Source organism: Eublepharis macularius, chromosome 2 (genome assembly GCF_028583425.1).
Source record: "Eublepharis macularius isolate TG4126 chromosome 2, MPM_Emac_v1.0, whole genome shotgun sequence".
NCBI lineage: Eukaryota > Metazoa > Chordata > Lepidosauria > Squamata > Eublepharidae > Eublepharis > Eublepharis macularius.
Genome location: NC_072791.1, coordinates 184385726 through 184674083, shown reverse-complemented (window position 1 = coordinate 184674083; position 288358 = coordinate 184385726). Strand labels below are relative to the sequence as shown.

The following is a 288358-nucleotide window of genomic DNA, read 5'->3' as shown; positions in this document are numbered from 1 at the left end:
CTTATAAGCTTTGGATGAATATAGTGAAGTGTATGCCACATAGTAATGCAGTGTACTAAATACAACCATGTGGGAAACTGTTCATCTGCATTACTCCTCCTTGTTCTGAGGAGAATTTTACCAAATACCTTCTATTGATATTTTACTTGAAAAATAAACATACAATGTATTTCTTTAAACTGGTGTGTGGTAAAATTCTCACAACACAACTGGATCCTGTAGAAAAGCAGTTGCCCATGTGATTGTATATGATAAATTTCTACTTGATAAACTGTGGTCTAAGTTATCTTTGAAAAACAAACTTGATCAACCAAACCACTCTCCCTTTCTACAAAACCTTGGCCTCTATGATGTTCAAGAATATCCATTACAGTGTAGAGGAGGTTGGTCCACTGGGGTGCACCAACAGAGCCTTTTTTATTGGATCCAATCAGCTTTAATACTGCTAAACATAAACATGATTCTAGGTTGTTGTATGTGGATTCCAAGCTTCTGCTTTTCTACTTACTTCAACATACAGGAAAGTTTTGCACACATAGTATCACTTTGCATTTATATATCAGTCCTGTCTGTTTATATTTCTGAGAAAACTCTTACAAGCAAGCAAAAACGTGTATTTTAGCTCCAATTCCAGAAAACAACCAGCAGATTGAAGTAAAAATATGCTAGATAAAAAAATGATGATTTATCATTTCTAACTGATTTTATTTTAATCTCTCATTTTCTGGGAATGACACAGAACAAATTTCTATATAGCAAACATATGTGTTATCTGGCCAGAGAATGACATACATCCTCAGCACCTTGTAAAACTTTGCCTTGGCTGCTCCATAGCCTTAATGTGTTTGCAGGCTGAAGTCTCGTTAAAGAATAAGAGCTTATATCAGGAATCTTTTAAAAATGTTCTCGTGTACCTTTTGATTCTTCCCGTAACTTCAAAACTAATATGCACCATCGCTTTTTTCAATATAAACAAGACACTGTTGAGTGCATTTCCTACATATTCACATGGTATAAGCTATTCTTCAGTGTATTTGCTGATAATATTCTGTGCAACTTTGATGCTATGTGTATTACATCTAAGCCCCATATTTGGCTGACACCCATGTTTGTGTATGAGAACTTTTACAATAACCTGCACAAAGAAATAGAACAACAACAAAAAAGAACAAGAGATCTGTTCTACAAGATCCAGAAAATCAAAGGGAAATTCAAACAGCAGCTAAGGATGCTGAAAGATCAACATGGAAATACATTTTCCAATCAAGACAAAATAAATAAAAGATGGAAACTATACACTGTAGAACTATATAGAAGAGATGGAAGAGTGACAGATTCCATCAAAGATGGGATCTCAATAGAGCTAGTCAAGCTACAGAAACTGAGTCCATCAAAATTTTAAGAAAAATATGCCAACAAATATGAAAAACAAAACAATGGCCCACAGATTGGAAAAGCTCAATCCACATTCCAATTCCAAATAAAGAAAACATCAAAGACCGTAACAACTATTGGAACATCTCATTAATTTCCTATGCAAGCAATGTGATACTCAAATTTTTACATCGAAGAATCATACCATATATGGTATAAGAAATGCCAGATGTGCAAACTGGATTCAGAAAAGCAAGATACACTTCAGAAAAGGAAGATATTGCAAATTTATGTTGGCTAATGGAGTACACCAGAGAATTTTAGAAGAAAATCCATTTGTGTTTTATAGTTTACAGCAAAGTCTTCAATGTGTGGATCATGAAAAGCTAAGAACAGATTTAAAAGATAAAAGTGTGCCACAACATCTGATTGTTTTGATTCCCTACCAGTACTCTGGACAAAAGGTTACTGTTAGAATGGAATATGGGGAAACAGAATGGTTTCCAGCTAACAAAGGTGTCAGAGAAGGATGTATATCATCTCCCTATCTATTCAAACTTTATGCAGAATGTATCATAAGGAAAACTGGATCAGGTTTAGATAACAGTGGAGTGAAAACCAAAATAGCACAGAACACAGTGCTCCTTCTAAACCATTTATCTATCAAGTTTTCCTCAGTTACACTACACACACAACAATGGACCATGAAGAAGGCAAGTGTTGGTGGTTATACACTATGGCAGAGTGGTACTGGCATTAAAAATAATCCTGCTTTATTTTCATTTTTTTCTTTTTCTATAGTGCCAATAAATTATTACCTTTGCATCATGCTATTGCCTATTGATGCCATGTTTTCTTGTGCTTTGCAGTTTCGTTCCCACTACCAGGGGTGTTCTCTCATTAACTGCCACCAATATCCATCACTGAAGTATAGGCAGGCAGCATGATTGTCTACCTAAAAAGACCTGTATTTTCCCCTAAGTTTTATTTTTGTTGTGAGCAGGCATGATTGTTTTTGAAAGAATAGAGTAGTCAAATAGCTCACAGGATGGGAAGGTCTACTCATATGTTTTATGAAGTTTGACTGATTGAACAGACCATTTGCACACACATCCCAGCAGCACTTTGCCTCCCAGCAACCAGCCACCCAAGTAACCTGATAGAGGTTAAAGAGACAGACCAGTACCAGGGAGCACTGCAAAACAAACTAAGATGTTAATTCCCCCAACAGATCTACTCAGATGTAAGTCTCATGTTATTCAATAGTACTTAATCCCAGGGAAGATGCTGCTGCCACTGAGAGAGAGGAACAGAAATGAAGCAAACACACAATCTTTTTGGTGGGAGGGTGTTATTATAATTTGGTTTCCTGGATTTGGTTCACTGTCCTGGAAGCTGCTTTAATGAAATGAAACAGTGATTTCCAGGTGTACTTCTGGCTTGTTTATTTTGTTTTGCACATCCCTAATTGTATTCCCCATTACTATGTGTGAATATGAAAGTTGGACAATGAAGAAAGTTGAAAGGAAGAATGTTGATTCATTTGAAATGTGGTGTTGGAGGACAGTATTATAGATACCATGGACCGCCAAAAAGACAGGTTGTAGATCAAATCCCTAGAAGCTAAAATGATGAAACTGAGGCTATTGTACTTTGGTCACATCGTGAGAAAGCAAGACTCACTAGAAAAGACAATAATTCTAGAAAAAGTTGAAAAAGTAGGAAAAGAGAAAGAACCAGCTTGAGTCAATAAAGGAAGCTACAGCCTTTGGCTTACAAGACCTCAGCAAGCTTGCTGATGATAGGATGTTTTGGAGGGCATTCATTCATAGGGTCGCCATAAGTCACAAGTGACTTGATAGCACATAGCGCGCACATGTTTATGTGCATCCTTAGAGGAACCCTCCTCCTATTGCCACTCTGTTCTGATCACTAATCTCAGTATGGGAAAGGTATTCCAGTTCCTTTATCATCTGTCAGAGTTAGCTGGGACCAAGTCCAATGAGACCAGCTTGGCTAGAGACAGGCAGCAGCACCATGGGCAAATGGTAGGACCGGTAGTTGGAAAGATGAAGGTCTGACAAACACCCAATACAGGGTTAAGCCTTTTCATGCTTTTCATGTAGTCTCTCTACACGTTATGTTACCTAGGGACACTCAAATGAACCTCATTTCACGTGTTCCCCCTTCCAACTTTCCATGCACTCACTCGCACAGTCACACTTCAATTTGCTCTGGGTGAATACATTCACACGTTCTATATCGGTTCCTCCTCAACTGCTAAAAGTATCCCAGTTTCCCCCACATCCATTCATTGAAAAGTAGATCTTGACACTTTCTCACATCTTAAAGAAATGCAAACTCTCAGAGGCAGAGCTTAGCCCTAATTGGCTCTCTCAATCACTTGTCTCTGTCCCACCCCACCAAATGCTCTCTCTAATGTTCCTTTCCCTCTCTGTTGTTTTAAACCTGTACCAGGTTATGAGGTCAGCCGCTGAGATTGTTCAGTAACATTCATAGTAGTGAAGTCTGGCTAGACAATAAATTTACCTGCTGCTCTTCTTGTGCTCTTATGTTATATACTTAGACCAGTTTCGTACAAACATCCTATGTGGAAGTCACTTCTGTACAAAAAGTTGCATGAATTCCACATGTATAAACTGCCCTATGTATGGGGGTGTTGCGTCCATGTTCAAAATCACTGCTAATGTCTTGAATTATTACCTGCATGGAAATGACTTTTGGGTCCGAATTTTGCAATGTCTGAAGCAATGCTAAGCGTGCAACTTCTCAAGGAAAGTGAGCTCTTCTGACCTTCATCTTCCATCAACCAATAACAAAGGACCTTGTAAAAATCTTAATTCATCGCTGAATTTCAAAGGCAGTCATGCTAGAACAAGTCCACATTAAATGCCACTATTATCCTCTCTTCTGGTGTGCCAAATGTAAGCTTCTTTATTGCATTCGCTATTTTTACAACATTTTCAAATTTTCTCAAAGACAGGGTTGGATTAATTTCATGTGAAATGGGACACACTCTCACTGCATGCTGATGGAGGAAAGAAAGTTCTGGAGACTCTCTTCTGTTAGATAAAGGGGGGAACTCTTCATTCAGTTTGAAATTTTAATGAAATGCCCTTTGTAAATCCCTCGAGACTATTGTGATTAAATGAAAAATAGTTTCAAACAACTTATGCAACAGCTGAAAAAGAAGGATGCCCCAGTAATAACATAAAAAAACTGGGGTGTTGCATTGGACCCCTCCCCCCACAAATTATTTCCCCTTTGTGCTGTATAGGGAAATATCAGCTTCCATTAAATCCTCTGTGGCTCATTTTCCACTTAGCCATATGCACTATGGTTAACCATTCAAAAGTTCTCTTGATGTTTCTTATTATTTCAACCTTCACCTTTCATGCTTTGTCCATCTCATTTGTTACTAACTCATCTTCCTTGACTTCCTCCTCTTCATGAATATTCACTTTTATAATTCAAAAATATGCAGAGTGCCTATGAAAGCAATTTGGCAGGGCACGGTTCATGCCAACTATTTTTTTGTGTGTGTATCCTTTGGCTCGTGACTCAAGGCATTTGATTTTTCACAATCCCATTGAACACCGTCTGTCGATGGGAATCCTTCAGGTCATTGTGAGCTTTTATGTGTACACCAAATAGTGGGAAACTGCTGAACAATCTGTGGTCAAAGCATCATTAGTTCAAAGATGGGTTTTTTCAATGTATTCTCCCAAACAGTGTTGTTAAGCTTGTCTGTTCCCAAGGCATGTTGCAACACGTACAATTCGAAATTTGTTTTCTTAGCATTAATGCTTAGCAGCTTCCATAGGATGATCTCAAATCCTAACATTGAAAGCAGGCAGCTGTGGGTAACTGGCTACTGTACCTTCACCGGCCCCAGCAGATAGTGATGGCAGCTAGGAGCAGCAGATTCTACCATCTAGCGCAAATAGCAGATATACCCAGTAGCAGATATGCCCAGAGGGGTGAATGAAAATCAATGGCCACTAAGCGCTACAACTACCTTCACTTATCTGTCCTAGGTGAGAGAGGCATCTTACTTGCCCTTGTTTCTATAAACTAAAAAGCCCCAGAGATTTTATCCTTTCCCTTATAGGGAAGAAGCTCCTTCCCCTTGGTCATTTTAGTTTTCTTTTTGTGTTCCAAGGTATCTTTAGTTTTAATAACACGTTGCTTAATATACTGACTTTTATTGGCTTAAAAACACCTGGCATACAAACTCTGGCTTGAGATGTAGATAAAGCATCCATCTATCCATCCATTCAGTCAGCCCATCTCCCACTTCCATTCAAAAGCGCTCCCTGGGTAGGCAGCCTATCTGAAGTAGATGTTCTGCAGGAAGAAAGCATACTTCTGGATCAGCTACAAATGCATTCTCTCCTTGAAAGAAAGGATTTAAAAGATTAATCGTGCAGCTCTGTACAGAATTGCTCCATTCAAAACCCATTGAAACTGATGGACGTAGACTGGAGTAACTCTACATAGGACTGGGCTATTAGTGATTCTCATGGTTGGTTTTGCAGTGGGGTTTACATTTTATCTAGCTGCAGCAAAGACCAAAGCAAAACAATTACTGGCTACAAAAAAAACCCTTGGTGGCCTGCTCTTAATGGCGAATCTCTTTATTTACCAGCATGAAAACTAATAGGACAACTAATGAGAAATTTGGTTTGCAGCACTGTGGACTTTTATTACAGTCTCCTGGAAAAGTTAGACTTGAACCTAACAGCTATGTGTGTCTCCAAATTCAAACACATTCACGTTATCATAACTTTCAAAAAGAACGCTCCCTTTAACAAGTTGGATCCTGGTGATCTAAGGCTTCGTTGCATCATTTGGGCCTAATACTGTGCTTCCCACAGGCCTGGCATTACACCTCGATTCTCAACTCATTTAGCTGGAAGGAAGTTCAGTTGATTGTGTTTAGAATGTCCAAGGGAGAACTATGTGTTCAGTGGTGCAATAAAGAAGCTGCACAGAGACTGGCATTTCCTGCATTTGCAAGGAGATGATAAAACTTCCCCCACCCCCTACATTTCCCTCAGAACCCTTCTTCTATCGCCAAGTTGGCTCCCAGATTCAAAAAGTGCGTGTCTGGGGGGGGAAACGCCAAAGGAAAAAGTCACAGGGAATGAAATAGCAGGTGGGAGAAAAGATTGACACACAAACTCACACCCCTCTTTACTTCTTCTCTCAAAATCACCCTTCCACCATGTACTTCACTGCTGTTTGAAGGTGTATTTGAAGATCACAGTGCTCTGTGCAGTTCTGCATTTGAGTAGTTTTGTGTCAACACAGCATTTGGCACACAGCCACAATTAAGTCATTTGCTTAGGTTATGTATATTCTAGGACAGGGTTCCCCAACATGGAACCGCGGGGACACCATGACACTCGCCAGTACTTCCCTTAGTGCCTGCTGAACTTTCCGAAAGTGGGTGGGGCCATTGTAAGGTAGGGCTTGTTTTTTGGCTGCCCTCATTCAATTGAAAGGGGTTTCCATGGCTGCAAAAGCAGCCAGAGAGACTGGAGGATCAGGAGGACTGGTAAGCACCTGGGCTTGTGGTCTCCTTTCCCACTCAAACTTTCGTTCTTTCAGTCTCCCTTCTCTTTCTCCCTTCCTCTTCCTGGCTTTTTCTTTGTGTCTTTTTATTCATTGTTTTTTTCCTCCCAAGATCCTTCCCCTTGAGCCTTCCTTCATTTCTTTTTACTCTCTTTTTGTGATTTCTTTTTTTTGCGCAGCAAAGAAGGCGGTCTGCCTGTTTGGGTCTTCCTTCTCAGGCAGCCATTTGGGTTTTGCTCCATTTTGGAAGCCATTTTTGGTTTTGCTCCATCTCCTGTGGGCATAAGGTTGACAGGGGTCAGGAAGGGGGTGCATGGCATTGGTGGGCAGTGGGATACTTACCTCCCACATGCATGCGATTTCCCCATCACACCAGAAAACGATGTCATTTTCCAGTGCAATGTGGGAGCTACAGGTCACACTGAAACCCAGTTCATTAAAAATTGCCTCAGAATGGGCAATTTTTAATGAACTGGGTTTCAGGGCAACCTGCAGTTCCCCCATAATATTTTCTGGCTTGACAGGGGAGAGCAGGAACACACACATGCTTCCCCCGATACCTTTCCCCTCTCGCTGAGTGGGGCTGGGGGGCAGCAAGTGGAGGCAGAGGAGTAACAAGCCTATGTGGACACCATTTTGGGGTTGCACTCACTACCCCTTCTCAAAATTCCAGAGGTGCCCACAGGTTCAAAAAAGTTGAGGACCCCCTGGGTCATCACAGATGGGGTATGCATTGTATACAATATGCTATATTTTCAGTGCAGTCCAAAGTAGAGTTACACACCCATCATAGCCTACTGACTTCAGTGGGTCTGCACCATAAGAGTTTTGTGTGTTCCTTTTGCAACTATGCAGTTAATGGCATTTTTATGATGGCACCAGCCCAGAGTTCACTGGCTTAAACTACAGTTCCCAGGTGATGGCACGAATGGGGGGGGAAAACCCGAACAGGCTGTTCAGTGTTCGTTCCTGATGACGAACACGAACAGCCGACCAGACCCGAACATGTCCTGTTCCCAAACATGTTCATGTTCGGTGTTTGTCGGTGCCAGGGCAGCCCCCTTAGCACTTAGAGAGCCCATATTCACAGGGAATGTGCAACAGGCTCTCCTCCAGCCATCACCCAAGTTTGGTCAAGATTACAGTATGGATCTCGGAGTTATACATTCCCAAATTTGACACCCCCCGGAAACTCCCATTCAATACAAACCACCCTCCCCAGTCCACTTTGGCCCCACGCAGTGGACCTGAAGGTGGAACCAGAGGGAGGGGATAGAGCCCTAGCCCAACACTCCCAGAGACCTGGCCAGATCAGGCAGTGATAATAATGTGAGCCCTCAGCCGAGGTGCCCACTGAGCTTGGTCCCAGGGCCTGGCAGCAGCCCTGGAACCAGAGGGGATAGCTCCCTATCCCACCCACCACACACAGAAAAAAGCCCAGCTCCAATGCACTCTCCCACTTTCTCCTCCCAAAGGCTATTAAGAGCTCTGTCCCACTCCACTGCTTGCTGAAAGTGAAACCAGAACTGGGAGCACAGTGCCCTTTTATAAGCTGAGGACTCATGAAGAAATGCAGGAGGCCTGTGGTTGGCAGTCAGAACTGCCTAACAGGGTTTGCAGGGATAAGACTGGAGTTCCCATGGCCACAGAACAACCCCCTCCCTCCCCACTGGTGTCTGCTCCCACATTACCAATTGCTACTGATTTGCAGCTCCACACTTGGAAGGAAGACCTGCCCATCAAGATAAGGTGGGCTTTGAGTAGGGTGTCTGTGGTGACAGAGGAAGTACAGACAGAGTTCAGGCACTCCCCCTCTCCGTTGCTGAGGCAATTGATTGAAGGCGCCTGAGTATCTAGCTTCCCGAACAGCAGCCAAGCAGAACGAACAAGGGCTTGCAGTGATCGCCTGTTCGGCTGGAGTGGCGCATCCTGAACAGCCCGTTCACAACTAGCCAAGCAGCCTGTTCGTGGGTTTTTTTCGTTCATAATGCTGTTCGTGCCCATGTCTACTCACAAATAGCTTGTTTGAAAACAGCAGATTAGGCTGTTCGTGGGTTTTTTCTGTTCGTAATGCTGTTTGTACCCATGTCTAGTTATGACTTGGTGTTGCTAGAGCTAGGACAGAAGGACCATACTGTGAAATGAAAATATTATCATTCCATTATCCCAATCTACAGCTACCCTGATAATTTTCAATCATCGTATAGATACGTTAGTTGACTGTAAGCTGACAACTGCAAACTCTGTGTTGATTCCCCCAGTCCATCATTGTGCAGGCTTTCATCATTGCCTCACCAGAGCAACACATGATGAGCAGCATTCTAAAGAATCAGTATAACAACATGAGATAAGCAGTGAAACAATGGAATCTGTACTTTTCTGTGGGTTTCGTTGGAAACGCCATGAGCAATCTAAGGGGGATTTTTTTCTGCTTCTTCATAAGAATGTAAGAAGACTCCTGCTGGATCAGACCAAGAAAACATAAAACCGGGAGAACATAAGAAGAGTCCTGCTGGATCAATCAACCAACATGGCACAGAGGCCGTTTACTGTCTCTGTTTGTGAAGTTCCATTTACTCACCATAGCTAGTAGCCATCAATGGACTTATCATCCATGAAACTATCTGTTTACTCCTTTTTAAAGCTGTCTCTTCTAGTTGCCATTAGTGTATCCACTGACAGTGAATTCTACAACTTAATTAAGGTAGTTCTTTTTTACTGTTGTGAATCTACTGCCCATCAACTTCATTGGGTGCCCCAAGATTCTAGTATTTAGAGGGAAGAACAGATTCTGTACATCCAGTTTCTCAATCCCATGCATACTTTTGTAAACCAACAGGGGATTCTGAGTTACACCTATGCTGATCTCTGAATGGCCATGCATCACCCGTGTAATGAAATTACCTGTGCCCAGATCCAGTGGATCTGACATAGCTACTCCTTGCTTTAGGATGTAAAAGTTGAGAGTATGGTGCTGGCAAATATATTATTTATCTTAATTTATTTAAGACATCTGGATAATCTGGCTTTCTCCTGACACAATCAAGAACCAAAGTGTGTGACGATCAACAAAATATAAAAATATTAATAGTAAATTAATTAAAGCATACCATTAAATCAGGTAATTAAAAAAACCTAAAACATAATTAAAACAGTTACTTCAGAACCTATTCAAGTTGCCCTCTTTTAAATCGTTCAGCCTTACAGCTTTGCTGCAATGCCCCAAGGGAAAGTGCCTGCTTCTATCAATGGTATCTTTTATCTTATGATAAAAGAAAATTTTGAATGCGATGATACTCCTTTTAAAAGACAAAATAGCTTGCATTAAGAAACAGAGAAATGAAAGAGAACAAAAGTCCCTTTAATGTTTCCAAAATTCTGTTTGGTTCCACCCTTGTTTATTTTAAAAAGATATTTGCTTGATTTGTGGATTCTTTTGAAAATCTGCACAAAACTGGTTAGTTTCATTTAGGAATAAATACCCCCATTGACTGTAGTAAGCAGGAAAAAAGTTGCTTTGAAAACATGCTAGAAAACACAGAGACAATGTAAAATATTTTAAAGTGAGGATTCCTACAGACTTTGGGAGGAAAGCTTCTCACAGACCTGGATTCTGTGATTGGTGCAAATTAACGAGATGCTTTGGAACGGCTGTAAAGATCTCATTAGGAGATGATGTCAGTCCAGGATTACATCTTTGTTTTCTTCATTTTGCTTTTAAATCAAAAGACAGAAAGGGATGGGCAGCGGTGAATCATATTTTACAGCTGAATAGTTTAGACATCGGTCATTCATTATGCTAATTTAAGTAAAGAAAAATAGAAAATGCCTTCTGTTCTTTATGGAACACCTACAAGCAACACACCAGAAAAAAAGCAGTTTCATCTTTCTGCCACTTAAGCCTCCCTTACACTGACTGGGTTGGAAACAACACTTCTGAAACTAATTGAAAATAACATCTGGTGCAGTACGTTTGGCATATTTCTCATGCATATGAATAGCTATCGAACAGTTTTTGGGGTTGTACAGTTCCATCCTAAGCAGAGTTACGGAGTCAATGGGCTCCGAAGAGTAAAACCCTGCTTCAGAAAAAAACTGTTGGAAAAGCTGTTATTGTGCCAAAGTATCTGGCAATGTGCTTTGATAAACAATTGACAACTGTCGTTGGGTAGTTATTAGTTTACACCAGATATGTTAAAATTACTGCTCATTTTTTTTGGCACGTGATTGTTCATGCACAACCCATTATATTGTTCCTGATTCTCACATGCATGGCTGAAAACATTTTAATAAAAAGGCCCTTGAAGCGCTTGAGAAGTTCTGTTTCCTTCAAAACCTGAGCGCATGCCTATCATTTTCAGAATGTGGCAAAGACCGTACAGCTATGTTCTTAGTTAAACTCATTATTAATACTAACAGAGCTGGATCACAGACCAGGCAAAAGCTTGGATCCAGAAAGGAATTTCCACAGGCTCAAGGATTCCTACCTGCGGAACATGACTTTCTTGCATCCCCCCCTCCTACAGAGGCCTGAAATGCCACCACAAATCTGGGTCCTGGGCAGTCCCCAAGGTGGGCGGGGGGGAGGGCTGCTGGGGAAGGAAGGAAGATGGTGCTCCATGGGCAAAAATTCTTGTGCTAATGAAAATGCTGCTCCAGATCCAGCATACACTCATTTGATGTTACAAAACACACTTGGTCACTCATTTAGTTATATGTCTCCATATAACATGCCATTAGGCTCTCAATAGTGGTCGGTAAAAATGCAAATATGACTGGCCCCTCAAAATAGTTGATGGTTGCAGCTTTCCTGAAAATAGCTGAGAGTCAAATTCTTTGTTAGCAGTTCCTAGCATAAAACTACAAGGGTTCTCTGGGACGAGGCAAAACCGACACCAGTAAAACAGTTTAGATTTATGGGTGGGTGATAGGAGGGGGCCTCTCTGGCATGCCTTGAACCAACTCATACGTTTCCCATGTAATTATCTACTATTGTTTGGATTTCTAATCGTCATCCCAGATAATGGGTTGTGTACATTTTATGAGAACTGACTTTGAAAGATGGGTGGTATTCGTGCAATCATGATAAGGCTTGTCAAGTGGTAGTTTGGAACAGGGACTATTCATACTATAAAGTATACTATATATTCAGATCAGATGGGACTAGCAAAATTTGACCAAGAAAGGGACGGGGGAGAAGTGTGACAAAGCGGGGAGTAGGGGAATAGAAATGCCTTAACATTTTTGACATACTTTATGTGGGGTACCCCAAAGGACCAAGCATAACAAACTGGAGAATATTCAAGGTCACATGAAAATTAGCCACTGCCAGTGGAAGTGCAATTGTTGTTACATTTAGAGAGCAATCCTAAGCAGGTTTACTTGGAAGTAAATCCTAAATCATTTAAGGGGCTTACTTCCAGGAAAGCGTTCTTGACCATGATGATTACTTTTAATTATTTTAAAAGATATGTATACACATTTCCTCCTAAGTGCATAGGGCAATTAACAATAATTATCATAAGCAAGTGTCTTGGCTAATTCAGGGGCTGCTCCACGCCTCTTCAACAGACTCCCAGAAGTAGTCGTGGGGCTCCTACCCTCCTGGCTTTCTTGCAAGGCTGCAAAACAGAATTATTTGGGAGAGGTTTCAGGGAATCCTGCACAAATGGAGAATTCCCTGTTGGTGTGGACATACCATTTTTATTGGGTTTTAATGTTTTTATATTTGTTGTGTAAACAATTATTTTATCCAATTGTTTTTATGTTGTTGTCCTGAGATGCTCAGGAGAAAGGCAATCATATAGATATTGTAAATAAATTAATAAATATAAGCCAATAATCTTTTTTCCACTGCCATAATGGACGAATAGCCTGTGTACAAACTAAAACTTATGAAACAGCTGCAAGGGGACCAACCGGGCAATCCTAACTAGTTACTCCCTTCCAAACACATCAAATTCAGTGGACTTAGAAGGACTTTGGACTGCTTAGGACAAATCTGCTAGTCTGTGCACAACTTTTCCTATGATCTGCTTTCATATCCTAGAATGAATTATGTTATCCTGAGAGTGAAGCATAATTGTGATTAATATGTTTCAGCTTTCAGTAATTTGGGAAGAAAGCACATCTATTACCTTTATACTCATCTCCTCTTTTTAAATGTTTGAAAAAAATCATCTTAGAGCAAAAGAAAAAACAAGCATTGGGCTGAATCAAGCCACCAGCTTTCCCGCTGGTAAAAAAAGAGAGGAGCCCCCCCCCCCCTTGAACCACCAACATGTCTACACTTGGGGTCATGAGAGACATTGCATCACTTGGGGTCACATGGGAGACATTGCATCACCTTTCTACCTTTTCATATAGATGAACGTTTTTAGGTTAAAGTGCCATTCTATCTTTACTGCAGATTGTTGTGACACACCCTTACACATTGGAAACCCAGCCTCAGGTTAGTTTGTGATTGGATTTTGAGAACCTGGGGGGATAATTAAGTTTGTTATGGAATAATTACCAAATTTGGTAAATTTTTTCTATAGAGTGCAACAATAAATGAAGAGCATTGTGTGAATGCAGTCTTGAGTCTACTGCAATATTTGCATTTTATCACACAATACTAGAGGTAAATTGGTGCTACACCTCTGAAGATGCCAGCCACAGCTGCTGGCGAAACGTCAGGAACTACAATGCCAAGACTACGGCAATACAGCCCGGAAAACCCACAACAACCATCAGACTATATTATATTAAAAACATTTTTTTCTCCTCCCCCCTTCTTCTTTTGTTACAGCTCTAGATAAAACACCGGGAGCATTTCATGTTTGGTTTCTATATGTGTGGGTGTGTTTGATTATAAATTGTTTACAATTGACCGCTGAAGAAGGCCTTAGGGCCAAAACGCATCTGGTCGGTTTTTTTACTGTACCTTGGTCTATTTGTGTTGGTCATTGCAATGTACCATCATCTGTACTTTGAGAAGTTTTAGCAAGTTTTAGCATATACATGTAGCCTGCCATTCAGGCCTTATGTTTTAAACTTGTTTTTAGTCTACACTTGTGCCCATCTATAATAAATAATGTCTCTATATATATTTTAGGTTGTTACTTGACCCCTCTATTCTGTTCCCCAGCTTGTTTGGGTTGAGTTTGTGGGGACCTTCCCTCACACCTCCTTTTTTCTTCTTTGCTGTACCCACATGACGAAAGCCATGTGTAACATGGACTGTAATAAGGAGGAGAATTAGATGAGATTGAATGAAGTTGGCTGGCCCTCACCCATTCCTTCTTGTTTCTTCTGTATCATACTGTTTGTGTATTTTATATTCTTCATTTCAAACACTGCAATACTTGCATTCAATTAAGAATATAATGTCATCAGATACCACCTACAAACAATGCCTGCCCCTCCTCAACATAACATAGGCAAGAACAGATTGGTGTTCATTTTATTTTCAGCCCTTTTAGTAGGCAAAAAATTCCATGCAATTTTTTTAAAACTCTCAACACAATGTAATTAAAGACCTGATCCTATATTTAATGGTAAGGTGAACTGACAGTACTTGAGTTGAGGCTAACTTATCTCCTGCTCTTAAAAGCAATTTAAGCACATTACAATGCAACCTAGATGAGCTAGGCTGTGCCTCTGTTTAGCCAACTAACTCACATCACACACACACACACCAATGCAACAGCAGTCTCTCCTGATTCTACATTGATTCGGTCTATTCATGTGCTTAAATGTAGCCAGATGAGTGAGTTTTTTTCTGGAATGAGGCCCAAATCACTTGTCTGGCAGTGGACACGGCCTCATTAACTGCTTTTGTGTGGCTTGGAAATGAGCGGGACACAACATTTACATGGAGATAATATGGTTCACACATGGAATGCTGGATGACAGCCATCTGTTTGGGATGTGTCTTTGAAAGGTCAGAAGGTATGGAATATTCACAGCATCAAGAAAGCATTGTGTGAACTCTATTGACTATAAACTTGGGAAATTGGCAGTGGTATGTGAATCTCATTTGATATACCGAGTCATACAATTAAGACTCCTCGTTATTTTTTTAAAAATCTGTTAATTCTTTTGCATAGAGCAAGTGTGCACAATAGCATTTGGCTTTCCCCTCCTGATTGAGATGGCTACAGGATGCAGAGAGATATGCCTGTCTGGAGAGGACAATCTGCAGAAACGTATTTGCAGTGCAATCCTATGCCCAGGTACTCCAGTCTAACCACATCCTAAGCATACTTCCTCAGAAGTAATTTGTGACATTTACCAATTGGTCTTTCTCCCTCTTTGCCTTCCACTATCTAATTAGACATTAGTATTGCAGCTGGGATGGGAAAAGAGAAGACAGAGTGGAGTACCCATCAACTCCATTCCCTTCCCCCCCCCATTCATTGCCATTTATGCTGCACCAAGAAGCATTTTAAGGCCTTGTATACATTTTAAGGCCATGCGTACATAGGGATTCTGTTGCATAAACTAATACTTTAAGTCTTCAATCCTAAGAACACTTTCCTGCAGTAAGTACTATTGAATAAAATGGAACATACTTCTGAGTAGACCTGTTTAGACTAGCTCCCTAAATTTTCCTGACAAAGCAGCATTGAAATTGACACACCTGTCTTCCTGCATCATCATTTTCACCCAAGAACAGACAGTAAATGTGAAGGTAATGGTGGTGGGTCAAACAGTTGACAGAAAGGTTCAGAGTTCCACACAATCACCATCCACCCCTAAAGCCAGGCTTCTAAACCAGGAAAGACTAGTCAGTTCTCGTCCCAAAGCTTGTTAGAAGCTGTACAAATTTCTGCAAACCACCACTTTAAAACAAATGGGAAGTAACAACTAGGAAAACCGGAGAATGAACTTGTTTTTGGAGGAATACCCTCTGGACTAAAGGGGTGGGGAAATGGTGTCCATTGTAGAGATTTTGATTTTGGATTTAAAAAAAATTAACCTGGCTCTCTGAGTTGATTAACTTGGATGCAACTAGTGACATGTAATGGCAAGAATGGTGACATTACTCTTTACTGGCAGTTGTGGCTTCTAATGTGCTGCTATGGGTCTCAGAGGTGCATGCATGTTTTTCAAGGATGTAAGAGACAACTCTCCCCTTACGATAAGTATAGTGGTTAAGTGGTTGGGCTGCGAATCAGCCATTCTTCTCAGCCCCAACTCCCCAGCTATATGGTGGCAGCAACAATAAAAGTGACCTAGTTTACCACTCTGAGCGGGAGACTAATCTCTCTAGAAGGGTGGTATACAAGTGCAGTTGTTATTTATTTATTTTTACTACTGCTATTATTATTACTACTGTTAAGAAGTGCAGGGAGTATGGAAGAGTGGGTGCAAGATGCACCAGCACATCTGCTCCTGCTTTTCTCAGGAGTGTTTGTCTGGCAGAAGCAATAGCATACTGCCAGATGCTCTTGAAGAAGTAAGGATGGAGCTCTCTCCTTGGAGTGAATATGGTGTACACACCTGGAAGAATAAAGGCTGCCTGACAGGGGAGAGGAGATCTATATTGCTCCTTGGGGGCTCCTAGAGGGCAGCTCTGCTTGCTTCTGTGGGGCAGAATTACTCTTCCCAGTCATGCTTTCATGATAAAAAAGGCCATCATTGTGTCTCACAGAACAAGATGGACTTTTTATTTACTTTGTTACAAAGACTAATTTGTAATCTATAATTTCATATACTCTTACATCTCTTATAGTAATTTTAGGAATAAATCGGTCCATAATTTTTAAAATTACATTTTTGTTTTCCTGCCAAGATGCACAGTAATTTCATTTCTCCAGGACTGTCCTTTTTTCTTTTTAAAGGTAGTCTTGCATTTACATTATCTTCCTGCATTTACCAGCAATAATGTAACAATGGGAATATTGAAGACATCCAAAGGCAGAACACAGAGCTATTGAGCTGTCTGGTGTATCACAGATTGTATCGACTTCAATGTCTAATGCAACCTTCTTCACTTTCACTTCAAAGGCTACCGGCAGAGCCAAGCAAATTTCATATAATTGCAAAGCACTTAAAGATTCCAGAAGAAGAATCTACATTTCAGGGTGCTTATCGTACAAAGCATTAAAACAAGCATTCAGCAAGCCCTCCATTAGCTGTCCTCTAGCTAGATCTCAGCCCACTCATTATTTGGCTTCTTGTAAAAATGACCCGAAAAAATAAACATGTGCATTGAATTTACACGTGCCCCGTGCTGAAGCGACCCGGCTTTCTACATAGCAGCAGCTGTACCATATTTTCCAAGGGAAGTGGGGAGGGCATCAGAACTTCTGATTTGTCTCTGAGCAGTTTTCATTCCTGGATTATATTCAATTTATGATTGTAGTTAGATCATGTTAATTTCCCTTAATAAAAAAGTAATATCTTAAACACAAAATTAAGAGGAACCACAAGCTAGCAGTGAAACAACAGACTCTATACTTTTATCCATATTTTACTGGAAACTCTGTGAGGAGGATAGGTCTTTTGATGCTTATTCATGCTGGATCAGACCAGCGGTTCATCTAGTTCCACATCCAGTTTCACACAGTGGCCAACCAGTGATACTGGAAGGCCAACAAATTAGAAAGTGCGTGCTAAAAATTGCCCCTTAAGTCATCAGGGCTAGAAGCCATTGATGGACATATTCTCCATGAATGTGTCCAGTTCCGTTTCAACACCCTCTAAGTTAGTGGCTATCACATTCAAGTAAGCTTTGGTGTCTGGTGCCTTTAGTGTGCAGAACACTCAACGCCACCTCTTTACACAATAACATGAGAAGCTGCTTCATACCAATTCAGACCACTATTTCATCATGCTTATCATATTATCTATTCAGACTGGTTGAGGTTCTCCAGGATCTTGGCCAGAGAATGATCTTTCTCAATACCTTAGAGCTTGGAATTGAAGAAGCCAGGGTTAAGCCTGGAATCTCTACCACAGAGCTACAATCCCTCTCCACAGGGGAAACAGCCCGCCATTGTGGTATATAGCCAGCAAGGAGAGCAAGGAATGTGAGTTTTTCCAGCTGGTTAAAGGAGGAAACATGGAAAATATCAAGAATATACTGCAGCAGTTGCGGCGCTGATGCTGCTTTACAGAGAACGTTGTCCCCAGGCTCAGATTGTATATTTATAAATAAGTAGTTAACAAGTTTCAAGCAAATTGAATAAAGGGGGTCTATTTTACAGACCCTCCCCAGTAGGTCTCTCTCTGCAGAGCCACACAAAGTTCTCTCTACTAATTCCTAAAATGGCTGTCAAGTAGCAGTCAGTTTGAGAGCTTCAGCCAGCTGCTCGTGTTTAAAAAAAAACAAAGCCCTATCTGCATTCAGTTCATTTCCTTACTCTTACAGTGAATAACAACTTTTTAAAAACCTTTCCACTGAAAACTCTGCATTTGCCACCCTTCCTTGTTGTGGTTTGTTGTTTGTTTCCTTTCAGAAAATGGTCTCCCATTATTCCCTATGGGAAACTTGGGAGGGAGGGGGCTGCAGTCACTGTTTTTCAGTCAAATGACACCAAAATTGCAGCACAGCTTCTTCTGCCTGCCTATCAAAGAACCCCCAAGTTTCAAGCAATTGGACAATGGTGGTCAATTTTCAGAGGTTCCTCTCTGTACAACTGCACTAAGAGTGTGACTACAAGTGACTTTCTTCACATGGAGAACACTAGATTTTTCTCGCAAGGTTACCTGGGAAGTGAAGTCCAAGTTGTCCTTCCCCTCTGTTAGAATCGCTGCCTGAAAAGCCACAAGAGGGCTTCATTTGGGCGGGCAGCTGCTACTTTCTCCCAGGGCATCCTGCAGGCTGCCTGCTCCCGGGGAGCTGCTCTGGAAGCAGCCATGTTGGTGAAGCTTCAGCCACAGCGACAGTGGAAGAATCTGCTGCAGATCCTTCCACTGTCGCTGCGGCTGAAGCTTCACCAATGCAGCCGCTTTCTCCAGAGCAGTTCCCCGGGAGCAGGCAGCCTGCAGGACACCCTGGGAGAAAGTAGCAGCTGCCCGCCCCCAAACAAAGCCCTCTTGTGGCTTTTCAGGCAGCGATTCTAACAGAGGGGAAGGACCACTTGGACTTCACTTCCCAGGTAACCTTGCGAGAAAAACCTAGTGTTCTCCACGTGAAGAAAGTCACTTGTAGCTTTGCTCTTAGTCTTCTCTACTGGTTCTTATAAAGGCTGTCAAGCAGCAGCCCATAGGAGAGCTCCAGGCAGCCATTAATATTAAAAAAAAAAACCTGTTGCGTTCATTTCATTTCCCTACTTTTACAGTGACTGATTGACAATATTTTTTTTAACTTTTTTGCAGAAAACTCTGCATTTGCCATTCTTTCTTGTTGTGGTCTTCCATTTGTTTTCTTTCACACATTGGGGGAGGATTTCTTTGCAGACCCCACCCCATCAGTTTGCCATTATTCTCTATGGGGACTATTGGAAGGGAGCTGGAGTTGTTTTTCAACCAAATGTCATCAAAATTTCAGTAGAGCTTCTTCTGCCTGTCCAGCAAAGAACTCCCAAGTTTCAAGCAAATTAGCCAAAGAGTTTAAATTCTACTTACCTCAGAACAAGATCCCCCCAAGCCATTGTATTCTCATATCCATTATTCCATATGGGGACTTTTTCCAGGGAGGTGTTGCTTTTCAACCAAATGTCACCAGAATTGTTGGGGAGCTTCTTCCATCTGTCCATCAAAGAACCACCAAGTTTCAAGCAAATTAAGAAAAGCATTTGAATTCTAAAGGACTTGAACATGCCCAGGTTTTCTACTGGGGCCCCCAGTAGACTGTCTCTCCACCTCACAAAGGACAGGGGAATGAGAATGGCAGCTCTCTGCAGCTTGGAATTGGCTGGAAGTGCTGTGTGCTCCTCTCTTGCAAGGGTCTGATTGGAAGGGAGAAACGCCATTGTCCAAAAAATCATTAGAATCAATGAAATACATGTGCTCAACACTGCATGGCTGGTAAGCATCGGAAGATATTTTCAGGGAGAGTGTTTTGTTATTTCCAAGCATCTTGGAGTTGTGTTACTGTTCTAGAGAATAAATGTAATGATTGAAACAATGATTTCTATGTATATGTTCAGCTCGAGAATTTTGTTATGCACTCCCCCAGTTCCCTCTGGAACGTCTTGCCACCTTGGCTACTCAATGGTTCAAAACAATATGTCAAGGGGAACTCCAAACAAAGGCATGCATGTCATTGCTAGGAAGCCAGATCTATTGTACTACTACAGCTGGAACAGAGGTCTGTTCTTGGCAACTGATATACTTTTGAATTTGCCAGTACGAATGCCAGATGAGACAAGTACAAAATTCGCATTGGAACATTATAGCTCTGATGGGCCAGAAATTGGCTGGGTTGGGGGAGACAAGAGGAGACAACCTGGATTTAAACAGATACACTTGAAATCGCAGACTACTGCCGCATTTCTACAATTAATGGCTATATTCATGAGAAATTTAAAGCCTCTGTTCACAGACAATCTGTAATTTAACTATTTTGGGTTCCCTTCCAAATGATCTGTGTGTATTACGTTCTAACAGAAAAAGTATATGCAGACCTAGAATGGCAGGCCAGGGTCAGAGGTCAATTAAGGGAGTGCAGAGATCTCTTGCCTAAGGCCAGGAAAATTCCAAAGATGCTTTGCTAGACTAGGCATAATGATGGGTCTAAATATATTGGTGACAGACAGAAACATAAAGAAGTTGAAGTTACTGTGTCAGGGAAGTTCCTTTTTTAAAATTTGTAGTGAGAATACAAAATCATAAACTTCAGTCCTAAACACATCCATTGGAAGCCCATTGAACTTAAACTTGATGAGGCTCAGAACGTCAAAAAAAAATCAAATGTGCAATCCAATGTACATTCACTCAGAAGCAAATGCTATTGTATTAACTGATGCTTACTCCTAAATGCAGCTAGGATTGCAGCCTAGAAGTGCAGAGTTACTCAGATCTAATCCAATTGGGATTAAACTGGAGCAACTGTACATGGGATTACACTGTAACAGTACAATCCTAAGAATATTTTCCTGGAGTAGGACCCATTGAATAGATCTGAGTAGGGTTCTAAGTAGACCTTAGGGTCTCCGTCATTTCTAGGACTGCGGAACAAAATTGCACTAGTCCTTCATTTCAATAAAAAATTGTGACCAAGACTAAAAAATAAATAAATCTGTCTTAGTCTCCAGTCTACCCCCACCCACCCTTGACTGCCCAACTCTCATTTTTGGGAAAGGGGGAGTTTTAAAAGTGTTTGATTTGCTGCTGAACCAGAAGCCCAAGCCTCACTTGTGTGCATGGAAATAATTACCCTGTTCTTTGGATCCTGGCCTAGATAACCTATTTTCCTTTGTACCTTCATGCACGTTATTGGGCACCATCATTATACTCAAGTTCGGATTCTACCGTGAAGTTTCTCATCTTACTTAAAAACAGATGTCAGATTTCATTTCAAATTGCCTCCTGCCTGCTGCAATCTAAAACTGCAGGAGATCTGATCCTATGGTGCTCAAATACTGTTAACCATTCCTTATACTTCTAAAGCTATAATTATCTTGTCATTGTTGTCAGTTCAGCGCTCACCTCTCCAAAATTCTTTTGCTCCAATAATACTTGTTAGTGATTCTACGTCTGTTTCTTGATCTCTGGTCTCCTAAAGTTCCACACAATTATCTAGCCACTATTCCTTCATATGGGCCACCAGTCAGAAAGATTAAACTGTGTGTTCCTGTGAATCTTTGTTTTTTAACTAACAATTTAGATGATATGTACTTACCTTTCCATAGTGCCAAAAAGCAAAAAATAAGGGTCTGATTACATGAGATGTTAAACATGAGGTTAGATTGGGGTGGGCGGGGGTCTGCTTAGGATGGCATTGTTAGATACTCCTAGTCCTATGCAGGGATTTTTTTCAGGGGGAACGTGGGGGAACGGAGTTCTGGAACCTCTTGAAAATGGTCACATGGCTGGTGGCCCCGCCCCCTGATCTCCAGACAGAGGGGAGTTTAGATTGCCCTCCGCACCGCTCCTCTGTCTGGAGATCAGGGGGCGGGGCCACCAGCCATGTGACCATTTTCTCCGAGGGCAACCCACTGAGTTCCACCACCTCTTTTCCCAGAAAAAAAGCCCTGGTCCTATGGAATCTGTTCATGGCTAAGTCATTCCCATGTATTCAAAGGGCACCTAACTTATAACTGGATGTATGAAGTAATGCCACTGAAACACATGGCATTGGAAGCCATGTAAAAATATAGGAAAGCTTTCCCTCTGTTCATCAGAATGGGTAAAATAAGTGGCTACCAGTACCTAAGCAATCTCTGTGGTGGTGGCCCTGTCTGATGAAGTCAGGAAGGCTCCCACATTAGTATCATTCCATAGAATGTGTGAAACCAAGCTCAGCATCCATCTTTCCTTCCATGCAGCTGCCAACTGTTGGCACTTTGGATGAACTTTCCTGGCCATAGCTTTGCCTCCTTTTAGCATCTGGTGAGGAAAAAAAAGTTTTGCTATTGGTCTTTCTCTTGGTAGACATCCTTGGGGATGACTCACACTGTGTGATCTGCCTAGAGTATCAATGAGACAGGTGGACTATCAACAGCATACATAAATTAAATAAAATGGAATTTTTTCAGAGGCATTTCTATGAAGCCAATAGATTATAAGTTGTTTTTTTAAAAAACGTTTGTCAAAAGTTTACTGGGGGCTTTTACTGTATTTATTGTTAGTTTTTTCTTGTTTTGTAATACACCATGTATGTTTGTGAAAAGACAAACTATAACTGAAGTAACCTACAAAATATAAGCATATTTTTCATCCTGCTTTCCATAAAGAAAGTGGGCCATAATAGAATTTATTGAGGATCACCAATTCTATGTTAATCGGTGTTTAGGAGCAATATATTTTACTGCAGCTGTCTAGAAGAGGCTTCCTGGTAGAAACGGGGGCGACCAGACTTACCTGGCGCCCGGTTGCTGCCGGCGGGCCGGGAGGGAGACGGGGAGCTGCAACGGCTGGGTGCCGGCTCGCCTGGGACGCCCGGGCGGGCCGGCGCCCAATCAGATTCAAACCTCGGGCTGGCCAATCCCGGCCGCCGGGGCCGGTCCAGGGAGGGGCGGGGATTGGCCGCGGACCTCGGGGCCGCAGTTTTCACCCAGGTCCGGCAGCTGGGTATTTACCCAGCGGCCGTCCCCGCCCTCCTCACTTCGGCTCGGTCGGCGATCGGAGCAGCAGCGAGCGACGGAGGAGGCAACGAACGGCGGCGATCGGCGGCGATCGGGCGGCTCGGAGACGGCGGCAGCGGAGCGAGGAGGAGCAGCTGGAAGAGCATGCGAGGGCGAGGTTTAGCTGAGCCTCAGCCCCCGTGCCTCGCAGGAGCAGAGGAGCCGCGGACATCGAGGGAAGCAGCCGGGGGAGATCGAGAGCACGTGGGGAGGTCGAGCTGAGCCTCGCCCCCCCCCCCGCACCTTAAGGAAGCGGCGGAGCAGCCCGGCAGGGACCGGGGGCGACTCTTGCACTCCTCCTTCACTCCCTCATTCGGAGGGGCGGGAGTTCTGTGGGGGGGGATTTTGTTTAGCTCCTTTGCTGTCCCGGCTTTCCCCTCTCACTCCTTTTCAAGGGAACTGCTCCCCTTTTTCTTCCTCTCTCTTCCCTGGTTTAGGCACAGGGTGCCTCTGGCGTACATGGCCCCAGCAAGGAAGAAGGCTGGCGGGATTAAGTGCTCCCGGGGGGGCAACACGGTCACAAAAGGGGGGCGGGCGCCCCAACTTACACCCCCCGCAGCAGCCTCCAAGGGCAGCAGGGCGGGCGGTGCAAAGGCCACTCGGGGTCGGGCAGCTGGCAGCGATCCTGCTCCGCTTCATGCCACCAGGGGAGCAAGGGGGCAGCCTGCGGCGCACCCCAGCCATGGTCCCAGGAACAGGCAAGGGGCCAGAGCATCCAGTGGGTCTGCCCCTTCAGCAACCAGGCAGCGCAGACAGGGCAGAGGGGGGAGTGAGAGCAGGGCCCCACAAGGGGGCTCAGAGTGGGACTCCAACCCCTCCGCATTGCATAGCATCAGCCGGGCACTGGAGGCTCTGACAGCCAGGGTGGAGAACCTGGGGAACTCCGGGCTTGCGGCAGCTTCCGCTGCCACGCAGCCTGTTGAGGTCCCCCAGCGGGAGCGGAGAAGCAAGTCAAAGAGAGGTGTGACTCGAACCAGGCAGCACGACTCGCGTTCCCCTTCGTCCAGCCCTGAGCGCGCAGCTGGCAGACGACGCAAGCAGTCAGCCAAGAGGAGGTGGACGGACCGCGGGAAGGGTGGCCGGCGGCGGCGGCAGGAAGAGTCAGACAGCGACTGGACCACAGGTGAGTCCTCGTCCTCGGACGAGGGGGATCAGGATGGTAGCTATTGGGAGGTGGCCTCGGGCGTTCCCGGTCTCCCTGAGTGGGCCCAGCGTCGGCGGGCCAGAGGCCCTCGCGGTGAGGGAGACCCCCGGGAGGTTTGGGGCCCCAACAACTCCCCCCCTCCCACTTCGTTCGTTATGGACAACGAGGACCCCCCCGGTATTCACCTCCCCCGCAAGGTTCGGGAGCGCATATTGGACGGCTTTTACATAGACGTCCTTTCCCTGCTAAGGCCGGAAGCGGAGGACGGCAGGTCTGCCCCCTCGTCAAAGCGGGAGAAAAAAGTGGCAAAGAAAGAGGTGGCGGAACGCACCTTTTCCAACTGGCTGGAGGGTTTTACAGTTTATCTAGGTGTGGTCCAGGCTGCTTACCCTGACAGGGGCTGGCACCTCACCAATCATTTGGGGAACGTTCTCAGGGCTCGGGCTCTGGCGGGGGACATGGCGGCTCTGGATTATGATGAGGCCTTTAGGAAGCGGGCCTCCCATAACCCCCGGACGCGGTGGGACCTCATCAATCAGAAGTTATGGCTCTGGTTGGTGGGTCCCCACATGAAGGGAAAAGGGGAGGGATCCCGCCCCGGCCGCTGGCCCCTTCGGAGGGACCGGGGCAGGGGCCTATGCTGGGAATATAACCAGGGGAGATGCCAGAGGCCTAGGTGCCGTTTCGAGCACAACTGTGATTCCTGCGGGGGCGCCCATTCGCGCCCTGCCTGCCCCCGCGGGTCCACAGCATCCCAGCCCTTTCGAGGTGGCCGGCCCTCCAGCAACAACGCTCGCAAGGATGGAGGGTCCGGCACCTCTGCTTCCCAATCTGCCGGGGGCGGAAACTAGCCCCTCTTGCGGGCTTCTTGGCCTTGCCCGCACGCCCATCAGGCTGTGGGCCATTCTCCCCCTCCTGGCACGGTACCCCAATAGGCAGGCCGCCAGTTTCCTGAGGGAGGGTTTTTCGCTTGGGTTCCGCATCCCCTTCACGGGCCCCCGGGTGGCCACCTCGGCGGGCAACCTGAAATCCGCCAGGGAGCTGCCCCAGGTGGTGGCAGCAAAGATCGCCAAGGAGGTCTCCGCGGGCCGAGTGGCGGGTCCTTTCCCCACCCCTCCTTTGCACAACCTCAGGGTTTCCCCACTGGGGGTTGTTCCCAAGAAAACCCCAGGCGAGTACCGCCTCATACACCACCTCTCCTACCCGCGGGGCTCCTCGGTCAATGAGGCCATCCCGCCAGAGCTTTGCTCGGTTAGGTATGCGTCGTTTGACCACGCGGTCAGGTTAATCAGAGCTTGCGGGCAGGGTGCCCTTATGGCAAAATGTGATGTCCAGTCGGCTTTCCGTTTGCTGCCTGTTCACCCCGGGGACCAGTGCCTGCTGGGGTTCAAATTCCGGGGTATGTGGTACGTGGACAAGGCCATGCCGATGGGCTGTTCTGTGGCCTGCTCAGCCTTCGAGGCTTTCAGCACGTTCCTGGAATGGGCTGCCAAGGAGCGCATGGGGGCCCCCTTTATCACGCATTATCTCGATGACTTTATGATCATGGCGCCATCTGACAGCTCGGCATGCGCCGATCGCCTGCGTATCTTTCAGGCGCTCGCCGCGGAGCTGGGGGTCCCCCTGGCCCCGGAAAAAACGGAGGGCCCGGCATCTCGCCTTACCTACCTGGGCATTGAGCTGGATTCAGTGGCTGGGCTGTCCCGGCTTCCGCTGGACAAGCTTCGGCGCCTTCAGGACCTAATCGCAGGGACACTGGCCCGGGAGAAATGTACCCTTAGGGAGCTACAGTCCGTTATTGGCCACCTCAATTTTGCCTGCAGGGTCGTTTCCCCGGGGCGTGCCTTCTGTGCGCGGCTCGCCTGGGCTTGCCGGGGGGTGGTCGCCCCCCACCACCACATCCGCCTCACCAAAGGGATCAAAGCGGATCTTGAGGTCTGGCTTCGATTCCTGTCCACCTTCAATGGGGTTTCCCTTTGGCAGGACCCCCTAGACTTGGGATCCGAGCTCCAGGTCCATTCTGACGCAGCCGGCAGCCTGGGTTTTGGGGTTTACTTCAAGGGGCGTTGGTGCGCCCAGCGCTGGCCACCCTCTTGGGAAGGGTCGGGGGTCCTTCGGGACCTCACATTCCTCGAGTTTTTCCCCATCCTGGTGGCGGTCTCCATTTGGGGGGAGGCCCTGCGGGACAGGCGGGTGGTGTTCTGGTGCGACAACCAGGCCACTGTCCGAGTCATCAATAAGCAGTCCTCTCGCTCTGAGCGGGTCATGCGGCTGGTTCGCCGTTTCGTTTTGGTCTGTCTGGCAGCTAACGTTTCCTTCTCGGCCCGTCATGTAGCAGGGGTGGACAATGGCCTTGCAGACGCATTGTCTCGATTCCAGATGGAGAGGTTCTTTGCACTGGCTCCAGAGGCCCAACGCACCCCCGACCCATTCCCGGAGGAGCTATGGCTGGCTGGAGAGACGTCGTGATGCAGGGAGTACTTGGTTCGGTGGCCCCGACCACACTCAAGTCCTACTCGGCCGCGGTTCAGCGCTTCGGGGCTTTCACTTGGGGGGCCGGGGATGGGGCCTTTCAGCCCCCCTCTCAGGAGGAGGTGCTCCGGTACCTGGCTCATCTGCGGGCCCTGGGGCGGGCTCCCCGCACCATGCGGCATGACTTAGCAGCAGTCTCCTTCTTTTGTAAAGCACTAGGTTTCCCTGACCCATGCTGCGGCTTCATCCCTCGCAGGGCCATAGAGGGCTGGGCTAGGCTGGTCCCTCCCCCTCCGGACAAGAGGCGGCCCATTTCCCTATCCATTCTGCGTTGCATTTTAAGGGTGCTACCTGACCTTTGCTGGTCCTCCTTTGAGGTGCAGCTGTTTCACACGGCCTTTTCCCTGGCCTTTTTCGGGGCCCTTCGAGCGGGCGAGCTGGTGGCAGGTTCCCGGGCCGACACAAGCGGCAGGGCTCTGTCATTCACGGACGTGTCCTGGTCCCCCCGGCAGGTGCTCATTTCTATCCGGCGCTCCAAGACGGATCAGCGCGGCAAGGGGGCAGCCGTTTGCCTATGGGCCTCCCGGCGGGGGCCTGTGTGCCCAGTGCGGGCAGTGGGGGCCTATTTGCAGGTCCGCCCCCCCAGCAGGGCCCCTTTCTCATCCACAGGGATCTCTCGCCCCTCACCCGCTATCAGTTCGCGTCCCTCCTTCGGGCATGCCTGGAGATGGCCGGACTCCCCCCCTCCCAGTTTGGCACGCATTCCTTTCGCATCGGAGCTGCCACAGAGGCTGCCGGCCTCGGGCTGCCGGACAGGGCCATCATGGCCATCGGGCGCTGGCGGTCGCGGGCCTTCCAGTCTTACATCCGCCCACACTGGAAGAGCGGGCACTGACGGAGTGGTTGTTTGGTTTGTTCCTCTTACAGGGCTCAGGAAGACGGTCTGGATTTGCGGGCATAGCATAGTCCATTGGGCTGGGAAGTATGCGGCATCGTCTGGCTGGGGCTGCCACCTGGGCTTGGAAAATCGCCTGCGGATCCACTGGATGGGCGTGCGGGGCATGCTCTGGGAATCCCTCCTCCCGATGCTGGTTCGTCAGGCCCGGCGGCTGGGCCCTCCTGATGCGTTGGTCATCCAACTCGGTGAGAACGATTTGGGCAAGCGCGAGGGGCCGGATCTGCAGCGGGCCATGCGCGCCGACCTGGACCATCTACGAGGACTCTTCCCCCAGACGGCCTTGATTTGGTCGGACTTACTTCAGAGGCGGGTCTGGCGGGGGGCACGGTGCCCTAAGAAAGTTGACGGCATCAGGCAGAGGGTTGCTCGGGCCATGCGCCGCCACGTCGAGGAAGTCGGCGGTCATTTCATCAATCACTGGGACATTTCTTACCGCATCGGCCCACTTTTCTCCCCTGACGGCGTCCACCTATCCAGTTGGGGGCAGGACATTTGGCTCCAGGACCTTCGGGACGGCCTGTTGAGTTGGTGCCAGCGGTAGGAGTGTTGGCGGGAGCCACAGGTGGCTCTGGTGGCGGTGGGCATTGGGTCAGATCCCTTTTGGGGGGGAGCTGGGGGCCTCCGGGCCCCAGGCTCCTCGGTAAGGAGATTCCCATATGGAGTCTTGGGAGTGAGGCATGGGGATGCATGCCCAGCTCGGGGGCTGCCACGGCATCCTCACTCCCAGGTGGCAGGGGAATCACCCAGGGGTGTACACCCAGGTGATCTCCCCCTTAAAATGTCACTCCTTGGGTTCCCTCCCCCAGCCTGAGTCTGGGGGGGGTTGAGGTTCATCGGCTGTCAGGCGGGTCAGCCGATGTTTTGCGGATCTGACCCACATGCTGCGCCAATACTCCTTGTCTGTGTCTGTCAATAAAGTTGTGGCCATGTTTTATCCAAATCTGTGTGTGGTCTCGGTTTGTTGCGGGTCCCCCTTGCTCCCTCCACTCGGCCTAGGCAGCAAACGGGGGCGACCAGACTTACCTGGCGCCCGGTTGCTGCCGGCGGGCCGGGAGGGAGACGGGGAGCTGCAACGGCTGGGTGCCGGCTCGCCTGGGACGCCCGGGCGGGCCGGCGCCCAATCAGATTCAAACCTCGGGCTGGCCAATCCCGGCCGCCGGGGCCGGTCCAGGGAGGGGCGGGGATTGGCCGCGGACCTCGGGGCCGCAGTTTTCACCCAGGTCCGGCAGCTGGGTATTTACCCAGCGGCCGTCCCCGCCCTCCTCACTTCGGCTCGGTCGGCGATCTCCCACCCACCTCTCCCTCTTCATCTGGTTCTTCATTCTGTCACAACTTGGGCGGTGGGCATTGGGTCAGATCCCTTTTGGGGGGGAGCTGGGGGCCTCCGGGCCCCAGGCTCCTCGGTAAGGAGATTCCCATATGGAGTCTTGGGAGTGAGGCATGGGGATGCATGCCCAGCTCGGGGGCTGCCACGGCATCCTCACTCCCAGGTGGCAGGGGAATCACCCAGGGGTGTACACCCAGGTGATCTCCCCCTTAAAATGTCACTCCTTGGGTTCCCTCCCCCAGCCTGGGTCTGGGGGGGGTTGAGGTTCATCGGCTGTCAGGCGGGTCAGCCGATGTTTTGCGGATCTGACCCACATGCTGCGCCAATACTCCTTGTCTGTGTCTGTCAATAAAGTTGTGGCCATGTTTTATCCAAATCTGTGTGTGGTCTCGGTTTGTTGCGGGTCCCCCTTGCTCCCTCCACTCGGCCTAGGCAGCAAAAGACAGTTTAATAAGCAGTGTTTACTGTCTGTTTTACCCATACAGGATGCCTAGCTATAGAAATTTAATCTTATTTCAATTTTGTACTTTTTCTGAAGAAATTTCAAAACAGGGTCCAATACCTGATTCTGGTCACACATTGTTCGCATGTTTTACAATACATCCAGCGCTGTATACCGTTCTTTGATATATACTCTGTTGTGCTCTGGGTTTGTAAAGAATCTGTGTGCATCACATTTTACAACATGTTACAACATCATAAAATGACTAAAACAAAGTTTAAACACACACATATGTATGAGGCTCTTTATAATAGTGGTTCTCATTAGCGTTTTGGATTTTGTGTTATCACACATTGTGTTCCTCCTTATTGTTATCTACATTCTGGATCTGAGACAGCAAGGGACAAATTATTGCAAGTTATTCTGCAGGATCTGTCTTAGAACAAACTGGAAGGAGTGTGACAAATAAAACTTTCTGTGCATGTTGTAAATGGAGTTAGGCACTAAATAAAGTTGTACATGGAGACTCATTAAAAAACCATCATCAGATCTTTGCTTGATGGACTCTAAGGGTCAAACTACACAATACATTTTGGCAAGTTGAGTCCAGATTCCCTAGCTGTGGGGATGTCATTTTAAAAATCAGTAGGAGCCCAATTTGCCTCCCTTCACGCCACTTTCCTGAGCCAAAACTGCCCTGGCAGGGAATTATTTGCATAACTTCAAGGGGGCCAGTTCAGCTCAGAAAAGTAGCCCAGCTGTGGATATTCCCCACAGCTGCTGTTTAGCTCCAGAGAAAGTGAGATGGGTCCAGGGAACCCAAACCCAACTTGCCAAAAAATTGTATTGTTTTGTTTGGCCATAACTAGCCATATTAGTGGAGCGGCCTGCATTCAGGCAAATGTACAAACCAGAGTTTAATTAACTGAACTGAGCTAGACTGAGGAGGGCGGACAGTGGTATATGAAGTAAATATGGTTATAGAGAAATAAAATGGCATGGGATATAATCTGTTAAAATAAAGTTTGGTTGCATTGTGGCACTTGTAAAACAAAGCGCAGCACATAATGAGAGCTATAAGTCTGAATTCCCTGTGCAGAGCAGCAGAATCAGTAGAAAGAAAAGTTCTGGTAATATGTTTAACAGATTTAAGATACTTTAAAGTATAACATTGTTTTGTTTGCCCTTCACATACTGCAAACTGACAAGCTGCAGATTTTTATGCCCAATCAGGGGAGGACAATTTGAGCAATATGAAAGGAACACGGCATGAGCCAGATGGCTGGAGATCATTTGCATTTTTACTGATGCACAGACAGCATGATGTGCATCATACCTGCAAGGAATTATTGGTTACTAGACCGGAGTCTCAGTAGAAGCATTGTGCTTTTAACAGTGTGCAACTGAAGGCTTTCTGTCATAAAACAGGAAAAACAAACTAATTTCACTTCTGACATATGCTGAAATTATGCCACATTGATTTTTCAGGACACTACTTGAAATACTCATTCTTTACTTCCTTTTAAATGCCATGTCTACTGTTTTGGTTGCAGGAAATTATGTGCACCCTGGAAATGAACTCATACTGGGGAAGGTGGTGATTGGCAGACAGAATAAAGAATGAAAGAGAATGCATAATGATACGCATCTATTCACTGGTACTGGATGATACTGAAAGTTTTTCATTAAATTAGGTACCCACTTTACTAAGGACTATAATTCAAACTAAAAAGGATGTTTCTGTATTCTTTCCCCACTATCTGTTTTAAAGCCTCCGTATTCAAGTTATTGATGTTCCTTACAATGGAAGCACTATCGTTTGTCCTGCATGCAGTCACATTTGACAGAGAGCCAATGTGGTGCAGTGGTTGGACTAGGATCTGGGACACCCAGGTACAGATCCCCATTCTGCAATGGAAGCTTGCTGGGTGATCTTGGTCTTGTCTGCCTGCCTCTCTCTCTCTCTCTCTCTCTCTCTCTCTCTCTCTCTCTCTCTCTCTCTCTCTCTCTCTCTCTCTCACACACACACACACACACACACACACACACACACTTAGCAAAACCAACTTCACAGGATTGTTGTGAGAGGAGGAGGATATAAGCCTCTTCGGGTCCCCTCTGAAGAGAAAGGCAGGGTATAAATGATGTAAATATTTCACATGCACATGTTGCATGACAGAGGCACTGGACTCTACATGGGCTGAAATTGGGAACCTGATGTACAAGTAGATGATGCATGCCATAATGGAAACTAACAGATCTTCCCAGTAGATAGGAGAAGCATGATACTATTTGTTATAATGTACAGAACACTTTATAAAGCCAGTTTGGTGCAGTGGTTAAGAGCACGGGATTCTAATCTGGAGAACCAGGTTTGATTCCCCACTCCTCCATTTGAAGCCAGCTGGGTGACCTTGGGTCAGTCACAGCTTCTAGGAGCTCTCTCAGCCCCACCCACCTCACAGGGTGATTGTCATGAAAATAATAATGACATACTTTGTAAACTGCTGTGAGTGGGCATTAAGTTGTCCTGAAGGGCGGTATATAAATCAAATGTTGTTGTTGTTATAAAAAGTAAGCTCCTCTGAGCCAGAGTCATTCTACATTTGCTTGCTAATTTTGTCATATGTAAAGAAATGTCATATTATCTAAAGCAGCCCATAGATGAGAAGTTTGCATGACTCTATCTGCTTGGGATGCAGGTTGCAACTTTGCATTCTGCATTTACTCAACAACAACAACAAAATTACTGCCAAAGGCATCAATTAGTTTTATCTCAAGCTCAATAATGATGATCTATTTTCCCAAATCCATTGTTCCCTGTGGTTGTGAAACCGAACCTGATAGAATCCTTTCTTGGTGGTGGGAGTTATTTAAATAGGCCTCGTCAGGACTGGGACATAGACCTTCCTTTGGTTAACTGTGCCAACATGTCTTCACTCATGGGCCTTTGCTCGGGCCATAGCAAGCGCTCTGTACATGTTCAGAGGCTCACCAGCTCCCCCCAACAGCTTGTAAAAGCCTGGCACGCTACAGGAGAAATCTGCAATTGAGACGGGAAGGGAACCCCCTCCTGATCACAACAGGCCTAGTTTTAAAAAATCCTGGTTAGGCCACAGCAAGTTGACAAGAATAGTGAGGTCTGCTCATGATAGGTAGGGTTAACCGGCAAACATCCAGAGGCTTCACAGTGGTGGGAGGCATGTCTGGAACAGGCCATCACAGACTGTGTGGCTGTGTGGCACTGCAAACGAGCGCCCTTGGTGCTGAGCATGTTCTCTCAAACCTGGTAGGTGTCTTGCGCCCATCAAAGGAGGTGAGTGATGCTGGGCATCTCTTGGCACAGGACAGCTGTGCAGGCTGCGCTGAACAAGGCTGGCAAAACCTCACGCCAAGTTTGGAGATAGGGTAGACTTGCCTGGAGGGCACCCAAGGAGGTTGCCTTGTGCAGCCCACCCTCAAAATAGTCAGCCCATGTTTAAATAAGCCATGACATAGCTCAACCATTTAAATAATCAAATATGTGAATAAATAAACAAACATCATAATCATAATTGTGTCTGGTATTTGTTCTGTTGTGTCACCTCTAGTGTGCTAGGGCAATTCTAGCAAAACATTGGACTGAAACCAGCAACTCATGGGGTGCCATGAGACTTTTGACCATTTGTTGCACAATTAAAAACACTTCTTAATTGCATCTAGATTCTCTTTACAACGTAACTTCAATTATGTTGTTCTGACTTTTGATCTGAAGGATTCATGCTGGATCACCCCGCTTTCCATGAACTTACAGTAACTGCACATTGTCTTTTTTCTTGTCAAAAAAGATATCAACAAAAGAACAAAATGCGATATAAATGGAACCCAGGCACGCCTGTGTCTAACAGCATTGCAATAGGAGGCTGAGATTTCAGACTCTTGGAAACATTGGAGACAAGACCATGAAGGAAGAAAGAAATGATGAATGCTCTAAATGACAGCTACTTGAATGGAGTGGATAGAGGGCCTCCCGGTAATGAGACATCAATAACAGTTGGTTGTTGTGGGTTTTCCGGGCTGTATTGCCGTGGTCTTGGCATTGTAGTTCCTGACGTTTCGCCAGCAGCTGTGGCTGGCATCTTCAGAGGTGTAGCACACAGAGATCTCCGTCTTTTGGTGCTACACCTCTGAAGATGCCAGCCACAGCTGCTGGCGAAACGTCAGGAACTACAATGCCAAGAGCACGGCAATACAGCCCGGAAAACCCACAACAACCATCATTCTCCGGCCGTGAAAGCCTTCGACAATACATCAATAACAGTAATCTCTTCGAGAAGAAGAAATATGCGGCATAGTCCTACAGAATCTGACCCAAGGATAAAAGGTAAACTAATGAAACTATTTGTATACTGAACCCAGTGCAAAAACAAAATTGATAGAATTGTCCATGGATGAAGATATCTCAGAGCAACATAACAGTTCAACTGCTGATGTTCAAACAGAAGTGACTGGGGATTCTTCACTCCCCAAATGTTGTCGTTTATTCTTATTTTGGACATGTTCATGCTTGGTAATTTGGGTATGATCCACAAACTGAGAGAACCATGATACTTAGATTGGGCTGATTATATTTTGTTGAAATTAAACAGTTGCATAAGCTTATTTAGAGGCTTGTAAGGTGAACAGGACCCTACATATGAGTGTAGAAGACAACCGATGAACCTAAGGAGCCCCATGACCACCTCAGGTCTGATTTAAGCATGATTTTGGTGAAGCAAAAGAATGTTCACATCTGACTTTGCATGGGTCCAGAATCTCATTAAACTGTCCTGTGCAGAGAAGCTATGTTTGTTTATTTTACTTTATTTATAGTGTGACTGTTTCGCTGAGAGTCAATGGTTTGCCAGTGCCACACAAATGGTGTGTCACCAGATTTCCGAGCATATTGGAAAAAACTCCTGTCTGAAGCTGCTGTGGTCATAAAATGTAGTGCAGGAGGTGTTGTTGATTTAATGGAGATTACATAGTTTGGGGTACAAATGAGGTTTCAGGATCTATCAGGACAGAGAAGCAAAACTGGCCATGCCATTTTTAAGAATCATCCAGCCAGATGGAGAGTTCCCGGGAACTCAAAAAGCTTGCATACCATTGTGATATTCTGACTGACGCGTTAAAAAAAGGTATTATACTTTCTCCTCCCAATTGGCTACAATCAGGCATCTGATGAAGAGAGCTATGGCTCTCGAAAGCTTATGCTACAATAAAGTTGGTTAGTCTTAAAGGTGCTACTAGACTCTTTACTAATTGGCGGCAATGTTAGTACACTGGCTGGATGCATTTATTGGCTGGCTTTGGTGGACTAGTCATGTTCAATTACTTAGTTTGGCTCATGTCCTGTTATAGGCAGGAAGTATTCAAGGGAATTTGGATGTATCCAATTTGCATTATTAACTTTCTCATCCACAAAAATCCATTTTTATGTAATCCATCCATTCATTCATAGTCTGCCTTTCTCACTGAAACTCAAGGTGGATTACACAGTGAATGTCAATACGATCAACAGCTGGGAAATTCAATAAACAATGCAATAGTGTATGGAAATGCAAATTTTCAGAGCTTTGAAAACAAGCAGAAATATGATACAGAGTGGAAACAATGCTGAAATAATAAATAAGCAATTAAATATGACATATTAAATAACACAGTAATGACCCAGTAGGATCATACAGCAGAGAGTACAAAGTATAGTCTACAGTTCTATGCCTTTAGTAATGCATTTCTTTGAACTGTTTCCTTACAGTACAGCCTTTCAATCAATGTAAAAAAGCCCTCCTTGAGTTGAAACTTACTATTTAGGTTTGACTGCATGTCTTTGGTATCTGCTCATGAATCCAGCTAATCTTGATGTAAGGTGTTTGTTTGTTGTCTAACCAGCCTTGGACCTTTGTTACTGCTCCTCGTTACATTACCTTAAACTTTTACTTCAGAAGGGCCCTGTTCATAACCAATGCTCCTTTTATTTCAGGTGTTCTCTACCCAGACTTTTTACCTCAAATCTGCCTTTGGGGGTATGAATCCCACCACTAACACCACCTGTATTCCAAAAAGGTTTTCACTGCCACCAAAGGCTTTCATCTTAGGTCGCTTCTATTTATCCTGTATTATTGGAAGTCTTAGTTATAGATGGTAGTATGACAGAACAGTCAGCATGTGTGGGTAGCCGTGAAGTATAAAGGGATCATTTATTTCACATGAATCAGGCATTTTGCTTAACAAGAAGTAGAATTTATTTGTAAGTTAATGGTTGCAGAGTATTGATAAGCATATTGGTTTCAGGACAGGTTCATAACCTTGGTGGTTTCAAAAATAGTTATATATTCTTAATGGTATATTTACAGATACAGTCACAAAGATTAATTTTCCACATAGTTCTTCACTTATAGAATAATTCTTTCATCCACACAAACACAGACTTTCTCAAGGTCCGCACAGATTGCCTGACCTAGACAGAATCACTGAGCTAGAAAGAAGAATCTTTCTCTGAGATATGCACAGACTGACTCAGGCTTTCACACATTTTCCCTGATTTAGGATGAATAATTTCCTTCAGCATTCAGACTGAAATGGTTGTTCACTCCACTCTCCAAGGTACAGCTACCATTCAATCACAGCGTGTTCCACTCATTAATCTAGCCCCCTCCTTCTTATTTCAGAGGCTAGCACTTCAAACCACAGTAAATACACATTCAGAACCCCACAGTTATATATAGAAATAAAACAAACTTATCTATATGCAAAACATTAAATTTGTCATCAGTTCTTGCGATCACTTCTCAGGTGCTGCTGACTTCTCAGGCACAAAAACCAGGCAATCTGTTCTATCTGATGTCCGTCATTTAAGATGCATCTGACTGCACAGGAATGAAGGGGGGGTGTTGTATCATGAACACCAGGACACATCAGTTTTATGTACAACAAACTGGTTTTTATTCAGCTTGTTGTTTACATCCAGTTCACAAGTAGGGTCCACCTTAGGAATTTTTGTTCCAGTCGTATTGTAAATGCTACAGGCTACATCCTCAGCCACACTTACAGGACATTCAAATTCTACTGCATGCCTCCTCTGAGTTAAGGATTGATGTTTCCCATTGCTTTGTGTCATAGCTCTGCAGAGTGCAGACTCTTCTAATGTGGCCAATGAGACCACAATTGTAACATTTTGTATTTTTAAATCTACAGGCTGTGGCGGCATGAAACCAGCACTATGATAACAGCTGTCCCAACCATTCTTTCTCTTTTCTGGTTTTTTGACAACTTTCAAAACACATTCAGGCATCCCCATCATGGGATCCTTGTCCTCCTGGTATATGGGTGGTGGCTGCAAGTCCTGTACATTTTTAGTCATAAATTCCATAGCCAGAGCCTACATCAATGGGGATTAAGACAGTCGTAGCCTCTGGATTTTCTAATCATTTACTCCATAGACTGATCCCTTAACATCTGTCTCAGTGTGGCACCATAATTGCACTTTTGAGAGCGCTTCCTCAGTTCAGCCATGAACTCTCCTATGGACTCCCCAGACTTTCTGGATCATGAATTAAATTTAAAATGCTCTTCTATCTCACTAGGAGCAGGATTAAAGTGGTTCTTCAACAAATTTACTAACTCTCCAAATGTTTTACCACTCGTTCTTTCAGGCAGTGACAGATTTCTCATTAAACTATAAATGGAAGGCCCCACACTACTGAGGAGACTCTCTTGCTTCTTATCCTCATCTGTTACATCATTTGCAGTGAAAAAATGTGTGATAATTTCACAGTATTCCTCCCAAGTTTGTTGCCACTGATCAAATTGTGACACAGTCCCCTCAGTGGCAGCCATTTACTCCTATCTTGAGGAATTACTTACAACATCAACCAAAAGATAGAGAAACAAAACCTTCTGAGGCCACTTGCTTGCCAAGATGGGGCTTCAGTTTATCTTCGCCATATGTTGTATCTTGAACACCAGGACACACCAGATTTATATACAATACACAGGTTTTTGTTCAGCTCTCACTATGGCTCAGGCTGCATTTTAGTCAGCTTCTCAATCCAGCCTCAGCAACCACCAATTTGCTACAGGATCCCTGAAGGGCCAAGACTGAAGAAGACACAAAGCAGAATGCTGATTTGTACACATTACAAGGGGATGAACTAGGGTTGCCAGGTCTCCTTGCTCTGCTGGTGGGAAGGGGGACTCATCATGCTGTCCAGGAAGTGACATCAATGTGCAGGTGTAGGGTCCCACTGTGAAGCATAGGAGAGCTCTTGGGGTGGCCCGATGATGTCACTCCTGGGAAGTGACATCATTGTGCCACCCAGGAGTGTGCCTGGGAGGCCCATTCCTGAACCCCCCTGCTGGCCAGGTAAGTGGTGGCACGGGTGGAGGGTGGAAGTGGGGGATCCCCCGCCCCCACTGAGGGAAAAGTATCTCTAGGATGAACTGCAAGATACACTATGCTTTACAATGCAAGCCAGTTGTGATGGCCAAGACCAGTACCAGCTCCACCTCTCTTGGGGAATAGCCATTAATAGCTAACAGAAAGCTGGGGCTAACAGTTGAAATCTGTTAGGGCAGTTAGTGTGGGGAAGAAGGCTTTTAGGCTGCTGAAGAGATGAAGTGAAGGTGGCTGGCTGTGTTGACACGTTATGTTATATTGTAACCATATCCACAGTTATAAGAGTTATAAATGTATGAAGGGTTATAAATTCATCTCTTAACAACAATGTATCCAGGTGTTTTGAATAATTCAATTCTGTGTTATAAATCTTGTAAATAAAAGCTATTCTTTCTTCTTTTTTCAACCCTGACTGGAAGTTGTTGGCTGAGGGGAAATAATACAGACATGAATGTCAAGCATTCTAGTCACAATCAATGGGCCTAATTAACTAAATGGTGACCGCGTATATGGGAGGTGCCTTACTCAATATCCCTGGGCAGTAGCTGGTCGAGGGGTAGTGAATATATGGAACTGGTTGCCAGTATGGCGAAGTCCTTGGGAAGAGAAGAGAACCTGTCTGGATTTGGATCAGGGCTCTCTGCCTGATCCTTAGGGAATATTGTGGCAAATGGTGACTACCCTGAACTGCCTGTGAAGCTCCAGATCTGTGCAGGGAGGTTTATGGCAGATGGCAGTGTGAAAGGGGTTACAACAGTCAATTCAAGAAATTGCTTCTTCTCTAATTAGGGTTGCTAGTCCCAGGAGTGACATCATCAGGCAGGCCCCAAATCAGCCTAGAGCAAAGCCCGGGAGCACTTCTGGGGCTTGCCCAATAACGATACTTCCAGAAGTGATATCATCTCACCGCATGGGAGCGTGCACACATGAAGACTTTCAAAAAGTGACTGCCACCTGGAGGGTAAGGGGACGTGGCAACTCTGTCTCTAATAAATGAGATTATTCAGTTCTTGGACTTGGAAAAATAGCTGGAAACTACAATAACAGGGCCTCTGTTAAAAACCATTACTGCAACTGTGCAGAGCAATGTGTGGTGCTATGCTCAAGATTAACCTCACAGGAAACATTGAGGGGAGTTTGGCAAGGTAAGTTCACCTAGGGATCATCTTCTTGTCAAAGCTCTCTACAAATTTAGGACTTGTCCTCTGTGCCTAACTCCTAATCTAGTTCCTTCTTGGCTGCATCTAAACATTGTTGCATATTTTGCAATTCTTGTTTCTTTTGTTTACCTAGAGATTGCCACAAAATAAGTCAGAAAGCCTTCCTACTTCACATTTAAGCTTGGCCTTTGCCAGTGACCCTCATCCTGAAAAAAACTTGCACAAACTTTTAATATGCATCATCTTGTAAACAATACATGCCAGCCTTTTTAGAGGAGCTTAATAGCATTAGCTTTGAGCTGTATAAAAGTGTAGCTCTACTTTTCAGCATGAAGGAAACAATCCATTCTGTGTAAGAGACGGAAGATTTAGATCAATTCATGAAACTGCACTCCAGTTTTAAAATCTTCTCAATAAATCATATAAACGTCTTTTCCTCCCTCTTTGTAACTGTACTGTTCCAGCAGCAAGCTAAATATATTAATCAATATGTACTAGACTAGAATGTATGCCTATAGTTTTAAGAGAAGTGCATCTTGGGAGCTGTAGTGCCTTACCCTACAGGTTCAGTTCCTGGGGCATTCAAAGCCCGCCAAAATGTGTTAAGGCCATTTCCTCCTTTGTTCATTCACTCCTCAGCAGGGAGAGGAGCAAGTCATCTCTCTTTTTTCACCACATTCACTGGGTCTTCAAAGTTCCACCAAGCGCCTTTATGCATGAAAGATGCTCTCTCTCCTTTAGTTATTTAGTAAGAACTGTGAGTAGAGATGCCTTGAATGTATGAAGAAGTTGAATAAAAACCATTTAAGTTTGTAACCCGTGTGTGTGCATTGACACTTGACGACAAAGGGTTAGGGTTCCCTCCTTGCGTCAGAATAGTAACATTTCATTTAGTTTTAACTGCCATGAATTCCAGAATTTGCTGTTTAGAGTTTCATTGGGCATAAAGCGGGGTCATTGAGGAAGGTGATGGGGATAGCTGTGAATTTCCTGCGTTGTGCTGGGGGTGCAACTAGATGATCCGTGGGATCCCTTCCAGCTCTATGTTTCTATGCAGATAGGGAAGTGCCACATCAATATCTATTGTTCCTTCATTTGATTATTACAGGCTACATCTTCTCATCTTTCCCTCTCGCTTTCAGTCTAATTTTTCTCAAGTGGTTTCCAGTTTTAATTTAACACTGTTTAGTTAAAGAAGTTAACAATTTATTTATTTATAAAGTCTTTTTTCTCTGCCTTCTGAAAGATCCCTCATTTTCCTGGTTCTCATCTGATTTTGTGGGTTCTAACAATATCATATGTAAAACAGATCTGGCAGTTTTTCCATCTTCACATTAAATACAAGCAACAATAATCACCTCAGATGGAACATAAGCCCCACAAGAGGTCATGTGAATTGGCCCAGAGAAGAATCTTGAAACTTTCTTTATAAAACTAAAGAGTTCTGAAATTTCCAAGAGCTGTTTGGTTAATCACAAAGATGGAGTCAATTTTCAAAAGAACAAATTCCTCCATACTGGATACCAACCAAAATGTCATGAGGAATAATATAGATACCTTCATTGGTGAACTCTTTCCATTTATTGACTGAGGCACACTTGTGAGTAGACTAGAAATACAAGCACTGATGTGGTTACTTTACATATGGATAAAACAAAGGGGTTTCCCTCCAAAGCTGTCTAGACAACACAATGCATCAACCATAAATTCTCAAAGAACTTGGTTACTTCGGAATATAATTGCACGCTTCCAGTTTGACATGTCTTTCATTAGTTCATGATTCTTGTCTGGGAATCTTTTGCCCTAATATGAAGACGTCTGTGGGCTTGTCAGATGGTGAAGACAGAAAGCTGGCTCATACAGTGTGCATGATGAAATCATTTGTCCGGTACAAGACAAGAACTGATGACCCTCTCGAGGCACGGACCTGGGCCTCCTATGGATAGGCAGTGCTAAAAGAGCATCAGTGACTTTTCAAGATAGCAGGGGGGACTGTGACTGCTGTAGGACAGAAGTGAAAAAAGAACCCTGAAGACTTCAAAAACAAAACACCACAGTATGTAACTTAAAAATTGCAGTTCAGTTTATATTTCTTCCAAAAGGCTGTTTTCTTCCTAGGTTATTTATTATTTAGATATTTATACCCTACTGTTTTCCCAGATGCAGACTACTCAAAGCAGCTGATGTCGTCTTCATCAGGGGACTGAAGGAGGCATACATGGAGTTTGCAGGAAGTCTCTAGTCCAGGCACCAACCAGACCCAGACCAGACCTGCTTAAGTTTCAGTAAGGCTGCTTTATCATGTTCCCACCAACCAGACCCTAGAATGCAATTGTGACATGGCTTATATATATTAAACTGCCGTATATGGAACATCCCCTATGAACTAGCAGGACTGTATGGCTTTGTGGTGGCAATTGGAACAAGTGTGTTACTACTGGTGCAAAGTACAGCCAAAACTGTGTGGTCCCTCATGTATCTTCATATCAGGGCCAAAATAAAATTATATCCCAGTGCTTTGTCTTTTAACTGGAACCTGATTTGAATGTTGGGAGATCCAACATCTTTCACACACTGGAATGACAAAACACGTACCTTTTTATTCAACACCCTGAAGAAAACATTATGCAACGAGTTTCAGGTTAAGTTAGAGCTTGCATTAACTTCTTGCTTTTAAGAGCAATATAAATATTTTTGTGGACAAAAGGATTTTTTTTAGGGACTCAAGATAATTAGAGGGTCTAAATCTCAAAGCAGCTTTGTTAAGTATGGTCCTGTCTCCTGCCCTGAACAAAAATGTATACAATTTAAATGAAGTCAGACCTAAATAGCAGTCTGTATTTTAAAATCCTCTGGTCCATATTTGGCATGTAAAATCCACACTGCATCCCATGGATGGAACATTATGCCCCTATTAGATTCCTGGCAGATTGTTATGAGTGGCAGGGGTTACTCCACCACATCATGCTGGAAGAGAGTTTAGCACAATTGCTATAAAATCAGAGATGATCTGTTGATAATTAGAAAGACTGCCCGGATACCTCCGTTTCCCATTTCAACTTCTTTACTTCCCCCTTGCTTACACTGCAAAAGATGTGATAGCAATCTATAGCACCATGCCTTTATTTATAGTTGGAAGATGGAAGGGGCGATTGTAACAGACCAAACATCATCACAGTTCTTGTAGAATGAAATAATTTGGATTGTGAGGCATGGACTTGAAGGGTGTTAACTTTGCACTGTAAATGACTCAGCTTATAACTAACCACTTACAGAGCTCAATTATGTTTTGGGAGAGTTGTTACTATTCCAGAGTATCGTACCTGTCTCAGCCAGTACTTTTGAAAAGAGATGATACAGTTGCATGCTTGTCAGCTTGTGTGTGTTTTATATGTGTTGCTTTCTCAGCATTCAGAATGTGGCTGCACACTTTAAAACTCAAGCCAACTCCTTAACACCTGCCTGATCTTTAGCCTTAACTAAAAGAAATTGCTTAAATGCAATTCAGATAACTCATCTCCCATGATTTTTTTTAAAAAGTAGAGATAATCATAACATGGACATTAAGCAAAACTAGAGCAATGACAGAATAACAGGGCAATCCTATGCTGAGTTTCTCCAGCCTAAACCCATGGATTTCAAGCACTTTAGACTAGAGTAACTCTTCATGAAAACTATCCTGATGTTTTAAAATGTTTTTTAAATGTTTTAAAAATAAGATAAAGAAGCAGTTGGCCATCTTTCCAAAGTACAAGAAAGCTGCTCTATATTCTTACATATTATAGAGACACTGAAAAAGAGAAGGGTGGCATTGCCTGCTCTGGCTGGCTGGCTGCAGCTCTCCAGGGTCTCAGGGCAAGGCCTTCTTGATCCTGTTTTCATGGGAGATGCCAAGGATTGGAGCTAGGACCTCGTGCATGCAAAGAAGATGCTCCACCACTGAGCCAAGTCCCCTCCCAAGTGTCCACTTAACAGAGGTGTTAATTTTTTGAGGGAGATTTCTTCATTTAACTTGTTCTTTGCCTTTCTTTTTTCAGCAGTAAACCTCTAATCTTTGGCCAGACCTGTAGGTTGGTTTGTTTTTGTCTCAAGTTCTTGGAATATTATATTATTTACAAATGGTATACTTTCTCATGGCAGAAACCAGCCTGTGACTATCCCAAACAGCACTAGATGAAAAGGAATATTCCATAAAGATGCAAATGTAAGATAGTTTGGTAGGAAAGAGCAGTTGAGCAGGGCACTATTTCAGGTATCAATAAGGAAAGGGAGCAAATAAACTTGGAAGGGGCCATGGCTCAATAACAGCACCTGCTTTGCACACAGAAGGTCCCCAGTTCAGTATCCATCCTCTCCATTTAAACAGAGCAGATGTGGTGTGGTGTGAAAGACCTCTACCTAAGACCCCGAAGAGCTGCTGCTGGTAGGAATAGAATACTGGCCTTGATAGACCAATGATCTAGTTTGGTATGGGGCAGCTTGATGTGTACAACTTTTGTTGGGAGGGAAGATCCACCATAAGATTCCCAACCAGCACAGATTAAGGGTTAGACTTCATTACTAGACCATTGAAAGGTCCTGTCGATGCAGATGGTTGACAAAGTTTCATAGACTATATTTTTTTCCCACACAATAGAAACTGTCCTGGGAGAAAATGCTCATTAGTAGAATAAAGAAGCAGTAGAATATGAGAAATTTGTTTATGAACTTGAGATTCTGCCAGAATGAACTCATTAACCAACGACCCTCCTAAATCCGCTTTCTTATGCCAAATTATAGAAGCACAGCCAAATTTAATTATTAGGGTAAACATTCTGCTTTCAAGTGTTTAGAAATGACCTTTGGTAAACATCTCTAGGGGAAAAAATCTCTTCTCCTACAGCGGATCAAGACAGCACAGGGCAGCCTTCCTGTTTAGGAGTAGTCCGCAGGCATTCTAGAGCATTAAAACCACAGAGAGTTTTGAATCTATTTTCTCCAATGTTGAATGTAGCACTGTGTACTTATTTAATATAAATTGCATATGTATGAACATGCCTCCGCATCAAAATTAGTATTGAGGCACTGGGAATATTAATAATTCAATTAAAAAGACAGTTATTACCATGATCATCACAGAAGTGGCAAATTAAAGGGTCTGAATCTGGAATCAGTTTTAGAATTCCAGAACTAAGGGGTGTACTTGCCTGTACATGGGGGCATTTTAGGACTCCCCCATTCCTGGTACAGCCCTTTAAATTACCCAAAAGCAGCTCCGAGTCTGAAAGGTAAGGGGAGCATTATTCAGTATTCAACACAAGAGACCACAGCTGGAAGGGGAAACTGGCAATTTCCTCTCCCTCTCCTGCTGTGTGCTTGCAGAAGTCTACACATAGTTCTTGGGATCCTGACCTACATGATCCAAAAAAATCACAAACATTTACTCCATAGTATCATATATATTAGTGATGCTCAATTATAAAGCATAAAGGGGTCTTTACATTATAGTATTATAGTTAGAGTTTAAGGGTCTTCAGAAGAATTGGAAGCCAACTCGAAGCCAATTTTTACTAATAATGACCTTTTTAATTTTCTTGGAATGAATTTTGGAAATTTTAGAACACACCTAGAGTTTGCCTTTTCCTGGTGTAGTCTTCTTATGGGACAGAATGGTGCAAACTAACTTTGTATGGTATAAATAAGAGTTGATGCAAAATTTCTTCAGCCACACCACAAAATTCGGGAAATCTTTTTCCATTAACCTTTTTGGTTGTATTCGTAAGAATAAGGAAAATATTTTGCTTTCAGGGGATGTTAGGCTTCCTCTTACAGCAGGGCCATTATCTCTTACTGTAGATGAAGCCCAGGATACTTTTCACTATCATGAGGTCTTTTTTTCATCTATAGAACACAACAGGACCAGATGATGCAACGTGCTCTTTATTATTCACAGCACGCCTTATACACCACACCACTGAGCAAAGTTTATTTCTTAAAATGCCCTGCCTTTCCCTTTGGTTCAGTCATGAAGCCTTCTGCCAATCTAAGGGGACTTCTTCCAAATTAAGTGGATTTTTCTTTGGAGAAAGAGCAACGTAAGTTGGAGGAAGGCTCCTTAGGCTAAAGGAATGCTACTTGCAGGATGGTTGGAAAGTATATCTAGTCCTGAACAAATATTACCCAGATAACCCAACATTATTACAATTAACCTAACCAGTCAGGTCTATTGACTTTTAAACTGGTTGGCCATGCCAAAATAGAGACCTCTTGGTCATTCAAGCTGGTGTAAGACCCTTAACACATACCACTCTATCAGTCTGACAGAGCTAGGTCCAGGATTCCCTGTCTTCAAGCAAACAAACGAATAAATGTATACATTCTGTGCTGGATCGAGGTGGTGCCATCTCTTCACTGGTCATGTCTGTCGCCTGAGTTATGGTTCCAGATCACATTGGTAATAAGCTATATAGCTTGTTTGTTCCTTAGCTTCCATTTCATTACGAACCTTGCACTGGTGCGCATCACTCACATATTCAACACGTTGTAATTAAATGACAGGCACATCTTGTCACAATGATCATAATAACACAGTTTAGAATATTCATCATCACCCCAGGATCTGATGTGTTGTTTTAGCAATATGTAATTACAGTATTTCACATATAATAGATCAGGGGCTTCCTATATTGATCTTGGGTTTTCTATGCTGGTATGGTTATTAGTTAACATTCTTATCCCCCAATTCGCTCAATCCTTCCATGATGTCTGGCATTTTGGTTATTTTGTCCTTCTGGTGTGCATTATTTGGTTAAGGGTTTTTGAGAAAGGATAACATAGCATTGGTGGAGTGGATTGTTGTGCCTTACCAGCAGTATGGGTCATTTTTTTAGAAATCTGTCTTATTGGACTTGTGCACGCATTAAAAATGCTTCCTCAATGCACCAAAATTTTTGTGTCTATATACCAGTGACCAATTTCACAATCAAAAGGCACAGGAAAAGCTGACAAGAAAGTGATGTTATAATTTCTGGCACTTAATTTAGCTTAATAAAAAAATAGCCTGAACAAAATATATTAGTGGAAGAGTCTAAGTGGATGATAGTGATGATGATAATGATAGACCGGTAGAAATGACAATGACATCCATTTGCTGCCAAACGAGCCTCATGCATAATTCTTCTTGAACATTTTATAGTACAGGAAACGGCAGCCTCACATGGTCAGAATTTCCATAGAAGCTAATAGGGGTAAAGCAGACAGATGCCTGGAGGGGAGAAACAGACAGCTAAAGAACTGATACACCCTTTATGCAAAGTAGTGCTAGATTTGCCATCTCTTTCGCATGCAAATGAAAAGTGGCTTAGTAAGGGGAAAGAATCATCACTGATTGGTAGAGCAGATGCCTTGCATGCAGAAAGTTCCAAGTTCAATCCCAGGCTTTATCACTCCCAAAGAACTCCAGGAACAGGGCTGGGAGAATGCCTGGCTTCTCTGCAAGGCCTCTGCCAGTTACAGCGGACAATTCTAAACAGGATGGATCAAGAGTCTGATTCAGTTTAAGGTGGCTTCATAGGCTTTGCCTTGCAGTGACATCGAAACATTCAAAATCTTAAATTACTATCATATATTGAGAAAAATGTAACAGAGTAGTTTTCAAATGCAATTATAAAAGGCTTGGAAAGCACAGAGCTTTGTCCTGCTCTGCTATCACAGTAAAGAATCCTGCTAGGATGAAAGAATCTTCCCCAGACTACCTAAACTAAGAGACTTCTGCATGGTTGGGGAAAGAAATGTTAACAGAGAGGGTGTCCCTGAAGTCACAATCAGGCCATAATCGTAGTATTAATGCTATCCCGTTCATTAACAATGGTGGCTTAAAGGTTTCCTGTATTGGTGTTAACATCTCAGTGGTCTCTGTACTTTTAGACTGAAACCACACATGAAATGTAAAGCACAGAAAGGTTGGGATAAGACAAATGAAACCTTCCTATATGGTTGTCAATCAATTCTGAAATCTGGTTTAATTTAGAACTGCTTTCCTGTTTTTCATACATGCACACTTGAGAGCAGGAGATGTGTTGAAAAGCATTTTATGTGGCTTGTATGAATTCAGCCACAAGGTGCATCAATGTTACAGATTTAACCTGGTTTAGTAATCCTCCCTCCTTCTGTAGCTCTGGAAAGTCTAGGTTCTGGGCAAGGAGACAGTTTAGGAATTTCTCTCACAGTTAAACTGATGGAAACCTATATAATTTGATGGTATATCTATGTTCTTGCATGTTTAATAAGAATGGGTCTAACATTCTAAGTTGAGGCCAAGATGGCCAAGATGGCAGCCATCAACAATGCAATCCCAACCGATGGGAATTTTTTCTGTAAACCAATTAAAGAAGTGAATTAGGACTGATGATTGGATAACATTTTCAGTTTGGTTTGTGATTTTTTTCTTTAATTTTCAACTACAACTATTTTTGGGGGGGGTGGGGGGGAGATCATCTAGTTTTAGCATCTCCTTCTAGGATTGCAGGAAACCATTGTAGAATAACAGCGGCAATGCTAGCATCAGCGTCTCTCTCTGGATTTTTTAAATTATGTACAATGACCACACCATGCCATGTAGTATAATGTGAACATAATTTTTTCAAAGTAACTAAAAACCAGAAACCTAATTTAAGTCCTTTCCCTGCTAGATCTTCTCCACCTTCAGATGCAGACTGAGACCAAGCTAGGATTTTGCTTCGCTCCCTATAAATCATGCATGTTTGACTCTGATGTGCATTAACACAATGCAACAGCCCATAAATTTTCATTCAGAGAACTCCTGCACAGCATGATGTCATCTCAAATGACCTTTGAAGCAACCTCCAGCTGATAGCAAGTCGCAGAAGATCAAACCTCGCTGAAAACATTTGTGAAGCCCAAACACTTGTAAAAGCTAATCGCTTATTCCTTGTCATGGAGAAATTGCCTTCCTATGTCTTTCAACTGTCCCAGTTTGTTTACATTGCGCCATCCTATCTCCCTAAGCTTCCTTAAACACTCTTAACTCCTGGGCATGTTCAGCAGCTGCACATATAAAAGAATAAATCACAAAACAAAGTGCTCTTGTCGTCCATATTCCTCTCTGTGTAACCGAAGAGATGGACAGGGATTACAACCAAACATAGGTTTGGAGATGGTTTAATTGATTTTAAATGCCTGTTGGGTGGTATGAGAGAGAAAGAAGGACTCTAGAGATTAAAAAGTCTTGATGTTCATCAGGTTCAGTCTAAAGAGCAGCACACTCAACACTCTTCCAATTTCCCTGCAATATTGCATCTCTCTACACTAGACATCTTACATGGGGACACTCAAGTGAAAGATTTTCCACTTGTTCTCCCACTGTGGATACACAAGCACTGCTAGGGAGACACTTGAATATAAGACCACACAGAAAGTAAGTTACTTGAGCATCCTTGTTTAAGATGTATCGTGTGGAGAGACTGAGTAGACTGAGAAATCGGGGTACGCTGAAGACGTGGTTCATCTCTACGAACTTTAGTAGATGAATATGTGACTGAGGGAGAGGAAAGTGGTTCATATGGCATTCCAGTAAGATAGGAACCAGGCCTAAAAGGTGTTTAAACTCATCTCTACAAGGGGGTTCCATAATTGTGGGGTAGCCCTAAGAACTCCTTGGATGTGTGCCTACCTTTCCCTCAGGCAACTTAAACCCTGATCCATATATTCCCTTGGGGGCCAGCTCTGTCCCATGGAGATAATCTCCTTTGTGAGCCAGAAACTCCTTGCAAATGCCCAGTGGAGCTGATTATGTTTTGTGCAATTTCTACCAACAGAGCCACCTATACCTTTCCATTTATATGGAGGCCTTGGATGACCATTCATTTATACTAAGTTGGATACAACTAGCTTTTCCACTAGTGAGAAATAGAGGTGGGAATCTCCTTTCATTACCATCATGGGTTCATGAGACCTGCATGGACAAAAACAAAGCATGTGGAAGAGCGGCTGTACTAAGGAAGGGAATTGGGTGAGTTTATGTGAAAAAGCTGATGGGATCCAACCATCTATTTACATCTAGGTCACATTCTCAACTCAAAGTTTCTGAGGTGACATACAAAATTAGTTCAACACACAGTTTACAAATACCAACATTTAAAATATGAAAGACCAATAAACAGCAATACAGCAGCTGCAAAAAGCATGAGACAGCACAAGCGATTAGTATAAACATTAACATAAACAGCAGCAAGCTAAAAGCAATAAAACAACAAAAAAGTAGAAAATAAATGACATTAAGATGAGACACAGCAAGTGAAAAATGTAATATAATGTAAACTGCAAAAAGATCTTTTTTTAAAAAAATAACTTTTTTAAAAAAGTCACAGGAGACAAAAATAGTGCTAAAATGCAGACCAGAAAATTCTGCAAAGTTCTAGCCAAAAGCTTGGACCAAATGACCCAAAAAGTCACAAGGAACATTATCTATTTGCTGGGGAGAAACTTATGCTGCCCTCCCACTATGCGGTTGCAATCAAACTGCAGCTGGTCCCCAATAAGCATGAGGTGTGTTTTAGCTCATCTGAGAAACTTTCCATCATTATCTCTAAGGGATCAAGAGATTATAAGAAGAGCAGAGGAAACAGTGGCTTTCAGTCCCCAAGAACAGCTTTTGTGGCATTCTTGCTGTTTCAACGTTAATGTTTGCTTATTTGTTCTTTGTTACAGCCATGAGATTTAATGGAATCTTGTAGCTGTACCAAGAACTGTCCCACTTTCCACAACCACCCTGAACTCTCCCAAAGTACACTCATTTTCAAACTGGATCACCCTCTTATCTCTTGTCATTCATAATGGAAACTAAACTGAAGGGCGATGAGCTGAAATACCAGCGATAAGCACAAAATGAACACTGCAAAGAGAAACAAAGGAACCCTGCATCCTGACCTTTGAAACCCTATCCAGCAATAATACAGATTGTATCCATTGCACAAATATATCCTAACATTCAAAACATTTTCTCCCCCTTTTGTTAGTATTTGGAGATTTTAAAAAAACCTTTCTGCTGACACTTAAGTTTGAGATAACTGTGCCAGTTCAATGTGAAAATTTAGTATACTGAACTACAACAGTTGACAGAGAGCAGACCACAATCTATTGGTGGACCATTGCCAGTTTTGGGTGGAGCAATCCTGCTGGGTTTCTCAGGATTCTTGACTAGTTGCATCTTGATCTGACCAAGTGAGAAAACAATGGCGTATTTAGGAAAGAGGGCACTACAAGCCTATCTCAGAATACTTACCTGCATTGCAATTGTATGACATTTGCCATTACACTAACTTTCTACAAATCAATCATTTCAAACAACTGACTAAAGTGAAATTTTAAATAAACACAGATTATATTGTTTATTCTTCAGAACTGTGCATTGGAACACGCTGCTGGAAATCAAGAGAAGTAGACAAATTACTTGGCCCAACTTTATGCAGTGCATCTTCAAAAACATATTAAGACTTGGGAAAATCTATTAAATAAGGAGCTATTTTGTTACAATACAGAGGCCATAACACAGACCAACCTGGAGAGTTAGGATTAGATTACAAATATATTATTACTTAATATATCATGAGATTTCTCACCTTTCCCTCCCCACACTGTTAACGACCCCATAGGCAGATTTTCAATTTTACATTTCATCTGAGAAAAATGAGTGGGGGGGAGCTTTCTCTCATTTCCCCCCCAGAAGTTTACTGCACTTATAATTGGAGTTACTCTTGTCTTAATTATTAGCACTTGTTATTTTTATATTTAATTATATCCTTTCATTAACTTTCCACTTCATTACTCTTTCTACCTTCAAGTGCTGCCTTGAGCTAAAATGGGTAGTGTCCTACACAAAGGCTTTAACTAATCTGTTATATCAATCATATCACACTTAACTTGGCTTCAGGGTATTAAAACTCCCTCCCTAACTCCAATGAATATCATCCAAATCTTTGTACTGTTAATCTCCTTAAGGGTTCAATTATGCTGCTCCCTGCAATATAGGGATGACAAAGGCAAGGAGTGGCACAGGTGGGATCAGAGGGAATTGAGGCCACGTCTTTCAAAAGCCTAATCCTTTCAAAGATGCTGGAGGAGCACGATGGAAGGCACATGACTGACAGGCACACCAAGCGTTCCTCAAAAGATTATGCATATAAAATACATGGGTGCACTGTGTTCATAGCACCACCTAGGTCCACGACACAGAAGGCCCGTAATTAATTAAGCAATTCGGGACTCTCCCTACCAGGATATGCAAGTCTTTGAGGAATCTAAAGGATGAGAGGCAGAATTCGCTACATGACAGCGTGCACAGGCCAAAGTCTTTCTCCAGTTGCTGTTTGGTTTTCATTGCTTAAGGATTTTGTTCAGGTGGCTTTACATGAAGAAAAGAGATGCTGCACATGTGGGAAGCAGCATCTGCATTTACAGCAAGTGTAGCCTCAACCTTTCTTACTTTTATTGCACATATATGAGAGCTGCTGGAGCAGAGTGGTTAAGTAGTTGCGCTATGAATCAGCACAAATCCCATGACTGCCATGAGCTCAGCAGGTGGCCTTGAGCAAGTCACTTCTCTCGGAGCCAAGCTACAAGTGATGCCCGACACAGGTTGGACACTTGTCAGCTTCCCTCAAGTTTTGATGGGAAATGTAGGCATCCTGGCCTTACAGCTTGGCTCTCCATTTAATTGAAGTTTATAGAACCCCCCCCCCCACACACACACAGTGGAGGGGAAGGGGGGCACCCAGCGAGAGCCCAATGCCTGCACTCCCCTCCCAACTGCATGTTCTCCCTCTCATAGACTACCGCTCTGTAAACTTCAATTAAATGGAGAGCCAAGCAGCAAGACCAGACTGCCTACATTTCCCATCAAAACTTGACGGAAGCTGACAAGTGTCCAACCTGTGTCAGGCGTCACTTGTAGCTTAACTCTCAGCCTCAACTCCCCAGCTATATTGTGGGGATAATAACACTGACTTTGTTCACAGCTCTGAGTGTGGCACTAATCTGTCCAGAAGGGTGGTATATAAGCACACAGCTATTATTATGAAGAAGAACTATATTGCAACAACATCCTGATAGAAGATATGTCTCAGCATGGTATAATGCCATAGAATCCACCCTCCAAAGCAGACATTTTCTCCAAGAGAACTGATCTCTGTCATCTGGAAATCATTTATAATTCCAGGAGATCTCCAGGCACAATCTGGAAGTTGGAAGCTCTATCTAAACCAAGCTATGTTTTCATTTAAAGAATAAGAGTTGTTAAAATGTATTTAGGAGCACAGTACTTGCGAGGTACTGAACAACCAAAAGGGAATAGAAGCCTGCTGACATTATGGCTGGCTAACACTGCACAGGCAGAGGGCTAACTATAGAGGGACATCAGACAAATGGGGAAAAAATAGTGCTATAGGTTGTTCATGACCTGTTGACCTATTTTTTAAAAAGTTAACTTCTGCAGAAGTCTTGCCATAATTCCATATTGTACAGAGATCCCTATTATAAGAACAATCTTAAACTTTGCAATATTAATTACAATAAATCCTTTAATGCCAGAAATCATCTTATTAAAAAAGAATGTCAATAATTGCAAATAACTGCAATAAAAATTAGAATTTATGTGAAAAGGACCACAAAGAATGCTCACAAGGTTGATCTTCTCTCTCACACATGATTTAAATTACAGTTGAATAAAATTCGCCCTTGGGCAGAGGCCAAGAATGGATAATCATGGTTGAAAAGCACAATTTTTTAAGACAGCCGTGACCCTAGTGGAATAACAAAGCAAGAAAGAAAATGAGTTCAGCATTTTTTTTTAACACAGATGTTACTATATGTGCAAGCACCATTGCCCACTGCTTTGAAAACCCCCAGGACTATGTAGTCTAAACAATAGTTTTATCTAGACATAATCTTTCCTGATTGGAATATTTTGTTATTATTTAAAATACAGTTCATTCACGAACTCTTTCATGAACCAGCCCTTCCCTTGTGCATGTGCATGGATGAGTGCAAAGAAGTATGGGAATCCTCTTGCATGTTCACAGGGGAATGATCTGGACAAATACTGAATCCCATTCTAGCGGTTTTCTTTTCTCATCCTTACAACAGCCATGCAAGTTAGATCACTGTTAATTCCATTTTAAGAGAGAAAGGAGCCTAAGACTGCAGTTTGCTTTAGTTTCATGACTAAGCAGGGATTTGAGCCCAGGCTTCCAAAGTTCCAAGTTTTAACCTTCTAAACCAGTTCTGGGCATGTGGATATTGGACAGGCATTTTAAAAAAATGAAAATCTACAGGATTACTGAATAATTTTGTTTCTGTCCAACGAGTAAGAAACAATAGCAAAAAAATGAAGAATGGCAAGGTATAAAATCTGCACCAGGAACAATTGTACAGTAATAATGAATGACCCACATGCCCCTGAGTTTCTCTTTTGTTCACACTCTATAATATTCCCAATAATTTACTCGGATATGAGGTCATGGTGAATAAGATCTAGACAAGTTAAACACATGGGAAACAATTGACAAAGAATAGCATAATATACTTTTCCTGAGTTATAACCACCCCATGCATTAAACTGCTTTCATGGATTGCCTGGAAATGTTATGAATAAATTACTGTGGCTTGAGGCCAATGGACCTCAAGTGCTTCTGTGCACACACAAAGGTTTCCTTTTTTTCTCCTCCCTGCATATAGCTCCCTATGCTGAGTCCGTGGCTGCTCCTAACGTATTTAGGGTGATTTCAGGGGTTGACTGGGATGTTAACATGGTGCACAAGTGAGACAGATGGAGTAGTCCCTATGGCACTGCAAGCAACTCAGTTCAGAACAGGCCAACAGACCAAAAATGGATAGCTCACTCATTGGCCATTTTCACACATCTTAACTGTTGCACAAAGTCGCACAAAACTCACGTAACGACAGCATCTTCATGGCACAATATCCCATCATGACTCCGTTTCGAGGTGGAATGATGTCAGAAATCATGCCACAAAATGGAATCATGATGGGAAATTGTGTCACGAAGACGCTGTCATTCCGTGAGTTTTGTGCGATTTTGCATGACGGTTAAGACGTGAAAACGGCTAACTTTACTACTCCTGCAGTAAAATTAGCCCACATTCATTGTCAGTGCCATGGGCCAGATCTAAACTGAGTGTTCCCTGCAGAGCAGGCAGGGCTAGTGGGGCTTGGCTCTGCTTATTCCTGGTTGCCAGCAGCCCTATAGGGCAGTGGCCAACTAGGCACTTCCCCTAAATTTAAATGGCCAGTCTGTTCCTGGATGACTTGTTAAGTTGTGCAGAAGAAAGGACCCTAAAGTTCCTTGAGTGTGAGCCATTATTAGAATACCTTCTTTTTACACACTACGGTCGATTAAGAAATGGAAATCCATGATTGAGAAATCTTAACAATGATATTCTCACTGACTAACCATGATTTATACACTATCTTAAGGTTTGAACTGACAAACTGGCTCCACCTCTGAAGACACCGAGAGATGAGGCCAAGCTGGCAGGCAGAAAACAGTGGTGGTTGTTGTGGGTTTTCCGGGCTGTATTGCCGTGGTCTTGGCATTGTAGTTCCTGACGTTTCGCCAGCAGCTGTGGCTGGCATCTTCAGAGGTGTAACACCAAAAGACAAAGATCTCTCAGTGTCTTTTGGTGCTACACCTCTGAAGATGCCAGCCACAGCTGCTGGCGAAACGTCAGGAACTACAATGCCAAGACCACGGCAATACAGCCCGGAAAACCCATAACAACCATCGTTCTCCGGCCGTGAAAGCCTTCGACAATACATAGAAAACAGTGGCTTGCAAAAGTAGTTCTATATAGTGGTTTAGCTGTATGGTTCGACCTGATTTTTAAACAAAGCCAGGATGCTGTGAAAACAATTACTTTACAGGAGGGAAAATATGGATTGGGGATTTTGAGTTAGCTTGGCATATAATTTTGTCTCTTTTTAAACAAACCTCTGTATTGCTATTGCTGTACATGTGACAGCAATAATACTTTGGAAAAACTGACAATAGCTGAAAAGAGAAGAGCTAAACAAAGTCATGTGGGACAACAACTGTAATAAGAAGGGGCACTGGGTGAGATTGAGTAAAAAAGCTGGCTGGATCCATCCTCTAAATGGAATAATAGATGTTGTAAAAGAGAAATGCTGTTGAATGAAACAAATACCATGCTTATACAGGCTTGACCTGTACCGCTTAGTTAGCTCTTGCCGTGCTTTATCTTTATGGTCATTTAATAAACGGCCCTTTAATTCCAAGCCTGTGTCTGTCTCTTCCTTCCGGCTGGGGTTGCAAATGTGTAAATCTCTAATAATGTTTACAGCTGTCAGATTCCTTTACTTGTGACAAACAGATTTGTCCAAGAGAAATAATAATGTAATTAACATTTTTAGTGATTGCAGTAGTCCCAATAAAGATGACATGTTGATAATACACCATCCCGTTCCATCTCTTTTACAGAGATTCATCAGACTGGCTGTTCACTCGTAACACCAAGATTAGGAGGAATCGTAACAGCAGAATGGAAGAAGATAAGGAGGACGTGACTTCTCTCTGCGTCTCAGAAGAAACCGTAAATGGGAACCATTGGTTTAATACTTAAGAATTTTCTAGTGAAAGAGTCTGTGCATTTTGCACAGTGTAGTAACATTCACCAGCTGGAGAATTCTGATGAATGGGCCCCATCAATAAAAACATTTAGCCAAAGCTTTTGAACATTTTCCACAACCATTTGCAAGCATCTTCACTAAAGGGGTAGCAGTCTTTAAAACACAGCACCATTACACGATCCTCCCCACCCACACATACAAATATGGGAGGGAGTCTCTTCTTTCTCACTATCTCAGCCAGTCTTCATACATCTTCCCTGCAGCTGATCCAAAAAGGCTGATCACAACAGGTAGGTTGTGATGACTGAGAACGACAACAGCATACTAACAGCCCTTCTGCTGCTGCCACCAGATGTCCTCCGCGCATGCACAACTGCAAACACAGCATTAGTGTGGTTTGTTGGCAGGTCTACATTGCAGATCATTCCTTCGCAGCAGGAGATGCATTCCTGTCAATTTTAAAAGGCCGTGTTATTACATGGAAGTTCGTCTGTCACTTAGTTTGAAAAAACATAGCGACTAAATCAGATCAGTTTTACTTGGTTTAAATCGTTTAAAACTGTTTAAGTTCCAAAGAGAAAAAGCACCCTCTCCTGATTTCTGATTTTTATGTGGTCGCACACATCTCAAAGCAGACATGGCCAGTTTATGTAGAGTACACAGGCTGCGACCAGAGTCCCTAACTTGCTGCCATTCAGATCTGGATTGCAGCATGCATGGAGAAGGGGCTTCAGCCTCCACCCTGGCACTGTCTTTCCAACACAAAGTGGGCCCAGGGGATCCCTATTTAGCCCACTGGGGAAATCCACATATATTCCAAGGTTCATATAGGTTTCCCCCATGAAGCCAATAGCACCTCCCATGTCAGGTCAGAAAAATGGCATGAGAGGGAACGGAAGCCCCTGCTCCATGCGTGCTGTAGTACAGATGTGAATCAGACATCCTGCACAAGAGCATTGTGGAGAACCTGCAACTTCTAATTGTTATGCAGCAGGGGAGGGATGGCAGACGAAACCTGCATACTCTGGAACATAAAGAGACGTTTGCTCTATTGCAAGAGAGAAGAGGGAGTGCCTCCGAAAGAGTGCCTGCCACATACTTTATGTATAAAGAGTATTGAGCTAAATAGTTGCTTCCAGATTTATTAAGGACATTCCTTTAATAAAATAGGTTTTACAGTGCTATCATAAGCAGAGCTGTGTGTGTGTTATGTGCTATCAAGTTGCTTCCAACTTGTGGCGACCTTATGAATTAACAACCTCAAAACATCCTATCATTCACAGCCTTGCTCAGATCTTGCAAACTAGAGGCTGTGGCTTTCTTTATTGAGTTGAGCCATCTTATTTGGAGTCTTCCTCTTTATTGCTGCTTTCCACCTTTCTTAGCATTATTGCCTTTTCCAGTGATTCTTGGCTTCTCAGGGTTAAACCTTTCTAAGCATATTGGCTCAGAAGGACGTAACTCTGCTCCAGAAGGTACTGTTAATTAATTAATATAAATCATTGATCAATTACAGGTATCTTGGCAGCAACTTCAATGCTAGCATTAGTTACAAGGATGACATGTTTATTTTTATTGGGGCTTTTAAAAAAGGACATTTCATCTGGAGGTATGTGATTGTAATTTGAATTCAAACAGAGCACTGCCAGAACACACCTGTATGCATACACAGAGTCCCATTCCATAAAATTTAGAAGCCTAGAGACAGGGGAAAAAATCTTAAGAACTGGGAATTTGACAGCACCAATGCAAAAGATCTGAAATTTTTAAACTGCACAAATGTTCTTTTTGAACTGCACCACCCTCTGGAACTGCTGTGGTTAAATGTGGTTAAATTACAGCATATTGTGGTTGCTATTTATAAAAGCCCTGATTTAAATAGAACTCTTAAATTATTAACAAGGGACAATTTTGTTGTATACATTTTTTAAAACTGCTTGATCTTTTATACAACTCTTTTAATACTACATGCACTTCCCAATTCTTAGGCATAGTCCAGAGGTCAGTACACACATTGCCAGCAACAGAATAATAACATCCTATGAATTCAGGGAGAACTCTCATTTATGTGCAGAATCCACAACTATTCTGGCTGTCGACTGGATTATAAAACTTATCATTTCATCTCCAAATAAGTGTCATATAAAATGACTAATATTACAGCTCTGGGACTGAAAGTAGGCATGAGTGACCTGCCTACAATGAACTTAAGACTGTAACTCTGCTTAGGATTCATCTTTAAGGCACCTAGTGAGTTTCATAACTGAGTGGATATTTAGACCAATGCTCACAACATTCTCTCTACTAGACCACACTGATTCCCAGCACAGCAGGTGGCTACACACACCTGGCAACCTTTCTCAGCAATTCAGCTCTCTATAAATACATGTTGTTTTGACTTCAAGGTATTTATAATACATAGGCCAAAATATGTTGATCCACATATTAATTTTAAACGTCCCTTCTGGATTGGAGATACAGCAACTTCTGTTGGGAAAATGTGATTGCCTAGCCTATGGCAAGCATTTTGAACTTGAGGGGAGTAAGGAGAGTTTCACCCTTCTAAGTCAATTGATTTCAGTGGATCTAGAAGGGTGTAATTCTGTTCAGGATATCACTGCCTGCTGGTAAAATTATCTGAGCCTTTGCTTAATAGTTGGACTCTTTGGTGAGGAGGGTTAAAAAAGCCAGTCTTTTGCCTTTCTAAATTTGAAACAGCATGACCTGATAGAAGCTGTGAACAGTTACAATGCAAAATGGTGCAAACAGTGAAAGTTATCATTTTTTTCTATAATCTATATTGTTTATTGCATCTTGATTACTATGTAAAAATTGTTTATTCTGCAAGCTTTTAAAGGAGGGATTGTTTTAAATTCAGGGTCAACTGACTTTATGTATAATCTCTTTTGGGAGGGTCATCTTCCTTTTTAGTAAATATAGTAACCTATAGATAGTAAGGACTAGAAACTTCCTTTTTTAAAATAGAAAGAAAGCTGGGATCCTCCGGATGCTTAACTGTGCGCCCAAACACTTGCCGACAATTAGGGAATATACACAGTTTTGCTTGTAGCTCAAGTTGCATTTGAGACTGCAGAAAATCTAGGCTGCCTATGTCTAATGCCAGGCACATCAAACTGTATGTTTGCTCAGTCACTGAGTTGCCTTTGGCCCATCATCATATTTGACACATGACCCAGTAGATATCTTAAACTTGTCAAGAAAATCATAGTGGAAGGCTGTTTCAATTCACAGTGCAATTCTATGTGTTAAATTCAGAGCACTTAGCCTGGAGTAACTCTATGTAGGAATGCACTATTAGTGTCTTGATGGTAGTCCTAGTGGCCTATATCTTCCTTACTCCACTTCCTTCCTCCAGGATAACAAGACTTCCAAATTTCAGTAGCTCTCTTAGGAAACCAGACTTTTATACATATACACACGACTACTCCTGCCATGCTATTAAGCACAATGTAGGCAAAGAAAAATCTCAGCCATATCACCACTATTTAGACAGATCACTGTTGCCTTTTTAAAGGTACTGCCTCTGTTTCCTATTGGGAGAAAGGCCAAAATGATTTCCCATACAGCAAAGATTTACACTCACCATATGACCAGTTTCCCTGTGATGGCGACAACCAACAAAACGGCATTCTTCCTTGGCAGCACATTTTTTGGTGACAGAGGAGCTTCTTCCATGGCTGTTGAAGTGATGGACTGTCAAACAATACTGTGTGTCTAAGGAAGAAAACAACACAAAAATCAAAATCAGGGTTGCTTCAGTGAAATATCAGGCTTGTGATCTAAAAGTACAGACTGAACTGGAATTTTTAAAATATCCATTCTTCTACAGGTACAAGAGCCCTCAAAGTCACCTTCTTGGTTTGAAAAAGTAAAGACGAAGAGCTATATTTTTGTGTGCGTGGCAGACTTTGATACCCACCCTTTCTTATTTGAATGCTCAGTAGCCAAAAAAAGTTACTGCGCACATTCATGACCAATATCCAGTCTGAAGATAACCACAGAAGACAAAAGATTTAGGGTCAAACTAGATGTGTAGGATTTTAAAGAGTTGGGTCCAGGTTCCCCAGACTCAACTCAGATTCCTTGCAGCCACACAGCAACTTTGGAGAATGGCTCTTAAAAAGTAAAAGGAAAGCCCAAACAGCCTCAGAACCCCACTGCTGGGGAAAGAAGAACTCCTGCCTTTGTATTGTCGAAGGCTTTCACGGCCGGAGAACGATGGTTGTTGGGGGTTTTCCGGGCTGTATTGCCGTGGTCTTGGCATTGTAGTTCCTGACGTTTCGCCAGCAGCTGTGGCTGGCATCTTCAGAGGTGTAGCACCAAAAGACAGAGATCTCTCAGTGTCACAGTGTGGAAAAGATGTAGGTCATTTGTATCTACTCAGGAGGGGTGGGGTTGAGCTGAGTCATTCTGTAAGAGTTTCCCAGGGTGTGGAATGCTAATGGCGGGAGGCTTCACTGTATCCTGAGGAGGTTCTTTTGCATATGGATTGGTGCTTGACACAATCCATATGCAAAAGAACCTCCTCAGGATACAGTGAAGCCTCCCGCCATTAGCATTCCACACCCTGGGAAACTCTTACAGAATGACTCAGCTCAACCCCACCCCTCCTGAGTAGATACAAATGACCTACATCTTTTCCACACTGTGACACTGAGAGATCTCTGTCTTTTGGTGCTACACCTCTGAAGATGCCAGCCACAGCTGCTGGCGAAACGTCAGGAACTACAATGCCAAGACCACGGCAATACAGCCCGGAAAACCCCCAACAACCATCCAACTCCTGCCTTTCCTTCCCCAAGCTGTTTCCTGTGTCAAAATAGCACAGGGGGAGGGTATTTCCCTGTTTTTCTCTGTGTCCTTAGAATACACATCGAGCAGCAAAAACAGAGACCCCTCCCCTGCTTGCTATTTTGGAAAATGGCTTGAGGGGGGAGGCAGGAACCCTTTCTCCCCCCTGTGCATTATAAGGCCGTCTGGGAACTCCTTTATTTTTGAGGGGGGGGGGTCTATTTTTTAACAGCCATTCCCCACGGTTGCTGTGGGGCTGCGGGAACCCAAATTTGGTCTGGGGAACCCAGGCCCAACTCTTTAAAAATCTGCATGCCTAGTTTGACCTTCTGAAAGCATCATGCCTGTTTCTGCTTCCATTTTCCGCTATCCCCTGTGCTCACCCATACTGGCATCAGATTTAAACAATTTAAACCAAGTAAAACTAATTCCCAGTCATGCCTGGATCTGGAGCTATGCATAAATAATGTATTCGCCTCTCCTGCCCCACAATCAGAGTTTCAGCTTGGACAAACACCTAAAAAGGCCTTAAACCAAGGTCAGACTTTTGAGTTTTGACCAGTACTCGGCCTGGCAGTGGTTCTCCAGGGTCTCAGGTAGAAGTCTTTCTCATCGCCTACTATCCAATTCTTTTAACTGGAGATGTAGAGAAGCAAACTAGGGACCATCTGCATGCAAAGCAGATGTTTGACCACCAATCCAACGACCCTCAGGGGTCTCCAGGATGATCTTTGCCATTTTCTGTGCAGTTCCAGGGAGGAAAAGTGAGAGCAGAAACAGACAAGATGCTGGACAAATGGAAAACATGCATCAGTTTCCCACAAGGGTCCACGGGAAGTGTTGTTAGAAAGAACTTCTGCCAGAGAGAAGACAGAGAGCTCCCTCTCACTGCCGCCAGCTCCCCTTTCTCCCCTGAAAGGAGCAGCCGAGCCCTTCCAGCACAGCCTCAGTTGCTCAAGGCGGAGAAAGGGAAGCAGCAATGGCTGTAGCTCAGCTAGATGGACTAGACAAGATACCTAGAGAAAGAACTTCTGCCATGGGGAAAAGGGATTCTCCCTGGCAAAGGCTCTTTCTCACTACACTTCCCAAGGAACCCTGCAGGAAACCGACGCATGTCCTCCATGCGTCAGGCATCTTGTCTGTTCCAGATCTACGATGTACATTTCTTCATCCTGTTTTTCCCTACCTGTCAGCCTATTAACATACTCCTCCTTATCCCATTCAGTGCAGTTTTTCTCAATATGATATAGTTCCATGCCACCATGGTTTTAGACGGCACCTTGCCCATGCAGAAAAGACACATGGAAAAGTCTACCTCTCAATGCCATGAGCAGGGAACATCAGTAGTTGGGAAGAACAAGAGTCCACAGTGAACTTTAATACCTTCCTATTACCCATCATTACTTTTAATTTATTTATTTAGTACATTTTATCCCACTTTTCCTCCATGGAAGGAAGTGCCCTTTGCATACGATAGTGATCTGTGGCTTCAGTTTCACATAAAGAGGGCAAGCCATGTGGGCCCTTCCTACACAATCATTGCCCTGCTGAGATTGAGTGACAGTCATGTAGGAAGGTCCCTGGCTATTAAGCTCAAGCCATGTAGAGCAGGGCCTCCAAATGTGGCAGAAACCTGACACAGGTTTGGAATGACTGATCAGCGGTTTCTTCACTACTGCTCTAACATACAAAGGATGCTAGAGCCAGCTCTAGGAGTCAATTATGCTCAACACTGCAATGTGTGGTGTTTTTTTTTTTGAAAATGCATCAAAGCTGCTGCTTCTAACATTCATCTCATATTCAATACTTTTCTAAAATAATTCCAGGAAAACAGCTGCACACCCTAAACTTATCGGTGCATTGGAATGTTAATGGTATTATGAGATCTACAATACGGTGGCGTTAGTAGGAAAGGCCAAGCCAAATACTTTTCATTATTTTCCTGTTCCCCATACACTTACTCTGAGGACACCATTTATCTTCAGCCCATCTGTTACAATTGTAATTGTCCACAACGTTCTCACAAGTAAAACACTTGAAGCTGCTTGGGAATGGAGTAGCTTTAAAATTTAAACAAAAAAAATGGAGAAAAGGTTAAATTGTTTCTGTCTCTCACTTGCCTATTTATTATAACATTAAGTCCCCTCCTCCTCCCATTCCATTAGGCCCTATGCTATAGGGGGGAAAACTGTGGAACCTTCATTAAGTGCCAAATTAATCCTCTTGGTCTAATTTTTGACCACTAACAATGGGGAAACTAGCCTGAATGTTTTGACCTCAGACAGCAGGCAGCCTATCAGATTCAACCAAATGTAAACATCATTTGAATATGGTGCAGCAAATAAGGGCAGGCATTTGGCAGATGCCCATCCTCCTATCTTGTTTGCAGCATTGGAAGGTGATGCGGGAAGCTTTCCTCTCATTAACCAGCACAATTTTCAGAACATTAACACTACGCTAATGTTACCAATGTCAATTAAGCAGGGCAGCTTAAAATGTCTGATCAGCACCAACCTACAGTTCAGCAGTGCAGCTATGTCATGAGTGCAAAGTACATTTATCCCTTGCGTCTCAGGGCTTCACACCCAAACAGCACGGTGACAACTAAAAAATTGCAGTGTTCAGTTACTGATGTAAAACTTCCACTTAATGCTTGCACAACAAAAGTGCTTGAAAACACAAATGGAGTGCAATAAGATGATGTGATAACTTAATCAGATGAACATGCAGGTGCGCCTTTTAGACCATTAATCAAGTGTTCCACCTAATAATTAACCACCCTTGAAGACAGTCAAATTAATGTTTTGCTATTCAGTATATTATAGTTCCTTTTTTAAAAAGACTTAAAATAGAAAGGTGCTGCAGGACTTCAAAACTCATTTTACCGGCATTATACAAGCACGTTGTATGACTGTACATGAAATTTTGACTGTATGATTTCAGGATATTTATAGTGTAATATGGATTTTTATAATAGTAGTAGCAGAAGTAGTAATACTTTTTTTACTGATACAGCTAATAAAACTGTAATTGGCTACTTACGATCTACTGGAAGTCTCACATTATAGAAGTTTATGTTCTTGGCCAGGATCCAGTGGCCTGAGACAATGAAGATCTGAACCAAAGCTACAGCCAACATGTGACAGAGTAAAGGCATGCTGTTACTGCACATCAAAGCTTAATGCTCTTACACCTGAAGATGATACAAGAAGCACAGAGAACTGGAAAGGTGATTGTGCATGGCATAAACTTCACAATACATTTACTCGTTACTGGTACAGTTGGTGATGGCGATAATGGTATGCAGATTAACCAAGACACCAGCTCTAGAAAGCTAAGCAGCTACTGCCTTCTACTGGCCTAGTCATGACGTGCCGTATGGCATGGTTACTGCATATTACAGCGAAAACCTGTCTACAAGAATGAAAATCAGGACAGGTCAGAGGGAGTGAGAAGGAACATGAATACCAAGACTAAGAGCTCCAGGGTAAAACTAAACCATTTGGAAAGAAAGTGATACAATTTTTTTGTCATTTTCAGTGGGCCAATATCTATAGTTAAATTTATTATCAATATGATCTTAAACAGGGTGACACCCTTCTAAGCCCACTGGATTTATTTACTTACTTACAAAATTTAAATCTTGCCTATCTGCCCAAGACAGCTATTTGCATTACCAGGCTGGGACGGCTGTTTATAAGTCTGAGGCAGCTATTTAGAGGGATGCTTTGGATCGCACGGCATTCTTGTAAAGTTGGCATTGTAGTGGACTCTTAAATTCCATACACAAGTGCATCTTTTTTATCTTGAATTAATCTTTTTTATCTTGAATTAATGTAGTTTGACTGCAATATTCTGTTTTCCTGCTCAGAATCAGTAAAGTAAACCAAATCACTACCCCACACATAGGCAATTTAATAAGTGAATAAAAACTACCTTCTACAGGCCTGACTGTCACTACAAAAAGGAGGTAAATGTGACCTGGCATATGCATCCATAGCAGAGTGCAGATTTATACAATTTGTATACCAGATTCCAAGCACTTTTTAAATAAAGCTGAACGGTATGAGACTTTATAAACACATATAACTGGCAAATTAGTTTACTATTGGGTGTTGCCGTCTCAGTGCTAATCCATTTTTCTCCATTATCATGAGTCTTGGTCCTGTTCTTTGCAATGAGAGATTCCAGGCTCTTTGGGGCAGCTGTTCCAGCATTTAATGGGACCAGAATTGCACAGAACACAGTCCTCCCTCTAAATCATCGCTCCACCAAGTTTTTCCTCAGTTATACTACACTACACACACAACAACAGACCCTGAAGAAGGTGAGTGTCAGCAAGTGCACACTGTGGCAGGAAACTGGCTGGTAAAGGGGTAGTGCGGTGGTGGCAGCATTAAAAACAATCCTGCTTTATGTTCATTATCTTCTTTTTCTGTAGTGCTAATGAATGCATCTTGCTGTTGCCTGCTGGTGCCATGTTTCCTTGTGCTCTGAAGTTTTGTTCCCTCAATGAGGGGGTGTTCTCATATTAATTGCCATTAAACTCCATCACACTGTCTGAACTCCCCCCACAGCTGAAACAGAGCTGTGTTTTTTCCACAAGTTTCCCTTTTGAATGGGCAGGCAGGATTGTTTTTGAAAAGCAGAGTAGGCGAATGGACCAAAAGATTGCAGGGGAGCCATCTTAAACAGGTCTATTCAGATGCAAGTCCCATGTTATTCAATAATGTTTATTCCCTTGGAAATGTCTTTATAATGGCAGCCTATGATTGAAGTCTGCACGTTTACCTTTCCAAACATTTCCAAAGCTGATAAGCAGAGAGAGGTTTCCCCTTGCAAAGACACAACTGGCAAGGAGTCAATGCCACTGCCTGGACAGTAATGAGAAAAACAAGATGCTTGTTCCCCCTTTCCACCAACAGAGTTAATTAATAACATAAAGGCTGTCTCCCCTGAGATCCAATTGGTGAATTACATTAAGGAAAACAAGATGCTGCTGAGTGGGCCTAGTGCCTGCTTGCTGCCACCACCACTGCAAAGCAAGAACCGAAACAAAGCAAAGCATACAAACTTTTTTGGTGAACGTGTCATTATAATTTGTTTTCCCGGATTTGTTCTCCATTCCAGATGCTGCTTTAATGAAACAACAATTTCCAGGTGTATGTCCAGCTTGTTCATTTTGTTTTGCACACCCCTATTAGGCAACTGATCCAACCAACTGTGGATTACATGAACCATATATTCATAGTGTTACCCTACATTGGATTCAGCAGCGGTGTTGAACTATACCGCACCATTTGTTTTCAGATGTACGTCTTCCCTTATACAGCCTTCTCAAGTTTTAAGTTCCATTGAAGAATTTTTAGCAAAAGATACCAACACATGGGACACAATAACAAAGCTTTTGTTAATCCAAGCTACCCCCTGTCTACTCCCTACAGAGCTATACTTATTTAAGGGGAACATGTGACATCTTATATAGAAAGAGTACTTCCCTATTTGCATAACATTTAATGGCAAATTCAGACTTAATTATGGGCCAAACAAGATGCTACTGCATCATCTAGTTTGCCATAGGGCTGTGGCACCATTTAGATCTGATTTTTTTATATTTAAAAATGGTGCAGGGGCCGGATTCTGCTAGGGACTATGGCATGGGGGGAATCAAGGGCTGCATTCCCCCTCCCCCCACAATTTTCTTGAAACAGCTACACAGCCCTTTGGGCTTTTGAAAATGGCACAGGGAGGAGACAGGAAACTCATCTCCCAATGCCACGGTCCACAGATTGACTGGGGCCCTGTGGCATTTTTAAAAGTTAAAAAAGGGATCTAATCCTGAAACTTATAGGGCTTGGATTCACCAGAGCATTTCCATCAATGGGAGGGTTTTCACCCATGAAGTGTGACGTAATTACCTCCTACCAACCTGCTGAAGTCCAAATTATGTTCCCCCAAATGCAGCTCCAGGGGTCCCCGTTACACAACTTCCATCCCATGGAAACTCTCCAGTTGATTCTAATTATAGCATTTTGCCCAGCAGGAGAATCTAAGAAAGTTAAGATTCCTAGTTCTTTTTATTCTGCATCCAACAATGCTATGCATTTGATGTATCACCTAAGGTAGCTGCTCCAATGAAAATTTATCTACTTACCTAGTTTGCATCGCTTATCACAGCCAACACCACCACCGCAATGAATCCCTTTACCCGCCTTGAAGATACTGGAAATCCACATACAGATCTTCAAGTGCTGGTGGAGAGAAATAAAAATCCTTGAGCACAGGTGCTATTTCTCTCTAAAAAAATCAAGAGCCCCCATGACTCAAAGCAACCATCTCTAAGGATGAGTATGAAAGAGTTTTTGTTGAGATTCACTGACCAAGATGAGGAGTGGGATTTAAGGGAGCTGGAAACAAGGATAAAGTCAGCTATATCATGGGTATAGTCACCACTGCTTGGAATGGTGGGTAAGCTTAATCCACAGAGATATCCACCCACAGGTTTGGTGAAAACAAGCAAATATTATAGTAAAGCAGTTTGCTAGTTAGTAATACACCATTCAGATAATTCCTACCTGTGCTTCTTTCTTCAAGTAAGCAGCACTATAATTTAAAAGTGATAAGGTGTGCACAAACTGACACACACAAACTCTGCTAAAATTGTATGCAAGAATACCATTGGCATTACTGGAACTTGTGCCAACGCAAAGTTAAGTGCCAGATATTGAACAGAATGCATAGGATCACTTTTCAGAGTCACCACTAGATGGCATGGCATTAGATCAGCAGGTCCCAAATCTCTCCCTCAAAATTAGTTTTACTCTGGTTGGGGATCAGCCACCTTTTTGCTTAACAGTCTTGCAAAAAACTCACAGTGTTTCAGAATATGCTAATGTATAAATACTCAGTGATGAGACTACGTATATTAATAGCAGCATACATGACCACAGAAACTTTCCCGCTTATGCCTAACTTGTTAGGGAAGATACTGTTATTCAGCTAGAACAGTGCTAACTGCAAACAAACATCTCAAACCAACAGAAGAGAGTGAGAGGACTGGAAGCAGAGGAGTGGATCTGCTCAGCTACACAATCAACCTCAGCCTGTTCATGCTGTTGGTGTTCTTTGTCACGTATAGGGTTGCAAACTCTGGGTTGGGAAATTCTTAGAGATATGGGGGTGGGGCTTGGGGAGGGAGGGGTTTGGGAAGGACCTCAGCAGGGCATAATGCCACAGAGTGTACCTTCCAAACCAGTCATTTCCCTCCAGGACAACTGATCTCTGCAGTCTGATCTGATTCGAGGAGCTCACCAGGCCCCTCCTGGAGGTTGGCAACCCTACACTGGATAAATTAGCCTCGGATGAAGGGACAGCATATTTTTTTCTCCTGGCAGCTAGTAACCCAACTAAGGTAGCACCTCATCTCCCTATCTAATGCAGAGGGGGCCAAACACACAGGCACACACAGGCTTTATCATCCATATGATCCTAAAAAATAAACCTCCTTTAGCTAGTACACCTGTGTACACAGCAGGGTTTAGCATGGAATTAGGGGTAATACAAGAAAGCTGTTAATAAGGAAATAAAAACTTCTGAACTGGAAAATAGCTGTCCACCTTGCATACGTTAACAATTCAGAGCTATCAAAAGACACAGAAAGTGACTTGGACCTGACCATAGCGTTATGGTGGTTTCTGCTAGTTATGAGGAAATCACAGATTCCTTTCAAGGCCCACCTGGAAGCAAGGCAGCCCCAGGTAACAAGAAAGGTGGACTATGACAGGCCTGTCTTCAAGTACTATACAAACTATTTTGAGAGGGAACAGAAAGAACCTGGCCTCTCAATGAATTTATCAGAGTTGAACTAAGCTCATTTTTGTATTTGCTCTGTGAGGGCGGCACACTGAAAGCCTTCATCACATGGCTTATCTGCCCCAGGGAAGCAAGTGTTATTTCTACAAATAAAGTGTGAAGAGGCTAACTTGTTGTAAATCCCCTGTTCAGCCAAGTAACTCAGTAAATAAAACACAAAACCGCACCTGCAGTACTATTCATGCTCTTCCTTTCTAAACCTTGTTGCTTTAGCACAAACAGCTTGCAGTCAAGTCGAATTTGTACTGAGTATGCATTATCTATTCATTTTACAAACAGGAACACCAAATAGAACACTAATCTAAAGTTTTATTGTTTTGTTGGATTCTTTTATTACCCTCATGGTTCAAAGGACATGGTAGTGTATTTTGTACATGTTGTCCAGGTAATGCAATAAACTCATGGCCACATGGCTGGAAGATGCACTATGGATTCTTCTTACGTCAGTTTCAAGTGGGTAGCCATTTTGGTCTGCATAAGGAAAGCAGGATTCAGGTTGAGTAGCATCTTAAAGACCAACAAGATTTCCAGGGTATAAACATTTAGAGTCAAATTCCCTTCATCAGAGCAGGAACGGAGATCTATCAGGAATAGGGTTGCCAGGTCCCCTTACCCTTCCAGCAGGAGGGGAGCAAGACCTGGCTCTTACCCCCTTCTCCCTCTCTTAATGTTGTATTCAGCATGTGCGGTCCCACGGCTGAGCACACAGCCATGTGTATTCAACATGTGCGGTCCCACACAGGTGCAGGAGTGTTCCTGCACTTCTTAGCAGGCTGATTTGGGCCTCAATTGGCCTGTTGCAAAGCGCAGGAGTGCTCTTGGGGCAGTGCAATGACATCAGTGACATCGACTCCCCCACCGGCCAGATAAGTGGGGGTGGAGGGTGAAAGCAGGGGGAATGGGATCCCTAATCAGGGATCAGTATGCAGCAATTCCAATGCGTCTAAGTCTTAAGATACTTCTACCTGTTCGATCTTTCTCAGGGGTCAACTATTGTACAATTTGGAATATATTTATCTCTCAAGTAGGAAGCTCCCTAGATTTTTAAGGCACTGACCATAACTCACCAGCTGTCTTCAATAAGCTGAATGAAAGACTCCCACACTGAAATCAAACTACTTGACAATATGATATCAGTGTCTACTTTCATACACCTGGTCACTGAACTCACTTCAATGTTTCTTTTGGCTGGGATCCTCAAACAGCACACTTGGAGTACTCTCACCTAGTTCAATGGGGTTCTTTTTTTTTTAAGAGCGTATGATTAGATGAGTACATAGTGGGCCTTTTAACCCAGTAACTAAGAATTGCTAAACCTTCCATGTGGAGGTGGAAGCAGGGAGGAAGAATTCAAGATTAGAACCAGGCAGGTATATCAGCCAATGTCTCGTCCTATGATGACATATAGCTGCACATGTGACCTGTCTCCACTGCCAAGTACTGCACTTGAGATTATAACATGCAGGGAACCTGTGACAGATGCTTTACACATAGAAATCATCCTTTGACATTACTGTAACTAAATGATAAATATACAGATGTTTAGCTACCTCTTGAACTGTTCCTATAGCCCAAATACCTGATGCAATATTAAGACACAGTTATTGTTGTCTTGCTTACTGTAAAATTTTTTATTGGGTTAGAACATTAATATTTTTACATTACATTGCATTCAATTATCCCCTAATTTTTCGTTTCTAACCCCCTCCCTTTCCCCCCCTTTTTTGACTTCCAACAGCTTTCCCACCCTCTGTCCCTTTTCCCTTACTTCTATTAATTTCCTCTATCTAAAACAAATATATATTCTCCATTATATTAAGCAGTACATCTTTAACTCTTTTACTTACTATACATCCAAACTATACTTCTTTAGATAAACAATTTATCCCATTTTCCAATTTTGAATATTTCTATATATCATAAACCATAAAAATTTCCCACATTTAAATCAAACAATTTGATTTGTTCTCTATATATTAATCATTTCTTCTTTTTATAGTATTTCTATATAACTCATCACATAGTCAATCATTTTAACTCTTCTATACATTCAGTTTGGTGCATATAAGTCTTATCAAGTAAAAAAAAAAAATATTGTTAATTACTCAATCCTCATGTTTAAACCGTTAATTATTCTCTATCAATATTCTATCAATTAACCTTTACATATCTATATATATCTCAATCAATTAATTAATCTAACTGCTTATAAATTCACATTTCTCTTCCCCCCCCGGTAAAGTCACCCCTCTCTTTTATACTTTTATTATACTTCAGTAGTTCTCAAACTGCCACAGTTTTCCTCCCACCTCCCACTTCTTCTCCAGATATTGTTTCAGCTTCTCCCAGTCTGTGTTAAACTGCCCTGAGTCCAGATCTCTCAGTTTTCTTGTCATCTTGTCCATTTCAGCCATATACAGCAATTTGTAGATCCAATCTTCAATAGTTGGCATTTCTTGTACTTTCCATTTCTGCGCATACAAAAGTCTAGCTGCTGCAGTCATATAAAATATCAACGTCCTATGGTGGGCTGGGATTCCCTCCATTCCCAAGTTTAGCAGCAGGAGTTCTGGGTTCTTATTTATTTGAAACTGTAAAATTTCACTCATTTCTCTTATTATTTCCCCCCAGAACTGCCTAGCTACCTCACACGACCACCACATATGATAGAGGGAGCCCTCATGTTTTCTACATTTCCAGCATTTATTAGAAGTGTTCAAGTTTCCTAGCGCAATCTTCTTTGGTGTCATGTACCAACGATAGATCATTTTGAAAATGTTCTCTTTAATATTAATACATGTCGTTGTCTTCATTGTAGTTTTCCACAAGTATTCCCATGCCTCCATTGTTATTTCTTTATTAAAATTTATAGCCCATTTCACCATTTGTGTTTTAACTGTCTCATCCTCGGTATACCATTTCAACAGTACTTGGTATACCTTGGATATTCTTTTCTTGTCCTCTTTAAAAAGGGTCTGCTCTAGTTCCGAATTCTCTGTTCGTATACCTCCCTTTACAGAGTCCGAGTTATACAAGTCTCTGATCTGTCTATACTGGAACCAATCGTAGTTCGGTGATAGTTCCTCTTGCGTCTTTATTCTAAGTTTAGACACTTCAGTTTTAGTTATTTCTTTGTACGTTAAACATTGTTGTTCATTATCAACAGCTCTCGGATCTATCACCTCGTATGGAACCACCCACAAAGGGGTTCCTTCTTGTAGGTAAATTCTGTACTTCTTCCAGATTGTATATAAACTTCTCCTTACAAAATGATGCAGGAACATCGAGTTGACCTTTACTTTGTCATACCATAGGTATGCGTGCCATCCAAATATTTTTTTATATCCCTCTAGGGCTAATAGTTTCTTATTCTTTAATGTCATCCACTCTTTTAACCAAACTAGGCAGATTGCATCATGGTAAAGTCTCAGGTTGGGCAGTTGCATTCCGCCTCTTTCCTTTGCATCTTGTAGAACTTTTACTTTCACTCGAGGCTTCTTGCCTGCCCAAACAAAATCTGATATTTTCCTCTGCCATTTTTCAAATTGTTTAGAGTCTCTGATGATTGGTATTGTCTGTAGCAAAAACATTACTCTTGGTAACACATTCATCTTAACTGCTGCAATCCTGCCCAACCATGACAAATTCAGTCTATTCCATTTGATCAAGTCTCTCTCTATCTGAGTCCATAATTTTTCATAATTATTCTTGAACAAATCTATATTTTTTGCAGTCAGCTCAACTCCCAAATATTTCACCTTACTAGTTACTTCACAGTCCGTTGTTTCCATTAACAATTGTTGTTTCTGCTTAGTCATGTTTTTACATAATATCTTTGACTTCTTTTTGTTAATGAAGAAACCTGCCAAGTCACCAAACTCCTTGATCTTATCTATCACTTTTGGCATGTTCTCCAATGGATCTTCTACAATTAACATTATGTCATCTGCAAATGCTCTAACCTTGTATGAATAGTCCTTTATTTTTATTCCTCGTATTTCCTCGTCTTGTCGTATTTGTATCATCAGAATCTCCAATACTAAAATGAACAACAATGGAGATAACGGGCAACCTTGTCTTGTTCCTTTACTAATCGTCAATTTCTTGGTCAGTTCATCATTCACTACAATTGCTGCAGTCTGGTCTCTATAAATTTCTTTAATTGCTCTGATGAATCTTTCTCCCAATTGTAGCTTTTCCATAGTGGCAAACAAAAAATCCCAGTTTAAATTGTCAAACGCTTTTTCAGCGTCTACAAAGAAGAAGCCAACCTCTTTGTCACAACGCTTGTCATAATATTCAATAGCATTGATCACTGTCCTTAAATTGTCTCTTATTTGTCTGTCTGGCAAAAAGCCTGCTTGTTCCTCCTCTATGACTTCCGAGAGCCACCCCTTCAGTCTCTCCGCCAATATCTTCGTAAAAATTTTATAATCATTGTTAAGTAGTGATATAGGTCTGTAATTTTTCACGTTAGTCAGATCTTGGCCCTCTTTTGGGATCAATGATATATTCGCTTCGCTCCAAGTCTCTGGAATTCTTTGATCCCTAAAAACTCCGTTCATCACCTCTTTTAGGAATGGTGCCAGTTCGTTGGCCATTGTCTTATAAAATTTAGCCGTAAGTCCATCTGGCCCTGGCGCCTTTCCTAGATTTGCGGATTGTATTGCCTTACTTATTTCCTCATCAGTTACTTCACTATTCAACTTATTTCTCCAAGCTTCCGAGATCTCTGGAAGTTTGGTTTTCTCCAAATATGATGCTATTGATTCTTTGGTTACTTCTTTTTTATTATACAGCTTAGCATAAAATTTATAAAAGGCTCTACTAATGGTAGTCTGCTCCAGGTACGTTTTATTTTCTTCACAGATTTTATTTATTATTTTCTTTTCCCTTTTCTTCTTCAATTGCCATGCCAAATATTTCCCAGGTTTATTAGCCCCCTCAAAAGCTTTTTGATTCAGTCTTTTAAGGTTCCACTCCAATTCTTTATTACTCATTGCTGTTAACTGTTCTTGAAGAATTTTAATTTCCTGATGTATTTTCTTTTTCCCTGGTCTCTTTTTTAACTGTATTTCTTTGGCCTTTATTTTCTCCTCAATCTCTTGTCTTTTCTCCTCTTTCTTTTTCCTTGCTCTGCCATTTAAGTCCATTAGTATGCCCCTTACAACCGCCTTGTACGCGTCCCAAACTTTACTGGTTGGTACTTCTTTATTCACGTTATATTGTATAAAAAACTTTGTCTCTCTTCTCAATATTTCCATATTTTCACTTTCCTGTAGCAAGTCCTCATTTATTCTCCAGGCTTTCCTTTTTCTCCTTTTTCCAAATTTCCACATAATTGGATTGTGATCTGAGCCTACCATCGGCATTATTTCTACCTCCTTAGTCCATAACGCTAAGTCCTTTGAGGCCCAGATCATATCAATTCTTGATAATGTAAGATGCCTTGCAGAATAAAAAGTAAACTGTTTGGTTTTAGGATATTCTCTCCTCCATACATCTTCGAGAGTCTCTTGTTGAATCAACTCAAAAAAAAGCTTTGGCAATAGTCCTCTTTTCTTTTGTGCTGTTGTAGTCTTTTTGTCTAATTCCAAATCTGTCACTCCATTAAAATCTCCAGCAAGAATTATCTGGTCATATACAAGATCGTCTAAATGCTTCCTTAAATCCTCAAAGAAGCTTTCTTTTGCACCGTTAGGTGCATAAAGTCCGACTACCAACACTCTCTTTAAATTCCAATTACATTCCACCGCTACAAATCTAGCTTCCACATCTCTCATAACAAATTTTGGCTGCAGCTCCTCTTTTATGTACAACACCACTCCTCTTTTTTTCTTGTTAGAGGCCGCTACAAATTCTTTGCCCAATTTTCCAGATTTTAAATATTTTGCATCCTGTTTTCTAATATGGGTCTCCTGCAAACAAGTCGTTGTCTTGCTTACTGAATGGCTTCTGAGAAGTAAACAAGAGTCTGAGTCAAGTTTTTATCCTAACATACGTTTTATTGCATGCACTTCTTATAGAAGTTTAGTGTACAAACGTTTATTCTAGGATAAGAATCTTTAAGATGTTGCAAAATTTCCAAATTTTTTTGATACTATAGATGACCGTAGCTATTTCTTTGGTGATTGTTCCCAAAGTAGTTTACATTGTTAGTTATCGATATGCTTATTATGGTCCAGCTTTGCCACGAACAGGATTTGATTCACATGATAAGTAACAACATGGCACATCCCTCTTTATCATAGCTGTTTCACTCAACTAAAAGTAATTGCTATTTTGTGAGGCCATGTTTCTGACAAAGCTGAAGTTGGTTCCCAGTTCCTGGTTCCTTATTTGCAAATCCAAATACAAAAATTGGGGAAAATTGAAAAGCTTTGCACCTCAAACTAAAGTCTAGAGGAGCATCTATCATACACCTCCATGTTCAGGGGACTCAGCCCTAGAGATGGGCATGAACTGAAATACGAACCAAAGTTCATCACGAACCAGGCTGGTTCTTGGGTCACGAACCAGCGGTTCATCGGAGCTCATTTCTGACAAACCACCACGAACTTTAGGCTGGTTCATTTGGTTCATTTTTTGGTTTGTCACTGCAGACAGCCTGGTGCCAACCAATCCGTTTCCTAGGCAACGGGGTTTGGGCTTTCTGCAGACTTTCTGCTGACCCAGAAGTGACCTTCTGCTGACCCAGAAGTGATGTTTTCACAAACCAAAAATGAACTGGTTCGTGAACTGGGGCAAGTTTGTTAAAGTTTGTGGTTTGTGAAATGTGAAACGTGACGAACCACGAACCACATGGTTTGTTTTTTTCTGGTCCGTGCCCATTTCTAATTTGCTCTCTATGTGGAACTGGGTCCTGCTACAAACACCACTTATTGAGTTAACTGCTTCAAAGTAGGGTGCCCCCAGGACAAATGCACAAGCAGAAAAGGGGGGAAGCTGCACCCCAAAACAAACTTTGGATCTCCTCAAATCTTGCCTCCCTATGGATGACTTTCAGTCCCCTTTCTGTTGCATAAACAGCTTTCCCTCTAGGTTGTGATCTCTGGGACTCCAGATGACATTTCCCCAAACACTCCTTTCTTTTGTCAGTAGCTATTGTATCCCAGTGAGGGAAAGTACTGAGAAAAAGAAAAATTCTACATTAATTTATCTAGGAGTTGAATTTGAACTATCTGCCAGCCTCCAGGTGGTGCCTATAGATCACTTGGTTTTACAATTGATCTCCAGACTACAGAGATCAGTTCCTCTGGAGAAAATGGAGGCTTTGGAGGGCAGACTATATGACATTATACCCTGCTGAGATCCCTCCCCAAACGCTGCCCTCCTCAAGCTCTACCCTCAAGTCTCCAAGCATTTCCCATCCAGAGTTGGCAACCCTACATAAATGGCCACTCCTACTGTATGTGTCAAGATGTGTTACAAATAAATAACTGAGCTCCAACTCTCACAAAGATAGTTTGGAGCCAGCTGCATTGCAGTAATTACACTAGTTATATTTCCCTGATTATTTGCAACAAGAGACTCTAGTCATGTCCAATATAAAATAGTCACATTGTGGATTAGAAAAGAACCAAATTCTCTCCCACAAAGGTCGTTACCCTGCAAAGAATTCTCCATTTCCCTCCCTACATAATGCTATGCACAATGTGAAAATGTGCCAAATGACATGGTCATATTCCGAAACAATAGAAGGGTGGATCAGACGAGTTAGTTTGCAGTATACACTGTTTTCAGTCAGCTTGTGCTGACCCTTAACCAATCAGCCTGTGGTGACACAGCTGTGCAGCACATTCCATGTACTTAATTCAGCCTGTATTGGCATGCAATAGTGAAGGCTTTAAAAAACTATATTTCTGGCAGCACGCCAAAACTGATCTGGGCGGTATTTAAGTTACGGCACCAGCATTTACCCAGCTATTTCAGCACATGCTGATTGAGAAGTATTACAGCCAGAGATTACATGAATATGGCCTCAGTAATGCTAGGATATAGGTTTCTATACATGTGAGTATGATCCAAATTTTATGCACAAGTACTTGAATGCAATATTCAGTTTGGTTAATCCCAAAACCATGCACAGTAACTGTTCTTTTCAAAATATTGCTTGAACTGAAGTCTTCAAAACTGGAGTGTTTAAAATCAAGCAGTGTTATGTCCCAAGGATGATATTCCAGATATTTATATTACAAACTTTATGTTCACTCAGGCTGCCAACCTCTGGGGCGGGGGGGGGGGGGGCTGGAGATCTTCTGGAATTACAACTGATTTCCTGACTACAGCAAACAGTTCCCCTGGAGACAATGGCTCATTTTTTAGGGTGGACTATATGACAGTATACCCCGCTGAGGTACCTTCCCTCTCTAACTCTAACCCAGGGTCTACCACTAAATCTCCAGGAATTTTCCAGTGTGGACTTGCAACCCAACTGTTCACCACCATAAATACACTAATGAGAAATGCATGCCTGTAAATATCTGTACATACAGAGGTCCTAATCTAAAGTATTTCAATCAGATTACATATTAAAAAAACAGTCAAGTTAATAAATCCCCTGGACAAATCAAATCTCATTTCTCAAAGCTTTACTCTGCCAATACCAAAAAAAGGAACCACTCTGGTTATTTCTAGCAGATTTTTGTCCACCATCCATAGCTTCATTAATCAAATCATTTTCACTTGCTAAATGGTGTGGAACAGCCTATGAAACTATCTGCTACTAAAGTGCCAATTGAACAAATGCATGGATAGACTTTTTTACTAGTTGTTCCTGGAAGATTTCATTTCTTGCAAATGAAAAATTGTAGCAGTCCAAAAAGTTTCAGCAGCTATTTGTAATTAAAATATAAATTGAGTTACTGACTATGAAAAATACAGTCTCATTACAAGAAGTGCCAACTATTGAAGATTGGATCTACAAATTGCTGTATATGGCTGAAATGGACAAGATGACAAGAAAACTGAGAGATCTGGACTCAGGGCAGTTTAACACAGACTGGGAGAAGCTGAAACAATATCTGGAGAAGAAGTGGGAGGTGGGAGGAAAACTGTGGCAGTTTGAGAACTACTGAAATACAATAAAAGTATAAAAGAGAGGGGTGACTTTACCGGGGGAGGAAGAGAAATGTGAATTTATAAGCAGTTAGATTAATTAATTGATTGAGATATATATATAGATATGTAAAGGTTAATTGATAGAATATTGATAGAGAATAATTAACGGTTTAAACATGAGGATTGAGTAATTAACAATATATATATTTTTTTTTTACTTGATAAGACTTATATGCACCAAACTGAATGTATAGAAGAGTTAAAACGACTGACTATGTGATGAGTTATATAGAAATACTATAAAAAGAAGAAACGATTAATATATAGAGAACAAATCAAATTGTTTGATTTAAATGTGGGAAATTTTTATGGTTTATGATATATAGAAATATTCAAAATTGGAAAATGGGATAAATTGTTTATCTAAAGAAGTATAGTTTGGATGTATAATAAGTAAAAGAGTTAAAGATGTACTGCTTAATATAATGGAGAATATAGATTTGTTTTAGACAGAGGAAATTAATAGAAGTAAGGGAAAAGGGACAGAGGGTGGGAAAGCTGTTGGAAGTCAACAAAAGGGGGGGAAAGGGAGGGGGTTAGAAACGAAAAATTAGGGGAAAATTGAATGCAATGTAATGTAAAAATATTAATGTTCTAACCCAATAAAAAATTTAAAAAAAAAAAGAAAAATACAGTCTCATTTGAGTCTTATAAACAATTGACCATCAACTCTGCCAAAAATATGCTTCAGAAGCAGCTGGTATTACCCTGAGGGGATATAGAGCAAGCAATTCAACAATTTGTTTGGCTAAACAATTTGTTTTCAATATGTTACCCATGATTCCTTTCATCTTCATTGGACCGAACAAAATACATATTCCAGTACCAGTAGAAGAAAACACACAACACTATGTCACCATGGGAATGAATGTATGATGAAATAAACCTTCATATCAAATACAGAGGGAATGAAGTGAGATATACCCTGGAAGCAAGGCATTTCATTGATCCGTATCATTTTACATTAAAAGTTTGCAGATCACTTGTATTTCACTACTTGACTAAAGAGGGCCAGTTAGTTTATTTATGAAAATGCTTGCCAAATCCATTAGAACATTGGTTTAGATATTTATACCCAGCTTTTATCTCCAGTGGGGACCCAAAGGGGCTCACAAAGTTGTTCTTCCTTCCTTTTCTGTTTTATCCTCATAACAATAGCTCTGTGTAGGTAGGTTACTCTGAGAACGCCCAAAGCCAAGACCATCCAGAGAATTTCCATTGCAGAGAAGGGATTCAAATCTCTGTCCCCCCAGATCCTATTCTGACAGTCTAGGCCACTATACAATGCAGGTTCTCAATAAAGGCTAAAATATCAGTGACAATGAAGGCCTGAATGAATGAAAAACATTTTTTTAAATTTTTTTACAGTTAGTTTTAATTAAATCAGCCTTTATCTAAATCAGATTCCACTTTACCACCTCAGGAATTATAACATCTCAGTCTGCTTTACCTGTAGATTCATACTGAAGCATAACTTCAGTGAGAATTTTCAAAATGAGATTCTCTGAAGTCATACTTCAGTTTTAAGTAGGCCTTCCTTAGTCAACTTCTCAAATTCATATTCTTCATTAATTACATTGAAAAATTAAATAAAAGTTTGTGAGATCAAGAGGAAAATCCATTTCCCTAACTATAATAAAAGCACACACTACGCTAATGGACAGAGAATGCAACTCTTCTTTTCCCAGATCCCTTTAGAATTTTAATAATACCTGTGCTTTAGATGACACACTAGCACTTCAGAGAGATGTTTTCCTTCCATTTCATTCGTTTGATCCATTTTCCTCACCTCCCCCATTCCCAAGCATTTCTCTCTCCAAGCCTGTTTCTTTTGTCCTGCCTCTGATACCCAAACCTTCTTAAGGAGGGCCACCTAACACTTTAACCATGTAGTTAACATAGGATATAACCAGGGCTTTTTTTCAGGGGGAACACAGGGGAACAGAGTTCCGACACCTCTTGAAAATACTCGGCAATAGTGCTTGAAAATAATGGCTGCTACAAACTAACAGGGCAAACTCCTTTGAAGCCAACTGATACACACACTAAAAGGAGATGTTTACATATACTAGCAAAGGAATGTTTTGGTTGCTCCCTCCCCCTCCCCCCCATTGCCTCTTCTCTCTCCTCCTCTTCTCCTCCCTCCTCTTCTGTATTTGACCAGTCTCTGTATCATGCATCTGACGAAGAGAACTTGATTCTCGAAAGCTTATGCTACAATAAAATTAGTTAGTCTTAAAGGTGCTACTGGACTCTTTTTGAAAATAATATGATTTCAAAGAATCCCATGCGTGTCTTCCTCATTTTCCTCTTGAGAGTTCCGCCACCTCTTTTCCCAGAAAAAAAACTGGATATAACTGATATATTAACATAATTAACATAAATATATCTAATTCTCTACACGATCCCATCTGGGGATACTTAAATCTGGAGATTGGAGCCATGGACACAAGCAAAAAAAAAAAAAAAGCTGTTCCTACAAAACTGACAATAGCCCGTTTTACAGAAAAATCTGAAATTAAAAAAATACACTGGAAGGCTAACTCCTCCCCAAATAATAGCAGCAGTGCCTATATCTTTAAGAAAGGAGATCCCAGTTGCCATTGCAGAGGTTGCTAGGCAACCACAACAGTATTGCCAGTGTTCAAGCCTTAGTTTCTTTCAGTAAAAGACAGGGGGAGGAGGCAGGGATCTTTCCAGGGCAGTTTTGGACTTTGAGAGAAGACATCATCAGGGCCAGGCACAGCAGCAACCACTGGGTGACTTGCTACCATGCTACTTGCATGACTCACCCAAGCCCAGCTACTTGCTACTGTTCAAGAGCAGCCATCCCATGAAAGCCATTGTGGTGTAGTGGTTAGAGTTTCAGACTAGGATCCGGGAGACCCAGGCCTGAATTTCTTTGGTTCTTCACTGTGCCACCTGGGCCATAGCTTTCCTGGGTAGAGGCTGCCAAGGGAGGAGAAGGAGGGAAAACTGAAGATAATTGTGAGGATAACAGCAAGTTGGTTAGTGAGTTGGAAGAAGAGAAGAAGGCAGGAAAATGGGAAAGGCTATGGGTGGTTTCAGGGAAGGGAAAGAAGAAATAGTAGGGGAGGGGAAAATGAGATGCCCTCTACAAGTCCCTGCAAATCCCCTGCCTATATAACATTTATATTTTACCTTTTTCCCAATGGCCACCCAACGTGATTTACATAATTCTCCCCTCCTCTATTTTATCCTCACAACAACCCTATGAAGTAGGTTAAGCTAAGAGTGTGTGAATGGCCCAAGGCCACCCAACAAGCTTCCATGGTAGACTTGGGATTCAAATGAATGTATAATGAAATAAGCCTCCTTCACAGATTAATTGTTGCACTGTGTACCAGTTGCTTGCTTGGGGAGTATTTGATAATGATATTTCTCATGACCCATCCAGCCCACTAGCTCAAACTTTATACCTTATTCTCCCCAGATATCATAATGGATAGGTAGAAGTAAAGAAAAAGATAAGTGATTGATCTGAATTTAAGTGAAGAACATGGAGGTTTGGGGTCAGAGAAGGCAAAAACTCAAGAGAAGAGCGCAGATTATGTGGCTCCTCTGTGGCCAATCCAACCTGTCCACAAATTAATTTTAACACGTGATGGCTAGGCATTAATTGCCAAATATTCACCCAAGACATCTATATACATGCTTTCTATGGCCCCTAATTTTGGAAAAGATTTGAAGGGAAGGAGAGGAAGAGAGTTTGGGGGCAGGGGACTTAGGATCAGTTCATGTCCCATTGTTTCCTGCTAGGGTCTCCATCATATCTAGCCCTTCCTCGGTCATCTGCATAAGGACTGACAGTTCAGAAACAGCAAGGCATAAGCAAGAAGATATGTTTGAAGCATTTCCCTCACATAATTCAGTTTTCCTGCTTCAGAACACACAGTTCTGCCAATATTCCATTAACCCAGTCCAAGCCATACCAGTATTCATGATACTAAATGTGACTGATAAGATGAAAAAAGTAGACGAAAGTCTCTGGAGGCGGGGTTAATAAGAACTGCCCCCAAAAGAGCAACTTGTTTCATATCTGAAAATTGCAGAGTACAGTAGAACAGCCTAGGGGTAAAATGTGTGTGAATAGGTGGGCGTGTATTTCCCACAATCTGGTATGAAGCACATTCACGATGACAAAATTTCCCTGGAGTTTTATGCTCCTGCATACCTTTCATCCAGATATAAATCAGGAGCAAAAAAAATCATAAAGGGGGGCTCTACTATATATTTTAAAAGGTATTCGTTTCCAGCTTCCCATTGTTTTGTACATTGTAAATTAACATACGCTATTGTTATTTTTAAAAAGTGGACAGTAATGCCTGCCACTAGCAAATAGGGTTGTCTGCTCAAGGTGGGGAAATTCCTGGGGATTTTGCAGACAAGCCTGGGGAGGGAGGGAGTTTGGGAGGGGAAGGACCTCAGCAGGATATAATGTCATAGAGTCCACCCTTCAAAGTAGCCATTTTCTTCAGGGGAACTGATTTCTGTAGCCTGGAGATCAGTTGTAATTTCTGGAGATCTCCAACCACCACCTGGAGATTGGCAATCCTACCAGCAAATGCGACCTTTTATTGGGAAGACTTTGCCAAGCAAATGTCTAAAGGACATACTCAGGACAGGAGTGGCTACGTGGTCAAAACAGTAAAAGCTGATAGTAGAGGTCCCATTAGTCTCAGAGTAAAGATTCCAGGAGTTTTTGCAGAACTGAAATAGCCCAGGCCGGCCCAATTTCAGGCTAGTCTTGGTTAGTAACTTGGATGGGAGACCACAAGAAAGACGAGGGTCACTATGCAGAATCAGGCAGTGGCAAATCACCTCTGATAGTCTCTTTGCCTTGAAAAATAAAAAGAGTCCAGTAGCACCTTTAAGACTAACCAATTTTATTGTAGCATAAGCTTTCGAGAATCAAGTTTTGCTACCACAGACTAACACGGCTAACTCCTCTGGATCTTTGCCTTGAAAAACCCAGCAGGGGGTGCCATAAGTTGGCTATGACTTGACACCACATCACACGCACAAAAGATTCTTGGCGTGTTATGCTGTAACAGAAATAAATGTCTTGGACATCTTGGTGAGCCCTAGGAATTACTCCAGCACTAAGCTAGCAAATGCTGCTTGTCTCTAGACTCTCTGTCTAGGTGGGATATTATCCACTCTTTTCAAGCCTCCACTTTTGGTCTGCCTTAACAGCTCCTTTTCCTCTCCTCCCTCAGTGCTGTTGCCCCAGTGCAGTGCCTCCTTCACAGCCTCCAGTCTCCATCCTGCTTGGTTCTGTGTTTTGAATTATCATCGTTTCTACATGTGTTACATGCTTTGCCTCTTCATTCTTTATTTCAGCGAATAATCACGGAAATGTTTTTGTGAGGGCATATTTGTTAAAGAACTCAAAGCCCATTTGCGTTTTGACAACTTTCTGATATTACACAGTCCATAACAAGCACAAGTAATGTAAATAAGCTCTGCAGAAATTGGGGTGATTTTTGTCTTGCGTGAATGAAGACGCAACAAACTGTGCGTGTACCTGTATAATCATTCACAAAATCCCTCTGTGGTCCTAAAATGTTTTATGCCAAGCATCAGCCTAGGGCAAATTGTTATGGGTGAGTTATGGCATTCACTTCTGAAAGCTGGGAGAGGCATATAATAGATCTGCTGACAAAACTCTTCATTATTACTGCTTTGGGGAAAAAATCATGTTATAAAGAAAGTCATCAAAACCCACACAGCCGAAAGTCCTGAGATTAAATCAGCAAGAATTCCATTCCTATGAAACTAAAGCATGAACATGCAAAGGGGAGGCTACATTATAGCCATAAATCAATAAATCCCTTTGATTTTGTGCAAATGGGAAGAATTCAGTGGCTCTAATTTACACACCAGGTGGTGATAGGCAATTGTCTATCGCCAAGCAAGGGCACAAAAAGGCATTAGATTTATGACATGCCAAGACACTCAACACGCTTTCGGAAACAGCTCTCTGTTTCCTGCTCTCTACATGCTGGCCATAAATTGATTTGTGCTACTATTCACACTCATCTGATTTTTTAAAAATCATTAATTTTGGAATACAGTTTCAGTCTTTCAGTTTCCATCAGCTTATTTATTCATTCAGTGTATTTATACCCCACACCCTTCCTCCAAGAAGCTCAAGGTGACAGACATGGTTCATCCATCTTCAGCTTTATACTTGAAACAACCCTGCAAGGTAGATTTGGCTGAGAGTAAGTCACTTGACCAGAGGTCAGGCAGCAAGGTTCATAGCCAAGCAGGAATTTCAACAGAATTCTCTACAGTTCTAGTCCAAGAATCTACTCACTATACCACACCGGCTCTCAGAACTGGGTTATGAAAGCCACTTATAACACATATGTGGCATGCATAGGTGGAAACTTTTGGGATTTATAAGCTAGCATCATGGACAGGATATAGGGCAAGAACAAGGCCAACTTCAGAAAGGCATTTTTCTTATGACAAGCAAAGCCAAAAACATTGGGCTGAACACAGACATAAACATTCTAACACCCTGTTTATTTCAATGGGAAAAAAATTTAAGCACATCCTTCACTTTCCAAACATGAAAGTGGTAAATGGTGTTGGATTCCTCCCTTCGAAATGTTTACTTCCCAACATCAATAACCCTTAGAACAATTGAACCAAGGTAAGCCCTTACATCACTAAAGCCGTCTGGCTTGCACAAAAGGTACAGTAAACCATCCAGCACTTTAAAGGGCTGTTTAATTCTCAGTTATTAGGCATGTTTCATTTCCTGCAATTTAGACTGAAGGTCTCTTTGATGTTCCGTAGTTGTAAGGCTTGGAAAAGACCACCAGTAGCAATACCATCTCAGAAAGTGTGGCTCCTTGTCCTTTCATTTGTTCTTGTTTGGTTGCAGTACTTATAAAGGAGGAAATCTCTTTAACTTACATTTTAAAATTGCTCTCAACTGTAGCAGTGAGCAAAGCTTGCCTTAACATTCAGTAGCCACCCGCAAAAGGCAAGCCCAAGTCCATAAGCAGCTAGTTTTAGTGTTTAAAATACCTATTGTGCGAAGACACTGTTCTATATTGTTCTGTACAACAGCTGTGGAAAACATCTGGTATATATTCAATGTGGTACCTTTGCAAAGGTAATTGGCCCAAATCCCTCATACCTTAGTTTCACTGAAAGCAGTGGAGCTAGTCATATACCTAATATATTTCACTAATTGCAGCTAAGACAGCTTGTTAAATTATATAAATGCTTGCTGTGGAATATAGGGTTGCCAACGTCCAGGTAGGGCCTGGATACCTGGAATTACAGTTGACGACTTGACTGCAGAGATCAGCTCCTTGCAACAGAAGAATCCTGAGGGGAAATGTCAAACGAAGAACAGTTACACGTGAATTGTGTGTAAAGGAACCTCTCCCATGTCTAGAAAGACATGGCAAATCAAACCAAGTGGATTGCAACATTTAATTATATGACAGAGAGTCAAGCTAAAAGTGGGCCGCACAAGTAAATCCATTGCAACGTCAGGTGTTAGGATCACTTGTCAAACTGGATGCTGTGGCTGGGGAGGTTAGGAACCTGGAGGGTGGGAACCTATCAGCCTTGATGCTGTGGCTGAGGGTGAGAAACTGAGGAATTGTTTGTTCTGCTTAATCTCTCTTCCCTGGGAGAGCTGCTCTCCCTGAGAATCTCTGGCCTTGAGAAACACATGAATCCACATAAATAACATAGCTTATCTTTCTGCTTGTCTGGTTCTCTCACTAGGTTAGCTAGGAGAAAGAGGGGAGGGGTTGAAGTCTATCTGCTTGATACCTGCATGTAACCACCATTCCTGTCAAGAACGTTGTAGAGGTATGAACGGGCAATTTATCATTAAAGACCTTGTACTCATGCAGTGAAGTGGCTTACTGAGAATATGCCAGGCATCCTGACATGCACATTCACAGAGAGGGCATTACTATTTAAAACTGTTCTATGGAAGCAACCAATTAAAATGCATAAAATGGAGGTGGGTGGGTAAAGGATAAAAGTGCAGCCAATTATTCCAGAGGAGAAGTATATAAATGTGTCAGCTTTAGAAAGTGGCAGCTTTAAAAGGTGGACTCTGTTCATTATACCTTACTGAGGTTCCTTCCCTCCCCAAACTCCACCCTCCCCAGGATACACCCCCAAATCTCCAAGAATTTCCCAGCCCAGAGTTGGCAACGGATAATATAGTCTATGCCCTGAAATATTTGACTTCTCCCTGCCCCATTTTGTAGTTAATATCCAGTCAGGAGAAGTGACTGCGGTCACAGCCTGCATGTGTTCTAACAGAAAATCTCTCCATGCAATGAAATACGCAAACAGCTGTCTTTGTTGGTTAGTGCAACAAGAACAGTTATCCTACATTAGGCTGTTTTAACAGGCAGGCTGTTTCTGTTGCTCTGATTAACAGAAAACACCTCCATGCAGCATAATCTGATAGGAGGCTGCTTTTGTTGCTACTACAACAACAGGGTTTGAAAAATGAAGTTTTCATTTCTATTTTTTTTTAAAAATTAAAAACATGCACATATTTTTAAGCCTTGTGCTTCCAGTGTTTCCCCCTCTGAAAATGTATAAGATTCTATCTCAAATCAAAAAGAAAACCTTGGTTTTTAAAACAGGGTAGGCCAGGCCACTGCAGAGTAAATGAATACAGCAGATGCCTTCAGTACTATGTAATGGTGGGACCTCAGGCATCAATCCTTGGTATGAAAAAAAGAGATGTTACATAGGGTTGCCAGTCTCTCAGTAGAGTCTCAGTCCAGCTCTCTGCTCTTGTTACTGGCTGCTGCTCAGCTGTGTGTCAGGAGGAAATTTCCCAGCAAAATGTGGAGGCATAATTACAGTTCCTCCAGGATGATGATGATGCTTCTAGTGTGACTCAGAAGTGATGTCATCATGTCAGATTACACTCTAGTATTCTCACAGAACTCTATGATTAAACCATAAAGTTTTGGAGAAATGCTAGCGCATCACACACAGTTGTGCCAGAAGTGACATTGCTGCACTGGGATGCTGGCTGTGCCCCCAACTGTTAGTCCCTGCCTTCTCCATCTCCCACCATTTGCCAGACCATGTCTAGCAATGTATTGTCGAAGGCTTTCACAGCCGGAGAACGATGGTTGTTGTGGGTTTTCCGGGCTGTATTGCCGTGGTCTTGGCATTGTAGTTCCTGATGTTTCGCCAGCAGCTGTGGCTGGCATCTTCAGAGGTGTAGCACCAAAAGACGGAGATCTCTCAGTGTGCTACACCTCTGAAGATGCCAGCTACAGCTGCTGGCGAAACGTCAGGAACTACAATGCCAAGACCACGGCAATACAGCCCGGAAAACCCACAACAACCATCATGTCTAGCAACCTTATGTTACAGCTCTGTTCCCATTTTGTGTGTGAAATAAAAAACACTAGAAGACAAGAAACCAAGCTTATCATTTGCTACTGCTCAGTTGGCTGGTGGGAGGAAAATGGGTGCTATAGGCAGCATCCTGATATGCTGCCGTCACTCCCTGTGCATCAAGATGTGATATCAGCATGTTGCCAGGGTCAGTCTAGCATCTGGGCAAAACTATATGGTTAAACTCTACAGTTTTACCCCAATGCTAGAACATCCATGACAATGTGATGACATCACTTCTGGGCGCACAGTGAGTGACATCAATGCATCACTGGTGACATTTTCACATTGCCAGTGAGGGGCCCTCTCATGAGGTAAGTCTCCTACTGGTTGGCAACCCTACAGGAAGTAATAGTTAAGTTTTGGACAAACACCTCCACAGGACTGGTGCTATTTATTTATTTATTTATTTATGTTATTTATTGTCTGCCTTTCTCATTGAGACTCAAGTCAGTTTACACAGTGTAATACAAGCAACAAGATGGAACATCCAATAAACAATGTTTTGTTTTGTTTTTTGTTTACCTCTTTCAAAAGACTGTGGGGAGACTGAGACAATAACACTGGACATTTCTTAGCCACAATTTAGAGAAGAGGAGCAGTTATACGATTACATATTCTTCTTCCCACCAATGTATACTTGACCAGCCATACACAGGATCAACAGTGCAGCCCTAAGAAGAATTACACCCTCACAAGTCCTTTGGCTTCAATGGACTCTGGTTAGGATTGCATCATATTATACTGGCAATGATATGACTTTTGATTAGTATTAATCACTGTCAGCTCTTAATCAGGATTTGACACTGCTTTGAGTTTGATTCGAAAATCATACTAAATAAAGCTTGGTTAACATTAACTATTGTTAAACTGGTGCCAGTGTAATACTTAATTATGGTTAAAGCTAGACGGGGATGGGAATTCATGGCAGAGGGAGGAAGGCTGGAACTGAGAGGAATGGCGCATAAGATCCTCTGGCTTGCTCTCATTTGTTTAACCTTTTCATCTGTGGTTTTTATTTGGTTGCTTAATTACATTTGGCAGTTTTGTCTTACTGTAAAGTAGAAAGCAGCATGTAAATTATTAAATAAATAAAGTTCTTGAGCATTGTGTATTCTCCAACTATCCTCAACTGTCTCAGTTATTCTAGATAGTTGGTACTGACAGGGCAACATACATTCTGATTGAGTGGCATGAAATGTACAACCAGGAGACAAAGGAATTCTACTTTTCTTTATCTGGACACTACATATGTTGTAGAACAGTTTCTCAGTCCTGAGTATGGTTATCTCAGTACTAGGTCAGAGTTTTAAATGCCCTGTATTATCTAAGTTCAGCTGAAGAACAGAGCATTGTTTCATTGGGGTTTAAATAACTTTGTAGAAAGCCGTTGTAATTTTGCTCTTTTAAGAGTCAAGATATTGACTTGCAGCTAAGCAGGTCAGTGGGCCAGAGATAACAAGAGATAAAGCTAAACTAACAGGACACTAAACTCTGCAGATAACAATACACTTGGAACAATTTAACTAGCTAATAACCAGAGGCAGGAAAATTAGTATGATGGCAACAATGTAATGTAAAGGAACAAGTAATGTCTATTTCTAACCCACTGTTTTCATAACATGAATCTGAAAACAGAGTCAACAGAAAAAGTGATCAACCCAGTCATAAAAACTAATAAACCCTGTCAGTGAGCATGCAAATTAAAACAAGATTTCATGCTTCAAATTTTACAGGCAAACATGAACAAGTTGAGTGCTGCTGATATGAATGTAATCTGTGAACAGAGAAGCTCTCATTGTTTCTAGAGCAGAAGTACCATGCAAGCAACCCCCACAGTTCCTATATTCCTACTGGACCATCCTGCAAAAACAGCAGCTCAAGTTGCAACATTCAAAATAGCACCCTTGTACTTGGTCATTCCAATACTTTCACATTATTCATCCTTATCCAGACATGCTTCTGTAATACAGTAGATTCTCACCATATTCGGATGCACAATTCACAGCTTCACTTATTCAAGTTAGCCCGATCATGTGATGCAACTAGCCCTTAGTACATGACCATTCCATGTGGTGGAATAGGGGAAATGGCCATGCGCGTACTGGCCCTTCCTCCTGCTTCCATGTGATTGCCATCTCTTCCATACTATACTTATGCATGGAGGAAGTACGCACACCAGGTCAGCAGCTTGGTGACCACTGCAAAGTTCACTCAAATAATTAAACGATTAAATGTAGGCAGTATTGTATGTTATTAAGTATTGTACGGTAAAAAGTATATCTGTAAGAGTCTGGCTTTACTGCAAAGACTATGCCACATAGTTTAGTAATAATAAACAAATTCTCTTTGTTTCCTCAGCTTTGCACACGATCCACTTTATAATGTTTATAACATTAACTGGTTGGCTTGGGGATATTTGGGACCAGAAAAAAGTGCTTAAATTCATAAAATGAAGCACAATCCTTTGCTGACAACAAAATTATGGTCTATTATCTGTTACCGCTCTCTGATGTATACTGTGTCTTGAAGATATAACCTTAATTGGAAGAATGGCCTGTTAGCACAAATACTGTGTAATTTTTATTTCAAAGAATGGTGCAAATCATCCTGAACTAATAAATAACAATATCTAGAATGTTCAGAAAATGCTGTATTAGCTTCTGACTACAGGTTCACAAATTCTGTATTAAGGTCAGGGATTGTTTACAATGGACATTTCTGTAATTCATAGTATTTACAAAACAAGAGGGCATACCTGTTAATACTCCATCAACAGACAACAGTTCTGTTCTGCATTTATTTCCAACACCTAGGTGAGTTTCATGAACTTTAACATTTTTTGCCTTAACAATTAGAGAATAATGATGCTACACTTCTTGAGTAATATCCCACCAGCAACAGACTGCTCTTGTACAAGTCTGTTGTGTGACCTTGATAACAGGTCATCTTACAGAGAATTAATAACTCCTTGCAATATTCTGTCTCTCTTTGCTGCCAGATATATTTCCCACAATTGCTCAAAAATGGAAAATAGTTTCTTCACTTCATTACCATTGATTAAAACCCTCCATTAATAACTGTTTCTTCCTATCAAATGCTCTAGACTTTTATGACTGATAGCATAATTGTGTTAGTAGCAGAAAAATACATTTGCAGTCGTGCAGGCTTACTTGCTAAATTCTTCTTGGCAACACCAATCAAGAGCATCAATCTCAAAATGCCATATGTAACGTGAATGTTTTTTGAAAACACGTACCAATGTGAATTCTTCTTTTCTTTATGACCAGGAGCTACACAAGAATATATAGGAAGAGCAAACTCCAGGTGACTGTAGAAGTTTGTCAGGACAAAGGTGGTGAAATAGACATGCCACAGGTCATCCCTCACAAGTTCTCATTAGGAAAAAAAGTAATAAAATGCATTCCCACCTACTCATGAGTGGTTCGTGCATTAGATAGCAAAGATTTCTACTCTTGGCTTGCAACATGCATAGCTCCAAGGTGCCAAAGATGCCACAACAAGGAATTTCAGAAGACCAAAGAAGGAAGATTTATTTTATAGAGTTGAATCATGCTAAACAAAGAGACATTTCCCAAAACATGCATAAAACTTCTTTAACAATAAATTATATTATACTGCTGAGTTGGCGTTTTAAGAGTTATCTCTTCTGTCCTTTCCCCTGTGTCCCCAACCAGCTAGGTCTCAAAACAATATTTATGTTCCTTTGATTTTTGATTCTCCTCATCAGCCCTCAGGGGTAGTACAGTAAAGGAAAAAGAATATCTTGAAGGACATTTGATTTTCTTTTGTATTTTTGCTATGGCCTTTTGGTAACACAATAATGCAGATGCTGAAACCAGGGCCTGAAAGAAACCAAGATCGCAACTCTGTCCCCATATTCACCCTAACAACACAATCACTGGACCTAACAACACCAGCCACACCATCTCAGGTTCATTCACTTATCTTCCAACGTTATATATGCCATCAAATGTCAACAATGCCTTTTCACTCTCTACATCAGACAAACAGGTCAGTCCTTATGCAAATAATAAATGGACATAAATCTGCAATTAAAAATCATGACTCAGAACATAGTGGGAGAACATTTTAATCTTCCATTGCTGACATAAGAGTGGCAGTCCTCAAACAGAGAAACTTCAAGGGAGATTACAACATGAGATTACTGAAACTGAATTCATTCACAAATTCTGAACAACGGACCACCACCACCCCAAGGCTGAACATGGAATTTGGATTATCTCACTACAGAATAATAAATTTCTGCATTTCCTCCCTGCTCTAATCATACTGATTACATTTTGCATTGTACATTTATATTCTGACTCCCTTCTTTGCAACATCCCTCCTGCCTTCTGACTGGTATGTAAAGGCTCAGGGATCTCCATTCCTACTTGTATCTGATGAAGGGAGTTTGACTCTCAAAAGTTTATACCCTGGAAAATCTCATTGGTCTTTAAGATGTCTATTATATAGTGGGTTCAGACGCTGAAGTGATTTCAACATAGCTCTTTATTGAGGAAGAACACCAACTGAAAAGAACATGCGGCAAGCCGCAACTATCTACACATTCCAAATGTCAAACCATGCCCCACCCCCGCAACTTTATAACAACCAATAGGAACACCCCAGCACTCAGAGCCCTGATTCGTTGATACTTTAGTTTGTGAAGAGTCCTGATTGGCTGGTTCCGCAAGCCCAGCCAATCCTAGTGTAGCAGTCAGGACTCTCAGAAGCCTCTCTCTGCTCAAAGCTTCCTATACATTACAATGTCACTAGACTCAGATCTTGCTCTTCTACTGTAGATTAACATGGCTATCTACCTGAAACTAGCGTCAACGTCTGTATTTGCTAAAAAAGGTGCCAGTGATTGTGCTGGTCTGCAATGCACATCCAATCACTCCATTGCACTCCATTGCCCTACCTGCATGTAAAAAGCCCTGGGATCAGGGGCTTAACCCTTCCCCCCCTTACCAAAGTTCCTGGGCCCAACAGCCAAAGTAAAGTTATTATTAGAAACACTTTTTTTCTTTGCTGCTAGGGCTCCCAAGTCCTCAATGCGGGCAGGCAATCCCCTGTCCCCAGTTCCTGTTGCCTGCCACTGCTGGGAGCAGAATTTAAAAAAAAAAACCAGTATCATAACGTAGTGCTACATCATTTCCAGTAAAAAAAACCAGACATGACATAAGGCAGCTCTAGGAATACCAGCGCTACCCAATGTCACTTCCAGGTTTTTACTGGAAGTGACGTAGAGGTAAACTAGAAGAGCTGAATTACACAAAGATGCTCACGTGAAGGGAGTCGCAAATTATGTTAGCTGGGAAGTCAAGTTTTAAAAGACAGATTGGAAGGCTCTGTCAATTTCCCCTCTCTACAGAGCCAGCAAAGATCGCTCCTCGGAGGGTTCATTTCCTTTTCACCTCCCCTTCTGGGCTCTTACACCCAAGCAGGCCTTTCCCCCTGAGTTGGTTAGTTCTTGCAGATCAGTCTCCTCTTCCTCCTGGTGACCATCATGGGTCTATTCCAACTCATCAGCATCTATGAAACAGACCTCCCACGGTGACTTTTTTGCTCCCATTTCTCTCACCCAGACCCAGAATGCAGCATGGTATGACGCTGTGCAACAATGAATGTGTTATTAATATGAAGCAAATCAACCTGTGGACTTGATATAGACCTAAAAAGTAGCAAATCGGTCTGTGGACCTGATTTACCCTAAAAAGATGTGCCTAAACTGGGAATCTTCCATTTTTTTTTTAAACTGACAAATTCTAAATCCCATAAAGAACCTTGCAATTTGATAAAATCACATCCAACAGGTATGCCTTCTACATAATATATTGACTGGTGGGGAAGGAGGGAGGCTTTAATGGTAAATACCGCTCCACTTTTTCAATCTCCACCTGGTACAATTTCATGTGTGGATGCCTTTGCTAAGTTCACTTCATATACCACTGACTTGACCTGCTTCCTGCTGAATTTTTATTTGAATCCGCAGTCTTCAGAATGAGATGTGTTTCCTACAGTTTCTCACTCAGCCCTGCAGAAGAGACTCATTGGAGGAAAGATCCTAACATTTCCTGATTGGGTTCCATCTCCTCTGAAATGCAGTGATGTGGCTGAGGTTATTGAGATGGGAACTGCCTTTCTGAAGATCCAAACTTCCCACGGTAAATTCACAACCCTCCCCAGATCAGCACTTCAGTCTTGGCGACTTCTTTTATTATTTTTTGTTTTTGCAGTTCCATTGGGCAGTCAGTGAATGTACATAAATCATTCCAAGCTACTCAAAACTCAGTAATCAGGTCATTTTCAGTCTCACCTTGGTTAACTTTGCACATACTACAGAAATAACCACTTGCCAAATGCTATCTATGAAAACCAACAAAGCAAAGATAAAATGTGTCAAATCTAGTTAGACAGACATTGTTTGATCTGCCACTTATTCTACCTCTTAGCCTAGAGCAGGAATTAGTTCAAACACCCCTCACCCTGATTAGCAGCAACAGGAAGTAAAAAAATGAAGCATTGAAATACAAGATTTGTACATGAACTGAACAGGGTGCTCTCATTTATTTATTTAGAATATTCAAATACAGAAAAATGTGAGACTAACGTTCAAATGTTTTATTAAAAGCTTAGGATAACCATAGTTGTGTGAAAAGAATTTGAACAATTATTCCACTGTCAGCCGGAGACAGTAAGAACCTTTACAAGGCACACACTATTCTTCTCCTAATTCAAATTACAAATTGCCAGCAATATTGTGCAGAAACTATTATACAATGTGTTAGTGTTGCCAATACCAGCCAATGGCTAGAAACCAGGGGGAAAGGGATGGGAAAGAACAATGTTACTTCCGGAGAATCCCTGGAAGTGACATCATATTTCCAGCACCCTGTTGATGTGATTGCTCTAGCTTTCGGGCAAAACTCAGTGGTTTTACTGGCATCACTTTTGGTTATAGGGCTGCCAGCTCCATGTTGGGAAATTCTGGGAGATTTGGAGGTGGAGCCTGGGGAAGGCAAGCTTTGGGAAGGACCTCAGAGGAGTATTATGCCATAGAGGCAACCATGTAAAGCAGCTGATTTCTCCAGGGGAACTGATCTCTCTAATCTGGAGATCAGGCCCCATGTAGAGGTTGGAAACCCTATCTAAGTATTTGCCAGACATGACATGGTGCCTTTTACAAAAACCTCTTCCTCCCAGAAGTCCTCAGTGGGCTTGAAGGGCATGGAATTCAAAGAAGGGGAGACCCTACTATGCATCTCCATTAACATGACTTAAAATTTTTGAAATGCAGTGTCCTCTAAAAGTCTTTTATGAAATCTGAATGTTGGTGATCAGTTCGTTTCTCCCTATGGCCGTCTTGCTTAGGCTGCTAGCCTATGTCAAGCATACTTTCCATATCGTTCTTTCACAATTTGGCTTCCACTTATTAAGACTAGATCCCAAAGTTCTTTTCTGCTAAGCAAGCAAGCATTCAACTTATGGAATTTTACTGAGGAGAGTAAATATATGGACTTGGTCCATTGAGAAGCAGCAACTGACAGATAACATTTATGACAAATGAAATTTTGTACAGTCACATAATCTAGATAACGTTCAAGCACTAGAGATTTGGAAACTATTTACTGTACTTCCACACCATCCCTTCAACACATTTTTGGAAACTGAATCACTCTGCAGACTTCATCCCTTATCTCAGTTTAATTGGATAAGAGAAAGAGAGAGCACACACAGAATGTTCCCTAAGCAGCATTCACAGTGATCTGCAAGAAGGAAGGAAGGAAGGAAGAAGGGAATGCTAAAGTAAGGCATTTTCTATAGCATGTGCTGATTCGCGCATTATGGAGCGCACAGGTTCCCAACCCTATGTCTTTTGCTAACGGTCAACATGAGTTACGGATTCCCTTAATTCCTGTATGTGCAATGCCTAATTCAGATTACAACTGTGGAATACATGGAGAACAGACCAGCCTCCCACCGTTATTTCCGCTTTCCTGACCTGAAGTGGTCTGAAGGAACGCTATTTTGGCCTACTGGGAAAACTCACATGTGTACAGTGGTTTTCTCCAATGGGCCAAATAGTGCCTCCAGGACTATTTGGGGACTATTTCAGGTTGCAGAGGGGGAAGCTAAAGCTTTTCTCCAAGCATGCTGCAGTCTCAGTCCTAATTGGGCACCGCACATGCAGGAACTAATGAAAATTCACAACTCATGTCTGACTGTTACCAGGGACACAAGGTGGAACTCTAGGACCCAACCTGTAATGCAGAAACTGGCTCTATACATTAATAGCATACAGGCTGGTGCCACAGAAACAGAGATGGATATACACACAAAAATAACAACTTCATTTCCATGAGAGGAGAATGCAATAGAGTCTCAGCATGTCTTAACCTGGCCACACACAGGAAGTCCATGGGGGGAACCAGACACTGCTCCAGGACAACCTCCATTCACTTCAAAAGAACTAGCGGTGCTCCGTAACAGAGGGCATTTTGAAGCGTATGTCTTGGAGGAGGCATGAAGGGGAGGGGGAGATGTTAATGAGTCCACAGACAGAGTTTAGATTACTGAGAGCTGCTCATAGTTATGCACAGGAGACTGTTAAGTAGATAGTTAACCAAGCTAATCAATCTGCCTAATGAAAGAAAAATTAATGACCCTGTTCTTTGCTCATTTCCACTGATATGGGTTGAAACAGAGTCTGCCTTCATAACAGCATTATCCCTCAGGCTGAACAGAGTCCAAGCAAGTCAGTCTTCAAGAATCTCTTTTTCTTTTTAACCTATTTCCACCACCGATGTAGGATGAACATAAAAATTCTCATATATATGGGAACACCAATTAATGCTACTGTCACCATTCAGAATCTCTATTCCTCACCATGCCTTAGCCTGTAAAAAAAAGCCTGGGTGAAAAATTCTTCTGTCTCTCATAAAGTATGGGCATAATACTATGCCAGCATTCTACATGTATATAAACATGGGCACTACTGGCATGGTTTTGAAAGAAAATCAACACCCTAGAAAGCTCTATTTTTCTTCTTTTTATTTTATAATAAAGGAAAAAATATACAGGCATAAACAAACATGATAGTATCATGTGTTAAAAATTCCACTTGAGTATAAATATTTGCCTCTAATTGTCCATTAAATGTTTGGATCTCAGAAGGCAGGTCAGTCTAAAATTTTAGTTTGTCCAGCCATTCTTGTCTTTTAGGAAATGAGGATATGCATGCAGCAATAATGTATACAGTACTAAATCTCATGTTTTGTCCAGAATTTTGAACGTTCCATTGTCCTTCTTAAAATCATGAGCATAATGTCATTAAAGTATAATTTTTTCCCAGATGCAGAATTTTAGAGGAAATTTACATAAGAACCTTGCCACTGGGCATAGACCACGTCAATGCTCCTGACTTCCTGCCTTGGCTTCTGACTTGGTTATAAGAAAGAGGGGCATATATATATTTTCAATATTAAATGGATCATTTCAGTAGATGGGACTATCTATCGGTAACTATCGGTACTTGGAACTGCAATGGTGTGTGGAGTGAGGGGAGATGCCAGTGGACATCCATAGAGTCTAGCCCAGGATGAAGAAAGACCGAAACGGGAATTGGAAATAGCAAGCTGTAGCCCGTCGGCTAGGTGTCTCTGGACACGTCCTTTTTCCACTCTTGGACATATGGACATTTCCTGTGTGCATTCTTCCATCTGTCTACACTCTCCCACCACCAGAATATTCATTGTATATAGAAATATATTTATTGTCTACCCGATAGACTACCTCTTCTTGTATATATATGCACTTTAAATCTTGTTTGATATATATTGCACCTCTGCACTGTTGCACTTTGGATTTAATACAAAAATTTATATCAACCTTGCATGATTAATTTTTGTGACCCTGGTTGTTGTACTTGTGTTGTCTGTATAGCCAGGGGGTTCCTTTTGTTGGTTTGCTGTTAAACCCTAATATGGAGTCAGGATGGGGGGGTGTTCTTTTTGGGAAGAAATGTGATCCCCATGTAGAATCTTCAGCTATTACCACCTATAGAAGAATGGTCAGCAAAGGCATATTGAGGAATGGAGATTCTGAAAGGTGACACAAGTAGCTTCTCACATGGACTAGTCTCCTCATACTTCAGCTAAAGAGCTGCTTGTCCTTTGGCTCCACTCTCGGTCATTCACTTGCATTTCATTACTAGAAAATTCTAAGATCAAAACACTCTCAGCTTGAGAGAAGAGTTAAGATACAAATTCATTCATGTGGAGAACTCCTAAGTCAAGACTGCCACCTTAACTTCCACACAATGTGTGCTATGCACAGGTGGACAGGCTCACGTGTTGTGCATCCTTACAACTTGGACTTTATGCAGCTACATTCTCCCTTGTCCTGAGTCCAGATGCTCTGTTTTCAGAAAAGCAAATTTTAAAAATTATATTACATTTTTTCTTGCCCTTCACAAAAGTGAAACAGCAAATAGCAGTCCTGTTGAAGATGAAAAAACTTGTTGAAAAGGAACTTAATTTTAACAAATATTTTAATTTTTACAATGAGTTAATTTTGAAGGGTCTTTAAAATGTACTGTATTGTTGTGCTATCAGACTATGGTGTCACTGGAACTCCACTTAGCAGACAGGATTGTCTGTTGTCCAGTTTTGAAACAAGGCAGTCTGATATTTGTATTTGCTGTCCGGGAAGTAAACAGAAAATACTGGATATTCAATTGTTCAGTATTTTCTAATTAAGAGATCCAAGAAATAGACAATTCAAATAGGCTTGCCATCCCCCCCACTGGGGGGTGGGGGAACCCTGGCCCCACTTGCTACCATAGGCCCTACTCACCTGGCCAGTGGGGGGAGAGAACACAGGAGGGAGAAATGCAAATGCTCCCCAGTCCTGCTGAACACCAGATTGGAAGCCAATTTTATCAAATCAGCCCCACGTGGGACCCAGAGCTTCTGCATTGCACCAGGAATGACATCATTCCCAGCACAATGAAAATGTGCTCCAGAGCATGTGGCAGCACGCTGCAGGTCTCCAAGGCCCATTCCCATGCCTTATCCCCCCCTGGCCAGGTGAAAGGTGATGGTGGGGTGGAGGCTGGGAGCAGGGAATCACCCTCTGCCACAGGGGAAATGGGATCTCTAGCCACTTCCCAGAAGGCCTTTCTTGTTACTGCATTCTTTCACAGAGCTGCCAATTTCACATTGGAAAATTCCTAGAAATTTGAGGACAGAACTCAGGATGGCAGAGTTTGGGGAAAGGAGAAAGCTCTGCAAGAACATGATGGCATAAGAGCCCTCCCTCTGACACTACCATTTTTTTCTGGGGAACTGATCTCTGTAGTCTAGAAATCAGTGGAAATTCCAGTAGATCTCCAGGCTCCACCTGGAAGTTGGCCACCTTACTCTTCCATACAAATTCCTTTTGCCAGATTTCAAAGAACTAGGACAAATTGTCTGGATTTCTTGATGAAAATAATGTTCTAAATCAGGGAGTTCAGGAAAGATCTGCCAAAAACAGAATCCCCAAATAGGAGGAGGTCTTGATTTTCTCTATACTGGACCCATTGATTGACCATTGAGTTCCATTTCTTAATCTTTCAGGTAGTTGATCACCAAGCTTTCTCGAGGGCAATAGTTGGAGAAAGACTGTAGGGCCCTTTGCAGTCAAACCCAAATATAATAGCTGAATAATTGCTAGAAGTCTTTGATCCATATTAGTTTGATTGAGTATGTTCCACAATCTGGGATGAAGCTGAGTTCTCTTCCCTCCTAAAACTCTGCCCTCCCCAGGCTCCACCCTCCCAAATCTCCAGTTCCACCCTCCAAATCTCCAGGAATTTCCCAACCTGGAGCTGGAAATCCTAGAATATAGTGATCACAACCATGTAACGGTGTATACAGCTTACACCGGTCTTCATTTTCCAATACATAACCAAATGGTGTTATCCAACAAGCCAGTACACACAGAGACAAGAAAGATATGTTCTTATGCATCACTAAAAAGATACATGCCAGTAGCATCAATAAGTCCTTTGGGGAAAAATTATATAAAAGCAAATGTATTCACTTTAACAGTCTTATTATTCCAACCTGTTCATAAAAGCACACACTTCTCCTAAAATCTTGTTTTGAAATAGTGCTCTGAAAAGTCTGCTTAACAGGGGAGGGTTTTTTGGGGGGGGGGGGGTTTGAAATCACATTAATTTTCAGTTTCCACAGATAATGGAGAGCTCAATAGACGGCATGTTTTAGTCGTATCTATATTTACAAAGGCATGACTGTTAGCAGGGCTGTCCACTTCAAGCATAGCACTTTGCTTCAAAAAATGCTGAACACGAGTTTCAAGGGCTTTGCTATCTTGACAAATTCCACAGCTGCTAGGAAACAACTCCGCAGCAATGGCCATGTTGTAAAACTGGGACACAGTTCCTCGTTGCGCTGTCAACAGACCCACCTTTTTTCTTCTCTAAATAACAGGCTCCAGCATAATTATTCTTTCATACTTTCAGGAACTTTTTCCCAGTTCATCACAAAGATTACTCATTCAGTGCTTGGTTAATGCTACACTTTAATACAAACATTGAAAAAATCCTAGAGCAAATATTGTATATACTCTCTCCCCTGTCTCTCCCACTTTGGAGTTAGCCACTGCTTTATTTCTAAGAAGCATTAGGGCACACAACTGATTAGGTCTGATGTCTTCTGACCTAAAAACCCTTCCCTACAGAAATCTAAGAGTTTGCTTTGCTGACTGGTTACGAGCAATGAGGGAAATACTGAAAATGCTGAAAGAGCATTATTCTTTCACAAGTTCCAAAACTAAGCTCTGGAATTAAAAATGGTTCTGGGATTAAGCTCTCACAATAGCCCTAGTCTTAAATCCACTTTTTAATGGACTCCAGCCACCTCCGTTCTGTCAATGCCTCCCCCCTAACATCACAGCCGGCGGAAGCATGCCCATTGTGTGCTGGCCTCAGAGTTTTGGGGGGGAGGGTTGCCTCCCAGGCCCATTCCCTGGGCCTTTCCCTCCCCACCGGCCAGGTAAGTGGCAGAGGGGAGCACAGGCTGGGAGTGGAGGATCCCCCGCCTCTATTAGGGGCCTGGCAGCCCTAACAGAGAGATAAGTTTGGCGCAGAGTGTGACACTGGATCAAAAGTCCCCCGGAAAGCTTCCAGAGCAGAGGGGTGATTAGAACTTTGGTCTGCCACATCCTACTCTGAAACTGTAACCACTGCACTACAATGACTTTTGGGGAGGGGCCTGCTATTGAACAGCAGCAAACAGCCAGGCCTGGGGGAGTCATGCAAGTCCAGTGGTTGCATCAGGGCCTGGCTCCAGTGAGTTCTCATGGTGTTGCTTGCATAAGTTCTCCCACGCTTCACGCAGGGCCGGTTTTTGGCCACAAACAGGCTGGTTCTGAAAGAATCAGCCTCACAGAAAGCACAGCAGTATTCGCATGGCTGGCATGATCCCTTCCGGAAGTGATGTCATTGTGCCTCAGCCAGGAGCTTGTGAGAACAAAGGAAGCAGTCCAGTAAGTACCCCCCCTGCCAGTTGCCAGGGAGATCTGGTAACACTAGCCCTGCCCCTGCCCCCTGCCTTTTACTGACAAAAACCAAGCCTAGGATACAGGCTTAATTGTTATGGTTGCCTACCATCAGCCAATGAAGGTATCTGGTTAAAGCTACAGATGCTCCTTTTGTAGTTTGAGCTTTTTTCCCCCTACACTCAGTGTATTCATTTTTAAGATTTTGGAGTTTTCTGCAAACCTGGGCATTTTTCAGGTGTGTAGGGAAGATCTGTCTTGTCTCTTCATGGTTCCAGTACCCAGATTAAAATACCCACAGATCAGGGCCACTTGGCTATTAGTATATAAGATATTTAGTTGCAGATATTTAAAAAATCTTTAAAAGATCATGTTGTGGATGGGTGCTGAGGATTAGGGCAGTGAAAATGAGAGAAACCAACTATATGGAATGGAAGCCCTGTTGCTACTGTGCTGTATAGACCACTGCAGCAGCAATGGGGAAACTGTATACCCCTTGCCCTGTATGGAAAACACTAGGAGAGAGCTCTTGAATGCCCAATATACCCACTACCCATTCAACATGAGTCGCAGACCAGATGAAACTGTGTCCAATGACCCCTCCCCCAGTCCCCAGCTGGCCTGTGGGGGGCTACACTGTCAGAAGTTGCTTGAAGGCCTCCTGGCTGATAGGTCCACCAATGCTGGGTCCCCAATGGCCCAGCATTATCCTGTTCCCTCCCCACTCCCGCCCAGGCATAAATGACACTCCAGCTTAAGGCTGGAAGCTAGACTTATAACTGGCTTTAGAAGTAGAGATGGGCACGGTCCGCATAACGGACCTAATTTCGTCATGAACTTACCCAGTTCGTCCTTCGCGAACACGCGGGCCGTGGGCGCGTGTTTTTCTCATGAAAGCGCCGAACATTGGGGCTTTCTGTCCGTGTGTCCGTTGGCCCGTCATGCCAGGATTCCCGCTTAAACAATTTCCTCGGCAGCGGTGTGGAGCCACCTTCCCCGTTTGGAACACACCAATCTTAGCCTAGGAAACCTTGACTGGCAGCTCTGGCAGCCAATCAAGAGATTGTCAGAGATCACAGCCTTTCTGCATAAAAGACAAAGCGCACGAAGACCCGCTCCATTTTGCTGGTGCGGGGATGCGAGTTAGCTTAGCAACTGCTTGCTGTGGGGAAGGGGGTTTTTTTTGTGAGAGCGCGGCTTGTGCCTTGGGGCTTTGGGGCTTCAGTTGCAAGAGAGCTTACTCTTTTCTCCATTCTTGTTTAATTTTTTTCTCCTCCTTTCTAGTTTTCTTGAGAGCACTTTAAAAAAAATCCTTTTACTGCACTATTGGGTTACTCTGTTTTCTTTCTGCATTTTTCGAGTCCTTGGGTTCTTCTCGGGCTTAATCCCCCCTCCCCCCCAAATCTCTTCCTTTTTTCTGGGTTGCCGGTGGGTTCTATTGTGCTCTGACGCCACCCACTCACAGACCCACAGTGGGTGCAAGGCAGCTTTGGGCGTTGTCTGCCTGAGTTCTTTCCTTCTTTCCCCCACGTTCTTTCTTGGCTGCTGATGAGATGCAAGTGAAGGGAGATGCTATTAGGCTCTGTGAAACACCCACTCTCTGATGACCGGCAGCAGGTTTTGGGGGGCTTTGTCTACTTCACTTCTTTCTAAGCCTTTTTCACTCCCTAAATAGTGGGTGACTTGGGAGGATATTTCCAGCCTGGCTTTTGAGGTGCAGGGAGAAGACTGCTACTGGCCTCTGTGAAACACCCACCCTAGAACCACTGGCAGCACGTTTTGGGGGGCTCTGTCTGCTTCACTTCTTTCTAAGCCTTTTTCACTCCCTAAATAGTGGATTTGTATTTGTATATTGACGAAACATGATGACTGAGCTTTACAAACATATATTATCCTCCTCCCGATGACAAGCCCTGTCCCTGGCACCTTCTAAGTACCTCCTCTTTTTCTTGATATGATTTGTATGCTGACAAAACAGCCTAAGGCACATGATGAGCTTCCTTGATGGACTGCATCACGTTCGGTGAAGTGGGTTTCATCAGCGACCGTCCTGCTCTTGCGAGCGCAAGGGCCCCTCTGAGGGTCAATCCCCAAAGTCCAGTGAGAAGTAGGAGAGTGGCCCAGGTCAGCTTGCTTGGTAGCAAGCAAGCTGACTCACCACGTCACTAATGTGGGACTCGTTGTCCACTGCCCAAAGAGGCTTCCTCTGAACAGGGTAGCATAAGTTTCCTTCCCTCAAGGTGTGGAAGACATCCTTTCCATCCCTCCCATGCCTTCCATTCCAGCAAGGGGCCTTTGAATTGCTACATGATCCTGTTGCGGAGTTGGCTTTCACTCAAGTACATCCATTCATTTCCCATCATGGAGAGTTGGTCTCCCCGCCCCCGGGGAGGGCATCTCTTGTTGATGCAGCCCCATGTAGGTGGGTTTTGTGGGCAGCCACCTCTCCTGGACAGAAGCACACATCTCTCTCCTTCCCCCAAGGGTGGGTAAGGGTCAGTCAGAATAGGGGAGGGGAAGTTGTTGTTTGTCTCTTTGGAAAAGTGATAATCGAGGAGCGTTACATGAGAACCTTTGGTGGGGAAAGTCGACTGAAGTGAAAATCTGTGGGAAAACCAAGGCCTTTTCTGACTCGAACCAGTTCTCAAACCGGTTCTCGAACCGGGCCTGGTCCGTTAAAAGTTCGTGGACCGTGGTCCGTGGAAGCCCACGAACCCCGAACTGGCGGTCCGTAGGCAAATGCCGGTCCATGCCCATCTCTATTTAGGAGACCAGAGTCAGATCTATTCTACCTTAGCACTGTATAATTAGTTGATAAATTAATTGATGTGCTGAATAAGGAGTGATGGGGGGACAACAAGCTATTCGCCAAGATATGCAATAGTACCTGTCACCACTTAACCTGGAATTCTCTTGACAACACTTTAACAGTGTGTTTGCATAAAAGTTCTAAAATGCTACTGTTACATTATTACAAGGGAGGGTAGGAAATGGGTCACCTTAATGAGATCACAGATTTCTGCTTCTGGTCTCTGAAAGTTAGCACAGCCTGACTGAATTACTTGTTCAGCTCTCCAACAACAAATAGCTCTTTGTGCACACCTGACAGAAAATGAGATGCCTTCATTCTAGTGTTAATAGGCTCAGCAGAAATGATAAAAGTATCAGGGTTTGCATTCCCTGAGAAAAACCTGGGCTTTGTTAATGCACACTGACACCCATCCAGAAGCCCCATGACTACAGCATGTTCTCTAATAACTCTAAGTCATTTCCAATATCAGGAAAACCACTTTAAAAACTTTATTGTTAGAAAATTTGCTAGATCAACAGGGAGGGAAACAGATGTTTATGATGCCAGGGTCATTAAGGTGGCTTAATGCTATCAAATTATAGGCATTCCAGAGTGTTGCAGTTCTGTTGGGTCCCCCAAATAAGATACGACTCAGTGGAATTTGTCAATCTATTTGTTCCTGAAAGCACTAGAGATAAGTACATAGCATACTGAAATTATATGCATTCATTCATTCACTGCTCTTTCATCTGAAATTTGGCACAAATTTGCTTCAAACACAATGGGTTGGATCCCTCAAAGAGTTTCCACCAGGGGAAGGGTGCTGATTTTTGCCAGTTCACTCCTCTTGCTGCAACTCTCCCCTCATATTGTTCTGGGAGGTCTCCTGACCCCCTCCCCACCAGGAGCAGCATTTCAGAAGGCATTTTGAGATGCAGCAGGAAGAGGGAGGAGAGGAAGTCATGCACCACAGACAGAGATCCATGTCCTGTCAGGCATGGGAGCTGTTGCCATTTGTGTTCCCAATGGGAAGAGTTTGGTCGCTGCAGATTCCTCTGGGTAGGGGGTGAGGCACAGCAAACAGCTGGAGTATTACAGCTGCATTTTATTATCAATTCCCCATAAGTGCTGGATAACAAAGCTTTTACTGTACTAAGATACGGGTAACATTCACAGAATTTGAATTGCATTTGCTGAACCTGCTCTGGCTTGTCTCATCTGTTGAATGCCACCAGTTTCACTGCCATTGACATCTAGAAAAAATCTTTGTCTATTTCAGACAGGGCAGTGAAAGAGGCAGGTTTATACCATTATAAAAAACCCACAATAAACACCACAACTTTATATACAACAGCCTTTTGGCCATTCATGCCCTTAGGCTCTGAACAGAACAACATGCCCTTCTGCTAAAGTTTTGGTGGCTTGACTTAAAATTCAGAGGAGATCCCAAGATCCAAAGTCAGCTTATGCATCACGGCAGTCTAATCACTGGAGCACACTAATCAAGGTTAATTGGATTTTAGTCCTTAATTCTATTAAGATATACCTCATGAAAAGGAACTCAAACCATGTCAGTGAGCAGTAACCAAGAAAATAAATTTACCTCTTTTGACTGAACTAGCTGTTGGTAATAGAGTCTTTCTGTTGCTCTCTCACACTGTTTAGAATCACTAACATCGGTCCCTGTTTCAATTTACTAACAGTTTACAGGTACAGTTTCTATTGAAAGAACTGACCCAAAGCCTCTTTTCTATTACTTTCAGGGAAGCGTACTTAAAGGAGCAAAACACTGAAACTCTACCCTGTGACAAACTGAGCAATATCCACCCACCCACCCACCTCGAAGCACAGGCTGCTCAGACCTCTATTCCTTCTCATGACACCAGGCAGACTGTGTATACTTCTGCTGTGCTAGATATGCGGGGGTCTATAGTGCGAGCAGGGAAATTATCTCCCCACTTTCTGTAGGCAGAATTGTTTTCTGCAAGGGGAAAACATGTTTAGCATTTAAACTATTGTGTGCAAACTTGAGGGCAAAGGGGGGTTGCCATCAAGTCATAGCTGACTTATGGAGACTCCATAGAGGTTTCACAGCAAGAGACATTCAGAGGTTGCTTGCCTCCGAGTAGCAGCCCTGGGCTTCCTTGCTAATCTCCCATCCAGGTCAGGGCATACTTCACCTCTTAGTAAACTTTTACCTATGCTGTTTTGCTCCTTCAGTTTTTTAGCATTGTCTGAAAGTATTTTCATGTTCCATGTCTGTTTCACATTTTTTGATCTGACTCCAGAATTGACGGGGGATGGGGGGCAGAATTTACACCATTTCTACCTATTTGGTAGAAATGAAAACATACCTAAGAGTTTAGAAAACAATATTAATCAAAATGGAGGAGAGAAAAGGAGTCCTCAGAGGAAGAAAATACGTTTATTCCATGAATAGCATGGCTTCATGCAGCTTGAAAGTTTGCAAAGCAGGTCTTTCAGTGCAATCCTAAACAGAGTTATACCCTGCTGAATCCATTGAAGGCAGGCAGTTTACCCTTGATTGCAACAAGGTTGCACTGTTAATAGTTAATACAAGGAAAGGTTGAAAACAATCAAAAGGACACAACAGTACAGCTGTTGCCAAGACAAAACCAACTTTTAAACTCTCAACAATGCCACTATTCATATGTGGAACATCTGTTAAGGAGCAGACTTCACATTCGATTATGGATGAATTATTCATTAAATAAAGGATTTATTTCTAAAAGGTGAGTGAGATCATTTACAAGTACACGCAGGTGGTTGGCATTGGGGCCATTTTCACACAAAAGCACACTGAAGCATGACCCAGTGACAGAGTACAGCATGTAGCAGAGTCACAAAGGAGGACAGAAATGTATGGAAAGATCAGCTAGCTAGACTGTACTAACAGGTTCTGTTTTGGAGACCGACAATTTTCTGTAGAGATCACCCACCCATATTGCCTTTTGTCAACAGTCACAACCTTTATTTCCTTACTGAGGATTAATGCTCTAGTAGATCCCTAATTTTTGCCTATCATGTGTAAGAAAACTAAAACTGATAAGCACTGAGGGGGGGGGGGGGCGGATAAGTTGTTACCGCAGTGTTGTATTTTGACCACTGCCCTGATTGGCAGTGGTTATCCAGGATCTCAGAGCCAAGCTACAAGTGACGAATTACACTTGCCTGGCAAGTGAACAGATTCACGCGTATTCCTCCCTGTTCACTTGCCATTCACTTGCACTCCACTTGGAGAGTGGAGCAAGTCTAATTCGTCACTTTAGCTTGGCTCTCAGTCTGAAAAGGGTCTAGCTACTCAAGACTTTTTACAACTGGAAATACCATGGATTGAACACCGACTTTTTTCATAACAAGCTTGTACTACACCATCAGGCTTCAGACTTTCAAAAATAGCCATCATCTACCACTATCATGGATCTGAGAACCAGTGTTAGTAACATTAACATCTTCAAAGCCCACTCCCTCAACCATGATAACCTACCCTCATTCTTGTTCTTCTGTAGTGTTTTGGACCAGTAAGGAGAATCTTTCATCCTCTACCTGTTGTTACAACAGTGCCAGTGGACCAACCTCTGCTAGGGATCTTATTACTTTATGATCCCAGAGGTTCTCCACTGCTGCCCCCCGCTATACACTTACCTGTTATCTGGTCCTCCTTTGCTCCTGCCGTCTGAAACATTCTGCCTGATAAGATATAGACACTTGTTAATTTCCAGTGGAGGTAGGGAAATGCTGCAGGAGCAGAAGTTAGAGCTGGTTTGACATCTTTAAAATTCTTTCTTCCAAGATCAGGAAGAGAGAGCTAAATGCTTCTGTCTCAGTGAAGGTCACAGGAAATTTGGCAACGGAAATTCTCTCTCATCAAAGCAGAAGTTTAAAGCTGGCAGAACAGAGGCTCAGAGAGCAGGATTCAGTTACTGAAATCAAGTAACAAAGGGCAGCAACAAAAACAGTATTCAGCACAGTATCTTTGGCGGGGTGGGTGGGGGACACATTGATTAGTATTTACAGAGGAACAGAGCCCAAGGAGTGGAATCTGCACAGAATTAAGTGCAAGGTAGATTTTTCACTGGCTTGTTAACCATGGAAGCTACAAGCTTGTGCTAAACTGAAACTGAGGGGACTTTCCATGGTTAAAAATAACCCACTCAGTGTCCATAGTAAAAAGTATATAGCATACGGTACGTTGCACAAATAACACATCTTTATCTTTCAACAACAACAACAACAACATTCCATTTATATACCGCCCTTCAGGATGACTTCATGCCCACTCAGAGCAGTTTACAAAGTATGTCATTATTATCCCCACAACAAAACACCCTGTGAGGTGGGTGGGGCTGAGAGAGCTGGAAGCTGTGACTGACCCAAGGTCACCCAGCTGGCTTCAAGTGGAGGAGTGAGGAATCAAACCCAGTTCTCCAGATTAGAGTCCTGCGCTCTTAACCACTACAACAAACTGGCTCCCAGTGCCTTGAGCACCATCATATGCAATTAGTAGGAGATACAGTCCTGAGATTATTGGAAACCTGGATTAGATTATTGGATATTTTGGCTGAATGCAATACTGGCTGTGAAGAAGAATTGCCGAAATGAGCAAAGTAAGAAGCTGGCAGGCTCGTTGCCAACCTCCCGGCCAATCTCCTGGTCAATCTTGTGGTGATTTCTAGCCGTTTGAGCCATTGTGCCTTGGACGAATGTGTGTCAGTAGGAAGCAGTGAAATATCTGCCTTCTCACTTTCTGCCACATCAGCCATTGAGCTTTTGGAATTAATTTTGAGATTATCGGGGACTGAGATATATTCCTCACAAAGTTACTGGACTGTTCAACGGAAGGGACTGTGTTTGCGTGTATAATGTGTTTGTATGAACAATGGGACTGAAAAACTGCATAGTTCTTATTATGTATTTATTGAATTCACTGTGTATATATATCAAATTTGAATGCACTGAGTATAGAGATATTAATGTGTACACCTTGTAGTGTAATTCTTGGGTTCCAAGGTTTCATTTGGTTTTTGTTTTGGGTGGAACCCTCCCGCTTTTTCTGGTTGGATTGTTAAGAGAGTTTCTAACCAGTTCTCTAATGTCAATACATACCCTCTCTACCCAGAACCATTAGTGTTCTGGAGTAGTACATTTTAAAAGGACTTCTGGGGCATGTGTAAGAAGCTTGGCCTATGAAATCACTGTCTGATCTCGAACAAACTCTAATAATGGTTGGAAAACTGGATCTTGCTGGTATTTCCCTCCCACCAACCAACGGAACCACTGTAGTTGGCTTCCCCTCTGCAGTTTTCCCTCACCCACACTATGACTTCTTCTCCATCTAGCCTCTCAAAGGCTCCTGTTTGCCTTCCTTTCACAGTCATACATCTGGTACTTCTTTCTCTTCATCCCTCATGACCTTAGATTCTCAAGGATGGACACACACACACACAGAGAGAGACAGACATACCTGTCCATACCAAACTAATCTCTAGTTTCCCATCACTTCCCTGGACTGCCGAGATGCCAACATGAGCCATACTTTGGCATTCCTTGTGTAACTAGTTGATCATACTTGAGATTTTTCATTATCTGTAGAACAGCTGGCATGTTTTAGTCCTTTGAGGATTATAAAAAAATACTTAACTTGTGTGACCTTTAAATCACCACAAGCCTGCCAATTTTTCAATTCCATCTTCTAAGGCTTCTGTGACTAAGAGGATGGTGATGATAGAGGAATGAGAAGGCAATAACCACTGAGGTACCTTTTTCATTGAAGTGAAAGCTATTGCTTCTAGGTAGTGGGCAAAAATCCAAAAACCATGCAGTGAAGCTAGGTTTAGTCATACTAAGGAGAGCAGCAAGGCACAAGACATTCCGTCAAAATAGTGCTCTGAAGTTCATGATAAACAGGTGACTATGTCTGACTTGCAGAATCGCCTGGAGTTTCTACCTTTGGTGCACTCTGCCAACCACAGTTCCCTTTCACTCCTCATCTTCTGCAGAAAAATTACTTAACAGGTTTTAATCTTTCCATGCAAAGTCCTGACTAGCAGCACTCCACCGCTTAGGTTAAGAGCACTGATTGAGATCAACATATCAATTGCTTTACTTTAAAGATGCGAACCAACATTCAAAAGGAGCATGCATAAAGGAGGGCCAGCGTAATGTAGTGGCTAGAGTGACAGCAGGTTTGATTTCCCACTGTGCCATGGAAGCTCGCTGGGTGACCTTTGGGCACTCTCAGCCTAACCTACCTCACAGGGTGTTGTGAGAAAAAAATGGAGGAAAAGAAAATGATATAAGCCACTTTGGCCCCCCATTGGGAAGAAGAGTGGGGTATAAATGAAGTAAAATAAAAATTAAAACTGAAAATGCATGTGACCTGTGGGTTACAATATACCTGCCTCTAATCAAGGCACCACATAATAGACAAAAACGTGACATTATGTGGATGCATGCAATCTTGAAATCCTAGGTAGCTTAATGCCACTAATCACTTGGGGGAGACATGCTTATGGCGACAAGGATTCATGTTCTTACAGGAATGGCAACCGTTGGGTGGACAACCAGCACAGTACATTGCAGTATAGGATGGTGGTGTGTTTAAATCCTCTGACCAGAAAGTTCACAGAAGCCCAAATTTCGGATGTGGGTTGCCAGATAAATGTCATTTAAAAACTTCTAGTAAGCTATTAAACTTAACTTAATATAATATTGCTGCCAAGATGAAAATAATAACAAACCATCACAGTGGCTTCATATGTGACATTTTCTTTAATGTAATACAGATGTTATCGACTCTTGTTGGTAATGTATACATAACTTAACTCTACTGTATGTTGTAAGGACTGTAGTACGTAGGAGAGCAGTATGCTCATGCAATGAAGTCCAACTGGCATGATGCCACTGTGGGCATTATTTTCTTTGAGAATATGTGCTGATCTACAACCAGTGACTACAGTAATTATCAATGGAAATATGATCAGTCTAAGTTTACCTATTATATATGTGCCAGGTGGAGTTACAATTCAGCTGCTTATCTATAAATGTATACATGAACAATGAAGACAAATGCCATCAAGTGTTGAGCTCTTGAGAACTGAGTTGGGCTGTGCATAGAGGGTCTTTGTCACTGAACAGTAAATACACGCAGTGCAACAGTGGCCTGGAGAAATTCTGCCCATCTCAAAAAGCATTTAAGCTACTTTGCATGTTCAGAGAAAGAAGGAGCACTGGGGACTTGGACTCTCTCCTCTCATGCTCTTGTTCTTTTCAACAGGGGGGCGGGGAGAGATATACTGCATACTTCTTGATGTGAGAAGTGTCATTCCACTTCCTTGGAACAGCTGGGCCAAAGCATCTCTTGGAAACCTGGTCTATCTGTGTGGTAGCATGCATAGAGAATGAAGCAGAAGCAAGATGGGAGAGGCCTGAGGTTGGACTAGGGTTACCATCCTCCAGGTAGTGGCTGGAGATCTCCCGGAATTACAACTGGTCTCCAGTCCACAGAGATCAGTTCACCTGGAGAAAATGGCTACTTCTGCAGCGGACTCTATGGAATTATGCCATGCCAAGGTCCTTTTGCTCCCCAAACCCCACTTCCTCCAGGTTTCTCCAGGTTTCACGCCCCAGATCTCCAGGAATTTCCCAATTTGAAGCTGGCAACCCTAGGTTGGACTGAGCAATGAAAATTCAGATAGAAGACTGTTAAAAATGTGATCTTCATAGGAGAACATTGACACAGTAGGGAGAGTTATAACCCTTTCCCCTGAAGTGCTAGTCTTTTACTTGTGAGGAGATTATTTTTACATGGGAAAGCATTAAAAATGGCACCTATCACATGCAATCTGAAGTGGTATTGTACCCTGTGCAATGCAGGATTCTGCTACCTTACTTTGCTTCATGTGTAGGACAAGCCTAAGGGTAAGTTTTTAAAGTTCTTGCCTATACTATATATTTAGGTTTGATTTTGCTCTCGTACTCTCCTATTGAACCCCAGCAGTGACAAATCTGAAAGGGAATGTACTTTTTAATCGATATTTTTACAGTTATAGGTTTCAGTATGCAGCTAAGTATTGCTTTATCTAGATGTACAAAGATGCATTTATGAAGATAAGCAAGCTGATATGGATGAATGGATGGGAAGAAAGGGAAAACAGAAATGAGGGAAACAGCATGAAACGAGATCAAGTGATTTCACTTTTGGATTGTTCCACACGGCGGAGACAAAAATGCAGAGAAACCACATTAACAGATGGTGGACAGCACATACTTCTCACGCAAGAAAGATTTATTTGCTCTGTGCAAGTGTTTGGAATACCATTATAACTGCAGCCTCAGGAACTGCCCTTGCATGTCAGGAAATGAATACACTGCAGGAAACGAATATGCTGCCAACGGGCCACTTCTCTTAAAGCCCATTTCAGAGGTCCAGGAGATTCTTTTAGCCACTGATCACAGCAGCATGGCAGGTTAGAATAAGAGCCATAGGTGACATGTGATCTGAGAATTGGGAGGGGAGGATGCTCATAAAACCAATAAAGAATGAAGGGTGGTCAGGGAAATGAAAACAAAATCTAAAACAAAACTGGCTGCCTCGCTCAGCTACTAGAACTTTAAATAATACTAAATGGCGCCTTCCTTTATAGCTGGGCTGGTTCTAATTGTACTTTCCTGAAAGATCTAGCCAGGTATCAAAGGGGCAAGAAACGCTAGAATTTACTTGTAAGCTTTTGGAACTAATTTTTCTACAAGAGTGTAGCTATTTCATGTTCCTGAAAATTTACCTCTTAAATATCCTCTGAAGGAATAGCTATATTTTCACGTAATCGCCTTATATTTACATGGAGAATGCCTGAGGTAACTGTTCCTATAGTAATAAAGCCAGTAAATATCACCTTACAGGGATTTTCCCCATTCCTAACTATTTGACAAGCTGCCATTTGAGGGAGCCACTCCCTGTTTCATCCTGATATTGTGACTACTGCTCTGGCCTACCACACCTGTTTTCATGCCAAGAACTCTTTTGTGGAGATCTTTTGTACAGATTTACAGCGAAATCCTAAACAGAGCTTCTCCATTGATTTCAATGGGCTTAGAATGGAGTAACTCTGTTTAGAATTTGACTGTTAGTCTGCCAATACCTATTCGTGGATAGTTCAATCTGCTTGCCAAATTACCCCCAGCTACCTGAACTGGCATGAACTGAAAGAATATGAAACAAAAGTAATTCAGTTAAGATAGCCAAAAATGGAACTGGAAGACAAAAGCCACAAAAATATTTTTAAAATAAAAACACCTTAAAATTAGTATTTTGCCTCATGGAATATTCAAGGTAACTTGCTATATTAAAACAACAACAGTATACAATCATACTACAGTTGCCAGCTGAGCTGGGAAATTCCTGGACATTTGCTTGGGGAGATGATGGAGCTCTCCAGATATGTGATGCCATAAAGTTCACCCTCTGAAGCTGCCTTTTTCTCCAGGGGAACTAATCTCTTCAGCCTGGAGACTGGTTGTAATTCCAGGAGAACTCCAGCCCCCAGCTGAAGGCTGGCAGCCCTATTAACAGAAGCAATAAACTAACCAAAGCCAACTGTGCCAATCACTCACATGTGCACAAACCAAGAAGACTCAAGCCAGATTTTGCTCTGCAGCTAAAAGATAGCTCCAGGGGAACATTTTGAAGGAGGAAATTTCACAACAAGTTTCTGTGCAACCACAGAAAAAGACTTATCTCCAGTAGAAGCACGCCTGACTTCTAACTCCAGGAGTAATAAGGGTCTCTGATGATTATCTCAATTAGTGAGCATATGGAAGGGGACACTCCTTCAGATACCCTGGATCCAGACTATTTAGGGCTTTGAATTGTGCCTGGAAACGAACAAAGAAGATCCATGAGCACCAGAGAGAGATGAGCTACAGCTACGCATCCCTAAGGTGTTGGTTTGCCAATCTCCAGGTGGGGCATGGAGAGTTCCCAGAATTACAACTGCTTTTGAGATGACAGAGGTCAGTTTTCTTGGAGATAATGACTGCTCTGGAGGGCAGAATCTACTCCCAAATCTCCAAGAATTTCCCAACCTAGAGTTGGCAACCTTACTACAGCAATCAGCCATCTCCTGGGTTGTCTTGTCCACACAGGAAAATCCAGTAGAAAGTACGTGCCATGGCACAATATCTATTTGTGTGGATGCTTACTACACATAGCTCTGTTATCATTCTGGGTTCAAGACCATTGAATATTCTAGTATAAGAGGAACAGCAATGTGCCTGCATACATACCAAAGAGTCCTCCCTTAGTGCATGCTCACTTCTGGCACATAGCTCCTCCTCTGATTGGCAGTTGCTAGATACCACTTGAGTGGGTCATCTCCTGGAACTTCCTGCCCAGCTCCCTATCCTGAGAAAGGTGAGTGGCTGATAGGCTGAAGCTCCTCCTCAATTCTTCACCTGGAGAGCAAGAAACAGGGCAGCAATGGCTAGTAGGAACATCTGCATTGCTGCTCACTCACCTGCTCACTCACACTTGCATGCCTTTGTTAGCAATCAGACTCCTCCTCCCACTAAAGAGTAATTTATAGATATGAAATTATATCTATAAATCATATCTTCTGGGCATGCAGTAAGGGTCACTGGGTATGAGGGGGGAGGTAACTGAATTTCCAGCATTGTGCAGAAGGTTGGGCTAGATGACTCTAGAGATCCCTTCCACTCCTATGATTCTAAACACCCTTCCTCATATAGCATAAGTGCAAGACACTGCCTGTCCGGAAATAAAACAAAATGGATGCTAGTCAGGTAAGAGCCTGAGAAAATATTTAAAAGGAGAGTCAGAGCATCTGACTGATTAAAGACCCCCTCCTGTCCCCAGAGAGATGCATAACTTAGAGCAATGAGGCTCCCAGGAAACCCTTGACTCATCTCATCAATGCCTGGCCTCACTTCCCCTCACCCATCTACCCTAATCTAGCAATACTTAATGCTATTCAGCAAACCTGGTAGCTTTTCCCATCTGGTACCTAAAGGGTCATCAGGCACCTTTTACACCTATAGTCCACCTCAGGTAGACCCATTAAGCCTCTCCCAACTCATTATCCACTTCCAGAAAACTCATTATTGTTTGGGAGGCAAAGACGTCAGCTTTCCCCAGGGAGCATTTTGTCCTATATCTGGACTCCCTAGCCACCAGTACACGTGTGTGTGTTCTTGGATCCATCCACATGATCCATTTGAGCCTCTTCTCCGTGAAATGGTGGTTGTTTTGCTGCTGCCTCAATGCACCTCTGTCCTCAAGACTGGTAACTCTCACCTTCCCCGAAACTGTTTTCTCCCCCTTTCCTCCCTGATTTTTTCTTAGTTATCCTTATATGTGTGCTGTCTGTGATTTTTGTATGTTTGCCCTTTTATTTCTCCTTTAATAAAGAAACCTTTCCAGTTGAACATCTGCCTGGCTTATTTCAAGAGTCCCCTTAAGGGAATAATCTCCATAAACATAGGTGAAGAATCTCAGTTACCCCCTCTTGTTTGTCTCCTTTAAGCTAATTCCCCCAGTTAATTAGGACACTGTCTATTGGGTTAAGACTGTGTGGTTGACTTCTAGAGGGGAGTAGTCTATGGTGGGCCCAAGACCCTGGCATGTACCTAACAGCTGCCAAGGTAAACCTGCCTGCCAGTTAAGATCACATCAGAGGCACTACTCAGGTTGTTTCCACCTGCATAGGTTAGTATCAGAGGCAGTGCCATCTCAGCAGTGGCATCTAAGCTTTGGAATTTCCTCCCCACAGAGGTTCCCCCGGTGCCAAATTTACAAGGTTCTAGGCACTAGATGAAGATATTTGTATTCCCCCCAAGCTTTTCAACTTCAGTGACCTCACAGAGTTTCATTATTCATCCTGCTTTTATCTCATGGCTGTTTTCCAATTCCCTGATTTTCTGCTGGATATTTTTAGAGTTTCTTTTTAAAGATCTACCTAATTCTAAATTTGCTGCAATTTTAAATGTTCTTTATTCTGCTTTTACTACTGCTTTTGTTGTTTTTAACGTGATGTTGTTTACAGTTTACTATTGTTGTAAACAATACTTATTTTTCCCATTTTTATTTTACTTTGTTTATACCCTGTCTTTGTCCCCAGTGGGAACCCAAAGCAGCTCAGATCATTCTCCTTGCCTCAATTTTTTCCTCACAACAACCCTATGAGGTAGGCTAGGCTGAGAGTATATGACTGGCCCAAGGTCACCCAGCAAGCTTCCATGGCAGAGGGGGAGTTAAACTTGCATTCCCCAGATCCTAGTCCATCACTCTTGCCACTACACCATACTGGAGAGGCAAGATGTAAAATTAAATAGCATGTCCACCCCATGACACTGATAGTCCCCACCCCCCACCCGAAGCTCCTCACACTTCTTATGCTTTTGTGGCTGCAGAACAAAGAGTGCTTTAAGACCCTGTAAGACGGTATTCAGGGCAGCTCTGCAGTTTCTTCAATCTGCTAATGAAATTTAGCTTTTGTTACTGAGGGGCAAGAATGGGATTTGCAGTGCAGTCCTAAGCAGAGTTACACCCTTCTATGTCCACTGACTTCAATGTACTTGAAGGGTGTACCTTTGCTTGGGATAGCACTGTCAGACTCTTACGTATAGCAGTTTCCAAGTATTCCAACCCCCAGCAATCTCATGTCCCATCTGACTTTTACTACTATTTTCCTTGGGACTGCACTGCCACTGCCAAATGTGCGATGCCTTATAACAGCAAAGTCTTCCCACTTTATGTGACATTCTGCTGTCAAGTATATTAACATAATGGCGTCACAAAAGAGGATGGAGTTTTTGTGTCAAAAATGACTGGAGATCCATGAAGTACACACACAGACAGCTATTTCAGGAATGTCCAAGGCCTTGCGCGTGCCTGCTTGCTTTTGAGTTTCATTCTTTGAACATGAATGTGCATGCACATAAAACAGCACTGCAAATTACACCCCTGAATTTCAAAAGGTTTGTGGCACAGCACTGTTTACCGGGAAGACAGAAATGTCAACAGTTCTCTTGGGCACATGGAGTTAAGGCAGAATTAGCCATGATGGTCAGCTCAGCACATATGTAACTTTGAAGAGGGGCCCACCAAACAGCAGTAAAGTGGTAGGGTAGAGGGGAGAACTAGGGGATGAGAGCAGCTGGTGAACATCATCTGCAAACACTGCTTAATCCCCTGCTCATTTTCTTCTGGTAATTTTCTCCCAGACAGGATCAATTCTAGTTTTGCAGAATAAAAATTGCAGGGAACTTACAGAGGAGAAGAAACAGACAAGGGAGGGGTTCGGCAAACCAGCAGCCACCTCTTCTTTGTTGGAAATTGCCCTTTTATTGCCTCTCTTCCACTGCTCAATAATGACCCTCAAGAGACACAGGTCTACTATGGTCTTGTATAGATTCTCAATTACACAGTTTCCAGAATGTGCCTTACACAGATGTGACACCGAACACAGAACTGCCAACTTCCAGGTAGGGCCTGGAGTCCTCCCAGAATTACAGCTGATCTCCAGACTACAGAAGTCAGTTCCTCTGGAGAAAATGGCAGCTTTAGAGGGCAGACTCTATTTCTAGGAGAAATCCCTCACCAAAGTCCTCCGCCACAAAGTTCACCCCCAAATCTCCAGGAATTTCTCAGGCCAGACCTGGCAACCCTAATTAAACAGCAGGTGATTAAAAAATACAATTCAGTGGACCACATACTAAAGATGATGATAACAGCAATCATGTAGTGCTTTTCAGTTTAAAATGCTTCACATCCATTATATTGTAATAAGTACAAACAACACATAAAGCAGGCTGGTTGTTATTACTAGACATAGGCACGAACAGTATTACAAATAGAAAAAAAACCACGAACAGCCTAATCTGCAGTTCTCGAACAAGCTATTTGTGAGGCCCCATCCTAAATGAACAGGTGGTCGTTAAAAGTCTCGATCGGCAAGCCAGACAGTCTGGCACCTGCTGCAATCAATCCCCTTGGCAACCAGAGGCAAGGAGGGAGTGAACTCTGACTGAACTCCTTCTGGCTTTCCTTCTGGCTTTAGCCCTTCAAAGTACTTCCAGCAGAGAGTCCCGTTTTTGACACTGTGAAGAGAAAATGACAGCCAACGGGGAAACCCGTGAATCATGCCTTTCCCAGGGTGCAATCTCTCTGAAACTTGGGGAGTCTTCAGAGGACAGTGAGGACTATGTCCCCTGCAAATTTGGTAGGCATTGGACATTGGGAAGGTCAGTTTGTGGGGTGTTTAAAGGGCCCTACCCCTTGCACATGGCAGGAAAGGGCCCTTTAAACTATCAGCTGGCAGGCGGCAGGAGGGAATCCCCCCCTGCTGCCTGCCAGCTGATAGTTTAAAGGGATCTTTAAAGGGCCAGGTAAGTGGGTTTGAGGGGGGGCTAAGTGGAGGGTGGGGGGGTTCTGGCCCCCACGAACAATGAACATGTCCGGGAACAGTTCATGTTCGTCCATGTTTGTTGTTCATTGTTCGTGGATGGCACCGAATGACGAACAGGGTGTTCAGGGTTTTTTTTCCATTCGTGCCCATGTCTAGTTATTACATCCCATAGTGCAGATGAGAAATTGAGGCTGAAAGTGGCTTGGCTGTTGCCACTGAGTGAATTTGTAGCAGAGGTAAAATTTTAACCTCCTAGATCTCACCTTGTGCTATGGCCACTGCAACATGCCCATGCCACCCAGCAAGAGGACAAGTCCTGAATAGTGCAAGTCTAGACTTGAATTACCTTCCAATCCCAAGATTTTTTTTTCTGTACTAGTATAAATAGGCCAACAGATATCACCTAACCTTTTCCTTGTCATCACTAATAGAAGACTAATATTGTCTATATACCTTCCAAAGGGCACACCCTTGCCAGATGCAAGAGTCGTCTTTTGACTAGGGGGGCTCAATCTGGAACATTCCTAGTTTAAGTTCTCTAGGAAAAAGGGAAAACATTTGGGATTCAATGTGCATGACATTCAAAAGACTGGGTTCAAAAGTGACATGTTTAAAATATTCATTTACAAGAATGTGGACATCTATACAATAAAAATACAGTAGTCAACATTGTTTCTCTTTTAGCCACTTTCCTTCCTGTAGACCATGCTTCCTATCTAATAGTATCATTATATAATTGTTGGGTGGCCTTTGGCCAGTCACACATTTTCAGACTAACCTACTTCACAGCATTGTTGTGAAGATAAAATAGAGGAGAGGAGAACAATGTAAACTGCCTTGGGTCCCCCACTATGGATAAAGGCAGGGTATAAATGAGGTATATAGTAAATAAGTAAGTACCCTGCCAATTCTGGTCATCCTTTCATATACCAGTTTTCACTGAAGGAGCTTATCTCTGTTTTTCAACAACATCCCATAACTTATCATACACATCTGGCCTCAGCTCTCAACATGGAACTCAGTCAAAACAGACAGACAAACGAAAAAAGGCTTCTTGGTGACTGTCAACCAGAAGGAAAATAAAAGCCACTATGTTCTTCAGAAGGTGAAAACCATCTGAGGCAAAAGTCAGAAACAAGGTCACCAGTTCTGATCAGCGTGCCTTTCTCCCAATAAATAGTGCTTGGGTACTTTTTGTTCCTACAGCAGCTCCAGGATCATAAGACATTTCTATGTCTGCTCATCCTTTCCTATATAGAGTAATTTGGGCTAAACTCCATGTTTGGCCCAAATTGATCTATAATTCTGAGACTAGAACTCCAGACATGTACTTTGGGCTTGAAAATCAACTTGAGGGTGGCCAATTTGGATCATGGCTGCAGCACGAGAAAAGGCGAAATGCAGCTGTTTCTCTATTACCACATTATTTACCCAATCAGAAATCCATCTTGAGGCTTCAGTAAGATCCAGTAATGGGAAGACAGGTACAACTCAGGCAACTTCCTTTTTTCTCACAGTAGGGCTTAAAGCAGCTGGGCTAGAGGTTCTGATCAGGGGCGGGGGGATAACAATAAACCTCGTCTCTTCCCAAGCACCAAGGTGCAAATCAAGATCACCCCAATCCCTGACAACTTGTATTTTAGGATTCAATTACACATCTGAAGGGTTCCAGTGATGTCTCAGACCTAAATCAAGGCATGTCAAAGAGACATGGCCATCATCCCAAAGGATATTCTGCTTCTTGCATGATACACACATGAACTTGACTAGGAACAGCTCCAGTCTTCCCTACTGAAATAGCAAAGGATAGCATGAACTGAGATTCTATATGTATATGAGAGAATTGCTGCATACCAACTGTTAAAGATCTCTTCCTATCTATTATTCAAGATAATATATTCTGTACGAGCATATGGGAAATACAAAGGGAAGAAAAGAGCGGAGGGGAAAGAACAATTCAACTCAGATGAAACGCAGAAACAGGATCTAATTAAAAGAGATTAAGATCTTATCTACAAGGTGGTTAACCACATACCAAACTTCAGATATGGTTGTGCCTCAGAATTAGACTAGATCTCTGTTGCTTCACCAGTCGTTTCCTGAGAGCTGGAAACAAACTTTACTGCTGAGAGTGAAGAAAAAGCTTTGCAAAATCTGAATAACATTAGCTAGACACACCAACAGAAAATAGTCTAACAAAAGGAGCTACGTTACACCAGTTTTGCCCATCCTCCTTCTCTAACACAAATAACCATGATAAGTCAAACATCAAGTAAAAGCTTGTCATGTTGGGAGAGGAGTTGAAGCAGTTCTCACAGACGATCTATATGAAATATAATGAATCCAGGTGGCAGAAACAATGCCTTTACACTGTCTATTTTTTAAAAATTCAGTGTACACACAAGGAATTTGTATTGCTGTAAGGTCATTGTAACAATCATGGTAAATCTGTGATATCCACTATTTTCACTAATGGTCTTCCAACACATAGGCCACTGGAAACCCTGACTATACATTGTCATGAATAAACAGCAGTTATCCCCCAACAGCCTGTCACTTAGCCAGTACTTATCAATAGTACGTAAATGGAAGCTGCAAAATTAGCCTATGTATCTGTATTGGGAACAGCTATTATTGAGGGCTGTTGAGGATTAGGAAAATGCAAGTCATTCTATGCAATCCTTCCTTCCCTTCTTTCCAAGACAGAAGTTTACAATGGATTTCCTTCCCAAATTGTGTGAGGCAGTTCATTAAGCTACTTATTGTTAAATCAGGATGGTAGAAAAGAAGCTCATAAAAAATGGAAACAAGTTATAATTAAACAGGTATACACTAAGGTACTGCTAGACTCAAATCTTGTTAACAAATAACTAATACATGGTCATGAAGAACCTTCTCCTTTCTGCATTTTGGTTCAGGCTCCAGTTCAAAACATACATTTAATTTATGATGTTTTCTGGATGAACTTCCACAAAGGCAGCTTTGCCCATTTGAACACAGCCTGCTATAGATACCACCTTGCAGATGGACAAAGTCAACAGCTGCCCATAAATATGCTCTCTCTGTGGTAGCTCCTACCTTATGGAATGGCCTGCCAAAGAAGGTCAAAAAAGTTCCCACTCTCTTGACTTTCTGCAAACTATGCAAAACTGAATTATTTAGGAGGGCTTTCTACTATATTATAAGTAGATATGGGCACGAATGGAAAACCTGAACAAGCTGTTCGTTGTTGGTTGCCATCAATGAACAACGAACAACAAACAGTAACGAACATGACCCTGTTCACAAACCTGTTCATTGTTCGTGGCCCCTTAAAGATCCCTTTAGACTATCAGCTGGCGGGTGGCAGGGGGCAGCTGGCAGGGGCCCTTTCCGTTTGCAAACAGCATGGGGAACCTCCTTCAAAGTCTCCCTCCTTCAAGCCGCCTGGAGGGAGGGAGGGGAGACTTGGAAGGGAAGAAAGTTCCCTGCACCATTTGCAAATGGCATGGTAAACCTCCTTCCCTTCAAAGTCTCCCTCCTTGCAGGGAGGGAGGGAGGGGAGACTCTGAAGGGAAGAAGGTTCCCCATGCCGTTTGCAAATGGCATGGGAAACCTCCTTCCCTTCAAAGTCTCCTTCCAGTCGGTTGGAGGGAAGGGGGGAGACTTTGTCAAGAAACCCCTGACAAGTGACTGAGTCAGGGGTGAAGTGCCCCTCTCCCTGCTGCTGTGCAGCAGCAGGGAGAAGGGCATTTCACCCCATTAGGCTGCACTCAGCTGCTTGTCAGGGGTTTCCCTGATAAGCTGAGTGGGGGATTTAAATGTCCCTCTTCCTGTGTTGCACAGCAGCAGAGAGAGGGAAATTTAAACTCCAGCAGGCTGCAATCAGCCCTTGTCAGGGTTTTCCCTGACAAGTGGCTGAGTTGGGGGTGAAGTGCCCCTGGGCTTAGATTGGGGTTTCCAGGGCAACAGGAGTTCAGACAGAGTTCAAAAAGTCCATGCCTACTGTTGCCAAGGGAATTGATTGAAAGGCCCCAGACTGTCTTGCTTGATGAACAGCTGATGAACACCACGAACAGGGCTTGGAACGAACACATGTTCATCGGGAACGGGGCCTCACGAACAGCTTGCTCGTGAACAGCTGATCGGGCTGTTCGTGGCTTTTTTTTGTTTGTATTGCTGTTCGTGCCCATCTCTACTTTCAACTGGACAATTCTAGACTTAGGACAAAACCAGACCAGATTCTAGAAGATACAGGATATTATTTATTTTAAATTTTTATAACTACTTTCCCAACACATTTTCAAAGTGATATGCAACAACCAGGAGAAAAAGTAAAACAACAATAAACCAAAACTAAATAAATAAACCCCTTATATATTAGTCAAAAACGTCCCTCTAAAGTGAAATTCTAAAGGCAAGACAATAAAAAAGAAGGTTGTACTAGAGGTGGGCATGGACCAGAAAATGGACCAAAATTTGACACAGACCAGCCCAGTTCAGCATTCATAAACCAGAGGGTTGTGGGACGCGTGTTTTCCACGGACCTGATGACTTTTAGGCCGGTCTGTTCATCTGTGCCTTCCCCAGGACTTCCCCACCTGCCAGCTGAAGCAAGGTGCAGGATTTAAAGTGCCCATTTTCCTGCCCTTCACTTGCAAGCGGCACGGAAACAGCGCTCTCCCAAGGGGCTGGCTTCAGCTGATGGGTGGGGGAGCTTCCTCCCCAGCTGGACAGCTGAAGCAAGTCCCACCAGGTTGCAAAGTGCCCTGTTCTGCATGGCTTGCAACAGACTAAGGGTCAAGCTAGATTTGGAGGTTTTTAAAGAGCTGGGTCAGGGTTCCCCAGACTCAACTGGGATTCCCTGCAGCCACACAGCAGCTTCAGGAAATGGCTGTTAAAAAATAAAGGAGAGCCCAAATAGCCTCAGAATGCCACCGTGGGGGAAAGAAGAGCTCCTGCCTCCAGCTGTTTCCCTTGTGTCAAAAATAGCATGGAAGAAGTTTTTTCTCATTTTTACTGCTCCTCATGCACAGAATACTCCACATGAAGCAGCAAAAACAGAGACCCCTCCCAGCTATTTTGCAAAATGTCTTAAGGAGGGAGAGAAGCGCCCCTCATCCTCCCATGGGACATTCTGAGGCTGTTTGGGCTCACCTTTATTTTTTAACAGCCATTCTCCAAAGCTGTTGTGTGGCTGCAAGAGAGCCATAGTTAGATCTGGGGAACTCAGATCCAACTTTTTAAAAATTTGCATGTCTAGCTTGGCTCTAACACAGCTACCCCTTTGGAATTATCTTTATAAGTGATCAGTCTCCAGATGAATTTTAAAATATATTTGTGTGTGTGTTTTAGATATATATATATCCATGTGAGAAATGTAACTATAGGGAGCCACAGCGGAAGTACTAAGTAGTTGCTAATTTTACTTTATGTCAAAAATCAACATGTTCAGTAGCTCTCTCTCTCTACAAGAAGAAACAAAGCAGGATCCCTGTATATTTTTACCCTGCGGGTGGGAAAGCAGGATGGAAGGATGGATTAGTTAGAAATGCAGTCCAAGGGAAAAGGCAGACATCAGTGTATGGCATTGCTCCAATCAGATTCACAGCTCTGTAGCTACATTCCTGCAAACATGCAAACAGGCAGAAACCATAAGACTGCTCCTGCTTCTTCCAGAACCTTAGCTATTTTTGCTGATGCTGTGTTATCCATGGGCCTTTGCATGGGCATTTGCTGGGGTTGCTCTCACTTTCTGAGGTGGTCTTCCTGAAAGATTAGGAAAGCGTCCACCCTGTTATACTGCCCAAAGTTAGGAAAGCTGACATTTTCAGAAGAGTTTTTCCTGCTGGTTGGTCTTTTATGGGCTATAACACATTTGTGGCTGGGTTGTTTGTCTGGACAGTTGCGATAACAGATTTTTTTGTATTCTGGTATGCTTTTAACTTCTCATTGTAAACGGTTTTGAGCCTGTCACAGAAAAAGGCAGATTATAAAGAGCCCTAAATAAATACAATGCCCTTTGCTTTCTGCAAAACTATTTGTGCTTTGGAGTTTGTAACTATAGTGACAATAAGCTTTGCTTAAAATTACTTATCACTCCAGAAGAATGTATAGCCAGACATGAAATTAGCCATTATACAAACTGACAAGGTCTGTGAGGCATCTATTGTGTGACCTGATCAAATTTCCTTCCCAAAGTGCATCCAGTTTTTGCAAAGTGGTCATGTCTTAGTGCCACATACCAAATCTCTGATTTTCTCAAGCCAATGGAGTAGAAAACCTGGCTCATTTGACACTCCTCCCCTCTGGTTACCTGGCTACATAATAATTATTAACCATCTAACCTGGTTCTTTCATAGAAAAAAAATGAGAGGTAGCCCCACCTTTGCCTCGGCAGTATGGGTTTCAAAAGCTTATGTTGCTACAAATTGAAGCAATTGAAAAAGTATTTTTAAATTATGAGCGTGGAGATATATTGAGACTGAAGCATTTTCAATCTCTTTAGTTTCAATCTCTTTAGTTTATAAGGAACTATTATTTTTTGTGGCACACAGAAGAGGACTGTGAAGCACAAACTGTTAAACTAGCAAGAGTAAAGGAAAACTCAGGACCATCCAGCTTTAAGTGGCAGCCAGGTTCCACTCTACTCTGCCATGGCAATTACACTTTCTGAACTGACACTGCAGTAGCCACATGCAAAGCATCTGGAAGCAATTAAGATGCCCAAGTGGCCGCCCTTAAGTACTGGGGATGTACTCTGAATCTTATTTATTTCCTGATATATCAGAGGAGTCATTCTTCACTTGGTTAAATAGTTGTGTATGTGCGTGTGCACACATATCTGTGTTTAAACCTTCCTAGTTTCTTTTTTGGTGGTCATTTAAAACACTATAACCCTTTTCAGTTACTCCACTCTAAACTCATTGATTTCAGTGCAGTAGGATGCAGTAATACTGCACGGGCCTATTACTTAGAGAAGTTGTGGAGAGAGTTCTTGGAGGTTTTTCAAAGCTGATCATGCATCTGTCAGGGTATAAGAATATCCTATCATGGATTACAGATTAGATAATTCACTGGATCTCATTCAACTGGAAGACTGCACCTGTAGTCCTTTTATGGATTAAAATTTAGGAAGCAGAGAGTAGGAATATATGAACAAGTCTCTCAATAGGGGAAAGTAAGTAGTGGGGTCCCACACAGATTGGTATTGGGGACGGTGCTATTCAGTTTGTTCATAAACTATCTGGAACTGGGCAGTGAGCTGTGTAGTGGCCAAGTTTGCAGATGGCACAAAATTATTCAGGATGGTGAAAAACTGAAGCTGACTGTGAAGAGGAGGATCTCCACAAATTGGATAAATGGGCAACAATGTGGCAAATGAAGTTCAATGTAGGTAACTGTAAAGTGATGCACACTGAAACAAAAAAATCCCAGCTTCAAGTATACACTAATAGGGTCTGAACTTGATGAGACTGAGAGGGGGAAAGACCTTGGGGTCACTGTGAAGAGCTCTATGAATGTTTTGACATAGTCTACTGCAGCATACTGGGGATTATTAGGAGGGGGACTGAAAATGAAATGTCCAATATAATAATATCCCTATATAGATCAATGGTGCTGCCTCATTTGGAATACTGTGTGCAGTTCTGGTAACCGTATCTCAAAAAGGACATCGCGGAGCTGGAAAAGGTACAGAAAAGGGTAACCAAGGTGATTAGAGGGTTGGAATTCCTTTCCCATGAGGATAGGCTGAAGAGTCTGGGACTTTTCAGTTTAGAAAACAGATCATGAAGGGGGAAATATGATAGAGGTTTATAAAATTATGCATGGGATAGAAAGAGTGGACAGAGAGAAGTTTGTCTTTCTCCCCTAAAATAGTAGAACTCAAGGGCATCCAAAGAAACTTATGGGCAGTAGGTTCAGGAACTACCACTTTACACAAGTGATTAAAATATGCAATTTGCTGCCAGGGAATGCAGTGATGGCCACAGACATAGACAGCTTTAAAAGGAGGACAGGCCGATCCGTGGCTAAAGGGAACCTCCAGGTTCAGAGGCAGCAAATCTCTGAAGACCCGTGCCGGGACTCTACGCCCTGTTGCTGGCCATCCAGAGTAGATGGTTGGGCAACTGTGTGGAACAGAATGGTGGACGAGATGGGCCACTGGCTTGATCTTCTTGTGTTCTTAGGTATCTGACATACTGGCGAAATGAAGGTATGCTTCAACAATGTTCCTATTAATTCATTTTAGGATTTGGGGTATGGCATGCTTTCAGGCATCCCAAATTTTTAAGGGTGTTGTTACCAGTTCAAAACATTTGGGGTATTTTTTTGGAACCTGGAATTTTGGGACGATTATTTTTGCCATTCCCCTCATGCCCACCCCCAGAGGTAGCAGGAGTGGGAGGGGCAGGAGGGAGGGGGAGGAAGTGTGCCCTGGCAAACACCTGTTTAGCAATATAAGTGCCATTTAATTTTTAAGGACCATTATTTTCTATGGAGTTTGGAGGCCAGATGTTCCCATAGAAAATAATAGCACTTTAAAATTTAAAGGGCACATGTGCTACCAAACAACTTCTTGCTGGGAGTGCTTCCTCTCTCACACACCTTTCCTGTACGTCCCCAAACCTTCCCAATATACTTAGTTTCTTGTTTTTATGTCACTTCATGTAACCTCAAACCAACCTGAAAAATGCTAATTACAGGTTTAACTTCAGCTCAGTTATAGCAAATGCACACCCCTGTGGATAAACATTGTCCAGAGAACGAAGAGCTCCTCTTCTCCAAAATGAACATTCCACATTGATTCTCAGTGCTTTAATTCGAAATACAGTCTACTCCATTATCAGTGCTGTAGAGAACCAAGTGGGCTATCACTCAGCCACCAACCATACCCAAAAACTGGGCTCAAAAGGCAAAGTGGTCATGCCTCATTAAGCAAGCCTCACCTTGATTAATGACTGCTTAAAGATTCAGGGAACAAGCCTAAATAGGTATACTCAGAAATAAGCCCAATTCTATTCAATGGGGCTTACTTTCAGGAAAGCGTTTTTAAGATTGCAGCTTCAGGGCCAAACTACACATTCATGTTTTTAAAGAGTTGGGCCTGGATTCCTTGGACCTAATTTTTTTTTAATTATGTTATTTATATTCTGCTTTACTCACTGAAGCTCAGGGAGGATTGCATAGAATAAGGCAATACAATCAATGCCTGGGATATTCAGTAAATAATGAAACAGGGTAAGGTTCCCTGCAGTTGCAGGGAATGGCTTTTAAAAATAAAGGAGAACCCAAACTGGCTTGGAAAATCACCATGGGGGGAGGAAGGGCTCCTGTTCACGTCCATTTTCTCACACCAACAGCACTGGGGGAGGAGTTACGTCCCTGTTTTTGCATTCATAGAACACTCCATGTGAAGCAGCACAAATAGGGAAGTAACTCCCCCCAGTACCGTTTCAGCATGGGAAAACTGCTTTGGGGGGGTGGAAGCCCCCCCCCCGCCCCCATGGCAGTGTTCTGAGCCCACGGGGGAAGTCTGCCTTTGCGTCTGCTTTTCAGCACATCATAATTCCAAGGAACATAATGAATGGATTGTATTTCTAGTGCGTCTTTTATTTGTGAAACTTTGTAGATGGGATCTGCACCAAGTCCAGACAGAAACAATAGGGGGGAAAGGAGAACTGATTATTTCAAAACAAAAAATATCCAAGTTCCAGCTCTGGCTTGAGAAATGAGTGGTGCTACTGCCCATTTGTCCAATGCAATCTTGTAGAACTGTTATTAGTTATTTCTTTCCATCTGAGCGAAGTTTTTTTTTATAATTGAAAAGGAACTGGTGTGTTAGATTGAAAATGAGTAAATAATTCAACTTTTTCAAAAAATGAAAAATCTTACATTTGGCATATTAGAAGTTACTGGAATAAGACAATGACCAGTGTCCTGTCACTATTAAGCTAAGACTCGTTATAGGTCTTTCAAAGAATGTATATAAAATGGGTGTAAACTCTTAACTATTTACTTAGGGGTCACTGTGAACTTTTACCACTTTCTTTAAGGTTTCTGTTTTCCTCGACTTGATTTTAGATAATCTTCACAACATGGGAGAAAAGCACCCTGACGACGTTACCTGTTTTAAAGGAGGAGAGTGGTTCATGCCTTGCCAATATTCCCAGGGGAACTCCGCATTAAAGACATTTTTACTCAGCTCAAATCTTTTTTTTTTATGATTAGCATGAGAACTCAGCCCTCTTTCTGAAAGACTGTACTCTGTATTAAGACAATATACTTGTTAATAACTGTTTGAACTTATTATTGCTGGGTTCCCTTAAAAACTACCTTCCAGTTGGCAGATGACAGCAGATCACACTATTTCTCAGAAGGACAGTTGTTCACTCAAGTGTCAAATTGTTTGGGTTCTTGTCATTCATCTTGTTTTATGTTTCATGTCAGGCAATTGCTTTGTGGCTCCTCACTAGACTTCATCTTGAGACTCTTCTCTTGGTTTATATAAGTAAAGCATCAGTGTGTACATATTTATGTACTAGTTAAGAATATGTTGGCGCTTTTATTGATTTTGTGACTACTAGCTTACAGAGAGAGTATTGATCACACATTTTTTACTGCTTCTTCAGAGGAGCTCAGGGTGGCATGCGTGATTCACAACTCTCCTTTTCCTTTATTCTCGTGAATAAAGGAGGGGAGGAAGTGACTGGCCTCAAATCACAGAGTGAGTTTCATGGCTGTGGAAACTGAAACCAGGTCTCTGCAGTCCCACTTCCACACTTTAACCACTAAATCATGCTGGCTCTCTTCTGCAGTAAACACTGCTCTTCGGTAGTTAACTGTACAGAAATACCCTTAATATCAAGCAGTTTTAGAGAAATACTTCTTGAGCACCGAGCAGGGAAAAAATATGCACAAATAGATATATATATATATATTATAAAACATCTTCATGCCATTACATACAGACAGGCAGGCAGGCAGGCAGGCAGACATTGAGATAGATATTGGGAGAAGCAGGATTTGCAGTATGCCATAAGCAACCTGGATATCCAGTGTATTTATTTACGTTACTTATAGTCTGCCTTTCTCACTGAGACTCAAGGTGGTTACACAGTGTGAGTTAATACAGTTAATTTCAAGAACATTTCAATAAACAATGTAATAGGATCTATAAATGCAAATCTGCAAAGATATAAGACCAGCAGAAACCCAATATAGAGTTGAAGGAATGCTGAAACAGAGTGTAAGCAATTCTGATACATTAAACAACATTAACCAACATAAAAGCTACCCAATAGGATCATACCCAAATAAACAGATAACACAGAGAAAAGAGTCCAGAAGCACCTTTAAGACTAACCAACTTTACTGTAGCATAAGCTTTCGAGAATCACAGTTCTCTTCGTCAGATGCATGGAGAGTAAGAAGAAACTGGTCAGGTGGAGAGGGGATAAAACAAGCATGGCATAAAACAAGATGGTTATAATGAGATAACCATTCATAGTCCCTATTCAATCCAAGCCTGACTGAGTCAAATTTACATATGAATTCCAATTCAGCAGCTTCCCATTGGATTGTTTTTGAAAGGTTCTGTTGAACTACAGTGACCTTTAAGTCCTTGATGGAATGTCCTGGTAGATTGAAGTGTTCTCCCACTGGTTTCTGGATGTTGCCATTTTTAATGTCAGATTTGTGTACATTTATTCTTTTGTGCAGAGGTTGGCTGGTTTGTCCAATGTACAGAGCAGATGGACATTGTTGGCACATGAGGGCATATATCATGTTGGAGGATGAGCAGCTGTAAGAGCCAGAGATAGTGTAGTTGACACCATTGGGTCCTGTAATTGTATTTCCTGGGTAGATATGAGGGCAGAGCTGGCATCTGGGTCTGTTGCAGGGTTTGGTACCTGTGTTGGTGACTCTGCTAGCCGATACATGGTTGTAGGTGAGAAGTCATTTAAGGCTGGGGGGCTGTCTGTAGGCAAGGAGAGGTCTTCCACCCAGGGCTTGTGAGAGTGAGGCATCATTTTCCAGGATGGGTTGTAGGTCACTGATGATACATTGGATGGGTTTGAGCTGGGAACTGTAGGTGACAACCAGTGGTGTTCTGTTGTTTGTGCCTTTAGGTTTGTCCTGGAGCAGGCTGTTTCTGGGTACTAGCCTGGCCCTGTCAATTTGTTTCCTCACTTCATTAGGTGGGTGCTGTAGCCCCAAAAATGCTTGTAAATCTCTTAAGCGGGAGTCCTGATCAAGAGCATTGGAGCAGATACGATTGTAACGTAAGGCTTGGCTGTAGACAATCAATCTAGTGGTATGTTTAGGGTGGTAGCTGGAGGCATGTAGATATGAGTATCGATCGGTGGGTTTCTGGTATAAAGTGGTATTTATCTGTCCATTATGTAGTTGTACAGTGTGTCCAGGAAGTGTACCTGTTGTATAGAGTGGTCCAGGCTCAGGTTGATAGTAGGGTGAAAGTTGTTAAAGTCCTGATGAAATTTCTCAAGGGCTTCCTTCTCATGGGTCCAAATAATGAAGATGTCATCCAAGAATCTTAAATATAGAAGTGGTTTCAGTGGATGGGAGCTGAGGAAGCGTTACTCCAAGTCTGTCATGAATATGTTAGCATATTGTGGTGCCATGCGTGTGCCCATGGCTGTGTCATTAACCTGTAGATATAAGCTCCTGTCACCAAATTTGAAGTAATTGTGAATGAGTACAAAGCGGCAAAGTTCAGTGGTGAGGTGTGCTGTGGTTTTGTCCGGGATAATATTCCTGATGGCTTGCAGTCCATCTACATGTGGGATATTGGTGTACAGAGCCTCCACATCCATGGTTGCTAGGATGGTGTCATCTGGCAGGTTGTCAATAGACTATATTTTCCTGAGAAAGTCAGTGGTGTCCTGTAAATAGCTGGGTGTGCTGGTGGCATAGGGCCTGAGGATAGAGTCCATATATCCTCCTGAGACTTCTCCTGTGATAGTCCCAATTCCTGAAACAATGGGGTGTCCTGGGTTACCTGGTTTGTGGATTTGGAGTAATAGGTAGAAAGTTCCTGGTCGTGGTTCCTGGGGTGTCTCCATATGGAAACGTTCCTGTATGTCCATGGGGAGCATCTTTAATATTTTATTGAGTTCTCTTTTGTATTGCTCCGTAGGGTCAGAAGGTAGTGTTTTATAGAATGTTGTGTTGGAGAGTTGTCTCTCTGCTTCCTGTATGTAGTTATGTTTGTCCATGATGACAACTGCACTGCCTTTGTCAGCTTCCTTGATTATGATGCCAGAATTGTTTTGGAAGCTGTTTATGGCATCTCTTTCTGCACAGCTGAGATTCTGCTTTAAGGGGTGTTGTCAATTATCTCAGCCTGTGTACATCGACGGAAGCATTCAATGTAAAAGTCCAATGAGGAGTTGTGTCCCTCAGGGGGTGTCCATGTGGAATTCTTTCTTCTGGAGCTTTGTAATGATGATTGTGCATTGCTGGGTTGGGAGGGTGCTTGCTGCTGTGATGGTGTCTGTCCAGTGCTTTGTTCATCGTTTTGTTCAGCGGAGTGGTTGAAAAATTCCTTCAGTCTTAGGCATCTAAAATAGACCTCCAGGTCTCCACAGAGTTGTATGGTTTGTGTGGGTCTGGCTGGGCAAAAAGGTAGTCCACGTGAGAGGACAGATTCCTCTGCTTGGCTCAGTTTGTGGCTGGAGAGATTGATGATGTTGCTAGGTGGATCTAAAGTGGTCTTGTTCCCTGTTATATGCAGGAGTTTTGAGAATTTCTTCTCCTTCTTGTTCTGTAATTCAGTAAGTAGTGTGCAGTAGATGGTTTCTCTGGTTTTGATAAAAATCTGCCAGCTCCTGGTTTGTGTAGAGGAATTGTTTTTTTTATGTAAGAGTCTAGTTCAGAGATCTCTTGCTTGATCCTTTGTTGCTTGCTGTACATCAGTCTGATGAGGTGAATTAAGAGTTTCCTGGATAAGGTGTTGCACAGTTTCTCACAGTAGTCTGTGCAGTAAGTGGATTTAAGTGGGTTCTTCACACACAGTCCCTTAGGTAGAATGTCCAGTTTTTTGTGTTTAGAAAGGAAGATGATGTCTGTTTGTATTTGTGCCAGTTTCTTCATAAGGTTGATGGATTTCCTCTCCATTCGGCTGAATGTGGTGCTTTCCATAGTCATAGATCCAGAGGAGTTAGCCATGTTAGCACTGCCGGCGCGAGGGTTTCTGGCGCCTGCGGCCACCCCCCAGCATGCACGCACAAGCCAGGGGCATTGGCCGGTTGATGGCTGGGGTGGCGGGTGGAGGCTGCTCCGTGCTCTGCACGCCTCCTCGGCAGCAGCTCGTGGCTGCTGTGCCTGGCTCGGAGCATGTGGTGGCAGCAGCGGCACGGGGCTGGCTGGCTGCAGCAGCCACGGCCCAGCTACGCCAGCTCCACGGTGCGTGCCTTTGCCCCCAACACCCCATTGGCACCCTCAGGCCACTGCCTACCTGGCCTCAATGGGCGCGCCGGCCCTGTGTGTTAGTCCCTATTCGATCCAACTCAATCTGGGCTTGGATTCAATCCAGGCTTGAATTCAATCCAGGCTTGGATTGAATAGGGACTATGAATGGTTATCTCATTATCAGAAGTAACTGATTTCATTATCAGAAGCAAACTGATCCCATTATCAGAAGCTACTGATTGCATCTACTCCCCCCTCCCCTCTCCACCTACATATCTGACCAGTTTCTTCTTACCCTCCATGCATCTGACGAAGAGAACTGTGATTCTCGAAAGCTTATGTTACAGTAAAGTTGGTTAGTCTTAAAGGTGCTTCTGGACTCTTTTCTATTTTGCTACTACAGACTAACATGGCTAACTCCTCTGGATAGATAACACACAGTAGCACACAGTAGTAAAGTCTATGGTCCTTATCCCTCTACTGATGCATCCCTCTGAGACTACTTCCATACAGAACATCCCTATCTGAGTAAAAAGCGCTCTTGAATAATTCAGTTTTGCATTGTTTATGGAAAGTCAAGAGAGTGAGAGCTTTCCTGACCTCTTCAGGTAAGTTGTTCCATAAGGTGGAGGCACATGCATGAACAGAGAGAATGCACATGCATGAACAGTTGTTGATTTTACCCATGTGCAAGATGGCACCTGCAGGAGGCCTTGTTCAGATGAGCAAAGCTGTTGTGGTGGTATAAGGAAGCTCCACTGCCAACAGACATTATCATTGCACCCATACACTGGGGCCAGTAGAAGCTTATCCTCTGCCCCATTATTCTTCCTTAAAAAAATATATTCTCATGTCAGACAGCAACCAAAACCTCCAGTTCTAGCTACAAGCAGGCTCTTCTAAAATCCACAAGACTTAGTACCGAGCAAGTATGTTGACACTGAGGTATGAAGCTCTATCTGATTCTGACCTTGAAAACAACTCAGAAACTCCAGCTGGCACAGAATGCCACAACTTTTTCTTTTTTAATATTAGAAGCTAGGCAGAATATTTTATTTTTATGTATTTAACGTATAGTCGACTCTCCCCAAGAGCAGGCTCAGAGCAGGGTCGAATCCACATTCACCCATTACCCGCATGTTTATCGGATATCTTCCATTTGCCTCCAATCCGCGATTTTTTCCTCTTCGTTCACATTCCTGCTTCCAATCCGTCTTTCTCGCGCGTCCCTCCGGTCACACGGCCACTCGCAAACCGCTTTTTTGGGCGGGACCTTTTTTTCCCCGCCCATTTTTTTTATTTTTTTTAGTGCACTTTTCCGTTATTTCGATCTTGCCTTATAAAGAAACATCATTGAAGATAATGATGCCTCTCTTTCCCCCACTGACAGCACTGATGGCTCTCTCCCGTTTCTTTTTTGGAAATTTGAAAGCATGTGGGAAGCTTTCGTGGGCATTTCCTATGCAGGACAGTTCAGTGCCTGAATTTTACTGAAGTTTCACTTCCTTAGAGTGTCATTATTTCGATATTTCATAATTTCGATATTACAGTAATATAAAATAAAAAAATAAAAAAACAGTTAAAAAGGAAGTTTCGCGAGTCCGTTCTGAGGATGGCTTCACCCCAAAATGATTTTTCAAACTACCAGATTTGATTCAGAAACAGCATAATCAATAAATCCAATGCTATGAAGTCAAAAACAGTCTTTTGCAGACTACAGAGCACTTGCAAGTTGAATCAGCCAATAGGAACTCTCGGAACGGCCGGAGAGACAGGAAGGGGGGTGGTTTTTTAAAAAACCGCGTAAATTGCACATGGGCCCGTTCACGGCCACCATGAAACTTTCGTTGAAAACCTGTGACCACATATTCGGGAGAAATGCGAATGAAAAGCATCTGTTTAATGAGGTAATGTGACCGGCACTCGGGATTGCGTGGGGAATGCGGGGAACATGCGACTTAGAATGAGTAATGTGGATTCGACCCAGATGACATCTACATCAAAATTTCCATTTAAAAAACCATAAAAAGCATATGCACATTATTAGTATTCAGCAGTCAGTTACCGGTTAATTCAAAGTGTTGGTTATTACTTACAAATCCCTTCGTGGCCTAGAGCACATTTATCTACAGGACCATCTCTCAATATGTTCTACTGAGACAGCTTCACTCATCTGCGGAAAGCCTCCTGAAGGTGCCACCCTGCAAATGGTAAACGCAACAGTGGCCTGTACCCACGCCTTCTCTATTGTGGCCCTCACCTTGTACAATGGACTAACTAAGGAGGTAAGAAAGCCTCCTACGCTTCTAGCATTTCATAAGGTGTCCAAAACTAAACTAATCAAGCATTCTTATGAGTGGGATATGGCTATAGTACAATGGACTTCTGCAGGAAGGCTACTCTGAAGTGTTTGGACAGCTTTCTTTTCTTTCTCCTTTATACTGGAGTGTTTACTGGTTGTATTACACTGTTTGTACTCCAGCATTCTCTAATTGTGAAATCCAGTTTATATTACACTGTTGCTATTTCATTGTTCTTTAATGTGTGTAATCCAGTTTTATTGCGCTGTTCTTTGTATGTATTATATTGTCTTCTATATAGAACTCTGTAAACAGCCTACGATCTCAAGGAGAAAGGCAGACAAGAAATGAGGTAAGTAAATAAATGAATAGTTCTTCCTGTAACAATCCTTAGGCTTTAGAGGATAATGGCATAATTCTACTTCCTGCCCAGCTATTTTTCCTCCAATGGAGCCACTGGGAACACTCTGCTGCTGCCCAGAACCCACGGAGCCATCACATCAGCTGCAAAGGGGAGTGGGCCAATAGTGGTTCCTCCCTCTCCCACCCACCCACCTCCATACTGGCTGGGAAAGGAGGGCTGAGGCAGTCAAGCTCAGAGGAGGTGCTGTCTGCAGTTATCTATTTGTGGGGGGGGGGATTAACACCCCCTCCAAGTTTGTGTTGGTGTGGTCCCACACTTGAATATTAAAATACAAGTTAACTTTACTAAACCACCACAGGAAGACAACAATATTCTGAGAAGTAAAGAGATTCTTATTCAATCATAATAAATTTGATAGCCCTGAAAGGTGTAATTGCTTTTTTAAAAAAATGAGATTTCTAGCATGAGAAGAACTATGGCTAAGTTTGAACCTTGTTCACACAACACACTTCATTATAGGTGAGACAGAGAAGTTAGTAGTCTAATATCCAGGCTCCAGGCCCCAAACTTTGTTTTTATATGTATCTATTTTAAACATGAACTTATTACATATTAGAATTCATCCTAAATTTTCCATATGAAATAACATTGATTTCCATGTCCTGGCAATTCATATTTCCTTTTCTAATCAAAAGAGTCAGCTTTATCATAACAAATAGTTCTTTTAAATTATCTATCCACTCCTTTTTTCAAGATACAGAAGCTATTTTGCAGAAATAAGCAAATATTAAACGAGTATCAATTACTGAAAAAGGGTAGACTTTTAGGGATCTCTAACACATAATCCTACTATATAAAAGGTTGTGTGTATTCCAGATGACTCACTTCCTACTCTGTTGCACCAGCAGAGGTGCTGCCATGGTGGGAAACCCAGGCTGGGATCAGGAGCGGAGCAAGTGACAATGCCTACTCACTCAGCTGGGATCAGGAGCGGAGCAGGAAGCAATGCCCACTCTTTACCTTCACCCGGCCAGGATCAGGAGTGGAGTAGGTGGCAATGCCCATCCCCCCACCTTCACCCAGCCAGGATGAGGAGCGGAGTAGATGGCAATGCTGCCCCCCCCCGTCCACCTTCACCTGGCCAGGATCAGGAGCAGAGCAGATGGCAATGCCTGATCCCGCCTTCACCCAGCCGGGATCAGGTGCGGAGCAGAAGGCAATGCCCATTCCTCACTTTCACTCAGCCAGGATCAGGAGCGGAGAAGGTGGCAATGCCCACCCCCTACGTTCACACGGCCATGATCAGGAGTGGAGCAGGTGTCAATGACCTCCACCCCACCTTCACCCAGCTGGGATCAGGAGTGGAGCAGGTGGCAATGTCCACCCCCCACCTTCACCCAGCCAGGATCAGGTGCGGAGCAGGTAGCAAACCCCCCCCCCCCGCCGCCTTCACTCAGCCAGGATAAGGAGTGGAGCAGGTGGCAATGCTGGGCCCCACCTTCAACTGGCTGTGATTTGTTGCTAGTTCAATACATACATTTCTTGTACACAAAAAAGTCAAAAACTTATCACAAATGATAACATTTTTTCCAGTTCTGAATGGCACACAAGTGTTTTTGACCACATATGGGAAAACACTGGATGGTAATACCAACATTTCCCATCTGATGTCCCATACAGTTTTGCTAACCTCCTAGGGGAAAGATGCCAAAGATCAGCAATTTTCATAATATTTTCACAAATATTAAGTCTAATGGAGAAAGTGGAGCCTTTCTTAAACACAAAAAACCGACAAAGATGTATTAATTTTACATTTCTTTTTACCATCCCTCCATATCTCCTATCAAACCTTTAGATAGCAACAGAGCGCATCGTGCTTGGGAAACAGCTTTGGAAAACTACTCACATTTCTTGCTAAATTCAAGCAGCTAATGCTGCTTTTTGCTAAAGGCAAGTTGAAAGTATTGAACTCAAAGGCCACAGTAGCAGATACATTAGAAAAGTAGGATGTTTGGATACTTCTTCCTTCCAAAAGCTAAGACAAGGGTACCCATCGCTACAACATTATATCAGTAACGGAATTATTACCTTACACTGAAACTGCCAAAGGCAAATTTAAGGTCGAAGACCACTGGCATGATCTAACTGGAGCAGGAAACATGGGAAAGGAATCCAAGGGATACACTTTTTCAGAACAAACTTTAATTATACTTACGTTTCCCAATGTGTCATGCAGGACCTGAGGTAAGAGCAGCGCATACAACTTCACTAATTGTTCTTGGCATGACATTACTTGGCATGATATTACTAAGAAATCCAGGCTCTCTTCTGATGTCAATCATCATTAATCCATTATAAAAGAAGTGAATGCTATTCATCCTAATTTATAGAGGTTTTTTTTTCTATTATGCTTTCATGACAAGCTTACCAATTACAGCAATTATAGGCAAACCATTATACTCAAATGCTGGATGACAAAAAACAAAATGGACTAAAAGTACTGTCCCTACAATGCATGCCAGCTTTCAGTGTAATAACAGAACTGAATCCATGTGTTATATATGTATATTGTGCATGTAAGAAAAACATGTATACTTACTTCAAAGATAGGTCTATTCTACTCAAAGGGAATTGCAATAAGTCATGATCTCTTGCCAAGTATACCTGTTAGATATACAAATCTGAAAATATGCACGTTGCATTTACATTGTGTATTTTCAGGAGGGCTGCCAGGTCCCCCAGGGTCCAAACCTGGAGGCATGAGGTGGGGGGCGGTGGGATACTCAGCCACATTCTTGCACTCCCCCATGGTGCTGGGAAATGTCATTTTCCTGCACAACAAGGAAGTTAAAAGGTTGTGCTGGCAGGGAAGCAATTCATTAAAAATCATCTTAAAGCTCTAAAGTGAGGTGGAGTAATGAATTGCTCTCCGGCACAACTTGTAGCTTCCACATTGCACAGGAAAATGACACAATTTTCCAGCGCCATCAGTGAGCACATGTGAGTTCCGCATCCATACCTCCCCCCAAGGTGCCTTCCCCCCCCCTGCCAGCAGGTGAGTGGAAGTGGGGGCAGGGGATCTGCCAACCTCAGAGGGGGGGGTGGCACTGCTAATTTTTATCATATACATAAAGTGTGTTCGCATTGTATAGTGGCTAGAGTGTCTGAGCCAAAACACACGAGAAGAAATACCTAGGTTCAGCACGTGTTCTCTTACCTCAAGGTTTGCCGGGATCTGTAGGCGTCCTGGAAGCTTAAAGTTTAGCATTTACAGAGCAGCAGGAAGGGAAATACAGGCGCCTGTATTTCCCTTCCCCTTCCTGCTGCTCTGTAAATGCTACACTTGTTCTCTTACCTCAAGGTTTGTTGGGAAGTGTAGGTGTCTTGGCAGCTTAAAGTTTAGCATTTACAGAGCAGCAGGAAGGGGAAGGGAAATACAGGCGCCTGTATTTCCCTTCCTGCTGCTCTGTAAATGCTAAACTTTAAGCTTCCAGGACGCCTACAGATCCCGGCAAACCTTGAGGTAAGAGAACACGTGCTGAACCTAGGTATTTCTTCTCGTGTGTTTTGGCTCTCAGACTAAGATTTGGGAGACATAGGTTTAAGTCTTCACTTTGCCATAGAGCTGACTAGGTGATCTTGGCCCAATCAGTCAATCTCGCTTTCTCGCTCAACCTAACCTACCTCACAGGGTTGTTGTGAAGATAAAACAGAGAAAGTAAAAATCACATATTCTCCTTGGAAGAAAAGCCGGATAAAAACATGCTGCTATTTTCAATCTTTATACAATGTTTTTAATGTTTTATGTTTAATGGAATGTTTTAAATGTTTTAATGTTGTTATCCGCCCTCAGCCTGCTTGTGGGGAGGGCAGAATATAAATACGATAAAATAAATAAATAAAATAAATAAAAATAAATCAATGTGAAGTGGTCTTCCTTCTTAAAGTGTTTTATAGGACCTTCTTACAATTAACTGCATGCAGAGTCAAAAGGCACATGACATCAAGAAATGTTAAAAGGCATTAATTTATAAGACTCTTGCTAGATGGCTCCAAGTGGTGTAGAACAAGAATGCAAACCATCAGACAATGGTATTTTTGAAATGTAAATGACATGAATCCTGCATCATTAATCCTGTCAAGTAAATATACTATTTTTTTAAAAAATGCTAAATACAGCATATGGTTAAAGCAAGTACCTTTTTTTTTGCGTGCAACAGCAGAATATTTTAAATGCAAATGAAATGATGCTGCAGCATCTAGATCGATAGCCCTTTTCTATCCTTCTCTCTGCTGTTATGTTACATTTGCTGCTGTATACCTAGCTTTATTATGTATGGTTGACCAGACTTTAAGAGCGGCCGCTGAGCCAAGCAGGGTCACACAGGCCATTCTTTCCCACAGGTGATGGCGAGCAAAGAAAAATCATGAGGTAAAATTCTCTTCACATACTCAATGATGTCACTCTGTTTATCAAATACAAAAGAAACCGATCCACAAACTACAATTGAAAAGATGAGCAAGCTGACAGTGCTAGAGGGAGTACCACTTGTATAATATTATCAAACATACATGTCTTGCCTTGATAAGTAAGTGCAGCTTTCTGAGAAAGGAGGAGCCCCATGCTGTGCTGCAGAGTGTAGCCCTGCCTTCCAACATTGCTCTGTAGAACTATGGCCTCCTGTGTAGTATCCCCTGAACCATGTCAGGTAGCGGTGTGCTTACCTATCCCGCTTCCCTTCATTTTTTGGTCCTGCCCTATAGCCAACACAGGAGAGACTCTAGTAGCTTCAGCAATAGCTTTCTTTATTACTTTCAGCTTACAAATTGAGAACAATAGTATAAGCAATGACGGACTACACCCAATACCAAAAAACAGGACCTAAGCAAAGTCCTTCTGACCACAGGTCTTGAGAGGAAAACAGAAACTAGTTCTTGAGGGCTCCTTCAAAGCTGCACATACATATATACATCACACCCTGGAACATTTCTTTTCTCTGTTTCACAAAAGGGAGAATGAGAGCCCACGTATAGAAAGCTGCGCTCTTGTTTGATTGTCTGGTGACAATTCTAACTCTTCCTGAGCACATTCATAAGCCTGCAAAAGGCAGTTATTCACACATTCGCTGCATAACTGACAGCAAAATCAAAGAGATTTTCACCAGGAAAATTTCCTGTCAGTCCAGTGACCAGCCCACCCCTGTATTTACTCTTCATGACAGTCTTCACAATACTAAAATATAAATTAATTTCCTGGTCTTCCCAATTCACTGTCTCATACTGAACACTGTGACTTTATCTAGTTTCATTTAATTATTAAGATATATCCTTCATGTTACAATGGCTTGTCCTCAGTTTGGCATCAGTGGTGCTCCTTCACTTCCTGGCTTTAAATTCCATGTTTTGTAAAAAGGTTAGTCAGGCCATCTGGGGCAAGAGGACCCAAGAGGAAAACTCCACTGAGTGAGCAAGGATCACATAAGCATTAAGTGGAAAGCTTCATTTCCTACTGCTTATAAAGAGCCTTGGCTGCCCAATCTGACCTCTGGCATATGGAGCCTTTAGAAGACTTATTTAAAAAAAAATCCCCCAAAGCAACAACAGCAATACAGCTTTACAGCATCTGTGTCTTCCCCTTCCTCTTGCCGCATGAAATAAAGCAGAAGATTGCCACAGATCAACACTCTAGGCAGAGCTCATCTGACATAAACTAATCACTGATTTGCTTCTCTTCCAGTAGTTAACATGACATGGATGTGTAACATGCCAGAGTAATTATTAGTGATGCAGCTCTAGCAAAGCTGTGCTAATGAAAGCCATCTGGGAACCCTCAGTCCTCCTCATCCATCACTAAGGAGTGCAAATCAGAAGCCGGTTGTTGTAATCTGTGGAAATCTCAGCAAGATTAAAAAAATGAAGAGATGGGCTCTGGAAAAAGAAGGTAAATCCTTCCTCCCGTCCACTGTACTAGTTAAATTAGTACATGTACATATATCCAAGGCAGAGTTGAATGAACCATTAGTCCCTTAACCATGGTCCACTCTTTAACCTTTACTATATGATTGGGTGCCAGCAATTACATCTACTAGAATGTCCTGGAAGAAATGGCCTATGTCCTGTGCTTATATTAATGTTAGGGAGGTATCTCCCTTCAGTCTTTATTGTCATGTGACTTAATTGGACAGTTGTTTCTACACTAGAGATGGGCATGAACTAGGAAAAAAATGAACCATGTAGTTCGTGGTTCGTCATGTTTCATGAACCATGAACTTTCACGAACCTGGTCTGGTTCACGAATCAGTTTGTTTTGGTTTGTGAAAATGCTACTTCTGGGTCAGCAGAAGGTCTGCAGTTGCCTAGGAAACTGATTGATCAGCACCAGGCTGTCAGCAGTGATGAACTCAAAACTGAACCAAACGAACCAGCCTAAAGTTCATGGCGGTTCATCAGAAATGGGATCTGACAAATCACTGGTTTACAAACCACAAACCGGCCTTGTTCATCATGAATTTTGGTTCATATTTTGGTTCGTGCCCATCTCTGTTCTACACATCACAGAACACTTTTTTAAAACAACCAACATAACCAATGAGATATATTCAGATGGGTAGCTGTGTTGGTCTGTAGTAGAAGAGCAAGATTTGGGTCCAGTAGCACTTTACAAAACAATGAGATTTCCAGGATATGAGCTTTTAAGAGAGTTCCCTCCTCCAAATCATGTCCAATGAGAGAATCAGTGACAATAACATAAATGAATCAAGTCTTATGTCTGCAAGAAAGCTGCCCTCCACACAGGATTGGGCACCTGACTGGTCAAAACAAGATTTGGATTATTGAACAGTCAGATATTGGTTAAGTATTTTAAAGCATTAACTATTTTAAAATCACAAAAAAGATGCATTACAGTGCAATCCTAAGCAGAGTGACATCCAATGGCCTTAGAAGGGTCTACCTGTCTAGGACTGCACTAGTAATCACTAACAAGTTTGATATTTATGCTAATCAAAAAATAAAATATTGTTCTGAAACAATTAAACTTTAAAACAATTATAAAGTTTATTTTAATAACATGACAGTGTTAGGTAATATGTGCCCAGTTAACTGAATCTACATGAGCATGTGCCAGACCACTACAAGGAAGGACAAGCCTTCCATTCCTCATAACAAACTACACGTGCTGATACGGTTGCCACCAGCTCCAGGTTGGAAAATTCCTGGAAATTTGGGGGAGGGGCGGTGCCTGGAGAATGTGGAGTTTGGAGAGGGGATGGATGTCAGCAGGATATAATGCCATAGAGTCCACCCTCCAAAGCAGCCATTTTCTCCAAAGTAACTGATTTATGTGGCCTGATGATCAGTTGTAACTCTGGGAGAGCTCCAGCCACCACCTGGTGGTTGGCAATCCTCCATGCTGAGTATCTGTGCACATGTTCTGTAAATTAGGAAAGGGAAAGAGGAACTAGCTCTCTTATACCTGATAGGGATCCTTTTGGGTACTGTGCAAATAGCAGAATTGATAAAGTTTAGGGTTGTTATTTCTGGGTTGGGAAATTCCTGGAAATTTGAGGGGGGGGTGGAGCTTGGAGATGGTGGGGTTTGGGGAGGGGCCTCCTCAGGATATAATACCATAGAGTCTACCCTCCAAAGCAGCAATTTTCTCTTGGGGAGCTGATCTCTGTAGTCTGGAGATCAATTGTAATTCCAGGAGATCTCCAGCCACCACCTGGATACTGGCAACTCTAATCAAGTCCCAAGTCTGTCCATAATTAACTCCCCAGTGTTTACAATTTTTTACTTTCACTCTGTTTTTCTCTTTTGACCACCTGTAAGTAAGTGTGAAAAAAAGCTTCACAGCAAACCTGTTAGGTTAAGATATATCTCGTATTTTACTTCAGTTCACAGAAATCAGGAAAATAAAAGTTAGTACTTATATTAGTGCCCTTACTTGGATAGCCCAGGCAACCCCATTCTTGTCAGATGGTCAAAGCAGGGTCAGCCTTGGTTAGTAATTGGATGGGAGACCTCTTATGAAGAACAGGGTTGCAGAGCCAGGAAATGGCCTGTTATTCTCTTGCCAGGAAAACCCCACCAGAGGTCGCTATATGTGAGCTATAACTTGATAGCACTCTCCACCACCACCACATATTAGTAGTTATTCGTTTTATTTATAGTCCACTTTTTCCACTGAAACTCAAGGTGGATTATATGGTGTAAATCAATGCAATCAAATAGCATGAAACATCTAATAAACGATGCAATTGGACTCGGATTACAAAAATTAGAAACAACACAAAAAGTATTAGACAGGATATGTAAAAATGCAGAAAGTGGCTCTACAAAAGAAGAAAACAATTTCATAAGAACATGGTAATACATAAAATATCATACACATCAGCATATAGTCCTGCACCCTTTAGAAAAGCAGCTTCTTCAACCATTCCATTACACTTACTACCTTTATAAAAATGCCTTTCTGAACAACTCTGCTTAACACATCCTACTTCTACTCAAGTTTTTGTAACAACAGTATACTGTATGCTTGACAAACAGTATAATGTTTTTCTAGCTTCCTTGTGCTACAAAGAATACGAGTTACAGCTGGCATGGGTACTGAATACACGCAAAATTTTCAGTAGAGACCTAGATTCATTTCCAAAATAGCAGGAGACTCACTGAACCCTCAGGAAATGAGAATGAAGGCCAAAGCAGATCTACTGAGAAGTAAGTCACATTTTATGCAATGGGGCTTACTCCCAGGAAAGTGTCTTTAGGACTGCAGAGTTAGAAAGCAATCCTAAACTGGTGTACTCCATAATCTTACTCAGGCCTATTCAATGGGGCTTAGTACAATCCTAAAGACACTTTTCTAGGGAAAAGCCCCATTAAATGAAATGGGATCACTTCTGAGTAGACCTGCTCAGAGTTGCTCTGTTAATTTTCTGTCTATATAGAAATTAGAGTGTCAGAACTCAAGCCAGCTGGATAGGCAAAGGATCGTCATCCCATATATATTCAGGAGAAACAGCAACCATAATTTTGGGTTTAAAAAGTTTCATCTACAGTTTATGCTAAATCATGAAATCCATTTCTCTCAATCAGGTACTTAATGTGAAAAATAAAAATAAAAAAATCATTTCAGAAAGTTATCGGTTCATAAAATTGCAGAGCTAGAATAAGACAACAAAAAATGTATACCAAATTTTCAAAGGCCAGATAATAGCCATGGATCTTTGTTTAACAGACCTGACCTCTAGGAGTGTGGACATACCTACATAGAGTTACGTAAATGACCGTTAATATTAATTACTCAATGAGTTACACGGACTACGTTGAAGATAAATGATACTTAGTATCCGCTCTTAATAAAGTCCAGGATCTGAAGAGTTACCTACCTTAGGCGCACTCTAAAACCTTACCAGTGCTCAGAACAATGTTTCAGGTTTCTCTTGAACAGCTGATATTTTAATCCCTCCACTCAGTGCTATATCACTATTTATTTCTGAAACTCCCTCTGAGGTTCAAAAGCATTTTCCATATGTTATGGAGAAGGGAGACTAACGTTTGAACAGCATAGTTCCAAAGACTGTTTGGGCATGTAGAAACTAGTAGCGCCATTGTCTGGCTTCTGGCCAAATAACCTGTATCTCTTAAATCAGAATAAAAGCATGAGTCTGCTTAATAAGAAATTTTCAAAACGAACAAATATTTCACTAGTAAGTAGATGCTTCAAATCCTTTTTCACATGTCCAGACGTTAACTTGATCATTCATTATACTTAATGTAGAGTTTGCTTGGAGGATTTTTTCTTCATTAGTTTCAAATTTTAGTAATTCTGGTCATTACCATCAGCCAGGGCTTTTTTTCAGCGGGAACGCGGGGGAACAGAGTTCTGGCACCTCTTGAAAATACTCGGCAATAGTGTTGAAAATAATATGATTTCAAAGAATCCTGTATGTTTCTTCCTCATTTCCCTCCTGAGAGTTCCGTCACCTCTTTCCCCAGAAAACCCCCCCTGCCATCAGCCACTATCAAATGAGGATAGCCATTCCTACTTTCACAAGGTTGGGATCTCGAATGAAAGGCCCTTTCAGCATTTTTCACTCTCCCTCTCTTGAGAGGAATGTTAACATTTCCTTTTCATTGACCCAGAAGATTTACATCTAATCTGTCAATCTAAAGTAATTTCTGTCTTGATTTAAGCATACCAGATGCTGCTGTGGTACCTATTAAAAATGCTAAAGTGTAGAGGAGACACTAATGGATAGACATCTGTAAAGGAGATCATTCCAGAAACACAAATGCCTTGAATGCACTAAAGAAAATGAGGTCACAGGCCAAATTACTTCTAGGAGCCCGTGCAAATCACTACTGTTATCACTATTTTGTCTCTTGTAACAGTATCAGCTATACCTTGTTAGGGGAAGATGTGCAGGATCAGCCCGGTCCTAGACAAGATTGGTTTGGTACTATGGCCAGTTTTTCCAGTGATTCACCAGAATGTTATCTGTTTATTATATTTCATTTCACTTTCCCCTTTAATGCTTGGGATGGGAAGCAGGCATTATGATATAAGCAGGTTAATGTATTAGGCCTCTTCAGGGAAGAAATTCAACAAATGGGGCACGATCAGTAAGAAGGTTCCGCTCCATGCTTTTATAAAAACAAGCCCCCAATGAGACAAACTACAGAGCAAAGACTTACCTCTAAATCTGAAAAGGACTGACAGTTTGGGATGGCAGGAGAACACTAGACCCATGTCATTTAGGGTTATAGATATAATAACCAGCACTACATTCGTGACTGAACACAACATTCGGATAACCAGAAGGGAATAACAAGCCTATACATTCAGCAAGAGTTTATTCTGATTCAACTGAAGCTTTTGCACAGTCTTCAAGGGCTGTCCCACATTGCAGTTATCAATTATTGAAGTTATCTATCCTTGAACAGCCGTCATCACATCTCTGATATTTAGGAAAAGGATGTAGCTGGCCTATCAGGGTAACTGATAAAAAGTAGTCTTACCCACAGATGCTATTGGACCCTCCAGCAACAATGCAGGGTCCAGGGATATTCCCAAGTTATAAACCTGCTCCTTTAGGAGATGATGCTTACCAAGGAAAGGCACATGTCTAAATCACAGGCCTGATTTCTGTTCAGGCATAAACCTGTCACTGAAGCTATTGCCTCATTTCCTTCAATACAACTGTTAGTTTGCACAACCTTTTTTAGTTTGCAGCAGCAACGGTGTTAAATTGGGTGATTATGTTCAAGTAAGGCCAAGCACTAGATTTAGTCTGGATTTGCTTTGGCATACTTCAAATGTTGAAAATCTTAGTTTGTAGAAACCCATTTGGACAGAATTCAGTTCATGGCGAAGGTAAGAATATCACCTCCTTAATGGGAGCAGATCCACCTGGAAGCTGGCATGTGCTGCTATGAGCCACAGCTGCTATGAGCCTGGAAGTTTGTGCGAAATGCTCAACAAAAGGAAGTCACCAACTTTGGTGCCTAGTTGCTCATAAAACAAAACTGACCCAGTCAGATTTTTTCTGCTCCACAAAGTCCATACAAAATGTAAATAAAATGAGGGTTGAATAGCTCAGACATGTAATTATTGACTTTTGATGATCTGCACTGGAGCCTCACCACATTTGTTAGTCTAGCTTTGTTCAAAAGAGACAAACATAGTAACTCACCAATTACAAATGAACACTGAGGCCCTATAGCTGGGAAAAAACAGAGGAAAATGACAAGAAAGGGCAAGAAAGTTAGAAGCAAGACATGAAACAAATGAGACTGATTTGCCTTTGTCAACTGGCTTCCATGTTGTTTGGTCAAGCAAAACCAGGTGTTAAATTTACAATCCCAATTGTCGTTCATTCTGATCTGTTCTATTTGAACACAAGCTGTTATGATTTGTGTGTATTCATATGAATCAATTTAGGCCTAAGTACAATTTAATTAAGTACAATTTAATTCTAGATCTTTTTATGATTTTGTCACTGTAATGAATAAGCATCTTTTAAAGTTATGTTAGACATAACTAATCCAACTTTAATACATATATTTGCTATAAGAGTCCAATTATTCCACATGCAATTGTCTCATCACTCACAAATCTATATTCTGTAACTGTTCTAACACCTATGCACGTTAGGGGAACTATAAAAAAGGCATACTTGAAACACAGAAAGATGTAAAGCACAAATAAAACAGTACAAGCAAATGAAACAATGGCCATCGTCACACGGCCATAAATTTAGCGCCATCTCTCGCTGAATACTCACCTTATTCCAGCTTTCTTGCGATTTCACCATTCTCCCCAATTCACGCTTTGTGACTCTTTATGTCGTCTTTATCCACTTCCATGTGAATGCCCTGGTTCGACTATGAACACTTTGCAACACCAAAATGCTCACTCTCCCCGATCATCTGTCCTAATATTGATTCTCCTGCCCTACACTCCCACAAGCCCCAGTGCAACCCGTAATTCAGCCTCAAAGTAATTTTTTTTAAAAAATCGTCAGCCTTATAGTGCTATAGCGCTATTCTGCCATGGGTGGGAAACCTCTGCTACCTATCACGGTTGGCTTTTGGGTTGGCCAAGCACAACACTGGTATAATAGAAGAGTGCTATAGCACAAATATGCAGGGGGAGAAAGAGCGGGATTTTTAGGGCCCCGTTTACAGAGGCACTTTGACAGACCATCAAATTGCACCTTTCCCTTTTAATGTGACTGACTGGGGGACATTTCGCACTCGGTTTTTAGAGCGTGTTTGTACCTGTTCCACATCCCATGTTTGCAAGGTTTTCACACTTAAAAGCAGTCATGGGATGCAGTCCCGCTTTTTGTCCGCTGTATCCCCGATTTTTCCCCCTGTGGACATACCCCGATGTTTTTTTAAGTTCGCTGCCGACTGGCAGCTGGCCCGCATTTTGCTAATGTGAACACTTTTGCCTCCTTTTTGCTTCTCTCCCCCCCCCTCTCCTTTTCCCTGGGAACTGATTGGTTTGTGCAGAATTAACCACTCCCACCCTCCTCAGCTCTCTGAACTCCTTGTCCACCATTTTTTTTAGTAAAGCGAGCTGAGGGTCATAAGGCTGCTTCTTTGTTGGTTTCCTTCCTCCCGGTATGCATCCTGTTTTATTTTTTTTCAAAAGCCAGGAATGATTCCTAAGCTTGCTGCTAATTCCCTGCTAGCTTTAAAATCAAGGAAAGTGTTAAATAGCTGCTTTCTCCTTCCTCCCTTAGGGTATGCACACACATTCTTTTTTTTTAAAGACAAGAATGGGTTGCAACGTTGTAATGTTCCTGCACTTTCTTCCTGGCTTTAAAAGCCAGGAAAGGATTAAATGGCTGCTTTTCCCTCCCTCCCAGGCATGTTTCAGACTTTGCCAAAGAGGGGGAAAAAAACCAAGCATTTTGCACAGCCCTTTGGAAACAAGCCTCTGCTTCCTGGGAGGAGATTAATTGGCAGCATTTTAACCCTTTCCTGGCTTGATTTAAAAAAATGAGAGTGGTACATGTTTTCCCCCAGAACTCTGCCACCAATTGCCTCTCCGGTGGGCAGGGGACAGCCCAATCAGCAAAAAGGGGGGAAGGGTTCCAACATTGCAACGTTACTACGCATGCTGAATTTTTTTTTAAAAAGTGTGACGTGAATTGCAAGGCCCCAAAAGCCCAAAATTGCAGCGAGGTTTTGAAATGAAGCACAGACACCAAATCGAAATTGCAGTGGACAGTGTGAAATGAACAGGTGCAATGCCGAAGCCACTGCGATCGGGGCGAATGCTCATAAATGGTGGTTTAAACCGTAAGTGCGAAAAGGGTCTGGAAGTGCAAGCAGTCATCAAAAGATGGGAGAATCCGTTCTAATAACGATAACAGAAGAAACGATTTCTAGTGCAAAACTGATGAAATAAGGGCCTGTGTGATGACGGCCCATGTAGTAGACTGGGAAAGTCGTATTGGGATGATAAACCTGGGGGTGGGGTGACAGCAAAGTATTCTGAACTTGGTTTTGAATGACACTCATCAAATAAAGCTCCTATCACTTAATTCCTAGATGATAAGCAAAACTCTACAGCTGGATCTTTCCTGGAATGGAGCAGTAGTGATGGGGCAGCTTCATCCACTGAATTCCTGCCTGCATTACACATTCACATGTGTAAATATTGATTTTCTCATCAGCTACCGCAGTTAACAGAAAACAGCCTGCAGAGGTAATTTTCAAAGTTTCGACCTCCCAAAAGGCAAGAAAAAATAGCCCTTAAGAAATCCCAGAATGTAAAGTCTCAAGAAAAAAAAACCCCAAAGGGCAGCAAGCTTATTTTAAACTTAAAGCAAGCATGGATAGTCAGTGGACTGTTCATCATGCGTTGGGGACAGACAACTGAGCATAACTATCAACTTTATGCTTCTGAAGTTCCACTCGAAAAAGAGTGCTGGAAATGTTTGTTCTGATCAGCAGCTCAGATCTTATGTGCTCAGAGTGTAAGACCTGCTCTGCATCTGAGGGTCACAGGTTAGATCTAACCAACACCACAATCTGTCCCCCCCCCCCCCCCCGAGCAAGACACCTAAGCCATAAAAACAGCAACTTTTTCCATGTGGGCATATTTATGATATATGGTTAAAATGGACAGATCTCAGGGTCAAATTCAGTAGTACCCTCATGCCTGACCAGCACCATCTAACTCCTTAATGTTAATTTTCTTTTATGTTTGGTGTTTGCCACTTTTTAAGGTCCTGGGGAAGAAAGCCAGGCTTCCCCCCACCCCTTTTCAGGGCACAGTCCAGTATAAAATAACTCTGCATGCTGTCAGACACCCCCACTGAAAGGCAGAAAGGGGTGCTTAAATCCTGAGTGCTTTTTTGCCCCCCAAAATGTACAGATCACCCCCTGGTGGGCGACATCCCCCACCCCATTAAGAATCACTGTGCTAAAACATGATTTGTCCTGACCTGAATAGCCCAGGCAAGCCTTATCACCTCAGATCTCAGAAACTAAACAGGGTTACCCTGGTTAGTAATGGGATGGGAGACCTCCAAAGAAGTCCAGGGTTGCTATGCAGAAATAGACAATGACAAACCACCTCTGTCAGTCTCTTGCCTTGAAAACCCCAGCTTTGGGGGGGGGGGGTTTGTTCGCCATAGCTATGACTTGACGGCACTTTCTACCATCAAAACATGGGTTGAGAGGTTTGAACGCACACCCCGCAATTTTGAAAGCAAACACCTCACTCTGCCCAAAGCGTGAATCCAAATATGTGTGAATCCGAATACGGATGGTAAACCTGTTGCCTCTGTGAGGATAAAAAGATCAGCAGTAACGATGGGGGGGGGGGCCGGCAGGCGGTCCAGCTCCACCCCCCCCCCCCATTAGCTGACACGTGGAGACGTCTGAACAGCCTGTCGGAAGGCTGCAGACGGCACGTGCGGAGAGGCACAGCGCCCTCTAGTTCGACGCGTTCATTTTTTTTGCCCGCAGCCGAATCCCTGCTTGGGCTTCAGTTCCGAACAGAAGCGGGATGCGGTGGTGTGGGAGGCGACCCTGCAACAAAAGGGATCAGGGGCCGCTCGGAAGCCCTCCTCCATTACCGCCCCCTGTTCGCCAAGCCCCTGCAAACAGCTCCAAGCCAGCAGGCAAGCGCCCCAACTTTCCAGGGCGCCTGTACCCCTTGCCGACGCTCCGCCTCGCGCCACTCACCCTGCGCCCCGGCCGAGCGCTCGCCCTCCCTCCAGGGCGCTTCCGCGGCCGGCGAAGAGGACAGGTGCTGAACGCCCCGCTCATAGGACGAGTGAGGCGCGGGAGACTGGGGCGGCCGCCGGCTGCGCCCACGCCGGCAGGGGAGTGGCTCTACCTACCTGGGCGTCTCTGGCTACGGCTCCAGGTGGGAGAGTGGGCCAGCCGCGCGGAAAGGAGAGGCGCCTCAGGAAACAGAAAGCCGGAGCGGGTTGCAAATTATCCTAATGGGACGAATACCCCCCCCCCCACACACACACACACAAACCACCCAGTGAGACCCGCCCTCCTCACAGTGGCTGGCTGTCTTGAAAAGTTACCCGCTCGTGTCCCCTGTGAGAGATTCACGAAGGCATCAGCCCGGGGGGGGGGGGTGAGTAGAAATGGTGGCACTTTCTAAGCCCAAAGGAGCAAAAATGCGGGGAGCGGGGAGTATGTAAACTTGCTTTAAGTAAAGCAGGCAGAGGGGGAAGGGGACAAAGAGGCGGGAACACCGCCGCTGCGCACCCCCCCCCCCGAATATTAGGCGAACTTTAAATTCTTCCAGGATAGGCGGCTCGTCTGTTAGAACGCACACACCGAAAAAGAGTTTGCGCTGCTTAAAGAGTATTGGTATTGGAGAGCCTTTCAGGGGCACAAGAGACCCACGAATCCCCCCCCCCACCCCACCCCAAGATTCGCTATTTTAAAGTCTCAGCAGGGGAGACCCGGCCTCGGATATTGTTCAAACCTCTTGCAAAGGAAGTGTGAGGAGAAAATCCGTACTGCGGCCAATTCTGCATGGCCCTCAAGCTGCGGTTTATGCTTAGGACGGAGGGCTGTCCACCTGTGCCTCAGCAATATCCGTTTCTCACGCGAGGCAATAGCACAGTTAGACAGAACTTCTACCTGTCACCGTTTTGATCCCACCCTTCCTACCAGGTTCTCGGAGCATTTTTTCCTTGCAACAACCCTACGAGGTAGGTTAGGATGAGTGTGTTGAAATGGGCCAAAGATCACTCAGTGAACTCCATGGCAGAGTGGGGATTTGATCCTACGTTTTCGTGTCTTCATTAAACATTTAAGAGGGGCTGTCTCGGCTTCCCTCTCTTCTGTATGTGCTTGCAGTCTCAGTGGATGTTACAAGAAAAGGGCCTCAGAGAGACTGAAAACAATCTTCCTTCCACACTGTGCTATAAACCATCCGGATGGGACAACAGCAGGAGAGCAAATATCTAGCCCTCCAGCACTTTCCCACAAACTTGCCGGCCTCTTATATGACTTCTCACCTCTGTGAGAATCTTCACACTTCTAGCAACACTGGCTGCAATTCTGACAAGGTGAAACTGGCAGTCTACTTTTCTGCATGCTTACATAGGAAAAAAGTCCCGTTGTGTTCAGTAGACGTTATCCCTAAATAAGCACATAAGAGATTTTACAGTCTTGCAACTTGTTTGTAAGCAGAGTTAGGCACATCTAAATCACAGACTTACAGTGAGTTACACCTTTATAAATTAAGTTAATGGACTTCGAAGGGTGTAATTTTGCTTATGATGGCACTGTTAAATACATAGGATTAGGTAACCATCTTCACACTTGCTTCTGTGCAAACATATATAAGACTACATACCATAGGAGGAGACAAAATTCTTATACAGCATAGCCTAGGTCCATTTTAATCAAGTTTGGGACCTTCAGTTTACTAGCTAACAGGCCCACTTTATCAGAGGCATGTAGAGCTGGAAAGACATGTATATATGAGGTTAAGAAATAAATGAAATAAAAGCAGTATCAAAGGGCCATGAAATGTAGGAAGTTAGGGTGAAATTAATTCAAAACTGTTCACAATAACAGTATTTGACTGTTTTTCTAGTTTTGGAAAGCTAATTATAACACTGATGGCTGAGGAATCCCACACTTATATAAAGTTATAAAAATCTCTTAAGACTACATATTGTATGCAGGAAAACAATTAAATTAAATTTGTTCTTGTCCTAATTTAATATAACTATAGGAAATGGTTTGCATATTTTAAAAAGGGATTGAATAGGAGTATGTTGTAAAATGTGTCTCTCTCTCGTGCAGCTTTTAATGATTTTCAGGTAATCAAACTCCCTTTTTAAATAACAGTGATAAAATGCTTGATTATAATCAGAAGAACTTAATTAGAACTCTTCCAATGGCTTAAAAAAACCGTATGCCTAGCTTACCCGAGTACATAGTCTGCTAAGGGTGCCATCTAGTGGAACTTAAAATGCAATCTGGTACAGATCTGCCAAACTAGAACTTTTCTAGTCCAAAAATATGGCCCAAGGTTGTCAAACAAAGCACAGTGTCTTTATCGATGCTTTGTTTTGTGCTGTTTGAGCCAGAATTCTGTAAAACAAATTATGTATTGTCGAAGGCTTTCACGGCCAGAGAACGATGGTTGTTGTGGGTTTTCCGGGCTGTATTGCCGTGGTCTTGGCATTGTAGTTCCTGATGTTTCACCAGCAGCTGTGGCTGGCATCTTCAGAGGTGTAGCACCAAAAGACAGAGACACTGAGACACTGTGACACTGAGAGATCTCTGTCTTTTGGTGCTACACCTCTGAAGATGCCAGCCACAGCTGCTGGCGAAACGTCAGGAACTACAATGCCAAGACCACAGCAATACAGCCCGGAAGACCCACAACAACCAAATTATTTTTATCTCCAGCGCTGTTGCCCCCTAGTTACTGAGAAATTCTTTTAAAGAGCTGAAGGGAACTCTGGCTTGAAAAGTTATTGCCTGTCAATACTAACCTACATGGACCTATGGCAGCATCAGAAGGGGAAAATTCTGAATCTGCACCTTGTCAGGCTGCCTGTGGATACTACTTGGAGATATTTGGTAATATCTTTGGGCCAAGCTACACATGACGAATGACACTTGAACGGCAAGTGTATTTCTCCCTGTTCACTTGCCCTCCACTCAATCCACTTGCTGTTCAAGTGTCATTCGTCATGTGTAGCTTGGCCCTTTGTAAGCCTCGTTCTTCATCTTTGCACAAGCCCAGTTAAGTGGATGAGGCTCAGCATTTATCCTATTCATTTAATCAGAACAATTCTACTGGAACATTATTGTTGACTGACGAACTCATGTGGGACTCAGGATCAGAAATACATGAATCCCCAATATATCTTTTGAATTTGGACTGCATTTAATTACTTTATTAGAAAAGGAAAAATACAGCAAAAAGCTATAGTCTAATCTGACAAACAGAAACTATTGCAAGTCATCAGTTCTTTCTCTCTCAGGAGATCTGCAATGAGATTAGTTGCATTTGAATTTAGGGGGTTATGAATAAAGATGGGCACAGACCAGAAAATGGACCAAAATTTAACACAGACCAGGCTGGTTCGGCATTCATGAACTGGTGGGTCGTGGGACACCAGTTTTCCATGGACCCCATGGACTTTTTGCTGGTCCATGGTCCATTAAAGCCTCCCCGCCCCACTGACAAGAGGCGCCGGGAGCGCTTTAACATTTAAATCCCCCTTGCTCCAGCAGAGTGGTGGGCCCACCAGTCAGCTGGAGCAAGGGGGAGTTAAAGCAGTCCTGGTGCCGGTCTAGACCAATGAACCGGTCAGTTTGCAAACTGGTGCTAGACCGTGAAAAGTTTGTGCTCCGTGAAACGCCATGGACCAGTGCGTGCCCATTTTTAGTTATGAACATTGGCCAGAGCTGCCAAGAGTCACCATGGGCTCTCCAATCCTGATCCAAACCAAGTATCATAACAAAGACGAATAACTTGGCTTGCTGTTACAATGAATCTATAGTAGGGATTGGGATAAAACTGATACACCAAAACACCTATTATTTATGTACCAGTTAAGGCCAGTATTGTGTGGAATAGCAAATTGGGAGCCCTCAAGGTAATCAAAAAGCATTCAGAATTGAACTTGCTTCAAGTATTCTCCCTGGTACAAGAAGAACTGAATTAGGAAAACCCATCTATGACACTGGACATGCTGAAATCATTACCACTGTGAACATACACCACAAATACTACTAACAAGATAAAGTTTACTTCAATTTTATTTCCACTTTAACAGTTTTTGGATGATACATCATGCAGTCTGCCAGTGTATCCATACATTTTAAAAGAGCATTTTAGAACCAAAATTTGAAATACTTATCCATGGGGAAAGGGGGGGGGAGTTCAGCTCAGCTGTTACAGAGTTTAAGTCATCACAGCATCTTTGATAATAGTAGCAATTTCCCCCAGATAGTAACCATCAGAAAAAGTATCCACATTTCATTTTTTCCTAAAACAAGCTATTGTACAGATACATAGATCCCAGAGAATACACATTACACACTTTACAAACTAGACATGTATACATCTACAGAATGCCTGAATCCCTATTATTCTTCCACATCTTCAACTATTAAAAGTGTTTTAAAAAACACAGACACAGAAGGAATTTAGGAATAAGACACAAAAATGGGAAGTGGTAATCCTTTTATATGAGTGTTTAGACAGACATATGTCCAATGTGTTTTTAGCTTAATAAAGCAATTAAATGAAGCTACTTATCAAGCAAAAGGAGAAGGTATCCTCCTGTAGACATTATTTCACAATTTTGATATGAGTGACTAGTTTGAATTTTAAAAACAATTTTTGTATTCTTCTTAACCCCCCCCCCCCCAATAAGATGATTAGGGCTTAAATCTTCAGTAGGACAAATACTACACAATCTCTGTGATTTCAATGTGATTTGCTTGGTGTAATTCACACAAGGTTCACAGAAATTAGTCCAGATTATAAGGAAGAGCCATGATTTTGAAGGGGGGAGAAGGGATAGAGACAATCATATGTAGTGAGAAATCAGTTATGAAAGGACTTCACTCCATTTTCAGGTCTTCATTTGCTGACACATATGTATCAAAACTCGAGCAGCATTAAAATACCAAATGTAGCTTGAATCAGTATGTTCAAGATAATCCATTCTCACTTTTGCTTGGCAAAATACACATTTAACATATATCAGTAAATAGTATTTCTATTCTTCTCTGTGCCAAAACGACAACTAAATAATAGGTGAATCTGAAGATAAGCAGTTAGGAGAATGAGAAATTTGACACAGTAGAAAAGAGAATCACAAACGCAAGAAATTCCACACTGCAATGGCCTCCAATAGAATGGTGCATGTTTTAACTTGTCAAATATTAGATACAAGATTGTTTCTGCTATTTAAATATTTTTTCCAAGCTTGAAAAAATACTTTGAACATTTGGAGAAAAGTGGATGGAGCTGCCAAAGAATATTTTAAAAGACCAATTTCTGATGTCTATATAGCAGGAGAAAAGCAACAGTCCCATAGCACCTATAAGACTCATAAAATTTGTGGTAGGGTATGAATTTTCGTGAGCCACAGCTCACTTCTGCAGATACGAAGGGGATGCGTTTTCAATTTCCATGTAGAAAAATTCTGCACATACAGTGCTGTAAAGTAAAACGGGCCCTCAAAAATTAAATCTATAACTTTTACATGGCAAAGCAAAATAAAATCACACTAACAAAATGTTAAAATATATGAGCATTTAAAACAAATTCAGCTGTTAGGGCTGCAAAACATTATGCCTTTCCCACATTTCACCTGCCCTCTATGAACCACAATGGAAACCCTGATGCACCAACCAAGGGATTCCAACTAGATGAACTGACTGGCTGATCAGCAACTAGCTGTTTCTGAGAAGCATCAGAATTTTTTTTTCCCTTAGAGGAGTATCAATGATAATTTTTCCATGAAGTTCAGGATCTTATGCATGTCAGCTGAAGCTCTTATCACAGAAGGCAGCCCTAAGGTAAACACCGTACCAAGTCCCCATTCATTCCAATGGAGATGCACAAATATAATGCTCAATATATTCCTTTCATAATCTTGATGCATGCAGAATGTGGGCATTTTTTAAACACACAAAAGTAAAAGAAAAAACACAAATGAGTTCCACAGCATCTCAGGCACATGAAAGCTACTTAATTAGAGGGGAAAATACATCATGAATGGTGTGCCTCTAAGAGCTTCTCTACACATTGATAGCTGTGACAAGACTGCATGGAACATCCTCTGCATGGCCTCCATGTGGTAGCCCTAACATTTAGAGTGGCTACCCATGCAAAACATCACTACTACAACAAGAGTCTCGTAATGACACTGCAACACACATTGTTCTGTCTAACATGGGCAGTGCGTGAGCTTAATCAACCTAAACATTATGGCTGCTTCTGGAATTAGCCTTCTCATGGTTACTCTGTGATATGCAAACTGGCAGTAAGAGAGCCATTTTGCAACAGAAACAACAGGTGTCATCTTAGTACTGTGTGTGTATGTGTGTAATACTGATTTTTCGCTTTATATAATACTGACAGGTTGGCTACGTTATTCCCAGAATTGGGGCTTGGATATGGCAAATTCATACAATTTGCTGGCAGCACATTTACATGTGTATTAAGTAGGTAAAACAAAAGTTTCTTAAAAACGTAACAAAATAAATTAAACCAATGCAAAATCTGCAAACTTTCATTAAATATGTAACAAAAGTATCCCCTTTCCCATCCCTTTAATAAATTAAATAAAACCCAAGCTATATGTGAGAACTTCTAAACAGCATCAGGAAGAAATGCCTGAAGTCAATTCACCAGCTTCAGGAAAGTTCTTGAGCATATTATCTTTCAATATCAGCTAGACACATTCCAAAACTCCAAATTTACTCATAACTTTTAAAAAAGCAGCAATTAAGACTAAAGGAGCATAAACTCCAAATCAGTCATTTTGGAACAAGACACAATCTATTTTTATGTGCATGGTTGCAAATGTATATATGCAATAAGTGAAAGAAAGCACAACACCCAATGTAACAGATTTACCACTTGTCTGCCTACCTATGTTTTCTATGGTTACACTTGTCTGACACTCCGTGTATACCCCTAAAAGTGAAGCCAAAAGAAAAATGAATTATCTCACTATCGGTTGAAGGTGCTAAAACTATACTATTCCTAGGCAGACTTGCATATTGTTCAGTTCCATCATATACTGTTATAAATGTAGTCTTAAACTCATTTTAAACAAACAAAAAAGGTATCCTCCAGCAATGTTACTTCTTTCTTCACTACACAGGAATCATGCTCACCTGTTTCCCCTCAACACCATGAAAAAAATTCATAGTCCAACAGGGTTGTTGTTGTTTTTTTTGCTGTGTTTCTGATTCCTTTAAAATCATGAGGAAACTGAGTTACTTGAGGGAGGGGAGGGCTTCAGCTGTTCTTATAAAATTGCTTTTCAGACACATTTCAATATAAATCTGAACCACGCTCCCACATGGCTATCAGAGAACCTTAAAAGTGTTATCACAAGTCAATCAGATGCTAAATTCTGAGATGTCAATGGTTCCATGTGACTGTTGGGCTTCCAGAGCTAAACTAGCCTATCCCTCTACATCCCTAGAGTATGGTCTTCACAACACAAGTGTTCTAATGATTTTGTTAGATTCTCCCCCCTCCCCCCACCTTTTAAATACAAGTCCAAAGATTTTACCAGGATATTAAAAAATCTGTTGGGAACTTTGTTTTGAAAGCATGTTCATTTTTTTTTCAAACCATATAACTGCACACTGTCATCTTCCAAAAATATAAAATAATATGCCTATTATACAGGAAATCAGAAAGTCATGATGGAACACGATCGTTTGCTTTCAACGGCACTTTGTTGCTGAAGGGTTAATTCTTGGATGCCAGGGGTCAGGATTTTACTGATGCACCAGAGTACTTAGAACAGGGGTGGTGGTGGTGGGGACATCAGCAGCATCAGCAGAGAAGCCCCAACACAACTGGCGCAACAGGGCCAAGTGCAGTAAGTCAGTGACAGAGACTGAGTGGCAGATCTCCTATTGTTAGCTTAGGTGGGTTTGTTAGATACACTGTACATGGTTTCAGAAGAAGAGCTGGGCTGGACACACTTCTGTACACACTGAGATTCTACAAAGCTGGAAAAAAAATATGAAACTGATGCACGGCAGATGGCTATAGAAAGCATATGATGAATGGAGAAGTACAGGTCCAGTCCCAAAAAGAAAAGAACGTGTGAACCGATGTTAACTTTTCACATGCGAGCAGAGTCCAATCTGTAAAAACAACAACACAGACACATGAAGAGAAAAGTCAATATTTGTTAGGCCAACATTCTACAAAAGTTAATTTCATATGCTGAACTATATGAGCAGCATTTCACCCCACCCCCAATACAAAATGGTTTTAAGGAACAGAAATATTTCCACATGCTTCACATGTGGAAATATTTCTTACAGCATAATACCATTGTAGTTACCCTTAAAATATCTGGATTTATTTTGAGCCTTTTTGTAGGCTACTGAATAGTTTCTCTCTGTATCTTTCAGTCTATGCCCTAGTTCAAAATAGTTAATAATGGTAGTGTTATTTTTTGGCCCTGGGGTTTCCGCACCTGTTATGCGCATCTGTTTTTGACAGCTTGTTTCATTTATGAATATTGTTTCTTTTAAGATGCACATACATGCCCTAGTTCATTTTCTTTATGTAGGCTGCTAAATATTTTGCGCACTTTTATACTCTGGGTTTTAGGTGCTAGGTTTGTAATGGTTTTTTAATTTAATTTTAATTTAAATTATTGTATGTTTTTATAGTTTTAATCTTATTTTGTTAGCTGCCTTGAGCAGGTCTCTGAAGATATAGTAGATGCATTTTTCTAGCAAAATAAACAAAATATATAGCAAAAACTATAGATACCCAAAATAAATAACCATATTTATCCAACGGCCTAAAAAAATATCTAAAAAATTCTGTACACAGCTATAAAGATATCTCCTCCTTTTTCTTGATGGCACACCTGAAAAGGACCTAGCCTTCCCTTCAGGTAAATGTGGTAATTGCTATTAAGGAAAACAGGGAACTTTAAAAACATCTAAAGGTTGTGATTTTTTAAAAGATAGACTCATTAGCAAAGTTGTTATATCAGCTGTAATAAGAAAAACCCAGTCTACTTAAAACGTGGCCGTTTGAAACATAAGATTTCCATTATAAAAAAACAAAACCTTAATAAAAGTGTGACAGTACAAGCAGAGAAAAGGCCAGACAGACACACTTATTATTTAAATAATTAGTATTAGCATATTGTTTATATGCGAAACCAACTGCCTCCAAGCGTGGAAAGAGAAGTTCAAGTACATAGGAACAGTTAACTACATTCTTACAAGAGAGTGCTGAGCAGTAAAAGAGAAAATCCCTGCTACCAAACATGACTTTTGTTTTTAGTATATTACCCCCAGAATCTTACATCTATCTGAAAGACAACTACTGAGAATCTTAAATGGGATTAACCATACCCAAACTCGGGACAATTCCGAAATATGCAAATGTATTGATGCAATGATTCTTGGAATAGTTCATGGAGACAACAGAATGAGTGCAATTCATCCCATTTGCTAGTACAGAATCCTATGAAATGGAATAATCTGAGACAGTCCTTTAATGAACTTTTTAGGAGAAGTGGCAACCTTCTCACAGCATTGCAAAGCTGAAAATGGCTTGACTGAATACCTTGGATCACAGCATATTCACCACTCATAAAAGAGAATGAGACAGGCCCATGCATGCATCAGAGACCTATAGAGCTATGGACTGCAACCAGAGTATGTTTTTATCATGCATTGTTAAATCTTATCTATGTTGTCACAAATTATTGCTCTGTTGGGTTTCAAATAATACAATGTTTAGCATTACTTCCAATTATTTGTAATGAGTGTTCCTAACTTTTCCCAAGAAGCATTCTCATTTCACATTTGTATCTATATACCACAATGAAACATTCCCACAACCAAACAATAAAATTATGCCCAGCACTTAAATTCTGTTCCTAGCAAGGCTGCCTGCAATATGGTGGCCAACACCCAGGAAAAGGGCCCCTTGTGGATTTGGCACCAGATCTGTATCAAATTACATTCTGCATTCAAATGCCAGATAGTTACTCATAAGTTTGCATTTCACGCCTTGCGGCATAGATTTAGAGGTTGTACTACAACAACTGCAGAGCTTTCTGATGGCCTGGAGCTGCAGGTGGCACTTCCAAGAGGAACCAACTGCTGCTGGCTTTAATTTGTTGAAATTAAAACAATGAAACTGATGGTTTCTTGTTGAATTCTGGTAGAAAAGCCATTGTGTTTTGGCAAAAAAGTAGTGGTATGGCCCTTGTATGCAGTGGCTTTTCAAGTCCCTTTGTCACCTGTCCTGACCTAACACCCCTCTTACCATGGACAATGACAACTGTTGCACTTCTAAATGATGCACAATGTTCAGGATAGACAGCCACCACCCACCAAAAAGATATAAAGAGTTTTTTCCCCCAATGTGAATTTGGGCTGGCAGAAAGAGCTCCTCAGTGATGTCAAAATACTGAAAATTGCAAACAGATTACCATGAATCTACCTGGTGTTTATTTCATGTTTTGGTAGTAACTTGAATTGGATAATCCTCCTCCTCGGATGGCATGAACAGCTGTAGGAGAAGATGCTGGATAATGACCAGGGCGGATAGGCTTGGCTACAAGAGGGGAAAAAATCATGAAAATTTAGCATGTAGATGAACTGCACACCATTTTCTGTTCCCATGGGTTCAAATGTATTTCAGAATTTCAAGTGTGGTAGAAAGAGTGAATATCATCTTGTATTGAGAGACACCATGTAAAACACAAGTGTACTGAGAACTAAGATTTTACAGTAATTATTCTACTTCATGGCTGGAAGAAACTGCATAAATTAAAAAAAAATCCTGTACAGACTTCATATAACTGACATACAATGGGAATACAAGTTCCGTGAACAATGGATGGAACACACACAAACACACTGATCACTACATTTTTATTTATTTAAAATATTTATGTCCTTTCTTGTCTCCCTGGACTCAAGGAGGCTAACAAAGCAACAGCTTGCAAACATATAAAAAGCAACAATCAATTAACCAGCAAGATAAAAATAGTCTGCAAGATACACACTTGCCCTGCTAACTACATGAACGCATTGGTGGGTTATTTATCAAATGGCTGCATCACTAAGAATTAGGCTGTAATATGGGATTGTACCAGATGGCCAGGAGATTACACATCCACCCACATAAAACTAGCACATCACAGAGAAGGCTAGCAGGCAGAATCTTTTTCCACAATGTGCCAGTTTAATACAAAGTGGGAACTGTTTGTAGGGAGGCACATTCTTCCACATGAACTCTCACTTGCAGACAGAAGTGGCACAGCCCAGTCACAAGTTTACACATTATGTGAGATAGAAGCACTGGAAGCAGATGCCATTTTACACCATTTCATTCTGCTTTTCATTGACTGTATTGATATTACTGATTTTAATGGATTTATAATGTATTTGTACTTTATTCAATCTTCTTGTAAACCACTTTGGTCATAATGCAGCCAATAAATAAATCTAAATGAATACTATGTCCATGATGAAAGTAGAGAGGACCAATTCCAAGAATACCTCGGGACTCTGGCTGTATCTAATACTGAGCAAGAAACAAAAAACAATGGTGCAGCAGAAAAAAATAGTGTTATTCCAATATACTGCCCCTTCTTACAGTATATTGCAATAAAACTATTTTTACCCTGCACCGTTTCTTTGCTTCTTGCTCCGTACTTGGGGTTGGCCCTCTTCTCCTGGATCTCATATGGAACATGAAGTGGATCACTGGACATCTATTTTCCCAATCAGGTGAGCCTTATTCTTCAAAATACAGTTTCTGACATTCCCCTAAAATGTTAGCTGGTTTAGAGGAGCCAGGATAGTGAATGCATTCTGCTCTTCTAAAAACGATTGCCTTCTCTGTCGTGTCAGATACATACCAATCTGGGCAGAGTGTGCTCTCCTTGCCATGTTCTTGGCTCTGACAGCCTCTTTAATGCGATCTACCTCCTGCTGGTATCTCTTCCGGTCCCGCATGGCATTCTCCTTGGCTTCCTTCAGTGCACTCTCCAAGGCCTTCACTCTCTCTGCTGTGGCTCGAAGTCGTTTTTCAAGCTTCGGAAGCTCACAGCGGAGATCTGCATTATCTCGTACCAGCTGAAGAAGGTGCAAGTGAAAATAGATTAAGAAAGCATTAAACTGCAGCTAAGCAGAAAATACTAAAATGCAGAGAACTTTTTTTTTTAAAAAAAAATATTCATTGTTACACAATATCCAATAACTTTGGGCCAGTTATTATTTGTTTGCTTTATTTATTGGTCACTTTTCTCTCTGAGACTCAAGGTGGGTTATGTGGGTTATCAATGCAATCAAATAGTATGAATCATCTGATAAGAACTACAAAAATGAGAAAAAAATTGCCAAAATATATTATAGGATATGTCAAGAAAAACAGGAAATGGTATTCCAAAAGTAGAAAACAAGGCAGGATTATACACACAACATACAGAGGACACTATCTCTCTCTCTCTTATGTTTATTGTCTTAGCCATAAGCCATAACAAATCATACAGTAAAAAGCAATAGCAATAGCATACACAGTGGCATGCTGTATCTTTATAAAAGCATTTTCTTGAACCATTTTGTTACGCTGTAGCCCTATTCCCTTTATAAAAATGCCCTCTTGAACAGCTGTTCTATGTAGCCTGCTCTACACATTCTTTCGCAACAAGAGCATTGTATTTGCTTGTTATATGTGCTGTGCCCTTGTGCTGCAAAGGCACAGCGAAACCATTTTCAGTAGAGATCAGGTTCATTTCCAAGGTCATCAAAACTCACTGAACCCTTAGGAAACACAGCAAGCCAAACCAGGTCTGCTTCAAAAGCAAGTCCTATGTCATTCAAATGTGTTTTTTTAAGCATTTAAATTAGTTTTTCCAAATATATTAAACAAAGAATGGATTCAATGTTATGCTAAATGTATTATTTCTCCTTTTTATAATAGGACCAATCACTATTCCTATGACTATTATTGACATTTCATTGGGAAACAAAAGGCCAAATGAGACAAGACACTGGGAGCTCCATCCATGGAACTCCTTGCATTTGTTTCCTTTCAAACCGCCAGTGTATGGACCACTATTCAGATCTGAACGGCAGAGTGAGTCTATGTGTATGTTTAAGCCTTTCATACTATGCTTACTGTCCTGATCCAAAATAAATTTGTAGGGTGGCAATTTTGTTTAGGGTTGAAAAAATACAGGAAGGCTTAATAAAAAAAAATCAGATGCTCCATAGCTTCCAGTGTCTTATCTGGCTTGACCAAATGAAAGGAGATGGAGAAGGGAAAGTAAAAGAGTGACCACAGGTATGTTTTCTATAGCCCATGTAGTACTCTGTTTACAAAGAAAATCACTGTGCACATTTAAATGTTCCATGAGTCAGACACAAAACAGTGCTTCAGTTTGGCAACACTCAACACAACATGTGTTTAATGCCTGAATGGATGGGAAAGATTCATAGACAAGCATTTTGTAACTACTACTTTTACCTGTTTGTGAACCTTTGTAAGTTGTTCCAGGTTGTTTTCCAGAAATGAAATTTTCTGCTTCTGAGCAGCACTTCCACCTCCATCATCACTGTCCAGTTCGACACTCTATGCAGGAAGCAAAGAGAAGAATTAGAATCAAGGTTCTGAATATTGAATAACTGCGGTTGAGGGCCAAACTACAAGTGACGAATGACACAGGTTGGACACTTTTCAGCTTCCCTCAAGTTTTGATGGGAAATGGAGGCAGTTTGGTGGAATGTTGGACAAGTGACAGTTGAAAAGTCCATTGGAGAGCAGTCGGAGAGCCAAGCTGCAAGACCAGGATGCCTACATTTCCCATCAAAACTTGAGGGAAGCTGAAAAGTGTCTAACCTGTGTCATTCGTTACTTGTAGTTTGGCCCTGAGGTTGTGAAATAAAACCCACCTTTCCTAGAATTTCATTACAGGATAGCAAACCTTAAAAGAGTTCCTAGTATATCAGCCATTTGGCTAATAGTATCAGAAGTAATCAAAATTTCTCTTCAATTTAACGGAACAAGGAAAACCAAACAGAATCTTCACATTCTCCTCCTGCCATATTAAGCTAAACCTTGAACATAGCCTTGTGCATCACTCTAATTCCCCCAGATGTAAATCTTGTCTTTAAATATCCATTAAAGTACAGTTGAACTGTCTTCATGCTTATTTCCCATTTCACCACAGACATCTCTCTGTGTTCACATACAATAATAGCTGGTGGTGATTTTCAGTTGAATACTGCATGTTCAGGTTGTGAGAGAAACTAGTCTATTTCTTTGAGAAATTCTGAAAACTTTTCTAAGCCCCTTCCCACTCCTGTAAAGCCAGCTTCTGACTCAAACCTATTACCTGATAAAGTTTCACGCTATCGCCTGCACTAAGCCCTTCCAATTAAGGAGTGAGATTGATTAGAATTTGGGTCTGGGCCTTTTGAGTTATGACTCTATAAAATCAGCTACTCTGTGAGAATTTACCTTGTAGGACACGTATACACTAGTCAAGATTTTACTTATGCTTGTCTTAAATGGAGGTGGTGGGATTTTCAGTGTACTGTTTTGGAAGCATTAAAGAATTGAGGCTTCCGTGGAACATACTGCATGGTTTACAGGGATCTGTCTGGAACATGGTAGGCTTCAGTGAGAGACAAGGATACAGCTGGGTCACTGGTGCCAGTCAGCAAATTTGAGTTCCAAGGACAGAACTACTAGATACAAGCAACCAATCAGCATTCTCTGGCTAGTGTTCTTAGATGATCTGGAATCTAGATGATCATGTGAGATGGCAGATCAACCTCCTCCTGCATTTCAGAAGACAAGGAAGCCCATTTCTGTTTGCACACCCTGAGGCAGAGAGTCCAGCCCTGTTCCCCATTTGTAGCATTCTGAAGGGCTCTGTTTTCATGTTACTTGATAAAAGTGAAAGGAGCTCACTGACTATCCTTCCAAAGGACTCATACATCATCTGGTGTACCCTTGCAGACCCCCAGGGTTCCCAGGACCCCCAGTATGAGAAATACTTATTAGACAAAATTACTTAATGTGTTTGCACAATTTATCTGTGATATAATGTATAGGTAAGTGAATATTGAAGTAATCTGGAAGTAGTATAGTTAAGTGAGAGACAGCCAGTTTTGTCAAGATAAAAAGCAGACACTTGCTGTGTCGAGGATGCTCCAGCATAGTTTTCCTGTTGCATCTATGAAGCTTTGCTCTTGGCTTACCAGGAATAGTTTAGGCCCACTTCTGGGAGAAGACAGGCTGTCCAATGCCTTGACAGTGTATGTGTACCCTTGAGCAGAGGGCTATCATCAACATTCTTTGAATTCTTCTCTGTCTTTGTAAGTAACAAAATTGGGTTGTACTCTTATTCATGATTTCTATCATTCTTACATATTCTATAGAATCTGAAAGCAGATACTTGCTTGCCTCTTACAGCATCTGTATTATGTATTCAAATACAGCCAGAAATACATTAGCATTTCATTGCACTATAACAACAAAAATTAAAATTGTATTTGCTGAATATGGAGGCAGGGGGAGAAATTGACATTTTATCAAAACTCCCCATCTGCCATAACAACTTACTTTTTTTACTCTGGTGGTAAGATCTTGAACAAACAGTTTGCGCAAGTTATGGAGGGTCTGCAGTTCTCTAGCCTGGATTTTTTTAAAAAAAATGAAAAGAAAAAAATTAATTAATATCACCCATTTCACTTTAACACCACAAAACAAGCTGTTATGTGAGTACATTCTTATTGACAGAAATGTTTTCAATAAATATTACACTGCAGGAGCTGAGAGAGGGGGAGCAATTGCTATGACTCACTTTGGGGCAACTTCTCCCGGGAACAACACAAACTGAATTTCTGACTTCTTAATATATTAATTGCACTTTTGCATATATTTCATATCATGCTACTAGTGGTAATATAAATATGAGGATAATCCTATCCAGCAAGGATGATTTCCATGCAGAATCACCTTTAAGCCGTGTCCCGTGCATGCAAAAGGGTGCTGCTGCAAAGGATAAACATCCCTGCAGCATTCAGCTCTAAACAATGGGTTGGATCCAGCCAGCTTTTCCACTCAATCTCACCTAATTCCTCTCCTTACTACAGCTCCCATCCCACACGGCTTATGCCCATGCAGATTCCTGTAAACGCCAGCACAGTCTTTTGGGTGGACAAAGGGGACCCCCTACTTCCTTTTTCAATACCAAAAGATCTGGTTGGATCCAGCCCACTGTGATCTCTACTGGGTTGGGTACGTGCTGCATCTTCTAACAAAACCTGACATGCTCAGCTTTGACAGTGCTGATCACAGGGCAGAGTAAATCCAAATACAGGGCATCTACCCCTCATATGCTAGGAGCTGTCAAAACTAAACGCATCTTCCATGTGTTTCTCTATAAATGCGTGTACATATGTTTGATATTTTGGCAGGCTGCAATAGATGTATTTAAAGCCACAGAATCTGGCAATTACAGATATTTCAAGAACTACAGGAAGCATATTTAAAAACAAAAATATAATCTATTCTCTTGTGACAAACCTTTAACATCCCTAATATCAATGAAGCTATACTATGAAGGAAAGAGAGCAAACAGGGCTACCAACTGGATAGTCCCTTACCATAAATATTAACTCATATTTCTGAAAGAAGGCAGAATATTCAAAACATAACTGAAATGTGTTACAGAAAACATTTTGTATCCCTAGCAAAGCTAAATATAGGAAATGTAAAGGGTTCAAAGTGTTCCTTAGGAAAAATACAAGCAAAGCCTGAAAATAGAATACACATACCACAGTTTCTTCCAGTCCCTTAAGATCTTCTCTTGCTTGTTCCCTTTTATCATTAAGCAATCTAGACAGAGAATTATGGGCCATTACTTAAAAACTGAAGTTGAACAATACACAAAATAAAGGTGAAATTATAAAGTCATGTTTCCCAAGTTAATGAAGCATAACTTGCTTATTCTGCAGTCACTCCATTGGCTACCTATCAGCCACCGTGCTCATTTCAAGGTATTGGTTATCACATACAAAGCTCTTCACGGCCTTGGTCCAGCATACCTATGGGACTGCCTCCCTCCCTATGTTCCTCCACAGTAGCTTCATTCATCTGAACAGGGTCTCCTGCAGGTGCCACCCTGCAATGGATGAAATTGACAACAGCCTGTACACGGGCTTTCTCTGTGGTGCCCCCTACCCTGTGGAACGGCCTGCCTGAGGAGGTCAGAAGAGCCCCTACTCTCCTAGCTTTCTGAAAATGATACAAAACCAAATTATTCAAAAAGGCTTTTGCATTGAAGGCAAGGGCTCTCGGATGCTTTGCTAATGAGTTAAGGACCACAGACTTCACCACTATGTTGCCTTATGTACTACCTGTTGTCTTAAATGCGTGCTCTTATTAACTATTTGTGCTTCATGTGGTCTAATGTCAGCCCTAGAGTTGCTTATGTTCTGTTTCAGCATTTCTTCAATCCTGTATTGGGTCCTTACTAATGCCATGTCTTTGTAAAATTGTGTTTATTTACCCTATGATATTGTTTATAGAAACATCCTTGAAACTGACTATACTAATCTCACGCTGTGTAATCCGCCTTAAGTCCCAGTGAGAAAGGCGGACTATAAATGACACAAATAAATAAAAAAAATCTCAGTCCATTTATGTATCCCTGATCAAAGACACAACAGGTATATCTAAACATCCTGAACATCAATATTTAACAGTGCCATCCTATACAGTGTTATACCCTTCTAAGTGCCAAACCCCTTTGAAGGATCCAATGCAGAAACTTCTATTCATGTATTTACAGAATGCAATCTCTAGTTGGCAACCCGGGCTACAAATCCAGGTTGTTTGAAAGGGGGAAAAGGACGGGGGGACTTGAAAAAAACAAACAAGCAATTTCTTCAGTTTTCCATCTGAAAGAAGCAGTGTGACCTAAAACAGACGCTGTCACCAGTGTGGAGGCTCATTGTCCAGAAGCAACACTGTTGGAGGGTCAGCTATTAAACATAATAGGAAAAGATTGTCCTGTTAATTCCTAATCACCCTGCTAACTTACATGAGCTTTTCCAGCTTCTTTTCCCGTTCCTGATCTTCTACTTTCAATTTCTCATAATCAGAGCTCAGTTTCTCTTGCTCCAGCTGCAGCTTCTGATTCATACTGAAAAAGGAAAGAAGGAAAATAGATCAAACAGTTATTAGAATGCAAGAGATGCCCTGCTAGACTAGAACAGTGGTCCAACCAAGTCCAGGATCCTATTTGATACAGCAGCCAACCACATAGTCTTAGAGGGCCATGGAGGCCAAGGATATTTCCTGATGTTGCTTCTCAACACTGGCATTCAAAACCTTACTGCCTCTGGATATAGTTATCTTGGCTAGTAGCCACTGATGGACCTACAAGAATATGCCTAACCCTCTTTTTAAAGCTGTTAAAGGATTTTTTAGACCTCTTTCCATGAAATCTTGTTGTGAGCATACATTCCAGCTGAAAGCATGAATATTACAGGAGCCCTGCTCTAGTGTTACAATTCTTCCTGTTGTGATATCCTGCAGGTCATCTATGTCTCGGGTAGGCAAGAAGGGTCACTGAGCAAAGTATAAACGTCTTGTTATTATTAAGATTTTACCTTGAATCAGCTTCTTCCCAGAAGTATAACAAAAATATGGCTCGAGCTTTTCAAATGTTTGTATAATTCATTTGTCACTCAAGCTTGTCAGATGCCATGTATTCTGGGAGATGCATCATTTTGCATCATTCTGAAAGGGTGTTTATATTAACCTTTTTGATCTTTTATTCTGTAAACAAGTAGCACTAAGGGTATAGAAGATCCCCTGATGTAACTGGTCTTTATGCATATGATCCAGAGAGAGAGGAAATATGCATCTGGGTTATTTATAAATAATAAAGAACCCATTTTTCTTTATAGATCACTGATTTGGTGTCTTAATTCTGTGTGAGGTTATTGGCTGAAGGGGGGGGATTGAACTGGCACGCAGAGTACTCTATAATAAATCCCCTTTCAAAAGCCATCTCCGATATTGGCCATCAATACATCCAATGGCAGCAAATTTCACAACTGAATTATTACTATGGCAAGTGAAGAAAGAACCAAAAAGCCATTACAGCTAGGTCAAAGGTGCCCCAATGATTAAAACAAATAGTATATCACACCATTAGCAAATGACTCCACAAAGGAATTCTGTTATAAAGAACTTGGAAGACATTAAATTTGATATTTCAGAAATAGTTGCTTTTATGCACATTAGATAATTTACATTTTTACATCAGATAATTTACATTTTTACATCAATCTCACTTGTCAATGTGAGATACATAAAAGTCAGTTGACATTTGTCTGTCAAAATGTCCATTTACTTATGCCCAAGTCTAAAAGGCAATATACTCAGGAGGAAAGGCAGTCCATAAGGATGCCATGATCAATGGCATCAAAAGCCACTGAGAGGTCTAGAATTAATAAGGTTGCACTGCGACTGTCATTTTCAGGCACATGTTATCCACCAGGGTGACCAAGGCTGTTTCAGTCCCATAACTAGGCCTGAAGCCAAACTGGAATGGGCCCAAACAATCTGCTTTCAATCTGGAACCAGCCAGCCACAGCTCATTCAATCACCTTGCTCAAGAATGGTGCATTTGAAACTGGTTGGTAGATTAAGTCTCCTGGGTCCAGAGTACATTTCTTTAGGGAGTGGCTGCACCAGTGCCCACTTCAATGCAGGAGGAACCACCCTCCCTTTCAGAGAGGCATTTACTGTCTCTTGGACTCAGTCCACCAGCCACACACTTTCTCAGTAGATTTAAGCAGCCAAGGGGAACAAGGGTTATACAGGCAGATGGTAGGTCTCAAACTTCTAAAACTTCCCTATCCACATCCTCAGACTGAACAAGCTGAAAGGTATCCCACCCAACTGTAGAAATCTGATCTTGTCACTGCTAATGTAATGGATGTGAGAGATTTCCCTGCAAAATGATCACTGCAGGCTACAGAGCAGTCCTTCAGAGCAGAGAATCACTTCAATGCATTCAGAGAGGAAAAAAAGCCAGCAATACTTATGCAGGAAACAGTCTTCATGGTTGTATTTCTGGCAATGGATTATCAATATATCTATAGATGAAGTAGTGAACCCCATAGTTAGCCCTTGATTTAATTAAGCAGAGACTATTTGAAAGAGCACAATTAAAGGAGGAATGTTACTGTCCTTGAAGGAAGCAGAAAGGTAGCTGAAGTGCCTGTAATGTCTACAAGACCAGCCTCCTCCTGGAGGAGAGACCCTTTGAAGTCAGGAGAGACCACCAAATAATTGCAGTGGCCTGTTTCCAGAAATCACATTGCTCAGGAGGATAATCTGGGATATTTTTTTTTTGCCAGCTCTATACAGCATCATTCCTAGATACAATTGTTGTCATGTATTTTATTAATTAAGAAAAAAACAGCAATTGGTGAAAATGAAAGAATCTTTAACAACAGTATAACCCTTACATGTTCTGCATGCAAAACACATAGGGATTATACTATTATTAAAGATTCTTCCCTTTGCACCAATTGATGTTTTTTCTGTTTTGCCTTGGTGTGGCCCCCCTTCTTCTCCACATGCATTTTATTAAAACAGTTTTCAGCAGCATCTACTATCCAGGCTTGCTCATATTCTAAAAGACATTCAGAGCCACCATTTATTTTTCTAATTCCATCCACTTCTGTACAATTACTTTATATCAGATTAATAGGGCAAAAAAAAGGCCTGAAAAATATTTCTAACTACTCAGCTGCATGAAAAGTCCCTTTTTGTTCAATTACTATAAAGCAGTACAAAGGTAGCTGTCGGAAGAGTTTTTTGCCCTTTGTTTATTCAGCAAAAATAGGAGCAGTATACCAGAGAGAGAGAGATTCAGAGCACAGGCTGGTGGGTTTTAATGAGAGGCTTGCCAATAAATCTCGATGAGAATAGGTGTGCAGTGTGCAGTGTGTGTGTGAGTGTATTCGGAGAAAGTTAAGGATAGCCAATAGGGAGATAATATAGGAGCTTACTCTCTGATTTCATCGATGGTTTTCTGTTTCTCCTCAATCTCGTCCCGTAGCCTTGACAGCTGCTTCTGGTGGGCTTCCCTGTGACTTTCCATCTGCTGCTCCAGAGTAGTCTGTTTATTAAAAAAAGGAAGCGAATAAATTTCAAATATTTGTCTTTTTGTTCTTTGCTTTGTCCAATATTTCATACAACTATTTACAGGTAATCTCTAATCTGTATAAGTTCTATGAATCTTCATCAACGTCTAAAACTAACCTGCAGAATGATATGTATCCTATCATTCCACTGAACAAAGTCTGAACTGAAGGCCACCTCCAACCTAAGGAGCCTTCTTCCAATGGAAAAACCTCTTTGGGCTGTAGGAACTTTTTCCAGACTAAAGTAGGATATATGCCACTCTCTTGTATAGACCCATCATGTTGGTTCTGAAAGCAAATTGCCACATGTGCATGCATACACCATTTCCATGCACCTGCTGACAGCTATTTGGGCCATATGTAAGCCCAACAGCTCCTCTGTTCTGGAGGAGCTGAAGCTCAGAATATTCAGTGGAGGATAGCTGGAGAAAACCAACTGTTGAGAGAGGCATCTGAAGGAAGCTGGGAAAGGCTCTTATCTTGAGAGAGGAAGAGAAAAGGAAGAATAGCTTAAGAGAGAAAAAGAAAACAGAAGGCTTTTCTTAGTAAAGTTACTGAAGGCTTTGAAAGGATAACATTGCTGCTTTCCCTAACCAAAATATCATAATAATATAGAGGTCGTTCCTATCAAGAACCTTATAGAGCATTACAGTCACCTCTTAAATGTCTTCCTCAGTCTGCAGGAGATTACATCAGCTTCAAGAAACTGGAGTTCATTTTACTCCTGCAACTTTTCAGGATAAAATTACAAGCTTAATGGATTATAGAATTGGAGATTTTCAGCCTTGAATTACCTGTTCCCTTCAATAAGGTTTGTTAGCTATATTTATTGTTATTTATTTATTTATTTAAAACTAAAACTATTTAATATATTGGTGCTATTTATCCTGTGTAATTAATACATATTTGTGGTTCCTAGGAATCAGACAGTGTTTTAGGATGCACAGCAGAGTAGCAAATTCTAACAGAGCAGCCCTGTTTAGTCTCTGCTGCAAGGAGAAGAGCCACTGCTACAATATAGCTGTTCCCAGAATTAGGCTATAAAACTCTGATAAATTTAAGCCAAACATCTAACCAACATTCAGTTGCTACTGTCTTATTGCATGGGATCCAGAGGTTTCCCCTTTAGTTACACGGATACGCCACTGTCCCAGCTCTTGCACTGTATGATGCAAATGCCATGGTCATCCGTTAGACAATTCCAGTGTCCTCACAACTCTGTCATTCCAAACACAAAAGCCATTTTCTGGAGAAAAACATGTTTCCAGTGGTTGTACTCTCCCCCCCTGGTGTGTAACTCTCAGCACTGGAGTACTTATTCAGCCTGTTCATCTTCACCACCATTTCAGGAAATGTAACTTGAAGATTTGTTTTTAAGATGTCCTCGTTGGCACGTATAGTTAGCAGCAACTACTGAAACCTTTGGCCAGTACTAAAACTTTTCATTCTGTGATCAGCAACATGGCCATCTCACCCATCCTTCCATCACAAGCTCACACCAACCTTGCCTACCTTGTTCTATCAGTACCTTGCCTATCAGTACAGGTTACTGAATGGATATCATGGATGGCTAAAAAGGCAATTAAGTGGGTTCTAGATCAAATCAAGCCTGAATACTCCCTAAAAACTAAAATGATGAGACTGAAGCTTTCATACTTTGGTCACATCATGAGAAGACATGGAAAAGACAATAATGCTAGGAAAGGTAGAAGGCAGTAGGAAAAGAGGAAGACCTAAGGTGAGATGGCTGGACCCAATAAAGGAAGCCACAGCCTCTGGTTTGAAAAATCTGAGCAGGCTGTTAATGATAGGACATTCTGGCGATCTTTCTTCCATAGGGTTGCCATAAGTGGAAAGCGACTTGATGCCACATAACACACACACAGTAAACTGCTGCTTCTCGATTAGGGTTAGCACAAACGCATTGCCTTACAAACACATTGCCAGGAAGAAACAATAAAAAACATTTTAAAATTTTGGAATAGCCCCCCTCCTGCCAAATTGCAAACATGTACTATTTGATTTATTAGTGCACACTGACATTTTGCTACAAAATGTTAATTAAATGTACAGAATGGCAGCATAAACATACATGGCAGCATGATTTGGCCTTCATCAGCAGTCTGAAAAGTGATGGTTGTTGTGGATTTTCCGGGCTGTATAGCCGTGGTCTTGGCGTTGTAGTTCCTGACGTTTCGCCAGCAGCTGTGGCTGGCCTCTTCAGAGGTGTAGCACCAAAAGACAGAGATCTCTCACACTGTCTGAAGATGCCAGTCACAGCTGCTGGCGAAACGTCAGGAACTACAACGCCAAGACCACGGCTATACAGCCCGGAAAACCCACAACAACCATCGTTCTCCGGCCGTGAAAGCCTTCGACAATACAAGTCTGAAAAGTGTTTTTGTGAGAAACTTATCTTACAGCTGCAGCCCACAAAGTTACCTTCATTTCCTCCGCATCCTGCAGCAAAGTCAAGTGTTCCTTTTCTTTATCTTTGAAGCTAACTTCATGCATTTTCTCTATTAAAAGGAAAAAAATTAAGCCAACAACAACTTCTGTTTAAAGCAATATTTTTTTAACAGAAAGCCAATTATGTCCCCAAAGAGTAGCTCTTGGCAAACAAAAGATACTTCTTCGCATACGCCTGTCTTGGCTGCGTTCTCTACAGAAGCAAAACCTAAAGGAACTGGCTTCCCACCACAGTAGCTGTTGTTTCTTTACATCATTTCATAGTCAGGCTAGCCTTTAACCTATGCTTTGCAAGAGATGCCTTTTAAAAAGCTAAAGGTTGGTAACCCTGTACAGCACCATCTGTGCTATTAAACAATTCTGCTTCTTCCTCCTTGCGTTCTCATGTCAACCATTGCTAATTTAGAACGCAACAATCTTCCGAGGCCAATTCACATGAGCAAAACGGAATGTCAAGATCCTCTGAAGTTCCATGTAGCGTTCACCACATGGTGAAGTAGTCACACAACTCTTCAGCACCTCAGTCAGCTGGCAGCTCGACTGACATTTACATAGCATTGCAAATCTGCTCGAAATGGATTGTGGATCGTGATAGACAGAGCCTTTGTAGATTGCCACGTAATGCTGAGTTAGAGGATGCATGACATTTGTATAGTATATTTGTTTTAATTGTGCAGAACTGGCAAGTCAGTTATCACAAATGCCCCTCTACACTGATTTAAGTAATCCTTAAAATTAATTAGTTCAACATGCTAGTCAGAAGTGTATTTTTGTGTCCAGTGAACAAAAATAACGCCTAACTGAAATTCAACATTTATTCTAAAAAGGCACAAGAGCTGTTTCTATCGGAGATAGGGGGACAGAAAATTTAACAGCATGTGAAATGGCCTTATACATATTCAATCCACCGATCTAGTTCAGTGTTGTCTGTGCTGACCAGCAGCTGCTCTCCATGGTCTCTGGCACAGAGGTCCTTCCCAACACCTGTCATAGAAGATTCAAGACTTGCCAGGGACTGAATCTGGCACCTCGGGCATGTTCTCTACCACTAAGCATTTCCCTACCTTGGGCGCGCAATTTGGCCAGCTCTTCGTTCAGTGAGTCCTGTGATTCTTCCAGTTGTCTTCGTTTATGCTCCATGTTCTGCATATAGTCTGTGAGAGACTTGATTTTAGCTTCATGCTTTAAAAGAAATCAAACGAAACAATGTTTAATGCAGGCCACAGAAAAGCATGGTGAAAAATTAACTGGAAAGACAAGAGAACTCCAATAACCTGTGAGATGAGGAGCTGGCAAGCAGCAAGTTCCCTTTCACTGGCGTTCATCTTCCTATTGGAGTCTATCTGGGCACTCTCTAACTGCTTGCTGCGGTTCACCAGAGATTTCACCTCCGATTTCATTTTGCTGATGTAGAGTCGAGCCATAGTGAATTCCTCCTCAATCACACCATTGACATCTGCTAACTGAACATGAAAAACAGTTTTACAACAAAGGGCTACCTGGAAATTCCATCTGTTATTACTCTGATAGAGAAGTAAAAATATGCTTGTGTTTGACTCCGAGATCAACCCGATTTGTATTGGTTCTTCCCTGCTCTTTGGGGTAGCACAGCTGTGGAACCCTGAAAGGCTTGTCTCAGCGCTTCATTGCTCAGCGTAGATACTAAGATGAGACCTTTCTACTCCCATCAAACATTATAAAGGTTTCCGTTTAGCTTCCTTAAATATTTTGGTCTTCGATAAATGGACTCTAAATTGTGACGAGCAGCCTTTTGAAACTGTTGTATGGTGATGTATGACTGAAATTTAAAGCTATAATCAGGGCTTTTTTTCTGGGAAAAGAGGTGGTGGAACTCAGTGGGTTGCCCTTGGAGAAAATGGTCACATGGCTGGTGTCCCTGCCCCCTGCTCTCCAGACAGAGGGGAGTTTAGATTGCCTTCCAAGCCTCCCTCTGTCTGGAGAGCAGGGGGCGGGGCCACTAGCCATGTGACCTTTTTCAAGAGCTTCCGGAACTCCATTCCACTGCGTTCCTGCTGAAAAAAAGCCCTGGCTATAATCAATAAGCCCACAGAGAGATAGCCATATTAGCCTGTTGTGGCAAACTCAACAGTGAGTGCTGTGGCACTTTCAAGACTAGCAGGCTGATAACAGCATAAGCCCACTTTATCAGACACATAAAGTGTTATTTTTAGCTGGCAGATATCTCACATGGACCTGCCTGTCTCATCTGTTTCTTAATTTTTTTTTTGTCCTAAACTTTTTGTTTTCAAGTGAGGATAACTTAATATCCACTGTATTCATTCTCTGATCAAGCTGTCTCCTTCAAATTGTTGGTAAAAATCACAAACCATGTGATTTAGAACTAGTTGGAATCTATAGTTCAAATCTGATTTTTAACAACAAAGATGGAGCAAGGGAGAGCAAGAAACCCAGCCTCGGGCAATCTAAACTAGTCTTCAGGAAATATTTTGTGAAATATAGAGCCACCAGAGAATGTTGTAGCATATCCCGAGGAGCTGCAGTAAAACAACACTATTGTAATACATACTCGGTTCCCACTAGTTAGTAGCTTTCAGTTCACCTTCTCAAGGATACACTTATTGCCTATCAGAGTTTGCCTGCATGCGTTTGCACTAGTCCAGTTATTAAATCAAGGTTTTTCTTCTTAGATACCAGCAGATACCAGATACCTTAACTTGTCTGCTATTTCATGATATTTACCAACATTTCCTATGTGTTGTACTGCTAGATCTACTCAACCACAGTACATATTACCAACCACTACATATGTATATGCCAGACATCACTTACCAGACAACTATACAAACATTTCTTGGCGACCAGATTAAATTTCCTTTGCTGGTTATGTGTATAAGCTATTAGCAAAAATTCAAGCATCCCTGTGCTGCATAATGTTATTTAGTATCTATTAAATAAAGAAAAACACCCAAAGAGCTCATGAGGGCTGTTTCCCCACTCTCAATCCACTTTTGCTGTAGTTTTACCAAATTGTCAGAGGCTTAAGAAAGGCTGTAACTTCGTTGTACCATAACAATAAATCTTCATGACACTAGGAAGTGTACATGATACAATCTAGAACCTGTAGGATGTTCTTACTTCTTACAGTAACACTAGGAAAAACATCTCATTTTAATGTCACTGACAGGAAAAAAAACTTTCCTAAAAAAAAAAATTGTGACAATCTTCTCATCCTTTCCTATGTACAGGGGTTAGGTCACTATTATAAAAGAGGCCTTGAACTCAGGGACAATTCTTACACCATCTGTGGCATCCTATACAGAGTTACACCCTTCTAAGCCCACTGAAATCAATGGAATTAGAACGGACAGGTTCATGGCAACGGCTCCATGGAATGATAAAATATCTGAAAGCTGCTCACAGATTACTCAACCATGGGGAATCACTCCCACCACTGCAAAAGGAATGGAGTCTCTCCACATGGTCTGTGATTCATGCCGCAAGCAACTTTCAGCCCCTGCACTGAGCCCCTGGCATATGCAAGTTTCTAGCAGCTTCCCACATGGCAGATGTAACAAGAGAATCTTCGAGTAATTAGAATGACACGATAGTTTAAAAAACTTTTTGCATGTACTGATGTACATATCACACTAAGATTTTATCAGTCAACAATACATAAAAGAGAGAGTGCATGTGTGTGAGATATATGCTTAATTTGCTCCTCATAACAACATATTAAGACAAATTCCTAACTAAAATGAACAATTTCGTGCCGACAGACTGAAAAATAATAATAGTATAGGCAAATGGGGTAAAACAACAACAACAACAACAACAACAACAACAACAACATTCGAATTATATATCACCCTTCAGGACAACTTAATGCCCATTCAGAGCGGTTTACAAAGTATGTCATTATTATCCCCACAACAAAACACCCTGTGAGGTGGGTGGGGCTGAGAGAGCTCCAGAGAACTGTGACTAGCCCAAGGTCACCCAGCTGGCTTCGAGTGGAGGAGTGGGGAATCAAACCTGGCTCTCCAGATTAGAGCCCTGCCACTCTTTAACCACACCACCAAACTGGCTCTCATAAAATACATTGTAGGTCTACATAACATGAAGAATGATAAGTCAGGTTCCACTGAAACAAAACAGATGCAAGTGGCAGTTCAGCAATTCTTCCTCCTGTCAGTTTTTTTTTTTTTAAATGAAGAGTAGCCACAGGAGGTTGGAATTAGAAGCAGAGTACTGCAAGAGAAGGCTGCTTCCTTGTCCATTTGTTGTCTGCTCCCAATTTCTGTCTCCCATGGCTGCTTTTCCTTAAAAAGAAAAGTCAAAAGGAAGAATCATAGAACTGCCCATGATGTAAGTTTTGCCCGTTAATCTCCAGTAAATTAACTGACATTCCCACCCACCCCCCATCAGAACACTATGAAGCTCATTGGAACAGAGACAGATTTTATCTCCCCCTGCTCATTCTCATCAGTAAAGAGCAGGTAATAAAAGCATCTGATGAAGATTGCTGTGGCTCTCGAAACCTTATGCTACAATAAAGTTGGTTTGTCTTAAAGGTGCTACTGGACTCTTTGCTATATATTGCTACTGCAGACTAACATGGCTAACCCCTCTGGTAATAAAAGCGAGGCTTTTATGACACATTACTTAATACTGAATATTAATTTCCCAATCACAATGAGTCTTAAGATGCTACATAAAACTTTGCTTTGCTACATAAAACTTTGCTACGTAAAACTTTGAACAGCTGACAATAAGTCAGCTGTTCAAAGCAAAAAGGCCATTGGGCAACTACATGCTTCTTCCAGCAAACCTACAATGCAATCCTATGCAGAGTTACTCCAGTCTAAACCCACTGATGTCAGAAGACTTAGACTAGAGTAACTCTGCATAGGATTGCACAGTTAAGCAGCTCTTTGGATCCTGGCTTCTGATTAATAAGAACACAGTCAAGAATTAGAATCTTCTCTCAAATGCTGCACTTGTGACCTACGGAAAGCTTGTTTTCCCAGGACATAACAATGGCTATTACAATGGAATGACAGGTACTCTTTTTTATTCAGACAAATTATCCTATATCTATATCACCCAAGCACTCCATCATCCTGTCTATATCATCTAAGCACTCCATCTACCATTGAGACTGAAGGGGCTGCTTGCTGACAATAGCTTCTGTATTAATTTAAATAGAGATATCCAATCGGCAAAGCATACATGCATACCCTGTTAAATGCAATGAGAATGCAGACATCTGCAGGAGTTCCAGATGCAGAATACGTAAGAAATTCTAGATTGAGGCAATGGGTGTCATGGACCAATCCACCAAGCAAACACATATAAATTTAAGCCTACGTACATTCTCAATGGTATTCCCTATCACGATGTATGGATGTGAAAGTTGGACAGTGAAGAAAGCTGACAGGAAGAAAACTGATTCATTTGAAATGTGGTGCTGAAGGAGAGTTCTGTGGATACCATGGACAGCCAAAAAGACAAATAATTGGGTACTAGATCAAATCAACCCTGAATTCTCCCTAGAAGCCAAAATGACAAAACTGAGGCTATCGTACTTTGGTCACATTATGAGAAGACAAGCTTCTCTGGAAAAGTCAATGATGCTAGGAAAAGTAGAAAGCAGTAGGAAAAAAGACCTAAAATGAGATGGCTTGATTCAATAAAAGAAGTGACGTCCTCCATTTTGTAAGATCTGAGCAAGTCTGTTAATGACAGGACATTTTGGAGATCTTTCATTCATAGGGTCGCCACAGGTCGGAAGCAACTTGATGGGACATACACACATTCTCAAAGGTTTCAATCAGAAATAACCAGCTAAAATCCAACTTCTTCTTAACTGCCTTTTAAAAGAAAGGCAGCTCAGTTCGAACACCATCATCCAGAAATGAAACACTGTTCTTTTAACCCCTCATGTTATTCAACTTACTGTTTTTACATCATTGGTACCAATGATTCCTCCGATCTCTCCCAGGTCCTTCAGCAGTAAATTCAAGATCTCGGTAGCTCTCTTTTTCTGGTGGTTACTGAGCTCTTGCAATTGACCCAACTCCCTCTGTGTAGACGTCAATGCAGACTGCAAAGCAATTTAAGCACAGCGTTACAAGATTACTCATTGATCCAAATCACACTGAAAAGCAACAAGAGAGCCGCTTTGTACTGTGCGGAAAGTTGGATAAACCAGTGTGGTACTGACATTTCCTGTACTAAGTATGCAAAGTGCAAAATGCTTGCTGCCCAATCCCTGAACATATAATCACAAGTCGGGGGGGGGGGGACGCAGTAATTCAGCTTCCCAAATTATATACATACTAACATATTAACCTCTTGCCACTAAATTAATTTTTCCCTGTGAAAAAAGAGTTGCCAACAATTACTCTGATATACCTGTGCAGCATCAGCCTAGTACACGGGTATGGGGTGTGGCCATGGTCTATCAGGCTCAGTGGCATTCACAGGATGCTGGGATAGCCAGAGCCCCAATTTGGAGTGTATGCTGGTATACAACCTACCTTGCTGCCCAAGAGTCTTCTTGTTTGAGCTGACAGAGACAATCTCAAATTTGGTGTTGAGGACACCAAGGTTCGTTATCCTGGGGGGACTTCCATGTTCATCCTGACACTGCGCTAACAAGAGCAGCTTAGGACCTCATGGCTGTCATGATAACCATTCTGGTACTTATGTATACAGCAGATCCCACACTTGATTTGGTTTTCTCTGGGGATAAGGTACATGTTTGGTAACGAGAGAATTTTCCACTCTACCTTTGTCATGGGCTGACCATTATCTGGTAAGATTTAGACTCATGGACACTCAAAACTTCCACAAGACTGAGGGGACAGTTAGGATGGTCCACTCCAGGAGGTTGATGGATCTGGGGAAGTTCTAATGACTCTTGGGGATTTTCTGGTCAGCAAGGTTGGTGCTCCTGCTGCAACCTGGTAGAATATGGACCTGTGTTGACCTGGAAAATTTGGAGATGAACCAAGTTGTGGACACAATGCCCGAGTGCCCTCTCTCCTTCCATGGAGTCTGGAATGCCCCTTGGTTTACTGAGTAGCTTCAGATGGTAAAACAGTCGGGCTAGAGAGTGAGTAGAGTCAGAAAAAAAACTCAAAGAGAATGCGACCAAATACACACAAGAGCACATTATAGTGCCTACTCCATGGCACTGATGGCAGGGAAGCAAGCTCACTTTTATGCCAACACAGCATCTGCACAACGCTGTCAGGTGGAACTATTCTGGGTTGTGAAAGGACTCTTATCTCAAGCCTCAGAGGATGTTGACCTCGAAAGCATACAAGCTTGCTGTGATTCCTTTTCAATGCATTTTGCAAATAAAACTGCCTGCAGCCACCAAAACTCAGATGCCACAGCCAGACAGGTTCAATCTCAGGATGTTATTGGAGCGCAATTTGATCTTAGTTATATGGATGACTTTCGGTTTGTGAAGCCTGATGAACTGGACAAGGTACTTTGAAGTGTGCATGCTATCGTGCTCAGCCTTGATCCTCAACCCACATGCTGGGCTGCGTTGGTCGACTGGATCCAGGATGTAATAAATGCTTCTCTGTAGGAGGGTGTAGTGCCGACCATTTTGAAAGATGCAGCTGTGAGACCCCTCCTGAAGAACCCAAATGACTTACTATTAGCCCAGTGGTTTATATCCCATTCATAGGCAAGGTGTTCGAGCAGATGGTTGCTACACTCCTTCAGGGGATCTTGGAGAAGACAGATTATCTAGACTCATTTCAATCTGGATTCAGGCCTGGCTCTGGGACGGAAATGGCCTTGGTGGATTTAGGCAATTTTATCTGCAAAAGGAATCCCAGCAGGCTTGTCCCAGGTCAATGGACTGATGGAAAGGACAGGAGGAATGTGTCCCTGTTGATTCTCCTGGACCTCTCAGCAGCTTTCAATACCATCAAAACTAGTTCCCTTCTGGAGAGGCTGGCTGGACTGGGAGTAAGGAGCACTGTGCTTTGGTGGTTCTGCTTTTACTTGACCAACCAACTCCTGAAGGTGGTGCTAGGGGATTGCTGCTCCACCCCATGACACTTATGGAATCTCTGCAGGATCCCATATTGTCCCCCATGCTATTCAACATCTACATGAAATCATTGGAGTAAGGTGCCACCAATATACAGATGGCACCCAGCTCTATTTCTCCTTAACAGCTATGCCAGGTGGGTCTGTGGGAATCCTGAATAGGTGCTTGGAAAAGATAATGGAATGGATGAGGGCCAGTAAACTGAAGCTCAACCGAGACAAGAATGAGGTACTGTTGGCCAATGGAAAAGCTGCTTGGAGATTGTGGAGCCAACCTGTACTGGAGAGAGTTGCACTTCCCTGAAGGAGCAGGTTCATAGCTTGGGTGTGCTACTAGACACAACCCTATGGTTGGAGGCTCTGGTCTCCTCAGTGGCATGTAGCAACTTTTATCTGTTCCGCCTGGTTCACCATCTACAGCTGGTCCTCCTATTACTTCCAAGTTGGATTACTGTAATATTCTTTATGTGGGGCTGCCTTTGAAAATGATTTGGAAACTTCAACTGGTTCAAAATGTGGCAGCTGGGCTACTGTCAGGGGTTGGTTATGGGGATCATATTGCCTCTGCACTGAAAGATCTGCGCTTCTTAGCGCACCTTTGGAAAGCCCTCCCCCGCCTTGAGGCTCATCTGGTGCCTGCTTTACTTTCTCTAGGTGCCAGGTTCATTTTTTTTACCCAGGCTTTTAATTAAGGGTTTCACTTTATTAGCTTTTTAACGGTCTTCTTTGGTTTTATGGGTAGTTTTTATGCTGCTCATATCTAATGGTTTCTTTTTTAATGGATTTTTTCATGTAAGCTGTCTTGAGCAGGACTCTGAAACAGCGGCATGGAAATATTCTAAATAAAGAAATAAATATCAATCTGATGTTAATTTCACAGCACAACCAAGTAAGAGCTAGAATTCTTTTTGCCAAGCCATAACCAGAGCTCTCTTACAACAACTTACTTATTCAGATCGGTATACCCTGATCTCCTCCAAATGGTTTACATCATTCTCCCCATCTTCATTTTATCTTTACGACAACTACCATGTGAAGTAGAGTAGGTTAATCTGTGAAAGAGCAACTTGCCCAAGGTCACCCAGTGAGCTTTTCCAGCACAGCAAAGATTCAAACATGGTTCAACCAGATCCTAGTCCAACTACACTGCGCAGTCTCTCTGATTAAAAGTAAATGTGGGCTCAAGATTTGTATTTTATTAGGCCTGTGCAAGAACCCCTAGCTCTTTGTGCACAGCTGAAAACTAGAAACTTGGGTCCTCTTCATATTTTACATTTTTTTTCTGCAGTCCTCCTGTTCAGCTGCCAGCCCCATAGCTGCACACAGTTTTGTGCAATAATGTGGGTGTTCAAAAGACATTTTTTCTCTGATACAGAATGTGTAAGAAGTATAACATAATAGGGTATTCTCTATAACAGATTGCCAATTTAGCAAAGTCCATGAGGATACCATACCAGAAGTTATTCCAGCAATGAAATACTTTACTTGCACAACAGCACTAGCAACACAAAATCAAAAATTTGCACACAGTGCTCAGATATGAAATTTGCCATATGTATATTACTAAAAATAACCTGAAGAAGGTGGGGGAAATAAGGTGCCTGCTTTAATCTTCGCTAAGTACAGATGGTAACTATTTCACTACAAAGGCTGCCAAAAACAAAATCCTGCAAGAATTCTATGAATCAAAATTAAGAGGAGTCTTTTTAAATACCACAACTTGCAAGGAAATTGGAACAACTGATTGTACTGTAGCAATACAGTACAATCTCCGTCATTAGAGTGCATCTGCAGTGAGCAGCTGCATGCAGATAATCTCACATTCACAACAGAACCATGAAAACAGGCATTTAAAATTGCACACACACACCCGATGCTTACCAACCTTTTAATGCTATCCACTAACTATCAGCTTTCTCTCAGTTAGTTTTTGCTGAAGGAATAATAAATTGTAGCAAAACCCACCCTTCTTCCCTCTTCCTTTTCCCTTGCAATCTTGTTCCTGCCAATGCTCTTCCAATTACATTTTCATAAACTGTTCCCCTGTGCCTGGTAAGCAGGGGAATGTAATTTATGTAATGTGGCCTTCTAATATCTATCACGACAGAACCCATTTCAATGAAAAGATATGTAAAAACTGATGTTCCATTTCAGAGCTATGACTGCAGGGTATATTTCAATTGAAATGCTAACTTCTAATATTGCAGTCCTGGAAATAATTTTGCAACTTTACTGTACTGGGCTGGTTGCATATTAGCTTAGTAAAGAGATAGCCTCTTATGTTATATTTTGATGACAGTAAAAGTCTACAGATAGGAGTAAATCAGAAACAAATCTGCCTATCTACTCTGATCATAAGCCCCATCTGCACTGGGAACATAACTGCATCCCAGAAGTCAAGCTGAAAAGCATGCTTGGTCAGTGTGGTGCTGTTCTTTTTAGTCTGCACCGTGTCAAAATGTGTTGGAATTGATGAGTGCTGACACTTTTGTCACTGATGCTGTCATCAGCAATGTCACAGCGCAAGCCCTTTCTTTCTTTTCTTTTCGCTGGAATGCTGGATCAATCTATTTCCTGGATTTCTCCTTCTCAACCTCTTGGTGCATGGATCCTACACTGGATTAAAAAAAAAAAAATTTAACGAGTGGAAAAGAAAATGGAGAAGAAGGGGGGGAGGAATGGAAAGGAGGGGGAGGGAGTGGCTGGATAGACAACAGTGGCCAATCACAATGAACTGGGCTTGCAGAGGATGGGAAGGGGACAGAAGAGGGTGGAAGGCTAAAAGACGGGATTCAAGAGTGTGCACAGGGAATCGGCAGACTGGAAAATGGATTTTTTTTAAAAAAGTCAGAGTATAAGTGCTCCCAAGAAAGCTGCAGAAAAGCCACATAGTAGCCGGATTGACTACTCATGGCAGCAAATTGGGTGCAGATGGTTATGGAAAAAACACTGCAGTATAAGAACTGAACCAGTGAAATTGGCCCATGCAGAAGGAGTTAGAGACAGAAGAATATAATCTCCAAGCAACTAGCCTCATCACTAATAATGTACCCAAAATATAAATGTACCATTCAGGAAATGATATTCGCAGCTATTGAAGCTATTAGCAAGCTAAAACAGAAACGCATTACAAATTCCTCTATATAAAATCTTTCAGACTTCCTCAACATGTTTACAATTTCAGTTTTATACTGTGTAGCATTCCATTTCAGTATCAGCAGCTTGCAATTCAGAGTATCTTCAAGACAGACATGCAACTGAACATCTGTATATGAAAGTATCTGTTCATGCACAAACACTCGCTTTTTAAGGAATAGGACAGACGCCTGTTTTCCTTTAATCCAAGTATGGAAAGCATAAGATCCTTTGCAGTTGTGGTTCCAAGACTTTGGAAAAAGCTCTCTACCGATACACCAGTGATTCCCTCATTTGTTAGGAAATGCTGGCCTTTTACAAGAATAATTTTAAACATACAAAAATGCTGTGAAACGAGTTTCTACAGGAATGTAAAATTGCCACTGCTGTGATTGCAATTTTTACATGCAGCCCAAGGCTGACTTGTAATCTCTGTACTACTGTTTTTTATCATTATTTTTTGGATTGTGAACCACTTCAAATAAATTGGATGAAACAAAAATATCTAATACAATGAGTCTCCTGCAAAACTACTAGTAATGACTGAAAGCTTTATTAGGAATTAACACCACCAATTTCAAGTTTTCAGTCCTTTTAGATATGACATAAATTATTGCCCCTTTCTAGACAGAGAATAAAGTTTTAAGCAGCTAGGACATGAGTATTGGGTATGAATTGATCATTTGCAGCACTGGATGGATGGGAAATTATTGTCAGGTGCTAGAAAAGTGACACAGCAGTGTAAGAAAGGCAGAGATTATGTGCAACATTATGGAATGGAAGTTAACACTGAAACCATTTATGTGGACCCCAAAAACATCGGTACTTTGTAAATCAGCATGCATTAATCACCAGGCATTTCCTAGCATGATGCAGTAACAATCCCAGAAACATGGACTTATGGATTCTTTAAATAAGCTGCTAAGGCTGAAAGTCTATCACAATTGCCTGGGAGCAGCCTCAATTGAACTTAGTGGGATGTGATTTTGAGCAAAGATGGATCAAGCAGTAATGGTAATAGTTTAACAGTTAATTTAAGAGTCTTATGGAACATCTAATGGGCCTTTAGAATAGGGAGAGCCAATGCTCGATTGATGCGATTGCTCCTAAGCATTCTCTTCCTTGTTCTATAGCTCACTTGGCCTCTGGCTCACAGTGGAACTAAAGCTGCCATAGTGCAAGGGAAGACAATTAGAGTGATGGTGGAGGAAAAACTGTGTTCAGTCAGACTTGGCCCAAGTTACATTGCACCTGAAAGCTTACTCTGTGGGTGATATCACAAGAGAAAAATACTTCTCTGCTACCCTCCCATCAACACAGAGCCACCCTGTCTGGGGCAGTATGAGGCCTTTTACAAACTGGCCAACAGAAGCAAATAGCAGACCTCTCTACAGCTCACTGTAACTAGTTTGCTATACAATTTGTGAATAAAGCTGCATGCATCCCATTCAGTGTGGACTATGGATTAACAATAGTTACAATGACTGTCCCTGGGAATTATAGCACAGAAACTGCCTTGGTTGCCATGATCTATGCTGGTAAACCAACAGGTGGAGTGTATCCCGGTTGGTCCCTCTGGAAACTCATGGCAGCCTTCAATCCCACTAGCCCTCATATCCGTCTGGTCCACGCGGCTAGAATGGGAAATGGTTTAATTCCATCCTGCAGGCAAGTACTAGAAATTGTGAAAGACTCTCTACATCAACTACACCAAGACTTCTAATCAACTCAGGGTGTCCTTCTCTGGAAAACAGACTTGGCAGAGGTTTGGCTGCTACGAACCCAGAGAAGGGCTTCTGCTTTTGCCTCCCAAATGTGATCCTACCTCAGGAGCTGAAAAAAGTGGCATTCCTGAGTAGGTCTGAAAACCTGCCTTTTCCAGCAGATCTTTGAATTGGATCAATGAGGAATGGCGGAGTGGGTGGAAAACTGTTAGCACTGCAGAAAAATGATTTTAATGCAATTTCATTGTATTTTACTGGTTATGTCATAAACTACCTTGGGGACTTACAGACCTTGGAAGATGGTCTATAAATAAACTAGCTAGATAATAAATAATTTTGCATATATGCATGTGTGCACACACAAAGAAATATGCAGGAAGATGGAAGGTTGTTCCTACTGTTTTCTGTGCAAGTTCATCAGCCAGCTGTTCATTAGCTCTCAACTTGTCCTCCACTTCTTGTGACTTCTGGTCATAATTAACAGCTAATTCCTCTAGTGCCTGAAGAACTTCTTTCACTTCCTCTTTTGCAGCCTCATTTTCAATCTGAAGCCGAGTCAGTTCCTCCTGGATCTTCTCATAATCTCTCCGAGTGGAGGCCAAGAGCTATAGAGAGATGGAGAGGTTAAGATTTTATAACACCCAAGGTTAAAAGGAGGGTCTAGAAGAAACAACTGACTGAAATCAAAATGATATCAGGAGCCTATGAAGATACCACCAAATACAATATCGGAGGCAGGTACAGCATCTGAAGAGGCCTCCAGTAAAACACTCCAATGAGACCAAAAGTGATAATGCTTAGAACCATGAAACCAGCATCTTTTGGCAGCCAGTGTAAGGAATCTTAATATACAAAACCATGACAACTTGAATTCAAGGCTCAGAAAGGAATTCTAGTACACTGTATGCTGCTTGTGATGGAGGGACACACATTGTGAGTGAGGGAGCAGCATTGGAAAGATACAGCACATTTATCCTGAATTACATGTAAAACTGTATGTATTTTATATATCAGATAAAATATCAACACTACTTCCAACGAAAGAGCCATCTGATGAAGAAAACCATTAAGGCTACAAGTATTTTTGATGGCTCATTATCAACATGAAGGCAATAAAAAGACAGAATCTTTGTACAGTGGCTAAAGATTTAAGTGCTTCATTCATCACAAACTTCTCACTTGTTGTTAATGCTATCTGCATTATAAGAATGCTTTGTTTAAAATGTAAGGTCCTGTGCATTGCACTGCAAAGTTGACCTCCACCTGAATGTAAACAAAGGCCATGCTTCATTGTTTTCCCTCCTGGAACTATCTGCAGTCTTCAGTACAGTAGACCACACCATCCGGTTGAGGCATTTGGAGGCAGAATTAGGTATCAGGGAATGTACCTCACGGAATGTGGTTTCTCATGGAATGGACTCAAAAGGTTGCTATTGGAGACTAGCTATCTTCAGTGCGGGAATTATCTTACAGGTTCCACAAGGTGCAATCTTATCCCTCATGTTATTCAACCTCTACATTAAGCCTTTAGGAAAAATCATTCATAACTATGGATTTGCATGCCATCGATATGCAAATGATACCCAGTTCTATACCTCATTATCCAATGCAATTGATGATGCAGTAGAGGTACCAAGTCACTGCTTGACAGCTGCTGATAAATGGCCAGAAGCAAAGAACGTGAAAGTGAACACAGACAAGATGGAAGCGATACTTGTTGGCAGGGCTTTTTTTCAGCAGGAACGCGGTGGAACGGAGTTCCGGAACCTCTTGAAAATGGTCACATGGCCGGTGGCCCCGACCCCTGATCTCCAGACAGAAGTGAGTTTAGATTGCCCTCCACGCCACTGGCCACTGGTGCGGAGGGCAATCTAAACTCTCCTCTGTCTGGAGATCAGGGGGCAGGGCCACCAGCCATGTGACCATTTTCACCGAGATTTAAACTTTAAAAAACTCCCCCCTTGTTCCAGCTGACCCAAAGTGATGTCATTGTACGGTTCTGAGTTCCATCACTTGAGTTCTACCACCTCTTTTCCCAGAAAAAAGCCCTGCTTGTTGGAAAAGCAGAGATCTTGAAGGACATTGTGCTTCCAGCCTTTGATGGGATTCATTTTATCCTGGCAGACTCAAGTAAGAGCCTACAGTTTATTCTGGACCCAGCTCCTGGAGAAGCAAGTAAGCGCAGCTGGGGAAAAAAATCTCCTCCTAGCTCAGACTCACCTGAAAGATGCCCCCCTACCTCAACACAGCTGATCCAGCCACCTGGTTCATGCCACAGCAATATCAAGACTAGACTACTATAATGCACTCTACATAGGTCTCCCTTCAAAGTCAACTCAGTGACACCAACTGGTGCAGAAAGCTGCAGCTCATTTACTTTCAGGCACTACATGGAGCATGCACATCACTCCCATTGGCTACCCATGAGTTACCAGTTTCCATTCAAGGTCATGACTATCACACTCAAAACCCTTCATGGCCTTGGCCCCTCATATTGGTGCAACTGCCTTACTCCATCTGTTCCACCACGGCAGCTTCACTCCTCTGCAGATACCACTCTCAACAGCTGCTCATACATGTGCGTTCTCTGTGGTAGCTCCCACCTTATGGAATGGCCTGCCTGAGGCGGTCAGGAAAGCTCCCACTCTCCTAGCTTTCCCCAAAATATACCAAACTGAATTATTCTATAGGATTTCCTATCCAAATTGCAGGGCTGTGTCATAAGAAATAGCTCAGAGAGATGCCTTGGTAGGGACAGGGACTATAGACTATGCTATTGATGTATTGTCTGCTGATGTAGATGTGCTCCTACTGGGTAATGTCCACATTGATAAAGATATCATGTTAATTAGTTACACTTTGTTTCAAAAAGGTTTCTTCTCTTGTTTTCAGCTTTATGCTTGTTTTAAAAAATTTTGCTACCATATCTGTTCGTTGAATGTTCTGTTGATCATATTGTATTTTGCTCAGGGAATGGCCTAGCTGTTGATTTACATTGAATTCACTCACACTGTTTAATCTACCTTGGGTCGCAGTGAGAACGGCAGGTTATAAATACAAATATAAAAATAAAAATAAATAAAAATAAGAATAAATATAATAATAATAAATTTTAAAATAAAAATTCCAAAATACATGTGTTTGTTAAAAGGAAAGAATCTGCAATGACTTGATATTAACACAATTGACTAAAATACAAGCAACAACTATGTATCCATTATGTTCTTATATATATATATATATATATATATATATATATATATATATATATATATATATATATATATATATATATATATATATATATATATATATATATATATATATATATATATATATATATACACACACAGAAATTTAGCCTAGGTCCTTCATAACTTCAAGTATGGGGAAGAATTCAGATTCAACATATAGTCTATACAGTCCCAGCAAGCATTTTTGTGACAAAAGTTAATCAGTGGGAAGGATATTAGAACAGCATGTTCCCTCTTTGCAACAGTTATGTTAGCAATAAATCTACTGGTTTAATCAGCCAGAAATAAGTGTTCTGGCTAATTAAGGAAAACCCTAGTTAAGGCAGACACCCCACTGTCCAAGTACCAGTGAGCTAATCACAAACAGTTGTAGAGACTGGGTGAATTGTTTTCTGCATTACAAAAGATGGTAAACTGGAATAAGCCTTGTTAAGATTTCGAGAGCAGATGCTTTGTATGCAAAACGTCCCAGATTCAATCCCTAGCATCTCGAGTTAAAAAAATCCAGGTAGCAAGTATATAGAAACATACGGAGCTGGAAGAGCCCCTACGATCATCTAGTGCCATTCCTTATACAATGCAGGAAATTCACAGCTATCTTCCCCCTCACCTCCTTCAATGACCCCCTACTCTATGCCCAGAGAAAGGGAGAAACCCTCCAGGACCTCCAGCCAATCTGGCCTGGAGGAAAATTCCTTCCTGACCCCAAAGTGGTATTCAGCATTACCCTAGCCACGTAAGAAAGGGCCATGACAGCCTAGTACTGACTCATCCCTTCATGCCCTCTCTCTCCCGATCTGCATACTTTCATATTGAGTCATAGAATCGTCATTGCTGTCAGGTGGCCATCTAGCCTCTTCTTAAAGCATTAAGAAATACATTCCTCTGCCCTGAGACCTTGGAGAGCTGCCACTAGCCAGAGAAACAAAATGGAGCTACATGGATTAATGGCATAGGGCAACTTCATATGTCCCTCAAGGGACCAGATTTGGCCAAAGGGCCTCCTACTCCTGATCTTTATTCAAAAGGAAGTAGCACGGCTTGATAACTGCATTCATACTGACAGTGCGTATTTGGAGGTTTTTTGTATTTTTATAACTGTAGTACCTCGCCCTGCACCCGCTTGCGGGAAAGGCGGGTTAGAAATGCGATGATGATGATGATGATGATGATGATGGTGATGATGATGAGGGAAGGTGCACCAAGGCAGAATGGAACACTTTGGGGAGGGCAATTTGTTTCGCCAACTAAACTGGGATTACTACAAAGACATATCATTAGCTTTAAAAGAAAAGGGAGGTGAGGCAAGGAACTCCTGCTTCACAAAGCGTAACAAACTATCTTTGGTTACTTTTTTACCTCATCTTGATCCAACATCTGTTGCTTTAGTTTCTCAGCCAACTGACTCTGTTGGTTAATTTCATCATCCTGCAAGGGATAAAATACTATTTATTTATAGTTTTTTCTACTGTTTTTATACAGTGACATGGTAATAGATAAAATATCTCTCATATAATTCAAAATACTTCAGAATATTAACATGCAGAGCATGTTGCTTTATTATAGATAAAATATCTCACAAATCCAAACCACAAAATCAATCATATTTGGTTCATAATGTTATTAATACAAGATCAACAGCATCATGGAAAATGACTCCATAGAAGGGAAAATACATTTCAAAGAATAAAATTATAACTGGATTCACCCTGCTTTCATTAATCAAACCGGATTATGCTGGCAGTAAACAGTGCTCAAAACTTTAAAAAAAACTAAGAGAAAACTTCAATCTATCTTCTTTCTTTCAACCCCTCCCCAACCCAACATTTATTTTAAGTATCAACAATCTAGATTACAACTGTATTATAAATTTCCCCTTACTTTCCGCAAGTGCTGTAAAATGTGTGGCTTGTTTATTTCAGAGATCACAAATGGTTTCATTGCCCTTACTTGTGTGTTTTGGAAAAAACTGTGCTTTATTTGATTTATTGAAAATATCTCTATCCCACCTCCAAAGCAACTCTGTACTGGGCATCTGTCCCTCCTAGATGGAATAGAATGAATTTTTGAACACACGCTATATATATTGGATTTCTTTTTTAAATTTTTTTTTATCATTTCAGGACCTCATACATTGATCATAGATAAATTTAACAACACTCAACAGCAGACAAAGACTCCCTTGTTTGTGAAAGGAACCTTTGCTACACAGGTAGTTTCACTGAGGTGGCAGGTTCCACTTGAAAAAAAATGACTACATGTAGAAAACTAGCATATCAGGGACAAGGCTAGGCCAGAACCTTTGCCCACGAAATTTCATTTTCTGCATGCAGGGATTAAATCTGGCATGGTATAGAGTAGGACCTCAGAAGAATGCCGCAGCTGGTTCTATGGCTCACAAACATGCTGGAATTCTCTACAAGTAATTTCAGGTTGTGTAATTAACTTTAATTTCTTATGGCAAGGCTAATTTTAAGCAATCCTTTCAGAATATATTGTAATCATCAGGAAAAAAAAGAGAACGTGAAAACAAAAAGCTTACATTAGTTAAGCCACTAGTTTCTTTTTTTTACCCTTGAAATAAGTGATGGTTTCATTCTCCATAAAAACGCACTTGATGGGGCAAACACATTAATCATTTGGGACTGGGGGGAAACAAAATGCCAGTAAATATTTTTGAACATTGAACAGGAATATTTGTACTTTTGAGACATGTGATAACTTTGCTGATAACAGAAACACTGTTTGTAGAAGTAACGTTTCCAGTGAAGAATAAATATTTAGTAATTAATTTTCAACCTTATCATCCAGCTGTCTGTAGAGACTAGTAATCTCCTCCTCATATTTTCGTTTCTCTTCGACGGAGATACTGGCAACAACAGGCACAATATTATCGATGATGGGGGTGTTGTCGCATGGCTCTAAGTTCTTCTGGTCCTTAGCACTGATCTGCTCATCCTCAGGCACAGCTTCTCCTGCAGACAGATTATTTCTCAAAATGATCAGTGATAAACAAGAAGTTCCAAGAGCAGGACTAACTCTTCCTTGGTGCTTTAAAGCAGTTGGTCTATGCGCTAAATCCAGCAGAAGATTTCTGGATGCGCTACAGCCTCTTTTCAAGTGCATTTTAGCAAAAGAGAGGAACCTACTAATCAACAATAAACAAGGAAGGTGCAAGCACAAAATGCCTCATGCCTACTTTTGTGCTTGCACCTTCCTTGTTTATTCTTTTCAAGTACAAGCAACCTAAAAAGACCATACTGGCAGCTTGCACTGAATTAAACTTATTCTGTCCCAAATTGCATCTCCACTTGTGCAATTAATCCCACTTCCATTAGTAATTACTGACAACAGACCATTTGTACTAGTTCGGAAGAAAAAAGCAAACAGACCCCCAGGAAAGAAAGTTAACTCCATTTTCCTTGCTTGCTTGAGGTGGAAGTGCTAAAAGGTTTCTACAGCATATACAAAAGATTTTAGGGTTTTTTTTATAAAGGTAGCAACAATTTATTCCAAATAAGCCAAAGATGTCTATTTGGATATGAAAAAGCAAGGATGGTATTGGTACAGATCTAAATAGGACATTTAAAAGGACTCAAAGTCCAGATACAGAAAAAAGAAATAAAATCACGAACAGCTAGCAAGATGCAGCATTCTGTACCAATCTAAAAATATGTTATACTGGTGGTGCTCACTGGGACCAATCTTCCTTCCTCCTTTGTCATAACAGGGCAGGAGTAGACCAAATTAAACTGAACTAAACTGGACAAAGCCCAATAGCAGAGTCTTCTTCTCAAAGTATTTGAAATCTGGAACTCCCCACTGGTTTAATTCCCTGTGTGAAACCAGGACTCATCGAGAGGTATAAGAGTTATAGAAGAAGGGATTTCGAGAGGTATAGGAGGTAAAGGAGAGGTATAAAAGAAAGGATCTCAATCAGTAGAATGCAAGTGTCGCACCTTTCCTCTCCAGAGATATCACACACCACTATTAAAAGGCCCTATCCTATCTCACCTCCCTGCCCCCCGACTCAGTAGGGGCACATGGAACACGGTCTCCATAGATGACTTCAACAACTGGAACTGTAAAGACAATATGGGAGCAAATGGTCCTTGAGATACCTTAGTCCCCTACCAGTAAAGGCTTTAATGCTCAAAACCAGCACCTTGAAATACGATTAAAGGCAATAAAAATTTTGAATACAGGAATAACATGCTCACTGTGTGGTGTGCCTAGCCACAACATTGGGGGTGTGTGTGTGTGTGGAGAGCCTATGGAGAGCCTATGAATTAATGACCTCCAAAATGTTCTACCATTGACAAGTTTGCTCAGGTCTTGCAAGCTAAAGCCTGTGGCTTCCTTTATTGAATCAATCCATCTCATGTTCTGTCTTCCTCTTTTTCCATTGTCTTCAATTTTTCTTAGCATTATTGCCTTTTTCAGTGAGTCTTGTCTTCTCATGATGTGACCAAGGAACAATAGCCTTATTGTAATCATTTCACTTCAAGGAAGAAATCAGTCCTGATATGATCTAGAACCCACTTATTTGTTTTTTTGGCTGTCCACCATGGTATCCCCATAACATTCTTCTCCACATTTCAAATTAATCCATTTTCTTCCTGTCCACTTTCTTCATTGTCCAACTATTGCAGACAAACATAGTAATGGGGAATACCACAGTATGAATTATCCTGATCTTGGTCCCCAGCAACACCTTCTTACACTTAAAAGTTAAAGATCTTTTCTAGTTCCTTCATAGCTGTACTTCCAAGTTCCTCCTTCTGGTTTCTCGGCTGCAGTCTTCCTTTGGGTTGATGATTGAGACAAGAAATAGGAGATCTTTAACAATTTCAATTTCTTCATTGTCAGACTTAAAGCTGAGCCATTCCTCAATAATCATCGCTTTTGTTATCTTGATGTTCAGTTGTAATCCTGCTTTGGCACTTTCTCCTTTAACCTTCATCAGTAGTCATTTCAACACTATTTTCTGCCAGTAATGTGGTATCACAACCAAAGAGGAAGCTCTCCCAGTCAGACTGACCAAAAACAAATAGTGGAAACCCACAGCTGGGAGTGGATACTATAACACAATTCTCAAAGTTGTTTTTTTATAATTAAATAAGTGCAAAGTGCTACGTGCTCAGTGCATATAAATACAGTATAAATACATTTACAATCAATATCTAAAAGACACACAAAATATCCACAATCCAATAAATATAATATTACAGCCAACTAAGTCCATAGATTGTAATATGAAACTAACATCCCACAGAGAGTTTGCAGTTCATTCTTTCTCTCCTCCTCTCTAAAGGTGCAATGAAGTCCATAGATTGTAATATGAAACTGGCATCCAACAGAGAGTTTGCAGTTGATTCTTTCTTTCTCTCAAGGTGCAACAGCAAAAATGGATCCCAAAGGGAACAAAAATGTCTACAGGTAAGTGTCCTGGATGGTCATCAATCTTACATATTCTTATTATTTTTTCTTTTTTTCTTTTTCGTGCAGGTGGAACCAGAATCACAGGAAACAAGCTCCACAATCCCAACATGGGCTGGCTAATGTGTCTTGTTTCATTGGACCAACTTCATCAGGGGATATACATAAAGTCCACCCTGTGTCCACTGACACACATGGAGTCTCTTGTGTGTCAGCATTTGGCACAACCTGTCCTATTTTGACCTGATCAGATAACTTATTTCCGTGTTGATCTTTCAACATCTCTAGCTGTAGTTTGTACTTCCCTTTGATTTCTTGGCTCTTGTGGGAAAGATCTCTTTTTGTTGTTCTCTTTTACTTCTTTGCACTGGTTATTATAATAGTTCTCTTTGTCTCTATGTGCAAGTCGCTGAAAATTGCATTTAGAATTCTGATTCTATTTTTGTCACTTTTTACCTTTTGCTTTTCATTTCTCATTTTGGACCATATGTACTTTCCAAGAGGACTAAGGGCAGCCCCAGATAGAGCACTTTATTCTAACTTTAATGAAACCAGAACATAGATAACTGTACATGGATAACTGGTACATGGATAACATGGATAACCAGAACATGGATAACTGGTCAGAGTAGTTCAAAAGTGGAATCAGCTGCCTAGGGAGGTGGTGAGCTCCCCCTCACTGGCAGTTTTCAAGAAGAGGCTGAATGAATACTTGTCAGAGATGCTTTAGGCTGATCCTGCACTGGGCAGGGGGTTGGACTAGATGGTCTGTATGGCCCCTTCCAACTCTATGATTCTATGATACCTAGTTAGTATAAATATGATATGATCTGCTTTGCAGTGCCAGAATTACACACGTTCTAGAATAGGCCACATATGAGAAAAAGAGTTCTAGTCAATGAAAGCTTTTGCTGGAACAAAAATCTGTTAAGTCTTTAAGATGTCACCAGATTTCTGTTTGTATAAACAGGTTTTTATGTCACAGGACTTCTCTTGTGACATAAAAATAGAAGCTGGATCTCGCTTCTAAAAGTTGTGCAACAACACTATTTTTGTGGTGACTATCCTGCTATGATTTCACATGGTATTATGTTACCTTTTGAAGCCTACAAGGAAATGCACAATTAAGCAACTATATTAAAATACTGAAGATGAAATAGAAATTATAAGGTAATTATTTCATATCCAGCAATGTCCATGTTATTTTCTGAAACAATACTGTCCTTCCAAGATGGAAAGGATATTGGGGGGGACGGTATTTAGCAAACAGAATTCATCACACAAAACTCACCAACTGCAAAATTCCAGCTCTACACCATACCTGTCAACAAGTAAATGGTCACCATGGAAATTACATGGTATTAATAGAGAAACATTCTCACCACTGCAATGACCTGAATTTCTAGAAGCGACAATTTCTAGATAGCTTACTATAAGAAGCCCGACAGCTATGAAGAGCTCAGGAAGAAGGAAAAGGCAATTAGAAAAGGCAGTTTTACATTTTTTAGATACACAAATAAATAGCCACTATAGTAAGCATACTCAATGTATGACAATTGGTATCAAGAAAAAAGACTTGGCAAGCTATTTCTACCTTTTAAACTGGGTATTAAAAGTCTAGTACTAAATCACAGATACACATTACAACGAGCCATTAAGTGTGTGCCAGTAATGAATGCAATTAGCTTCTAGATTCTTAACTGCCTGAAGAGAAATAGAAAAATTATTAATGGTAACTTTTAAGTAACCTGCAATAATGTATTTCAAAATTTATTTTCAGAGGGTTAAATCCATGCTTCTATGAATAGAACAAGTCCCTGGGAAGCCATTTTTACCACCTTTCCTCCAGCAACTCCTGTACCCAATTAAAAATCATTGCTTAAGACTGGGGAATGCAAGCTCCACGTTAATTATACCGAAGCATTATTGATCAATGATATCAAATAAATACACTTAAGAAACAATGTCAAAACTGGTACAATCAAATAAAAAATCATTCAATAGATACAATATGTAGTTACTTTGGATTTTACTGTATATTGTTAACTCAAACTAAATCAGTTTGTAGAACGTATTTTAAGTTTGTATTACAAAACTATTGCAATTTATTCGAGCATGTACATGAACATATTGTTTAATAAAGTTGCATGTTAATTTTTTAAAAAGACTGGGGAACCATCCCAAAACACAGCACGGGGGGGGGGGGGGGGGTGCAGCAAGAAAGTGATACTGTTCCAAATCTTACCACCACCACCACCCCATGCAAGCTTTGGCTTTGTTCATAGAACTTGTTCCTCTAGTGCAAGCTTGAAGGAGGGAGGGTTGGTTCTTCTTTTTAGCAGATTCCCCCTTTTTGTTGCTGCCATCAAAGTCACATAACATCTTTTTAGAAGACCCTAAGCAATGATTTTAGGGCACCAAGGGTGGAGAAGGAAAGAGGTTCAACTGCTTAATCCAATCCAAAACACACACTCACACATATTCATCCCAGAATATAAAACCCACCCCGCCACATACTTCCATTTCATACTAAAATGAAGTTATAAGCAAGAGTCCAGAAGAGGAAAAATCTTGCAGTTACCATAAGCTTACCGAAATCTGACACAAACAAACACCACCTACGGAATTATCTTGTTTTCCTCTTATCCAGCGTACAAGGGTAATTATCCTCTTCATGTTACACACAACAGAATACCTGCTGTTCTCCACATAATAAAAGCTTCATCTAAAAAGTGTGGATTGGAAAGAAGATGGGCAGCAGCCTCTAACAGCAGCATTAGTTAATTATCTAATCTCAGCTAAACTCTTCCATAAGAAACATTTCACTAATTTGCAGTCCCCAGAAAAACCAAAAATGGTTGAAATGTTTTTATTTTTAAGTGAAGTGAAACGTTGAAACGTTGTTTTAAGTGAAACATTTTTGTTTTAAAGATGCAAACAATATTTCTGATATCAGAGGAGAATGTCACCAGGATACAAAATAAATAAATACAGGACTGGTTCATACATAGCTCTGGGCAATGACGTGAGCTTTCTGGAGAAACTATTCTGATTCAAATTTAAATGTCTCTGAAGCCCTCTTTGGAGTCAAAGCAGAAGAACCGTTCTGCCCTGAATAGTTCTCCCACGTCAATGTTACAAGCTAAAGGCATCTCCTGGTGAAACCAGGATGGACATCTCTTGAGTACAGCAAGGTTGGTATAAGTCTTGCCTCTGAATCTGATGCCTTGGCATCGGGATTGCTCTTGGCAGCTCTCCAAAGAGGAGACTGATGGTGACCAAAGTTGCGTGTGGAGCCTTAATGACTTCAACCTCACATGGTTCCACTGCAATATCAGTCGCCTTGCCAGAGGAGTCCTTCCATTTGGAGGAGTGACAGGACATAGATTTGGCTTTCTTCTGAGCGCTGGCAGATTGTAAGCATTTGAATTGGATCTGAGTGGCTCAGAGAGCCCGAGGCAGGATGATGTTGTCTGCTCCAAGGCTGTTCCAACAGGCTCTGATTCCCCGAAGTCGAATAGAGTTGTCAGTCTCAAGATGCTGATGTTGATTCTGAAAGCCTCGGGGTCCTTGATGTTGATGCAGATGGTGACATCCAATCGCTCAGCTAGCTCTGCAAGAGCAGAGGAATCAGCAGGTTTTGTGGAGGGGCTGGTCAATGCCGATAAGTCCCATTCCCACAACGAGAACAGAGGAGTGTGCTGCAGAAGAACATCTTAGACGGGTAGCAAAAAGGAACTAAGAAATGGGGGCACCACCTCTCCCAGAGCATGGGTTGTTTCAGCGGGAAATGGCCACACCTGCACTCTGTTGGGGAGAGGCACATCTCCAATCACGTACGCAGTCCCATGTGGTACTGCACAGAAGACAACAATGAACCAATCTTTCTTTCTTTCCAATGCATTCACCCAACTATCTTTTACTAGCACAAGAACTACTGAAACTAAAAAATGTATCTCTTTCAAAGAGTTGTAGTTGTGTGCACATGATACAAAACAGTTAGGGTAAAGAACCACCACTCTGGTAAAGACACTACATAGAAAAAACACTATCTTAGTTCGGGGTTTTGGTAAATTGTGTAGTATAAGCAATGTGAGAGGCCTAATGAAAAAGTACAAAGATGCTTATCATCCCTCTATATACACCATTCCTTTTTCTGGAGGAGATTAATAGGATCAGGTTTTTAAAAAGTCTACAAAAGGGAGAAGCATTACTTCAGTTCTCAGACGCCATGCCAAACTTGGGCTAGCCACTCCTATTCCTCACTGGACTCTGGACTCACAGACATTTATTTCTTCTTAGAGAGTGTTTCCTCTTCTGAACCTGAGGCCAAGGCCCCCACATGGAGGAGGGGACAAAGTGTATACTTCACTGGGGCCCAGGGTAGCCTCACGGCAATCCTTATTACCATAAGGAAAAATTGAGGATAAACTGTAGATCATGCTGGAGGATATTTAAAGAATTTATTTCCTTGTATCTCTGTATTGTACAGATCTTGTGAGATTTGCTGGAGCCAAGCAGAAGCAGTGCTAGACTAGCTCTCTCAAGCAACATCCTGAACTGGTGGCAGGGTTGCCAGATGGCTTCCCCAGAAACACCTACTGTATACTTATTCCTTCATGTGTGCACACTCCTGGCCCCAACATGATATCACTAAAGTGACTTCATCGTCAGCACAACACGATGGGCAGGCTAGGGGAGCAGGGCAGGCAGGTGGACAAGTGGTGTGAACACCCCCTGGGTCCACAGCAAGCCAGGCAGGTGAGCGAGCGAGACAGGCGGTGAGAGCTGTTCCCCAGGACAACAGCAGGGTGGATGGGTGAGTAGGCCACTCCCTGGGACCGCAGAAGGCCGGGTAGGCGAGCAGGACAAGTGGGTGGGCCAGCCTCTGCCTGGGCCCACAGCAGGCCGGGTGAGCAGGTGAGCGAGCAGGGCAGGCTAGCAAGTGAGCGGGGCAGCTGCTCCTTGAGGCCACAGCAGACCAAGCAGGTGAGCAAGTGGGCTAGCCATTCCCTGGGTCTGCAGCTAGGCAGTTGGCCAAACATGCTGGCCCCTCCCCTGATGGGCAGCAGTCCAGGCAGGACAGTGGCCTGACACACAGGCTAGAAAAATATGTCTCTGCAGACATTGATAGGATAATCCCTTTGCAGTGACCCAAAAGTTACAAAATAGTTAGCAAACTTGCAGGACTCTCAAGTTGGGTGTTACAGAACAAAAGTAGCAAAAGACGGCTTTTTCAGAAACGAAGGATATGTACCAGTAATTTCATAACTCTTTTCATGGTTTCATGAGACTGACTGTACGGGATGAGAGACTGTAGTGTTGGTGCAACCAGGCCCATTTTACAAGTTAGCACTGGGCCTGAAAAAATCATCATAGTATCACAGAATTGGAAGGGGCCTTGGAGACCATCCAGTACAACCCCTGCCCAATGTAGGAACAGCCTGAGGCAGACATGATTCTCCCCAGTCCCGCCCTTTCTATGTCACCATCACACCTCCTTCCCTTCCAGATGGGACCAGAAGGTCCTATAGGTACGTCCTGGCAGCCTCGAGCCTGTCCTCAGCTCTGCAGGGCGGGTATCTCTTCTCCTGTGTCCTCCCAATTGGTCTGTGTCTGGCTCCTCTCATCAGCTCTACTCAGTTCCACCATCCACCCCCAGAAGGGGCTCTTTATGAACCTCTCAGAGCTGCAGGGACAGATCCTGCCCAGTAAGCAGAGACATGGTGCCATCTCTGGCCTGGCCGTGTTACATCCATCTGGACCAACTGAGGTGCTGGGCCAAAAGCCTGTGCTTCCCCAATTACACTGTAGTTGGGCTTCCTTCACAAGAGTCTGGCACAGTCTAAATTAAACTTTGTTGGAGGCAGGGATAAAACGATATTATTTAGTTCCCACCAACACGGAAAATGACCATATTTTGACTAATTCATTTTCTGGGGGTGAGGGGTGGGGAGAGAAAAATTTGACATTATTTGGCTAATCCTTTTTTAAAATTTAAGACAACTGTTACCTAGAAATTAACAACGGATGGTTATTTCTCACCATTTCTCCACCTGTTCAGTTCCATCTCCAGATGCTGGATAACATTTTTTAGTGTCTTGTTTTTTTCCTTTTCCTTCTCATATTTTTTCTTCCATTCTTCAGCAGTCAACTCAAGATTTACAGACACTGTGTTCTTAATAGTTTTGGCTCTATGCAGGAAAAGAAGAAGTGAAGAAGCAATAACTGGATGTCCTTAATCATGCATCTTTGCATAATAAGCAGGGATTCAAATGCCAACTAAAATAGTGTATCACATAATAACTCAGCCATCGTTTTATGTAATGGCTACAGAAACCATCCCTGTTACAGTTACTTGTAACACTTCCCCAATTACTCTTCCAATACAAGGGTGCAGCCAGGGCAGCATCAGGAACAGGGCACTGGGGCAGTCTGCCACAGCAAGGCTATGAGGAAACCTGGATGGGGAAGCAAGGCTTTCTGGGTCCAGGTGGTTTAAGGTAGGGTGTGGCTATTAAGAACCAGGGTTGGCTAAGGAGCAGGGAACAGAGAAAAGAGGGTGAAACCGCGGTTACTGACAGACAGACAGACAGACAGACAGACAGACAGACAGACAGACAGACAGACAGACAGACAGACAGACAGACAGGAAGGAAGGAAGGAAGGAAGGAAGGAAGGAAGGAAGGAAGGAAGGAAGGAAGGAAGGAAGGAAGGAAGGAAGGAAGGAAGGAAGGAAGGAAGGAAGGAAGGAAGGAAGGAAGGGGCCTGGCTAGAGGTAGAGGGCCCAGGAGCAGAAGGGGGAAACCCAAGTGAGCAGGAGAAGATGGAAGGAGGCAAGCTGTGGTGTTGAGGCTCTTCTCTCATATAATGCAGTGTATCCCTGCCTCTTCTCTCTCCTCCCCTTCTCCTCCCTCCTCTTCTATATTTGACCAGTCTCTGTATCATGCATCTGATGAGAACTTGATTCTCGAAAGCTTATGCTACAATAAAATTGGTTAGTCTTAAAGGTGCTACTGGACTCTTTTTGATTTTGCTACCACAGACTAACATGGCTAACTCCTCTGCATCTATGAAGTTAACCACATCATCCATCAGGTGCATGAATTAGTCAATTAAAAAAAACCCTAGAATAAAGTAGTGACTGGACTGACGCTTTCAAGACCCCAGGTATGACATTGCCCTGCCTCCAGAGAGCGCACTAATAAGAAAATCAGAAGATATGTATATAGAAAAATAAAATTAGCCAAGATGCACCCCTCAACAATTCCAGATAGCCAGCAAAACATTTAAAACATCTGTACCAGCCACTGACAAATTTTCTTGGGCTCTAGAAGCCTGTTCAAAAATTTAGGAGCCTGACTCATATTTCAAACTTCAGCGTTATTTACAGCCATATTTTCTAACTATTGCTACCACAAAAAATACTAGGTGCCGCAATGAAACTTCTGGTGCCATGGCAACCTGGGGCCTGGGATTTGTCAAGATCTGATCTATACTCAGGGGTCATTTCGTAGAAAAAGAGCTGGAGGAACTCATTAGCATATGCCATGCCCCTTGACATCACCAGAAGTGTGTCATTTGGCATAACTGATTTGCGTATGCCACACCCCCTGACATCACCTATCCTGGCTGTTTTGGACCCAATCCCGGCCATTCAGGGCCAAAATTGGGCCCAAAATGGCAAAAAGAGGCTGAAAATTATTTATGCAGCCTCTATCAAGGTCCTCATTAGCTGAGCCAAGCCACACTGTGCTGACTCAGTCTGCTCATAAACAGATTTCCCTTCCAAGTAACTCCATTTTTTGATGATTAATGCAAAAGGGAGGGATGTAGAGGACAGATGGGAAAACGTAAATATGGTGGGGACAAGGCAACCTGCATTGTTTGTATCTAAACAAAAATGGCATAAAGATTTGACCTAAGGCAGACTCCTGCAACTCCATCAAAGCCGCTGATGCAAATAACAGCACTGAGGTTTAATGCTTGATCTGAGATGGAAAGTGAAACCTTTGCTGTGGCAAAAAGAGGCTGAAAATGGCAGAAAAGGGGCCCAAAATGGTCAGGATCGGGCCGCTGCTGAGCAGGAGAGTGATCCACCCGATCCAGGCCATTTTGGCCCCAATCCAGCCTGAAACGGGCCCAAATGGCCGAGAGTCAGGTGGGTGGGGCCACTTGACATGTGACCTCTTTGGGGAACTGCCGGAACTGTGTTCCGGCGCATTCCCCCTCAAAATGAGCCCTGTCTATACTGCAACACACACAGAAAAAATATTAGGACAGCCATTAGTTACTGCTTAGATACCAAATGAAACCACTACAGGTATTACTCACTCTTGATAGCTGATAGCATAACATAAATGCAATACAATATTGAATCTGTCTTGGCACACAGAAGTGTGAGGGAAAACCCATTTTGTTTCCCAACTAAAGAAGCATTATCATTTAAGAAAGAATAGTGGGAAACTGAAATATCTGTTAAATTGTTCAAAATCACAAAGCAAACTAAACTGATCTTAGGAACTGCAACAACTCTATTGATGCAGAATGGGTTGCGGGATGAAAAAAATCTCTTGAAAAAGAGTAAAGGATTCTCATCTTGCTGTCTTTTACAGTTGAATAAGCAATGAGCAACTGATTCAGTGCAGCAAGAACCTGAAATCTTATGGATTTGATATTAATTTTGTTATCTTCTTTGCCATATTAATGCCTAACTACATATCATGTGTAATTCCATAATTACTTTCACCAAATTTCTGTTGGTCTATTGTAACACATTAAAGCTCTGTGGGGTAGAATGGCACAGGGAAGGCTTAACTCTTTCTTGTTAAGCCATTTTCATGGCATATATCAGAGGGGCCCCATCCTTGTTGAGCCTGCAAGGCCCATGTGGAATTTTGAGAAACAGTAATGGGCACTGCCACTAAAAGGCAGCAAGCGGGGGGGGGGGGGGAAGACAAGGTCAAAACCAATATGGCTGCCATAGGAGACCAAATCATCTCAGTGTTTTGGAAAAGAAAGACTGTTTTAGTTTCCAAAAAAGGGAGAATTTACTTACTGTACAGCTACAGGGAAAGGTTACCAAGCCCAGAGAGTCAGCTTGGTGTCGTGGTTAAGAGCAGCAGGACTCTAATCTAGAGAATCAGGCTTGATTCCTCGCTCCTCCGCTTGAAGCCAGCTGGGTGACTTTGGGTCAGTCACAGCTTCTCGGAGCTCTCTCAGTCCCCCCCCCCACCTCACTGGGTGATTGTTGTGAGGATAATAATAACATACTTTGTAAACCGCTCTGAGTGTGGCATTAAGTTGTCCTGAAGGGCGGCATATAAATCAAATGTTGTTGTGGTTGTTATTAAGATCTTTTGTGACCAATGTAAAGGTACATGATCATGATAAGCCTGCCTGAGAAGAACTCAACACTTCATTAGTCAGTCAGTGCCAATCAAGGCTCTTTGCATTTTCCTCAAAACTCAAAAAGTGAGAGATCAGGCATATATTTGTAGGAATGTACCAGGTGCAGAAAATATATAGTATACTTGAATTTCTTCCTCAAAGTAGGTAAAAGCAGATATATGGCACAAAGGGGAAAAGTGACACAGTCTCTCCCCCTTTATGCAAGCTTGCCCTGTAAAATCACAGTCCTTACATATGGCACCATAATAACGGAACACCACATATGTAATTTCACCCTAAATGATACATACAAAGAGCAAACAAAAGCAGAGTTTTTGTTCTGACAAACCCATGAATAGCATCATATTTCTCCCACATACTTCACAGTGAACTAACCCACTTGATCAGCTCTCTCCTCTTGAATCTCCTATTCTCTCTTCATACAAGCATCACCTAGCACTTTTGTCTTTAATAAGATAAATGATCAAATCTGGTGCCTCCATTTCAAGTCGGACTGTTTCCCCTTTTCCTTAAAACAAACAGACCACAACATTAACAAGCTTTAAATATAATAGCCAATTGCTTCCAGTTTTATGGCTTGCACACAGAAAAAGGCTCCCCTCCTTGAATTCATTATTTATGCAGCCTCTATCAAGGTCCTCATTAGCTGAGCCAAGCCACACTGTGCTGACTCAGTCTGCTCATAAACAGATTTCCCTTCCAAGTAACTCCATTTTTTGATGATTAATGCAAAAGGGAGGGATGTAGAGGACAGATGGGAAAACGTAAATATGGTGGGGACAAGGCAACCTGCATTGTTTGTATCTAAACAAAAATGGCATAAAGATTTGACCTAAGGCAGACTCCTGCAACTCCATCAAAGCCGCTGATGCAAATAACAGCACTGAGGTTTAATGCTTGATCTGAGATGGAAAGTGAAACCTTTCTGTTTATAGGGCTTGAGCTTGTTTAGTTACAGTCACATATCTGATTTGCACATTTATTGTGAGGTTCGCTATTCACACTCTCTATACCAACATAGTCATGGGAAGATCAATAGAGCCACAGCAGGCTGTAAGCCAGCAAAGTAGCGATGCATGAAATTAAGTACAAAGCCAGCCAAGTTCTTTTGCTGAATCCACAATTTTATTCTTAAAGAGTCTTCTGGTAGTATCACAGCAATATGACTGCTGTGTGCTAGCAGAAGATCCCACTAGTCCAAATCCAGCATTTCACTCCCAAATTTAGTTTTAATTAACTAGCTTTACTTATACTAAAAATGCAGCCTAGACCGTAATAACCATGTCCTTGAAACTGTCTCCAGTACATATTTCTCAGAATGTTTTCATTGAAAGAATGCAACAGACTTTTAAATAGCAATAAATTATTAAACAAACAATTTGAGCACGCTTTCCTCTCAAGGTTTAGTCACTCACACCTTTAAGAAATAAAAGTAATGTGTATAACAATGTGCCATTTTATTTTACTGCAGAATATTTGAAGTTCATTTATTTATTTATTTAGATTTATATACTGCTCCTCTTCAATTAAGAGCTTGAAGTGGTCCACAACAATTTCCTCAGTTAAAAGCAATGCAAAATATAGTATGTACAATAAAATCACAGTAAAACCCCCTCCTCTTCTGTATTTGACCAGTTTGTATCATGCATCTGACAAAGAGAACTTGATTCTCGAAAGCTTATGCTACAATAAAATTGGTTAGTCTTAAAGGTGCTACTGGACTCTTTCTGATTTTGCTACTACAGACTAACACAGCTAACTCCTCTGGAGTAAAACAACTGCATAATATAAATACTTAAAAGTGCTCTAGTCCCAATCCCAGACTATAAAACCCTGCAGATAATTGCAAGTAGATATAATATACAACAATTAGCTCTGCTTCACATTAAAATATTAAATGCCAAAAGCCTGACAGAATCGAGTTTCCTTGCAGAGTTTCCAAAACATCAACATGAGTTTCCAACAGTGCATTCCAAAGGAATGGTGCCACAATTGTAAAGGCCCTCTTCCTGGTGGAAGAAAGTCGTGCCACCCCTAGGACTATGAACCACCAGCAAGCCCTGTGAAGATGAACAAAGCAGGCGGAGGTGGGGGTTCATAGGAGAGGCAGACCTGAAGGTACAACGGTTCCAGACTGTGAAGGACTTTAAACCTATGGGTTTTACTATTTTTAAAATCCACCGTTTTTGTAATCAATTTCTCCAAAATCAGTAAAAATCAGTACTCATGACATTAACGAAGGCATGACCTCCTGCAAGAGATGTATATGCTCACCGTTGGCCAAACATTAGAGTAGACTTGGTTTCTGCTTCATTGAAGATGGATGGAGAGCAGCAGATGACAATAGTGGTTCTACAATTACCCCCTAAAGAGTCCTGAAGAATCCGGGTCATTTTGCTGTCCCGATATGGGACGTGAGTTTTCTGATTGAGAGATGGGAGACAAGTTTCAAATACCTTCAACATGAGAGATGTTTTTAAGCAAAGAGCGTTGCCAGAACATTCAGTTACATTTACATGTAATATGCAACACTGTTTTCATATTGCTAAGGTGCATGCAAAAGATTTGGACCTAAACACAACACAACAACACAGTCTGTGGCTGCCATTTAAAGTGTCTCTGGCTAGAGATGAAACTGACAGTTGCTGCTCTCTGAAGTATTTAAGCACATCTATGTGAGGTTGCCTATGAAGGTGGTTTATAACCTTTAATGGGTCCAAACATGGCAGATACACCAGAGGAGTTTTACAGATCATATCTTATCCATTTTGGAAGTTCTACATCGACTGCCAGTTTGCTATCAAGCTAAAATGCTGGTGGGGAGTTAAGAAACCTCTTAGGCAGCCTGAAACTACACAAAGGACCATCTCATTCTGTATGTATGTGCCCATCTACTGAGGTGACCTTCGGAGACCTTGTTCTCCATGTCCCCACACAAACTAGATTTAGGTGGAATGGGCTAGAGAATGGGCCTTCTCAGAGCCTATACTGTGGAGCTCTCTCTCTACACGGGTTCACTTGGCACTGTGTACATATTTTTAAGCATTTAAGAATATACCACTAAATTAGTATCTTCAGTCAAATTTTGCACATTTTAATACTCTCTTATTATCAATGGCAGATTGAGAGCTATAAGGCACTATGGAAATACAGCCAAATATATAAGAAAGATACACAGAAATTATAATTACTGTAGCATTTGTAATTTAAAGTACTTCTATATAAAATATAGATTGGCTATTAAAACATAGTTTGAAGGCAAAAAAGTTGCATATTTTAAAGCATTACTGCGAGAAGCGTATTGCTCTTTATTCTAAAAGCTATTAACTTGTAAGCAAAACTGTTTTTCCTAGCTTTTTTCTAAGCTTTCACAGCTCTATTTAGTAGATTGATTAAAAGATATTAATGCAAGTAAACGGGTCATTTCATAGAAAAAGAGCTGGAGGAACTCATTAGCATAACTCATTAGCATATGCCACACCCTTTGCCATCACCGGAAGTGTGTCATTGGCATGACTGACTTGCATATGCCACACCCCCTGACATCACCTATCCTGGCTGTTTTGGACCCAATCCTGGCCATTCAGGGCAGAAATTGGGCCCAAAATGGCAAAAGGGGGCTGAAAATGGCCGAAAAGGGGCCCAAAATGGTCAGGATAGGGCCACTGCTGAGTGGGAGAGTAATCCACCAACCATCAGAGGCCAAATCTGAGCCATTTCAGCCCCAATCCAAGCTGAAACGGGCCAGCCACCTGACATGTGACCTCTTTGAGGAACTGCCGGAACTGTGTTCCTGCGTGTTCCCCCTCGAAATGAGCCCTGCATGTAAACTGCCACCTATGATGTGCGTTCTTGCATCACAACTAGTTGGAGACCAATCCACTATACAACAAACCATCGGAGTGGAGCAGCTCCTCAATCTGTACTGGCTATTTTAACCATGCTGAAAGGCCATGTCAACTGTTGCAAAGGAAGCACCCACCCATGTGGATGAATTTGCCTATAAACAGCACATTTTATCCCACCCTCCTGCAAGCATTTCTAGGCAGCCTATGCAATTCTTTCCTTCCTCCATTTTACCTGCTCTGGAAGGTGGGTTAGGCTCAGAGAGACTGGCTGGTCCAAAGCCAGCCAGTGAGCTTCTTGGCAGAGTAAGGACTTGAACTTCGGCTACTCAGTCCTAGCCCAGTGTACTAAGTATTGTACCATGCAGGCTCTCCACTTCCCTTTCGACTGGAAAGATTATAGCGATGGCTGATAAGAGAAGGATGACGTCACCACCCCCTTTCCAACTTAAGTAAGTGTGTGTAGGTGAAAAAGGGGTGCAGAGGGAAGAAAATAAACTACATGATTACTATTTAACATCTTTTTAAATCAAGAGAATGACTTACAGTGCCTTCTGCCAATGCTGAGATCACATTGCCCAAAGCAGACAGGGATTTGTTAATATTTTTAGCTTCATCGAGAACAGATCCCTCTGCCCCAGTTTTGCTGACCTGCCAGGGAGCAAGAATTGGTCAAACTGAACGGTGAGCTCAAGTTGTGTCAGAGAGAATATAACATAAGAAAAGCTAGCAAAAAAGTTTCACGCAGTTATGTGTAGACTCCAACCCTAGACGGAGAAGCTCACTATTTGTAAAGCTATATATAACATTCTCATGTCACTCACACTATTGCTATTTGCTTTACTTTGCCAATAGTCTATTCTCCAACCACACACAATATTGGCAAAGAAAACTCAAGGAAAGAAACTATTTAATAGCACTTAAATACAAGTGCTTATTTATTTTATTTAACGCACACCCAGCTCTTCTGTTAAACTAAAAGCAGCTTCCCAGATGGTTTCCAGATGGTGTCCCCATCCAGGCACCTTGCACAGTGAGATCTGCTAGCTTCAGCACAAGACTGTATCATGTGCAGTGCTCACCATTATCTGGATATTTTCCTGCACAAGAGAAGAAGACAGCATCTTCAACACTACAAGTCCTCTGCTGAAACTCTTGCAACAAGGCTTTCCAGGAAGATTTACTGAAAATGGTAGATCCTGGACAAAGTTTCCCTGGTCTTCTTTCTTCAAGACACCCCTTCAAAACCACAAGATGCTTCCAAATTCATCCAATTATTTTTTTTAATTCAATGCAGGATGAAGGGGCCACGCAAAGCACAGTGCTCTGCTTGACTCTACTGCCTCCAAAATTTTTGGAAGCGTTTAGGCAAACTACCCTGAGTGTCCCCCCCCCCACACACACCCTGGAAGAAACAAAGGCTGTACAAACTGAGAATATTCTCAGACTCTTAACATGAATCTGCCACACTTACTTCTATGGATGACAGCCAACATGTCTCTCATGTTAGGGTAGTTAGAGCCTATTTCCCATTTCAACCACATGCTGTTATGCATCCCACCAGAAATGGCAGACTTAACCCAAGGCAATCTTTTAAATTGTATTCCAAGCACTTAAACAGATTTCTTTCAAACTTCATATGCATTTAATTATACATTTATATACCATTAAAAAATCAATAATTCTATTTTCAGTAATGATGCTTGTTACCTTTTCACTCCCAGCCAAATCTACCAGATAAAGCTTTCCACTGAGTTTTTTTTCAGTTTCAACATTCTCTTGCTTGATGTTAATTAAGAAAATGCTGTGACTTCTAGAACTGTGCTCATTCATATCTATGAAAAGAAAACTCAGTATTAAACATGACATATCAAAATTTTCTTTCCAAAAGACTGGTCACATTATCAGTTTTTTCAAAATTTAGACATAACTAATCAAATAACCATCAAAGCAAATAACCACATATCAGCCTGTTTATATGTATATTCTAAGCCCATTTAAGGATTTACCTTACAGAAGAGTATATTACCCACAGAAAGTCTAAAGCAAACTACAGCTATACGTCCTCTGCAGATTAAGATGAGATGAGGCCAGAATTTATTCCAACTAGGCAAAAAAGTGAAAAAAATCAAAACCACAGAAATGGGGCAGGGCTTAAATTTTAAAAGGTAGTTTTTAAAAAGAAAGGTGGTGAGAACTTCATGACATTTATACTGTTTGAGACTTATACTAACCCATATGAGTTTCACCAGACACTTTAAACTATGTCACATAAAGGGCTAGAGCAAGCATTCCACAGAATTTAAATGTTTTAAAAAATTTAATTACTTCAAACAGGAATTCTCTCTTAATACTTTGTAAAAAAAGTTTTTGATGACTAAAAGACCAACAAGGTATGCATTTATTTTTTAAAAGTTGATTGAATGCTTCCAGGGCTTTTTTTCAGGGGGAATGCGGTAAAACCAAGTTCCAGCACCTCTTGAAAATACTTGGCAATAGTGCTTGAAAATAATATGATTTCAAAGAAACCCATGTGTTTCTTCCTCGTTTCCCTCTTGAGAGTTCCACCACCTCTTTTCCCAGAAAAAAAACACTGACCGCTTCTGAAATTACACATACAACAACCTAGCTCACCGTTATACATTAGGGTCTATAATGCATCTAGTCTAAGAAATGCAAGCTGTAAAAGAGACCATATAAGCCTTTATAGCATTATACTAGACAATGTTACATTAAATATTACTTTAATACTTGAGTAAATTCAACAATGGAGTTAGAACCAAACTGCTCATCTGACAGTGCGCAGAAATGCTTACTTGTAACAGCTACATGTCGGTTTGTTTTCCCTTCGTCAATGACATCCATAACCTCTTCAGGACTAGAGACAAACCTCTCTGTACAACCCTAAAAATGTGAATTTAAATTTTTGTCAAAACAGGGAAATTTGAAAAGGGTAAAAATAAAAACCTGGCACAAACAGCTAAAATGGTCACCTCCAAGGCCAAAGACCAGATTCAGGTGACAAGCTTATTTTGATGCAACCACAGGTCAATAAACTATGTAATATTCAAGGAGTAGTTTCTGCAGAGGCATTTGATCGAGGAGCTTCAGAAAGATTAATCATATGATATATCTGATTAACTGGCTGTATATTAACTATAAGCCAGCAAGCCTGCAAAATCGGGACAGACATGAGCTGAATCCATCCAGAGGTGGATCTTGTACAATTCACTGTGCTGTAGCAAACATTCATAACTGGATTTTCCCTTGTGGACAAGACAATCCAGTTGTGAATGACTGCTATAGCACAATGACTGCACAATAACCAACTCTCTGAGATTGCAACCCTGGAGAGACTGGTCATTGTGAAGAAGTATGTTGCACTGTGGAGGTTTGGATTGTATAAAACCTTCACCTTTAGTTTTAAAAAGTTTTTCTCTCTCTTAGCAGAGAACAGGTGGGGGTGAAAGTCAATTGCTCTCCATTCTCATCCAGCAATGCTTTAGAAATGCTAATGGCCCTCCTGGCCAAAGACAATCATTAATTGTCAGCTTACACCTCCATACAAAAGCTGACACCTAAAAAGGGAAAGAGACCTGAGAGGTTTAAGAGGCTAGAAGATTTCAGAAAAGGCTTCTTTGACCCATAGGGGGTGGTCAAACAGAAATAAGGTAATAAAAACCCCTTGGCACTGATGGGGAGACATCTTTTTGGCTGATTCCATCTAGGGAGAAGGAGCTCTCATTCCTGGGATGTAGAAGGCTGCCTGCCTGAACAATGCATCTGACGAAGAGAGATGTTGGTTAGTCTTAAAGGTGCTACGGAACTCTTTATTATTTTGCCTGAACAAAGACACAAAGGTAACGGGAAGCTTTCAAACACTGTTACTTTTAAGTTAAAGAGCCTACCTTAGAATAAAATCAGCTAAGGCATATACAGAGTGAGGGACAGAAGAATTGCATGTTTCCCTCTTTTGTATCCCTTGCTAAGTCTGTTGCTGTGCTGAAGATGTGTGTGTAGATATTTTACTTTTAATAAATTATTTATCATTTTGAATGCTGGTTGTTGTTTCTTTGCCACATAGACCACCACTGTTTGAACGTGCTATTTAAAATGGACACCAGGAGAAGTATGAGTGATTGGTTGGCAAACTGCGAATGCCCAGTGGTGCACAAAATGCAATAAGCTGTCCCCATAGTGAGCGCAGTCGCTGGGTAGTGGGAGATGCAGCTACAATGCGGAATCTTACAACAGCAATGTAGGGAAAGGAAGCTTGGAGCATGGTTCTGTCTGCTTGTTATTCCTACAAAGGCCATTGGGGGGTACCAAGAAAGGGAGAGAATAGGAAAGCTGGGAAGGTGCCACAGTGCTGGGTAGACACTGGGACAACCACTGGTGCCTAAATGCCTTGGAGGGCAGGATGGAGCAATACCTGCAGTCAGTGAGGCTACGCCACCAGAATGGTGTTTTATTCAGTCACTGTCTGCATAAAACTTAGGTATGGCACCTTGGAAGTTTATATACTGAGAATTGCAGGGTACAAATGTCTGAAATAATACATACAGTGGGGCTGCAGAGGTTCAAAGACCTAAAACACACGAGACAAATTACACAAGGATGCTCAAGTGAAAGGAGACGCAATGTTAGCTGGGAAGCCAAGTTTTAAAAGACAGACTGAAAGCTTTGTCAATTTCCCCTCTCTACAGAGCTACTGAGATTGCTCCTCAGAGGGTTTGTTTATTTCATCTTTGCTTCCCAGAAGGGGAGGTGAAACTGACAGAGCCTGAGGAGCCTTGGTGGCTCTGTAGAGAGGGGAAATTGACAAAGCTTTCCCATATGTCTTTTAAAACTCAGATCCCCAGCTAACATTGCAACTCCCTTCACTTGAGTGACCTCATGTAATTTTGTCTTATGTGCTTTAGCTCTGAGTCAACTCATTTTACACAGCAGCCAGCAGACAGGCTTCACCAGCCTTCCACTTGCTTCCTGTCGCATCATGGAACAGAACATTGCAAATGCACAGGTATCTTATGATATTAGTTTGCAGTATGGTTTTTTGACCATATCATAGCTGCAATGAATCAAAGCATTCAACCTTCCTTAATGACCAATATTAACTAATAATGTCTGAGTAATTTATTTAAGGGGAGAACTGATAGTCTTTAGGGTACTTGAATACTGTCCAAACTAAGATCCTGATGAGCTTCTGAAGAAATTACTAAAAAAAGAAGTGAATACTCTGACAATTTGAAGATTATGGGAATCAAAACACAGCATCCATGCCCATAAATATTAAAGTGAAAAGAATTCCTTCTAATTTCCTTCATGTTCGGTATTAAATATTAATGCAAATGTTTGATGTCAATGAGACGGCCAACAAAATTAAAGCATTTAAACAGGAAGGAAATGAAGTAAAAATTATTAAAGCCCATTAATATTTCAGATACGCAACACCAAGATCCAAGAATGTTTACAGTTAGCATTCTCAGTCTCAATTGGTAAGAAACAACTTATCACCACAGGAAATACTACAGGTTACAATAACATTAACATTCAGTGCAAAGAAGAAAAGTCAGGGTCTAAGCATTCAGAACTTCATATCCACTGAACCTCACAATTGGCACTCAGTTTTGCGGGGCGGTATATATATCAGAAAGGGCAAAATGTGCACTTAAATTTTATGGTTAACGTACTGGCTAAGTGCTGTAATAATAAAGAGAGAGCTGGTCACAGAAAGGGCAGACCAAATTACTTGGAAGCTTACCAACATCATCAATAAATATTTGCACCTGAGAACATAAATATGAAAGCAGAAACTAGTTTCAACTGTCACTGCAGTGAAACTTTGAAAAAATGGTTTTACCTTTACGTAGGGAACTCTGTTCTTATCTTCATGTACTGCAAGGTTTGTCTTTGAAACTGAAAGATATACAAGGAGCCATTAATAAAGACAGTATACAAATTTAAAGAGTAGCAAGGTTAATCTGCACATACTATAAACACAGTCAATTTCTTCAATGGATGAAATTAGTAATTAAATTTCACATAAAGGTTAGCCAGCTCCCATAGTGTGTCACTGACCTCACAAACTGAACAAAGCTAATCATATAACGTAACTCCATTTTTCTATTTAAGGAGGAAAAGAAAGTCTTAAATAGGCTCCAGAAAATGGCACTCAAACATCCTAGTGAAAATATGGGCATGACAAAATAATTGGCATGCACATTATATAGCTCTTTAAAAAAATACTAGTCATCTCTCCAGTTACAATTTCCATGGGAAAAATATTTTTAAAAACACAACTAACAACACTAATAAAAGCAGCAATTATAAGCATTTCAAAGCTGCAAAAACCCCACATAATAAATGTACAGAACCATAACTAACACACACAATCTGAGCAGTTCCTGAGTGAATAACAAAGATTTTACCGCGCATCTAAAATGTAACAGGCTATAAACAGGCAGATTATTGTGGGTTAGGTATTCAACATTTGAAGTACTACCATTAAGGAAGAATTGTTTTTGGTGAACACTCAAAGGTGCATGCACATGAAATAGAGTCTCCAATGTAATCCTTAACCACCCTACGTTGTTACCTTTTGTAGATTTTTTAACATAAGAGACACAGCTTGGTGTACATTTAACTCTTATGCCAATCTGGTATTGACTAGATTCAGGATTCAAAATTTCACTAGAATTAGGCTTTAAATTGAAATGTGTTTCATCTGCTTCAGGTATTCTGGTTTATTGTTATTTGAAACACAATTCAGCAACTTTTAAGTGCATATGGATCTAACACTTCACTAGATAATTTTTTATCTAAAGCTCTCCCAAAAATGAAAACTGTAATGTGGTTTGAAGGATGGCACAGAGCAGCAAAAATTGGAGTAACTGGGAAGAAATGGAACAAAGAAGCAAAAACCATGCAAATCCTGGAATTTCAGGCAAATAGATGGGAGAAGAAAATCTGGGTGTTCCCTCAACCCTTCTCTATGCTCTGTACTTCAGCAAACTGCTCACCCTCCCCTCATCTGTTCATCCTCCTGTCATGCAAAGCCTAGATTTCTGGAAATTAATTAGAATCTCTCTGTAGCAAAATAAGTGACAAGTTCTGGACTTTTATAGTGTGTTTAGACACTAACAGGACAATCCTGGGGGGAGAATGCACAGGCAGGTGACCAGGTTCTCCGCCAGCATATCGTCAAGATGTGCCAGCATAGCACCCTGGCTGTGCTACATCCTAGCCACAGACCAACGCTGATGCAACCCCCTGTGCTGGCAGGGAAAGGAGCAGACCTAGTGGCATATCAGGAGTTAGTTGCTCCCTGTGCTACTCCAATCGGGAACACGCCCCTAAACCATGCCTTCATGATTCACCTTGGCAAAGCCCATAGGCATCTATGCAACAAAAAAGGCCAAGTGCCCCGCACCGGTATGGGGTGCCAACCCAAAAGCCCCAGTGGAGCACAGAATGCTGACTACAGCCACAACTATTACTCCTTCCACAGTGGCAGCCAAATCCCCTCCCCTGCACCCAATCACAGCCCCTCAACACTACATGAACCCAAGTTAGGATGCCCTATGTGTTTCAGTATGTAAGGCATGTGGCACACGCCTCTGTCTCAGAGTTCCCTGCCATGCACACAGAAGTGGTGCACTTCAGAGGCAGGAGAGGCACAAAGATGGTACTTAACACCAATGATGGAGCACTCAACACTGACATCCATGAAGGACAGCAAGGTCTGTGCCATGTGGCTAACATGCCGTGTGGCTAACTGGTTATCCATCTGGTTCCAAGCAAAATTCAAAGTGCTGGCTCTTCCTTTTAAGATCCTCAGCAGGGTCCAAGGCACCTGAAAAACTGCCTCCTTCCATACTACTCTGTGCCCCAATTAAGATCTACCTCTCAAGCTCAGCTCTCTGTACTTCCAACTTCAGAGGAGAGGTAGGTGGCAACTATAAATAGGGCATTGTTTGTGGTGGCACTTCACTTTTGGAATGCCTTCTCCCTTGAGGCTTGCCTGGTACCTACTTTGCTTTGTTTTAGATGCTAGGCTAAAACACATTTTTTAATCCTGGCTTTTAATTACAATTTTATCTTATCAGCTTTTAAATGGTCGGCTTCATTTTTACGCTGCTTATGCCCAGTGGCTTGTGTTTTAATAGCTTGTGTTTTAATATTGTGGTTTTTAATAGTAGGCATCCTCGAGCAGGAGTCTGAAGAGGTGACATAGAAAGACAACAAAATACCATCATTTACTTACCATCAAGCAAGTCCCGTATTTTGTCCAAATAAATCTCAAAGTAGGAAACCTAAATGAACAAAATGCAAGGTTTAACACAGATTTATAAAGGCTTATAAAATACTAACAAATAAAAGTTCTTTCCAAGAAAAGCAAGATCAAACCCACAGCTAATATGATTCCTGCATAGTCTTCTGCCAAATAAGTATCTATTATATTTTTAAGTACATTTTAGGGCTAGTTGGAGGCCCATGAAAAACTAAGAGGTGGCACTGGGAATTGTGTTCTATCTGATGGTTAATATCTTATTGAGAGTCATATTTTGCTGTACACTCAAGACACCTCTTGAGTATGTAAAAACCGCTTTCTTATCTGTGGATAGACTCATTTTGCTGCTTTCATGATTCACACAAGCTAACTACTTTATAATTAGATAATAATAAGAACATTCTGAGACTCAGAAATTTAGTTGCGCAAGCCAGATGCACTGTTGTTCATGCAATGGGCGTCTCCAATTTCCACTCTCCACGTGTGTATGTGTACATCATTGCAGGTAATCCCAGTGTGTCTCCTGATCCTTGGGAGGAACTTTTCAAGTAACACAAAATCTGCACTCAGAAGAAGGTAAAGGGCCAAGCTACAAGTGACAAATGACACTTGAATGGCAAGTGTATTTCTCCCTGTTCACTTGCCCTCCACACAATCCACTTGCCATTCAAGTGTCATTCGTCACTTGTAGCTTGGCCCAAAGAAGTCAAACGACTACAAAACAACTTGGTTAGATCCCACGTGATATTTCTAAACAGAGGTAGTGGAAAATGCCATCAAATCATAGCTGATTTAAAGTGACCCCGGTGGGATTTTCAAGGCAAGAAACTAACAGAGGTGGTTTGCCATTGCCTGTCTCTGCAACCCTGGTCTTCTTCGGGGGTGTCTCCCATTCAATTACAAACCACGGTGAATCCCGCTTAGCTTCTGAGATCTAACAAGATTGCCTGGGATGAAGGAAAACAGATCCTGTTTATTTAAATGTAAAATGTTTCTTAATGCTCATGATGACCCCAGTAGGGTGTGCATTCCAGCATTCATTTCTTTTTCAGTCTATCCTCTCTCAGATATTTTCCACACCCTCTCTCCATACCAGTAAAAGTAAATCAATTTAACCAAAAGCAAGGTAGATAGTGGGCAAATCAGCGCTACCCGTGCCTATGTTCTTTGATAATAAGACAGATTCAAACATTTATAATTAGCATACAAACCAATTTAAGAGATCAGACAGTTAGGAGGTGGTGCACCAGAAAGCTTTCTGATGAATTGTTGTTCAAAACACCACCTCCACCCCCCAGAAAATGCAGCTCTTTATGAGGAGGTAATGCAGGTGTCCATATTTAGTAACTTCGCTATCACAGATACATGGTTCAGGGGAAGGTTCAGAGTACAGAAATGAGTGTAAAGATTGAAATACAAAAAGTAACAAATATCCTTCAGTTTCTAGTTTAATTTAGGAGCTACAGAAATCTCTGCCTGAGTTGTCTGCTTGGAGATGAAGAGGAGAATCTGTTGGCCTGGACTGGAAGGGAAGTGCATGCTGTACACTTGAGAGAGAAAGGGCAATGCTGTGCACTACTGATGCTACACCTATGGGTAATTCCTGGCATACACTCCCCCCCCCCTTTTCACTGCAGGAATCTTTCCCTTTTTTTATACTGTCTCATCACCAGCAATCACAACATGCAGCTCAGACACTAATTGCTCATTAAATGGAATGCATGCAACAGAAACTGTACAGCCTTATTTAGTGCATGACTGCGTATTAAGCTACAATCCACTTTAGTGGAGGACTTTATTTTTTGCTTATTTCATTTTTTAAAACAGAACCCCCAGAACATGAACTGCTCGACCAAACCCACGGAAGTAGTTCTGCTGCTACTGAGGGAGACTGTTTTAATTGCACGGATCTTGCTATTCACTAAAACCAGATTACAAAGTAGTCTCAGTGCATGTATTTCTAAACATACACGCTTACCAAGATTGACAAGCAGCCTAAGAATCAAATACTATGCGACTTGTACATTAGAAATAGTCGTGTTTTAGTTCACTAGTTTTTGCATCACCATTTTTCCCATTTGTGCATTGTCACCATTGCATCACTGCTAGGAATGACAGGTTAATGTAAATGGAATTGAAAAATATCCCATTAGACCCTTTTAGCATTATAATTTTGAACAAGAAGTAGAAGGAAAAAAATACTGCCACAGCTAAAAGCATTTAGATAAATGGCTAATTTTCTTTTGTATCAGTCAGTAAGGTCTGAACTAGTACATATTTACCTACCAGTATTGACAGGCACCACATTGCATGATTCCTAGGCTAACTCAGTCAGTCATAAAAGCTCACTCTATAGAGTCCGAAAGCAATGGAGACTGCATTCAAGTAATTAGAGAAGGAAGAGTTTCAGGGTTTTTTTGAAGCACTAAACTATACAACTCAAAAATAAAAGTTTAGATTGCATTCTTACAACAGCTACAAATCAAACACTAAGAATTAATGCTTACTACTGAACTGTGAAGTAAATACCTATTACAAAGACCGAAAAGAAAGATGTGATTGAGAAAAGCAGAGGTCAAGGACATTTCTACAAGAAAAGCATGGGGGAGGACAAAGAATCTCATTTGGGGCATGCTGAACATTAGGTCAGTATAATGATACTGCTTCTTATGCTATCCTTCAGCGTTCAGTTATGTCCCAATGATTCTATGTCCTACCTCTGCTTTTGCTGTGCAAACGCATTTGACCTGTGTATGAGCAGCCCCCAGATTTTCAAAAAGGAGAAAATAAACATTTCTCTATGCTACTCTCAACATTTTAAAGAAACATTCTCATGGCTGAGTGAGCTTTGACAGTAACAGTATTTTCTCCAGAAAAGCATGGCGGCAGTCTGGTGAAATTCCCTACCGCACTGCCAGAATGCCTGTGTTTCCAAATGACACCTTTCTTGTGTAATCAGCGTGCACCACCATTCAATACCATTCAAGTTCATTCACTGTCACAGCAGTATGCAACAGTCACTTATTATCATGCTCCAGTGCTTTGGGGGAGGGGGAATAAAGCAGAATACAGCAGGCTAATTTTAAACAATTCTTCGCACGTTCATAAGAAGTGGGAAAAGCAAAGCAGTAAGAAGCATATGTGCTCAAACTGTTTCTTAAAATCCCAAATGAGATCCAAAATCTAGTCAATAAGGGCTATCCACACAAAACTACACACTTCTGTTTTGCTATACAGAACACTGTGCACAAACAGGTCCAATGTAGTTAAAAAGACATACACGCAAACACGGAAACTGCGTGCAGCACCTCAGTCAGCTACTTGGATAGCAGATGCGTGCACACAGATGTTTGCAAGCAACAGTAAGTTTCATGTAAGGGTATGTAGACTGGAGAAAATGTTTTGGTGCAGAAATAATGCTAGCATTTTATGGCAAGTATAGGTGTGTAGGTGGGTAGACCTCACCTCACAGACAAACAAGCCTTTCACACTCCTCGTCACCCACTCCAAACCTCCCTTCACAAGTTTGGGGTTTCTCAGCCAAGTAAAGGCGGGGAGTCCACTGCTACACATCACCTGTCTAGCATCCACTACTTACTCGTGAAGTAAACACGAGTTTACTTCATTTGTGACCAGGTCCCCAGTAATGTCTGCAAGAGACAAATTTGCTAATCAAATGTAAACATTTTTCTTTTTTTTAATATTAATGACCCATTTGAGTCATATGTTCAAGTGTGTTCCATATTCCCCTACTCTCCACGAGATAACAAATCCTACCCTCTATTCACAGGGAGGGGATTCCAGCATGGAACAGCTAATATGCAGCAGAATTTCAGGTGGGTAGCCATATTCGTCTGCAGTCAAAGAGCAAGATCTAGGTCCAATAGCACCTTAAAGACCAACGAGTTTTCCAAGCTATGAGCTTTGACTCTCAAAAGCTCGTATCTTACGCAGCAGAGTGAATGTCTCGCTACTGGAAAAAAGGGATCTGTGGCAACTTGTCAGTCAAATGAAAAAAAATAATTTTCAAGCAACATGACAGAATACAGGGCTATTCTAAGTAGCATTAGTGGACAAGCAGCTTTCCTAATCCTTTTAAATGCTTACAAAGATTTGTTTCTGGTTTTTTTCCCTACTGCTTCCGATTAACTCAAAGCTATAGCAAATCGAAGAAGAAGCTATCAGCCTGGTACAAAACTAATCCTGCCGTAAGAGCAATATTTGGCTCAATAGCTCAACTCCAGGATTACCCAGCAGCCTCTTAAAGCTTTTAAATACAGCCAGTGTTAAGATGTGCTAAGCTCTTAAATCTTGATCATATCATTAAGAGTGACACGTAACAACTTTCTTTCCAGCAACATATAGACAGAGCCAGCTAAAATCAGGATTCTGTCTGACCAGTATAACAAAAAGTTTTTTAAAAGAAGTGTTTAATGGGTTTTTGCAATGTACATTTTCAGAAACTGTATGCATTTACACAAAGATCCCTTTTATCCCTCTGTCTGTTGGGCCACATTCAAGCTTCGTGATAAGGCATGGTTTCCTTAAACTAGTGTCTCCCTACTTCTTTTCCATGGAGAAACCCCTGAATTAATCTTTCAAATCCCAAGGAACTCCTACCTATCGAAATGTCTAAGTTGATGGCGGGAAGTAAAATTCAGTTACTGCTAAATTATTGTCATTTGTATTGCCAATGTTCTGTAACAATATGAAATAAACACAGACATAATTCAGTTAAATATAACCTTAATAACCAGGATATTTCAAGAGATATTTGGAATTTTTTGTGGTATTTCAAAATTTTTATTCATTTATTCCATGATTTCTCACAGAACCCCTGACGATGCCCTGCAGAACCCCAGGGTTCCACGGAACGCTGGTTGGGAAACACTGCCTTACATCCTGAGCTGTGCAACAAATTCGGAACCCTTTCCTGGGAGTAAGCCCCAATGAAAAGACCTGAGTAGGATTCTGAGTAGACCTGATTAGGACTGTTCCCTAAACCTAGTTTCTGCATAAACCTGTTTGTTCACTTGCTTCATTCCTGTCTTCCAACAGGGAAGACATTCTCCATATACTGAAATTTCTCAGGCCAGGTGGATATGAGGAGGATGAGCTATTCAGTAAATCTGCTTATGCACTCTGATGCACTCTGATAACAAAACAAACCTCAACCAGGACAAATTGTGGTCAGAAAACAAGCTACCAGCCATGGTTTGAAACCCCACTTATTTGTTGGACTTTCTGCATTTAAACACCAGTGTTACAGAAGGTTTCTTCTGTTTTAGGAAGGAATACTCTTGGCTGCTTCCACGCACATTGGATAATCCACTTCCAATACTCTTTAGTGAACATTTGGAACTGATTTTCCATGTGTGGAACAAAAAATCCACATCCAAAGGATTGCTAAAGTGCATTGAAAGTGCATTATTCAACATGTGCGGAAATGGCCCTTGTCTCTGTTTGGAGTTTTCAGCTGAGCCCAAAACTCCATTCAACAGAGATGAGCATAAGCACCCAGCTTGGAAGGAGAGAATCTGTATACAGATGTTACACTTGCCGTCTGTCACAATGACCCATCAACTATCCAACCTGGGGCGAGGACAGAGTCAACGGAGAATTTACCCAGTCTGATACCAACTCCTTCTTCTCTGCACCCTACACACTTTTTACACACTGCACTGAAGGATCCTGAAGTAATGGCTTACTAATTAAAAACTGCCAGGAAGTTTGGATAGACATCCCGCTTTCTGAACGGTCCAACGTTTTCAGACCCTCTGAAAAATGGGTCCAGATATAGTAAGCCTTCCTCATGTTTTGCCGAACCTAGATACTTGTATTTGGGAGGGTGGCTAAGGATGATCCATCTCCTAGATGGGAAGATGTCAAAAGATTCTGTAAGGTTTAGTTAACAAGAAACTTTATTTTCCTTCTATTTTCTGTATTTTGAAATTCACTGTGTTGATTTATCTAACAGTAGTTTGCATGTGTAAAGTAAACTTTTTACAATTTGTGCTTTGCCTTTCAGCTATATATTAGGAAGAATTTGACAGCAATGCTGATCTTATGACTCAGTATGAATTTAGGCAGATCAGGAGAGGGACGGCATGAAGGGATGAGCCAGTGCTAGGCTCTTGTGGCCCAGGTAATGCCGATTGTCACTTTGGGGTCAGAAAGGAATTTTCCACCAGGCCAGATTCGCCAGGATCCTGGAGGGTTTTCCCCCTTCCTTTAGGCATACAGCAGCTGTCACTGGGGGAGGTAGCTATGGATTTCTTGCATTGTGCAGAGAGAGTTGGAGTAGATGACCTTATGACCTTTAGGATTGCTTCCAGCACTGTGTTTCTGGGATATTTCCCAGATTCACCAATCGGCTCAAAAAACAAACTACCAGACAAACCCGAGGAAAGGAAGGTGGGGACCCTGACCTTACTCACACACTCATGCAGACATACGTTCAAAGGGTGAAGTGCCGACTGGCCTGGAGTAGTGACTCTCATAAAAATGAAAATTCTCCAGGTGATGACAGAAGATACAGATTCGTATTTCTGGGGTTAAAGAGGCTGGCATATGTAAGGATGTATACAAACTTGTAAGGGGTCCAGGGAAACAGTTTGGGAGCTATAAAAATCACAGCCACTCAAGGTCTGATGAAAGCTCAGTTTATAATGATGACAGAATGCAGACCTGATATCCTTTTAACTCCAAAATGAAGCTATGTAAGTCCTGATATACACTGTAGTAAAGAAAATACAGAAATCCACATTTTTCAAATGATAAAAGAAAGCACCACTTTACTAAGACAATGACATAGCAGCAAATTATCTTTTCTTCTGGTTAAATTCAGTGAATCCAAATTTGTTCCATATTAATGTTCATTTACAGAAAACACTTATGGAGAAATGCAACCTTTTTACAATGTGACTGCAGTTTGACACCAAACTCAGCTTCTTTTTCATTTGACCATTATATAACATGTCATTCTGCATTTACCTTTATGTGAAATTCTAAGTTTTCATCCATGGAATAGATGTGATCAAAGATGTCATGTGCAATTCTTGGAATGATTCCCATCAGCTGTGGGTCATGTAGCTTCCCCTAAAAATAGAAAAGGTAACAAAGAAAGTTGAAGAAAGTTATCCACCATGGAGGAGAAAATCTCTTCAGCAAACACTGTGGGTGCCAACGCTTGCTTTTCTATGATTTTCTAGATATATGAACAAACACAAATACTAATAGTTTATATAGACTCTTAAATTTGGAAGTTCTTCACATTGTGAAATGATCTGCAAGGCCACAGCTACTCAGTAATCAGTATGACTTGAATCCAGATCTCTGACTCCTTATCCACTGTTCGCTTCATTTTAAATTAAAACTTCTTTTAATATTCAAATCTATAATTCCCTTCCCCCTCCATTATTCTTGCTTTCTCTTTATGCTTTAAGCCTGGGACAGGAAACCCCTGGCATGCATGCAAGTGGTATACCAGACCATTTTGGTTGGCACCAGAAATGTGAAGGCTGGAGGAGGGACCCAGAACATTATGGGAGGGATGCCCCCCAAAGCATCTTCTTAATTTTTCTGATGGGAAGATTGAAAATTTTGAGAGGAAAAAACATCCTATGAAAATTTTCTCTTTTGGAATGAGTGCTCTTTTTAGAACAAGGGGATGGATCCAGTGACCCACTTTTTTCTTTCTTTCTTATTTATTTCATTTATACTCCACTTTTATCCCCAATGCAGATCGAAGGTGGCTTACATCCTTCTCCTCTCCTCCATGTTATCCTCACAACAACCCTGTGAGGTAGGTTAGGGTGAGAGTGTGTGACTGGCCCAAGGTCACCCAGCAAGATTTCATGGCAATGAGTGGATTCAAACCTGGGTCTCCTGATCTTAGTCCAACACTCTAACCACTACACCATGGTGACACTTATGGAAGTACCGCAGATCTTCCACACTTTTCCCTTGCCTCAGCAACAATTTCTGACCCCCTCAGAAAGTTGATTTCTGGGATTGTAGGACCCATGGGGAGTAACAGTCATGTGGAATAACAGCCATGTGGGATGGTAGGCTGCAGTGAGGAGGGAGAAGGGAACAAAATTGCTCCTTGCTTCTTATTCCATAAGTTCCACTGATGGAAGAGGCAGGAAAGCAAAACAGCATTTTGAGGCTGCAGCAGGAAGAAAGAAGAAAATCATGCTCCATGGACAGAAACCATTCCACCCAAAGAAGCGTGCTGGTGTCTGAGTAAGCCAAGCCTTTAGCTTTTAGTGCTCCTAAGCATGCGTGTGAAGCCTTCTTCTTGTTAAGAATGGTCCCCTCACTTTTCCTGACTGTACAACCCTGATGCGTTTCACATTAAGAGTTTTACATCCTGTCAAGATGGTCATAATGCTGTCGGTTAATCAGAAAACGTTAGATGTGCCAAGAGCTTCTACTCTTATTTTTATTGAAGAACTGTAAGCAAGCTTTCATTATATTTCTACTAGAAGCACAAAGTAAAAGGGATAGTGGTGTTTCTTCGTTATTGCTGACTAATTTTGATTTCCAGGGGAAAGCAATACATGTGCTCAGGGGGAAAAAAATTCTTTAAATTATCTGGATAAAGCAAAGGAAGCTGACTGTGCGTGCTACCCATTCTGCTAGCCAGGCAGCATTTCTTGGCTCTGAGCCCAGCAAAACAATCCCCAGATTTATTACTCTCCCATCTCCTGTTCCACTTCACACTATGACCACGATCAGTCAATTTCTAGTGACTGACCTGGAAGCTTTCCTTTGCTACAGTTTTTAATATAGCATATAAACAAACACTCCATATCCCACCAGAGTTCTTTGTATTATTTGCGTGATACTGCTATAATAGAATATTTATACATTCAGTGCTGGGAAGGACAAATAATTAAGTGCCCCATGACAAGCCATGTTAAGATGCATACCTGGTAACATCTTGCATTTCTGCAAGATGTTAAGAGTACTTAAAGCCTACATGCTAAGCACAGTGTCTGACTCAGTAACAAACACTGCACAAAGCTGAAGTTGGTTCCCAGTTCCCAATTCCCAGTTACTAGTTACTTATTCGAAAAGCCAAGCACAAATATTGGGGGAAATTAAAAAGCTCTGCACACCAAAATAAAAATTGTAGGAGCACTTATCATACACCTCTGCCCTCTAAGAGGACCTATACTGGGATCTCCTACAAAGCTCAGATCTTCAGTTAACAGCTTAAAAGTAGGGCGCTCCCAGAACCAATAAGCAGAACATGGACAGATACAAGCCTTCTGTACCCAAAACAATCTTTGGATCACACAAAATCACATAGCCTGGCAGTCCAGAGACTGTGCCCTACAAGAGTACATGTGCTGGTGCCAATCCAAACACTGCTTCTGGAGCTAAGACCTCCTATTTGGCATGCCTCCCAGAAGCTTGTATTGGGAACAGCTTTTTACTCAAAGAAGGTCTGGGTCTTGGGCCTGCTCAGAGCCTGAACCAAAGTGTTAACTTATCCATTTGAGAGCCTGATTTGGGGGGGGGGGAGCTTTCTTTACAGTCTGTTTTCATCAATGCCAATGCTAAGACCTTCTATTTGGGCCACCTCCCAGAAGCTTGTACTGGGAACTGCTGTGAATAAGGACTTGGGACAGATACAAGCCCTCTGCACCCCAAAACAATCTTTGGATCACCCCAAATAACACAGCCTGGCAGTTCAGAGACTGTCCCCTACAAGAGGGCATGGGCTCTCTATTTTGGGGTGCAAAACTTTATTTTGAGGTGCAAAGCTTTTCAATTTCCCCCAATATTTGTGTTTTGCTCTGCAAATAAAGAACTAGGAACTGCGAATAAGGAACTGAGATCTAACTTCAGCTTCATATACTCCACATGCTTCTTCCCAGAACTGCAAATGACAGTGAGGGAAATGGGCTGTTGCAACACGGGCACTTAAGCAGCAGGATGACTTGCTTCATTAAAATGGAAACTGTGACCTTAAAACATCACATTTGCATCTCCCCCATCCAAGATTATTAAGGTATGTTAAGAGGAACAACCCATACCTCAACATTTAATTAGAAGTGTAATGGAGTTATTCCCAGCCGAGTGCTTCGCCACCATTGCAAGTACTGCAATGATTCACATTCAAATGCCCCATCATCTCAACTCAACTTTTTTCATGATCTTGATCAGCATGCACAATGTTTCAAATCCGTATACTTCTGTCAGCTTGCAGGAGGGAACAGGAGGAAGAAGTAGGAAAGTTCTACTCCACAAGGCCTGTTCCACGAGCAAAGCTCACTGGATACAAGCCTATGTTGATTAGGACCAATAGCTGGGATAATGCAAAGCAGAAGAGCAGGTCTTCTCTTGCACCACACCAGAGGAAAGGAAGGACTGGCGGGGGGGATGCATTTCACCTGAATTGTTGCCCTGGGTGGAGTAAGGGCAGGCTGAGACTGATTCTTGTTCCTGCTCTTTCCTCACCATCAACACCACTGATCTGTATAACAGATTGCAGGGTGAGGGTTTAAGAGAAAACAAAGGAGGACCCTGCTGCCCCAAATAAACTCTGGAAACGCATGCCACTGAATGTATTTACAGCCCAATTCAACAGTGTGATACAGCTTGCTCTCTGCACTGTTCTGTACACAAAAGCAGTCAGTTTTCATCACGGCTCTTAGCTATAGTCCCTCTAGACACAACGTGCCACATCTCAGTACAACAGAACTGGAGGAATGGCAGCCAGCTTAAACATTTAAGCCACAGTGAAGGAAATTAAACATGAAAAGTTAGTACAGACTATATATAGCTGACTGACTTGAGGGTTTCCTTTCAAGTTCCCTATCTTTCAACTACTAATGATATTTGGGAGGTATAAAATAAAAAGAAGAAAACACACAACATTACCATCTTATATTATTGTATAATCTATTTCCATTGGGCAAAATGTACTGGATATTTGATAGGCAGACCGATATTTGATTTTACCCTTCCTCGTAAGAGAAATAGTTATCAAATCAGGACTTCCATCTCGAGCTCTCCATCTAAGTTAACATAAGAAAACCACAGTCAACCCTGTCAAACTGACATCTGTCCTTCAGTTTGGGGAGAAGCTGGTCACAAGAAAAATGAGGCAGCATGCCCACATAAGGTGCTGAGTCATCCAGAGATATAAGAAGAGAACTCCAGTGCTTCCATACTGATATTTATTAATGGGGTGCAGAACCTAGACTGCAGAAAAAAATATAGAGCCCCAGTACAGAGTCCCTGGGAGAGGAATGGGCCATGCTTTTCACTAAGAGGCTTGCATCCTACCAGTTGGCTCTTCCACCAGCACAACACTACCAGCCACTGAAGAACCCTGGGCAAGGCCACCACCAGCCAGTTACTAAAGGCTGGGTAATGGGGAAAATCTTTGGAAAAGCACCAGTTTCCTTAGATTAAGCAGTGGTCATCCTATTTTACAAGGCTCCTTGCTTCCAGAATAGAATCAAATCCTTTTGATCTGTTTTTTCAAGTAAGGTGCTTCTTCATTCTTCTAGTCTTTTTCAGAGTTTTTCAGGATTTTCAAACTGTCAAATTATATTAGTGCTAATCTCTAACATGGAGCTTCTTTATACTGAACCAGACCATTGGTCCATCAAGATCAGTACTGTCTACTTAGACTGGCTCTCCAGGGTTTCATGCAAAGAAGATGCTCTGCCACTGCGCTACAGCCCCTCCCCACGGTTTGCAAACCGACTTCAAGTTGTAGTTTGAAGGGAAAGTATTGACCATAGCATGCTAATTCACACACTGTGGCCAAATGCAAAAATCAGAACTTGCACAAGTAGGAGGTGGTGGAAAGGGAGGTGGAGATGCTCCCAAACGCTAAATCATAACTTGGCATCACAACTGAATCAAACCAATGTATCCACGTTAGACTGTTGCAAAACTATGGGCTGGGCCCCTCATTAAGTGAGGATAGGGCAAAAGTCCCTCACATTAGAAGGGGCTTGCAGAATCTAACCCAATGTGTTTTAATGCAGCAGTAAATATGTTAATCTTTAAGATGCTGCACAACAGCTAGAGTTTACACTGAAAGATATGGGGTTCCACCACTGAATAGATTTTGGCAAATGATACTGGGGGAGAAAGCATTCCTGCAGGAATGCAAAGAGAAGTACTAAAAGTTTTTAGAGGACCAGTAAGACGTAAGGGCCCTTCCTTTTCAATGTTATTCTTTTGCAGCTCAAACTCTGAAGCACAAGATTGTACATGGGAGCTCCTCCACTAAAAGGTGTTATGTTGAATGAATGTATGTACCCTAGTATTTGCAATGGCTTATCATTTTTCCAACAAAGTATGCTAAAGGCTTAATAAGAGGATGCCAGAGTTTTAAAAAGAATTAAAACACAGAATGTACTGGAATCTGTGTTTAAAACCACATACCAAGCACCACTAAATAACAAGAAGCTGTAAGCGAACAAATACACTTTTCCCCTTTCTAAAAAAATCAATCTAAGCCTATAATTCTGAATGCAAATTGACTTTCGAAAAGAGCTTTTTCCAGCATCTCAAACACCATAGGCATTTTGATTTAATTACATTCTGAGCTGGTGGATTATTGTGCTGTATCACCATCTGCACAGAAGGAGCTGGCAATTTCCTTCACTATCCATCCTACCTACTTTCTAGAAAGTAGCAAAGATTATCCAACAATGAGACAATAAATTATTTTACAAAACACAAAACCCTAATGCTTACTTTTCTCATTAAGGCAGGTTGCATTTTCATTTATTTGAATTTTTATCTCATCGTCATTTTTATCTCGTCATCATCATCTAGTAGCTCAGGGCATGGCACAAGTTAAGACTTTTTTTTAAAAAAAAGTGTGCAGCATCAAAATTAAATGCCCACTAGACATCCAGATTAAAATCCCAACACAGTACCACCTTAATCAGTCACTCAAAGTTATGAGTTCATAGCTTTGGAGCACTTCTAGAAAATGCTACAGGAATGGGCTTTGTATCTGTGGAGCAGCCATCCATAGAGCCTTCCGACATGATCACCTGATACAGATGCAGGGACCTGGGAGCACAGTCACTAATGCCGAGAATTTGAACAAAACTGTGTCTTCAGCTGGACCCTGATCATTCTGTGTCTCCCACTATTGCAGACCCATTGGAAACACCATCACCCGTTTTGACACCACTGCGACATTCTACACGTCAGAAAGTTACTCCTGCTTCTTTGAAGGATTATATAGTGAAGTTCTTCATGTTCTTCTTAGTATTGTTGTTAAGAGAATTCTGGTTTGGAAGTACAGTAAAAACTTACAGGGGTGGAATGCTGTAATGTGTACAAGCAGCCTCTAGGGGACAGCTTTCTGCTTTGCACGTCCTTCAGTTTTGGCCCTGTTTCTGTAGTCCCCTACATACATGTTACAAAGTGCAAGGAAAACAACTGCATAGTTTGAAAAACATGCAATTATCTAAAATTTTTCACACAACAGAACATAACAATGGATCAGGATTCCTTACTGTGTATATGTTTATTATTTATTTATTTATTTCATTTGATTTATACCCCGCTCTCCCCACAGATGGGCTCAGGGCGCCTATGTGTCCTGTCCTTTAAATATATAAACATTCCTTCACTTTTGAAGTTCCTCCCTCCAGCCCAGTTTGCTATCTGGCTCTTTAGTCAAGCACTGGGACAAAAGGTGGTAGCAAATAAGAACTTAGCTGCACCATCATTGCCATATCTAATACACGTAGCAACACACATCTTAGAATACTGTAAAATAAAACAGATGCCCTTCAACAAATGTTACTGTCTGGAAAATATTTCACATACAGCTAGCATTCACTTGCCTGCTATCATGATGATTTAAACCAAGTTAGATAGTTGGTCTATCTATCATGTTATTTTCTACTCTGATTAGTAGCATCGCTTGATAGTCTTTAACAGAGATGTCTCCCAGTCTGGCTAACAAAAGACCTTTTAACTAGACTAGCAACTGAATCTGCAACTTTATGCTTATCACGCATCTGTATTACAACTGAGCTGTGGCTCTCATTCTAAGGAGAAGAAGGTGCCAGCATCTCCAATGGAAAGAACCATGCAGGTGTGATGTGGAAGACCTGTACAGGGAACCCTGGAGTGCCTCTGCCAGTCAGAGAAGATCAACCTTGATAGATCAAGAGTCTGTCTCATTACAAGGCAATTTCATGTGTGTTTGAAGGGAGGGGTTTAACTCTTTCTGCATGCGCCATTTCCAAAACACAAACAGCCCTCAAGGAATTATTTGGCCCCATGAGGAAAATATACTGGCAGGCTGCTTATATGTTTCCTCCAACAAGACAGACAGCATTTCAAAGGAAGGGAAAGTGAAGAAAACGACAGGGGAAAAAACACAAAACTGCTACCCCTCTGAGCCACAGCATTGTTCCATACAACTGCAACAAAACACACATTGGAGAACTGATTATAGACCTCACTGCATCTCATTGACTCTGATCCTCTGGGAGAGCAAATCTTTTAAAAAATGCCTGCTAAGTAATAAATAAAGCTGCTACTAGATGAGACAGATCATTACCACAAACACATTAAAACATGTTAAATAATGCACATTTTAAAATCTCAGCCCTAAAGACCAGTAAAGTTAGGCTAGAATCACTTAATATATTATTCTCTTACTTAGTCGAAACTGTATACTCATTTTGAATGAAAGCAGATTGTGAGTTGAATCCTATCACTCCCTTCTGCTAAGTGGGATCCTACAACTTTCCCCTGCCAAGTTTCCCTTGAAGAGAGAGTTATTTCAATAGTGAATGACTTGTTCTAATGAAGAAAAGGCCTGTTTTGTTGAATGCAGTCTTTCTTTGTTGGAAGAAGACATGGTAGAAGGCAGTCGTAGGATCCAACACTGGAAGGGACTGAGAGCAGAACCACAAGTGACAAAAGGCACAGGTTGGACACTTGTCAGCTTCCCTCAAGTTTTGATGGGAAATGTAGGCATCCTGGTCTCGCAGCTTGGCTCTCTGACTGCTGTCCAACGGACTTTTCAACTGTCACTTGTCCAACATTCCACCAAGCTGCCTACATTTCCCATCAAAACTTGAGGGAAGCAGACAAGTGTCCAATCTGTGCCTTTTGTCACTTGTGGTTCTGCTCGTAGGATCCAACACTGGAAGGGACTGAGAGTCATCTTATCCACATTCTACCACTCTGCTGAGCATAGTTTGAAAAAAATATTACCATACTGGCTATTCAAAAACACATCATGAATAGAAATAATTTCTTGAAATATATCCTTCTATTTTTCCCTACAGCAAAATGCTGAGGACAGTTCCACCAACGGTCTTCAAGCCTCTGCCAGCCATCTGATTAATTCTGCATCAAAATATGGTCATGTTCCCCCTCTTTAATTTTTAATTAAATTAAATGTAAAATTAAATTAAATAGAAGCAATTATTTACACTTAAACAGACAACAGCTGGCAAGTTTAGTGAGGTGGTGGAATCCAAGACTTGGGTATTAAAAAAAAATCCACAAAAATAATGTAAGAATAGAGGCTTAATGTCTAGATGGTTTAGTACGGCATATAATTGTTATTCTACTGTTTTACTTCATTAACTTTATTGCTGTACTGGTTTTTAATCATGTATTTTGTAAATAACTTTTCTGGGCTGAGTGCACAGCCTAACAATATCTTATAGACTAATAGCCAAAAGGCCTTGATCCGTGGAAACTTAAATCTGGAGATTGGAGCCATGAACAGACAAGACTATGACTTTCTATACACTTGAAAAATATCCCAAGTGTGCAGAAAAACCTAAAATCTTTAAAAAAAAAAACCACTGGGGGTTAAAAAATGATAAATGGGAGTGCCTGTAGCTTTAACCAGATGCCCTCAATAACTGTTGCTAGGCAACCATGACAGTGTACTGGATATATCAGGCTTGGTTTCTGTCAGGAAAAGACAAGGAGAGGGGGAAGGGCCCTTTGCAGAGCTATTTTGGCCTTTGAGGAAGGACTCATTGGGACCAGGCCAAGAAGCAAACACCAGGCTACTTGATACTATAAGAAGTGCATAACACACCCAGTCTGGCTACTTGCTACTGTTCCACAGCAGCTCCTCACCCAAGCCACTGTAAGGTAGTAGTTAGTATATTAGAATAGGATCTGGGCAACCCAGGTTTGAATGACCACTCTGCTGTGGAAGCTCATTGCGTGACTTTTATCCAGTTACACTCTCTCAGCCTAATCTCCCTCTTAAGAGTTGTTGTGAGGATCATACGGAGGCAAGGAGAATGATGTAAGCTGTTTTGGGTCCCCATTGTGGAGAAAGGCAGTATATAAATAAAGTAAATTAAGAAATATAGGTAAAGATGGAGGATAGACTAAAGGAAAAATTTTAGTGGGTTTGAAGGAGAGAAGGTATATGAAAAGGTGAGCATATGGAGACTGCCAGGATGAGAGAAAGACGAAGTGGTGTGAGGAAGGGGATACAGGGAAGTGAAGTACCCTCTCTGCAAGTCCTTGCAGGTTCCCCATCATGCAACTGGGCTCATCTCAGGGGGCATCACACAATTGGTCCATGGGGGAGAGGTCGCCAGGGAGGAAGGCGGAAAGGTAAAAAAGACAGGGGGCAGACAAAGACAGGTGGGAAGAACAGAAGGAAGAAGGAAAATGAGTAGAGGCTATGGGGGGCAGGGAACGGAAAGAGGACATGGTGGGAGAGCGGAAAGTGAGATGTCACCCACAAGTCCTTGCAGGTCCCAATCCTAGAAGCAACAAAGCTGGAAACTAGCATCATCCACTAACAAGATGTGAGATTAATTTAAAACACATATGCCCCAATAAAAACATTACCAGGTGAAAAAGCAAAAGCAGAGTTAAGGAGTAACAGCATGGAAAGGGGCAGCACTGATGCTCTTCGGGCTACAAGGCCTGGAAACCTCTCTCAACAATCCAGCTGAGCCGTGGATGATAGGATGAATTTGGCGATAGGCACAAAAAAACCCTCTTGTGATATCTTAAAGACTAATAGATTTAAAGACTGCCAACATAAATTTTTGTGGGCTTGAGCCCACTTCTTCAGATGCATGAAGCTGTCTTTCAAGAAGGTCTATTATTATGACATGTTATGTGTTTATCAATTTTGATGTATGTATTTATTAACGGATTTTAGTATTAACTTCTTGTATGACTGCAAATTCATGATTGTATATAGTTTAATAGTTTATTGTTATAATTTTTATTTTATTTTTTATTTTTTTAATAAAGATATATTGATTTAAAAAAAAAAGAAGGTCATCTAGACACCCGGGCTCATTAAAAAAAAATCACCTCTTTGTGGTTCAAAATTTTATTCTGGTGACAAGTAGAGAAACACTTCAATGTTTTGCACCAAACATGTAAACATTTTTTTTTTAATCACAGTCAAAAGAGAAGGTATAACGTGTCTTTCTCAAGAGGTGACCAGGTTGCGCCTTGTGCTGGGATACAGCATCACTGGCATAGTGTGGACATAGGTTTCTACAAACACACACACACGTCACTTCTCTCCCTTATGAAACCTCCTTATCACTTCTCTAAGAAATCCTGAAAGGAAAAGAATGTGGAGTAAAGGGGGAAATCATCCATTAAAAACAATATAGGGCACAAATCAGATCTCACCACCTCTGTGAAACATGAAAGGAGAAAGGTGGGTCTTGCTGGCTACCAGAAACCATGCCAAAAAAGATTTGTGGTTTCTTGGCCATTCCTAAAGAATATCCAATATGCAACAGCTTGAAAGTTATTGCTTTATCAGATTTGACTGGTGCATGTGCCTGGGGGCAGGCTAAAATTACTTAACTATTACTATACCCGCAACAGAGTTCAAGCATATAAGCAAGCACACTGCAAATGCAATCAGCAAAACCAAGTGATTAAATTAAATGGGGGGCAAGCACTTCTTCAGTGTGAGAGGCTCTTGCTCTACTAAATACAACACCCCTGTGTAGCTGTGTATAGGCTTAAAACATAGACATGCTCCAGCTTTAATTTGCAATTGGACTGCACTCTGGAGAACTGCAACTTTTACATGTGCAGCTGTATATACCAAAGTCTGCATGAGTGGCTATCTAAAAACAGAAAAGCAAAGGTACAAAAGAAAACAAAGTATGAAATCCTTTTCTTTAACTGGGAGAATAATAAAGTACAAAGTAATCTTGAAAGAAAAAGAGAAAGAGAGAGAGAGAGATAAAGAAAAAAGAAAGAACTGTACTTGGACTAAAACATTTTTGTTCAGAGGACCTCAATTATAGCATTTAACATTATATATGCACATGTGCATGTGTCCATGTGTCACAACTAGGGTTGTCAGGTCCTCTTATCCTTTGGGTGGGAGGTGGGAGACCTGGCACTGACCTTAGTGCCGCCCTTGCGCACGTGCTCCCAACTTATGCAATGCCATCACCTCCAGAAAGTGATGCCACTGCGCAGGCCACGTGCTGCCCGGAAGCACTCCCGTGCTCTGCAGCAGTTCTCCAGAGTGCAGTTCAATTGCAAATTAAAGCTGGAGCATGTCTATGCCCTATCATTCAAAATGTGGTAGCTTCCAAAGAATAAAATTAAATGCAAATTCCATTTTTAAAAAAGTCAAGCCATTATGGAAACAATAGTTTTCTAATTATGCAAAAATGTGGAACATTGTAATTTGGGTTGTGACTAGGGTTGCCTGTCCCCGCTGGGGGCAGGGGGCCCCTGCTCCCACCCTCCACCCCTTGCACCTGCTTACCTGGCCAGGGGGGGAAAGGCAGGGGAACGTGATTCCTGGGGCACACCCCTGCATGCTGCGGTACACCAATTTCAGCCTGATTAGGCCCACTGGAAGCACGTTCCCCTGCCTTTCCCCCCTGGCCAGGTAAGCAGGTGCAAGGGGTGGAGGGTGGGAGCAGGGGCCCCCTGCCCCCAGCGGGGGACAGGCAACCCTAGTCACATTAGAAAACTTTTGTTTCCATAATGGCTTGACTTTTTAAAAAATGAAATTTGCATTTAATTTTATTCTTTGGAAGCTACCAGATTTTGAATGACAGGGCATATTAAACTTAAGCAATGGGATCATGAGAGGGCACAGTGCAGCAGAGCTGGAGCCAGAATTGAGCAAGAAGTAGACACAATTCTTGGAGTGGATCCAGACATAGAGGGGATCTCCCCTTCCCTATGGATCCTTGAATGTCCCCCTCTGGTGTATGAATGTGCTAGAAATAACGATGTGCTAAAGCCAGTATAAATACACAATAGCTTTGTTGTTAGCAGTACATGTTTAGGTAAGCAGGGCATCAAGTTTCATTACCAATGAATTTACAATTTGTTTCTTAAATTATCCTTACCTCCATGGTATGTGTTTTTCCTGAAGACGTCTGACCATAAGCAAAAATAGTACCATTATAGCCCTCAAGAACATCTGAAAGAAAAAAAAATGGAATTGGTTATATTTGTAGAATACTATAAATAGCTAAGATTTAAAAAAGCACCATATGTATTAGTCAACATTCAGTCAGAAGAAGGAAAGGAAAAATAGGAAATTAAAGATTGGCATCTTGAAGAAAATGCACAGATGTACAGTGTTGCTACAGTAACATAAGGAAACCGGATTTCTTGCCATCCAGATCTAATTTAGATAATAATGAAGCCATTTGTACCTTCCTATTGCTTCCCTGAATAAACACACTTTGAAATCTGGTCAAAGTAATACCAGTTTATTAGCTTTAGAGGACAAGGAAAGAAACTATATCTACAGTGTAAACTATCTAGCATTCTTATTTATTGTTTGAAAAAATGGACCCTACTGTGCTCTGCAGCTTTACATAGAAGGAATGAATGGCAGTCCTCCTACAAATCATATTATGAGTAGGGGTGATCTTTCCTCAAGGCCAATGGCCCAGGGTACATGATCTGTTAGATGGCAACAGGGATTAGTCTGAAACAGATGGGGAATGAGGCCAAGTCGTAGTTTCCAGACAAAGGATTAGTGAAGAAAATATGTATTTCTCTTAGGTTCACTTATTTGATACAAAGTTTTTCAAGAGCAAGATTTGGGGTCCAGTAGCACCTTAAAGACCAAGGCACAAGAGCTCCCTAACCCTCGAAAGTTCATACCCTGGATATCTAGTTGGTCTTTAAGGGACTACTGGACCCAAATCTTGCTCTTCTATTACAGACCAATACGGCTACCCATCTGAAGATTTTTCAAGTCTGACAAGAGAACCAGGGGCACCAAAAGTTTTATGATGTCAAAACATTAAGTTGGATCCAACTTTTGTACTGGTGAAAATGGAAGGAAAAGTCACCACTGTCCAGCAAAAAAAGGCTATACTGGGGATCATGCGACCTGCATAGACCAAAGCCATGTGGAATGTCAAGGATGGGAAGTGGGTAAGATTGAGTCAAAAAGCTGGCTGTATCCAACTGAGCATGCTGTGAGAACCACTAAAAATTAAGCTATGTTATACATAGTGGGATCTCTTGTTGTTTCTACAGGATTCTATCCACAAGATTCCAGTCTTCTATCTACAGAACTCAAGAGTTTGTACCACCTTTGAATAGCATGCCTCATAACTGCAACAACTGTTGCAGAGGCACCTGGAGTTCATTGTCAGTTTGGCAAGTTGGCAATGCCAGAAGGAGTAAGAGCAACTGTGTTTGTATGCTACCTCTAGCTCAGTGAGGCACTTGCAGAATTGTTTTGCATTAGAAGGCAGCTTGACTTGTATAGTCAAACTAAATTATAGCGACAGGAAGACCAAATTGCCTGAATTAGACAATGTTGTTCCAACAGCTATTATTGAAAACAACTATTAAAAGACCAAATAAATGTCTTTAATCCTCTAAGCTTATTACATGTCCAAACTAAAGCTTGCTAAAAAAATATTCATACATGACACACATGCCCCAATTTATTTATTTATTTTTGAAGTGAAGCTTTGGAACAGGGTTCTGTGGTAAAATCTAGAAACAAAACCCGTGTAATATTTTATATTAAAGCCAACCAAAATAATTCACAGCAGTACACATGCTTCGAGTTCTCCAGAATTCTTCATCAGTGTTGGTGTTAAAGGGGGAAGTGGCAGATATATTTCAGACCATGATCTTAAGGCCTTTTAGCATTCTGTATAGAATCCTGAGCAGGTCTACAAAGACAAAATGCTGGGTGAAGATGATGTCAAGTTGCACTTTGGCCTTCTAGGGAGAGGAAACCCCCCCAAAATAAATAAAAATATAAAAACCTGCCACTGATCAAATGCCTTTCTAGAACGATACTATCCCAGAAACTTAGGTCCAGGTTTGGGAAACAGTTATCATGTCACTATATTGAATATGGAAGAACAACAAAGCAACTCTGACTCTGATAATCAATGGAGTCTAACAGCCAGATAGATTTCCCCTATTTTTGTACATCACAAACAAAGGCAGAGACTCATTAGTCACAGAGACACAATTTGTTCCTTTCCTAGTGAGAGACTGACAGCAATAAATTCACAAAATGGAGAAAGTGAATTAAAGGTCTTGTCTCCAAAGACATTTAAATACACTAATCTAAGTTCCATCCAGCTTCTTGTACCTACCAAGGGGCCTCTAAACAGCTGGAGAGATTACAATTATGTGGAAATGCAAAGACTGACTCTGAATGTTTTCCTGAAAGCAGTATCCAATCCATTTGCCATTCAGCAAGCAGCAATATTGGTCAGAAAGAAACATTTCTTAAACACTGAATTGTTTCCCATGGAAGAACAACTGAAGATTTTTGTTTTTTTAATGCAAGTTATTACAAATTCAGTTTTTGATTACCCAAGAACAGAATGCAGCATGAAGTAAACCACTCAGGTTGAAATTTTGCCATCATCTGTTTCAATGTGAAATAGGAAGGGCAATACTGTGTGGTAACCAGAATACAGACAGAAAAACAAACCCACAGTAGTAAGGTCTACAGACTCATACAATAATTATGCAGTCACACAAATGTAACAAAATAAGCCAAAGCACTTTATATATATGTGTGTGTAAGTTCAGGCTGCTCTTCACAGCTATTAAGTAAGCACTATAGAGAATGCAAAATCTGAAAGATTTAAAACTAAACTAAAAGTTATCTTTTTAAAGAGTTTCCCATGGAGCCAATTCATGTTTCCATAGTCATACAGCAGATGTGGAGAACAGCTTCTTTTAAAAAAGTAGAGGCCAAACGGGCTCAGAACACCACCTCAGTGGGAAAGAGAGGCCCCCTTCCCCCCACCCCACCCCGGCAAGGCATTTTCCCTTGCAAAAACAGTTTGCAAAAACAGAGAGCCAGTTTGGTGTAGTGGTTAAGAGTGTGGGACTCTAATCTGGAGAGCTGGGTTTGATTCCTCACTTCTCCACTTGAAGCCAACTGGGTGACCTTGGGCTAGTCACAGTTCTCTGGAGCTCTCTCAGCCCTACCCACCTCACAGGGTGTTTTGTTGTGGGGATAATAATGACATACTTTGTAAACCGCTCTGAGTGGGTGTTGTTCTGAAGGGCAGTATATAAATCGAATGTTGTTGTTGTTATTTATTTATTTATTTACTGCATTTCTAGACCGCCCTTCCCATTGGACGGGCTCAGGGTGGTGTAACAACATGCAATTTATAACATACAGTTTAAAACAATAAAAACATTATAAATAAACATTTAAAACCATTATTCCACATGCAATAAAATTTCTCAAATGGCAGGTATAAATATTAAAATTCAGCATTTTAGGCGCCGGGCTTGGCTCTTACATAATGACCTACGTCACGGAGGGGGGAGAGATTTCCACATTTCTACCGTTCTACATGCACAGGATACTTTATGAGGAGCATCAAAAACAAGGAAATCTTCCTCTGGACTGTTTTCACATAGAAGAATGCCGGGGGGTGGGGGAGGAGCCCTACCCCCTACCCCAGTGGTGTTCCAAGCCCATTTGGTCTCTACTTTTTAAAAATAAGCCATTACCCACAGCTGCTGGGTTGCTGCGGGAAACATGAGCTGGCTCCATGGTGAACTCATGAATAAAGATAACATTCAGTTACTGTGCTTAGTGTGGCCCTGTTAAAGGAAGTAGAACAGAAGTCTGAGAAGGAGAACAGGATCCTTAGGCCTACCACCTACTTGTATACCCCTTGCCCATCCTGACAACTTCAGTCTACTGGGGGAGCAGGCTGGCGGACTAGATTCAAAAGACAGTTATTGTGTTCTTGAGATACGGGGTGTTCGCCCCAGCCTTGAAACAGACTGCAGGGCATCCACTTCTAAAGAAGCCTACCCTGAACCCAGGAGATTTCTGTAACTATCAACCAGTCTCAAATGTTCCATTCTTCAGCAAAGTGGTTGAATGGATGGTGGCTGGACAACTTCAAGCTTTCCTGGATGAAGTGGATTGTTTGGATCCTTTCCAATTTAGTTTTAGGCCTGGTTATGGGATTGAAATAGTCTTGGTCTGGGCTACTGGTGAGCAGAAGGTTTGACTCAAGATTTAAAAGTGTCACCTGTTCTGGATGGGGCTGAAGTCTCCTTGAATGAACAGGTTCATAGTCTGGGGGTACTCTTGAACCAGGCCTCCTGCTGGATGCAGGTGGCATCTGTGGCCATGAGTGCCTTTTACCAGCGTTGACCAGTTTGGCAGCTGCTGTCTTTCCTGGACAGAAAAGATCTGGCCACTGTGGTACATGTCCTGGTTACATCTAGATTGGATTACTGCAGGGCACCCTGTGTGGGGCTGCCCTTGAAAATTTTTTAGAAACGTCAATTAGTAAAGAATGCTGCAGCCATGATGTTGACTGAGTTATAGGGACCATATTGCTCTAGTCTTGGCCAATCTAAAGTGGCTCCCAATCTCTTTCCAGATACAATTCAAGGGGCTGGTGTTGACCTTTAAAACCCTATATGGTTTAGGACCAACATGCCTGAAAGACCACCTCCTCCCTTATGAATCTACTCAACCGTCTTCCAGGGCCCTGCTTCAGGTGTCCCCACCTTCTGAAGATTAGGAAGGTGGCAACTTGGGAGAAGGCCTTCTTGTTTATGACACCAAACCCCTGGAATTTCTCCTCAGGGAGACTCTTCTGTCCCCTTTTGTTGCCATCTTCCATTAGCGGAAGAACAATTTTTTTGAGGGGGTCTGGAGTTCCCTCAGCGATTCCTCCTGCCTGCGCTATGTTTTAATTATTGTTTTTATGCTTTTGTATGTATATTTTCACTCTCATTGTAATTGTTTTAATGATGTGTTTCTTGTTGATTTTAACAGTTTTTAAGATGTGATTTTATTATGTATGTGTTATTTTGTTAGCCACCTTAGTGGCCTTTCTGAGGGCAGAAAAGTGAGGTATAAAAGTTGTAAATAAAATAAAATAAATAAAAGTAACTGAGAGGGTTAAGAAATATATTTTCACCTAATCCTCTTTCATTTTTTTATTGCTGTAATTTTAAGACCATTAAACTAAATATTCTACTGTTCCATATACTAAAACTGGTATTTTTTTAAAGTTTTTTTAGATTTTAAGTTTTTCTTCACAGATCTTTAGGAGTAATTTTTTTATTAGAAACCATAAACAATGTACTAGACAATTTCAGAAATTATAACAGCAAAACAAGTTATAGAATGGAGGAATTCTCTCTCCCTAATAAAATGGGAAGAAACAAATGCCACTAGCAAAAACATTTCAGGCTAAAGCAGAACCAATATGCTTATCTGTAGGAAGCTGTAAACATCATTCCTCATTAATTCAGAATCCATGCTGTTTAAGAAACTGTTCTTCTATAAAGAACTGGCTTGGATGCAATCAAAGATGACAGCAGCCAAGAGGGAATCATTAATCAGTCTCAAAAATAAAGATAAAAGCCAGACTGATGCAAATGTTAATTTATTGTAGCAATGTTACAGACCTCATAAATCTCAAGTCTTATACACCCATTTCTCAAAGAAAACCCACCATATCATGAGCCAAAAATCTTCTGAAGGAAAAAAAATCATGCCAAAAGTCTGTTTGGTAGCACTTATGAAAATGTGACCAGATGTGGCTCACTGCATAGACATCTGCCTTTGGCTATAGCTTCAAGTATATCAGCAAGTTGCAAGTCAGGCTGAGCATCATGCTACAGGGAATGGAAGATCCAACACAGTATTTATATGGGTGCAAAAACTTCCATGGAAGCCCAAAATGCCCCCTGGGACAGGGATCAGGATTGGGGAGAGAGGGAAGCATTTGCTGCAGCAGGGTAAAGCCATCAAAGTTGCACTCTGAGGGTGCAAGTCTTTGTGCCTGCAGAAATGCCGCACTAGATCCACCCTGCTGTTTGAGTCCTCAAAGCCTTGCTCCTTACTCTCAAATATATAATGTAACCTCTGCTCAGAAATGAGGAGAAAACCACACTGTACCACTTAGGGGCAATCACATTCCTAGACTCATCCCTCAAATTGAAAAACAATTCTTGTTTCTTGTAAATAGCACCAAAAATTGGGCTGCTTCAAACAGAAATTAAGTATTGAAATGCCACCAGATATGCACTAGAATCTCAGAATGGGGTTTCTATCATTCAGATTACATCTCACGTGGTACCTGCAGCTGTACCTACAGTAATGATGATAGGCGTCATGACACATAATGTAGTCGGAGTCTAAGGTAAGCACAAGAATTTATGTTTGAGAAAAAATGAAATTTATATAGCTATTCATTAAATATAAATTAGATATAAACTTTGATTGCAAACTGTTTAAAAGTATTTTAAACATTCTTCAGATTAGAACTTGTTTTGTGAGCTAACAAAGAAGTACTCCTTTATTTGCACAGATGTCAGCATCTTTTTAAAAAAATAATCCACCATTTTAGAGCTAGGAGCTAGCCGTGTTAGTCTGTAGTAGCAAAATCACAGTTCTCTTCGTCCGACACATCTTGCATCGGACGAAGAGAACTGTGTTTCTCGAAAGCTTATGCTACAGTAAAGTTGGTTAGTCTTAAAGGTGCTACTGGGCTCTTTTCCATTTTAGAGCTGACATCCATGGACTCATGAGTGCATATTTTGCCACTTGTTAAGCGGGATTCCTGATTTTTGCTGGAACAGATTTCCTTAAAATCCAGCAAACTGACTGTAGATCATGCCACAACATCTGCGAGTCTTTAAGGTAACAATACTATGTTGTTTTTTAACCAAAAGATGAGTAACACAGCTGCTTTAATGGAATGATCTCCCATTTGAATCTTAAAAATAAAATAGCTTCCCCTTTGGGCATGATTCATTACATCTAACCTGTCCTGACAGAAGACACAAGAGAAACTATTAACTTGTCACATGATGTCTTTACATCTCAGATATCTGAATTCAGTGCAGCTTCAGAGAGTTAGGATATCTTTCAAACTACTTAACCATTTAGGTGAAAGAATTTTTAAATATATTTTTACTAATGGAACAAAGCTGGCCTATGTGGGTTTGTTAATTAGATAAATTTATGTATTGTCCTTTTTAAGATGAATATAATGGTTATATCATTCTAAATTCTGTCCAAAGCTAAGAACTTAGCAAGAAACTGTCAGAAATGGGTATTAAAACTAAACACAAATCTCATGGCATCTTAAAGACTAACAAAATTTTATTCCTGCATATAAGTTTTCACCCAAGGATTTTGGATTTTTATCTCACTATGAGCAGAACCACAAGTGACAAAAGGCACAGATTGGACACTTGTCAGCTTCCCTCAAGTTTTGATGGGAAATGTAGGCAGCTTGGTGGAATGTTGGACAAGTGACAGTTGAAAAGTTCATTGGACAGCAGTCAGAGAGCGAAGCTGCGAGACCAGGATGCCTACATTTCCCATCAAAACTTGAGGGAAGCAGACAAGTGTCCAATCTGTGCCTTTTGTCACTTGTGGTTCTGCTCTATGACTGTTACTATCTTAACATGGCTCTCAACCCATTACAGATATTTTTAGCATAACTAGTAGATAGTCTTTATATTTTTCCTAATATGATTTCTATTTTACATAATTATATTTTACTCTATGATTCCTTTATTTCATGTTGCCTTGACTCTGCTCATTGGTTTTGTTTTTTTCCAGACCTCCTACATCAAACAAGGAGCCTTCTGAAGAAGTCCATGAAAGTTTATGCTGGAAGAAAATGTTGTTAAGTCTTCAAGACAACACAAGACTCTCCTTTATTTTTGCCATAATCAGACTAAAAGAGGGCATGAGTATCCATCAAGGGCAGCTCTTGCACCCATGGAGCTGTCCACAGGAATGGTGCTGACTGGCTCTTCCTTCAAAAACTGCATTCCAGATTGTTGTAAGTGAAATTTCTCACTTAAGACACAGTCTTCCACAGTCCTGAACTGGCCACTTTTGATCTCAAAAATCCCTATCTTAAACAAATTATAAGTAATTTGTGATAAGAGGTCCTATGATGACAGAATAGCAACCTGTGTCATCCCTGAAAACTTTAACCATCATCTCATCTCAATATTATGTCACACACCTACTTTAATTTCTTGGGTTTTTAAAAATGTTTGTTTGTTTGTTTGTTTGTTTGTTTGTTTGTTTGTTTGTTTGTTTGTTTGTTTGTTTGTTTGTTTGTTTGTTTGTTTGTTTGTTTGTTATAGTCTGCTTTTCTCACTGAGATCCAAGGTGGATTCCACAGTGCAAGTGAAAATACAACATAATCAATAGATAGGGCATTCATTGAGCAAAGTACAATGAGGAAGAAGAGCTAGGACATTCAGTGAAAGATATACAATAGAGTATAGTAGCAGAAAATTTGAAAAACAACCATAAAGCCAAGCCCAGAGATGAAATCTTTCTGAAATAAAATGTAACTCATTTACAAGGCAAGTTTAGCAATGTAGAAAACAACCTAGTAGGTGCATATCTCCATCAGCAGACAGTATCCAACAGAGTAACATATAGTCCCTGCTCCCACCAACGCATCTCTCGGAGCTACTTATTATGACACAGCCCTATAATCTGGGTAGAAAACCCTCCAGAATAATTCAGTTTCACACAGTTTTTGGAAAGCCAGGAAAGTGGAAGCTTTCCTGACCTCTTCTGGCAGGCCATTCCATAAGATGGGTGCTACCTCAGAGGAAACATTTGTGCAGGTAGCTGCTGATTTTGCCCAACTGCAGAGCAGTATTTGCAGAAGGCCCTGTTCAGATGAGTGAAGCTGTCATTGAGGAAAATAGGGAGAGGCGGTCACACTGATATGAGGTGCCAGTGCCATGAAGGTCTTTGAAGGTGATAATCATGCCCTTGAATTAAGCTCAGTAACTGATGGGAAACCAATGGAGTGACTGCAGAATGGGACTCATATGCATTCTCCATCTAGCTCCTGACAGTAAACGAACTGCAGCATTCTGCACCAACTGGAGTCTCTAAATTGACGTTGACTATGTAGAGTTTATTACAGTAGTTTTATCTTGAGGTTACTATGCCATGAATCCAGGTGGCCAAATTGGCCATGTCAAGGTTGGGGGCCATCTTCCAGGCTAGTCTGAGTTTTTTTTGCAGCTGCTTTTACTTGCTTCTCTAGCAGAAGCACTGGATCTAGTATAACTCCTCTGCTCTTACCTGAGTGAGCCAGGGTCAACTGAACCCCATCAAAGGTTGGAAGAACATTGTCCCTTAAGATCTCTACTTTTCCAACCAACATCACTTCCATCTTGTTTTTTTTTTAATAATTTTTTTTATTTTTCATAACTACAAAACACTACACCAGACTATCACAAGGAAAGGGGAGAGGGAAGGGACAAAGGGGGGTGGAAAAGGAAAGGGGGGGGAATGAACTACAAACACTAAACACTACACTTCAATGTTTCCCTTCATACTGTCATAATACAAAAATAGCTCCATAGAATAATGATGGAGTGGTTAATCATACAGAGAATAAACATTTCAAATTCTGATTAAACTTTCCTCCCCCTTCTAGGTCCCGGACGCAGTTCTCTCTGTGCAACCGCTGTTGCGATGCTCTCCTCCTCCCCCCCCCTCCGGCTCCTCCTTTTCTTCGTTCTTGGTGCAGCAGAGTTCTGGGTTTTTATTCTCAAAATCCTTTAGTTGATCTTCTGATAATATCTTATAGGCCTGATCTTTATATCTGAACCATATTCCTTCCGGGAATAACCATTTGTACTTTATTCCATGGTCCCTCAGAAGAGCTGCAAACTTTTTATATTTAAAACGCCGTTTCCGGACTAGAAATGGAACGTCCTTCAAAATCTTGACTTTCAAACCCATAAAGTCCAAATCCGCATTGTATGAGTTATATAGGATGGTGTCCCGAATCTTTTTAGATGAAAAGTCAATAATGATCTCACGAGGCAACTGTCGCTTTGTTGCATATTTTGAAGAAGCCCGACGGACCTCCAAAATGGCGCTTTTAACCTCTTCTTTAGTCGTCCTCGCGGGTGTCGCCAGTAGTTCCGAGACCACATCCCACAGATCCTCATTTTCCTCCTCTTTCACGTTTTGGAGACGCAAAATTGTCTGCGTTCGTTCCACCTGTAGCCCGATCAGCTGGTTCTCCACCAACTTCAGCTCCTTTTTTGTAGCCTTCACAAGTGACGCACTTTCCAGAGCAGACTTTTCTGCCCCCCCCCCCCCGCTGCTGCCTTAATGGTTTTCACCTCGCTTTCAATTAAGCCCACCATTTGATCAGTTTCGTTCAGCTTGTCAACAAAGGGTTTTATAGCTTCCACACTTCCATCTTGTCTGGGTTCAATTTCAATTTGTTTGCTTTCAGTTAGCTGACAACAGCTGTCAAGCAGTGACTCAGGGGTCTTCTACTGAATCACCAGAGGATTTGGATAACGAGATATAGAGCTGGGTATCATCTGCATATTGATGGCATCCAATTCCATAGCTATGAAAGAGTTCTCCTAAAGGCTTTATATAGAGAATGAATAAAATGGGGGATAAGAGTGTGCCTTGTGGAATCCTGCAAGATAATTCCCACACTGAGAATAGCTGGTTTCCAATAGCAACCCTTTGAGTTTGTCCCATGAGAAATGATTTCCCAATGCTAAGTTCTGTGATGAAGCAATTTTCTTGATTGGTTGCTCTTCAGATCTATTTCTGAACCGGGTGCTTTGCTTCTTTTTGTTTATAGAGAAAATAATCTTGCCCCTGTCTCAACAGGCTGGCTTAACGTATAAGTCTGTGATAAGAATATGAAGCTGGACCATCCTATCCTTGCCTTCTGCTAACAGAGTATGCTAGTGCTTCTTTGCCTGGCCCTATTAATTTTAATTCACTCTTACAACACTGACCCCTTGGCCAGTTCCCCAACACTCTCTTGGTCTATTTCCCTCTCATCCTGAAACTAAAACTGCCCCCAAGTAACTGAGATGAAAGGAGCAAACCCCCAAAGTTACAAATGGCAGGAGAGGTTTAGTAGTGAGTATTTTACAAATATCAGAAATGTAAGGCCTGGCATTGCAAAGGGGATTTGAGCCTTCAAGTTATAATGGCACGAGTGTTAGGGGCAGTTCAACACACCTGCACCTTCTCTATATTTTGGGCACTTCTGTACCTAAGGGGGAAGGTTCCTACCAGCTTCTGTTTGCTTTTTTTTGGCTTTCGATCTCACCTGCCTGAGAGGCTCCCAACTTGCAAACATCTTGCTTACTTCACAGGGCACTGTGTCCACACTGCAGCTTACATCTGACTATTGGGAGTTGGGAACAGAAGGCCTAGTTCCTTCCTTCCTTCCTTCCTTCCTTCCTTCCTTCCTTCCTTCCTTCCTTCCTTCCTTCCTTCCTTCCTTCCTTCCTTCCTCCCTCCCTCTTTTTTAAGTATTTTTTTTTAATTTTCAGAACAAAGTTGGGTACAAAAAAAGAAGGGGGGATAACGGGGTCAGAGGAACAATAAGATTTTTCACTACAAGAGTTGTTATAATAAAATACAGAGTGCACAAAACATACGTTAATCAGAGTTCATCAATATTACATCTCCTATTCCAACTCCTGTGTATCTTCTCAAACTAAATACGATCTTTTTCCTACACAGTATTCAATTTTAGATCAACTAAAGGTCAAAACAAGCGGTCTCCATATACATTCTTACTGCTATAACTTAATATGGTCTAATACTTCTATACAGATCGTTTCTATTTAACTTAACTATTCTGCCAAAGTTTTCATATCATGCATTCTACCTCATCACTAATATTTAACCGCAAGACTAGGAAGCTGCCTGAGTCCAGTAACTACAATCCCTTTGTGTTCCTGTGTTGTTGTTTTTTCCTTTTGGCAAAAAAGATGCTGAGGTGGAGGGATTTGAACCTCTTTCTGAGTCCACTGGTGGACTGCTTCACATCTTTGAGTGCACTGCATGCACTGGCAGATTGCTTCACACTTTTGTTGTGTGAATTGGGGGGAGGCCTCCAAGTAATGAGGCTGGAGGATTGTGTGGAATGGCTAAGGCTAAAACATCAATATTTCCTTCTCTGTATTTCCCTAATGAGAAGGACGACTGCCTTTACTCAGGCTACCAGAGGATTAAAACTTTTTTTTTAATTATTAAACAGTTTTATTATAATCAAATACAGAAGATACAGATTGTAGTTTGTCATTACATAAAATTTTAGATTAAAAAACTTTACAATAAAGTGTAATAAAATATAACAATTGCTTATGAGAGTCAAAAGGCAAATGAATACTATTATACACAACAACATACATTAAAACCCTTAAATTTAGTAAGAAACATAAAAGTAATTTACACATATGAATGTAAATAAAACTGTTTTAAGCCTGGATGGGGTCTATTAAAATTCTTGATTGCAAACACAAGCTACTTCCCTACCTTGATTAGCTACTGCATTTGATATACAAATCAAACCACTATGATGTCTTTCAGGTAGAAAGTATAAGCTGTGTGGGGCTAGACATGAAGAAGGAGTAGCCTGACATTATCACCATGTTGCATTTGCTTATTTGTGCCTTCAAAACAGTGTACAGATGTTCCTAGGGAAGCAGTGCCTGACAAAGCATTTGCTAGGGACTGTTGGTGGGGCCATCATCATTGCTAGGTGAGATCTTTTTATTATAGTTATTCTTTTAACTATAGAAGAAGCACAGGATCCTAAGATATTACATCAATAAATTCAGGCTTATTAGTGCAGTTTTAGATTAGACCATAGGATTGCCCAGCATGCACCAAAACACTGAAGAATTGCTAGGGTGTATTAGTTACTCTAGCCAAGGCAAAAACTGAATCTTTTCTTCAAGCAAGTGTGTAAGGTATTTCCTTTAGCTCTTACACAACATTTGACATACTGACACATCCCCTCCACTACCAAACCAGCACTGAGAAAATCAATGAACTCCCTGTGCATCTGAAACTGAAAAGTTCGGGTAATATTTAAAAAGCCCCAAAGGAACCTTTTTCAAGGACATCAAGCTTAAGATTTGATGAAGGGAGATAGTGCAACTGGGAGACTGCTGAATTTGAGTTATCCTGGAACAATGGTGAGAATGACAGCTATTTTTATCAGGTTATGGATCGCCATAGCTTCTTTCCTCCTTATTTTCTTTAAATAAAAGAAAGTTTCTGTCGTACTTTTAGCCACACAAAGCAATCACAGCCTGTCAAAGAAAGCTGCAGAATCAAAATTTCACACTGACCTAGCACTGACATACGTTAAATCAGGGGTTCTCTATAACGGCAACATTCAAATATTCATCTAGCTTATATGCTGTTTTTTGACAGTAGTCTCCAAGGCAGACAGCAAAAAATACTTAAATCACATAATAAATGTAAAACAAATACAATTACTTGTTTTACATTAAAATAAGACATTAAGAAGGTCTTAAAGAGCAAACCCCCCAATACAAAAAAGTAAGCAAAAGCAATCTAACAAACTCATTCCAAAGCTAGCCGAAAAGGATAACCATTACACCTTTGTAACAGTTAAAAGGAATGGGTCCAAATGGGTCTCTTGAGGCAAGGAGTATCCAACACCTTGGCACTGCTACTAAAAAGCCCTGTCATACATAGCCAACTGGCAACTGACACATGGATAGCACTGAACAGACACAATGGTGGTAGAGAAATGAAGTTTCTTCGTTGCCATCATCACCTCAGAGTACAGACTGAAATAGGCTATAGCCTGCAACTGATCAGGATTTGGCCCAAGCCTTTCACCAACCTCACTTTAGCAATCCATGCCCTTTCATTGCCACAAGTTCTTTGGTAAAGCAAGAAGCAAAAATTGTTCCAGTCAGTGTGTGAAAGAAGGCACTTTGGAATGATCATAGCAACAGATTCAACTGCCTCCACTCTTCAGGTCAACATAGACTTCAATAGGGTTATCAGTCAGGCATATGGCTGCCAGGCATATGGCTGAGGCTGGGCCTCCACCGGCCTGAAAAAAGGGGTGTATAAAATCTTAACCCTCCCTGTGAAGGCTGTCCACCATCCTGCTTTAAATGTGTATTAATACATTGTTGTTTTAATGTAGATGAATGTTTATTGTATTTTAATATGTTGTTATCCGCCCTGAGCCTGCTCGCGGGGAGGGTGGAATAGAAATTTGAAAATAAATAAATAAATAAATAAAAATCCATGCTACCCAGAATATCCCCCAAAGCCAACAGAAAACCATCCAAACCCTTGTTGAGGGAACTGGTCTCAGTCTAGACATTACCAGATAATGGCCTAACCATAATAAAGAAACTATTGAGAGTTCCTTCACACCTATATAATCAATACCTGGCAAGAACAAAACACCAAACTGAGATTATGCCACACTGAATATGTTGGGTCGGGTCAGGTATCATGTGAGAGTCCTTTGGGTGTAATGGCAGCCATGGTACCCTGTGGGGGATCAACATGAATGCTGAACACTAGACCCAAAACTACTTCTACAAGCTTAGGCAGAGAGATTGATGGGCAGTCAAGTCCCAAACCAGACACAAAATATATAGACTGATGGACAAGATACCTGGCAAAAGAGACAAACTACTCTTTCTCTTCACTCACTTAGCCTTGGTTGCTGCTGCGATGTGAACACAGGGAGAAAAGCCAGGGTAGTTGAATCCTACCCATCTGACCCAAGCAGGTACCTAGAATACATGGTAGGATGACCTGTTCAAATAGCTGATCTTCTCTCCACCGACCTGACATTAATCAGCAGCAGTTTCAGGCCAGCTACACCAAAGGATGATGACTAGAGACCCTTTGGCTCAAAGGGGGACAAGGAAAGAAATTAAGCCATAAATTTCTGAACTGTCTTCTCCTAATCGGGTTTGTCTCTCTCTTATTCCCTTATTTCCTCCTACGCTATATACATCTGACAGTGGCATAACCAATCCCCCCTCCCAGCCAAAGTTATGCAATACTATATAACAACAACAACAACTGCACTTATATATCACTATTCTAGACAGATTAGTTCCTCACCCAGAGTTAGTATTATTATTATCCACACAATGCAGCTGGGGAGCTGGGGCTGAGAGGAGTGGCTTACCCAAGGCCACCTACTGAGCTCTCATTAGGACCAAGCTAAATATCACCGCAGCATGCAAGCTTTTGAGTTATCTAGAACTCTTCATCAGGATGAATGTTAAAACTCAAAAAGAGAGAAGGAAAGAAAAGGTGTTACAGGTTAAGATCTCTGGTCTGACTCTTGTACAGGGTGTGTTGCAGCTGAAATCAGATCTGCTGCTGGGCACAGCATGTTACTGTTTGCAGCCAAGCTTTCTGAGAAGAAGGGAAAACCTACACAGGTGGCCCAAAAAACCCTCCCAACCAAAAAAGCACAATCTCATCTAAAAAAGAGAAACAAAAGAACACAATTTTTTTAAAAAACCCACAAGATTGTTGTCCCTCAACCGAGCGTAAATCTATAAACGGAGGCACAATCTTTTCCCTTTACAGAACCGCCAAGGAATACAGACACTGATGTGGAAATGTTTAGAAGTACAGCTGCAGAAAACAGTAATGGGACTGCTGAATTGGAGAACAGCGTATTGCAGATCTCCAGCAATAAAGTGATAAATAGCTGCTTGCTGTCAAAGAACAGCTCTGCTACAGATGTGGGGTATGGACTCTTATGTAGAAATCACAGACTGTAAACTATAAAAGCCAGCGACTAAAAACAATTAAAGATACTTGAAGAAAGGCCAATATAGATTTGATTCATCTGGCTTATCTTACAACAACATTCTTAAATAGTATTATGAGTATGTTTTTATTCACATGTTCAGTCTGTCTATTCCAAAGGGTCGGGGCAAGTTTGTTATTTTACAGTACAATGCTTATATAAATTTATCTGACACTTCACAGAGTTAAGGCAAGTGCATTAATAACAGGTCTCTCTCCTAAGGAAGGTTACAGCCCAAATGTTCATAGTTAGAGAGATATGTCAAAATCCGCCCCCAATAATTTGTCTTGTAGAGAGCTTGCAGCAACATACAGTACTTGAAATAGTTAAATTTTTTGCAACCAACTGATAAGATGTAATGTCTCCACAATCTGCAAGACAGAAGAAATAAAGATGAAGCTAAGGACTCATCTTGAGTGCCCTGGATTCATAAAACATGACAGCATCTCAAAAGGAAAGCTACCCTTAGAAGCAGTTGTCCTAGGAATCCAGAAAGCATCAGATGCGATTATCCCCTTTTTGCTAACCCAACATTCACCTTTTTTGCTTCTATTCTTCAAGCAGTTGCTATAGTGAGGCTTCAGCTTCAACAAGAGAACAGAAGAATCTTTTGTTTAGAGTGTGAGCTTCCTGAGGGCAAGGAGTAAGATTTGTGTGCGCGTGCGAGTGCGTGCACTTTCATTAATTCTGTGATGTGCCAAGTACATTTATATAATCACCATACTATAAAATAAAAATTCACCTGAGGCTTTGCAATAGACAGCCTGTGGCTCTATACAGGAATTTAATACTAAAGAACATTTTTAAAGATGTTCCAATTTTCTATTTTTCCTTCTCTCTACACATTTTACAAAAATACCCCTTATATGATTCAACCAAGTCAGACATCCTTATAACCAATACGCGACAGCCAGTAAACTGACAAGAGCCCAGCAGGCAATTGTCCCCCACCCCGTATTAAAATACAATTTTGTCTTTATCCAAGGCTCCAGATGTCCCTTGTAAACTGCTACAATGAAAAAGAAAAATGGCCACCAGTTTGCATTATGTTGACCATGTCATATTTCCATGTACTCCAATAACACCGCCTAGTAACCATGACGCTTCATTCCTTTCATTCAGCAATATTCAGTTGACAGAACAGTCATTGCCCTGCACAGAAAATAGACTAAAGCCTTTCTAACAACAAACAGCCAGAGCCGGACCCACAGGAAATGAAGGGGGGTGTCAGACAATTACCAGGAGCTTGCGTATTAGCCTTTAACAGTGATGTTAATATATTAAGAGAAAGAGGTGTTTAAGTAATGCAAATGCCTGCAAAACATTACTGCAAAACAGTAATGTTTTGCAGGCATTTTATTTCCCACAAAATAGTGTAGTATGGTCAAATGTTAAGAGAAGGGAGGTGACATATTTTATGTAGTATTTTGGGGGAGAGATCGGCACTTTATCATCCCTATACATTCCTAGTGTGGACGCCCAAATACAAAACAATCTGTCAACATGATATGCTGCTGGTATTCATACCAACAGTCATAATGACTGCAGCGCAAAATTACATGCTCAGTAATAAATACCTCTTTGAAAAGATGTATACATAAATACATCCTGGAAATAGCATTTCTGGTCCCAAGACAGTACGCGGGAAAGAGCCCTAAGGACTAGGCTGCCACTGGGAATAATGAGGACATGATCTATTATTCATCAAGACAATTCATGAAGGTGAATTCCTAGCAATTATTCTAATAAGGTTAACAGAAAACCAGGAGGGGGGAAAAGCAAATAGATGAACATGCTGCAGGGGGCACATCTGTATATAATTCACATTCATATGATTACAGGGATGGAAGAAAACACTGATTGTTATGGTTAAGAGGAAGCTAGAAAGGGCCAGGACACTACAGAGCATGGAACCATGATGGCTTCTACTTATGGTTACCAGATCCTCTTACCCTCCCGCTGGGAGGGGAGACACTGCACTTACCTTGGGTTGTCTCTGTGTCCATTTGTGCACTCCCAGCATGTGCATGATGGCATCACTTCCTGAAGTGACATCATCACACCAGCCACAGGCATGCTCCCATGCTTTGGTGAGGCTAATTCTAGCCCATTTGGGGCCAAAACTGGCCCCAGTGAAGCGTGGGAGGATGCCTGTGGCTACAGAAAGTGATGTTGTTGTGCCCCCTGGAAGCACGTACACCATGCATGTTCTCAGGATGCCTGCCAGTGGAAGGCGACCTCTGGGGGACTTGACACTGCCCACCAATCGAGAGTTTGACTGCCACCATCAGGTACCTGGGAACCATGTTCTACTGCCTGTTCCCCTAGCTGGCCAACAGTACATGGCTTCAAAGCAGCTGGATTTAAGAGAATACCCAAGCCACACAGAAAAAGCTATGTGAGGAGTACCAGTCTAGCCCCTGATCTGGGTGTTCTACCATAGCAGTCAAGTTTGGGGAGAATGCAGCATAGCCCAAAAGATCCCAAAACTAGCAAGTAGGTAATATAGTTAATACAGCAACCAACAAAGATAAGAGGCCCATTGGTCCTGAGAAGGAAGGAACACTGTTAGAGGTGCAAGGCCAGGATGGGTTGAAGAAAGGGAAAGAAGAAAAAGAGAACCAAGCAAGGCAATGACTACCCAGAGAGAATGGCAAGATGCCGACATAATCTAAACGAGGCCGTATCATACATGAAGCAATGCCAACTTTGACAACTTTTTAAACATGATGCTAAACTGCAACAAAAAGAACAGCAATATCTGCATTACTGCACGCCTTTATTTAATTTGGGGTGAATGCCCATTATAACTATTGTGGTTTCTTGATCAGTATCTTGTATCATTTATAGGCACCCAATCCTATGTCATGGGTTTTCAGCCCAGGAAGCTATTCTACTTGCTTTTTTAAAAAAAAAAGATAACATGCTAATTCAGTAAAACTATTGAACTTACCACAGAAAAAATCTAAGTTTTCTATCAGACAAAGGTGTTGTATAAATAGGACAACAGAACCAGTACATGTTAGACTAATGAAACAATTACTTTTCTACAACAGAACATAACTGGGCATCTCTTACCTTTAACAATCTGCTTGGCACAAGCATTATAGACTTGTTCCTGAGTTGTATTGGGAGGTAACACTCTATCATAGACGTACGGTTTCCCCTGCTGACATAAAAAGAGTTATTTTAGGAGGCAATAAACACAGCAAAACTACTATTATAAAGTCCAGAGAGCCATCTAAAATGGAACACTAGCTCTTTTAGGGCTGTTGATTACTATTAAAAAACAGTACAATTAACAAAATGCCACATTCGAGATGGCATACTCATAGCTGTTAGAAAACACATGTTAGCATTCTGATTTCCTATTAGATTATCTCATTTAACCTCAACTGAAGCTGGAAATAATATGTGCATTCATAAATGGAGTTAGAAAGCATGAGTTAGCATTCTAATTTCCTATTAGATTACCTGATTCAACCTCAACTGAGGCAGGAAATAACACATTCACAAGGATCACAATTTGGAGGTTTTCCTTCCTTAGCTGCAAATTAAAACTATAATATCTGTAATCTGAAAAGACAGCTAACTTTGAAGAGGGAATTTCATCAAAACATTAGGAAACTCCCATATACCACCAATTCCCATTTTGTTCCTCACAGATGGAAAGTTCGTTACTATGAACTGCACTTACAACCTGCCTTTATTTCATTGTGGAATTCAAAAGTAGCTTGCACAATTCCCAGGAAGTTCAGAGGGTACTGAAAAAACCCAGGCTGACTTAGTTTTTACTGCTGTTATTAGTTTTAACTGCTGTTACCATATGCCTTTAACCATATCCTCAGACTTAACAAAGCACTTACTATAGTAAGATTGGACACTCTTTATTCCTGCTGTTAAGGGGAGAACTCTGTTATAAGGAATGAGAAACTGCACTTTGATGTTAAATTGCCAAATTCTTAGTTTCTAATCCAAACTCCCAATATCCTCAACAGCATATTACTGCTTCCAGTGATGTGTTGGGGGACATTCCATCAGGACACAGGGCAAGTGGCAGAGGAAGGGAATAAACGGAACATAGTAGTAGCCCTGTATCTTTAATAATGCAACACACCAGTACCCTTAAAATCAATTTAATTAATTATGAGCAGCTGGAACTTAGGTCATCAATGTTTCAATCAATTCCTTCCATATAATTTCACCAATAAACTATTATATATCCAAGTCTCTGGATGCATCCTTCTTGGCAACTGCTGGACACATAAGAGAGCCTGCCTGTTAGTTCCAGACTATATTAAAATAACAGTAACATTACAAAACGGATGAGGACTATTTGACACAGATTGTGTCAAAAATGGTCTCCCTGCAGCATTAATGGGAAGGCAATTTAGCTGTATTCCCATGGCAACTTTCCAGCCATATGACAAGGGCTCTTTAATCTGCTTTCTAACTAGCCTGAAGTTCTGTTAGTTTTCTTCCCTTATTGACTACTGTGAGCTAAATACAAGCAAAAGGGAATAAGAGCTGAGAATTTTAGCTAGCTAAGTTAAGGAAGGATGGAAAATTCTTTGCCTTTTGTCCTCTTGAACTGGGTCTCTCTAGACAGATTCAACATTTGTGTCATTTCATACCATTCTCAATTCAAAATATTCCCCTTAAAAATGTTTGCTGACCAGGTAGTTTGATAACTGTGAAGCTAATTTCCATAGGAATAAATTCTACTTAGTTATACTGTTTGCGTTAGCTGCATCCAGCTCATCCAATGCTTGTGCTCCATTAGCTTCATTTTGATTGCTCTATAACAGGAGGCTATAAACCTGTCACCTGCTTCACTTAGCAAGTTCTGAAAACTGCTAACAAAAAATGTATGCATATACCACATTCTAAGGCTATATTTTATCCATAATGTTTACATATAAAATCTCACTAGCAGTATTTCATGTCGCAAGAACAATGCATCTTATTCACTATTAATCTAGCCTTATCATAATAGTGTAAAGTCTACCATGTTGCAACTACTGTAATAAAGCTTGTCATATACTGCATTTATGATATTACTTTAGTGTAGTAATCTCCATGAAAATTTAATTTAATTTATTGCTATTTTAGATAACTACACAAATTCTTTACAGATGAAAGGGTATAAAACCTGAATTGTACACCCAAGGTACTGCCCAAGGCCAAAGGAAAAACGTCATGACCTGATAAAACTTCCTGCTATTCCCTTACAAAACCTCTATACATAAATAAAATAAAGATAACAATAACATGTATATATTCTGAAATTATTACAAGTCATATTTGGCTTTTGAGTGGTGAACTCGTTTCTCCACAAGTTTGTTTAGTTTCTTTCATTTTTATTATTAATTTAATATTTATAATTGTGGCAGAACAGCACTGCTGACCTGGGAGCACTTCCACTCCTTGCCCTCTGGGGTGTCTGAGGTTCACCAATGGCAGTCCAAGTCTCCCCCAGACACGTGCCACCTATGTGGTGTCCTCCCAACCCTCAGAGGGGCTTTTGCCCTCTTGTAACCACTGCCACCACTTGGCCTTTGTGGGAATTGCTTATGGGAAGGGCCAAAAGACTTCTCACTGCCCTGGGTAGGCTTTTCACTCTGAGCCCTGCCTTGTGCCCAGTCTCCTGCTACCCACCATCTGATTACCGCAGGGAATATTTACTTCACTTTTGCACTACTGTGAGGATCAGCCAATTGCCAACAGACCACCCACTTCCCATGGCACCTGTTATAGTAGCGTGGTTGAACAGTGGAGGAAGGGTCTATGTGGTACACAGAACAGCTACCGACATTTAAGAATTATAAAAGAATTTATTAAAGAGGGGGAAAAAATGGTCACACACTTTTAAGCACAGCTCCAAAGCAATCAAAGGAACTCAGAAAGAAATGGATAAAAACGCAATTCCTCCCTCCCTCCCTCGGTACATCCCAACCTAAGATCTTCTGTTTAGGTAGGCTCTCCATCTTAGAAAGTTCCAGCTTATCGAGATGTGTCCCTCATATTTTTCATGGTTCAAGCCTACAGCCTCTACATGGCCAATGGCAGCCACCTGCAAGGGGCCATCTCTCAACTCCTTCAGCTCTCAGTTCGCTAGCCAAAGAGACCCTCCTCCCTGTGCCAGGAGGTTATACTCTCTCCCTCTGCTCATCACCGCATGGGTAGGTCAAAGGTGCAGGTCAGAAAGGCTTTTCCTGGAGGTTCGAGGAAGAAACCTTTCAGGCATTTTAGTGCTCCAAGTCTCTGCCTCCCCCCACACATACACCTGCAAGGGTAAGCGTCTAGCAGAAAGCCTTCTGGCCACATCTGCATAACTAAAGCTCAAGGATGGGTGCAGCTTGGAAAGCATCTTGCTTTTCCTTCCCCCTCCTACCTGTTCTCAGCTAAGAGACACTTGGGCAGCCCAATCCTAAGAAGAGACGAAGTACATACGGAGAGAACCAAGGCTTACGTGGACGCAAGTGGCTCCTACGCGGGCACAAATGCTCTTCCACCGGTGGTGGCACGAGGTGTGCTACCACCGCTGGGCCGCCACCGGAGGAACACTTGGCAGGTGGAGAAGCGGCGCAGAGCCCCGTACCGGCACAGAAGGGGGTGGGGCGGAGGGCTGGGGTGGAGTTAGTTCACTCCCTAAGCCCCGCTAGGCACAGAAACGCCCACAGTGGCACAAAAGAGCTATGCCACAGAAAAAGGTGGTGTAGCTCATAGAGGCCCATTGTCGGGGAAAACTCGGCCCCCTCTCTGAGCGCCCCGCCCTGCCCCACCCCGCCACCACGGCCTGAAGGAGCATAGGATGGGAACTACCACGGGGGCCAATCTGCGTCCACTTCCAGGGCAGACGAACCCCCCTCCCCGCACCCAGTCACCTGCTCATGCACCCTACAAAACGTCCGGCTGCATGGTTCATGACCTCAGGTAAGTGAGCACGCAGCCAAAGGCTCTGGACTTCTGCCGTGGGTACTTTGAGCACAAGGTGGGAGAGAGGGTACTCACGGTGGCGGGCACTGAGTGCACTTTGGGGACTTTGCAAGAAAAGTGGGAGAACTTTGCACTCGCTCAATGGAAGAAGGGCAAAGTCCAGAATGTCTGGCTAACTAACAATAACCACTCAAGTTTCCTTGCAGGTTATCTGACTCTGAAGTTCCATCTCAGTAAGGAGCGAGGTAGCACTTACAGGTAAGAAGGAGATGAGGCAGTGGCTAACCCAGCTCGCTGATTTGTGCTGGCTGCCCCATCACCTGAACTTGCCTGACCGCTAGCCTTGGCGGGAGAGAAGATGGTGGCAGCAGCCCCTGCCTGCCCCAAAGGCAGTTGTCCAGAAGACTACTCTTGACCAGGTGTTTGTAACTACCTGCTCACTTTCTTCCTTAAAGGTAAAATCACCCCAAGGCACGGTGCTTCCTCGCCAGAGGGTCTTGCATCTGCTGGTCACTAGCTGCACCTGTGGGACTGCCGGGGCTGCTCTCTACTATGTGCATGTTCTCAGATGTTGGAGTGTGGGCTTTGGCTCGGCCATGGACTGGGCTGGGTTACTTGCAACACATGTGTGTCTTCCCCTTGCAGACACGTCCTGACTCGTCCTGGGAGAAGACCGAGCATATCTTCTTCACTCCCCACCCCACCCCATAATTCTCTGCGAGTGTCATTCAGATCCAGCCCAGGAAGCAATATCTCAAGGCAGTCAGCATCTCAGCCTCGCCCGTGGGAGCGCAGAACGAGGGCTGCGCAAAATGCCTCAGCTCCCTCACTTTTTCCAGTTTAATAAAACGCATTGAACAACAACAAACTTGTGTGTTTGCATGCCTGACTGACATTGCCATAGCCCCTCTCTCAACTCCCTGTCACACATGTCCACTCACACATCCCCTCAAATGTATCAAGTGGCGCTCCATCCAGCCTCCCTGCCCCCTTCCTCCCCTCAATGTAACTTCAGGCAGTGGGGTGGGAATTGAAGTGTGGCCCATGAATGTCTGCGGGGGGGGGGGGGGAGGCACTGAGGACTTTCATTCTCTGATATCTGAGCTGCTGGCATCTGATAAGCCAGGAAGATGGTCTCTGCACGTGGAAAGCTGCTGCCAGGGGATAAGGGATGTGCTTGCAAAAGCAGGGATGGACTTGGCCAATCTGGCGTGGGGAGGGCCTGTCAGTCCATGCTGGGGGAGGGCATCTCCCCAGTACTGGGACATGGCTGTCAAGGTCCAGCCCCCATTCTTGCATTGTGGAGATGCAGTGATGTGTTCCAGTGGCGCTGCAGCAAGTTTGTGCGCGCTTTTCATTCCCCTCACTTCCAAACGGCCTCCTGGCCTCCCACGTGGTTCCCAATGGGCGTTCTTGTCACTCATTGAAGACCCATCCTCCCCCCGCCCCCACCTGCTTCTCCGGAACCTGGGGACTACTTAGGGTTGCCACTCTCCAGGTGGTAGCATAATTACAACTGATCTCCAGGCAACAGAGATCAGCTCCCTACTATCTGGCCCTACTTTTCAGGGAGGAGGAACCTATTTCTGGTGGTGGTGGTGGTGGCAGCAGCGGTGGGTATTTGCAGGTGCACCAAGCTGCAGCCACCGGTCTAGCCCTCATCGGAAACGGGGGCTGGACGGGTGAGAGGGTGGGTGTTCGATCTGAACCTTCACTGTCACCTCTGCCCCCCTCCCTGGCAGGGATGCCTGCTCTCTGACGGGGGGGGGGGGTGCCTGTTGGCAGCAGTGTGGATCGCAGCCTCCCCATTGGCTGCGCCACTGCTTGCTCCTCGCCTGGATGTCAGGAGAGGGGTGTGGCCATTGGCTGGTGTGAGCAGGGTTGTCAGGTGAACGGTGGGCGGGCACTCCTCCCAGCAGCTGCACCTCGCTTTGTCACACCCGGGCGCCCGCGGGACTCTCCTGCAAAAGTCCATAGGGAACAGTGTAGTGGTGCCCCATTTACGCAGATGCAAGAGCACCGACGCTGTCTTGGGGGTTAGGATTGCGCTGTTAAACTGGGGCTGCCACAGCCCAAACCTACACGTTAAAGCATTTCTCCACAATAGTAATATGTATTACTAATATTAATTATTAAACATTAATATTTATTAATTCCCAAAGGGGCTGTTTTGTTATTGGGTTGTTTCATATGGTATTGTTTCTTTAGCTATTGTTGTTTCATGGCTACAGTCTGCAATCAGTCCAGGAAACCCAAATGCTCTCTCCCACCTCTGCCTAAGGAACACAGTTTTGTTTCATGTCCATATTAATTACTACAATTACAAAACACACCATTTTAGTAATTATTATAATTAATAACAAAATAAATGCACATCTAATTCTTACTAAGGCTACAGTGTGTAGCATTCCTGTTTTAAAGGACACTATACAAACAGCCTAGCAGATTTTATTCTGCTGAAGTCTTTTAAAAGTCTTCTCTTTTGCAACTCATGCAATCCAAAAAAGACAGATGTAATACTGTCATGAATCCACCCATGCTCTCACAATGGTTACTGTCCCCTCTAGTTCAGCTAGTATCACTGACTCCAGTGAATGACTAAATAACCATGAGGTTCAGGCTTTAAAAGTTTAAGTACTATTTGAATGTTTAACTTAAAAAATATAAATACAGATGCTTGGATTTGCCTAGGGTTGCCAGTCACCTGGTGGGGGTGGGGGATTCTTTGCTCCCAGACTCCTCCCCCCCCCCCCACCACTCACCTAGCCAGCAGGGGGAAAGGCACGGGAACAGACCTCCCGAGGCATGCTCCCAGCATGGCGAGATGACACAAGCTCAGGACTGCTCCCGGGCTTCGTGCCAGGCCGATTCAACCCGTTTGGGGGCTCAAATCAGCCTGTTGCAAAGTCTGGGAGCATTTCCAGGGCCTGCGCGACGATATCACTCTCAGGTGTCATTCACTTCTTATAGCTACATGTGATGTTTCGATTAGGTTGAGCAGGTTAACCCCCCCCCCACACACACACACTCTTTTTTTTTTTTTAAGATTTCAGATGATAACTAAGGGAGGCCTTTAATTTTTCTCACATGGTCAAGCAAGCCATTGTAAATTAATCCACACTGACAAGCTAAAAAGATTGGCTTATTTAAAATCATCCATTGCAGAAGTTACTCCCATTCAACAATACTGGCAAGTTCTTGCATAGTGCAAAACTTAGGAAGCTTAAGCAAACTTTACAAAATCATCATTGGTCAAAGTGAATGAATTCCCATTTTTCATTGGTTACAAGAGTTACTTATGTGGCATATCATTAACCTTGTCAGCACAAGCATAAACTGGCTCAAACTAGCTTACAGTGGTGTGCTGTGGCTAACTGCCCTGAGATGAAGGCAAGGTCACAGCAAAGCTTTTCTCTTGTTCACTAAAAAGAGGCAAAACAAGGAGAAAGTAGAATAGGGAGATAAAATTCTTCCTCTACACCATTAAACATATATATAACACTATAACATTGTTAGAACATTTTCATAAATTCAAAGGCATCTCCCTTTTTTTTTTAGGTGACGTGTTTGCAGGCCTTATTCCTTAAGTGTTAGGTTAGATCAAGTGAAACATTTCTGTGGACACAAGGTGGATGGAATTTTCACTGATTCCTCTCTACAGACTTTTGATTCTCCCTTCATTCTGTTCCTCAGGATCCCCTCAGGGGGCATTTTGAGCTGCAGCACAGTGGTGATGAAGAAAAAGTCCTTCTTTTAATAAGCTATCATTCCTGCTAGATCCAAGCCATTATTTAATAGAAGATCCAAACCTTCCTATATCTGACATTATAGCTTTTAAAATAACAAGTGCTGTAACTTATAAAAGCAGATTACTTTATATGCTTTTATCTGTCATTAGTAAAAACAAAACAGCTTGCCGCTTTCATTCTATTCAAAACGTCTAACAGATTTCTAGTGTGAAATTGTGCTTTTCCTGCAGTGAAAATTATCCTGACTTAAAACTGTATTCAATTAAATTATAAACTCACTGTAATTTATCAGTAACACTATCAGTGATACATAAGGGTAGAAACTAGCTTTAACCACTCTCCAAAGATAAAGTGCTATGTAACTGATTATGTCTTACCTTTGCAATGCCATACAAATGTTTAGAGTATATACTTGAACGTGAACACTCAGCTACAGATAGCTAACATGCAGTCATGTAACACTTGTTCATGTTTGGAAATACAAGACTTCTTGTAGTTAACTGCAGGTTTGTAGTCTTTAACACCATTCATCTAAATTATCTTTCATATTTTTATTTTGCTCTCCTCTAAGTTCAGGGTAGCATATCTTAATTCTCCTCCTTCACTTTAACCTCAGAATAACACCAAGGGATAAGCTATTACGGCAATGACCTTCTCTTAGCCTCTCACACACTGCCACCCACCCTAAACCTCCCTTCACAGGTTTGGGGCCTGCCAAGCAAGTAAAAAGGCTTGGTCACTCACCACACACCACTTGTCAAGCCTCCACTATAGCAGGCAGAGAGCTCTGACTCAAACCCTCACAGGGTCCCCTCTCCTTTTCCAGAGGCTCCCCCAGACAGGCAGCCCATTTCCTGTATGTACCTCCTCTCACCCAGCTACAGCCTAGGGCTATTAGAGGGGAGGGAATGGAACCTAGAGGTTACTTTCCCTACATAAATACGCTGCCACCATTTAAACTTAGCCCGTTTAACCTGACCAGAGTGTTTGAGGCCTGTGTATGGGATATTTTCCCTCACCCAATGATTTCAAGCCAACCAGGGTTAAACTAAACGAAAATAAACTTAATTTACAAGATGGAACATTGGCGTGAACGGATTTTAAACGAATAAACGAGTTAAACAGAGCATGTTTCAATGTAACAGAACAGGTTTGGAATTACCCAGCATTATCTCTGCCACCTCCTGCAGCTCCCTCCAATGGACAATAACTCTCATTGGCCCAGCATGCTACCCACTCCCATTGGCTGTCTCTCAGGAGAGGTGGAGCTGGAGCCAGTCCTGTCCGTCACTCTAGTACTAATCCAACATTCTCACCATTAAACCTGAATGGCTCTCCTTTCTTGCATGCTTACTATTAGAGGCATATTTAGAAAATAAATTGTGCCACAATTTAATTGCCTTCATTGGGATAATTGAACCCTCTGAGAAAATAAAAGCTATTTTGGTTGTTGTGGGTTTTCCGGGCTGTATTGCCGTGGTCTTGGCATTGTAGTTCCTGACGTTTCGCCAGCAGCTGTGGCTGGCATCTTCAGAGGTGTAGCACCAAAAGACAGAGATCTCTCAATGTCACAGCAGCCACAGCTGCTGGCGAAACGTCAGGAACTACAATGCCAAGACCACGGCAATACAGCCCGGAAAACCCACAACAACCATTGTTCTCCGGCCGTGAAAGCCTTCGACAATACAAAAGCTATTTTCTCCAGATCTTTAATACAGAACCTTTTTTATTTTCTTCTCTTTCCAAGGGTTACAGTTATTAAAAAATAATTTGTAAAATGTTTCTGCAATTTTCTTTTTAAGGCCATGATTATCTAAAACTCACTTTCCTGCATAAGTCTGAATTTTGCTATATTTTTAACTATCAGTGCTTTGAAAGGACTGCTACTAGTCGTACAATTCACTAAAAGGTTTATTAGAGTTGTGAAAATTAGGTAAGCCCATTAATTTTCTACTTGGTTGTCTGAATTCAGAGCTTAAATGGAAAAAGGAAGAATATTTTTGACACACAACACAAACACAACCATGCACCTTATCACATTCAACAAATTTAATGAATATACAGCACATTATTCTCCTGGGCAACCTTTATGGGTCATTTATTTGATTAAAAAAATGTTTTCTGTGCCCCAAAAGTAAGTGGTCTCATTAAAACCCTTTTACGTTGAAAAAATTGCACAACTTTATGTAGCAAAATTAATGCCATGAGTACCCTGGAGTTGTTCCAGACCCACACCACATCCTGCTGCTTTGAAACTAGAAGGAAAAAAGTTTTATCGCCCTTCTTCTTTGCAGACATTTGGGTTTTCTTTCCCCCTACAACGATGTACTTCTTCCATGTCCTGTTTCATATGTTTTCAACTCTTATTACACATTGGTTATCTTACAGTTTGCATTTATCTGATCTTTTGGTCTTAGCGAATGATATTGCTTGCAATCCTGCCCTGCTTTTCTTGTTCCTCTTGCATGTATTTCATGTTATCACCATTTCCTGAGATTTTCTTTTCAGCACTTTACTGAACTCTTGGTCACAAAAATACTATGTTTCTGTCATTCATGATGATTCATTCTTGCCTTGCATTAACCAAGTCTTGGATTTCGGCTTTATAGCTTCTCAATTCTTGTCATGCTTCATCATTTTCCCTTACTTCTTCCATGGCTTATCTGCTGTGTATAGATGGGGGGGGGGGGGACTCCATTCATTAATATGCTATTTTTCTTGTATTATTCTTCTTGTTCTTCTAAATCCCAATACCATCCCATAGAACTATTTTCCCCCACAAATATCTCTCTTGCTGTTATCCACTATGGTTCTTTTATTAACTTGCACATTTCTTCTCAATATTCCTCTGCTTAAATCCTGCTAATTCTTTTCCTGTCCTTCTCCTTCGATTGAATGTTTTTGCACATTTCATTAAACAAAGCAGTTTTTTAATGTCATTTGAACAATCTTCTTCATCACCCCCTCTCCCATCTTTAATCTTCTGTTTATTTTACAAAAGTGTAATGCCTAGAGTCCCAAGGACCAGGTTTAATGTCTAGAGATATGTTTACAAATTCAAAATATAAAACCATTTTATTTAAATATAACAGAATACAACTATGAAAACATTCCTAAAGTTATCAATACTGGATCAGTAACCAGTGACCCCAGAGCAGCGTCCTGCTCACAATCCCTTGGTAGAGCATCCACACAGTTCTGTGGGTTTGGCCCAAATATCCAGAAGGCCTTGCCACAGCAGAACTCTTTTTGTGAAGATGCTGTCTGAATCCTGGAGCTTGCTTGTTGCCCTGGGACCAGTTCCCCTTTTCTCCTAACAAGACCAAGTGGGACAGCTCTGTACTAGGGTGCTGGTCTCAAGCAGTCAACGAATTCAGGTGCCAGCAATTCCTGCTCTTTGCTCTTCCTTGATTCTTCAGCTGCTGGTCTCCCAGGGAGAAGAGTTCAATTCTTCCAGCTACCATTTTCAGCTCTATGATCTTCTCAGCTCCAAAGCTTAAAAACAAATCTTGCCTTCCAAACAGCAATAGCTTAAGCGCTCCTCTCTCTCTCTTCAGTCTTTCCAGCTAGCATAGTTCTGTATTATACCACTCTCATAGTCATGGTGATCTCTTTTTTATACACATGCCCATGAGCCTTTGCTAAACATGCAAATGTACTGTTCAGTTATCTGCTAGTCTCGTCTATCTACATATCTGCAGTCTATTAATCAGACCTAGGTCCTAGGCCCAAACCCTTTTTCCAGTACCGACTTACAAAAGAGACAACTAAGGAAGACATGACAAAGGTTTATAATATACAGTCTGGAGAAAGCAGACAGAAAATTCTTCCTCTCCCAAATGTCACCCATTCTGTGGCATTCAATGAAATACATTCAGGAAACACATAATTTGTTTGTGGAATGCAATGTCACTAGCAACTGTCACCAATACACACAGCTTTAAAAGAACTAAACATATTAATGGATAATAGATCCATTCACTATTATGACAAAATGGAATCTCTACATTCAGAGATGGCACATATCTGAATATAAGCTACAGGAGAGGGTAAGTACTGGGATGTTAGCACAGCTCTTGCTGGGGTATCCCCTCCCCTCTGGTGGGGGACAGGCACCACTGTGATTAGAGGCACCTGGCAGCTGCCCCCACTGTGCTCTGTGGATCAGCTGGCCCAGTAGTCACAGGATGGATTTTGCAGCATCACAACCTTATGCAGCAACAGCAGCAGTAATGGATGAAGCAGTTGTAGAACACTTGCTCACAGGATCAGTGTCATTCCAATAGATACCACATGCACCTCAGGGATTCTCTGGCAACTGGAGCAAGAGCCCCACAAACATGGCTGCATCAGGCACAGTCTCTGTTGTTTCCCATCAATGCACATGTTTCCATTTGGTATCTCTGCAAGTGATTCAACAGGGAGACCTTAATAATAACATTCAATTTATATATCACCCTTCAGGATGACTTAACACCCACTCGGAGCAGTTTACAAAGTATGTCATTATTATCCCCACAACAAACGGGGCTCATTTTGAGGGGGAACGCACCGGAACAGCGTTCCAGCAGTTCCCCCGTCAGGTGTCCCCACCCACCAGCGGGCACCGACCCAACCCTGGACATTTTGGCTCCGATCCGGGCTGAAATGGAGCCAAGATGGCCCGGATTGGGGCTGAAATGGCAACCTGGCCCCGTTCGGCCCTGACCCAAAAGGGCTATTTTTGGCCCTTTTGGGCCCTGATCCGGGCCAAAGCAGCCCAGACTGGGTCAGTGACAGGCAGAGGAGGGTTCCCCCACCCGGCTCCGGACTGTTTTGGCCCGAATCTAGGCCTAAAAGGCCAAAAATGGCCACTTTCAGCCAATTTGGGCCATTTTCTGCTGGGATTGGGGCCGAAACGGCCAGGATTGGGTCGGTGCCGGGCAGGGGAAGCCTTCCACCTCCTGGCACCGACCCAATCCCTGCCATTTCAGCTCTGATCCGGGATGAAACAGGCCGAAAATGGCTAATTTTGGCCCCATTCACGCTGGGATCAGGTCAGTGCCGGGTGGGAGAATCCTCTCCTACCTGGCACTGACCCAATCTGGGCTGTTTTGGGCCCAATCCAGGCCAAAATGTGCCCAAAATGGCCATTTGGAGCCGTTTGGAGCCTGTTTCAGCCTGGATTGGAGCCAAAAGGGCCCTAATTGGGCCACTGCCAGGTGGGGGGACACTCCCCTGTCTGGCAGCAGCCAAATCCCGGCCATTTTGGCCCGATCAAGTGGTGTGGCATATGCTAATGAGGCATGCTAATGAGTTCCTGCAGGTTTTTTTTCTACGAAATGACCCGACAACAACAATCACCTTGTGAGGTGGGTGGGGCTGAGAGAGCTCCTAGAAGCTGAGACTGACCCAAGGCCACTCAGCTGGCTTCAGGTGGAAGAGTGGAGAATCAAACCCAGTTCTCTGATTAGAGTCCCCCGCTCTTAACCACTACACCAAACTAGCTCTCCTTGGAGCATGAAAGGTGCAGTTCCTGCTACTCTGCTCAGTCATGGGTTCCAACCCAAGTACTGGACCATCCTACCTTGGGCAGCCTTTGGTCCAGCAAATCTGCTTCACTTACATGCATGCTGTGCCAGGGAATGCCCAGCCAGTCACTCCATGGCCTCTAGGAATAGGTTTCAAAGGCACAGGAGCCATTCCAGACAGGTGGGGGGGCAACCTGACACACTGGACATCATCACAATTTGGAGGGTGGCTTCAAGCAGGAATAGTTGCATGTGGGCAACACTTTTCCTGCCAGTTGTCCCTTTGCCAGGGTAGAGATGCACATCCGATTGGCTGCATGGATGTCACTCCTGTGTACAACAAAATAGAGCAACACGGTAATGTAATTGTCACAACAGAGAATCTCCCGTGTGGTATTATGTCTTCACAATTGTTTTAATAAAGGATATATTAATTGAGTACTGTTTCACAAATTTGTTTATACAGAGTAAGGGATGTAATAAACAATTTGTATATTCTTTTGTTTCTCTTGACACAACCATATACTACACCATATATTGCAACCTCCCTAGACCTCAATTATACAGGCATCTTATGCGTTCTAAAAACAATTCATTAAAGTGTCCCGTGCTCAAAGTGCTATCATGGATGTTATTAAAGTGCAATTGCTTTTGGCATCTTATGACACTATTTCTCATATAGAACTCGATTTGCCTTGCATACAGGTACAATACAGGTACAGTATAAGGGTAATTCCAGACACTGTGAATGTCACAGATCAAAAGGACCTATAATCATAGGTTCACGTAGTTGGTTCTGTGACTGCATTCTCTAACGGACGGTCCAGATCCTTGTAAGGTCCGTTTCCAAGCTTCTTTCTCAAAGAGCACAGATGTCAAAGATTCATCATAGTTAACCTTCCATATCCCTCTTTGATTTGTCAATTACTTCCAACATTTGTAGAGAATTTCCCCCTGGAGAAGCCCATCCCTTCCATGTTGTGCTAGAAATGACATCATTTCTGGGGCCATAAGATGCCAAAAGCAATTGCACTTTAATAACATCCATGATAGCACTTTGAGCACGGGACACTTTAATGAATTGTTTTTAGAACGCATAAGATGCCTGTATAATTGAGGTCTAGGGAGGTTGCAATATATGGTGTAGTATATGGTTGTGTCAAGAGAAACAAAAGAATATACAAATTGTTTATTACATCCCTTACTCTGTATAAACAAATTTGTGAAACAGTACTCAATTAATATATCCTTTATTAAAACAATTGTGAAGACATAATACCACACGGGAGATTCTCTGGATGTCACTCCTGGCATTTGCCTCTCTGGGGGTGGTGCTGTCACTGAGTCCTTCTCGTGAGTCTCCAGGGTAGGAGGAGAGTGGCATCAGGCATTGCAGTGATTGGCTGTGCCCGTGTGTGCCATTCAGAGGGATGGCATTAGGCATCACTGCCTGGTTAGTGGGTGCTGCTGCGGTACATATGGACTCCAGGCATGCTTACTATGCCCTCTGCACCTTGCAGAGGAGCACGTGCTGTTATTTCCCACTGTGGAATATCCATAGGGAACAGATGTGGCACCTCAGATGTACCAGCTGCCTGTTCAGCAACACTTGTCCTCCTTTCCACCACCCCTTTCTCTGTCCACTTAAGTACACTTGCCTTTCACAGCCAGCTGGCTGACAGCCAGCCAGAAGGGAACTTTGGCGAAGGAAGAGCCTCACAAAGCCACCTCCACCACAAGACTGGCCAGTAAATGAACCATTAGTCCAATCCAGCAGCGCTCTTTTTATATTCCAACCCTGTCTTCTTCTGTCATGTTTTTAATGACCTTGTGGGTCATTTCCTTTGAAGGCTGTGCTGCCTACTGTGTTAATACGATCCCTTCCTCCTCCTTCTGCAGGTTGCCCCTTCTCTTCTACCTTTAAACTTTAACTATTACCTAATCTTTCTAATGGGAGTTTACTTGATAGTTAAAACGTATGGCAGCCTCCACTTCGCAGAGGGGGGTGGGGGCTTGTCTCTCATTTTATAATTATCTAATCAATTATCTTTTCCTTTACTTCTGACTTTTGTGTACTAGATTGTCTTTTCCAAATATATTGACTTTCTTTCCACTGGGTTTTTATTCTTTTTGCTATGAGATTGCTTTAGATTCACTTACTATTTTTCATTTACTTTCTAAACAGCAGGCATTTCATACTGTTAACCACTCTTTTAATGGGTTTTTTTTTCACTCATCAATGTCTTTTTCATGTGTCCTATAGATAGTATTTTCTCATGTTTCTCAATGCTCATTTCTTGGGCCTCCCGATTATTTCAAATCTTTATCCCACTGGTCCCTCATTTGTTCTTTTGGTATTGATCACTATCTTTGGGTTCAAACTATTCAATAGGATTTTTCTGTCCCTGATGTTTCTTCCTTGTCCTTCTCCAATGACTTTCTAGCTGACCCCTCCCCCAATCTAATCATTTTTCACACTCAATTTAATCTAAAAGGGAGTTTTCTGTCCTCACTTGTCTGTTTCTTTTACTACAGTCAGCTATCAACTATGTTCTTTGCCATTTTTTGTTTCTTCCTTTTCTTTTTCCATCAATTCCCTTCCCCCACTGGTAAATTCTGTCATTTTCAGTTTCTTAATCTTAAAAAGTCCCATTCTTTTCTTACTATTAAGTCTTCATTCTTTAGGGTTCATTCTTTGATACTCTCTTGGTTGGATTATTGTAATTCTTTGCTTGTCACACTTTCCCCTAATCTCAGCTTCTGCCTCTTGATTGCCCTTTGTTCATCTTTTTTTTTGTCCATAAATTTGGTCTTATCTTTTACTGTTACTCTATGATGTCTTGATTGTTCAAAGTTTTGCTGTTAGTTTTAAGTTTAGATAGCAGAAACAAACCAAAGAATGAAGCGATCGTACTAAGAGAAGAGATGAAATGGGTGTACTTAAAAGTTATCTACCTATTTGTTTCATTTGCACTCATTTTCTTTAGTTTCCCCATCCCTACTCTGTTTAGAAAGTTCCGCCTTTTGGCCCATTCATATCCTGCCGGGCTTTAACAAGAAGCTTCCTAATATCCGTGTGTTGCAGTTAGTATGTATCTGGCATTACAATCAGTTACCTTATTCTTTCTTAATGAGGTGTTATTTTATAAGATCTCAAGTTCTTAGGTGGGGTAAATGTTTTTAAAATAATTTTACCCAGAACCTAATTGTTACAGGTACTTAAATAACTGGCACACCTACTTGGGGGGGGGGGCGTTGTCCCTTTCGATCCACACAACAAGCCCTGGCATAAGGATAATTAGAGTCATCCTGAGTGGTTTTTTTTGCTCTAAGTTCCAGAATGCAAGAATGACTGGTCGTCATTCTAGCAGAGCAATTGCTGTATAGAAAACTGCATTTACACTTGCATTACAAACATGAGAAGGAATTTTCTTAGAAAAATACAATAAGCACAGACCTTGAGGCAGTACACTGGGTTAACAGTAATCATCATTAAGCTACGGTCAGCACTCCTTAGTTTACATCAGAGCACTTGCATACTAGGTTGCCATTAAAATTCTCCCTACCTGGAGGCTGTGATGAGCAGCAATATAATTCATTTTACTTACTGCTAGCACGTTACTTTGCAAATGTGGATTACTACATAAAATGTACACTACCACCAGCTCTCCTTGTGCTCCAGGCTAGCATTGAGTATAAAAGCGTATAACCCACCCACCCCCAAAATTAATAAAAACCACAGCACAGCCCAAGATGCTTTCTACAGTCTTTTACTATTAATCTCCTCCATTGTGAAAAATCCATACAAGGAAACAAGAACTTTTTGACTAAACCATAAAATGGTTTTGATCAGATTTTATCTGCTACAATAAAATTATGACTTAAAGGGAGTAAAATCCAGAATGTGTTGCATTTGACATCAGCTTGGTGTCGGAACTGCTCAGTTTCCTATACAAATGAATTTCATTCTCCTCCAACAGCAGCTTAGAGAAAGATCAGGTCCTTTAAAATGCTGTTTTTGCAACTATACACCAATATACCTCTTTAAAACAGCCTACAGAATTTGCCAGATGTGGTCCTCAGACTGTGATTATCGAGTAGTCAAGCGCAGCTTCTGCTGAAATAAATTAGTGGGTGAGATATTTGAGGTACCCACAGTGAAGAAGTACAATGATGCAAATTCAAAGGTTGTTCTTTTTTGCTGTTGTTTAAAGATGTCCCATAACCCAGGATGAATGGACTCCACGAGACTTCTGTACAAAGCCATGTAAAACTCACACCACGTAAGACTTTGTTTTAAAAAAAAAGGAGAACACAGAGCACAGGCCATGACACATCCTGACATACGCTGAGGACTGTGCGCTCTCCTCCCATTAACATCAGTATGAGATCAGGAAATAAAATTGCCCTTTTAGCAGCACCTGAAGGCAGACATAATACTAGGATCAAAACAACTTTCATTCACTTTGTGCACAATCAGAGATCTCTTTGGTATACTGTTTTGTTCACAGCCTAAAGATAGATTTGTTCCTACCATTCTGTTAACTGTTCTGGGACATTTCATACACACAGCCTCCTTATAGTAAAACTAGGCTTTCTTCATTAAAGGAGACACTTCTTGCTTTAAAAGACGTATTTCTCATCTCTGTCTGCTATCATGCCCCCCATGCTGTTGGACATCCCATTCCTTCTACAAAACCCACCATCATTTATTGTTTCGACAGCCCCTCATTGATTTTTCTTATATTACTTCCAATTTTGTTCTCCTCTCACCCACCACCTTTCACTCTCTCCTCCTGCCATGGCATTTTCAGCTACAGCCAGTTCTTGCAAAAATCAATATTCCAAATCAGGGGAAAGAATGAACGACGCAGCTGAGAGGCACAATGCACAGTCAGCAGCCCCAGCTGAATATCTGAGCCAGGTCACTGCTGGCTTGAATTCTACACCTGAATAATACAAGTCAGCAGGATGCATGTTTTTAAAAACAGCAAACCAAAAAAAAATCAAAACACTTCCCAATTTGTGAAGCCATAGCAAGTGATCTTAGAAGATACATATTTTGCGTAACTCACAGCATGAATGTATAATTCTTTGTAGAATTACCAGTGGGAACAGTGCCCTAGCTAAGCTTCCAGGACCAAGTGTTATAGTTTTACCCAAAGCATGGGAAACCAACTAAACACTCAGTCACACAAAGGGAGCAATTAATTAGGATCTGGTACTGCAGCTACTCAGATCAGTGTACACACCTAGCACACTCACAAAAAAAGTGGGCACAGGTACAGGGCCGGATCGACGGGGGGGGGGCAGGGGGGTAGTCTGCCCCTGATGCCGCCAAAGAGGGGGCGCTGGGCGCAGTTGCCAGCCCCAGGAGCGCGCCTGGGGAAAGGCGAATGGCACGGGTGGCCTCCCAGCCACCCGTGCTGCCTTTTGCCTTTCCCGCAGGACAAGGGGCGGCCGGCTTGTGGGAAAGGCAAAAGGCAGCGCGGGTGGCTGGGAGGCTGCCCACGCCGTTCGCCTTTCCCCAGGACAAGGGGCGTGCGGCAAGCCAGCCACCCCTTGTCCTGGGGAAAGGCAAAGGCAGCGCGGGTGGCTGGGAGGCCGCTCGTGCCGTTTGCCTTTCCCCAGGACAAGGGGCACGCGGCAAGCCAGCCGCCTCTTGTCCTGGGGAAAGGCAAAAGGCAGCGCGGGTGGCTGGGAGGCCGCCCACGCCATTCACCTTTCCCCAGGACAAGGGGCGCACGGCAAGCCGGCCGCCCCTTGTCCTGCGGGGCAGTTGAACGGCGAGGGCAGCCTCCAAGCCACTTGTGCTGCCGCCAGCTCCGTGGCGCGCCAGGACAGCCGGCTTGCTGCAGTGGCAGGGGGGGCGGGCGCCCCAGCGTGATGACATCACGGGAGTGACGTTATCACGCAGCGCCAGGAGCGCACGCGCGCTATGCATGCGCGTGTAGAGCCTGACTACGGTTGCCCTGGGTGCTGGCAACCGTAGATCCAGCCCTGCACAGGTAGGAATGAATGCTCACATACTCAATCTCTTTCAGACTCCTTGTGGCATACTTCATAAAATCAATGTCTGAATTCAGGACTAACAAAACCAGGTTTGTCTAAATGCTGAAATGGGTGTTACTTTATTGTATTGATATGATATGGAGCAAAGTCCTAACATGAAGTCATTTATTGCTTACAAAATTATTTGCTATTTAAATACAACGTTTTGAAAAAACAGCCTGAAAATTTTTATTCTCTTATTCCTAGCGGTGCCTCGGGGACAATAAAGAAGATGAGTTCACATCCAGATATGTTTCTACTATGATACACATACACACACAATGTCATCAAGTAGTCTACCAATGAGCTCAATTCATAGTAATGATAATTCCACCAATTAAGCAAAAGCTGTAAAGTCTCCTTTTACAATAACCACAGCAAAGCTAAAAAAAATGTTGCACTAGTGTAATCCAACTACAGAGAGGAAACAGCATGGCTCCTGCGTTACAATAAAAACTGCAGGCTTAACTAGGGGAACTCAGCTTCTACAGCTGCTGGTTCCCCCTCAATCCCTGCAGCTGCATCTTCCATAGATGGGGCCACAGTTCTATTTTCTTTATCCATGAAGAGCCCTAGCAATGCTCATAAAATGCTACCAACACTCCACTACAGAGTATGGAGTAGAAAGGGAAAACAGAACCTCTTTTGTCCATCATGAAGATGAAACTATATGCACACCCTAAGAAAAGTGTCCTGTCTTGCATACAGAATAAGGAAGCAATTCAGAAGGCCTCTTGCTGTGTACCACTGCAGTTAGAATTATTTTATCCTGATTTGACTCACCAGGTATAAACATGTCAATTAGCTGAAAACTGGAGTTACGGACTCCTTACACCTTTACAAAGTGTTTGCAGCTGCTTCTTGCAAAGGCATCAAAAACAAAACACTTGTGTGGCATAATGTAATTGGCTCAAATAAAGCCAAAATTCCTTTCATTAAACATAGATGGGCTCTTTACCTCCAAACACTCTTAAGATTTCACTATAAACAATAGTTCACTATTATTTTAATTTGCTTTTTAAAGGGACAGCCTATAGTTTCCAAATGGTAAAAAAAGACTGTGACTACAATTTTATTTTCAGGTGGGTAGCCATGTCAGTCAGTAGTAAGACAAATTCAAGTTTTGTAGCACTTTCAAAGAACAAAATTTTCAAGGGTAGAAGCTTTCATGAACTTACTTTGTCAGAAACAAACAAGAATGAAGATCCATCAGCCCTTATATTGAGGTGAGAAGGTGGGAGGGGGTATTACAAAGAAGGACCAATTGGAATTAGGATATCGAGGTACAACAGAAAATGTAATTGGCTTGATTAGAGCACAGGGAGATGCACAGAAAAATGTATATCCTCTTGCTCTAATCAAGCTGATTACATTTTGCATTGTACCTCTGCATCCTGAACCCTACTGGTCCTTCTTTGTAACACCCTTCCCATCTTCTGACCTGGATATTTATAACTGACAAAGAGCCAAAACACACGAGAAGAAATACCTAGGTTCAGCACGTGTTCTCTTACCTCAAGGTTTGCCGGGATCTGTAGGCATCCTGGAAGCTTAAAGCTTAGCATTTACAGAGCAGCAGGAAGGGAAATACAGGCGCCTGAATTTCCCTTCCCCTTCCTGCTGCTCTGTAAATGCTAAACTTGTTCTCTTACCTCAAGGTTTGTTGGGAAGTGTAGGTGTCTTGGCAGCTTAAAGTTTAGCATTTACAGAGCAGCAGGAAGGGGAAGGGAAATACAGGCGCCTGTATTTCCCTCCCTGCTGCTCTGTAAATGCTAAACTTTAAGCTTCCAGGACGCCTACAGATCCTGGCAAACCTTGAGGTAAGAGAACACGTGCTGAATCTAGGTATTTCTTCTCGTGTGTTTTGGCTCAAAGTGAACTTTGACTCACAAAAACTTATACCCTGAAAACTTTGTCATTAAGATGCTACTGGAAAAACTCTGTTCTACGATTTTAATTCTAAAGGACATTTTAGAAGACTTAAACCACAGAAGAATGCAGAAATCAAGACTATTCCAAAGACCACCTATTGTTGATTTACCAGCTTTGTCCAACTCATCAAAGTTCAAGTTATCATCTTCCTCCTTTGAACAAAAGGAACAGATCAAAGTGTATTGACTTCTACGAGTAGTAAGATCTGATACAGGCAGCTGAGTCAACAGCAGGTCTGGGATCTCCGAGTAGTTTGGTGGGTGTCATTATTGATTTCCTAGTGGCAAATGGTAGTGCAGATGATGTATTGTGCCCAACAATAGGGCAAAGGGTTGCACCACCATTCCTCAGGAGAGTGCAGTTACTGAGGGAAGCAGGCAACACTGGCTGGAAGAATCAACAGTTATGCAGAACCCAAGGTGAATGTTAGTGTCAGTAGCAGAGAGAAAGTTGCAGGAAGTTACTGAATACTGATCCCACAATTCATGCTCTCAATAACAGAAAAGATAGTGAGATCTGTCAAAACGAAACTGCATATTCACAACACCATGGCTGCTGATGCTGTCTCCGGAAGTCTGGTTAATGAACACCTGAAAGAGCCAGGGCATCATGACTGGACAGCTGATGAGAGATGATCAGTAAGAGGGGGATGTGTTATCTCTTGAGGGGAAACTTCCAACTGGCCTTGAAAAAAAGATCCCACTGAGTTGGACGCTTTTACAGTTCTTCGAGTGATTTACTCAATCACTTCCTGGTGTTGTTAGCACTAGAGCGGCAGACCCACATAGACAAGTATCCACTTCAAAGGCCAGTAGGCCTTTGCTCATCTGCCTCAGGTTGATGTTTCTCCTCTCCTTGGGTTTCTTCTGATTTCTTATTGATTGTGATTAGATCCAATACTTCCACCTCAATGGCTTGAGTTACTGCCAGGTCAGTACCAAACAGGTGGTCACTGATAGCTCTGGAGTTAGCAAGTTAGCAGTCCTGATACTGAGCAGATGGTTGATGCTGAGTCATCAGCCCACTGCCTCAGAGACTGCCTGCCCTTAAAGAGTTACTTGAAGCATGATTAATCAGAGACCAGCTGATAACTGGCCACATCAGTCTTCTCTAGCAATGGTTTTTAAGTAATGGGTGGATAACCACTTATTTGAGTGACTCAAGAAAGGTGCCTTGAGTCAGTGACAGATTTATGATGGACATCAGGGACTCATTAATGATACACAGACCATGAAGATAAAGGATTCTCCTATCTTTAAAAGTCTCTTGTCAAATATCAGTCTCATACTTTAAAATGGTGTTTTTCCTCCAGTTTTCAAATATCTGAACAACCATTTTATATAAAAGGAAATAAATGCAAATCACAATGTAGCGCCATCTATTATGGTGGAGGGGGCAGCGACAAGCAAATGCCATTTCATGCATCCTTTTCATGCCTATGCTTGATTACAATTAAGCCCCACCAGTTCAATAGGTCTTATTCCTAGGTAAATGCACAGTAGATTGCAGATTACAATACCAAGTGGTTCCATTAGCAACATTTTATAAAACAGAATAATCCAGGCTGAAACATTTTGTCTTTGTATTGATTACCTAGATTATTGAGGGAAAGATTATAAACCCACATCAATCTGTGACACAAAATGAATGGCCACTCCTTCAAAAAGTAAGAAGAGGATAGCAATAAAAGAGTAACCTGCTCTAGCCATAGGCTTAAATTGACTTGCCTCTGCAAGCCGTGTATGTATCTCATTATAAACGTATCACAGAGGAATGCTTGTTATTTTTTTAAATCAAATTTTTAAAAAATTTTCAATCAGAAGGGAAGAGAAAGGGGAAGTCAGTGACTAACAAAACATACCAAAAACCTAATGATTCATAAAAAATACATTTTCAGTTAAAGATCATGCTGGAAACATAAAGGGGGGGGGACCACATACTGTTTACTTTTTCCCAATTAAAGAGCATCCTATAGCCACGAACTGCCTGGTTGGCCTTTTTTGTTTGAGTATTCATTCTCTGTAAGTTTTCCCCATTCTCTGACTCACTGAAATACCTCACCATGCAATTCACAACCCTATACACACTGCTCACCCAAGTATGAATCAACATAATTTAATTAAAAATTCAATTTCTTTTACATAGTGCAATCGTTTTCTAGAACTGAACCATGTCAGTCCACCACAGATTAAGACTTTTCTTTTTGTTTAAAAAAAGGACAAGGAACAGCTGGAGATGTAAAATTTCCAGAAATTTTGAAGCCACAGGAGGGAAAAAATGTTTTCCCCCCTTTTGGAGAAAAAGGAAATTTTGGGGGAAATTGAAATTTACTATACTAGCTTGCATGTCAAACTGAAACTTCTTTAATACATTTAATAACATGAAAAACATTTTATAACGGCATATAAAATGGTTGTACTTGGTATATTTATGGAATTTACATGTCGTTTAAATTTCAAGCATAACTAATATTTGAGCAAAAGTTGCAAACTACTGTATCCTATACTACCATAGCTCATCTATCTTTAATTTTTACCATATGAGAGATAGGAAAAAATTATGTTGAAGGTAGAAAGCAAATCTGTAGTAAACAAAAGAAAGTGCATTATTTGAACAGAAACTGTCTCATACAGTCACAATAAGTAGGACCACCAGCATGTTTTATAATAAGCTAAACTTTTTAACACTGTTTTAACAACTCAATAAACATATCATTATGATTAAACACATTGTCGTTATAATTAAATACATTATAGCATATTAATCATTGCAACTTTAAATATATTTAAACAAAAAAAATCTTGAAAATATTGTATTTTCATGCTATACATTTTGAATGTAAAAAACCTTGAGTTAGAAAAGGAACTATTTCATACAAGTTTCTTGTTGCCATTCCTATCAGGAAAACGAGAGGAAGACCGGGGGGGGGGGTGCTTTTCCTAAATGTTTCTGGGGGGGGGGTTGGTCCCTTACAACAGTAGGAACAACCTGACTTCTAAAGGTTTTAAAGATTCTAAAGTGGCTCAGTAATACATATATTATAGTTACTGTTATGGAATTTCTCCTAAACCCAGAGTAAATTACCACAAACCCTATCCAATGAAATCATTGAAAGCATCCTCAAAGCCTATGTGGGTAAGCCTTTGTGCCTATTTCATCCCACCCACCCACCCCAACTATCTGAACTCGGCAATGTTTTCATTTCTCAAATTATGAATATTCAGGGCTTTACTAACCCAATAGCATGGGCATTTACTACCCATCTCATTAAGATTTTGCTTAGTAACTATCCACCTTTTCTTTTTTTCTTTATTAAATTGCTAACAACAAGCTTTTATAACCAAAGCCGTTTTTACAAATTGATTATATATCATCAGTTATAGCATACCAAATAATACATGTGGGTGGATTCCATCTTGGAATTTGGAGTTCCAATACATTAAAATAGACATTTGTTCAGCTGAAAATTCAGCATACACATATACACGATGCAAACCTGATTGGGGCAGGGTCTGAAAGCACTCAGGAAGCCAACTAATCCTAATGCCAATGTATCTTCCACTTATATCAATATGAGCCAGAGGTACACTGGCTCATTATCCCAGCAGCACCCCTCCAGTTCTGGGGACCCGCACTGCCCCACCATGGCCACCCACTGGCAGGCAACCATCACAAACCCCTGCACTGCCATGGAACTGTGTGGGCTAGGGGGTCTGCCAGGAGTTAGTTGGCTCCCAAAGCCACTCTAGCCCAGGAACACACCTCAACACCTGAGGTTATATTGATATGTGCTGTTATACCAAAATATACATTATTAAATATAAATATATAAATACATAAAACCGATAGCAATGAATGTTGGAGGCACCGTGCTAGTAAAGCAGATCTTAAACATATCTTTGGACATATCTTAAAATTCAAGTTTTTTGGAATTATATTTTGGACCAAGTATCATAAGTTATAAGATGCAGATTGCCAATGAAGGCTGTAAGTAATGTTATTATACTATCTTAAAAATGAACTACTTGACATATATTTGGAAATGGCCATAAATCTTCTGACTTGCAATAAATTGTATTGTAATAAATTGGACAATTGAAAAAGCACCAACAAGATCAGACTGATTTAATAACATTTGGAAAACGCATATAGTGATCAAGTTAACATAGTATTAGCACAATTCTGAAGGGCCCTCTAGGCTGACAGTGTCCAGGTGCCTACATGGTTACGGTACCACTTTTCCACCTCCTATGGACATTCTGCAGGGAGAAAACGCCTCACGGCAGCCCACCAAACATAGGTAGCAGAGCAGGTCCACTGGAGACCATAGCAACACTGGCAGCATCCACCAATCATGCAATGGCAGCTGATGACCGCCCTATGAGCGGCACTTACAGGCACAGCCAATCACTGGCTGCCAATTAAGCCACTGTCCCTTAACAACAACAACAACAACAACAACAACCCCCCACCACCACCACCACGCACACAGAAAGCTAGCAGACAGGGAGGAAAGACCACCCAAGCGGGATTTGCAATAGGATTTGAGCCCAATGGCACCTTAGAGACCAAGATTTTCAGCTTTATCTGAAGAAGGGAGTTCTGATTCTCAAAAGCTTATACCCTGCAAATTTTGTTGAAGGGTCCAAGGACTCATAAATAAATAAATGCAGACAGACTCATTCCCAGGAACAATAAATGGGAGCATAGGAAAAAAAGCAAAAATTAAATATAGCGTGTGTAGAGATTTTGTGAAGATATGTGCTGGCTCAATTACTGTTACAACGCAAGGGAATAAATTAACAACTGGCTTTATTTACTATTTTCGGGAACTGAAAAGAGAGACAGCTATTTGATGAAGCGCTGAAACAATTTCCCTGGCTTAAAATATCCAGTACCAGCAGCCAGAATGCAGATAGGCAAATGCCCCCAAATACAGTTTCTTCTCTCTACATGCTCCTATTAAACCTTGAAAACCTAAACACACACACACACACACACAAATTCTAGGCCTCTTTGTTTTAAGTAAGAAAACATATATAGAAATGTCCCTGTATAAGCATCAGCACTCTAATGCCACAAAGGATGTCTCATTCCATAACCCCCTACATTCCAACAGAGGAACGGAGCACAACATTGGGAAAATCTCAGTATGCTACAAGTTCATATGGAGAAAGCTGCAGTACAAGTGCTCTTGCCCCAATAACTTGGAGCTTTAAAACCAGCAGTTGAATTTGGCCTGGAAATCAGCTGGTAATCAGTGCAGTTCTTTTAAAGTCAGAGAAATAGGATTTTCCATCCTAACCCCATTAATAACAGGGGAGCTGTATCCTGCATCAGCTGCCTGTAATTTCTGAGTACTTTTCAAAGGCAGCCTTGTGCAGAGTTCATTACAGAAAGCAGATACGGAAGTTACCAGACCTCCATGTGTAACCATGGCTAGACTTTTATTCAGTAAAGTACAATTGGTATGTGTGTGCACATGCGCATGTGTGCGCGCATGCATGCATATGCACTATGCATATACTGCAAAACTGAGTCTTAAGAGGAAAACGTAACCCTGTCTAAACTCCCAGGTTGGTAATGTCACTAAGGGTTAACACCTCAGCCTTTACTAGATTAAGCTTCAGTTTGCTGTCATTCAGCCCATCACTGGCTCTAGACACTGGCTGAACACTTCTAATAACATCCCTAAGATTAGATGGAAAGAAGAGAGAGAAACTGAGTGGGAGATACAAGTGTAATTATCATAATAATGACCTTGTACCCCAAATCTCCAGCCAACCTCAACCAATGGTTTCATTAAGCCTGTAGACAGCAGGGGAGACAAGATGGAAGACAGGATTTTACTTGCAGTTCTCTGAGATAATCCAAATGAGCAAAACTGGAAAAAAAACCTAGACTGATTCATCCAGGACTCTGGAGCTAGGAAGCTTTGTCATCTGCAGCACTTCTCCCAAGTACTGGAAAATGACCAATAGTTGTCCAAATTGGAGATAAATTAATAGCTTCTTTAGATGCAGATTCATCCTAGCTTTCTTCAATGCTGCAGGAACTGCCACTTCAAGGAGACATTCAATACCTTTGGCACCCAGTCAGTCAGACCCTCCTGGCTCTAGTAGCCCTAAGCTAAGTGTCAAATATAGGCGTCACAGACCCCACCTTTCCAAAAGTCTTGTCCACAACCTCAACTGCAAAGTACCCAATAAACTAGGACAAGTTATAGTTCTGTCTGTGCTTGCTGCTTCTAAGAAGGCATGGAAAAAAGAGAAGTGAAAAGATCTGAACCCTGCCTACTCAAGCCGTCCACCATCCTGGCTTTTTAATTAGCGTATACTGACTGCTGCCATCTACTTATTTTACTGTTGTATGCTGTGCTGTTGTATGTTTTAAATATGTTTTTACAGTTTTACGGTGTATAAATTATATGTTTTTAATTGGCTGTAATCCGCCCTGAGCCCACTGCGGGGAGGGCAGAATAAAAGTCTAAAGTAAATAAATAAGATATAAGCAATTCCATTCTCAAAGTGCTTAGCAAATTCATCAGAGTAACCCACAGAATCTGATCCAAGACACCCTGTCTCAAATGGAGAAGGCCTCAAATGACTTGAAACTGCTGGATGACACCAAGCATATGCGTTTCTCTGTCACTGCCATGCAGTAAGCTCTGAAGTGGACTCCAGCTTGTGCTTGCTCAGCTTTAGTGTTTCATCACCATACTGCTTTCATGCCTGTTATGTGTTGTTTTCACCAGCTCCTCAGTAAAACATGGTGCCACATAGGTTCACCTTAGCAGAAGAGGGCACAAAAGATTGATGGCTTCAACTCACTTGGCTGACTTGAGCAATATTTAGACCAGTGGGTCTAAATATAGATTCCTCATAGATTCGATTCAAGCCCACTAGACTGGGCATGGATGCACTGTGGCTGTTCTGCCAACTCCAAGCATCTATCCTGTATCTTTAGAGAAGAGCACTATGGTGAGTTCTCATTATAGGATAAAGACGAATGGTGTCTGGACACAACAGGGATCAAATAACCTTTTACTTTTATAATTGGGAAAGAACTGATTCACTGTCCTTCAGCGTACAAACCCTCTGGCTCACCCACTGAAACTGACAGGAAGCAGTTCTAGTCAAACATAATGAAGCATTGGTTCAGGCAGCACATGATTAACCTAGGACATCAATTGCCATAGAACTATTTTAATGCCTACAAGCACAAATCTTTTTTTAAAGGATTAGATAGACAGAAGAATGATAGGTGGTACAAACTGAATAGCCTAACCAGCACATAACCTGCAGTTCAATGCACATTTACTGGGAAGTATGCCTCATAATGAGACATACCATATATTACTTACTATTCCCACTGATCAAATTGGAAGTAGTTCAAAATAAATAAATAGCTGAAAAGCATAAGGCTAATCCATTCATTCCGCCAACAGCAGAAATGTTACACTGAAAGATTATACCCCATATCCGGGTTTCTCTCTACAGGGAGACAAGTCACATGCCAATGTCTCACACACACATAAATCAGCCCACATCTGGTCTTCAACATACTGAAATACAAAGAACCCCTGGGTATCAGCCTACCTATTACACAGAAATAATTTACTGCCACCCTTCTTAGCTAAGCAATTGTGATAAAAAAAATTAAACAGGTAGTTTTATATGCATTTTATATTTTTGACTTTCAGTTTCCCCTTACCTCTCTCATTTTTTAAAAAAGAATAAAAATCTATTTTGGTAGGATCCAATTTTTTTTTTATCTCCATAAAGCATCTGTGATACTGTTAGATGCTATATAAATAAACCGAAGTCACTCATTTTGTACATTTGAGCTTATGGCAACATCAGCAAATGGTCTGGAAGCTTCAACTGCCAGGAGAAATGTAAGTTTCCAATTGAATTCACAAAATGCTCTCTCTTTGAAAGCACCTGTATGTGTAATCAAATATCAAAAGTTTAACTTAAAGATGTCATTTAACCAACTTTAACCAACAGCCACTGTTGTATAACAGATAAGAGTTTCAGGTAGCTTCCACACAGCAACAATTCCCTGTTGTGAAGTCACTGTCCTGCAAAATATGCCACTTTGCATAAAATCACTGGGGCAGAGGGACTAAAAGGTATTCATTTTTAAGAAACACAGGTTCAAATACCTATTCAGCTACAAAGCTAGATGGTCTCAGGTAAATCGCCTTCCCTCAGCCAACTGGACTAAAGTGTCACTCTGAACTAAAAGGAAGGGAGCAATTCAAAACAAATGTTACTAAAGAAGCCATGCTTGGAGAAGGGCAGCATCCCAAGTGGCAGGACCCATCAAAACGAATGCTCTCCTTCCCTCTGTGTAGAAAGCAGCACCTGTCCTGAAGTGCATCCAGCAATTTCATCCATACAGTGACTTTCAACTCTCTCTACCATCCGGTAATGTTTACCACATTGACTTTTTTTTAAAGGATTCTTGAGCATATTCCAGAATTACACACTCAGTTTACTCAGACACTAAGTTTAACAGGCTCGCTACCCCACATTAACTGAAAGCATGTCCTAAAAAGCACCCCACACTCCTGAGTCTGCATATACTAAAGAAAAGTCAAGAGCAACTAGCCAAACCATCTTTCAGAAAAGTTTGCCACTACTGATCTTTTTACTGGAAAGCTTCCACGGAAGCTCAGAATCTCAGTTTCCCACAGAACCTAATCTCTGTAGTCAAAGTAGTAGAAGCCCCAGCCGACCCAGCCCAGCTAAGGAAAAAAAATCTCAATCAAGACTAACTCTGATGACATGCCTATGAAATGTGCCACAAGGAGTCTTTCCAAGGAGAAGATGGTGTTGGACAGCGGAGTTCTCTATACATACTGCAGCAAGATAAAAGACAGCCCAAGAATATCTCTGCACGGAAGACATAAATGCCTCTTTCCTCGCATCTGAGGAGACTGCAGCTTGGCAAGCCTTTAAACTCCAGCGCTACAAAAATGCACGGACTGCAAAGCTAAGCCGCTCTGGCTGTGGGTGGGTGGGTGTTGGGCAGCGAAAAGAAAAGATACAGGAGGGGAATTCCTCCACCTTGGCTATTCTCACAGCAATTTCTTGCCACCTGTCAATCAATCCAATGCACAAGGGAGGGAGAAAGTGAGCATGCCCAGTGATCCAGATGACATCAGCTTGATCAATGTTGAGGATTGGGAGGCTGCAGCAGCAACCGGGAGAGGCAGCTGGAAGAGTCAATTGGGGTCGACTCCATTCAGTTCCTCACCATTGCCCTCTGCTGCAGCTACAAAAACAGGGAACTCAGCCAAGCGGGACAGTACAACACAGGTTTCTCCCCTGCAGTGGGAGATAAAGGACAGGGGGATGGAGCTCCTTTTGTCGAGTTACAGCAGCATTTTGCAACTGTAGGCATAGAATACGGTTCTCTAACAATGCAACCCTATGCAGTTACTCCAAGCCTATTGATTTAACTGGATTAACTCTGCATAGGAGTGTAGCGGCTGCCCTGTGGGACTGCAAAAGAACCCACCAGCTTCTAGAATAAGCTTTGACAAGAGCCAGTGTCAGAAAAGCTCCCCTCCCCTGCACTGACAGCAATACGTGGAAACTTAACACAGTACCATAACAAGCCTCCCCTCTTCAACCTTTAATAAGAAATCTTTTTGCTTTCTGACGTGGCCCATCCATCTTGATTAAAGGAGGAGAAAGATAGGCTATATTCCCCTGTGGGATCCTAATCCCACTTCTCACTTTCTCTGGAGTACGCTGAGAGCGACCTCCATGTCCTTTTTCCCATGCAGGAGGGAGGAGAATAGTTTTAGGTGGGTAGCAGTGTTGGCCTGCAGTAAAACAGCAGGATTTGGGGTCAGTGGCACCTCAGAGACCAACAAGATTTTCATAGCATGAGCTCTTGAGAGTCAAAGCTCCCTTCTCCGGAAAGGAAACGCGGGTCCCCTTTCCCTCAGAAGCGGCCTCGACTCGGCCAAGGGTCTGGGAGCTCAAGGTGAAAAGGGAGCCCGCCAACACACCCAAGCGCCGGGAACAATGGGCAGGGAGGGCGCACAATACAGCGCAACGCCAAGGCAGGCGGGGGGGCCCTCGGCATCGGTGCTGCATGAGGTGAGATGAGGGGGTAGAAGGGAGACCTGGAGGGCGGCCACGGTTCAGGGGAACGGGGAGCTGCCGGGGCAACGAGAGAAGCGACGAAGCCCACACGCGCGCAAGCACGAGGCTTACCCCGATCACGACCGTCTCCTCCCCTTTGAATTTGGGGATGAATTTGTCCCCGCGAAGGATCTCGGCTTCGTTGAGGGGCCGGAACCGGCACATCACCTTGATGCTGCATTCGGCGGGGTCCGCCATCTCGGCGCGGGTGGGAAGGGAGGAAAGGGAAGGTGCCGCCGGACCGAGGGCGCGCGGCGGGGCTGGGCGAGACGGCGGACGCGGCGCAAAGCTTCCTGGCTATTTATTTTGCCAAGCGGCGGGTCGACGGCGCGAAGCCCGGTCAGAGGACTAGGCAGCAGCGAGGCATTCCCCAGGCGTCTCTTCGCCAGCAGCGCAGGTGGCCCCAGGCGAGCGAGCTACAAGGACTCCTGTAAAAGGGGGCGAGCAAGATCAGCCCCCCCCCCTTTCAAACACCTCCGAGATTGCGGCTGGGTTGCTTCAGAGAAGCGGGCGCAAAAATGCGGGCATGGAGAAATATAGAGATCTTGCATAGGTCCGTGGGGGCGAATTCTCGGGGCGGGCTCCCTTAAGCGCTAGCGCCGCGTTGCCAGCCCTTCCGCAGCCATCCTGCATCCCCAGCAGCAGCAGCAGCAGCAACCACCTTCTCGGACTCCGCCGCCCCCACCCCGCCCCTCCAGGGCTTTGTGACTTCACTGCGTTCCACCAACCCCTCCCCAAGCTCGCTGTGGTGGGGGAGAGCAAGAGGCGGTTCTGAAGCATCCTGGGAGTTGTAGTTGTGAAAACTACAGAAGTGGAGACAGGAGTACAAAAAGGAGATAAGGGAGGAGAGCCTTCTCTCTTGCTATTTACTGGCAGGGGATTGGCGTTATCGATCTTCACTTTAGCAAGCAATTTCCAATAAATTGTAAGCTCTTTGGGGCATCTGCCTTCTGGTATTCTGTGAAATGCTGTGCCCTGTAATGAATTGGGTGTCAGTTCTAGGTTAGGAAATTCCTGGAGATTCGGGAGATGGAGCAGAGAGAGGGCAGAGTTGGCAGAGGAGTATACCTCTACAAGGTATAATGTCATAGAATCCACCCTAGAAAACAGCCATTTTCTCCAAGTAGAGTTACCAGCCTCCAGGTAGTAGCTGGAGATCCCCCGGAATTACAACTGGCCTCCAGGCCACAGAGATCAGTTCATCTGGAGAAAATGGCTACTTTGGGGGGGTGGACTCCATGGAATTATGCCATGCCAAGGTCCTTTTGCTCCACAAACCCCTCTTTCTCCAGGTTTCTCCCAGTTTCACGCCCCAGATCTCCAGGAATTTCCTGACTTGGAGCTGGCAACCCTATCTCCAAGGGAACTGATTTCTGTGACTTCAAGATCCACTGTA

At 41.9% G+C, this 288358-nt stretch overlaps 2 protein-coding genes across 7 annotated transcripts; both read right to left on the bottom strand.

Moving 5' to 3' along the window:
• Positions 1-52670: 52670 nt before the first annotated feature.
• Positions 52671-68880, bottom strand: LYPD6B (LY6/PLAUR domain containing 6B). Of its 4 annotated transcripts, none has more exons than XM_054970255.1 (7): positions 68795-68880; positions 66740-66836; positions 63628-63711; positions 62547-62645; positions 59378-59508; positions 56103-56222; positions 52671-52910 (listed from the first exon to the last, which is right to left on the bottom strand). In XM_054970255.1, the coding sequence occupies exons 1-7, from the start codon at positions 68798-68800 to the stop codon at positions 52818-52820; spliced, it is 630 nt and encodes a 209-aa protein (XP_054826230.1). In that variant the 5' UTR covers positions 68801-68880; the 3' UTR covers positions 52671-52817. The 4 variants fall into 4 exon arrangements, 2 of the variants coding, with proteins under 2 accessions (XP_054826230.1, XP_054826231.1); XR_008596464.1 differs by having other exon boundaries at positions 52820-52910; positions 55973-56222; XM_054970256.1 differs by lacking the exon at positions 68795-68880 and having other exon boundaries at positions 63628-63778; positions 66740-66830.
• A 92258-nt stretch (positions 68881-161138) lies between these two features.
• Positions 161139-287160, bottom strand: KIF5C (kinesin family member 5C). 3 transcript variants are annotated; one of them, XM_054971827.1, is made up of 25 exons: positions 287035-287160; positions 255697-255787; positions 236863-236936; positions 224501-224605; positions 217481-217529; positions 215078-215133; positions 212031-212118; positions 210925-211049; positions 209761-209865; positions 207644-207792; positions 202004-202152; positions 193319-193494; positions 191879-191947; positions 187664-187870; positions 180287-180433; positions 175623-175811; positions 175413-175530; positions 174322-174398; positions 171745-171854; positions 168756-168857; positions 167488-167548; positions 166271-166342; positions 164168-164272; positions 162558-162774; positions 161139-161245 (listed from the first exon to the last, which is right to left on the bottom strand). In XM_054971827.1, exons 1-25 carry the CDS (start codon positions 287158-287160, stop codon positions 161139-161141), a joined length of 2874 nt encoding a protein of 957 aa, XP_054827802.1. The 3 variants fall into 3 exon arrangements, with proteins under 3 accessions (XP_054827802.1, XP_054827803.1, XP_054827804.1); XM_054971828.1 differs by having other exon boundaries at positions 175623-175804; positions 180283-180433; positions 255697-255784; XM_054971829.1 differs by lacking the exons at positions 224501-224605; positions 236863-236936; positions 255697-255787 and having other exon boundaries at positions 175623-175807; positions 180283-180433.
• Positions 287161-288358: the final 1198 nt, after the last annotated feature.

Bases quoted from the DNA above. Each gene is read 5' to 3' on its own strand.
- KIF5C (XM_054971827.1), bottom strand. From the start codon at position 287,160: ATGGCGGACCCCGCCGAATGCAGCATCAAGGTGATGTGCCGGTTCCGG. The intron at 236,937-255,696 runs GTAAGAGATGCC...TTTTTCTTTCAG, and splicing joins TGCCAAGCAGATTGTTAAAG to ATGTTCTTGAGGGCTATAAT. The intron at 168,858-171,744 runs GTAAGCTCCTAT...TTCCTTTTTCAG, and splicing joins ACCATCGATGAAATCAGAGA to TATGAATCAGAAGCTGCAGC.
- LYPD6B (XM_054970255.1), bottom strand. The intron at 63,712-66,739 runs GTAAGTAGATAA...TGTTGGCTGTAG, and splicing joins TGATAAGCGATGCAAACTAG to CTTTGGTTCAGATCTTCATT. The intron at 56,223-59,377 runs GTGAGTGTAAAT...TAAAATTGACAG, and splicing joins ACAGGGAAACTGGTCATATG to GAATGCATCTCCTGCTGCGA.